The 288,358-nt window shown below is 40.4% G+C and overlaps 5 protein-coding genes across 7 annotated transcripts; all 5 read left to right on the top strand.

The window, feature by feature from the left end:
• Positions 1 to 4,595: 4,595 nt before the first annotated feature.
• On the top strand, positions 4,596 to 6,433 carry jun (Jun proto-oncogene, AP-1 transcription factor subunit). The gene has a single exon (XM_060829804.1). It carries the CDS (start codon positions 4,851 to 4,853, stop codon positions 5,805 to 5,807), a length of 957 nt encoding a protein of 318 aa, XP_060685787.1. The 5' UTR covers positions 4,596 to 4,850; the 3' UTR covers positions 5,808 to 6,433.
• Positions 6,434 to 61,557: 55,124 nt separating this feature from the next.
• caiap (CARD- and ANK-containing Inflammasome Adaptor Protein) lies at positions 61,558 to 63,804 on the top strand. The gene has a single exon (XM_060829581.1). The coding sequence runs from the start codon at positions 61,558 to 61,560 to the stop codon at positions 63,802 to 63,804; it is 2,247 nt and encodes a 748-aa protein (XP_060685564.1).
• A 6,984-nt stretch (positions 63,805 to 70,788) lies between these two features.
• On the top strand, positions 70,789 to 82,749 carry si:dkey-86e18.1 (uncharacterized protein LOC557342 homolog). 2 transcript variants are annotated; one of them, XM_060829803.1, is made up of 5 exons: positions 70,789 to 70,926; positions 72,994 to 73,034; positions 75,980 to 76,054; positions 80,301 to 80,496; positions 82,082 to 82,749. In XM_060829803.1, the coding sequence occupies exons 1-5, from the start codon at positions 70,860 to 70,862 to the stop codon at positions 82,534 to 82,536; spliced, it is 834 nt and encodes a 277-aa protein (XP_060685786.1). In that variant the 5' UTR covers positions 70,789 to 70,859; the 3' UTR covers positions 82,537 to 82,749. The 2 variants fall into 2 exon arrangements, with proteins under 2 accessions (XP_060685786.1, XP_060685785.1); XM_060829802.1 differs by having other exon boundaries at positions 80,298 to 80,496.
• Positions 82,750 to 84,575: 1,826 nt separating this feature from the next.
• mysm1 (Myb-like, SWIRM and MPN domains 1) lies at positions 84,576 to 176,039 on the top strand. 2 transcript variants are annotated; one of them, XM_060830418.1, is made up of 20 exons: positions 84,576 to 84,640; positions 90,439 to 90,517; positions 92,241 to 92,311; positions 93,287 to 93,364; positions 101,846 to 101,875; positions 112,004 to 112,079; positions 118,928 to 119,026; positions 125,412 to 126,220; positions 129,280 to 129,410; positions 132,913 to 133,019; positions 135,671 to 135,748; positions 140,939 to 141,027; positions 142,742 to 142,796; positions 142,901 to 142,951; positions 144,275 to 144,349; positions 144,712 to 144,900; positions 147,398 to 147,530; positions 153,452 to 153,557; positions 165,973 to 166,030; positions 170,348 to 176,039. In XM_060830418.1, the coding sequence occupies exons 1-20, from the start codon at positions 84,579 to 84,581 to the stop codon at positions 170,510 to 170,512; spliced, it is 2,541 nt and encodes an 846-aa protein (XP_060686401.1). In that variant the 5' UTR covers positions 84,576 to 84,578; the 3' UTR covers positions 170,513 to 176,039. The 2 variants fall into 2 exon arrangements, with proteins under 2 accessions (XP_060686401.1, XP_060686403.1); XM_060830420.1 differs by lacking the exon at positions 101,846 to 101,875.
• Positions 176,040 to 189,008: 12,969 nt separating this feature from the next.
• oma1 (OMA1 zinc metallopeptidase) lies at positions 189,009 to 263,894 on the top strand. The gene is made up of 9 exons (XM_060829801.1): positions 189,009 to 189,084; positions 191,474 to 191,988; positions 200,496 to 200,724; positions 210,215 to 210,388; positions 213,603 to 213,710; positions 219,387 to 219,515; positions 226,110 to 226,184; positions 240,800 to 240,949; positions 262,105 to 263,894. The coding sequence occupies exons 2-9, from the start codon at positions 191,483 to 191,485 to the stop codon at positions 262,345 to 262,347; spliced, it is 1,614 nt and encodes a 537-aa protein (XP_060685784.1). The 5' UTR covers positions 189,009 to 189,084; positions 191,474 to 191,482; the 3' UTR covers positions 262,348 to 263,894.
• The last annotated feature ends 24,464 nt before the right edge of the window (positions 263,895 to 288,358 follow it).

Genomic DNA, 288,358 nt, shown 5'->3' with positions numbered 1-288,358 from the left:
TGTTCATGCTCTGAAATGGTTAAAGTCAAATGTGGAGTCCTGAGAGCTATAGGTACCTAGATGTAAGATGAAGTGTTGCTCCTCAACGTTGCTTTGAGCTTTGCTGGGACATTGTAGCAAGCCTAAGTTGGAAATGTTATCATGGGAAAACAGTGTATTGAAGTGGCAAGCAACCAGAAGCTTGGGGTGATTTTTATGGAGACAGCAAAAGAATTCTGTAATGTGGTCACACAGTCTGCAGTTAGTCTTTGAAATGTAGAGGAGACCACATTGTGAGCAAAAGATACAGTAAACTGAATGAATGAAGTACACGCAAATTGCTGAAAATGGATGTGTCTGGTGCCATCCCACTGGAGGTTGCAGAAATGGTGACATAAATCTGTGGAAGTAGGAAATGGAAAAGCAACTTGGGCACAGTAAACTCCCACAAACAACAATGTGGAAAATGACAACAATGTATTTTTGGTGATGCTATTAAAGGGATAATTATTAGCCAGGATACTGCAAGGGCTTCATTGCTTTTTTTTTGAAGCAGTTGCCTGGGATCATTAACTGAATGGCCTATTCCTACTTCTTATGTTCTTACTCATCACAGAACAAGGGGACATTCATTTAAAACTGAGATGCAAAAGAATTTATTCTCAGAAGGTAGAGAATACTGGAATTCACTACCCCAGAGAGTTATGAAAACTCAGTTATTGGAAGTATTTAAAGAGGTGGTAGATAGATGTTTTGGAATATCAAGGCATAGAAGGTTATGAGGAGTTGAGGCCTGGAGCAGGTCAACTAGGACTGTATCAGACGACCAAAAGGCTTAAGGGGCTGAATGGCCTACGCTTTTTCCTGTCTTGTGTTCTTTACAATATACACATATACACACACCTCATCTAAAGGATGCCATCTCCAACAATGCAGCCCGCCCTCTGAAATGTCAGCTTTGAATTTTGTATTGAACAATGTAAAAAGCAAGAGGGGAAAGAATTCCTGAAATGTATACAGGAGAATTCTGTTGATCAGTATGTTTTCATACCAATAAGGAAGGAAGCAGCACTGTTTCTGTGGAATCAAAAGGGACTAATTCAAAATTATTGAGATAAAATACAATTTGTCATAAATTGCATTGCCTTAAGAATCCATGAAAAGAAGCTGCCAGTATGAAAGTCAAAGGCAGTCTATCTTTATAATACACAAGTTTACAACAGAAGGTTCTTTATATGAAATCTTAAAAGGGATAGCACAGATGTTTTGAAGCATTTACTCCTGAAAGCACTGCCAAATCCCAGTAAAAGAAGGCAGCCTTGTCAAGGTGACTACGATACTGGCACTAACACAGTTCGCAGAAAGTGTGCAAAGGAATATCTCCAAAGTTAACAGCCTGCACTTCAACCTGGTATAGAATGAGAAGGTAGGAAAGTCTAAGGGAGAACTATAAATTACATGAGAAATTGACACACATCTTTTCAATTTAAGAATTTATGGTTTTAAACAGCATACTTTGTAAATATTAACAAATCAGCTCTTTTTTTTAAGAACTACTTGATCCTTAATTGCACAATATAATCATTTGTAATACATTATATTCACCCATTTAGCTGAAAGTACATTCACGAAATGAATTATATTTCATACAGAGGACGGTTATTAATTCAATGTTCCAGTCATGGGTGTTCTGTTTAACTTGGGTTAACATAGATTAACTCTGCCTACATTTTCTTTTAAAAGCAATGTGTTTGAAGTACATTTTTCATTTAATGTGTTAAGGATACTCACTTGTACATAACAGACTGAATTTTATGCAGGCAACAAGACAAGATCTGAATTTTGAGTTCCAGCCACTTAAAGTGGCTACATCTGGAGATGCTGATCCCTGAAAGCCCATTGCCAGCAATTGCCAGCTAGTAGCACCACCAGGATCAGTCAGCAATGCTGACACTGCACTTGGAGCAGTAGAACACATCAATGGGCATCACAGTCCAACAAGTGGGGCTTGAGATCAGCAGGAGCAGTTAAACAAGTTCCAGTGAAGGATATGTTTGGGAGATTATGAGGTGGAAAAAAGGACACATAAAATTCATGAGAGCATGCAATGCTACTGTCACAGGAGCAGTCATTGGCAGATGGTCCTTGCATGGACCAAAGTGCACTGTCAAATCAACATACAAACATTCTCCTTCCCCTCTCCTCCTGCACTTCAGAGCCCAATGGGTATCCACCAAGGATCTCAGGGCAATCTCTCCATGGAAGAGGTGGAATGGTTGTATGCAGTGGCCACAAGGAGGCCCATAATTGTCTAAGTTGCTCATTGCCTTCCGAGCAGGTGGTGTTTCCAACAACTTGCCCACCACTTGCAAGACTGCATAGTGCAGGAAGAAAATAGATTTTTCTGTCTACAGTTCAAAGTTTCAATTATAAAAGGTTTCTGACAGACCTGAAAAATAAAATATTTCAGATTGTTTGAATCTCTTTGAGATTACTATTTCTTCTATATTTTAAACAGCAATAGAATAATACTTAAAATGGAGACATCAATAACCTTTCAAAGTCTTAAGTGTTGCCCAATCTATTTTTAAAAATCCTGAAATTTGTTTGCAAGTCAATATGTAAATAGATGCAAGTGTTGAAAATGTTGATGTGATAAATATATTCTAAATCGAAATACATGTAATCCTCCGCAAATCTGGATTAATTACAAAGATCAGGAACGCCATACATTGTAAGAATATCGCAAAGAATGGGTGTCACAATCTACAGTCGAAATGTTATTTTTTAAATAAAAAATGTCGAAACTTTTTTTTGGGGAGAAAACAAATTAAAGATTGGAAAATCTGCAAAGGTATAAAAATGTATTAGGTTTCATGTTTGAACTCTGATCGATACTAAGCTACTTTCCTTTGTACCAGGACCACTCCGATACACTGCAGCACGTCGGGACTTAACTATCCCAGTGCCCTTCCTCCTATTTGCGAACACGTGTGTAAATGTGTAAGCATTCGTGAGGATAGGTTTAGACATGCGCGCAATACCTTGCATAAAATTGTTTACCAAGTACAGTTTAGCAGTATCGACTTGTTATAGCAGCTTTATTTTATAAATGCGAGTTGCTATTAGATATGCTAACCTACAGATAGAAAGCGCGAAAGGTAAACTGTTAAAATTTATATTCCAAACTTAACAAAAGTTTACACTTTTATGCTGTACATGAATGACCCCACAGTAAAATAAAGTCATTAATCTTAAAGTAGGTCACTATGCTTACGATCACTGAATCGCGAACTTTTAGCACACCAGAGGAAAGTCAGCTTTTAATTCAATTTTTTTTTCTTTCTGAAGGACTAAGTACAGAGTAGACAGCCTGTTGTCGCATCCTCCCTGGATAAGAGAGCTCAAGTTTCAGTGGCTGGGTGGGTTATTTAGCGACGTGGTTGCAGATGAAAAATGTGTACACAATGTCAACAAGAAAAAAAATCGCCAAAAGCTCTAAAAATATAACTGGAAGGGGCTTCCTCACACTGATTTTCGCATTAATAGAAACACAGTTGCTTCAGGGTAGATTACTACAATAACCACCTTGCTATATAAACATATGTAAGCTAAACTCAAGGGAAGAACCTTCCTAGATATCAATAACCACCGTGCTTTCCTGAAAAACGTGTAGTTTAAAACAATTGCAGTCACTCCACAGCGGAAAGCATAACGCTTTTGCCAGACAATGGTGAAGGATAGTGGTGGCTGCAGATTAAAAAAAAAGCTAGCCACTATGTTGTTCACTTTGCACTTTGTAAAGGGCACTAAGTGCGCCGGCTGGTGGGGAGCCGGATAGTCCTAAACCACCATCAGCCCCAATTCAGATCCATTTCACAAGAGCAGACGGTCAACCTTAGGTCAACCCAACTTTGACCGGAGACCCGCCTCCGCGCCACCACCGTTGGTGGTAGCGCAACAGGTCGCCGCGCCTCCACTGGCTGCCGTAACTGTCTGTCAGTGTGAACGTCACAATAGTTCCGCCGGCCCCCGCCGCCTTGACGGTTTGCGTTCGAAAGTTGGGTCCGCCTGCAGAACCTTCTGATTGGGAGCAGCGCCACCAGCAGGCAGCTTCCCATTGGTCAGGCTCACGTCCATCTAAAGCCACCATCAGGCTCGGTGAACAAGACCTACAACCTTCCCCCGTCCTTCTAAAACCATCGCGGTAAATAACTGCCAAGAGGCTGGAGGAGGTGAGGTGAGAAAACAAGTTAAAGGACAGAAATAAAACGAGCCCAAGTGCTAGTGGGTGAAATGAAATATTCCGGGAAAGCCAACAGGTCAATCCCACCACACTTCCCGCCACTCCACTGACTTCCACCTAAGCGGGTAACTGGATCTTCAAAATAAAGACGTCATCCCATGATGCTCCGCGCCGCATTACCTCAGCCCGTCATGCCCCGCGATAGTTAGAATCTTCTGGGGCGTTGTCATGGATACCGAGCGGACATGCAAATTCTAAAACGCCCATACGTAATGGCCAGCCAATGGGAAGAAGCCGAAATGACCTCATTGCTATTTCGGGTCTATTACCAGTTGCAGATAAGCTTGGGACTCACGCTGCAAGTGCTCAGAGCTGAGTGTGAAACAAGCTGGAGGAACTTGGTAGTTTGCACACTTTTCTTTTGGTTTGGTAGCTTTCTTACTGAAAACTGTTATAGCAGGAGAATTTAGTGGGAAAAGAAATCAACTTTCTCAAAGTACCTTTTTATTTTTGAATTTGTGAGCTAAACAGGTAGCACTGTAGCTTTATCCGAACTCTTCAAGAACTCTGCCACATCTATTTTAAAACACTTTTGTATCAAAGAGTTTTCTTCCATCGGTATTCTATGTCTACGAAGATGGAACAGCCATTCTACCATGACGATGCACTCAACGCAGCTTTTGCACAGCCTGAAAATAGTGGTTATGGATACAGTGCGAAATTGTTGAAACAAAATATGACTTTGAACCTGTCTGATCCAGCGAGCAACTTGAAGCCCCATCTGAGGAACAAGAATAGTGAAGGTATCTTAACGTCTCCGGACGTGGGACTTCTCAAACTCGCATCACCTGAACTTGAACGTCTTATAATTCAGTCCAGCAATGGGCTGATCACCACCACCCCAACACCGACCCAGTTCCTGTGCCCCAGAAATGTCACGGACGAACAGGAGGGGTTTGCTGAAGGCTTTGTCAAAGCTCTTGAAGAACTTCATAAACAGAATATCCTGCCCAACGTGACATGTTCAACTCCATCCGTAAATACGGCGATCGCGGTGTCTGCCTCTCTGCCCAGTGCAAGTACTGTTTACAATTCAAATTTGCACCAAGAGCCGCCGGTCTACGCTAATCTCAACAATTTTAACCCTAACTCGATCACCGCGCAGCCTAACTACAACGCCACTAATATGAACTATGCAGCCCCCCAGCATCATCCGATGAACCACCAAATGCCTGTGCAGCATCCTAGACTCCAGGCGTTGAAGGAAGAACCTCAGACGGTGCCCGAGATGCCCGGGGAGACCCCGCCGTTGTCTCCTATTGACATGGAATCTCAGGAACGAATCAAGGCTGAGAGGAAGCGAATGAGAAACCGCATCGCCGCCTCAAAGTGCCGGAAAAGGAAACTGGAGAGAATTGCCAGGCTGGAAGATAAAGTGAAAACATTAAAGGCGCAGAACTCTGAACTGGCGTCCACGGCAAACCTGCTGCGGGAACAGGTTGCCCAGCTGAAGCAGAAAGTTATGAATCACGTAAACAGCGGCTGCCAACTCATGCTAACGCAGCAGCTGCAAACATTTTGATTCAAGAGCTTTAGTGGAGAACTATTGGTGAACAAATGCAACGAAGAGGACTGAATTAGATAGATCAAGACAGAAAAGTCCTGATTGCGCCCTGAGCGCGCATGTACGGAGGAAAACGTGGAGGACTGTGCTTGATGTAAAAAAAAGTCTGACTGAAATGCTGTTTTGCGGCAAAAAAAACCTAAATATCGAGTCATTGTTTTACTATGACCAAGTCTTGCATGGACCGAAGCAGTTCAAGATCACCCAGTATTACAGAATTAAAAACTGCGATAGAGTAGATCGCTTCTGATGTAGTATAACGTGGGGGAGGGCGTGGGAGGGAGTAAAGGGAGGTTAAAGCTTTTGAGGTCGTTTTGCCTTGAAAAATGTACAGAGTATGTTTTGTTTCATGAAAGATGATTTCTGTCAACAAAACATAACCGCTTCAAGCGATAGCCTTTGTAAGTTATTTTTATGTTGCTTATTGGGGCAAAACCCAATTTATTCTTGTAAATAAGAGATTTGGAGGACTCTAAGTTTACCATTTGTAATAAAATATATAATTTTTTATGTTCGTTTCTGAGAACTTCTGGAAAAAGTTCAATTATATTTAAGAATGTATGAATAAAGTATTTGAAAAGTCACGTATATTTTGTACTCTATTTTCTTGGCATATAATGTTCACAGTAATAATCTGAATAGTGAAAGTACATCTAGTGTCAAGGATGTGCAGAACTGTCCTTGGTGGTCAAGTTTCTTTTTCTAACAAACTTGATACAGGCGAAATTCACGTGTTCACTGAACTTTCTATGCAGAATATTCAGAATGAAAACATTCTTCTAAAGTTCACAATACAATTCGAAAATAGCATTGGGCGTTTCAGTTTCACCTTTTGTTTTTCAAAGGGTCGAAAGGTACAGTATGACTTGATGTTTAAGACTTATTGCCGATGCCTCTACTGCTCAACAGCAAAAGACTGTTACTTTTAACTTCTAATGTCCTATTAATAATGTCACTTATAAAGTTTTGAAGTCTTTTAAATATGCACATAAGAAACCCAAATAACCCTACATACATAATAATATATGATCTGAATAAAATCTTCCTATATTAAATATTTGGACAAATCAGAAAGTCTTGTAGATGGATTTTAGGAGACAAATAGCGTTTGAAGGACTCATACTTTTGGCTTAACGTTATACTTGCAATTTAAATGAACTAAGTGCTTCAGATTTGCCAACCGAGAGAACTATAATTCTATAGAGATCTGTTTGCTCCGCAACTGATTCTTATGAACTGTTAAAATCCTTCTTAACCGAAAACTAAAAAGAGTGCACTTTGCCAAATCTGACAGACTATTCAAAGAGGAAGGCGTGGTTATTAAAAATTATAAATTTGGGTTATAAATTTTTACCATAACTGCTATACTTTAGTATGAGAATCCTTAGTGAAGACTGGTTAGTCATATGAAGTACTGTGCTGGGAATTATACGCTTGATTGGGAGTGATAGTGGATACGTGTCCTTCAGTAACTATGTTACAAGTTATGTAACTTAAAGTGACAGATTTTAAAACGCAGCGAATTACTGACAAAAGTGGTTTTTATTTTGTAAATGCGTTTAATTTTCAGTTGATTGTGGATACCGATTAACACAACCAGAAGTTTGAATGGTCGTCAGTCTTGCATGATAAGTAAATAGAAAGTAGAAAAGCCAGGAACAAATTGAAGTACAAAATTTCAATTAAAAAAAACTTTTGAAATAACAAGTCATTAGTCATTGCAGTCACCATAAAATTGAATTATGAATGAATGTTTCAACTTTTTAGAAAATAATTAACATTCAGTTTGTAACACTTTACTGTTAGTGTGCAAGATAATAAAATGCAAAGGCTGAAATTAATTGACTAAAATCATTGAACTACGTTAAGGTGTACAACAACAACTTACATTTATATAGCACCATTATTGCAATTAAAGTCGCAAATGTGCGTTATTCCATGTTTATTTAGGAACAAATGACAAATACAATTTGGTAACTACATAAAACAACATGCACCAAAATTTCAAATTCACAAAGTAAATAACAGTAATTATTGGTTCTTAATTGCTGAAGCAGTAAATTTTTTAAAGACTTGTGTATCCTGTCAAACAGGATTTGTCGGTTTTGTTCGGTCTTTTGAAATCAAGTACAATTGCATTTAACTGTTTACTCAAACAATTACTGAACACTAAAGTTCTACGAAGTGACACTCTTAAATGTGCATTATATACAGTTTATAAACAATTTAAATACAATATGAAGTATAACAGCTGCGAGTTCTTAACACTAAATAGTCTCATGGGCTCTCCACTTTTTTGAAATAAATATTAAACAAGTTAATCACTAAGTAAGTACAAAAATCAAACAGTCGCATAAACTCTACAGGTAGAAAGTATTTCCAACCCTCCAGCTGTAAGTTTCAAAATAATTTTATGATTAAAAAAATTAGCCAATTTGGTATCTCTAATGGGCAGGAAAAGTTGGCTATAAAGTGAGACCTCCCAATTGTGAGATTTTTCTAAAAAGTTGCTGTCCACACAGACCTGTTAATGTACAAATAACAAGTTGGGGGGGAGGGGGAACTGACAGAGTTCATGCACCTCATTTGTGTTTCTTTTTAGTGCAATAATAAAAGTACAAAAAAAGGCCGGGATAGCACGTTAGACAACCCGGGAGTTATTTCCTTGTAAGGTCTTTGCGCGCTCGTAATTCACGTCTTTGTAACCCCGCGGGTCGTGCGTATTGGGGGCGTGCTGACGTAGCAACCTCGCCCGGGAACGTGGGCGTTCTACTGCCAAATATGGAAAACGCGTTGATCTCAGCGTCTGAGCTTGCGGAAGAGTGACGTCACAATGGAGGTGGGCGAGAGTGCTGGGTGTGTTGTGGGGGGTGGGGGAAACGGTCCGTCAATGGTGGGCGGGCTTTTCCCAGAAGCCACCGCCCCCGCGGGTCTGTTCTGATTGACAGGTCGGGGGCAATCCGATTCTCAACGCTCCAAGCTCAGAACGCACCTACAGGGAAGGGAGGTCTGGTGTGGCTACACCGCAATGTAGCAAAGCAGCACTCCCTCACAATGTGTTAAAACCTAATCCATCCAATACAGCCCAAGGCGCAACCATGTCATGTTGTTTTCAAATAATTGTGCCAGTTATCACTTTGGAAAAAAAACACTGAAATGGCAAAGTTTTTTATGTATCGTCTTACTCCAAATGTTTTCAGAATTGTCACTGAAAATTCCCCAATTGATACGATGGAGTTTTCGACATTTGTATTCTGCCCATAAATAACAGACTAATACCATGGTTGAAGTCGAGAGTGTGGTGGTGGAAAAGCACAGCAGGCCAGGTAGCATCCGAGGAGTAGGAGAGTCCACATTTCGGGCAAAGCCCTTCATCAGGAATGAGGCTTGCGAGCCTAGGGGGTGGTGAGATAAGTGGAATGGGGAGTGGGGCTGGTGGGGTAGGTAGCTGGAGTGCCATAGGTGGATGGATGTCTGGATAAAGGTGATAGGTTGGAGAGGAGGGAGGAGAGGATAGGTGCGAAGGAAGATGGACAGATGGGACAGGTCATGAGGGGATGATGAGCTGGAAGTTTGGATTTGGGATAAGGTGGGGGGAGGGTAATGAGGAAACTGGTGAAATCCACATTAATGCCATGGGGTCGGAGAGTCCTGAGGCGGAAGATGAGGCGCTCTTCCTCCAGGTATCGTGTGGTTAGGGCGTGGCGATGGAGGAGGCCAAGGACCAGCATGTGCTTGGCAGAGTGGGAGGGGGAGTTAAAGTGTTCGACCATGGGGTGGTGAGGTTGATTGGTGTGGGTGTCCCGGAAATGTTCTCTGAAGCCTCTGCGAATAGGCATCCTGCCATGGTTGAGACCGTCCAAAACATACACATTTCAATACAGCACGTGCTGAAAATTAGCAACAGATAATGCTGAATTTAAATTGGTGAAACAATTAGAAATTCGTTCTTATTATAAAGACTGATTTTTATACCCTCAGTAACTTTTTAAATAGAACATTGAAATGTTCATCAAATTTACCTTTCTACTACCATCAGTGTGAAAATTTATATAATTTTTGAGTCAAGATACTTGTTGACTATAACAAAATGATCACACTTGCATTAAAACAAATCAGGTAGGTTCCAAAGTGTGCACTTGATCTGCTGTTGTATAGCAAATGTGAGATGGAAATCATTGACCCAATTTAATACATTTGTAGAATATTGCCTAACCATTATACCAGAAACTCCTATTGGTGTTTTAGCTTAGTTTAAATATTCAGTGTATTTATGCTAAACGTATCCAGTGCCTACTTATTCAGGACAGCTTGAGCATTTTAGGGCATGTTTCACTATGAAATGGTAAACAAGTTGAGTAATATTCCCTTTAGAAAGGAGATTAATTAACCCCTGTATCAGTTGGCTCTAAATTCTTATGACACTGCATTTTCAGAATAAAGGAAAATTGCATTTTCATAGTCATGTTTGCAACATGTGAATTTTTCTTTTTTTAAATTAAATGGAACCTTTTATTAAAATAACAAATATTTAATGAAAAACTGAACATCTAAGGGAAATAATTTTTAAATATTGCAGCAAATATTCACCTAATTAAACAAAAACAGTGCAGTTTCTCATAATCAAGCTGTGTTATCAACAGCCATGGGGCGACACGATGGCTCAGTGGTCAGCACTGCTGCCTCACAGCACCAGGGACCAGGTTTGATTCCAGCCTCGTGTGACTATCTGTGTGGAGTTTGCACGCTCTTCCCATGTCTGCATGCATTTCCTCCGGGTGCTCCAGTTCTCTCCCATAGTCCAAAGATGTACAGGTTAGGTGGATTGGCCATGCTAAATTGCTCATAGTGTTCAAGGGTGTAGGCTAGGTGCATTAGTTAGAGGAATGGGTCTGCATGGGATACTCTTCAGAGGGCCGGTGTGGACTTGTTGGGCTAAATGACCTGTTTGCACACTATGAGTTCTATTCTTCTATGAGCCCATGGTCAACAACCAAGGATATTCAGAACGATGAAACTTTAAAAATATTTATTCATTTTGTGGAATGTGGACGTCGCTGGCTGGCCAGGATTTATTGCACGTCCCTAGTTGCCCTTGAGAAGGTGGTGGTGAGCTGCTTTCTTGAACCACTGCAGTCTACCTGCTGTGGGATGACCCACAATGCCACTGGGAGGAATTCCAGGATTTTGACCAACCAACAGTGAAGGAATGCCAATATATTTCCAAATCAGTATAGTGAGTGACTTGGAGAGGAACCTGAAGGTGGTGGTCTTCCCAAATGTCTGCTGCTCTTGTACTTCTAGATGGAAGGAATCATGAGTTTTAAAGGTACTGTCTGAGGATCTTTGGTGAATATCTGCAGTGCATCTTGTAGATACTGAGAGGCAGTTGTGGAAGGAGTGAATACTTGTGGAGACAGTGTCAATCAGATGAGCTGCTTTGTCCTGGATGGTGTCAAGTTTCTTGAGTGTTGTTGGGGCTGCACTCATCCAGGCAAGTGGGGAGTATTCCATCACACTCATGACTTGTTCCATGTGGATGGTGGACTTTTGGGAGTCAGAAAGTGAGTTACTCTCCGCAGTATTCCTAGATTCCAAACTGCTCTTGTAGCCAATGCATTTATGTGGTGAGTACAGTTGAGTTTCCTATTTTGGAGTAATCATCTCTCAGAGTAGAAACAAACAATTGTAGAAGCATTACTGCAGGCACATTCAAAAGAATAGGATTTACCAATGCTTTTGGAGACGCACAGAGAAATAAGTTAGAAATAGGCCCAAGCCCACAAAATATTTGTCCACCAATGGTGTAATGGAAAGGACAGGAATGGACAGAAAGTCAAAACAAGGGGTAATAGGCTGGGTGTAAGCCTGAAAGAGATTATATATGCAAAACAGGATGAGGCTTCAGAGAGTTTATAAAATAAAAATGTGGATTTTGATTTTAGGAAGCATAAGTCAACTGAAAGTAGTTAATTATAAACACTGAGAAAGTTAGACTTTTAATAGACTTGCCATTGAAGTCTCTTTTTGCCTATCTCTATTCCAATGCATAATTAAATACTGCCTACCAGTTTATACATGTGAATCAATTTGCTTATAAACAATGTAATGTTGGGTCCCTAAGATTTGAGGCTGCTAAAGATCTCAGGCACAAGCGTATGTACATTAAACACACAAGACATTCAAGGTTTGTGCGAAGATTTGTAGCTTGGGTGCTCGTTGTTGTGGTTCTGTTCGCCGAGCTGGAAGTTTTTGTTGCAAACGTTTCGTCCCCTGGCTAGGCGACATCATCAGTGCTTTGGAGCCTCCTGCGAAATGCTCCTTTGATGTTTCTTCCGGTATTTATAGTGGTCTGTCCTTGCCACTTCCGGTTGTCAGTTTCAGCTGTCCGCTGTAGTGGTTGGTATGAATAGCAACATGAATTCGACTGGGACAACACCACTATCATAGGGCAAGCCAGACAGAGAACAGCCAGGGAATTCCTAGAGGCATGACATTCATCCACAAACTCCATCAACAAACACATCGACCTGGACCCAATATACCAACCACTACAGCGGACAGCTGAAACTGACAACCGGAAGCGGCAAGGACAGACCACTATAAATACCAGAAGAAACATCAAAGAAGCGCTTCGCAGGAGGCTCCAAAGCACTGATGATGTCGCCTAGCCAGGGGACGAAACGTTTGCAACAAAAACTTCCAGCTCGGCGAACAGAACCACAACAACACAAGACATTGTTTGAAATGGAACATACTGCATTTCAGTACTAAATTCAAATCAACTTCACATAATGGATGGCTCACTGGTTAGCAGTGCCCCATCACAGTACCAAAGACTTGGGTTCAATTCCAATCTTGGACAACTGTCTGTGTGGAGTTTGTTCTTTCTCGCCTTGTATGTGTGGGTGTGCTCCAGTTTTCTCTCATAGTCCAAAAATGTGCAGTTTAGGTAGATTTCCCTGTAGAGTGCAGGTTAGGTGGGTTAACTGTAGTAAATGTGAGGTTACAGGGATAGGGAGGTATGCTCTTTTGAAGTTCAGTGCAGTCTCTATGGGCCAAATGGCTTTATCTGCACTGTAAAGGATTCTATGAATGGGATGTAATATTGAAGAATAGGAGTTATTATCTCATACAAATCCATCTCCTGCAAAGATATGTGTGCCTGCCTGCCAGCTGAGTATATGGAAAGACCATTTATGAATATTGACACAGAGAAGGGGGGATAGGGTAAATATAAATTACAATTGCCTTTCTTCTCTTAAGTTCAAGACAGTGAGTTACTCCTTTCTCTGTTTACTCCTTTCTCTAGTGAAGTAGGCCGAAGGGTGTTCCTCAAACCCTGAATTTTTGGATGACAATCTTTGAAATAAATTCACAACAAATTCCTTCACGGATGAAATCAAAGGTAGCATTTATTAACAAAACATTTAAAATTTGGGGAATTGCTTAGCTAATGAATTCACACACGGACGAAATAATGAGAAAAGGAGAGAAGGAAGTTTTAACTAATCATTTTCTTTTAAAAAGTCAATAATATTGGTATTAGTTGAATCCAACATGGCAATATCCAAGTGGGAATCTATGAGTTGACTATGTGATGACACTGTCCCTTTAAGAGATCTATTCTGCCCTGTTTGCCTTTGCAGAGGAGTGTTGTCACAGTGATGCTGAAATTTATCCTTCAGGCAGGCAGTTGGTAACCAGTTTTGAGTTCCTTCTGATTGTTTTTTTAAAGTCGGACAAAATAATTGTGAATGGGCAAGATCAGGCTCACATAGAACCAGAAGATTTTAGTTTTTGCTTTCAGTTAATTGAGTAGGGTTTTGCTGCCTGCTGGAGCTGAAAGCTTGAGTTCTCTGCTGCGAGAGTAAAGTCTTAGACAGAGAGGCTTCCTCTTAAGAATCAAACCGTGCAGATTATTTCTTTTGGTGTTTCTTTCTACTGGACTGAAGAGAGACAGCATGTGAGAATAATAACAATGTTGCTGAATTGCCTTTGCCAGTGGTGTGTTTATGCGATGTTGCCTTTATTGGAATAGTTGATGATTTGCGGTTAAATAATACATTATCTTTTTAAGTATTTAAGAGAATCTAATATGAAGTGAGGGGAGTGACTTTCACAGCATTAGTGTTCATTTTAACATTGAGGATCTTGAAGATTCCCCTTTTCCAGAGCTAGCTGTAAATAGACTGCTTGTCTCCAAATCTTTTCTGTCAGCTTTTACCAGAATGGCTGTGCATTGCAAGGGGTTCAGAGCTCTGGAAAAACAATCATGTGATCAGCCTCAGCCATTTTAAGAATTGAGCAAGGTTGCCATTATTTAAAAGAAACATTTTAAACATGAACATACAGAAGGAAGTACAATTGCCTTTGAGATTTCTCCTCATGCTCTCTAGCCATGACAATAAATATCCTGTGATATTGTGACCAAGAAATATACTTATTCCTCGGAGACCTAATTATGCCATAAACTCTTTAGAACCCAAATGCATAAGTAATTAAGTCTTCATGGAGGATTAATCTACTCTTTAAATTATGTGATCTGTGAATATGTCTTATACTATTATGGTGTACATAAGGAAAAAAATTGCATTTCTACACCCCCTCCAACAATCTCAGGCTATTTCAAGTGGATAAGTCAATTATGTACTTTTGAAATGTGGTCACCTTTGTAATGTATGAAACATCTTTATATAGCTTTTTTAAATTCACTTATGGTTCAGTTGCTTCTTTGTACAATTCCAAATTGCTTGATGGTACACATTTCTCATCATAAAATGAGTTCCAAGACATTTTTCAAACTAAATCTGCCATTTATAGGAGTAACTATGATTTCTCCTACTATCATGAGGAAGTTTGGCCGCACTGGGCTTGTTTAGGCTGCAAAATAGAGATTAAGTATATTTTGTCCATTGCTTTATGGCGATCCCATTTTTTTATATGAATTTGTGTAATGCAAAGTATAAATTCAAAACCACCTGTTTTGAGAGGGAGGTGAAGTAGCCTATCTAAGGTTTTCATCTCCAACTCTTTATTGTCACTTTCATGTTCATGCACACTCAGGATTGCTTTGACCAGATGCAAAGTGAAACTTGAACTGCGTATCAGCAATTCCATTCTGTATGGATTAACTGCAAAGATAAATTAATACATGCCAACTGAGCTTCATAAAAGCATCTGCATTTTGGAGTAATATCCATTTCTTTTCATTCCCAGAACTCTAATTCTTATTGCTCTCCTCACTCTTTCTCTCATCATAGATCACAGTTCCATCCTTCGTTGCTACTCACAACATCTACCCTGTATTATCTTTATTTTGGGGAATAAAACTGATGCATGCCGCGGATAGAAATTCTCAAAATCATTTTGTGGATCAGAAATTCAATCCTTAAGAAAATGCAGAGTTACTTGTCCCCTCCCCTGATGCAGTACCATGAAATAGGACCTGGGAAATAGCATGGAAAAGGAGTGTCAACATGACTAGCACCGGTGTTTTGATGCCCCAGGACGCATTGAAACCATCACTAATTTTCTTTTTATTGTTCTTAATTTTTTTGGATTGGAACAGTGAGTGGAGGTTAAGAGTTAAACTTTGAACAGCTTTTTTTTATTAAAGAAGAGAACAAAGGTAGATCTTTGCTGTTGCAAGGAGACAGTGAGTTCTGCAGATGCTGGAGATCAGAGTTGAGAGTGTGTTACTGGAAAAGCACAGCAGGTCAGGTAACATTGCAAGGAGCAGCAAAATCGACATTTCAAGCCGGAGCCCTTCATCAGGAATGAGCTCATTCCTGATGAAGGGCTTCAGCCCAGAACTTCAATTTTCCCTCTCCTCGGATGCTGCCTGACCTGCTGTGCCTTTCCAGCAACACACTCTCAAATTTTTGTTGCAAACTGACCTGGATGATAACGCAACTGAATCACTATTCTGAGGACACTGGAGATGAATCTGAGCTGTTGCTATGCTAAGGGGTAACAGCTGGTTGGATGTTGAATTGGTCAATCAAGAGAAGTGTCAGTTTTAATTAGCTAACCACAGAGAATGTTGGTTAAAGTAAAAAGACAAATGGTCCTGACTGGGTTCTTTCCAGGACCAGAGTGATTTTGAGAAGCTTCTGGACTGGCCGTTCAGTTTTGCCCTCTCTGTTTTTTCTCTCCAGTTATTGAATTGTTGATTGTTCTAAGAAAAAAAATCTCTGGCTGTAAGATGTTAGCCAATATTCTTAGGAGTCTGCTGAAATTGTTTGCACAAACTGATCATTTTGGAAATTTGAGAGAGACATAGATTGAGATTAGTATTAAAATGTTAATTAGAAAACCACATTGTTTATCCTTTGTTATGGACTAGGCCAGACCACTCAAAACATTCCTAAGATGCAGCCCAGACCATAACTTTGCAATTGGTTTCAGTAAGTGCACTGTGAAAATTATCTGGAATAACTTAGTTCAGTTGACTACCAGGTTTTAAAACAGACAAACATTTATTCACAAAATTACACAATGAAACACAAAGAACAGAATAAAGAACCCCTACAGAACTCTGTCTATCCAAACTAGACTTAATTATGCTGTTATGAGTATACGCAATAGTCCCAATAAGCAAAAATGGAACAAATGCTTGCAGGTTCAAGTTAGAAGGGCAGAAAGAGAGAAAGTTTCCACAGGCTGAACTCCGAAGAAGTTCTGGACTGAATTTCTCAGCCAGAGAGCTGACCACTCCCCTTTCATTATACAGGTCACTTGTAAAACGTGACCACTTTGCCTGAAGTTTCATCTGTTTACATATAAACAAAAGGCCTCTCAAAATCTTTTTTCATCTCTGTACCAAACTAGCCACCTGAGAACTGGGAACTGTTTATGACCACTCTGAAAAAAAAACCAAGGACACAGCATCCTTGAGAAAAGGAACAGCTTTTTAGAAAAAAAAGGACCAGCTTTGTGACACCTTGTTATGCCAAAGTTACGTTATTAAGAATAACTTGTTAATTTTTGTTTAACCTATAAACTTAACATCCATAATCTGTCATTTGTAAAGGCTGGTTTGGAACAATTGTGCAATTTTTAAAGTAATTGAATGTTTTTTATCGAAATTACATTGTTTGATCCTTTCAAACTCAACACAGGTTTGCCCAGGGTCCTTCCTGAGATTCCTAAAGCATTGTCTATAGATTTCTGGTACAAGCTCATATGCACTTAAAATGGCTTTTTTCACCTCCTCATACTCCCCAGATACCTCCTCGGATAATGATGCGAAGACCTCACTCGCGTGACTGACAAGTTTTGTTTGGATCAACAAAACTCACATGGTCACAGCTACTGCATTTGTTTTGCCACTTTTTCAAATGAGATGAAAAGCACTTCCACATCCTTCTAATCAAATTGAGGCAATGCTTGAACATACTTAAATAGTTTCTCATCAGGTTTTTGCCCACTATGGGTTTGCTCATCCCCATTCTCTTCCTTGTCTTCAGCCTTCATCTCCATTCTTTTAAGCTGAATTTCCTTTCTAAGTGCCAGTTTTTGAAGTTCAAACTCTCTCTCTTTTTCCTTCTCTTCTGCTGAAGCCCTTCATTCTTTTTCTTTCCCTCCTGCTTTTAACAGTAACTCAAACTGTTTCATTTCTGCTGCCCTTCCCTTATCTCTTGCCTCTAACTCAAGCTGCGTCAATTGCGATTGAATCTTTGCCATCTCTACAGATTCTGATGGTTTCTCCAGCAAGTTCAAATGCTGAACTACTGCTGTAATTATCTCTCCTTTCTTTGCAGAAGCAGGCAGGTCCAATTCCTGCATCTTGGTCTTACTCACCTTTTGTAAAACTACCAAGTTCACCTCATCCACCTCCAGAAAACTCTTGGTGACTAAAAGAACCATTGTCATCCCAAGCTTTATCTACCCAACCAAAACAATACACGAAATAAAGACATTAGCACCTACCACTCACTGCTTCAATCCCGGATGAAACCCCAATCTGTTATGGACTAGGCCAGCCCACTCAAAACCTTCTTAAGCTAGCAGCCTAGACTGTAACTTTTCTACTTGTTTTGGTAAGTGTATAGTGAAAATTACCCAGAGTAAGTTAGCTTGGTTGACTACCAGGTTTTAAAACAGACAAAAAATTATTCACAAAATTTATAGAATGCAACACAAAGAATAGAATATAGAATACCCACAGAACCCAGTCTACCCAAACTAGACTTAATTATGCTGTTCCAAAAATACACAGCAGTCCCTTTCAACAAACCCTGTTAAACACAGAGTAAAAATGAAACAGCGGCTTACAGGTTGAAGTTAGAAAGGCAGCAGGAGAGCGCGTTCAACAGCCAGTTTCACACACAGTTCCAGCTGTTCAGCTTGCAGGACTGACCACTCCCCTTTCATTATACAGGTCGCTTCTAAAACATGAAAGCTATGGCCTAAAGTCTCATCTGTTTACATATAAACAAAAAGGCATCCTAATACCCTTTTCATCTCTGTACCTACTCAACCAATTCAGAGCCCGGACTGTTTTAAGACCCCTCTGAAAAAATCAAGGACACAGTATCCTTGAGAAAAGGAACAGCTTTTAGAAAAAGGACCAGCTTTGTGACAATTCTGTGTGAAAAACATGATATCAAGGTAAATTCTGGGTTTGAAATTCAAATGGTCAAATTTGGCAAGGAAGTGAGCTTGATGCTCAATTACAAGGACCAACCCATACTAGGAGGTGCTGAATGGCTGGTGCCAGCATTAAAACCAGGTGGCAGTCATGTTGGAGGCTGTTTCTATCTTGGCCAAGAGTTTAAGCTGCTTCTTAGAGGACTATCAGCATCCAAAAAGTTTAAAAGAGATACACAGGGAAGAAGGCACTAAAGTGGAGGTTCATCAAAGGTCAATTTTGAATCAATGGAGAGAAAGCTTCTGATAGTCCCACAGAGAACAACATTGCCTGTCAATTTCCTTTCTCTCAAAGTGTTTCAATTCACATGTAAACACATTGAATGACACTTCCATGTGTTCTCATCAATATGGCAATGTCATATGCTGTGTGATATCATATTAAATGCCTTTTGAAATTCTATATAAATATCTACTGCATTATTTCCATGAACACAGGAGTTTTTTTATATACATTGATCACTCTTTCCAGAGAAAAGTATACTTATGTCAACCCTAATTTTGTCTTTTACAATGTAGAACCGACAACACAGATGCCTTACTGAAATTAATTAGAACACTTTAACGAGATTTACTATTTGATTCTGTTTAATTTCCTACATGCAGTAATTCTGTTAAAATAATCTCCAGTGTACTTTCTTATCAGAATGAAAAGTATAGGGGACGCATGTCTTCCCTCATAATTCATCTCACTAAAACTAACGATCAGTCAGGTAGCACTTTTCTATCAGCCAAGTACTTCTATGATACCCCGACGTTTCTCCACAGGAAAGAAAGAAAGAAGCATTGATTTTTTTCCATTGTATTTTATTATAAAACTGATAGGAATGATTAACATTCTTCTACCTAAGTTATAATAATACTGTTCGTCCTACACTTAGACATCAAACACTTTTACCTTACATAGTTGTCATAATTACATTTACGAGATATGTTTTTTTCAGCTGCTTACATCTGGGGCATTCTGGAATTTTTGTGCTAAACCTCATTGCCTCTTTACCTCTCTCTCTCTCTTCTTGAAGAAAGTCCATTAAACCTATTTCTCTGCCCAAATCTTGGTTCTCAGTTCTACTCTTTTTGTCGCATAGTATCAAGTTTTATTTCATAATTGATCCTATAAAGTATTTGAGACACTTTGCTATGTTAAAGGAGCTATGAAAGTACAAATTATCACTGTTGGTCAACGCCGATTAGTTTTGTAGGCTACATATTGTGGTGGTGGGGGGGTGGGGTGGTGGTGGTCACAGAATGCAAGTTGGGAAGGTAAACCACAAAAATTGTGGAAACTTAAAATTTAAGCCAAAATCTTCTTGTTTGCTGTCTGAAGGCAGGTCCTAACCATAGAGCCATGACTTCCAACATGGGTATGGCAAGAAAGCAATTTCTGAAATCACCACAGCTCTAATAGGCATAAGAAGCTGTGCTGGCAAAAATATGATATACAACAGCTATCCAGGTAACTGATCCAACTACCACCCCCAAGGAGTTGGATTTAGATTAGATTCCTACAGTATGGAAACAGGCCATTTGATCCAAAAAGTCCACACCAACCCTCCAAAGAGTAATCCATTCCCCTAACACTATGGGCAATTTAGCATGACCAATTCACCTAACTGCATATCTTTGGATTGTGGGAGGAAACCAGAGCACCCCCACACAGAGAGAGAATGTGCAAGTTTCACATTCCTCACAATTCCTGAGGCAGGGATTGAACCTAAGTATTATGAGCTGAAAATGTGTTGCTGGAAAAGCACAGCAGGTCAGGCAGCATCCAAAGAGCAGGAGAGATGACATTTCGGGCATGAGCCCTTCTTCAGGAAGAAGGGCTCATGCCCGAAACGTCGACTCTCCTGCTCCTTGGATACTGCCTGACCTGCTGCGCTTTTCCAGCAACACATTTTCAGCTCTGATCTCCAGCATCTGCTGTCCTCACTTTCCCCAGTATTATGAGGCAACTATGCTTACCACTAAGCCACCATGCTGCCCAATTTGTTTTGCAATACAACTTCTACATGCATGTAATAGTCTGGAACTACAGACAATGATGTTAGAGGTTCCATTTTTTTCCATCACATAGTTGCCCAAGAATCTTTCCACTCATATCACCTGCTAATTGAATATGCTGGAAGGATTAAATGTTGGTCCCTGTTTAGCCATGTCGTCAATGCACCTTCCTTAGTCATTAAATCCTGGAATAGAATTTGAAGCAGGGACTTCTGCCTTGAGACAGGGAAACTACCCATTGCACCACAAAACCTCTAAGCTTTACCCAAAATATATTACAATTTCTTTGTGACACATTCATGTTATTGTATAAGTCCTTACTGCGTTACTTGGGTAATTTTAGAAGGATATTCAATTCCCAGAAATTCAAACTGACCTGCTGTGAAGAGCAGTACAATAGACATTTTCTTTATATTGAATTAGAAGAGACCAATTTTTTACATGTTCAATTAACAAACTATACTGCTAAACAGCTTTAATGAAATTATTACTTAACCTATAATTAATAATATACATATACTTAATTGCAAAGTACTGGAGAGTGTTGCAAACAAAGAGACCTTGAAGTGCAAGCTCATAGTTCCTTGAAAGTGTTGTCATAGGTAGATAGGCGGCAATTGATACGCTTGCCTTTATTGGTCAATACATTGAGTTTAGGAGTTGGGGGGTCATTTTGCGGCTGTACAGGACATTGGTTAGACTACTTTTGGAATATTGCATTCTATTCTTGTCTCCATGCTATAGAAAGATGTTGTTAAACCTGAAAGGATTTAGGAAAGGTTTACAAAGATGATGCCAGGGTTGAAAGGTTTGAGCTATGGGGGTGGGGGTTGGGGAGAGACTGAATAGACTGGGATTTTCCCTGGAGTGTCAGAGGCTGAGGGGCAAGGTGAAAAGCCTGGACTGGGTGAATAGCCACTGTCTTGTCCCCAGGGTAGGGCAGTCCAAAACTAGAGGGCTTAGGTTTAAAGTGAGATGGGTAAGATTTAAAAAGGACTGAAAGGGAAACCTTTACATGCAGGGGATGGTGTGTGTATGGAATGAACTGCCAGAGGAAGTGGTGGAGGCTAATACAATTACAACGTTTAAAAGGCTTCTGGATGGGTATATGAATGGGAAGGGTTTAGAGGAATATGGGCAAAGTGCTGGCAAATAGGACTAGATTAGGTTAGGATATCTGGTCAGCATGGATGAATTGGACTGCAGGGTCTGTTGCCATGCTGTACATCTCTATGACTCTATTTATACAAGGGATTCATCCATTCTGATAGAGGAAATGCAGTGTTTAAATATTCAAGGAATAGATAATAGCTTATGTTTAATTTGGAGATCAAGCATTTGAATCAATGATTAAGACCCATTTAGAGAATCCTGATACAAAACAACTTTTAAAATGAAGTAATTTTAAAATAATTCATTTTTAAGAGCAAGTTTTACTTTTTATCTGACATCTCTGTATGAAGAAGAACTTATGGATTTTTTTGTTGCAGGCTTAGTAGAAACTTATTTAATATGATTAAGTAAAAATCAGTGGTACCTTGTTGCACAGGAAACTGCTGAGTGTTAAAGTCTTAGGGGTAATTTTGATTTAAATTTATGGATTTTTTTAAACGATAGCAATTAACTAAGCTTTATGGGTAGCGTGGTGGCTCAGTGGTTAGTACTGCTACAGCACCAGGGTTCCAGATTCAATTCCGGCTTTGGGTGGGTGACTGTCTGTCTGGAGTTTGTATATTTGCTCCATGTCTGCATGGGTTTGCTCCAGTTTCCTCCCACAATCCAACGATGTGCAGGTCAGATGAATTGATCATGCGAAATTGCCCATAGTATTCCGCCTGGGAACCCTCCAACCACAAGGTATGAATTCAGATTTCTCCAGCTTCCTCATTTCCCCTCCCCCCACCTTGTCTCAGTCGGTTCCCTCAACTCAGCACCGCCCTCCTAACCTGCAATCCTCTTCCTGACCTCTCCGCCCCCACCCCACTCCGGCCTATCACCCTCACCTTGACCTCCTTCCACCTATCCCACCTCCATCGCCCCTCCCCCTAGTCCCTCCTCCCTACCTTTTATCTCAGCCGGCTTGGCTCTCTCTCTCTTATTCCTGATGAAGGGCTTATGCTCGAAACGTCGAATTCTCTATTCCTGAGATGCTGCCTAACCTGCTGTGCTTTGACCAGCAACACATTTGCAGCATAGTATTAGATGCATGAGTCAGAGGGAAATGAGTCTGGGTGGGTTACTCTTTGGAGAGTTGGTATGGGCCAAAGGGCCTGTTTCCACACTGTAGGTAATCTAATCACTAGCCTTTAAGTCAAGAGAAGATAAGTTTTATCACAACTTAACTCACGGATATACAGCACCTGAGATAAGCTATAGCTACTAGTGGCTGGATTAAAAAGTATTTTTAAGCTTGTGTCAGTCTTTTTCAGGAAGCATTATCAAAAGCCTTTCTCAGAGGTGCCTTGCCTGCATTGGTTGCTGCTTTGGCTGAACAGAGTGTAAGATGGCAGTTTGCTGAGATAGAAGGAGTTCAATGGAAGAGGGTGCGGTTAGGTGAGGGTGGGAAAGTCGGTTTAGCAGTTAGCAGGTCCTCCTTTCTACTCCTATTGTTTTCAGCCACCTACATTTGGCATTTACTTCAATGCAGGGGAAAAAGCTAATTAGTGTGTACTGTTAAGTTATTCAACTATTAGACGTGTAATAACTTTTTAAGTTTTGGGATGACAGTCAGAAGTGTCACTGACTGTTTAAGGTCAAAATCTGTGTTTCAGGAATGAAATGCTGTCTGGAGTCACTGCAGTGCAGAAGACAATGGAGATGACATGTTTAGGGAGGTGGTCATACCACTAGTTCAAAGCATGGAGCCAGGGATGGAATAGGTGACCCAGCAGTCAGCCTAACAAAATCAGGCTGGTATTGCACGACTCCTCAAATCTTATTACTTGCTAATTATATTCCGTTTTGCTCACTGACGAGGGAAATTGTTCCTCAGTTGAGTGCAGCCAGAGCCAAGTCAGCGGTACTATGGTGTCTTAGTTATAGTGTCAGAGTCATAGAGATGTACAGCATGGAAACAGACCCCTAGGTTCAATTCATGCGCAAATGGGAGGAAGAAGAGCAATAATGGTAGGGGATTCTATAACTCAGAGAGATCAGCCAGGCATTTCTGCTGCCATCAATATGACCACAGGGTGATATTTTGCCTCTGTTGCCAATCTAAATAATGTTATAGAATGGCTGTAGGACATTTTTCTGGGGGAAGGTGATCTGTCAGAGATTGTGATCCACATTGGTACAAATAAAATTGTAAGAAAAGAGATCAGGCCCTGAGAGGCAGATATCAGGCACCCAGGAAGGAGATTGAAAGACAGGACATCTAAAGCAATAGTCCTAGGAATACTCCTAGTCCCCATGTTAGTGAGTATGAAAATGGTAGAAGTTAGTGATTGAACATGTCACTGGAAGCTAGTGTAAGAGAGCTGTGTATCAGATGTTGGGGATATTGGGACTGGTTTTGGATGGATGATGGGACTGGTACAAGCCAGACACAGGACCCAGAAAGACATCATAAGACAATATTGTGTAGGAGCAAATGTAGGCCATTCAGCCGCTCTGCCATGCAATCAAATTATGGCTGATCCGATAATCCTTGACTTCACTTTCTCTTCCCTTTCTCCATAATCTTCGATTCTCTTAATGATTAGAAATCTGTCCATCCCAGCCTTTAATGCATTTAACAAGCTTTGATAGTTCCCTGTATTTGTAATCCTATGTGAGAAAAAAATCCTGCTCATCTATATCTTAAACGGGCCACTCCTTACTTGACATTGTGGCCTCTGGTCCTAGACTCGCCTACAAGACAAAACAATCTCTCCGTCAAGCCCACTATGAATCATGTTTCAATAAGGTCTTCTCTTATTCTTTTAAACTCCAATGAATACCAGCTCAACCTAATCAACTACTCCTCAAAAAGAAATCCCTCCATACCAAGGATCAACCTAGTTACCCATCCCTGGAAGCCTTCAATGCCAGGACATCCTTTCTTTGAAAGGGGACCAGCTGTGGTCTAGCCAGTGCCTTGTATAGTTTAGCAAGACCTTCCTGTTTGTATATTCCATTCCTTTTGAAATAAGGGCCAATATATGCATTCCCTGTTACTGGCTGAACATGGATGCTAGTTTTTGTGATTTATCCACTAGGAGCCCCCAGTCTGCAGCTTTCTGCAGTTTTTCCACATTTAATATACTCACAAGGAAATCTGCGTATGCATTGAGGAGGTATAAACTAGGTTGTAAGTTTGCATGCTGAGCTGGAAGTTTTGGTTTCAGACGTTTCATCTCCATTTTAGGTAACATCATCAGTGAGTTTCCAGTGAAGCTCTTAAGGTGGGTGACATAATTTCTGAAACTTTTTCTCATAGGTTGATAAATGGAGTCCAAATCGATGTATTTACTGATGGAGTTCTGGTCTGAATGCCAGTCCTCCAAGAATTCCAGCACGTGTCTCTGTTTAGCCTGTTCTAGGATGGATGTGTTGTCCCAGTCGAAGTGGTGTCCTTCTTCATCTGTATGTTAGGATACTAGTGATAGTGGGTGATGTCTTTTGGTAGCTGGTTGGTGTTCGTGTATCATGGTGCTAATCTTCTGCCTGTTTGTCCAATGCAGCATGTATTACAGTCCATTTCATGGTATTTTGTCAATGACATTTGTTTTGCTCATTGTTTGTATAGGATCCTTTAGGATCATCGGCCACTGTTTAAGTGTGTTGGTAGGTTTGTGGGCTACCATGATGCCAAGGGTTTGGAGTAGCCTGGTAGTCATTTCAGAGGTGTCTTTGATATATGGTAATGTGGCTAGAGTTTCTGGGTGCATTGTGTCTGCTTGTTTGGGTTTGGTGTTTAGGAATCAATGGACTGTGTTTGTTGGGTACCCATTCTTCTTGAATACGCTGTATCGGTATTTTTATTCTGCTGATCGTAGTTCTTGGATGCTGCAGTGAGTTGTGGCCCATTTAAATAATGTCCTGATGCAGCTCCATTTGTGGGTATTGGGGTGATTGCTTCTGTAGTTAAGAATCTGGTCTGTGTGTTACTTTCCTGTAGACGCTCTACTGTGACACCTAGGAAAGGGAGTCTGTTGTTGCTCTCCTCCTCTTTTGTGAATATTATACCACTAAGGATATTGTTGATGATATTGTAGGTTTCCTCTAATTTATTCCATTTTGTGATGACAAAGGTGTCATCCACATAGCAGACCCAAAGTTTGGGTTGGATAGCGGGGAGGGCTTTTCATTCGAGTCTCTGCATTTCTGCTTCTGCTAAGAAACTTGATATTGGTGAACCCATGGGTGTTCCGTTGACTTGTTTGTAGGTCTTGTCATTGAAGGTATAAACTAGATCAGCAGCAGAGAGTGGGAGCCTGAGGATGAACTCAGAACAGTGATGGGGGGCAGAAATTTAGCGAGTGACTGAAAAACAGAAGCAGCAGTTGAAAAGAGAACAGTACAGTAAGTTGTCACTAATAAAAGATATTTAATTAAATGCATAGAGTATAGCAAATAAAGCAGATGAGATGAGGGCACAGATGGACATAGGGCAGAGTGATATCATTTCTGTCAAGGAAACTTGGATTGAAAAGGTATAAGGATCGCAGCTCAACATCCCTGGATGTAGAGTTTTTAGGCAAGACGGAGAAAGTGATTTAAAAAAAAGATTGGGGTATCACATTATCTGTTAAGGAATCAATTACGGGGGTTCCCAATTTACAAGCATCTGACTTATGAACACTCATATGCGCTAACGCAATTCCTTACAGGAGTGTAACTTTAAAGATCCAAAACACAAACATTTTCTGTATGAGTGAACAGCTACTTTATATTGTCCTGAATTGTGTTCCAACTTGCATACAAATCAACTTACAAGCAGACTAAGCAACGGAACCATTTCGCAACTCAGGGACTGTTTGTACAGCTGTGAGGAAGGATGATATGTTAACTGAAACTCATGTCAGGCCACGTGGGTTGAGCTCAGAAACAAATTAGGAACAGCCACACTGCTGGATGTGCATGATAGATTCCCAAATTGCAGGAAAGTGTTGGAGAAAGAACTACGTAATAAATGTCTTTATACAAAACGCAAAATAGGACAATAATAATTGGGACTTCAATGGTCCAAATATGATCTGTGATATTAACATTATGAAAGACACAGAAGGCACCAAAATTCTTCAACCACGTTCAAGAGAACACTTTTTTTTAATCCAGCATGTAAGAAGGCCAATGAAAGAGTCATAGTTCTAGACTTGGGAAACGTTGTCAGGGGAATCAAGGGTCATAGGGAAAAGGCAGAAAAATGGAGCTGAAGATTATCAGATCAGCCACGATCTCATTAAATGGTAAAGCAAACACAACTGGCTGCATGGTTTACTTATGTTCCTATGTCTTGTGTTTCTATAGTTTTAAATGAAGCTGAGCAGGTGGATGTTATAGCAGGAGTTCTTAATGAATTCTTTGTCTTTATCTTCACAAAGAGACAATTTAATTAGAGAGGATGAGTGTGAAATATTAGTTAAAATAAGGACAAAGAGAGGGCAAAATTAGAGGGGCTGACCTAATTGAAGGTAGACAAATCATGAGAGTCAGATGAATTATATCCCAGGCTGTTAAAGAAAGCTAGGAAAGAAATAACAAATGTTCTGAAGATCACTTCCCAACCCTCACCAAATGGCAAACAAGGTAGGAGGCTTGGAAGTGAACATTGGAACATTATTCAAAAAGATATAAGTGGTAGGCCAATCATTTATAAGCCAGTCAATCTGATCTTAGTAGTGGACAAATGGAATTCAACACAGAAACGTGTGAGGTAATGTGGTTGGGCCCCAGTTGTTCACAATATATCAATGATTTGGATGTGGTGCACCAAAAGTAATACCTGTAAATTTGTGAATGATACAAATTTAAGTGATGACCTATGTTGTGAGGAAGATGCAAAGTGGCTTCAGAAAGACTTGGGCAGCTTGGTGAATGTGTAGGAGCATGGCAGATGGAATATAATTTGGAAAAATAAGAAGTTTGGTAAGATATCCAACAACTTGTTGAGTTATACACTCTTAAATGGTAAGAGGTACAAAAATACAAAAGGACCTAGGTGTCTTCTTCCATATAGGAGCATGAAGCCGTTAGGAAGACTAATGGAATTTCAAACTTTATTGCAAGAGGATTTAAGTACAGGAGAAGTGAAATCATGCTTCAATTGTATAGGAACTTTATTAGACTGAACTTGTGGAGTTTCAGTCTCCTTATCTCAGAAAATATGTTCTCATCATAGGGGGGTTGCAATGAAGCTTCACCAGACTTGTTCTAGGGATGTTGGAACTATCTTATAAAGACAGTTTGGGCAAACTATATTCTTAAATGTTTCAAAGACTGTGAAGGGATCTCATTGAAACTTAGCAAATGCTGAAAGGAATAAACAAAGTAGATGCAGGTAAGATATTACATGAGGGTACAATTTAAAATTAACAGAGAAACCACTTCGGTCTGAGATGAATGGAATTTATTTTACTCAGGGATTGTGAACCTTTGGGGTTCTGTACCACAAAGAGCTCACTATTTGAGTGCATTCAAAATAGAGATTAATAGATTTTTGATTACTGATACCATATAGGGTTATGGGAATGAGTTGGGTAAAGGCATTAGCTATAATCAATTTGAATAGTAGGGTAGGCTTGATGGGCTGAATGGTCTACTCCTGTTCCAATCTTCCTAACAAGGCAAAAAGTTGTGCTAATTATATGAGGAAAATGGAAAGTACCAAACGTCAGCAGGAGCTTGGTGTACATATTAACAGATCCCTGACAGTAGCAGGACAGGTAAATAAGGTGGTTAAGAAGACAAATGAGCCTCTTGCCATTATTCGCTAAGGCATAGAATATAAGAGCAAGCAGGTTACGCTGGATTTGCTTAAAATGCTACTTATGCCACAACAGGAGGGGTGTATGCAGTTTTGATTACCAGATTATAGGACAAATGTGATAACACTAGAGAGGGTGCAGAGGAATTTTACCAGGATGCTGCATCAGCGATTTTCAGGAAGATTTGTTGGTCAGGTAAATGATAAGTATGTAAGTTAGCTTGCTGAGCTCGAAGGTTTGTTTTCAGACATTTTGTCACCATACTAGGTCACATCATCAGTGAGACTCTCTGGTTAAATGTTGGTGGTATGTCCCCCTCTCTATTTATAGGTCTTTGTTTCTTAAGGTGGGTAATCTCATTTCCCGAACTTATTTTCAAAAGAAGGTAAATATGGTCTAATTTGATGTGTGTTTATTGATGGGATTCTGGCTAGAATGCCATGCCTCTAAGAATTCTAAAGTGTGTCTTTGTTTCGCCTGTCCTAGGATGTGTGTGCTGTCCCAGTTAAAGTGATGTCCTCCTTTGTCTGTATGAATAGAAACTAGTGATGGTGGAACATGTTTTTTGGTGGCCAGTTGCTGTTCGTGTATCCTGGTGGCAAGTTTCCTGCCAGTTTGGTAAAGGTAGTGTTTTTTACAGTTCTTGCAAGATATCTTGTGAATGACATTAGTTTTGCTGGTGGTATCTAATGGATCCTTAAGATTCATTAGTCGCTGTTTAAGTGTGTTGGTAGGTTTATGGGCTACCATGATGCCAATGGGTCTGAGTAGTCTGGAAGTCATTTCTGATATGTCTTTGATATAAGGTAATGTGGCTATAGTTTTTGGTTGCATTGTGTCTGCTTGTTTGCGTTTGTTTCTGAGGAATCAGTGGATTGAGTTTATTGGCTACCTGTTTTTCTTGAAAACATTGTATAGATATTTTTCTTCTGCTTTTTTGTAGTTCTTGGATGCTGCAGTGTAGTGCAGCTCATTGAAATAATGCCTTGATGCAGCTCCGTTTGTGGGTGTTGGGATGATTCTTTCTAAAGTTAAGTACTGTATTTAGTCTGTCATGATTTGGAGATGCTGTGTTGAACTGGGGTGTACAAAGTTAAAAATCACACAACACTAAGTTATAGTCTGACAGATTTATTTAGAAGCACTTTTATTTTATTTCACAAACACCTGATGAAGGAGCAGTGCTCAGAAAGCTAGTGCTTCCAAATAAACTTGTCAGACTATAACCTGGTGTTGTGTGATTTTTAATTTTATATTTGGTCTGTGTGTGTTGTTTTTCTGTAGACTGCATCGGCTGGATGCACTAGGTTATGAGGAATGACTGAATAGGCTTGGGTTGTTTTCCTTGGAGCAACAAAGGTTGAGAGGGGATTTCACAGATTTCATACAATTATAAGAGGTATAGATTAGTTGGATAGAAAGGCACTCTATTCATTCATCAAGTGTCCAATAACAAGGGACATAGATTTAAGGTAGATGGTGGAAGGCTAAGAGGAGAGCTGAGGAGAACTTGTTTCACTCGGAACGTGCTAAGAGTCTGGAACTGATGAACTGATATGGTGGTTGAATCAAAACAACTCATAACATTTAAGCAGTATTTAGATATTCATTTGTGTTGCAATATTCTCCAGGGCTATGGAACAATACTTGGAAAATGGGATAAGTGTAGTCAGACCTTTTTTAACTGGATGGGACACAATGGAATGAGTGACCTCTTTTTGCTCTGTAAACATGTATGAATCTATGAGAGCTCAGTTACCAGGGGCACAAATTTAAAGTGATCAGTAGAAAGATTAGAGGGGAGATGGAAATTCTTTTTCACCCAGAGCTTAATGGGTGTCTGCAATTTACTGCCCAGTTTGGTGGTTGAGGCAGAAAACTTCAATTCATTTAAAAGAAGCCGCAAGACCACAGACCAGCTGCTGGTAAGTGTGATTGGAATGGATGGTTCGTTCATTCAACATATACAGACATGATAAATGGAATGGAGTCTTTCTATGTTGTAACCTTTCTGTGGTTCTATGGTCTGTCATTATTATTACCTTTGTGACATGTGAGAGATTTCTCATTTGGAGTCATGGAGTTGTACAGTACAGTAACAGACCCTTCGGCCAAACTCGTCCATGCCGACCAGATATCTCAACCTGATCTAGTCCCATATTTCTTGTCATTCACTATCAACATCAGGTTCTTCAAGCTTAGGTATAAGACCATACGCAAAATCCCTTCTCACAAGCACCTCAGCAAATGTGACCCTAATGTGAATTTTAAAATTTTTAATGAGAATCATGATGAAAGGCCTTTCTGAGTGAACCTTTCTATTTGTCAATTTATTTGTAGATTCTTTTTCACTAGATAAGCTCTTGTTTCACCCCAGTTGTTATGATCCTTTAAGAAAATATCCTTTCATGTATGCATAGACAGCAGAGTTTCATTCTAGCTGTCTGAGCTGGCTTCAAGCCGAGGTCCCAGGGGTATGAGGTGAATATTCTGAACAAACGTGAAACTCAATATACTTGATTAACACTCCATGAAAGTGATAAAAGGATCCACCTACAGACAGATACTCCCACTTTACATTTAACTGTCAGTGACTGTTACTGTGCTACTAATTAACCAGAAGTACACTGGGGGATTTCTACAAAGATCACAGGGGACAAAGTTTTTCAACAATAACCTTTTTCAGTTTCAGTTGCCCACAAGTAATTAAAGTAGTAATCGAGACATGTGCTGTTTGAGGATTTGACCAAAATACAAATCATAGAGTTATAGAGTCATACCCTATGGATACTTTGGTCCAACTGGTCCATGCCAATCATGTTCCCAAACTAAACTAATTCCACCTCCCTGTGTTTGACCCATATCCCTCCAAACATTTCCTATTCATAAACTTATCCAAATGTCTTTTAAACATTGTAACTGTATGTGCATCCATCACTTCTTTGGCAGTTCCTTCCACACACGAATGACACTCTGTGTGAAAATGTTGCCCTCATGTTCTTTTTAAATCTTTCCCCTCTGACCTTAAAAATATGCCCCCTAGTTTTGAACTCTCCAATCCTAAGGAAAGGACCCTTGTCATTCACCTAACCAATAACTCTCATGATTTTATAAACATCAATAAAATCATCCCTCAACTTCCTATGCTCCAATGAAAAACGTCCCAGTTTTTCCTGTCTATTTTACATCTCAAATCCTCCATTCCCCACAATATCCTAGTAAATCTTTTTAGAACCTCTCCAGTTTAATAATATCCTTCCAACAACTGGACAACCAGAATAGCACACACTATTCCAGAAGAGCCTCACCATTGCCCTCTACAACCTTAACATGACGTCCCATCGTCTATACTCAAAAGACTGAGCCATGAAGGCAAGTGTGCTAAGTGTCTTCTTAACCACCATGTTGACCTAAGACACAAATTTCAAAGAATTATGTACCTGAACTTCCAGGTCTCTCTGTTCTACAACACCACGCAGGACCTGACCAGTAATTGTAAAAGGCCTGTCTGTGTTTGTTTCACCAAAATGCAGTGCCTTCCAATAATCTAAATTAAACTCCATTTACCATTCCTCTGCTCATTGACTCAATTGATCAAGATCTTTTTGTAATTTTAGACAGCCTTCTTCACTCTCCACTATACTAAGAATTTGTGTTAACCAAGGCTGCAATGAGGGCAGAAGCTGTATAGTCCTGGCAGAACTCAAACACCGTGTCAATCAGTTGTTGCTGAGCAGTGTTGATGACATCTTCCATCCTTTCTGATGATTGAGAGTAAACTGATTGGGCAGTATCTGGCCAGTTTGAATTTGTCTTGCATTTTGTGTACAGGACATATCTAGGCAATTTTCCAAATTGTCAGGTAGATGCCAGTGTTGTACTGTACTAAAAAAGATTGGCTCAGGGTGCAGCAAGTTTTGGAGCATACTTTTTCCAAAACAGGGGGCAGGGTGCATAGGTTTTGCAATATCAATACCTCTGACCATTTCTTAACATCACTCGGAGTGTTGGATTCCCCTTCTGAGAAGATATTTGTCCTCCTTCTCCAGTGAGTTGTTTCATTGTCCAGCACCATTTACTACTGGATCTGGCACAACTGCAGAGCTCAGATCTGATCTGTTGGTTGTGGGTTGACTTAGCTTTGTCTATCACTTGCTGCTCTTTGACAAGCAAATAATCTTGTTTCATAGCTTCACCAAGTTGACACCTCATTTTTACATATGCCTGGTGCTACTCCTGGCATGACTTACTGCATTCTTCACTGAGCCTGTCTTGATCCCCTGGCTCAAGAGGTAGAAATGGTGGGGCATGAAGCTGCAGATTGTGTAGGAGTACAATTCTGCTGCCATTGACGTCCCACAATGCATCGTGGATGTCCAGTCTTGAGTTGCTAGGTCTGTTTGAGTCTATTTTGTTTAGCATGGTGATAGAGACAAAAAACACGATGGAGGGTATTCTCAATGTAAAGTTGGTGTTTATTTTTCCACAAGAGCTGTGCAGTAGCCATTCCTACTGATACTATCATGGACAGATACATCTAAACATATTCAAGAAGCCATCCCCTATAGAGGAGTCTTATGCATACACAGGATATGTTCAGACAAGGAGGAATGCAACAGACACCTACAGACACTGAAAAAAATCCTCATAACAACTGGATACAATGCTCAACTCATTGATTAATAGTTCCAACATGCTGCAACAAAAAACCACAATGACCTCTCCAGCAGATAGACACTGCACATGACCAACAGAGTACTCTTCATTTTTTAGTACTTTCCCAGAGCAGAGAAAATACACCATGTTCTTTGCAGTCTTCAACATGTCATCAGTGATGATGAATATCTCACCAAGGTCATCCCTAGGTCTCCACTACTCACCTTCAAGCAGACTATTCGTTCACAGGAAACTACCCAGCCTTCAGGAGAACATCGACCTCAACCCTGCCATGGCAGCCTCTGCAAGACATGTCAGATCATTGACATGGATATTACCATCACATGTAAGAATGTCACCACCAGGTACACAATACGTACTCATATGACTCTGCCAACATTGTCGACCTCATACGAGACATGATACATCAACAAGACCATGCAGACACTATGGCAACAGATGACTGGACACCACGCAACAATCACCAGGCCCAGAATTTTCCCTCTCAGTCAGGGAACACTTCAGCAGTCAAGGATATTCAGCCTCCCATCTTCAGCTAAGGCTCATCCTCCAAGGTGGCCCTCAAGAAACACAACAATATAGAATCACTGAGCAGAAACTGATAGCCAAGTTCTGCACTCATGAGGACGGCCTCAACCGTGATCTTGGGTTCTTGTCATGTTACATGTAACCCCACCATACTGTTTTGTGCTTGAAAAATCTTCCTAAATATCCTGTTTTGACACCAATATCTTGATAACTTGTGATTATTTCTCTGCCTTAATTAGTTTGTTCAGTTTTAGATTGCGTGTTACTTTTGTCAGACCCTCATCATGTGACTCTGATATCCACTCATGTTATTCCAGCCAATTGCTTTGTCTCTAGCACCATCTTATTTTCAATTATTTGTAATTATCTTTCTGCTTTAATTCATCAGTTCATAGGTCATTCCTCTACATATTATTTGACTGTCAACACTTTATTCATGCCACTTGTATTAATCAGTTGACACTCTTGATTACCTGCAAAGACTTGCTATTCAGCCTGTAGACACTCTACTCATACTATTTGTTCTTATCTGTTGATATTCTTAAATACTTGGAAATATCTTACCATTATCTCTCTGCCTATATAATCTCTGTTTGTGCGTTTCCTTCCACTTCATCTGATGAAGGAACAGTGCTGTGAAAGCTTGCAGTTTTAAATAAGTTTGTCAAAACCAAAAAGACATTCTCCTACTGCACAAATTTATTATGCAATTTATAAATTTCAGTGCAAGATTGATTCCAGGTATGGAGGTCATATGTCCCAAACACTGAGGAATCATATCAAACAGCATACTGTTTCTGCTGGTTCACAACAAGCAAGTTCATGTTGGGAATATAAAATTAGTAATGCTTAATACAAGACCAATGTCACATTTGAAATAAAATATAATGGGGCAAATGCGTTAATTAATATGTTAAAAGAAAAAAGGTAAGTGCGCAATTTTGAGTAATTGCATTAAAGTTGCAAAGACAATATTAAATTGTTTTACAAGGATCAAATATTTCAATTCACAAATAAAACCTTTATATTTTTCTTGCAACTCATGTTTCTTTATGGTTCACAAGTATTCATAGGAATAGAAGATTAAGAAGATTTTTTTCTGAATTTGTGGGTTGATTGCATTATCTCTCATCTTCCCTATTTCCTACAAACAACAGGTTTTTAAACTCCAAGACTGATGTCTCCAAATCACAACTTTTGACTTATTTTATTTCTCATAACCTTTAGAGGTGCCATGTTTCAAGGTAATGTTCTGGTCATTGAGCCTCGTCCAAAACCCAGGATTGAATCATTCATATAAAGTAACAGGCATTCATGCCATTCATATATGATACCTGTTGAGTGTCTCATAGGTGGGCTGGTCATGTGAGTAGTTGGGAAATAAGGGATATTGTGTATGTATGTATAAAGTGGGGTTGCGTGTTGATAGATCCAGTTGATGAGTTGCTTTGTTTGAAAACCTGACAGGAATTCCCCAGCTGCTAACTGATCAATTGCTTTCAGGAAACTGTTGCTTGCTGTTCCTCAATTCAAGGTTGACATCTGCTCAAATACGTATTGCAAATTCATGACTTAGCAGATATAGCAAAGCCATATGGTATTAGTCAACTACATGGATCAGAAAAATTACAAGGTCCATTTTGTTCTGTGCTAAAAATGTTTATGGTCAGAAGTCACTTCACCTGATGAAGGGGCAGCGCTATGAAAGCTTGTAATTTCAAATAAATCTGTTGGATGAGAACCTGGTGTTGTGCGACTTCTGACCTTGCCTGCCCCAGTCCAACACCGACATCTCTACATCATGGATGTTTATAGCAGAGAAGGAGATGATTATGTCTGTCTTGGTCTTTTGTTAAACCAATTTGAAAGTTATCCTACTGTGTAGCCTTTTGCCTATGTGCTTTTACCTCATCTCCTTATCCAATTTTCCTTTAAAGATGTGTTAGTCCTGTCTCAGGCACTTGCTGTAGAAAAAAAAACAGGCAATGTTTCATCCAACTTCTGCATAAAAACATTTCTTAGTCTATCGGCAACCATTTTAAATTGATCTTGTGTTGCTGAATTCCCAAACAAATTGAAAAATCTTTCCATGCTTATTCTTCCAAAATTCTTCATTATTTAAAAAACTTCTTTTAAAGCTCATTTTACTTTTCTTTGTCCAATGGAAATCATCAAAAGCCCACATTTCTTCTCATAATTTCACATTCACTGGCATCATGCTGATGAATCTATGCTTTCTCTGGCTTTAACAGCCTTTCTATTATGGACTGGCCAACTACATCTGGTACTGTAACTCTGCCTTAATAAATGTTTAGTATGGATTGCTTCTCTTCACTATTATCTTATTTATAAAACCTGCAGATTTGTTAACGATTTCAAAGCTTACCTATATATTAACACTTACAGGGAAATAAGTATCTGAGCCTTTAGAAACCTCTGTTCAACCACAAGCGTCAGCGCCTTCCTATTAAATGCAGCTTCCATGTCACGTGGTGCAAGACATCTGAATTAGAGTGGACATTGCTTATCTATGAAGGAATCATATTTCTTGTCTGCAGTTCTGAAGTGTCCCAATTGTTAACAGGTCTGATGGTCTCAGACTGGAGTTGCTCACATGTCTCAATTTATCTGATGCTGGTGTCAACAGTGAGGATGCGCTTAGGCTGATTAAGTTTTGACTTGCTACATGCCTATGTTTTAATTCGTCATAGAGTTGTACCGCTCAGAAACAGACCCTTCGACCTAAATTGTTCATGCTAACTAGATGTCCGAAATCAATCTAATCCCATTTGCCAGCATTTTGCCCATATCCCACTAACCTCCATGATGTACCTATCCAGGTGCCTTTTAAATACTGTAATTGTACCAACCTATATCACTTACTGTGGCAGCTCATTCCATACACGAACCACCCTCTGCATGAAAACGTTGCTCCTTAGGTCCCTTTTATATCTTTGCCCCTCACCATAAACCTCCAGTTTTAGACTACCTTACCCTGGGAAAAGACCTTGGCTAGCCATGCCTCTTATGATTTTATAAACCTCTATAAAATTACCTCTTAGCTTTTGACGCTTCATGGAAAATAGCCCCAACCTATTCAGCCTCTTCCAGAGCTCCACACCGCCCTGTGGCCCAACATTTCAACTCCCCCTCACACTCAGCCGAGGACATGGAGGTCCTGGGCCTCCTTCACTGCCGCTCCCTCACCAACAGACGCCTGGAGGAAGAACGCCTCATCTTCCACCTTGGAACACTTCAACCCCAAGGCATCAATGTGGACTTCACCAGTTTCCTCATTTCTCCTTCCCCCACCTCACCCCAGCTCCAAACTTCCAGCTCAGCACTGTCCCCATGACCTGTTTTTACCTGCCTATCTTCCTTTCCACCTATCCACTCAACCCTTCTCCCTGACCTATCACCTTCATCCCCTCCCCCACTCACCTATTGTACTCTATGCTACTTACTCCCCACCCCCACCCTCCTCTCATTTATCTCTCCACCCTTCAGGCACTCTGCCTGTATTCCTGATGAAGGGCTTTTGCCTGAAACATTGATTTTACTGCTCCTTGGATGCTGCCTGAACTGCTGTGCTTTTACAGCACCACTCTAATCTAAACTCTGGTTTCCAGCATCTGCAGTCATTGTTTTTATCCCAACTCCTTTACTCAATGCACTGACCAATGAAGTCAAGTGCACCAAATGCCTTCTCCTACATATGATTCCACTTTGAAGGAATTGTGCACCTGCACCCCTTGGTATCTTTGCTCAGCAATGCTCCCCAGGGCCCGACCATTCACTGTACAAGTCCTGCCAAAACGCAGCAACTCACACTTATCTAAATTAAACTCCAACTGCGACTACTCACCCCATCGGCCCATTTGATCAAGGTCCTGTGCTGGCCTAAGATAACCTTCTTCATTGTCCACTACACTGCCAATTTTGGTGTCATTTACAAAGTCCTGTTATATTCAGATCCCAAGTCATTTATATAAATGACAAAGAGCAGTGAACCCAGCACCGATCCTTGGGGCACATCACAATTGATGCACTGTCAGAGCACTCAGCTATGAGCAACGCTGGTCAAATATATAGTTGGATTGTAAACGGAATACAAGGGTGGTATGAGCTCAAAAACAGATAAGTGGTAAGGTTTTTTCAACTGTACTGAAGTCACCAATATGCCATTCAAATGAAGTTCAAGTCTGAGCAGCCGGTTATAGGATAATGTAGTTGTGAAAGGGAGGGCTGTGCCTACATATGTCGTTAAAGTAGTTATCACTATTATAATTCAAGAACTACTCATCAGATCCAACCAGGGAACCTGATATTTTTGTTCGGGAGTCTCCTTGATTTGATAATTTGATATGTTCTCTGCTTTTGATAAGATTGCCAATGATCCCAACTTGTCTGGGCAGCTCTTGGTACAGGACATATCTTTGCTAATTGCAACCTAATGGAGGAGATTTGACACATTCAATTTGCACTTTATACCTTAGATTTACACTGTTTATCTTCATTGCCAGTTTCTTGGTTCAGTGATAATGCATTTGCTTCTGTCAGAACGATGTGGGTTGAAGACACACTCTGGATGCCATTGAGCATGTAATGTAGGCTGATATTTCAATGCAGGTGTATAGGGAGGGAATGCTGTATGGTCTGACATGGCATCTTTTGGGAGAGACACTAAAGAGGCCCTGTTTGCTGCTCAGGTACGTATAATTCATTGCATAAAACGGCCTAAAATATAACTAATTAAAGAGCTGTGAAATTATTCCAATGTCCTGGTCACCATTCATTCTTCAACTAATATCTGAGATAAACATTTTGCTCATTCATTTAATGGTTATTTGAGAGACCAAATCAGCTGCTGCATTTCTGACATTATGGCAGTAAGTATAATTTTAATGTACTTATTTGTGTTTAATGCACCTTTTGCAGTGTTAAGACATCCTGAACTTCTGAAAAATGTGTTATGTATGAATGACATTCTTTCTCCTTGTAACTTGTCTTGGAAGAGTTTGCACAGTAGTTGCTTGCATAAAAATGCTCGGCTACAGGGATCACAACCATTATAAGATAAACACGTAACATTTGCAAGTGCCATTTGATCCAGCTGATGTGATCAGATGTCACAAGATCAATGTCAAATGATTAAATGTCACTTGGTGAAATGTCATGTGAGTAAATCTCCAGGAATATCTCCAATCAAAATTGGCAATCTTACATAAAATTAAAAATTGAAAATGTCCTGTATATTTTATGCTACCTCTGACAGTTTCCTGAAAAGCTGATGAATTGGGAATTCAATCTTTGACACAACTAAACTCTGGCCATTTATGCCTGCGTTATAATTTACACCCAAATGCCACTCAAGCCATGATGTAATCCAGCACACTTCTGGAGCAGTGGAGTGTAGCAGGTCACAGCAGAAAGTTCAACTGTTTTAACACTAATGGTGTACTAGAAAAATTGGTGACTGCCAGGTGCATTTTTGGTGTGCAATTTCCAAAGCTTTAACAATTATTGACTGATAGACCCATTAGAAGTGGTTTGTTAGATGTGGTTTTTTATGTTATTTTAGTTTACAAAGATTAGTTACTGTAATGGGGAGATGTTGAAATGCCAACAGCAAAATACAGATGTCCTCACAGCCTGTTCCCAAACCATTGTGATTCCGTTTGAACGCAACAGGAGCTGATACTGCTCATGCTTACACATAGGTGAAGTTGGAAATCGGACTGAGCTAGGATATGGTCATTCCAGTTGTTCCTCAATTCAAGATGATGTCTACTTGGGGACATTCAATACTGCCATGGGTCTTCATATGGCTGACAGGCTAATTCTCACTCATAGAACATTGGAGCTGGCTGTCTCGAAAGGTAGATATATCTGGAGTGCTGAATTTGCTTCCTTTTTCCTTTTTAGCTGCCACTCTATTATTAAAATGTTGGGACTGAAAGTATGATGTAGTTTAATGTTGTCACTATTTGGACCCTAGTAGAAGCCAATACATGACTTTGTTTTATGTGTCATCTTTGGATCATCATCATTATTGTCTACACAACCTTCATAGGTTGGTAGTCAGATGCGGTTCATATGTTGAACTATGATGAACTTCACTGCTGCAACTTTCTTTGACCTTTGCTACCAGTGAGTCACAGTTTTCCTGTGTCTGGTATATTGTCCATGGATTGCATTTTGTCTAGCATCAATGTGAGATTCAGGTTGGAGCTGAGCATGAGCTACTCATAGTTGAAAACGGAGGTAGAATCGGGAATCATTGGACTTCAGACTGAACTGGGACTGGAACTGAGCTGGTGTTGGGATTGGAGTGGAGTTTGGTTTGGGCGTGAGTTGGTTCCTAAAACCAGAACTGGGCTGAAGCTAGGATTTATTCAGTCTCAAATTGAGCTAGATTAAGCTGGTGCTGAAAATAAACTGAGGATGGGACTGACCCTGGAACTTGAACAGAGGCTACAGTTCTGAATGATCAGACCAGCTGGGTCTGCAGCTTAAGGGTTGAACTCGGAATTAGGCTGGTGTTGGGGCGTTGCATTGGCGTCAGTATGTGACGCGGGAGAGAATGGTGGAGAGGCTTAGCGTATCTTTTTAAACACTATTGAAAACAGCAAATGTCACATCTCTGATCAATTCTGTACTCCCCTAACCTGCGCATTTCAAAAGAAACGTGGGATGGAGCCGAGATGGCGCCTTCACACAAAACATGAGCACTTAACAGCTGCTGCTGGACTGAGTCAGATAGGCCTTGCTGGCCTGTGTATGTTTGTCCAAGTTTCCTGGACTGCAAACTTTATCATTGAAAAAAAAATGGCACAGCGGTTAGCACTGCTGCCTCACAGCACCAGAGACCCAGGTTCAATTCCTGCCTCAGGCAACTGTCTGGTGGAGTTTGCACGTTCTCCCCGGGTCTGTGTGGTTTTGCTCTGGTTTCTTCCCACAGTCCAAAAATGTGCAGGTTAGGTGAATTGGCCATGTTAAGTTGCCCATAGCGTTAGGTGAAGAGGTAAATGTCAGGGAATGGGTGTGGGTGAGTTGCTCTTCAGAGGGTCCGTGTGGACTTGTTGGGCCGAAGGGCCTGTTTCCACACTGTAAGTAATTTAATCTAATTAACTATCATGACTCAAAACAACTGTGTATCAGGATTAAAGTGAACGGACAAATCGTGTTCAGCTTGTGTAATTGTATTCCCCACCATCGAACGTGTCCAACAGATTATATATTCATCTCCCCGGCAAACACACAGTGTACTCCCAGTAGCTTTCATATTGTGGTATAGACCCAGGCACCAGAAACTGGACCGTTTTGGCGTAGTTTTGCATTAGCTGTAGTACTTCCACCGAAAGTACTCGGTGCAATATGATTGAATAAATCAAGTTTGTTTTGGAGAGGAGGGAACTGTTTTCGTCCATAGTGTAATTGCTGGCATGTTTTGTTCGAGTGTATTGTAGCAGTAAATACCTGAATATAAGCAGCAAAAGCATGTAGCTGGTCCCATACTCTTCACTAAAATATATGACGAACATGTTTCTGTGTGAGGACCTAATGAAACTGAGATGAGGAACAGAGGAGCGATTGTATCTGCTCACAAATAATTAACAGTCTGGAGATGGTTACTTCAGGATGTTGTTAAATGTTTTCTCTGAGCACATAAGAACATTTGAACAGCAAGTCCTAGAACGTGAGACAGCTGGGAAACACTTCCGTGCCAATGTGGACCAGTGACGATGGGAGGACACAAAATGCAACGGGGTCAGTTCCACTTTGCACCGAGCGTTTCAAATAAATGGGACATTTTTTGTATGTTGTTTTTTGCGGGCCCGGACGAGTAAGAATGTTCCTCGCTGTCTTAAAAAATATACTGCAGCCCACTGCTGTCCTTTGGGTAGCTAAGCCAAATACTGTAACCGCCAGCGCACTCCGCCTCGTTTACTGGCAAACTGTTGGCTGACTTATTCACTGAGGGAGCGTTCAGATTTTCGGTTCCCCGTTTCCCAATTACCCTTCACACACAGATACACAGACACACACATACACAGCGGTCTCTGTCTAACACACCCACCCAAATACACACCCGTCTCTCTCTCTCACACACACACACACAAAGACACACCCATCTCTCGTACAGACATACACGCCCGTCTCTCACACATACACAAACACGTCTCATACACACACTTGTCTTTCCCTCGCACGTGTATCAGAATTAAAGTGAACCTGCCTACCTCACACATACACCTGTCTCTCTCTCTTTCACACACACACACACAAACACATACCCGTCTCTCACATATGATGTCTACCAGATGGCTTTTAGGAGCAGCTTGTAGTGGAGCCCACTTGGGAACAGGCAATACTGGATTCAGTGTTGTGCAATGTGGCAGACTTGATAAGGAAGCTCAAGGTGAAGGAACCTTGGGATGCAGTAATCTTAATATGATTGAATTTATTCTGCAATTTGAGAGGGAGAAAATAGAATGGTATGACAGCTAAATAAAGGCAACAACAGGCATGAGGGAGGAGCTGGGTAGAATTGACTGGGAAAGAAGCTTAGCAGGAAAGATAATGGAACACCAGTAGCAGGGGTTTCTGGGAACAATTCAGGAAAAACAGCAGTGATTCAACCTGAGGAAAATGTATGATGCTGGGGGGATGAGGCAACCAGGATTGACTAGGGAAGTCAGAGGTAGCATAAAAGCAAAAGAAAAAGCATATAATGTGGTGAAGGGCAGTGGGAAACCAGAGGATTGGGAAGCTTACAAAGATCAATAGAGGACTACAAAAAAGGAAATAAGGAGGGAGAAGATTAAATATGAGGGTAAGCTAGCCAGTAATATAAAGGAAGACTGTAAGAGTTTCTTTAGACATGTATAGGGCAAAAAAGAGACAAAAGTGGGCATTAGGTCACTGGAAAATGGTGCTGGAGTGATAGCAGGGGAGAATTAGAAAATAGCTGAGGAACTGAATGATTACTTTGTGTGGATCTTCAGGGGTGGAAGACATGAATAAGATCCCAAAAATTCAAGAGTCTGAGGGGCAGAACTGAGTATGGTGGCCATCACCAAGGAGAAGTTGCTAGAAAAAGCTGAATGGGCAGACAGTATGTAAATCACCTGGACCAGATGGACTACACCCCAGTGTTTTAAGGGAGCTAGCTGAAGCGATAGTGGAGATCTTTCAGGAATTGCTACAATCAGGGAGGGTCCCAGAGGACTGGAAAATCACTAACATGACACCTTGTTTAAAAAGGGAGTAAGGCAAAAGACAGAAAATTACAGATCGATGAGCCTAACTTCAGTTATGGGTAAGATCCTGGAATCCATTGTGAAGGATGAGATTTCTGAATACTTGGAAGTGTACGGTAAAATAGGACAAAGTCAGCATGGTTTCATCAAGGTGAGGTCATGCCTGACAAACTTGTTAGAGTTCTTTGAGGGATGTGGACTTATTGGGCCGAAGGGCCTGTTTCCCTATGTAGGGAATCTAATCTGAAAAAAAGTAATGAGCAGATTAGACCAAGGAGAGCCAATGGATGTTATCTATCTGGACTTCAAGAAGACCGGAGGCTGCTGAGTAAGATAGTGGCCCATGGTATCAGAGACAAGGTGCTAGCATTGATAGAAGCTTGGTTGAAAGCGGAGAGTCCAGAAAAATGGTCTTTTTCAGGATAGCAGTCAGTGACAAGTGGTGTTCTGCAAGGTCAATGTTGAGACCACAACTTTTCACTTCATACATTAACATTCTAGATGAAGGAACTGAGGGCATTTTGGCTAAGTTTGCAGATGATACAAAAATAGATAGAGGGACAGGTAGGATTGAGGAGGGGGAGAGGCTGCAGAAGGATTTGGACAGGTTAGGAGAGTGGGCAAAGAAGTGGCAGATTGAGTACAATGTGGAAACGTGAGGTCATGCACTTTGGTAAGAAGAATAGAGGCATGGACAATGTCTGAAGTGTGAAGAGACTTGAGAGTTCCAGTCCAGGATCCTCTCAAAATAAACTTGCAGGTTGAGTCAGGAAGGCAAATGTAATGTTGGCATTTATTTTGAGAGGACTTGAATATATAAGCATGGATGTACTTCTAAGGCTCAATAAGGCTCTGAATAGACCACATTTGGAGTATTGTGCATAGTTTTGGGCCCCATATCTAAGGAAGGATGTACTGGGCCTGGAGCATGTTCAGAAGAGGCTCACAAGAATGGTCCCAGGAATGAAAAGCTTAACATATGAGGATATTTGAGAACTTTGGGTTTATACTCGATTAAGTTTAGAAAAATGAGGGGGGATCTAATTGAAATATGCAGAATACTGAATGTCCTGAACAGAGTAGATGTTGGGAAGGTGTTTCCATTGGTAGGAGAGACTGGGACATGAGGGCATAGCCTTAGAGTTAAGGGAAGACCTCTCAGAATGGAGATAATGAGAAACTTCAGTCAGAGAGTAGTGAATCTATGGAATTCATTACCACAAAAGGCTGTGGTATATTTAAGACTGAGATAGATAGTTTCCTGAGTATCAAGGGATTGAGGGTTACAGGGGGAAAGTGGGAGAATTAGTTTTTGGATGTGAGCATAAGAGGTACAGTTAGTAAGTTTGTAGATGACACCAAAATTGGAGGTGTAGTGGACAGCGAAGAGGGTTACCTCAGATTACAACAGGATCTGGACAAGATGGGTCAATGGGCTGAGAAGTGGCAGATGGAGTTTAATTCAGATAAATGCGAGGTGCTGCATTTTGGGAAAGCAAATCTTAGCAGGACTTATACACTTAATGGTAAGGTCCTCAGGATTGTTGCTGAACAAAGAGACCTTGGAGTGCAGGTTCATAGCTCCTTGAAAGTGGAGTCGCAGGTAGATAGGATAGTGAAGAAGGCGTTTGGTATGCTTTCCTTTATTGGTCAGAGTATTGAGTACAGGAGTTGGGAGGTCATGTTGCAACTGTACAGGACATTGGTTAGGCCACTGTTGGAATATTGCGTACAATTCTGGTCTCCTTCCTATCGGAAAGTTGTTGTGAAACTTGAAAGGGTTCAGAAAAGATTTACAAGGATGTTGTCAGGGTTGTAGGATTTGAGCTATAGGGAGAGGCTGAACAGGCTGGGGCTGTTTTCCCTGGAGCATCGGAGGCTGAGGGGTGATCTTATAGAGGTTTATAAAATTATGAGGGGCATGGATAGGGTAAATAGACAGTCTTTTCCCTGGGGTGGGGGACTCCAGAACTAGAGGGCATCGGTTTAGGGTGAGAGAGGAAAGATATAAAAGAGACTTAAGGGGCAACGTTTTCACACAGAGAGTGGTACACGTATGGAATGAGCTGCCAGAGGAAGTGGTGGATGCTGATACAATTGCAACATTTAAGAGGCATTTGGGTGGGTATATGAATAAGAAGGGTTTGGAGAGATATGGGCCAGGTGCTGACAAGTGGGATTAGATTGGGTTGGGATATCTGGTTGGCATGGACGGGTTGGACTGAAGGGTCTGTTTCCATGCTGTACATCTCTTTGACTCTATGACTAAACTGATCATCATGATTGAATGACGGAGCAGACCCGATGGGCTGAATGGCCTAATTTCTGCTCTTATGTCTTATGGTCTTATACACCAATCTCTCACACACATATGCACGTTCACATCTCTTACACACTCACAACCAAACCCTGTCCCTTTCTCTCTCACACACACACAGCCGTTTTCCTCTCTCTCTCTCTCTCTCTCACACACACACACACACACACACACACACATAAGGTTTGGATTTGTAAATCTTATGGGAAACAGGTTGTAGTTTTCAATCAATGAGTCATTGAAGTCACACCTGTTGAGAGGAATGTTGCATATTGTTTTTTATAAATAAGTAGGCTAAGTTAGGACAGTGAGAGACTCAGGGTAGGTACTATGTGGCTTAATGGTAAGTTCCCTGTCTCAGTGCAAGAAGATCTAGGTTCAAGTCACACCTGCCAAAGTATGTCATAACAGATTTATTTAAATAAAAGTTCTAAAGAAGGGTCACTGGACCTGAAACATTAACTCTGATTTTTCTCCACAGATACTGCCAGACCTGCTGAGTTTCTCCAGCAATGTCTGTTCTTGTTTAAAACAAATGTGATGGTCATTGTCAATGGCAGAGAAGAAAGAATTATGAGTTGTTCTGTAGTCCACATACAGTGCAGCAGTTATAGTCCCAAAGCTCGGTGACACCTATGGTTCTTGTCTGGTGCAGTTCAGTTACAGGGTGCAGTTACAGCTTGAGAAAATTGAGAGAAGCTTTCCCTTCTGGATCTTTTCGGGAGACAATGACAGAAATTATGTGAGAGTATTGATAATTGAGTGAATCATTAACTCTGTGCTTATGTTTTAAACTCAATACTGATCATGTCAATATGACAAGAATATTACATTGCCAAAAAATCTTCTTTGATGTGAATGGCTTGTTTATTAAAGTTCTCCCAAGGGACAAAGCTAGATTTTTAAAAGTGTGTCTCCAAGGCTCACAGCATGCTGCTAACAATTGAGTTGAAGAGTTGGGTTTATTACAATAAGGCCATAAAAAGCCAAACCATTGAAGTTTGAGTAATCAGTTTGGGAGTTCAAGGCAGCATTGTCTGTGGATTTAACCTGATTACTATTATGGTTCATAGATTTTACTATGATATTTGAATATAACAGAATATCTTAACTCATTAAAGATATCACTTTATTTTTATTGCTACAAGTGAAGAATACAAAGAAAAAAATCTTCTTAGTTTAATATATCAGATTATTGCAGGTTAAACAAATGATGCCTGGCTTCTCAAGAAGGAGGTGCTTGACAAATTCTCTATTGGGAACCTTAAACAATGCAGTGGAAATAAATTAGTTCCAGTGTTCTAGCTCTACAAGGATGAGGAAGGGAAGGACACAACAAATGAAAAATTAACTACTCCTTTTCTATGGACATTTCTTCTTTAAGAGAATAGATTTTCTGTAGAAAATAGTGAAAATAATAACTAAAAATTAATGTGTGTGTTTTTTAAATTAAGAACATGACCCCCAATCTTCCTCCTCTAATTTGTAACTTTCTATATTTCTCTCCTGAAGCCACCCACACAAACTGGGTTACACTTTCATGGTTAACTTTGAGTCCTTTTTCCCAAGAGGTCAATCTCTAATGGATCAAGAATTATCACAATTAACTCAATTCTGCCCCCATCAGATATCTATATGCATGGGGTATTTGCTTCTTTGCAATACTGTAAAATGGGTCAGTTGCCAATGCTAACTTTGAATTTTCCTGGCTTTAGCACCTCAAAACTGGGAGAGAAATTATTATTAGCTGCTGTTGTTTCAAAAATCTGCAGACCTTTTCCAGATGACAGAATGGTCCAGTGTAGAAACTTTGGGTGTTTCCTCTCACTAATACACGTGCAAAATAGAACTAAAAGCTGTCGTGGCTGAGAAAAGGCCAACATTTAAATCTGGGACAGAATTGCTCAACACAACAGCCGAAGTATTTAACTACTGAAACACTGAAAAAGTACAAATATCATGTCAGACTGAAAATAGTTTATTGATAGCAATCCTGGCTGAAATTCCTGTTGATGATGTTAGTGAACAAGTGTTTATTATGGCTCTCTGACATTCCTCAGTCTCTTGTTTTTAAGAGGTGGCATTACTCCCATTTGAAATAGTTGGCTATGCTCCTGCAATAAACTGGGACTGAGGAATATCACATAAATGCGTTTGGTCATTAATATAATCAGAAGTGACTTTTAAGCTATTTTACCTTTTTCTGACAAAGTTATAATTATCTAGTGATAAAAGAATTGGCGAAAAGTTGTAAACTACTACTAAAACAATACCAGACATTAATACAAAAATGCAATCTTGTAAAAATATTTAGTATTTGAAGTTTGTTTGAACTTTTGATTCAGTTTATTTATTTCTTTAATACTCTCTTAAATATGATGATGTATAGCCAGATCTGGAGGCTGTAAAATGGAGGCAAAGCTCCCTAAGCTGGTAATTGCTGGAACACTGAAAGGTAAACATGGATCGCTGTGCTTTTCATGGCCAAACATTAAATGCAATAATTCTGGTTCAGCAACTGTTTGTTCTTTCTTTATTTAGCCTTGGCTACCTGCAAAGAATAGAGATCCAGGTAAAAACACTGGTTGGAAGAAAGCCACATCGACAGGAGGTATAGAAAGTCTTGCCAGCATAATTTAGATTCACCTCAGTTATAGCTAAACTCATGTTTGTTTACATAGGTCTTAGGCATATCACATTTCACAAACATTTTGGTCCTCAAGTCCATCTATTGACTCTCACTGCTATTACTTCTGACAATTGAGGTGACAATTGTCACAGCCGTTCATTTCAAGTTGGATACCAGTACACATATAGAAGTTTTACACTCATTTTAATACCATATTGCAACCTAGGAGGTTGGTGTCTGAAACCTAAGACATTCATGTGCAATTTGTTCCATATTCCAACGACTGTCACTGTTGAAAATGAACTTGTTTTGGCGATCAGATTAGTAGACTTGTGACTAGATAGTTCAGCATATGTAGCCTCAAAAAACGCTAAAATGAAAAATGATAATATTGTGGAGAGTACTTCCCACACAACAATTACATATTCCCCCCATCTTTTTCTCTCTTTCTCCAAGTAAAACCAAAAATTAATTAATTCTTATTTTTGTGTAATATTTACTGGTTACTACACTGGTTACTATTTAACAGGTATTTATAGCCTGTTAGAGACCTGCATTTTCAGTTTTCCACTTCCTTCTGTAGTGTTTTGGAATAATAAATGTGCCAGACATTCAGCCCACCCTTGCTACAGTATGTTTTACCATTGCAGCAGAGAATCTCTTTCAATCTTACTTCTTTGATGGACAAAAGTCACATCTGAAAATGAGATTATTTTCTACAATTTAGATAACCTTACTGAATATTGGCTGCATTGTCCTCATGGGAAGTAAAAAAAATTGAATTGTTTATACTGATTTGTTCTGTGTTCTTCCTTTAAAACCCTGAAGCTATTTTCAATGCTTTTAAAATGTTTATATTTGGATTGGTCTTTGATAAAGTGAATTATGAATTCCCTCATCCTAAGTATCATAGTTTAATCTATAAATTCATTTTTGAAAGAAAGAAGCCAATTGCTTGATAGATTCAGTTACAGAAATTTGCAATATTTCTTAGTGTTGTATGATAAGTATACCATCTGTCAATGTCTAATTATATCCCAACCTACCATCAATTATACAGTAAAACTGGCCTCTGTCATCACAAATATTCCATTCTTGAAGCAGTACTGACCCCCAGTGGTAACCTAACATTATTACAATTATGAAAGCCATCATATCCCAATATGGCTGACTGCAACAAAATATAAAAGTTAAATGCAAACAGTAACTCTTTAATTTACAGAGATTTAAATTGACCATCAACGGTAGCCTGACATCAGTGTCATTGTCTTGTTTTCAGCTGTAATCTAAAAATTGTTAGATCTGGTGACTCAGTGGCCAGCACTGCTACCTCACAGCATGAGGGACCTGGGTTCAATTCCTGCCTCAGGTGACTGTCTGTGTGGAGTTTGCACATGCTCCCTGTGTCTGTGTAGGTTTCCTCCCACAATTCAAAAGATGTGCAGGCCAGGTGAATTACCCATGGTGTTAGGTGCATTAAGTAGGGGAATGGGTCTGAGTGGGTTACCCTTTGGAGGGTCAGTGTGGGCTGAAGGGCCTGTTCCTATACTGTAGGGAATCTAATTTTATCACTTTGCAGAACAGTACTTTCAATCTGGAAAGAACAGCATCCATTAAGAAAGAGAACCTATTAGTTTGAATACTGTGTGATAATTGATTCCCTTCTATGGAAGGAATACTGATGGTTTTTGATTTTTCCTAATTCTATTGTTCTCTCTAGTTTCTTCTTTCTTGTTTATTTCCAGTCACCTAATACTGTAACTAATCTCATGTCATTGTACCCCTCTTTGATACGTTGCCTCAAAATCAGTTAAACTGAAAGGGTCGAAATCTTAGAACTCTCTCCCTAACCACAATATGAGTTTACCTACACCCCAAATGCAGTGATTCAAATGCAACTCACCACCAGCTTCTCAAAGACAATGAGGGATAGACAAGAAATGCTAATTCAACAAGGGACACCACATACCGTGAATGAATAGAAAGAAGTTAGATATACTGGTCTGACTCTCTTATATTTCGAAGTGGAGAATCAATATAAGCGGTCTGTTCATTTTCAAGTACAACTGTTTTATTGAACTGGTTTTCCTTTGGGTAGCTCTCTGCCTTACAAAGTAAGCTGACAGCTTTTGCCTGATGTCTTGCTTGGTAATCTCCAAATGATCTATCGGGAAACTCATGCCTGCCTACTCAGAAACAGAAATCCCAAATACTACATACTGTCCTTTTGCCTATTTTCCCACCGACCGAACCTGCTCGAGATTATCTCTGCCAATATGCTTCCCATTCCATGTACATATTGCAAAGGGGAGTTCCCTGGCATGTTGACCTTACTTATTTTCAGTAAAAATCCCACTATTGTAAACACGTCTCTTGTAAAAATCCCACACTTCTGTGACCTGTAGATTACTAGATTAATTTGTAACCCACCACCAAATCGATTTTCACCTTTCCTCCCTGGAAGGATTGATTTGAACTGAAGCCTAGTTCTAATGTGTATCAATCACCTAGTCTGACAATCCTTGCATGACCATTATTAATATATTAGCAAAGACTATGAGTGTTGAGAAGTAGCAAAACATCATTCTGATTTCATACAACATCTATGCAAGTATAATTTCCAGAAGAATCACTGCAAAGCAATCAGGAGCAAAAACACTGCTGGATTTTCTGATCCAGACATATTGGACTGAATGGCTTCCTTCTTGTAACTATTCAATGATTACATTCAATGATTTCTCCCCTCCCAAGCCTAACCTGGATAGAAGAACCTACTACCACCTCAACAGAAATGTTATCTCAGTATTTCTGATTATTAAATGGTGACTGCTGCTAAAACATGCAATGTCAGGCATGTCTCTGATGTTTTACAATGACATTAAACTATCAAAATTCCGTAGAATTACAGATGATGAATAGTCACTGAGACAAGATATCACTGCGTCCAGCATAAATTAGTGATTTCAGTAGAGAAAATTGCAGAAGGGAAACTACAGAGTTCAAGATGATAGTAGTTAACATTGATGTGGGTTGAAAGTGTCTCTGCTAATGGAAAATATGCATTGGAAAACATCAAAATCACTAAATTAAGAAGGAAAGTTTGATGTGATCTGTAGTCATTTTCTTCCCACTGCCCACTTGGTTCATTGCATTCCACCGTTGAAAGATTTGCGATGAAACTATTACTATGACATTGCCCACCTGCACCTTAGTCCTTGAAGCCTCAACTTTAGTGTGTCATAGAGTCATAGAGATGCACAGCATGAAAACCGACCCTTCGGTCCAACCTGTCCACACTGACCAGATATCCCAACCCAATCTAGCCCCACCTGCCAGCACCCGGCCCATATCCCTCCAAACCCTTCCTTTTCATATACCCATCCAAATGCCTCTTAAATGTTGCAATTGTACCAGCCACCACATCCTCTGGCAGCTCATTCCATACACGTACCACCCTCTGCAACCTATCCATTTATCCTATCCATGCCCCTCATAATTTTGTAAACCTCTATAAGGTCACCTCTCAGCCTCCAACGCTCCAGGGAAAACAGCCCCAGCCTGTTCAGCCTCTCCCTATAGGTCAAATCCTTCAACCTGGCAACATCCTTGTAAATCTTTTCTGAACCCTTTCAAGTTTCACAACATCTTTCTGATAGGAGGGAGACCAGAATTGTATGAAATATTCCAACAGTGGCCTAACCATTGTCATGTACAGCTGCAACATGACCTCCCAATTCCTGGACTCAATACTCTCACTAATAAAGGAAAACATACCAAATGCCTTCTTCACTATCCTATCTTTCTGTGACTCCACTTTCAAGGAGCTTTGAACCTGCACTCCAAGGTCTCTTTGTTCAGCAACACTCCTTAGGACCTTACCATTAAGTGTATAGGTCCTGCTACGATTTGCTTTCCCAAAATGCAGCACCGCGCATTTATCTGAATTAAACCCCATCTGGCCGAGATCCTGTTGTAATCTGAGGTAACCCTCTTCGCTGTCCACTACACCTCCAATTTTGGTGTCATCTGCAAACTTACTAACTGTACCTCTTATGCTCGCTTCCAAATCATTTATGTAAATGACAGAAAGTAGAGGACCCAGCACCGATCCTTGTGGCACTCCACTGGTCACGGGCCTCCAGTCTGAAAAACAACACTCCACCAGCACCCTCTGTCTTCTACCTTTGAGCCGGTTCTGTATCCAAATGGCTAGTTCTCCCTTTATTCCATGAGATCTAACCTTGCTGATCAGTCTCCCATGGGGAACCTTGTCGAACGCCTTACTGAAGTCCATATAGATCACATCTACTCCTCTGCCCTCATTAATCTTCTTTGTTACTTCTTCAAAAAACTCAATCAAGTTTGTGAGACATGATTTCCCATGCACAAAGCCATAATAACTTTCCCAAATCAGTCCTTGCCTTTCCAAATACATGTACATCCTGTCCCTCAGGATTCCCTCCAACAACTTGCCCACCACTGAGGTCAGGCTCAACGGTCTATAGTTCCCAGGATTGTCTTTACTGCCCTTCTTAAACAGTGGTACCACGTCTGCCATCCTCCAGTCTTCCGGCACCTCACCTGTGTCTATCGATGATAGAAATATCTCAACAAGAGTCCTAGCAATCACTTCTCTAGCTTCCCACAGAGTTCTCGGGTACACCTGATCAGGTCCTGGGGATTTATCCACCTTTAACCGTTTCAAGACATCCAGCACTTCCCTGTAACCTGGACAATTTGCAAGATGTCACCATCTATTTCCCTACAGTCTATATCTTCAATATCCTTTTCCACAGTAAATACTGATACAAAATACTCATTTAGTATCTCCCTCATTTTCTGTGGCTCCACACAAAGGCCGCCTTGCTGATCTTTGAGAGGCCCTATTCTCTCCCTAGTTACCCTTTTGTCGTTAATATATTTGTAAAAACCCTTTAGATTCTCCTTAATTCTATTTGCCAATGCTATCTCATGTCCCGTTTTTGCTCTCCTGATTTCCCTCTTAATTATACTCCTACTTCCTTTATACTCTTCTAAGGATTCACTCAATCTATCCTGTCTATACCTGACATATGCTTTCTTCTTTTTCTTAACCAAACCCTCAATTTCTTTCGTCATCCAGCATTCCCTATACCGACCAGCCTTCCTTTCACCCTGACAGGAATATACTTTCTCTGGATTCTTGTTATCTCATTTCTCAAGGCTTCCCATTTTCCAGCCATCCCTGTACCTGCGAACATCTGCCTCCAATCAGCTTTCAAAAGTTCTTGCCTAATACTATCAAAATTGGCCTTTCTCCAATTTAGAACTTCAACTTTTATATCTGGTCTATCCTTTTCCATCACGATTTTAAAACTAATAGAATTACGGTCGCTGGCCCCAAAGTGCTCCCCCACTGACGCCTCAGTCACCTGCCCTGCCTTATTTCCCAGGAGTAGGTCAAGTTTTGCACCTTCTCTAGTAGGTACATCCATATATTGAATCAGAAAATTTTCTTGTACGCACTTAAGAAATTCCTCTCCATCTAAACCTTTAACACTATGGCAGTCCCAGTCGATGTTTGGAAAGTTAAAATCCCCTACTATAACTATCCTATTATTCCTACAGATAGCTGAGATCTCCTTACAAGTTTGTTTCTCAATTTTCCTCTGACTATTGTGGGGGATCTATAATACAATCCCAATAAGGTGTTCATCCCTTTCTTATTTCTCAGTTCCACCCAAATAACTTCCCTGGATGTATTTCTGGGAATATCCTCCCTCAGCACAGCTGTAATGCTATCCCTTATCAAAAATGCCATTCCCCCTCCTCTCTTGTCTCCCTTTCTATCCTTGCTGTAGCATTTGTATTCTGGAACATTAAGCTGCCAGTCCTGCCCATCCTTGAGCCATGTTTCTGTATTTGCTATGATATCCCAGTCCCATGTTCCTAACCATGCCCTGATTTCATCTGCCTTCCCTGTTAGGCGCCTTGCATTGAAATAAATGCAGTTTAATTTATTAGACCTACCTTGTCCCTGCTTGCCCTGACTGTTTGACTCACTTCTGTTCTCAACTGTACCAGTCTCACATTGATCTCTTTCCTCACTATCTCCCTGGGTCCACGCCCCCCCCCCCCACCTTACTAGTCATAAATAAATCCTCCCAAGCAGTTCTAGTAAATTTTCCTGCCAGTATTTCAGTCCCCTTCCAATATAGGTGCTATCCGTCCTCTTGTACAGGTCACTTCTACCCCAAAAGAGATTCCAATGATTCAAAAATGTAAATCCTTCTCCCATACACCAGCTCCTCAGCCATGCAATCATCTGCTCTATCCTTCTATTCCTGCCCTCACTACCTCAGAGCACTGGGAGTAATCCAGTGAGTATTACCCTTGAGGACCTCCTTTTTAAATTTCTGCCTAACTCTCTGTAATCTCCCTGTGATCAACCCTTGATTTCCATTCAGTTAAATAAATGGGTGTCAGAGGTTATGCTGTCAATGATCTGTGCTCCCAGTAAGGGAGTGGGTATTCAAAGAAAAACCCTTTTTTTATCATGTATAACTCACATGTATTGAAAGTTGTTTCATAGTTATCATGCTTTGGCCATACAGCTAATACCCTTTCTGCTCCACCACCCATCAACCACCCGATCCCACCACCAACATAGCATCAATCTGCCTACCCATTTCATTGAAACAACACCATCTGTAGAACCTGGGGAAACATTCCAGGCCAATAGCTTCTGTGCTCTAACATTTCTGTTCTTCGGGATTGAGTCTAATCTTGTATACTGAATGTTTGTACAGCAACCTATCGAATGTCTTTTGGAAACCCAAGTTCAAGTTGTTCTGCTATAACACGAATTTCATCGATGCAAATTGGCTTCAATGCAATTGACGAATCGGGGACTCTGTTTCTAAAGCCCAAACTTGTAAAAAGCATTTTGGCTGCAGCACGATTAGATCGCCAACATTTTTGAGGTTTATAAAATCATGAGGGGCATGGATAAGGTAAATAGACAAGGCTTTTTTTCCCCTAAGGTGGGGGAGTCCAGAAGTAGAGGGCAGTGGTTTAGGGTGAGAGGGGAAAAACTTAAAAGGGACCTGAGGGTGGTGCATGCATGGAACGAGCTTCCAGTGGAAGTGGTGGAGGCTAGTACAATTCCAACATTTAAAAGGCATCTGAATGGGTATATGAATATGGGCCATGTGCTGGTTTTTCACTGTGCCTTTGTACACGTGACAAAAACTTCAATTCAATTCAATTGTTGTATAGCATGAGGCTGCACAGGAACACAGCTATCACGCTATAGAATAAATTACGGTATACTATTGGTTACCCTATTTTACCGTCTACAGGTATAAGCTCTCAAAATTAGCAACGTCAGACCTTAAGCATTACTAAAATTTAAATAATGTGAGTCTGGTGGTTCAGGCCAAATCTGGTCAGGTGGGGTCAAAGGTCACTCTGAGGGTGGAAATAGATGAGTATGCAATCAGTGAATTGGTAACTAGTTTGGTGCTCTGCTGCACCAATACAGCACCTAGAATGTTCAGACAGTTTTTAAAAAGTTATTTTGTTCAATTAAAATGCATACAGGAAACATTCTAAAGATGTCCGGTTTTCATCCAACATTTGTTTTTGAGACACTTTACCTGTAGGTACATCCTCTGTAATAAATAGTTTAGAGTAAGTGAAAAAGAGCTGTGGAAAAAAAAAATACGAGACTATGCAAGGTTACCAAGAATTATGGCATAAAATGTGATTTACATCAGTGTTCCCTTACAAAGAATGTTAACTACACCAGCTATCCATCCATTTAAATGATTACTGAGTTTGTGTTGTCGCATGACATTGATACTGCAACATCAGACAGTGTTCATCTGATGTTTACCAGGCTTGATTAATGTTCTCCCGGCAGATGTCCTATCCTCTCCTGTAAATTCCAACTCGCCTGAAATTTCACCAAGTCCTATTCATCTATCAGCACATCTGTATACTTTGGCTTCCAGTTCCCCAACACTGACCTGCAATTTCAAATTGTGTTTGTCAATCTGTGGCCATGTTACAATCAATACATATCTGGTGATTTTAAGAATGTATTATGATACAACAGTATAAAATGGATTGGAATAAGAAAAAAAAATCAAAATTGTTTGATATATCTATATTCTAAATTGTATGTGTACAATTTAATTTTTCCAACTGCACACTTCTATTTTTCCAGCATTGCTTTAACCTTGAATTCTTCAATTTCTTGTTTCAATAATCTTTCCTGATTTCAATTTCCTTCCTTTCTGTTAAAAATACTCTGTGCTGGTGGGTTTACTTGTGAGTCTCAACTACTGGTAAGGAATGAGACTAAGGTGTTGCATCATAATCAGGTGTGAACCTCTCCCACAGACACTGCCAGACTTGCTGAGTTTCTCCAGCATTTTTTCTTTATTTTTATTTGTGATTTCCAGCATCTGCAGGACTTTGCTTTGATTTTATGTGAATCTTTATCCCACTCGGCATTCAGATCTCAGCTGTTGTCACTATTCAACAATCAGGAGCAAAACCCAGGGCTGACTTTGCCTGTGAACTCCCCCTTCAAGAACACTGAAGTCTTAAGCCTGGGAGCAAATGTAACCTATTCTGTCAGGGAACCTACAAGAATAGGTGTCATGTTGTTTAAAAACCCAGTAGGCAGAATGTAATATCAGCATTTCATCCAATCCTCTGTGTTCTCAGCTTTAGATAAGGTTAAAATGATCCTCATTAATAACTAAATAGTATCAGGCAGTGCAATGTTCCTCTTGCAACATGTATGAGGTGAGGGAAGCCATTAGCGTCCCTGCTGAGTACACTTGCAAGAAGTGCACCCATCTCCAGCTCCTCCAAGCCCGTGTTAGGGAACTGGAGCTGGATTTGGATGAACTGCGGATCATTCGGGAGGCAGAGAGGGTCATAGATCAGAGCTTTAGGGAAGTAGTTACTCCGAAAGTTCAAGATAGATGGGTGACAGTGAGGGGGAGTGGGAGGAGGAAGCCAGTGCAGGGACCCCCTGCGGTCATTCCCCTCAAGAACAAATATACCGTTTTGGATACTTGTGGGGGGGATGACTTACCAGGGGCAAGCAACGAGGTTCAGGCCTCTGGCACGGAGCCTGGCCCCGTTGCTCAGAAGGGAAGGGTGGAGAAAGGTAGAGCGATAGTTCTTGGGGACTCGATAGTGAGGGGTACAGACAGACGGTTTTGTGGGGGCGACAGTGACTCACGTTTGGTATGTTGCCTCCCAGGTGCAAGGGTACGTGATGTCGCTGATCGTGTTTTCCGGGTCCTTAAGGGGGAGGGGGAGCAGCCCCAGATCGTGGTCCACGTTGGCACCAACGATATAGGTAGGAAGAGGGGTGAGGATGTCAGACAGGCTTTCAGGGAGCTAGGTTGGAAGCTCAGAGTTAGAACAAACAGAGTTGTAGTCTCTGGTTTGTTACCCGTGCCACGTGATAGAGAGTCGAGGAATAGGGAGAGAGAGCAGTTAAATGCGTGGCTACAGGGATGGTGCAGGAGGGAGGGATTCTGGTTTCTGGACAACTGGGGTTCTTTCTGGGGAAGGTGGGACCTCTATAAAAAGGATGGTCTACACCTGAACCTGAGGGGCACCAGTATCCTTGGGGGGAGGTTTGCTAGTGCTCTTTGGGAGGGTTTAAACTAACTCCGCCGGGGCATGGGAACCTGGACTGTAGCTTTAGGGTACAGGACCTTGAGTGTAGAGAGGTTATGAATAATGCAGCGATCTCGAAGGAGGGTGCCTGTAAACAGAAGGGTGGATTGAAGTGTGTATACTTCAATGCCAGAAGTATAAGAAATAAGGTAGGTGAACTTGCAGCGTGGGTTGGTACCTGGGACTTTGATGTTGTGGCCATTACAGAGACGTGGGTAGAACAGGGACAAGAATGGCTGTTGCAGGTTCCAGGGTTTAAATGTTTTAGTAGGATCAGACATGGGGGTAAAAAAGGGGGAGGTGTGGCATTACTTGTCAAAGATAGTATTACAGCAGTGGAATGGACGATGGAAGAGGACTTGCCATCTGAGGTAGTTTGGGCTGAGGTTAGAAATAGGAAAGGTGAGGTCACCCTGTTAGGTGTTTTCTACAGGCCTCCTAATAGTCCTAGAGAAGTAGAGGATAATATTGCGAGGATGATTCAGGAAAAGAGTGAAGGTAGCAGGGTGGTTGTTATGGGGGACTTTAACTTCCCAGATATTGACTGGGAGAGCTATAGCTCGAGTTCATTAGATGGGTCGGTGTTTGTCCAATGTGTGCAGGAGGGTTTCCTGACACAATATGTAGACAGGCCAACAAGAGGTGAGGCTATACTGGATTTGGTTCTAGGTAATGAACCAGGCCAGGTGTTAGACTTGGAGGTAGGTGAGCACTTCGGGGACAGTGACCACAACTCGGTGACTTTTACTTTAGTGATGGAGAGGGATAAGTGTGCGCCGCAGGGCAAGAGTTATAGCTGGGGGCAGGGAAATTATGATGCAGTGAGGCATGACTTAGGATGTGTGGATTGGAAAAACAGGCTTCAAGAGAAGAACACTAATGAGATGTGGGGATTGTTCAAGGAGCAGCTACTACGTGTCCTCGATAAGTATGTACCAGTCAGGCATGGTGTAAAGGGCCTTGTGAGGCAGCCGTGGTTTAGTAAGGAATTGGAGTCCCTTGTGAAAGGGAAGAAGGCGGCATATGTAAAGATGAGGCGTGAAGGTTCAGTTGGGGCGATAGAGAGTTATAAGGTAGCCAGGAAGGATCTAAAGAGAGAGCTAAGAGAAGCGAGAAGGGGACATGAAAAGTCTTTAGCTGGTAGGATTAGGGAAAACCCAAAGGCTTTCTATAGGTATGTCAGGAATAAAAGGATGACTAGGGTAGGTATCGGTCCAGTCAAGGATAGTAGTGGGAAGTTGTGTGTGGAGGCGGAGGAGATTGGAGAGACACTAAATCAATACTTTTCATCAGTATTCACTCAGGAACAGGACACTGTTGCTGATGTGAATATGGAGTCACAAATGATTAGAATGGATGGCCTGGAAATATGCAGGGAAGAGGTTCTGGGAATATTGGAGAGGATGAAAATAGATAAGTCTCCTGGGCCTGATGGCATTTACCCTAGGATCCTATGGGAAGCTAGGGAGGAGATAGCAGAACCATTGGCCTGGATTTTTATGTCGTCATTGTCAACGGGAATAGTACCAGAGGACTGGAGGATAGCGAATGTGGTCCCCTTGTTCAAGAAAGGGAGTAGGGATAGCCCTAGTAACTATAGGCCAGTGAGTCTGACTTCAGTGGTGGGCAAAGTCTTAGAGAGAATGGTAAGGGATAAGATTTATGAACATCTGGATAGGAATAATGTGATCAAGGATAGCCAGCATGGTTTTGTGAAGGGCAGGTCGTGCCTCACAAACCTTATTGAGTTCTTTGAGAAGGTGACTAAGGAAGTGGACGAGGGTAAAGCAGTAGATGTTGTGTATATGGATTTTAGTAAGGCGTTCGATAAGGTTCCCCATGGTAGGCTAATGCTAAAACTACGGAGGTATGGCATTGAGGATACATTAGAGGTTTGGATTAGGAATTGGCTGGCTGGAAGGAGACAGAGGGTAGTAGTTGATGGACTATGTTCATCTTGGAGTGCAGTTACTAGCGGTGTACCACAAGGATCTGTTTTGGGACCATTGCTTTTTGTTATCTTTATAAATGATCTAGAGGAAGGGCTTGAAAGCTGGGTAAGCAAGTTTGCGGATGACACAAAAGTCGGTGGAGTTGTGGATAGTGAGGAAGGATGTGGCAGGTTACAGCGGGATATAGATAAGTTGCAGAGCTGGGCAGAAATGTGGCAAATGGAATTCAATGTAGCTAAGTGTGAAGTCATTCACTTTGGTAGGAGTAACAAGAAGATGGATTACTGGGCTAATGGTAGGCTATTTGGTAGTGTGGATGAGCAGAGGGATCTTGGTGTCCATGTACACAGATCTCTGAAAGTTGCCACCCAGGTAAATAGTGCTGTGAGGAAGGCATATGGTGTACTGGGCTTTATTGGTAGAGGAATTGAGTTCCGGAGTCCTGAGGTCATGTTGCAACTGTATAAGACTCTGGTGCGGCCTCATCTGGAGTATTGTGTGCAGTTTTGGTCGCCATACTATAGGAAGGATGTGGAGGCATTGGAACGAGTGCAGAGGAGGTTTACCAGGATGTTGCCTGGAATGGTAGGAAAATCTTATGAGGAAAGGCTGAGGCACTTGGGGCTGTTCTCATTGGAGAAGAGAAGGTTTAGGGGAGATTTGATAGAGGTGTATAAGATGATTAGGGGTTTAGATAAGGTCGACACTGAGAACCTTTTACCGCTAATGGAGTCAGGTGTTACTAGGGGACACAGCTTTAAATTAAGGGGTGGTAGGTATAGGACAGATGTTAGGGGTAGATTCTTTACACAGCGGGTTGTGAGTTCATGGAATGCCCTGCCAGTAGCAGTGGTGAACTCTCCTTCTTTATGGTCATTTAAGCGGGCATTGGATAGGCATTTGGAAGTTATTGGGCTAGTGTAGGTTAGGTAGGATTCGGTCGGCGCAACATCGAGGGCCGAAGGGCCTGTACTGTGCTGTATCTTTCTATGTTCTATGTTCTATGTTCTATCAACGCAACCGTGTAATCAACTTTATACTGAAGCATTTGAAAATCCTTCCTGATAAAAATATCATGGATTCTGAACCAGCATTTTCTGGCAGTATAATATTTCTTATGTATACAACTCCATATAAAAATGTGAGCTTTCAATCATGGTCAGTTTTCTCAAGCTTATAATTTTGGGTTCTAGTTCTTTACTTGAGATTCCACACAATTCCACACAAACAATGACCTAGCTTTCACCACAACAAAACTCTTCATATCTTAAAACCATTGCATTCAGTATGGCATAGTATTTCAATGTAACTTTTTTGTAGAGTACGTATATACTCAGTTAATTTAGTCTCACCCAGCAAACACCTTTGGGGAGCTTGTTGTGTAGGTATTTTGTCGTAGGCCATTTTTAAAAATCAAGGTACGTACTAGTCACAATTAACCACTTGTTGCTCTAAAGGAAGCAAGCTGCACAACTGCAAATAGTTAGAAGTGGTGCACACCAATAGGTTCAGCTGCATACTTCACAGATTGTAGAAGTTTTCTCCTGGTATTAGTTGTGTGTTTGCTTCTTAACACAAACACCTAACAGACTCCAGGCAACAGTAGCTAAGCTGCAGATTCCGACATTTCCTGACAGACAGTTTATATCAGATTACTGAGTGACAAACACAAAGGTTTGGCTCACTGCAGAGAACTTATTTTGATAGTTTTATGCTCGGGATCTGGTGGAATCTCCCAGCATTTATTGTTAAGGCCAAACGTAACATGTTTGCCAAAGTTTTTAATATCATTATCGTTTGGAATAATGTGACCAACCTTGTAGCTACACTGTGGTGAGGCAGCAAAAGAGCATTCGGGAATTAGGACTCATTTTATTCAAGGTGCAATATTGCTAGCCTCTGAAGACTCTACGCTGAGTTATTTTCAACTTAATGATGATTGACTTTCAGCTATGGAAAGAACTTGGCATATTTAATGAAATATAGATACTTTGATTACTTCAAGATTTGAATATTTATAAGAAGATAAAGTGTTTCTGTTGCCAATCAATCTACATCTTAATCAGCACGTATTTTGATTTGCTATAATGCTCATAAACAGTACAGGTATGTATACAAATCCATATGCAATTGAGGTGTTACAGAGCAAGAAAAAAGAACTAATAGCAGGAATTATCAATACAGATAATCTTCTGGACTGGTTGGTTGAGAATCATATCATTTCACCAGATAAGAGAATTGCTGTGTTGAATTACAAGACACGGGAGAAAAAGAACTCGAGAATTCTGGATATGTTGGTTTGTTGTGGTGAGAGAGCCTGCAGAATGTTTTTCTATCCTTGTCTCAAGTATTTGGAACCAGCTCTGTATAATTACATCAGGAACTATGTCAATAATGTGTCCGGCAGCTTTAGAAATGCCAAGAGACAGTTAGTGGGATACCTTTTGGAAAAGGATAAGGATGAAATCCCTCGGAACACACACAGAAAGGAAAAGGAATTCATGCAGACTATAATAACTAAAAATAAGCCACATCAGATCCTGAAAAGAGATGGACCTCTTCTTACCCAGAATGAACTGACTGAGCTCTACCAAGCTGCAGCATTGGGAAATCTTTCCAGTCTTGATAGTGCTATTGGAGACAGTAATGTAAATGTCACAAATGCTTCCAATGAAACTCTGTTGCACATTGCTGCCACTTATGGGGATGTTGCAATGATTAGCTATTTATTAAGTAAAGGAGCAAAGACAAAGGTGAGGGATAACAAAGGACAATCACCTCTCCACCGGGCTGCAGAGAGGGGACACATAGATGCAACCAAAATGCTTCTCCAAGCAGGAGCACACATTTATGCTGAGGATACCGAATCCAGAACTCCATTACAATTAGCTGCAGAGAACAGCCATTTCTCTGTTGTGAAGCTGCTGTTGAAAGAAGAAGTGAGTAAACATAAAAAGAATAAATCCTTTTTGCACCAGGCTGCTCTCAGGGATAAAAGCAAATTAGCGCAAATCATTCTCAAATATGGAGCTCTAGTTGATATGAAGGATGAGAAGAACAGGACTCCACTGTTTCATGCTATATCTAAAGAACATGTCAATACTGCGAAAGTACTGCTCAAGGCTGGAGCCAATGTTAATGTTGATCTGATTCGCGCAGTATTTAACAGTAACAATCAATTTCTAATTAGGCTGATCTTGGAGCATAGCAGTGAAATTAACTCTACTGTCTTGGTTGACGCACTCTTTAAAGCAGTTCAGAAAAATCTTCATGTAGCTGTGGGCATTATCATTGAACTGGGTATTGATGTCAACACAAGAAATAGTTTACAATACACACCTTTACTGCTGGCAGCGGAACTTGGTCATGCTGAATCTGTCAAAATCTTGATAGACAAAAGTGCACGTTTAGATGAAAGAACACCAAACATGGATAGTGCCTTGCACCTTGCAGTCCAGATTGGTTCTCTGTCTGTTGCAAAGCTGCTGATTGACCATGGAATGGATGCAAACATTGTTAGCTCTGATAACCAAACCCCCTTGCATGTTGCATCACTTCATAACCAACCACCAATGATAGAAATGCTGATAACACGAGGTTCAAAGGTCAATGCTGTCACAAAGGAAAAAGTTACTCCTTTACATATTGCTTCACAAAGAGGTAACAGAGATACAGCAGCATGTCTCATCCAGCACAAAGCAAACGTAAACGCTAAAGACAGATATATGAAAACACCCCTACACATGGCTGCTGTTGTTGGAGATACTTCCATTGCAGATCTACTTCTGTCAAATCAGGCTGATGTCAATGCAGCAAATGTGGAGAAGAAGACACCACTTCATTTGGCTGCTAATGAAGGTCATTTGGACTTTGTAAATTTGATGTTAACCAGAAGGGCCAAATTTGCTGCTAAAGATATGGATGGTAATACACCAATGCATTATGCAGTCAGTAATAGCCATGATATTATTGTCAAAGCCCTTTTATTGGCTGGAAAAAATAAAAACATCGATATTAAGAATGTGTGGCGGAAAACACCATTACATGTAGCAGCAGAGCATAGTGATGAGCATCTGATAGAATTGCTGTTGATCAGTGGAGCTGCCATTAATGCTTTAGATAATGCCAAAGATACACCCCTGCATTGTGCTTGCAAATCAGGCAATTTCAACACTGCCCAAAAACTAATTAACTGGTCTGAAGGTGAAAAACCAAAGTTTCAGTCAACAAATAGTTTAAAGAAAACCCCACTTCAAGTTGCAGAAGGTGGAGATACAGATAACCACCAACAAATAGCAGCATTACTGAAAAAGAAAATGTTGCTAATTAGATAAAAAATACTCATAATCCCGGATTATTTAGTTGGGCAATGCAATATCTAGTCAGTGGATTGCCATTCATGAAACAGTATTGTTTCAGTCTCGACTCTGTGCTGTGCTGATCATGAACCAATTTGCAGAGTTGGGGTGTGTGTGATGGAGGGAATTAGCTGTCATTCATACCTCTATTTGTTATCCATTGATCCCTATTCATAAATGGCAAAAGCGAGGACTGCAGATGCTGAAGATTAGAGTTGAGAGGATGGTGCTGGAAAAGCACTGCAGGTCAGGCAGCATCCGAGGAGCAGGAGAATTCATGTTTTGGGCAAAAGCCCTTCATCAGGAATTGAAGGCCTTTTGCCCAAAATGTTGATTCTCCTGCTCCTTGGATACTGTCTAACCAGCAGTGCTTTTCCAGCATCACACTTTTGAACCTATTCATAAATGTATGGTGTGAACTTTGGATTACAGAAAAATTGAGGCTGGAGGTAATGTTGACTGCCCATTTCAGATTTATATGGTTAACCAATGCTCACTATCAAGATTCACATTCAATGCGCTACCAAAGGACCACTGACATGTTCAAACCCAGCATGGCATTTGTTTTACCAGGTTGGGAAAATGCAGGAGAGAGTCATGGCGAGAAACAAAGCTCATTCTGAAGTATGTAATTAATTGTGGTTCCAAGAACAAAACAGAAGGAAGAGTAGGGTGCTTACAACAAAATATTTGAAATTATCAAAACAAAAAATGAAATTGTCTGTTGTAAAAGCACAAGGAAATTACAATAAACCGAATCACTGCATTGTTTTGATTAAAATTCACTAATGTAGTTTTCCTTTGTTTATATTTTCATGACTGGAATCCATATTTAATATTTTTAATTTCTGTTTTATATTCACATTTTGTGCCTTAGAATTTTACAGTAATGTATAAAACAGTAAAATTGCAATGCAGTACAAGTGATAATGCATCAGACTTGAACAATCATTGTGAAACTGAAATGATTTCATAAATTTCCTCTTAATTCTCAGTGCTTCTCAAACCAGTCAATAAAATTGATAGTCAGAGAATACATGACAAAACTACTTGTTGGTTAAAAAAAAGAACTGCGGATGCTGGAAATCAGAAACAAAAACAGAAATTGTTGGGAAAACCCATCAGGTTTGGCAGAATCTGTGGAGAGAAATCAGAGTTAACATTTCAGGTCCAGAAGAAGGGTGACTGGATCCAACGTATTAACTGTTTTCTCTCCACAGATGCTGCCAGTCCTGCTGAGATTCTTCAGCAATTTCTGTTTTAAAAATCTTCTTGCAAACAATATTGGGCACTCAATCAAGAAATTTTTAAATCAGATTAATTAGATATCGAGAAATTCTTTCCCTTTTAGTTCAATGACTACAACAGTAGACTAATAGACTACAACAGCAATGACCTGGTTGATATATGCCATGGATAGTTAATGCAGTTTTGACATCCATTTCCATTGATTCGATCTGCTCCTTGTTATATTTTTTGCACTTTTGAATGTATTGCAGTTTTCATTTTATGTTTTCTACATGTTACTTATCCATATTTTGTAACTTTTTGTGAATCCTGCAATGTGACCCCTATGTTCACTATCTAGGCAATGTTTACAGTTTTTATGTTTTGCGTAAATGAAAAAAAGTTCTGAATAACTTTAGCATATTCATAAATGTGTGAAATTATAATTGTTAGACTACTGGTAGACATGGGAAATTTCAAATATTTCTGACTGATTTTTTTTGTGCATGGAAATATCATGCTAATACACTTTGTGAATCTCAGTTTCATTTTTTGTTTAAATGGGACATGGAATGTAATTTTGCTTCACATTTAGCCCAAAACTATACAGATTTAAACAATTCTTTAGCAGTGCAAAGATTATAAGGAGAGATTTAAGGGTTGCTTTGGGTCATTCCCAAACACACTGAGGTTCACTGTTTGAACTTAATAAGACTGAACGGATCCTCACAGCATCTTTAAATCACAGAAGCACATCTGTTTTAAGTTACACAAATGAGGTTCTTTTGAAGTATTGGAAAGATCACATTAAAGCACGGAATGAGAAACAAAAGTCTTGTAAGGGATCAAATACTTAAATTCCTGAGTGAAATCAAGATTCCAAAAAAACTGAAGCTGTCATAACTCCTGCAGGATATCAAACAAAACCTCCAGATATCAATTATAGTTTGATTCTACAACCATGACTATTCAAGCAAGTTGAGGCTAGGTTGACATTTTTGTGACCCTACATTAAAGCAAATAGGTCTTTTTGTGTTTTTTTTATAGGCAGTTTATTTTGTGTTTTCTTATGGAGCTTTATCAGTTTTTAGGTTGTATATTATACTAATTATGGGTACATACTATAAGGCAGAATCCTATAGGGGTTTGAGCAACATTGAGTGTGGTGAGATGTGTGGCAGAATTGGCAAAAAATGTAGCAAGGCCATCTTTATGGCAGAAGCAACTCATGCCATCTCTCATGCTTTTCACAAGTGGCATGGTGAGATTCTCACAGGACAGTGTCAATTGGACAATTCATGGTGACTAGTGCTCTTTATTGAAAATGCTTTGTTAACAGCACAACTCACCTCATCAATATTCAGCCTCACATCTCACCAAAATCATCAAACAAGTTAGACATCAGGAAAACCCAACAAGAAAACCAGATGAGCATCTGGTTGATAGGTTCGCTGCTTGCTCCAAATGACCTTAGTAGTAGAATCTTGGCCCAAACATCACATGCTCCATGGCAGCAAACATATGTACCCCACATCCATGGACATTGGCATTCAACATTTACGAGTCTCTAAGAATCCTAATGGTTCTGATCCACTTACAGGATGCTTCTGCACATTAATGCTGCACCTCAGTGGCAATTATTATTGTAATGCTGCAGCAAGGACATATTATGCTTAGAGATATGTACACAGCCCATGACTGTAAATGGCTATAAACCTGGGCTTTTGACTTGCTCTCAGAATGTTCACTCACACTGAGGCTACCTGGATGCTTACTGCCTTCATTGCCTTGCCTTTTTTTCATTTCATCCCCTCAATGAGAGAAAACAGGCTTACATTACTACTGTCTTGCCTTGTAGTTTAGCACAGACACAAAAGCTTGTCATAGTTGTCAGCACGCCTTTGTCAAGTCAAGGGTGATAGCTTTTCTTCAGGTGCTTCCAGGACAGTAAGCCAAGAGCAGCTTCTGAAAATGATCCAAGACCTGCTTGAAGCAATCAGTCATTCAGGATTCTTTTCTCATAAGGGATGAGGACATGAATGTTGGGCACCCATAACTGATCTTGTGTCTTTCAGTCTTATTGTGGGCTGTTGTCTTCCTGGAATTAAAGAGAGGCAAGTTTTGTGTAAGCTTAAATTGGATGGCATATCTATTACTGGGGGTGCAGTGGGGAGATGTCCCAAGTGAGTGCTTAATCAGCACAAAGATTGCGTAACATTAGTGGTGTCAGGGGTTCAGGTGAGTGAGAACAATTGGGGAAGGTGTTGCAGGTAATACAATGGTATAGTCATACAACAGGGATACAGACCTTTTGGTCCTACTCATCCATGCTGAACGGATATTCCAATCTGACCTAGTCCCATTTGCCAGCATTTGGCCCCATCCCTCTAAACCTGTCCTATTCATATTCTCATCCAGATACCTTTTAAATGTTGTAATTGTACCAGCCTTCATCACTTCCTCCGGCAGCTTGTTCCATACACGCACCACCCTCTGTGTTAAGAAGTTACCCCTCAGGCCCTTTTTAAATCTTTCCCCTTCACCTTAAACCTATGCCATATTGTTTTGGACTCCCTTCACCTAGGAAAAAATCCTTGGCTATTCACCCAATCCATACTGCTCATGATTTTATAAACCTCCATCAGGTCACCCCTCTGCCTCCGACACTCCAGGGGAAAATTATCTAGCCTATTCAGCTTCTCCCTGTAGCTCAAACTCACCAGTCTCAGCAACATACTTGCAAAGCTTTTCTGCACCTGAAAATGTGTTGCTGGTTAAAGCACAGCAGGTTAGGCAGCATCCAAGGAACAGGAAATTCGATGTTTCGGGCATAAGCCCTTCATCAGGAATGAGGAGAGTGTGCCAGGCAGGCTAAGGTAGGGAGGAGGGACTTGGGGGAGGGGCGATGGAGATATGATAGGTGGAAGGAGGTCAAGGTGAGGGTGATAGGCCAGAGTGGGGTGGGGGTGGAGAGGTCAGGAAGAAGATTGCAGGTTAGGAGGGCGGTGCTGAGTTGAGGGAACTGACTGAGACAAGGTGGGGGGAGGGGAAATGAGGAAACTGGAGAAATCTGAGTTCATTCCTTGTGGTTGGAGGGTTCCCAGGCGGAAGATGAGGCGCTCCTCCTCCAGCCATCGTGTTGTTATGTTCTGCCGGTGGAGGAGTCCAAGGACCTGCATGTCCTCGGTGGAGTGGGAGGGAGAGTTAACGTGTTGAGCCACGGGGTGGTTGGGTTGGTTGGTCCGGGCGTCCCAGAGGTGTTCTCTGAAGCGTTCTGCAAGTAAGCGGCCCGTCTCCCCAAAGTAGAGGAGGCCGCATCGGGTGCAGCGGATGCAATAGATGATGTGTGTGGAGGTATAGGTGAACTTGTGGCGGATATGGAAGGATCCCTTGGGGCCTTGGAGGGAAGTGAGGAGGAGGTGTGGGCGCAAGTTTTACATTTCCTGCGGTTGCAGGGGAAGGTGCCGGGAGTGGAGGTTGGGTTGGTGGGGGGTGTGGATCTGACGAGGGAGTCACGAAAGGAGTGGTCTTTGCGGAACGCTGATAGGGGAGGGGAGGGAAATGTATCCCTGGTGGTGGGGTCCGTTTGGAGGTGGCGGAAATGACGGCGGATGATACGTCGTATACGGAGGTTGGTGGGGTGGTAGGTGAGAACCAGTGGGGTTCTGTCTTGGTGGCGGTTGGAGGAGCAGGGCTCAAGGGCGGTGGAGATGCGGTGGAGGGCATCGTTGATCACGTCTGGGGGGAATCTGCGGTCCTTGAAGAAGGAGGCCATCTGGGCTGTACGGTGTTGGAACTAGTTCTCCTGGGAGCAGATGCGGCAGAGACGAAGGAATTGGGAATATGGGATGGAGTTTTTACAGGGGGCAGTGTGGGAGGAGGTGTAGTCCAGGTAGCTGTGGGAGTCAGTCGGTTTATAATAGATGTCTGTGTTGAGTCAGTCGCCCGAGATAGAAATGGAAAGGTCTAGGAAGGGGAGGGAGGAGTCTGAGGGTAAAAAATGAGGTCTGCAGAGTCTGAGACAGTCCAGGTGAATTTGAGGTCGGGATGGAAGGTGTTAGTAAAGTTGATGAACTGTTCAACCTCCTCGTGGGAGCACGAGGCAGCGCCGATACAGTCATCGATGTAGCGGAGGAAAAGGTGGGGGGTGGTGCCAGTGTAGTTGCGGAAGATGGACTGTTCCACATATCCTACAAAGAGACAGGCATAGCTGGGGCCCATGCGGGTGCCCATGGCAACTCCTTTAATTTGGAGGAAGTGGGAGGATTGAAAAGAGAAGTTATTCAGGGTGAGGACCAGTTCAGCCTGGCACACTCTCCTCATTCCTGATGTGCCTGGCACACTCTCCTCATTCCTGATGTGGCTGGCACACTCTCCTCATTCCTGATGAAGGACTTAAGCCCGAAACGTCGAATTTCCTGTTCCTTGGATGCTGCCTAACCTGCTGTGCTTTAGCCAGCAACACACTTTCAGCTGTGATCTCCAGCATCTGCAGACCTCATTTTTTACCCAAAGCTTTTCTGCACCCTAATTGGACATGACTTTTGGCAGGAGTTGAGTATAGTGACAGAGATAAAGTGAGTGTGCAGTATCAGAGAGATGGTAGAATGTAAGTTGTTGGAATGAGGTGTATTGGTCTTCCTCCCACTATGTTTTGCATCCACCAAATGTGAGACTGCACCTACTTGGGTGGCAAACTCACATCAGGTTGGCATGGTCTTGGTGTTGTGGCCTCCTGTGCTGGTCTGGGAGTGGGGTTGGTGGGGAAAGTCCATCATCCTCCAGCAGGATCTCCACATCAATGCACACAAAGCAGGGTGCTGACTTCCCTGGTTTCATTTTAGGGCAATGTCTGGATGCGTGCAGGGCAGCACTGGACTACTGGTGCTTGACCAGGTGCACAACCACCTTTTAAAGATGGTGAGGACACCAAAGGATGCCAGTGAATTCTGAAATATCCACTGATTGCTAAGTTATTCTAGGAACAGTGTGTGGTAATTGGGGCAGAAATCAGACGAGAGGCGCCATAGGAGTGTGGGTTATAACTAATGAGGTGAGTTTGGGAGGATGCAGGAAGAGAATTCATCAGGTGTTGAGATGACAAGCCCTCCAAAAAACCTAGAGCAATTTGGACTTAGCAAAAAAAAACATTACATAGTTTAAATAAGCTGTAATGGTAGTTGTCTGGAAAGTACACTGTTTGGGGAAAATAATTATAAGTTTATATTTGGGGGAAATTCACTCACATTTTATGAAATTTAAAAAAACTATGAGAAGGAAACAAAAGCAGGTCAGGTGAATAGGTAAGGGGTAAATGTAGGGATATGGGTGGGTCGCACTTCAGCGGGTTGGTGTGGATTTGTTGGGCCGAAGGACCTGTTTCCACACTGTAAGTAATCTAATCTTATTTTAAAAAAGATTGACACTAGGGAATGATGCTCGTTTGACCAGCTAGTGCAGGCTCGATGGGCCAAATGGACCGAATCCCGCTGCACAGTGACACTTCTATGAATTTTTGTTTCCTCCAGCACTATTTTGTTTTATTTCAGAGTCTAGACTTTTACATTATTTGAAAACTCTAATGCAGTTTCTTCCCCCTCCCCCCGTTGTTGAGAATAAATGCATCGCGTTTAAAGGCGATGGAACACGAGAGCAACAACTGATACATTCCATCACGTGACCATCCGGGGAGCTGTATCAGTCACGTGACCCGACCCGCTGTCACGTGTTCCCCACGAGGCTGCCGGGAAGCTGGAGGGCTGACGGCTGCTGGGATGTGGAGGACCTGTTGAGGCTCTGAGCTGATGGCCCGCAACGAAGAGAAACACTTGGGGAGACTGAACCGGCTGTGGCTGCAGCGGGAGAGGGAGGGTAACAAAAAAGAAGCTGTTTACTTGTCTCACCACTTGTTAATCAATGTGGATGCCTATAATGAGCCTGGGTCACAAGGAGCTGCAGTGAGATCAACAAAACACAAGCCCATCTTTGGATATTAACTGTCCTGTCGTCTTGAGGTTCAGTTCTTTAGTGCTGGAACTCCCCAGCCCATGAGGAAATGTCAGCCTAACAGTGAAGGAGGCTGTCTCTATGGTTGATCCACAACCTATAAAGTTTAATCAATGTTACTTGTCACTGTATAAACCAGATTGATGAGGTGAACTGTCACTTTTTCGTGGGGGGGCAGGGGGAGGGGTGGATGTGGAGAGAATGAATATAATTTAGAGATTCAATATTAGCGCCGCAATTTGGCTTCATTCAGATGCTGTACTCAACGTTTGTCATCTCGATTCTGTCCTTGAGAAAGGTCCCCTTCTTCCAAACTGCTAGCTGTCAACTGGGATTGTGCCTTTTTTCTAATTATTACTGCTGCATGTCATCATCTCTCACTGCTTAACTACAAATGTTGAGCAATAAAAGTGTGAGGAACTAAATTCATGTTTTCAGTCTCCCAGCTTTTTCAACATTTGAATGTAACAGGCCTGATCTGAGTCAGAACTGAAAGATATGCGTATGTGTAAATCAGAAATTGCTGGAAAAGCTCAGCAGACAAGCAGGAGACTGGCAGAACTCAGCAAACCAGGCAGAATCAGGAGGTGGAGAAGTCAATGTTTTGGATGTAGCCCTTCTTCAGGACCAGACACGTTAACTTTGATTTCTCTTTGCAGATCTTGTCTGATTGGCTGAGCTTTTCCAGCATCGTTTGTTTTTATTTCTGTTCTGAATAAGATCGTTTTTAAGATTCCTGTTAAAATATTTGGTTCCTCGGCAAAATGGATGATTTGAATTGTGAACTTGTCAAATTAACCACAAAGGAGCAAGTGTCAAAGGATGACACAGCACCCATTCACCTGTTTACTCTTCAGTGTTACTTTAATTTGGATGTCTAGGAAAGCTTCTGAAAAGTTTATGGATGTTACTTGAATCTTGAAGTTAAATTTTCCGTTTTGCTCAATCTTTATTCACAAATGTAAAGTAAATGGCTTTTCAAAGGAAAACTTTGTTAGTGTGCATTTCAGCTGTGATGAAAACAAAAAATTCTGGAAATCACAGCATGTCAGACAGCATCAGTGAAAACATAGCAAGCTAATAAAGATGAGATGAAGAGTCACCTAGACATGAAATGTTAGCTTTTTTTCTTTCCAAGGATGCTGTCTGACCTGCTGAGATTTCCACCACTTTTTATTTTTCAGTGCAGATTTCAGCATCTGCAGTAGTTTACTTCTACCCAGCTGTAATGAAGCTTCATTGATGAATCACTGTACCAAAATGACAGCTGACAACATGATTCCTATTTAAAACATAATTATGAAGTTGGAACTTTGTTTTGATAGAAATGGTAACTGTGGGCTACTCTGACTTCACATAACGTCATCCAAACTTATTTTCATAAGTCTGATTGGTTATCAGCTCAATGTGCTTTAAATGTGACATTGAAAAGTATGATGCTGTTTTGGTAGTTGTCGTGATACTTACTGGCCTATATTAGCTCTTTGTTCTGCAAAAACAAATTTGTTAATAATCTCATCTTTCATTTCAGGTGCTCCTATGGTGTTGATTCTCCCTATATCTGTAATCTTTCATAATCTCCAGACTGTTTCTTCTAGTTCTGATCTCCTGCACATGTTGATTTCTTTTGTTCCACCATTGATAGCCTTGTTGTCAGCTACTTGGGTTCTGGGTTCTGGAATCAATTCACTTAATCACACGTTATACCTGTCTTGTCCTTTTAAAGTGCTTCTTTAAAACCTATCTAATCTGGCTTTTGGTCACTTGCCGTGCTATCTCTTGGTGGTGCGATGCCAGTTTTTTGTGAAGTACCTATAACTTGCCTTGGGTTACTTTATTACATTATAGGCAGTGTATAAATGCAGGTTGTTATTAGGCAGTAGGACTTGGTCATGTACGACAATTTTTAATCAATATGTTTTTATTCAACAGAGGGTCGTCTGAGAGAGAGAGATCAAAATCGACCCAAACTGGTGAGTAAGCACACTACTACTTTCTGGATCCCAAAACTGCAGTTCATAATGGCGCAACAATGAATTTAGATGGGAAAGTGAACTGAGACTATTGTAGTCCTCCTCCTGCAACAACATTGTGCAAGTGATGACTGTTAATCTTTTGTTCAAATTTTCTCCATAACTGCGATCAACAACTTGGTGAGGCAGAATACTTAATGCTTTTAAATATGATCTTTAATCTTTGCAGTAGGTGAACACCTGATGGTAGTTTATTTACATGCCACACTGTAATAAAAAAAAATAAAAGCCAGCTTCTGAGTTTGAGCCCCTACTGTCTGACAGTAACATAATAATTTTGAGAGTCTAGAATACTTTAGGAAAACTTAGATGTATGTTTGTGATTGCGCCCCTTTGTACTCTGGACCCAAATCTAAGATTATTGTGCATATTTCTAATTTCTGTGCCAAAGATCTAGCCTTTTGATTTTCATCCTCCACTAAAAGATCAAAAGTAAACTTGAATGCAAAGGCTGAGATAAATGTTTCTTTCCTATTGTCCTAACTTCAAAAAAAGTGCAAAACAAGCAAATCTTATTCACATACTTTTTACAGTGTATTCCAAAGTACCTCAAAGCCAATGTTCAAGATGTTGTCACTGCTGCAATGGTTCTTTTTCTGAATTTGTACAACACTTGTTATGATAGGTGAGAAGGGTCATGGCTCCCCACTCTCCTGATCTCATCTTTTGTTTTAGGTGAAATTGATACTATTCCATTCCAATATCATCAGTTTCCAGAAATCCGCAGTCAGGCTGCATTCATGAGAGAGGGCAAGCTAATGTTTTGGGTCTAGGTGACTCTGCATCAGCTTCACCAATTCTGTAGAAATAGAACAGCAGTTACAGATCTGGAACGTGGGTTTCACACACTCAACTCAGGGACAGTAACTAAAACTGAAATTCAACTGTCTTTACCTCCTGACTTTACAACATTCCCATCCTCAATCACTTTTTAAAGGTCACTTCCTTTTGCCTATACTTATTGGTGCATTTTATTTTTAGGTAATAAAATACCCTTCTTTCTTTCAAGAAAACTTTGGATCAGCCCTCCTTCAATTTTAATCTGTTCAATTAAGTTAATTGAAATGTGGTAGCAACATGTTTTAAAAGGAGGAAAACAGATTGTGTATTTGTTGTGACTCACCGAAACAGGGTTTAAAAACAGTGGGGTGCCATGACCCCTCCTCACTGGGTCATAAGAATGTAGGGGATCAGATCACGATTCTCTCCCTGTCTCTGGTTTCCCCTCTCAGTCCAAAGATGTTGAAGTTAAATAGATTGGACATGCTTAATTGCCCATAGTGCCCAGGGATGTGCAGATTATGTGGGTTAGCCATGAGAAATGCGGGGTTACAGAGATAGGGTAGGGGATGAGTCAGGGTAGGATGCCCTTTGGAGGGTTGGTGTGGACTCAGTGGGTGAATGGCCTGATTCTACACACAGAAGATTACAGCGCAGTACAGACCCTTCAGCCCTCAATGTTGCGCCAACCTGTGGAACCAATCTGAAGCTCATCTAACCTACACTATTCCATTCTTGTCCGTATGCCTATCCAGTGAAGTTTCTATTAAAAAAGAAGTGTTCTAACATACTGACCCTTGAAATAATTGAAGTGGAGAAACAATTTGGTCATTCAAAAGCTGTTTAAAATAAAACAACTGTAGAAAGGATAAAAAAAACTTAGGTAAAACTAAGACTGTTGTCCTTGGAAGAAGTAAAAATAATAGCCATGCATTTAAAGGTGGAGATTCTGTTAAAAGCCAGGAAAACAGGAATTGCAAAGCAAGTGGCAATTTATCTTGAGCTAGAAACTGAGGGGGAGCAAATTACTCCAGATGCTGGAAATCACAGCAGATCAGGTAGAATCCGTGTTAGCAAGCTAACATCGAGTCTTGATAGATGACTCTTCATCAGAATTGATGTCAGCTTGAGTTAGGAGTGTGAAACCTGCATCCCAGACCTGTAACTATTGTTCTATTTCTGCAGAATTGGTGAAAGTTGCCAATAAATTTGATTTCTCAGTTAAGGGATGTTTCCTGAAGTTTTTTTTCACATTGGTGCTGAGATAAGGAGAGAGAAATTTTCCACATTATTGCTGTGTTCTGTTTCAGTTGCTTTCTTTCCACTGGTGATCGAAGTGAGCCACAGAAACATGGTTCATTTGTATATTCCCTTCATTGTCTTTTCCAAGGTGGCATCCCGCAAGTAACCATTTATCTCCAATATGTGATATTGTTATGAAAGTGCGAGTAAAACAAGAGATTTTTTAAAAAAAATTCTTGAGACTTCAGAGTTTGTGTCTTGTGATTTAAAATGGTAATTTCAAGGCTGCTGGTTTTTCTTTTTCAAGCATCAAATGGGTGTGTCAGCACCATTTAAGTAAGCAATGTCCTTCAAAAAGCCAGGGTTTTAGTCTGTGAAAGTCCTCCAGTATTAAAATCAAATGATGAAAGTGGAATAATGATTTTCCTTTTTCATGGGGATCATAACACACTTGGCATATCAGACTTGCCTATAAAAGCTTTCTGTTTTATAGAGATCTGTAGAATTCCCCTATACCTGCCATAATAAGAGCCAAAGAGTTAATGTATTTTTTGGTTTTATTAGTGGTATGTATAACGTTTCTGACAGTGTTAAAGTTGCAGTGCTTTTATTAACATTTACAATTTAGTGACAAACTTCATAGGAAAGTGTCATTGATTTCATCTGTAGTTTAAGTTGCTTGAATTCATACATCTTACAGAGAAGTACATTTTCAATGCCAATATAATATGATAGACTGCTTTAATTTTTTTCTCCATTAAATCAAGTAATATAATGCAGGGAGAAATGGTATTGCAAATTGGCTGTTGTTCAATTACTATTTTGCGTTGCAGTAATTTGAACATGTAATATTTAATTTTTAGTCTTCGTTGAATTCACCTGTTGAAGTGAAAAAATGGATTCCAAGCATCAAGAGTGAAATTGAGTATTACCTTCAGGTGAGCAATTCAATTTATGCAGAGGGACATTGGAAATATTTCACTGGTTGGGGAGCCATGGGAAGTGGGGAATTCCTTCTGCTCAGCAGTATCAATTCAAGTTTTCACGCTGACATTTTTCAGGTTTTTGTTTCATTCTTTTGTGGGATATAGCGATTGCCATTAGGGATGTTTCCCATCCCCAATTGAGAAGGTGGTGATGAGCAAAGCACAGTTTTGAATGTTTGTTCCCATTTTGCCTTGAAATACAACTAAACTAGCATTCTTTGTGCTGTTGGACAAACTCCTTGGAAGGAGCAGATTAAGAATACCAAAGCCTATCTTACATTGTACTTTAGGTAACTAATGGTCCATAGTTGACCTGTTTTACTTTGGAGTTGTAATTAGGGAGTTTCTTTGTCATGAATTCTGCAGTAAGAGTACAATATAGAGTCGTAGAGATGTACAGCACAGAAACAGATCCTTCGTCAAACTCGTCCATGTCAACCATATATTCCAACCCAGTCTAGTCCCACCTCCCAGGACCCGCCCCATATCCCTCCAAACCCTTACTATTCCCATCCAGATGCCTTTTAAATATTGCAGTTGTACTAGCGTCCACCACTTCCTCTGGCATTCCACACATGCACCACCTTCTGCGTGGAAAAAAGTTGCCCCTTAGATCCCTTTTATATCTTTCCCCTCTTACCCTAAACCTATGCCCTCTAATTCTGGAGTCCCCCACCCCAAGGAAAAGATTGTCTATTTATCCTATCCACGCTCCTCATGATTTTGTAAACTTCTATAAAGTCACCCCTCAGCCTTTGATGCTCCAGTGAAAACAGCCCCAGCCTATTCAACCTCTCACTATAGCTCAAATCCTCCAACCCTGGCAACATCCCTGTAAATCTTTTTTGAACCCTTTCAAGTTTCGCAGCATCCTTCCAATAGGAAGCAGACCAGAATTGCATGCAATATTCTAAAAGTGGCCTAACCAACCTACAGCCACATGATCTCCCAACTCCTGTATTCAATACTCTGACCAATAAATGAAAGCCTATCAAATGCCTTCTTCACTGCCCTCTCTACCTGCAACTCCACTGTCAAGGAGCTATGAATCTGCACTCCAAGGTCTCATTATTCAGCAGCACTCCCTAGGACCTTACCATTAACTGTATAGGTCTTGCTAAGATTTGCTTTCCCAAAATGCAGCATCTCAGAGTTTATTACAGATAAATGCATCTGCCACTCCTTCGCCACTTCTTCCAAAAAAACTGATTCTTTTGGTTTTTCGCTGCTGGCCACACTCACTCACTCCCCTCACTCCCACTCACCGCTCCCCCTCTCACTACCACTCACCGCTCCCCCCCTCACCCGCTCACCGCACCCCCCTCACTCCCATTCACCCATTGCCCCCTCACTCGCTCACCCAATCACCGCGGCCCTCACTCCCACTCACCGCTCCCCCCCCACTCCCACTCACCGCTCCCACCCCTCACTCCCACTCACCGCTCCCCCCCTCGCTCCCACCCCTCACTCCCACTCACCGCTCCCCCCCTCACTCGCTCACCCACTCACCGCACCCCCCTCACTCCCACTCACCCACCGCCCCCTCACTCGTTCACCCAATCACCGCCCCCCTCACTCCCACTCACCGCTCCCCCCCTCACTCCCACTCACCGCTCTCCCACTCACCGCACTCCCCCCCCACTCGCTCACCCACTCACCCCCCCTCACTCTCACTCACCGTCCCCCCCCTCACTCCCACTCACCGCCCCCCCCCCTCACTCCCACTCACTGCCCCCCCCACTCTCACTCACTGCCCCCCCCACACCCACTCACCGCCCCCCCCCTCACTCCCACTCACCGTTCACCCCCCCCCCAGTATCTTGCTCCCCCACCCCAATCTTCTGCAGCTCCACGCAAAAGGCTGCCTTACTGATCTTTGAGGGGCCCTATTCTCTCCCTTATTATCCTTTTGTCCTTAAGGTATTTGTAAAAACACTTTGGATTCTCCTTAACTTTATTGCCTACGCTATCTCATTTCCCCTTTTTTGACCTCCTGATTTCCCTCTTAAGTATACTCTTACTGGCTTTATACTCTATCCTTTTTATACCTGATACATGCTTCCTTCTTTTTCTTTTGTCATCCAACATTCACTATACCCATCAGCCTTTCCTTTCACCCTTACAGGATATACTGTTTCTGGACTCATGTTATCTCATTTCCGAATGCTTCCCATTTTCCAGTCGACCTGTGATCACCTTCCCCAAATCAGCTTTTGAAAGTTCTTGCCTAATACAGTCAAAATTGGACTTTCTCCAATTTAGAACTTAGCTGTTAGATCTGGTCTATCGTTTTCCATCACTATTTTAAACTAATAGAATTATTCAAAGTTTGTGAGAAGATTTGTAGCTTGGGTGCTCGTTGTTGTGGTTCCGTTCGCCGAGCTGGGAGTTTTTGTTGCAAACGTTTCGTCCCCTTTCTAGGTGACATCCTCAGTGCTTGGGAGCCTCCTGTGAAGCGCTTCTGTGCTGATTCCTCCGGCATTTACAGTGGTTTGAATCTGCCGCTTCCGGTTGTCAGTTGCTGTCTGCTGCAGTGGCCGGTATATAGGGTCTAGGTCGATGTGTCTGTTGATAGAATTTGTGGATGAGTGCCATGCCGCTAGGAATTCCCTGGCTGTTCTGTTTGGCTTGCCCTATAATAGTGGTGTTGTCCCAATCGATTTCATGTTGTTTGTTATCCGAGTGTATGGCTACTAAGGATAGCTGGTCATGTCGTTTCGTGGCTAGTTGGTGTTCATGGATGCGGGTCGTTAGCTGTCTTCCTGTTTGTCCTATGTGGTGTTTTGTGCAGTCCTTGCATGGGATTTTGTACACTACAGCAACTGACAACCGGAAGCGGCATATTCAAACCACTGTAAATGCCGGAGGAATCAGCACAGAAGCGCTTCACAGGAGGCTCCCAAGCACTGAGGATGTCACCTAATAGAATCTATGGTCGTTGGCCTCAAAGTGCTCCCCCACTGACACCTCAGTCACCTGCCCTGCTTTATGTCCCAAGAGTAAGTCAAGTTTTGTACCTTCTGTAGTAGGTACATCCACAAACTGAATCAGAAAATTGTCTTGTATGCACTTAACAAATTCCTCTCCATCTAAACCTTTAACACCATGGTAGTCCCAGTCTATGTTTGGAAAGTTAAAATCCCCTACTATAACCACCCTATTATTCTTACAGATAGTTGAGATCTCCTTAAAAGTCCGTTTCTCAATTTCCCTTTGAATATTAGGGGATCTATAATACAGTCCCAATAAGGTGATCTTCTCAGTTCCACCCAAATAACTTCCCTGGAATATCTTCCCACAGTTCAGCTGTAATGCTATCCCTTATCAAAAACGCCACTCCCCCTCGTCTCTTGCCTCCCTTTCTATCCTTCCTGTAGCATTTGTATCCTGGAACATTAAGCTGACAGTCCTGTTCATCCCTGAGCCATATTTCTGTAATGTTCTGAGCCATACCCTGAGTTCGTCTGCCTTTCCTGTTGGGCCTCTTGCATTGAAATTAATGCAGTTTAATTGTTCTCTGCTTTGTTCCTACCTGCCATGACTGTTTGACTCGCTTCTTTTCTCAACTGTACCGTCTCAGATTGATCTCTTTCCTCACTATCTCCCTGGGTCCACCCATCCACCTTAATAGTTGAAATCCTCCCGAGCAGCTCTAGCAAATCTCCCTGCCAGTATATCAGTCCCCTTCCAATTCAGGTGCAATCTGTCCTTCTTGTACAGGTCACTCTACCCCAGAAGAGATGCCAATGATCCAAAAATGTGAATCCTACTCCCGTACACCAACTCCTCAGCCATGCATTAATCTGTTCTGTTCCCCTATTCCTACCCTCACTAGCTCATAAAACTGGGAGTAATCCAGGTATTAATACTCTTGAGGACCTCCTTTTTAAATTCCTGCCAACTCTCTGTATTTTCCCTTCAGAATCTCAACCTTTCCCCTTCCTATATAATTGGTTCCAATGTGGACGATGACGTTATGCTGGGCCCTCTCCCACTTGAGAACATTCTGCAGCCTCTCTGAGACATCCTCAGTCTTGGCACCAGGGAGGCAACACACCATTCTGATTCTACGCTGCTGGCCACAGAAACATCTGTCAGTGCCTTGGACTAGAGAGTGACTGGCCAAATGTGAGGTAATTCTGTGAATCACTTTGTCATGAAATGATAAAGAAGCAATGTTTTCACTGTTTTACAGCAGTCCCAATTACCCCATTATTCAGAAAGGAAGATAAAGGAATTTCAGCATCAAATTGAAGAACTTCAGAAGGAGTATCAGCGTTATTTGTGGAAACTGCGTCGGTTAGACCCTTCCCATAAGGAACACCCTTGGAAACCTCGTGCTTACACCCGGAAAAGAGAACCCAACGCTGCAGCACAACCCATCAGTCAACCAGGTATTAGAAGTTACATATGGGGTTAATTTGGTGGAGATAGCAGCAACTGAGCCTCAAATGCACTGTGGTATGTTGTACCATTAAAATATTTACATTTTGTGCATTAATTAAAAATACCCATTCGTACCTTCCAACATTTTCAAGCTTTAGCCCACCCTATCTCTGCAATTTACTCCAGGCCTGTACTTTATTACCTTTTAAGTCTTCCACTCTGGCCGATCATGAATTCCTTTTTTCCTGCTCTGAAATATAATTCTCTGATCTTCACATCAGTACTGGAGCTTTCAATAACTTTCTGCATGAAACTAAATCCCTCTATCCTCCTCCTGGCTTCTTTACCCAAGTTATAAAGCTATTAAAGCCTACTGTTAAACTAATTTTTCATTAGTTCCTCTTCATCTCTTCTATGCTGCAACAATGTAGTTTGGTTTTCCTTCATTGTTCTGGGTGTCACTGGCTAGGCCAGCATTTATTTCCCATCCCTAATCACCCAGAGGGCACTTAAGATTCAACCACATTGCTGTGGGTCTGGAATCACATGTCGGCCAGACCAGGTAAAGATGACAATCTTCTTACGTTAAGGACAGTCATCAAACAGATGGGTTTTTCCAACAATTAACAATGGTTTCATGGTCACCATTAGATTCTTAATTCCAGATTTTTAATTAAGTTCAAATTCCATCATCTGTCCCCAACAAGCAAACTTTAGTGGATGCTGGAAGTACTCAGCAGGTCTGACAACATCTTTAGAAGGAAAGTGTCAATGCTTCAATGAAAGCCTTTCCTTCAGAAGTTCTAATTATTTTATTTCTCCACAGATGCGAGATCTGCTGAGTGTTTCCTTCTCTGTCTCTGTTTACTTTTCTTCACTCTCTAAAGCTTTGCTGGATTTGTAAAATATTAAATGTGCTGTTTGTTAATTAGTCTGAAGTGGGAGAATCTTTGAAGAGTTAATTTTGGTAAATAAGCAGAACTGGACATGTGTTTAAGAAAAGTATTCATTTTGCCAATAAGTGGAGGAGAAGCTTGAATTCGATCACTGAAGAGCTAATTGATCTTTGGAAATGTATGTCTGCCACTTGAATCCATATCTAATCCACTGTAACTTACTACAAATTTGAGTGTCGAGATTAATGCTATACTGAGTTATGTCAATACCAGTTATGTGGATGTTGGGCCCTGTTAGTTTTCATTTAATTCATTATTTATTCAGAAGATATTCTGAAATAATATAATATTTTAAAGCTAGAAAATATTTGTCATAGTCTCCACCACTGAGCTTTATCCTGTTAGTTTTCCTCAATTTTTGAAAATGACCATTGCACACATTCAATTTTTATAAATTCCAAGTGAGTTTTTAATGTCAAACTTACATTAAAAACCATGCCATGAGTTATAAGTGATCTTGCTACAAATATGAACTAAGCAACTCCCTGTCATGAAAAATTCAGAACGTAGATTATTAAAACAACACTGCAATGTAATTTTTCTGCCCACACTTTCATTTTTTTTAACTGTTTGCCAATTTTGTCACATGAATGTTTCTCTGTTCTCTTTTAGTTAATTAAAATTTTGTTATTTGCAGCTGGGTTGCACAGTTTGAAACAACTTTGCTTGCCTGTTCCAAACAAAACTGACAATCACGAGGATGACTGTGATGGGAAATCTGTTGAAGAAAGAGAAAGGAACTTCCTAAACCCACAGATACCACATGGTGCCACTGATGATTCTTGCATGGTTAATTCCAATTTTCAGGACCAGCCCCTCATATTTAATCCTGTTAGAATTCCACCAAGATTTTCTATGCCCTCAACTTCACAAAACATATTAGGAGAAGGCTCACACCACATGAGCAAAGTTCTTTTCTCTCAACTACCAAACTTACAAACTTCATCTTCCTGTGAATCCACAGCAGAGTTGCAAAGCGAGGAAGAAAAACATACCTGTAAGACAATAGTAGATTCACAGGAATCTAGTTTGCAGATGAAAAACCCTGGAATTCTGGGACTGTCTTGCTATTCTTCAGATGAAGAGAAATAACAGCTGATTCACATTAATTGCTCTATTTAATTTTGTCTTAAACACTCTAATTGCTGAATGTATATCGATGTTACATTTTCAAAACTTATTTCCAGTTGTTTTTGTGCTTTTTATATAAAGCTATTGTATAATTATTGAAATACTAATTCTTCCAATCCTCATTGTTGGCATGAATTTAAATTATTCAGAAATAAAAGTGATCTTTATTTCAAATGCTTTTGTATATAGTTTATTTATTATCATGACTATATGTATGAAAATCATTGCCTCCTAGTGCTACTGATAAAATACTGTTCTATTAATGTTTTACACTCTCCCGGCAACTGAACCATTGGTACTCGTGCTGATTCAATAATCTCTAAACCTAATACAAGGCTTTTTATTGTTGTATTTGACTTTTTCAGATCAGTTCACAGATTGCCTAAATGGCAGAGTTGAGATAAATTTGATATGACCCATCTGACAATGAAACATGAATACTTGAGCAATCTCCCTTGGTCCAGATTCACTTAAATCAGTAATTTGATTCTGGAGGATTTGTAGTTTTGTTGATTATCAAGTTAGCCTGGCCAGAATTCTAGGTAAAACAAAGGTCTGTCTTCAGGTGCCATGTTTTACTTTAGTCCTTCAATTTCTGTGGTCTTAGTGGTATTCTCAAATCTTGTTCATTCTGCTTGTTAAGCAATTAGTGAATTTCCTCCTTTGCTTTCTCCTTGCTCTGCTGCCTTCAGTTTTCCCAGTCATTGTCAAATGCTCTAGTTTCTATCTCCCAAAGTACATACTCAATCACAATTGCCTCTTGGTTAGAATTTGTAAAAGTACTTTGTGCCTATTTTAGTGAACACTTCACCATTGATGACCAACTGATTCTTATCTTATGTCTCAGAAACCACATTGCTGCTGCCTAAAATTGATCTTCCACTATTTTGCTTAACTTCATGGATATGCAAGTTGAATATAACCAAATGTATGCCACATTTATTTGCATATCTGATTATCTCTGTCCTCCTGTTGAAATTTCTGGTAACTATGATCGATATTGCTCTTCATTGAAAAGGTCTGGAAACAAAACAGAACTTGTTGGACTTCTCATCTTTGAGCCATCCATTTACTATATTCACTGTCCATTCTGACTGCTGTTTGGTTCCCAGATAAGTTTTAAATCAACCTTAACTTGGAAATCGGGAAAGGTTTACGTAACATTTCAAAAACGTGTTTGTACTTCATTCTGTCAAATACCTTGATGTTTAAAAAGGTGTTGAAAATGTGTTGCTGGAAAAGCGCAGCAGATCAGGCAGCATCCAAGGAACAGGAAATTCGACGTTTCGGGCATAAGCCCTTCATCAGGAATGCTTCATCATGTTGCCTTACAGCACCAGGGTCCTAGAGGCTCAGTAGTTAGGCACTGTTGCCTTACAGCACCAGGGTCCTAGGTTCAATTCTAGCCTCGGGTGATAGTTTTTCTCTCTCTCTCTTCCTCGTTCAAAAAAGTGTGAACACTCTTCTTCATTGTTCTTAACACAGATTGCATTTCTTGTTCCTCCTTTTAATTAATGTATATTGCTCTTCTGATTTGTCCAATTTTGCTTTATGTTCTCATTATGGTGATTCTCAGCATGATTTTGATTGTGTAAAAAATGAGGTCTGCAGATGCTGGAGATTACAGCTGTAAATGTGTTGCTGGTCAAAGCACAGCAGGCCAGGCAGCATCTCAGGATTTTGATTGTGGCTCATGAGGTTGTTCTTTCTATGAAGTTCACATTCATTTGCACTTAGTCTTTATAAATAATGATTAAAGAGATTTTCTCACATTAATCAAGAGTCGCATATTTTGTTGCAGGTATAAAATAAACTCAATGATACAAATTTTGGGGGATTTTAGGATAACTTCATGGCTGAAATTCCTCTTCTAACAGAACTCTTATGAAAAGTGAGTCTCCCAGGAGAGTCAGAGAGTGTGCATGGGGTACTTCTGCTGATAGCCTACAGGGGGCAGCAGGTGAGTGGGCGGAAGTGACCGGAAATGACGTTGGTGGCGCAATATGGCGGAGGAAGTGGATGTAGATGTGGATATTGAAGGAGACGGAGCGGAGCTGAACCTGGGGTAAGAGGAGAGCTCGGGCCGGTGTCTGGGGTTTAGGTTGAGGTGCTGTTGCCGGGCCTGAATGTTGTGTGGGCGGGCGGATGGAGAGAGCCTGTGTGTCACCGCTAAACCCAGCACTGGGACAAGGGCCGGCTTGGGTTTGTTTATCTCTGTCTCCCCCAAAGTCAGTGACCCATCTGCAATGTCTACACGCTGAGCAGTTCACTCAATCACATCCACCTGCTTTCTGTATCCCCGAACTGAGAGACAACGACCTGCGTCGCAGCCTGACTAAAATGAAGCAACGTGTATTTAATACGTTCAATAATCAAACCTACTGGGGGAGGCTGCAGTTTCCCCAGTGAGGTACAGGACGTACAGGCTTTGTATAGAAATCGCAGCTGCCAGCTTCTGCCATGGAAATTCCTACGAAACAAAACATTTCAGAGACAAGGGGTAAATGTTGGTCAGGAGAGCTTAACTTTCTTTAAAGAATGGTATGGGATAGGTTATGTACACATACTAGACATAGTGTTATGATTCGTCACAATCTGCACACTTAGATTAGATTAGATTACCTACAGTGTGGAAACAGGCCCTTCGGCCCAACAAGCCCACACCGACCCACCGAAGCGTGACCCACCCTTCACCTAACACTACGGGCAGTTTAGCATGGGCAATTTAGCATGGCCAATTCACCTGACCTGCGCATCTTTGGACTGTGGGAGGAAACCCACGCAGACACAGGGAGAATGTGCAAACTCCACACAGTGGAGGTGGGAATTGAACCCAGGTCTCTGGCGCTTTGAGGCAGCAGTGCTAACCACTGTGCCACCGTGCCGCCCACTAGTGCTATTTTGTGAAACAACTTTGTACTGACCACAATTATGACTCTGAGCTTCTGGTTGTCTGGCATTTTAATAGAGATGTACAACATGGAAACAGACCCTTCGGTCCAACCCGTCCCACCTGCCAGCACCTGGCCCATATCCCTCCAAACCCTTCCTATTCATATACCCATCTAAATGCCTCTTAAATGTTGCAATTGTACTGACTAATGCACCTAACCTACACATCCCTGAACACTGGGTAATTTAGCACAATCTTTGGATTGTGGGAGGATACCCATACAGACACAGGGAGAATGTGCAAACCCTAGACAGTTGCCCGAGGGTGGAATTGAACCTGGGTCCCGGGTGCTGTGAGGCAGCAGTGCTAACCACTGAGCCGGAACAGAGCGCAGAAGAAGAGAGGAATCTTCTGGTGCTTCTCCATAAATCTTTAAAGGTAGGCAGGAGAGTTTTAATAGGTTAGTTAAGAAGGCACATGGGACTCTTGACTTTATCAGTCATGGCACAGTTTATAAAAACAGGAGGGGCACGTTGAAGCTGTAGGGGACTTTGGTTAGGCCACAGCTGGAGTACTGTGGGCAGTTCTGGCCACCACACTATTGGAGAGATCACCAAAGTGTTGCCTATGATGGAACATTCAGCTGTGAAGAAAGGCTGGGTAAGTGCGGGTTGTTTTCTTCAGAGGATGGTGGGGGTCTGGAATGCACAGCCTGGAAGTGAAGTTGAGACAGTAAACCTCAGAACCTTTAAAAAGTATTTGGATGAGTACTGGAAGTATCATAGCATTCAAAGCTATGGGCCTAGTGTGGGAAAGTCGGACTTGTGTAGGTGACAGAATATTTTTGACAGTATAGGAGTGATGAGTGTAAGGGCCTCTTCTTTACAGTATAATTCTATGTCTTTTGTGTGGGAGTCTCCTTGATAAGGATCTCTTTACAAGTTTGTCCAGGAATTCATGAATCCAGCAGCAGAGAGGATAGGCACTAGAAATCACACCTTTATAAAGTATTAGATTAGATTAGATTAGATTACTTACAGTGTGGAAACAGGCCCTTTGGCCCAACAAGCCCACACCGACCCGCCGAAGCGAAACCCACCCATACCCTTACATTTGCCCCTTACCTAACACTACGGGCAATTTAGCATGGCCAATTCACCTGACCTGCACATCTTTGGACTGTGGGAGGAAACTGGAGCACCCGGAGGAAACCCACGCAGACACGGGGAGAACGTGCAAACTCCACACAGTCAGTCGCCTGAGGCGGGAATTGAACCCGGGTCTCTGGCGCTGTGAGGCAGCAGTGCTAGCCACTGTGCCACTGTGCCACCGTGCCGCCCACAATGTGTAGGGTCAGTGTACCAGATGAGAAGGGTGTCTAGGTAGGTTGTTAGATGCATAGTAGTGGATGGGGCAAGATGTGATCAGGCCATCGGAACAGGAAGTGTGGGGTGGTGAATTGGGATGCACAGGGTGTGGTGGTTTGATCAAATAGTAATTGTAAGGGATCAGGGGATGTGTACTTTAAGGGAGGGAGTCAATTTAAAAGTAATCCAAGAGTTTAGACTAGGTTTTTATCATCTAAAGTTTACCCGCTTGACTGTTGAGTTTAAGTGAGTTGTTACCCTTTGAATTCTCTTGACTTATTAATGGATACTTTTGGAGGGTTTCAGATTGGAGGGAGGATTTAATTTCCCAAGAATTTGAATGGAGTCAGCTGCATCTGAGATTTTATGTAGTCCCAACACGCAACTCCAGTCTACATTGCTCCAATGACTTCCTGACCATTGAAATATCTGGGTTCATATCTCTCTTTGTTTTCCCTACTGAAATGAATGAATACACACTTCTCTGCATTAAATTTCTTCTGTGGCTTGTTAATTCATTTTGCCAACATCCTTTTGGATGTTATACATAATCTTCTCAATCCACATTAATTCCAAATTTCATATTATCTGCAATTTTTCCAATTTATTCTAATACAAATATTTAGGTTATAATGAAGAGCAGAAACCCTAATACAATCCTTGAGGATAGACAAATTTTTAATCAGTAGGGAATTAAGGGTTAAAGGCAAGAAAGTGGAGTTGATGATTATCTGATCAGCAATGATCTAATTGATTGGCAGAGCAGACTTGATGGGCTGAATGGCCTACTTCAGCTCCTGTTTTTTATGTTGCTGTCACTTTTATTCCATGGGCTCAAACTTTACTTACAAGTCTGTCTGCAAATTAATTAAATGCCTTCTTGGAAATTAATACCACCACCTTGTCAACAGCATTATTCTTGTCAATTCTTTGTTACATCATTTTAAAATTCCAGTGAATAGATATGATTTGCCTTTAACAAATCCAAACTGACTTTTTTTTTAAATAGACCTGCATTGGTCTAAGTGACAAATAATTTTTTCTCCCGAATTATCATTTCTAAGTGCTAACCACCATGCAGGCTGACTGGCCTGCAGTTCCTGGCATTTTTTTTTTCACTCATTTTTGGGCAAGGGAATAATGTTTGCAATTCTTCAGTCCTCTTGCACCATCTATGAGTCTAAGGAAGGTTGAAAAATGATGGCTAGTGCCTCTACAATTCCCACTCTTGCTTCCTTCATTATCTTACAGCATCTCTTTTGGTTCTGGTGATTCAACTGTACCCCTCAACATATAGCTTTCTGCTTGCCTGGGAACTGAGTTTTGTTTTTCATTTTACCCTTCATGTGAAGTCCACACTCTGGCATTTCCTAACAAAAATCAAGTCAAAAAGTGGACATCTTTAGCCACAATTTTTAGAAAGAAACAGACAGAAAACCCTGACCAAGCCTTAATTCAGAATCAGTTCACTTTTGATTTGTAGATTTTTTTAAAATAGAAAGTTGTTTCCATAAGTTGATCGTTCAAGGACTAAGATTCATGGAATTAAGGTCTGGATGAGAATTATTTTGTGCAACATACAAGCATAGATTCATATAGGCTGAATGGTTTCTGGTTTTGGCATTATGACTGATTCATAACTACCCCCGCCCCCCAAAAGGTTGGAAATGTTTGTTTACTTTGCTTTTTAAAAAAAAGGTAAATTGAATGATCTTTATTCTTGAGTCAACCTTGAGATGATTAACAACATTGCCCATTTCCTAAGTTACATTATCACTAATTCTTTGGGCTTTGTAGCAACCTGAATGTATTAATCAAAATGAAGCTCCTCTCATGTGCCCTACTTTGAGATACTGCATGTATGTGGTTGTGCAAAACAATTTAAAAATACTGTGCATTTAAATTAATTAGCAAGCACTGGGGATGTTAATAAACGGGGGATGTTAAGTTATCACTTCTGCGATCGCTTGGTTCCCGAACTATACAATATTCTGATCTGACTTGTAAAAGGCAAATCATATATCTCAATTTTCAAATACCTCCTCAGCCTTTCACATTTCTAGCTCAGTAATTTTTTCCATTCCTGCAAAATGCATGGATGTCTAGGCTCGTTCAGTGCCTTTTAAGTATTTCCAGCTTTGCCAGTGGTGCTGATGATTTCAGCTTCAAGCACTGGAATTCCAAAAGGTTAATAATGGGAACTATTATGAATTTCACATTCTGTATAACCACTTCCAACCATGCTACTGTTGGAGCAATCTCAAGTAAAAATGAAGCGGCAGCGTTTTGCTGAAAATTTTAATTACCAATTATATTGATATATAGTTGAAATAATATGGCATGATCATTTGAAGGTTTAAGTTACTGCGTTTTAAATTTCTGTAAATTTGCATACCACTTAAGTCTTTGACAAACCTTCATGGATCTCATACAAACTCTAATGTATTACAAAGGATCCTGTATACTAGCAGTCAGTCAAAGTTAAAAATCACACAACACCAGGTTATACTCCAGCAGGTTTATTGGACGCACCGGCTTTCAGAGCGCTGCTACTTCATCCTTCAACACCTGATAAAGGAGCAGCGGTCTGAAAGCTAGCACTTTCAAATAAACCTGTTGGTCCAACATCAGCTCCTCCTCAATGAAAACAATCATAAAATCCTAAAATGCACCAATAGAAATGACATGCCAATAAGCCAACCAACATTAGTCTCTCTCTGGATTCCCTTGCAAAACTGGAAATCCTAGTTTGGAATCTTTGGGTTTAGCTACCTTTGGTTCCTTGTAAAATGGTATCGAATTATTGATTTAAATGACAGCATGTTAAATTGAAGTTGATAAATCAATTTGGATGATATATATTATGTGGTACATGCAAGATGTGATAGTCAACTATATAATATCTGTTCTGGAAACTTAGCACCCTGGTATGAGGAACAAGTGTGGGTGGAGGAACCATACTTGCTCTGAAGAGGCAAGTTGTTCATCTAAATATTTCAATTAAACTAAGTTCTCTTTTCACTTTTAACATAAGCTAGTCAGATTTCCAAAGTCCTTGGAGACCTGGTATTTTATTAAAGAGAAGACTGTTGTCTGGAGATAAATACTTTTTCAGCATTGATTATAGGCAGCAAAAGCAGGGCGCTTCTCCTGTATCCCAAAAAGTAACTAGCATCCCTTCTAGAAATCAGTACCCGTCCCTGTCACGCATAATAATCACTTGATCCTACAAACTACATTGTACCATCCCTCTCATAATCTCTACCCTGGCAGCAGCACATTGATCTATGCCTTGAATGCAGCCTCTTTCTGCAATAGTTTCCACTGTTATGGAGTCAATTCAAGTGAGCTGGCTGGCTTCTACGCAGGGATTTTACTGAAATCAACTGTCCATCCACAATGAGACGTTAACATTTTGAGACATTTGGGAAACCTGGACTTCTGACCAGAACTCCACTGTTCCGGTTTAAAAATCCTGCCCCTGTGAAGATGGTTGGGGGGGGCGGGTGTGGGGGGGGTGGGAATGGTTAATTCTCTGATGTAGAATTGATTTCATTGTTCATGATCCTGAACCGAGCAAAAAAAACAAATTTCTGTTTTCAGTGAGGACTGTGGAACGGTTCCTGGCTTTCTGCAGGACCATTACCTGGATTCTTCCTGGAGGAATAACAATGGTTTTTTGGTAAGTTGTAAAATGCAGCATTGTGATGAGAATTTTTTAATTTGTAGAATTTATTAAATATAAAAATGCAATTTGTTGTGAGACTTCAGTTTTCCAAATCAAAATCAAACTCTGCAACTATATATAGTTCATTAATAGTGTTATAAATTTGGGCCATCTTTTCAGGTTCAATGGCACCAGTGCTGTTGTAGACAGACTAAAGTCTTTGTGGAGTTAACTCTAGTTACCATATTTACATGTTTAAAAGGCATCAGAAGGATGGCTCATATTGTTCACAGATACTCAATATATTCTGCACATGGACTTCAGTCTTTAAGTGGCTTCCTGTGCTAGTATTATTGAACTTCCTGATCTCCTGAGGAAAAATGACAGTTAAAAAAAGCACTCCAACTTAAAAATAATAAATGCGTACACATCTGCAACCTTACAGTCCCTGTTGGAACACTATCCAAACTCTACAAACGGACAGCCCCTCCTCTCACTGGTATATCTCTTGGTTAACTGAAATTGTCACCAACCTTCAGCCTTCCATGGAAAATCTGGACAACTCTCAACAGCTTTTGAACCTGCTGGGAAAATGTGCCCACTTTCTCCACAAGTGCAACATGAGAGACCAATTCAAATCATGACTGTAGCCATCCACCTCAGAACATTGCCCATATATTAAGCTTTTGACCTGGTGGTAACACAGCCACAAACATTGACACAGAATTGACACTGCTTCCATACCAAATTGAATTTTAAAAATGTCAAAAGATATACCAAGGAAATGCTTGATATAGCAAGAGCATCAAATATTATTGTAATTAATTTATGCAGTTCATCCTCCATACAGTAATACAAGGTTAATACTATTCCATCTTTTATGTGTGATAAACAAGGTGCCTTCTACCTGCCCTGCAGCATCTACAGCTTCTTCGGCTCAGTGAAAATTTTGCTGGTTGTCTTTTTTGGCTTTTTTGTTACAAAAACATCCTCCGCTTACTCTGTATAACCACTCGATGACCAAATACATTCTGACTCTATAAGTCTATTGATACTGAGTCAACCAAATAACTTACCCATTGTCTGTAAATAATATGTAACATTACAGGAATTTTGAAATGTGTCTGTTTATTTTGGGTTCCCCCCAAAGGACTAATTGTTTCTCTCTATCTGCCCTATTGAATCCTGTCATTATTTTAAATATCTCAAATTGAGCACATCATGGAAGAATAAACCAAGGGTATGCAAAATATCCTAATAATTTTAAGTGAAGGGGAAGTAGTGAATAGGTCCTGAAATATAAGAATTAATGTAAATGTTAGTGCATTTTATGACCTCAGGGCTTCCTGGGGTGTTTTACAGCTACTAAACCAGTTTTACAGTTTACAGGGGTTCCCAATTTACGAATGTCTGGTTTATGAACCTCATACTTACAAATGCAATCCCATACAGGGGTTTAATTTTAAAGATCTGATCTATAGATGTTTCCTGCGCTTATGAGCGGTGACTTTATGTTGTCCTACATTGTATTCCGACTTGCAAACGGACTTGAGAATGGAATCCGTTTGCAACCTGTGGACTGTGTGTAATTATTTTCCTGGTGTAGGCAATTATGTACACACATTTCTTCAGATCTAGCTCTCAAAAACAACAAATGGACATTTTGAAATAATTTGCTGTTCATTGAAGGATAAATATTTAATTTTTTTTGAGTTTTCATTGTTCTTTCTCTTTGCAGTCTTGGACTTTGGATAGCTCTCTCAGTGAAGAGAATAGAGCTGCTATTGAAAAGATGCTACAGGAGGAAGAGTATCCTTTTATTGGCAATGTTACTGTACAGATTCATGTTGCTGGAGTTAGATGTAAATATGGTGGTACATATTCTCTTCTAATGCAACAAAAGTTCCAATTTCAGACTTTATCTCTCTTTACTTTACCTTTATAACTCTTAATCCTGAGAAATTTCAAATGTATAAATTTATTATTTCTCCATTTTCTTTAATTGGATTCTCCTTTAATTTCATCCTGCAAATCAATTTTGCATTTTCGTGAGTTTCCTCTAATTTCAATATTAGATGTGATCTTTGCATCTTTGATATCTATACCCTTGAATTAATTATTTCTGAGAAATTCCTCATCTCTCTCATGTCCAAAATTTATTCCTTGGGTTTATGTAGGGAATCTAATCTAATCTAATAATCTAGTCTCATTATCAGTCTGCTCTGCTGAAAAACTGTTTCCTCGATAGTTTTCTTTATCCTCCATTTCCTGAAGAGGTTAATTCCTTGCATATGGTTACCTGGACACAAACGTCCAGCATTACTTCATTCAGGTGTTGATTCCTGAAATGGAAGACTGACCAGCAAGTGTTCTTGTCAATTTCACATCAAGGAACATTGTAACCAGGTCCAAATCCATGCATCCACAATTTCCAGTCAGAATTGTTGAATAGCAATCCAGGTGGAGCACCCGAGTTAACTTGTTTTTGCTTAATCTGATTAGTTCATATCCTCCATTCGATTTGGATTGGATTATTCAAATCAGCACGGAACTGTAATCAAACATAGGATCATCCTATTCAGACATTAGCAGACACTTCTTTCTTATTAATGTAAATCTATGAAGAATTTGTGAAACATGAAGCTAACATATTAAAGCTAATTGATAATGAAATGGCTCACAAATACAGCTTGTATGTGATCAAGTTGTAATCTTTTGTACCGTGAAGCAGTCATAACGTAACTCATTTTTAAAAATTATTTTCGTTCCTTAACCATTTGCTAGATACTATCTAACAGGGAAAAAGTATCCTCAAAACAGCTGGCCTGATCACCAAGAGGCTGAGAAAATACCTATGAAAAGGTGAATTGTATAGTAAATGTACTGTATGGGAAATGAAGGTCCACTTTATTCATATTCAAAGCATATATTACTTTTAAGTGAATTTTAATTTAAACCTGTCTCTAAGCTGCCTAATAAAATGCAATGACACCAGAAAATATATTTGAATAAACACACATGACAAATGTAAGGGGAGACGATGGCTAACTTCCTGGTCTGTTAGTCCAGAGACCCAGGTAATTTTCTGGAGATCCGGGTTAAAATCCCACCATGACAGATGGTGGAATATGAATTCAATAAAAATAGTCTGGAATTGAGAGTCTAATGATGACTGTGAACCATTGTTGATTGTTGGAAAAACTCATCTGGTTCACTGATATACTTTAGGGAAGGAAACTGCCATCCTTACCTGGTCTGGTCTACAATGTTACTTCAGATACACAGCAACATTGTTGACTCTTTTCTGCCCTCTGGACATTTATGGATGGGCAATAACTGGTGGCCCAACCAGTGAAGCACCTGCCTGTGAATGAATAAATACCTATATTAAAGGATGATGAAATAAAATATCCCTTGTTGATCAGTGCTTTTATCCAATTGAAAGTTGACCAAAATCTCATCAAGTTAAAATTTCAGATTCCTTTTCAGTCCTATGATAAGTTAGCTATTCTCAAATGATGTCTATAATTTATAGGATCTATAAACTATATTCTATAGCATAGCTATAGTGACTGTGTTTCAGAAGGGAATATTGCTCAAGGTAAGCTTGTGATGTTTTAAGGTTTAAAATGTGCACTTTTGGATACCAGATAGGGACAGGATTGAACTTGGTTATGAACCCTTCTGCAATCAAATAACATGCTCATATCAACTGTTCTGATTTATAATTGAATAATGCTTAATAGGTAAGGTAGTGGAATGTACCCAACACCTCAATAAACAGTATTTTCAGGCAATTCGGAATGGAAAGAAAGACAAGAGGAAACATGAACCCAGAACCTGTTGTATTATTTTCATGTGTGGATTTTTGGAGTATTACTACTTAATACAATTTATATAGTGTCAATTAAATCGTTGCTTTGTAGAGTGTTAAAACATTTAATGGTTTCTTAAGTATTAATAAAAGGAAAATGTAGGACAATTACAACATAGAAGAAAAGTTGTTTTTATGGGTGACTTCAACTTCCCCTACATTGATTGATTGGAACCTCCATAGTACAGATAGTCTGGATGGAGCCGATTTTGTCAGGTGTGTCCAGGAAGGATTCGTGACTCAATATGTAGATAGGCCGATTGGGGGAAAGCCTTATTGGATTTGGTGCTAGGCAACAAACCAGGCCAGGTGTCAGATCTCTCGGTGAGAGAGCATTTTGGTGACAGTGACCACAACTGCCTCACCTTACCAGAGACATGAAGGGGGATAGGAACAGAAAATATGGGAAAGTATTTAATCGGGGGAACGGAAATTATACTGCTATTAGAGAGGAACTGTGGAGTATAAATTGGGAACAGTTGTTCTACGGGAAATGCCCAACAGAAATGTTGAGGCTTTTTAAGGAACACTTGTTGCGACTGTTGGATAATTTTGTCCCACTGAGACAGGCAAGGACTGGTGTGGTGAAGGAGCCTTGGATGACAAGAGAAGAGGTGCTCCTTGTCAAGAGGAAGAACGAAGCTTACTTAAGGTTGAGGAAGCAAGGATTGGCAGAGCTTTTGAGGATTACAGGGTAGCTAGTAAAAAGCTCAAAAATGGACTGAGGAGAGCTACGAGGGGGCACACAAAAGCCTTGACGTGAAGGATTAGGGAAAACCCAAAGGCATTGTACACTTCAGTGAGGGATAAGGGAATGATCAGAGAGAGGGTAGGACCGATCAAGGATAGTGAGGAGGTAGGGGAGGCCCAAGATGAGTTTTTTGCTTCAGGCTTCACTCGAGAGAGACCTTGTTGATAGTGAGAACATCGTGGACCGGGTTAATAGGCTTGAACAGTTGGATATTAAGAAAGTGAATGTGCTGGAAATTCTGAGAAGCATCTAGATAGATAAGTCCCCAGGGCCAGACCAAATATATCCAAGGTTACTACGGGGAGCGAGAAATGAGATTGTTGCGCTTCTGCTGATGATCTTTGCATCCTCACTCTGCACGGGAGTAGTACCAGGTGATTAGAGGGAGGCGAATGTTGTTCCTCTGTTCAAGAAAGGGAATAAGGAAATCCCTGGGAATTACACACCGGTCTTATATCTGTGGAAAACAAGGTACTGGAAAAGATTTTGAGAAATCGGTTTTATGACTATTTGGAAAAACATACCTTGATTAAAGATCGTCAGCATGGCTTTGTGAGGGGCAGGTCATGCCTCACAAACCTTACTGAATTCTTTGAGGATGTGACAAGATAAGTTGACAAAGGTTGAGCAGTGGGTATGGTGCATATGGATTTCAATAAGGCATTTGATAAGGTTCCCCACAGTAGGGTCATTCAGAAAGTTGGGAGATATACAGAGAAATTTAGCTGTCTGGATACAGAGTTGGCTGCCCGAAAGAATACAGCAAATGGCAGTGAATGGAAAGTATTCTGCCCGGAAGTTGGTGACCGGTGGTGTCCAGTAGGGATCTGTTCTTGGGCCTCTGCTCTTTATAGTTTTTAGAAAAGATGTATATGAAGAAGTGGAATGGTGGATTAATAGGTTTGAAGACACAAAGTTGGGTAGTGTTGTAGATAGAGTGGAGAGCTGTGGCAGGCTACAGCAAGACATTAACAGGATGCAGAGAAGTGGCAAATGGAGTTCAACCTGGACAAATGCGAAGGGATTCATTTTGGAAGGTCAAATTTGATTGCTGAATACAGGGTTAAAGACAGGATTCTTAGCAATGTGGAGGAACAGCAGGATCTTGGGGTCCACATACATAGATCCCTCAAAGTTGCTATCCACGTTGGTAGGGTTGTTAAGAAGGCATATGGTGATTTGGTTTTCATTAGCAGGAGGACTGAGTTTAAGAGCTGAGAGGTTTTGCTGTAGCTCTATAAAACCCTGGTTAGACCACACTTGGAATATTGTGTCCAGTTCTCATTGCCTTATTATAGGAAGGATGTAGATGTTATAGAGAGGGTGCAGAGGAGATTTACCAGGATGCTGCCTGGATTGGAGGGTATGTCTAATGAAGAGAGGTTGAGTGAGCTAGGGCTTTTCACACTGGAGAGAAGGAAGAAAGAGAGGTGACTTAATCGAGGTGTATAAGGTAATGAGAGGTATAGAGAGAGTAGGTATCCAGAGACTTTTCCCCAGGCCACAAATGGCTGTCACATGGACTCATAATTTTAAGGTGATTGGAGGAAGGTATAGGGAGATGGCAGATGTTCTTTACGTAGAGTGTGATGAGTGTGTGGAATGCTCTGCCAGCGGTGGTAGTAGAGTCAGACACATTGGGGCATTTAAGCGACTGCTGGACGAGCACATGGATGGCAGTAAATTGAGGGGTGTGTAGGTTCGGTTGATTTTGGATTAAGACAAATGCTTGTCACAACACCGTGGGCGAAAGGGCCTGTACTGTGCTGTGTTCTATGAAGCTAATCCAGCCTATGCCCATGTCAGCTCCCTGCAAGGCAAACTGACTCATTGCTAATCTGCATTTTTCTGTGGCTCAGCAAATAATTTTGCCTCAGAAGATTATCAGTCTTGCTTTGAAAGCCATTGTAGATCTTAACCACTCCCAGTGAAAGAAGAAAGTTTTGCCTCACATTGCAATTGCTCCTCTTACCACTTCTTTTAAATTGGATAATGATCTTACTACCAATAGAAATCAACTCTCTCCAGACCCCGAATGGTTTGAACATCTCATTTTAATCTCTTATCCAAGGAGAACAACTTCACCTTCTCCAATTTATCCATGTGATAGAAGTTCCAAATTACTGGGAACCTTCCTATGATTCTTTTTTGCAATATCTCTAGTGCTATCACATCCTTCCTAACGTTTGGTGCTTATGGTGCAATGGAGAGTAAATAATGTTTATGCAGATTTATTTTAATTTCCTTACTTTTGTATTCTGTGCCTGAAGGTCTCTGTTACCATTTTCTTAACCTGTCCTACCGCCTTCAGTGATTTGAGCATGCATACTCTAAGGTCAATGGGATCCTGCACCTTCTTTAAAATCGTATGTTTTATATATTTCCTTGCTTCATTGTTGCCACTTAAATCAATCATTTATTTATTTCAGTTTTGATTGTGTTACTAGTGTCGTTTTAACTATAGCTGTTTAGTATTCACGGGAAAAATCCAGTGGTCAACTTTCCTTCTAACCTTATCTGTCTACAATCGACTTCTACATTATATTTAATGCCTTCTGAGGGAGGAATCTTAATGTCAACGGTAACCAACAGCACCACTGGTAAACATGGAGCACTTTGCTAAGGTTTTTGGCCAGGTTAATCCAGTTTAAAAAAAAGTTTACTTTGCTATTGCTGCTAACTGTCCTGAACAAGGGTTACACCCGAAACATCGACTTTTCCACCTCCTGATGCTGCCTGTCTTGCTGTGTTCTTCCAGCCTCTTGTCAACTGTCAGAACTCAGCTGCAGAAGGGCAGTATAAAACTGGCCACAGAAATTGCCTTGCCTTTGATGTTTCTATGAAGAGAAATGGATGAGAGCAAAATCTTTGCACTGTAACTGATTGTGAGCAGAAGTCCATGTTAGATTGTTTGGTGCACTTGTTTTCAAGTGCAATATGCCATTTTGCCAATTTACTGTGGGGAAAAAAATTAATAGAACACAAATATTTCTCCTCTCATCCCTGCATCCTTTTTAGGATTTGATTTTTTTTGTCAAGTTATTACATAGAATTCTCTTCAGAATTAAACTATTGCTCTCATTTATGGTACAGACACTAACTGAAGTTGCGCAATTTAATAGCCAATAAATTTAGGATAAGGTATGTTGCAACTTTGAGTTTCAAATAACACAAGCGTATGCATCCATCCCTCTCCTTAATCTGTATTCTGTGCTTTCATCCTGCAACAGTTATGGTTTTATGTTCTTCTCCACATATCTTTGTATTAGTTCCTGGGATTTTGGCATCACTGACTAGACCAGCATTATTACCCATCACTAGTTACCCAAAGAAGATGTTGGTGAGCTACCTTTTTTGAACTACTGCAGTCCTTATGGTGTATGTATACCTACACTGCTGTTAGGAAGAAAATTCCAGGATTTTAACTCACTTATAATGAAGGCACTGCAATATAGTTCCAAGTCATAATGATGTGTGGCTCCCAGATGTTGCAAGTGATGATCTTCCCATTTATTTGCTTCCCTTGTCATTCAAGGTGTTTGAGCCATGGGTTTGGATGGTGCTCTCAAAGGATCCTTGATAAGTTGTTGCAGGACTTTGTAAATGGTACATATTACAGAGTGGTGAAAGGGGTGTCAATCTAGCAGGCTGTTCTATCCTGAAATGTTTTGAACTTCTCGAGTGTTATCAGAGCTACTGAAGTGCAGCAAGGAATTCCATTCCGACTCCTGAATTTGCCTTGTAAATAGTGGACAGGCTTTGAGTTCTCAGGAAATGAATTACTTCCACAAAATTCCTAGACTTTGATCTTGTAGCCACTGTACTTATTGAGTTTGTCCAGTTCATTTTCTAATGAATGGTAACCTCAGGATGTTTATAGTGGGGGTTTCAGTAATTGTAATGCCGCTGAATATTAAGGGACAATGGTTGCATGTTCTTTTATTCGAGATGGCAGTTGCCTGGCACTTGTGTGTTGTGCATGTTACTTGCGACTTATCAGCCTGAGTCTGGATGATTTTCAGGTTTAATTGCATTGGGACATATTCTGCTTTAGTATCTGAAGAGTCATGAATGGTACTAGACTTTGTGTAATAATAAGTGACTATCCCCACCCTGACTTCATGATGGAGGAAAGGTAATTAATAAAGCAGCTGAAAGTGACCTAGGACACTACTCTGAGGAGCTAAGGGTCTCTGAGACAGGAGGCTGTGGTTCAAGTCCCACTTGCTCCAGAGATGTGCAATAACAGCTGTGAACAGATTGATTAGGAAAATATAAATGCACTCTTTATTAAAAACTCTTGTGATACAATATTAGTATCTGTGCTTCTGGACTAAGAGGCCGAGGTTCAAGTCGTACCTGCTCCAGAGGTACATCATAACACATCTAAACAGTTGATTTAAAAGATCCTTACCTGAGGAACTCTGTGTGCTTAGGACACAGTGGTAATGTCCCTGTCCCTGAGCCAAGAGACCTCGGTTAAAGTCTCACCTGTTACAGAGATATGCAATAACTTCTCTGAATAGAATGGCTAGGAACTCCAGCACTATTGCCTTGTGGCTGAGGTGATTGACCTCCTACAACCACAACTATCTTCCTTTGTGTTTCATGTAACTCCAACCAACAAATAATTTTCCCTTGATTCCCAATGACTCCAGTTTTGCTTTGGCTATTTACTACTACGTTTGGTGAAATGTGGTTTGATATCAAGGGCACTGGTTAGGGATATGCCTAGTTACGGAGCACAGACCTTCAGCACTGAATGTTTTCAAGTCCCAAAGCTTTCTAATAACCAGTGCCTTCAGCCTTTTCTTGATTTCAAGTGGAGTGAATTGAATTCGCAGAAGCCTGGCCATATGTAAGGCTGGGGTCTCTTAAAGGAGATCACAGTAGATCATTCACTCAACCTTTCCGACTGAAAATGGTTGTAAATATTTCAGCCTTGTCCTCTTCACTGAAGTGCTGGCTACACACATCAGTGATTCTGGGGATATTTCTGTAGCCTGTTCCACCTGTCAGTTGTTTAATTTACCACCACCATTTGCAATTGTGCCAGAGCCACCGAGCTTAGATCAGATTCATTGGTTGTGGATCACTTAGCTCTGATTATTACATGCTACTGCTTATGTACCTTATTATCTCATAGGTTACCAATGTCAAAAATACATTTGATATTATATTGAAGTTTATTTCTTTGTTCACGTTTTTTATTATGGGATGAGAGTAAAAGCCTAATTTATGTAAGATATTAACATGTTTGAAAATGGACTTTGTGACCCAGTGTTAAGGAAAATGTCTTTTTCAACACTGATATAGAAAAGCTCAAATCCTTCTTGTGTGCCTGTAAATCATTTAGTGTAATACTCGCTGCTGCTTTCTGTGATTGAACATTTTGTTCTCAGCTAAAATTGTTCTGTTGGTAGTGTAAATAGCAAAATGTTCAGAATTGTGCACTGGAATGTTTATTAAGAAATTAATCATTGGATGCAGGCAGCAATCTCATATGGCCAACATGTTCTGTAAAGGTCAATGTTTAATTAAACTGGAAAATTCTGATGTCTGTCACTGTGTGGCAAAAGTTGAGTACTGTACTTACATGACAGCCTTGTTATCAAGGAATTATTAGCAGTTAAATAATTTAAGAGTTGAATAGGAGCTGCTTCATTCTCACCTCTGCCAACCCTATATAGATGTGTACTTAGTTTAAATACCTGTAGTTGGGTGAAATACTTGCAGTTGCCATTTAGGATAAGCATTTGTCTAGACAGCAAAAATGACAAATTGTCAAAATTTATATGCTATATAATGGATTTGTGGATGTGAACACTTTAAGTTCCTGATCTAACTTGCATAACTGGTGAAAGGTTCTGATTGAAGGTCATCTGCAGATCAAAAGCAAATCATTTGAAAATATTTTCTCTCACCTCAGTGTAGATGGTTTAAGTGCTTGTGGGATGGGAACAAGAAGTCTGTTAAATTGTCAGCAGTTACACTTAAGGATTTTTATATAAAACATATCAACATTTTTTTAAAAATTGCTACTGCAAATGAGTATTATATACAGATTTAGCCTCCTCATTTCAAACAAAGGCTGAGATGCATCATAAGCAATTTAGAGAAAGTTCACTTGTCTGACACCTGCGTCTGGGGCCAGGTGATCCTACAAGGAAAGATTGGACAGACTGGGCTTCCATCCATTGAAATTTAGAGGTGACCTTTGTGGAATCTATATGATGGTGAGAGGATTTGGCAGGATGAATACTGTGAGGATATTTTCACTTGTGAGAGTGACTAGAATTAGGAAACACAGTTTAAAAATATGGAGTCTTCGACTTCTGACAGAGCTGAGAAGATTTTATTTTCCCTCTGAGGATCATTGGTCTTTGAGACTCTTTTCCATAGAGCAGTGGAAGCAAAATATTTCAAGGTAAAGGTAGATAGATAGATTCTAGACTAATAAGAGAGTCAAAGGTTATTGGAGGTATGGTGGGATGTGGAGCTGAGACCACGATTAGATCAGCATTCATCTTACTGAATGGCAAAGAAGCTCGAGGAACCAAACGGCCTAACTCCTATGTTTATAAGTTTGTAAATATTGATTAGTAAAGAAATGTTAAGTACTTGTGATGGTAACAATTTACAGCTTTGTTTTGTTGTTGAAAATTCTCTTTATTTTCTTCTGTGTATGCATTGACTTTTACTCCTGTTCTTACCACAGTATTCGTCAGAAGAAAGCTATGAAAAGCCGGTATGTATGATTTGCTGTACTTAAATATTTATATAAAAACTGTTTTGTCCAAGGCAATTCATTTGCAATGTAGTTTTTTAAAAAAAAAATATGCCTGGAGTATTCTGTTAAATATGTTCATTCATATATCTGTATATTTAATAGGAATTTGTTTTCCTTTTGGAAATTCTGGGCAGTACACTTGAGAAAGGAAAAAGGGGTTTGGCTTCTTTTTATTCATTCTCACGATGTGGGCGTCACTGGCTAAACCAGCATTTATTGTTAGTCCCTAATTACCCAGAAGGTAATTAAGGGTCAAAACATTGCTGTGGGTCTGAAGTCACATGTAGGCCAGACCAGGTAAGGATAGCAGTTTCCTTCCCTGAAGTACATGAGTGACCAGATAGGATTTTCTGGCAATTAATAATGCTTTCATGGTCACCATTAGACAATTAATTCCTGATTTTTGAACATGGTCCCCAGAATGTTATCTGGGTCTCTAAATTAGTAGTTTAGTGATAATACTGCTATGCCATCCTCTCCCCAGAAAGACACAGAAGAAATTTCCTAGAATTACACCCTGGAAATTCTGAAGTAATCTTGGATTTTTCTCACTTGAGTAGAGAAAATCAAGTGGGGAGATTTAATGCAAATATTTGAAGAGTTTGGATAAGTAAATGGTTAAGTGATGTTTCCAATGGCAGAAGGATTGATAACCAGAGACTCAAAATGATTGGCACAGGAATCAGAAGCAACATCATGAAAAACACTGCAACAAGTGGACGAGTGATTAGGATTGAATGGTGGCCCTTTACAGGAAATTGGATGAGTATTTCAAGAAAGAAAAGTGAGATAAGGAAACAACAAAGAAGTGACACTAATTTGATTGCTCGTTGAAAGATCCAGTACAAACTTAATGGGTCAAATGACATCCATCTGTGCTTTCATTATTTTGTGCTCCTAAATCACTAATTTTCAAGCCCTTACGTTCATAAAATTTTACCCATGAGTGCAAGTAATTCAACTAAGTGTTCTGTCTCATTTGAAAAATTATTGGAAATACTTCTTCATCTCTCAAAAAACACTGTAGTTGGGCACTGTACTTCAAAGGAGAAACTGTATGGAGATAAGTGGACATGGGACAACAAATATAATTCAGTCCTCAATTAAAAAAAAATATGCTTGCTGATGAATTGACAATTGGGAATTTGACAGAAAATGCAAGCAAGTGTGCTGTATTGGTAATATATTAGTAGTGAATCAAAAGTGAGGAGAAATGAGTAATGGAGCTGAGGAGGAAAGATAGTCATTCTTCACAAGGGAAGAAGTGAAGGTAGAGTAATTTAATTTTCATCGGTCCCTTATATTCCTGCAGCTTTCTTTTTTTCTCCACATTGTCTTTTCTTCCTTCTCCCCTTTCTCCTGCCCTCTCTTTTACCTCAATTCTTTCTTCTTCTCTCTTTTCCTTGGAGCTTAGCATTGAACTGGTCATGTGCATAATTGAATTGTTTTGTGAATCCTGGTCCAATCTCCAACACAATTAATTCTGCTCAGTGGATTCCGTCCAGTTCTAATTTTCAAAGGTCTGCAAGCTTATTGGTTATTCCTAAAATACTTGCAGCTGGATTATGAATTAAATTAGTATATAATTCTAACATCTGTCCTGTAGAATATCACTGGTAACCAATCTCCACACAGGTCCACTTAAGATCACTCACTGTCTGCAGCTTTCAGATTAATACTAATTCCACAATACCGTATTTGGAAAGAAGCTTGTAATCAGAACTTTAATAAAAAATAAACACTATTCTTCATTCCAGGCAGCATCTCAGGAATAGAGAATTCGACGTTTCGAGCATAAGCCCTTCATCAGGAATAAGCTCTTATTCCTGATGAAGGGCTTATGCTCGAAACGTCGAATTCTCTGTTCCTGAGATGCTGCCTGGCCTGCTGTGCTTTGACCAGCAACACATTTGCAGCTGTGATCTCCAGCATCTGCAGACCTCATTTTTTACTATTCTTCATTCACCCACTTAGTTACTTCAAAAAATGCAGTTAAGTCGATAAGGTAAAACCTTAAACCTTTCCTAGAAGCCAAATTGGATTCCTCTGGCATTTTCTGTGTTAACAATCATATGTTAATGATTCCCTTAATGATTCTTAAGGGAATCCTTAATGATTCCCTTGAGCATCTTGCCTATTACTTACGTCAAGCTAATAGACATTTTGTTACCAGTTTTCCTTTCCAAAAACATTAGCTTCTTATGTGACTATGTGTTTTGCAGTTGTTAGTGAGTGGTAACTAATTACAGTCAAGTTAAACTAGTGCAAATAATGAATTAATCTGTTTCTTTTCTGAGCTGAAAGTTTTATTTCAGTATATAGGTTATCTCATTAGCTTTTCAATGGATATAGATGCTTTGTGGATTTAATGGACATTATTTGCATCAGTTTAACTTTACTGCTGTTAGTCTCACACAACAGTTTTGAGACAATCTGGACTGACTCCATTTGCAATGCCGAGGGAGTAAGCACTATTGGGTGAACCTGTAAATTGAGTCCAAGTTTACACTCGGGAACGTTTTAAAAAAACACTAGATGTGTTCTCAGTGTTCTGACCGATTATTTTTCTCTCGTTCAATATCCCTAGAGCAGATTATCTGGTTGTTAGCATATTCCTGTAGAGTTGCGGCATTCAAGTTGGCTGCCATGTTTCCTTAATTACAACCTTAATTCAAAAGTAATTCATTGGCTTTGGAATGCTTTGGCATGTCTTGAGATCATGTAGGTGCGAAGTAAATGAAAATTTGACTTGTCTTCCAAAAAGAAAAGCAGTAGTACTGAATAAATGAAATAACATTTCAGTTCACCAGTCTCTTCAGTTTATTTTTTGGTTTAAAATGATAATGTTTGTTTTCCTGTAAAAGTAAACTTGTCTTTGCACATCACTTATTAGATTTATAAACATAGAAAAACAATCCACCACGTACTGGCACCTCTCTCACTGATCGCTACTGTGCCACTGAATTAACATTCTTTAGAACCAATGAAGTGTTGCAGTAATTCCAAACAAAACAAATAACTATCTCCTGCTGTGCTTTGTTACCAATAGTGATCAATTTGGCAAAATTTCAGCAGAGCCTTTGTGATGCTCTGTTCCCTATATCTCACACTGTTTCGTTAATTTAGGATATCTGATGCAGGATACTTAGTATTGGACATTTAACAACTTCATGCTCTTTGACCTTAATCTGACTCAATCCGTCTATTTTAATAGTCACTGAAACTCTGTATTGGCAGATTTGTGTCAAACATAAATGCTTCTATATCCGACCTGATTTTACTCAATAACAATAGACAGTAGGTGCAGGAGTAGGCCATTCTGCCCTTCGAGCCTGCACCACCCTTCATTATGATCATGGCTGATCATCCTCAATCAGTATCCTGTTCCTGCCTTATCTCCATAACTCTTGATTCCACTATTCTTGAGAGCTCTATCCAACTCTTTCTTAAACGAATCCAGAGACTGGGCCTCCACTGCCTTCTGGGGCAGAGCATTCCGCACACCCACCACTTTCTGGGTGAAGAAATTTCTCCTCATCTCTATGCTAAATGGCCTACCCCTTATTTTTAAGCTGTGTCCTCTGGTTCGGGATTCGCCCATCAGCGGAAACATGTTTCCTGCCTTCAGAGTGTCCAATCCTTTAATAATTTTATACGTCTCAATCAGATCCCCTTTCAGTCTTCTAAACTCAAGGGTATACAAGCCCAGTCCCATCAATCTTTCAACATAAGATAGTCCAGCCATTCCAGGAATTGACGTCGTGAACCCACGCTGCACTCCCTCAATAACCAGAATGTCTTTCCTCAAATTTTTAGACCAGAACTGCACACAATATTCCAGGTGCTGTCTCACCAGGGCCCTGTACAGCTGCAGAAGAACCTCTTTGCTTCTATACTCAATCCCTCTTGTTATGAAGGCCAGCATGCTATTGGCTTTCTTCACTACCTGCTGTATCTTGCCTTCATTGACTAGTGTACAAGAACACCCAGATCTCTTTGTACTGCCCCTTTACCTAACCTGACTCCATTTAGGTAGAAATCTGCCTTCCTGTTCTTACCACCAAAGTGGATAACCATACATTTATCCACATTAAACTGCATCTGCCATGCATCTGTCCACTCACCTAACCTGTCCAGGTCACTCTGTAATCTCCTAACATCCTCCTCACATTTCACCCTGCCACCCAGCTTTGTATCATCAGCAAATTTGCTAATGTTACTATTAATACCATTTTCTATATCATTAATATATATTGTAAAAAGTTGGGGTCCCAGCACTGATCCCTGCAGTACCCCACTGGTCACTGCCTGCCATTCTGAAATGGAGCCGTTTATCACTACTGTTTGTTTCCTGTCAGCCAATCAATTTTCAATCCAAGTCAGTACTTTGCCCCCAATACCATGCGCCCTAATTTTGCTCACTAACCTCCTATGTGGGACTTTATCAAAAGCTTTCTGAAAGTCCAGGTACTCTACATCCATTGGATCTCCCTTGTCCATCTTCAGAGTTACATCCTCAAAAAATTCCAGAAGATTAGTCAAGCATGATTTCCCCTTCATAAATCCATGCTGACTCTGACCTATTCTGTTACTGCTTTCCAGATGTGTCATAATTTCATCCTTTATAATTGACTCCAGCATCTTTCCCACCACTGAGGTCAGACTAACTGGTCTATGATTTCCTGCTTTCTCTCTCGTTCTTAAAAAGTGGTATAACATTAGCCACCCTCCAATCCGCAGGAACTGATCCTGAATCTATCGAACTTTGGAAAATAATCACCAGTGCATCCACAATTTCTAGAGCCACCTCCTTCAGTACCCTGAGATGTAAACCATCAGGCCCGGGGACTTATCAGCCTTCAGATCTAACAGTTTCTCCAACACCAATTCCTGGCAAATATAAATTTCCATCAGTTCAGGTCCTTCAGCCACTGTTACCTCTGGGAGATTGCTTGTGTCTTCCCCAGTGAACACAGATCTGAAGTATCAATTCAACTCTTCTGCCATTTCTTTGTTCCCCATAATATATTCCCCTGTTTCTGCCTTCAAGGGCCCAATTTTAGTCTTAACCATTTTTTTTCTTTTCACATACCTAAAAAAAGCTTTTACTATCCTCCTTTATATTTTTGGCCAGTTTACCTTCGTACCTCATTGTTTCTCTGTGTATTTCCTTCTTAGTAATCCTCTGTTGTTCTTTAAAAGCTTCCCAGTCCTCTGTTTTCCCACTCATCTTTGCTATGTTGTACTTTTTCTCTTTTGACTTTATATGTTTCTTAACTTCCCTCGTCAGCCATGGTCACCCATGCCTCCTCGTAGGATCTTTCTTCTTTTTTGGAATGAACTGATCCTGCATCTTCTGCATTATACACAGAAATAGCCACCATTGTTCCTCCACTGTCATCCCTGCTAAGGTATTGCACCATTGAACTTTGGCCAGCTCCTTCCTCATAGCTCCATAGTTCCCTTTATTCAACTGAAATATTGTCACTTCCAATTGTACCCTCTCCCTCTCAAATTGCAGATTGAAGCTTATTGTATTTTGGTCACTACCTCCTAATCGCTCCTTCACTTCGAGGTCCCTGATCAATTCTGGTTCATTGCACAATACCAGATCCAGAATTGCCTTCTCCCTGGTAGGCTCCAGCACCAGCTGTTCTAAGAATCCATCTCGGAGGCACTCCACAAAGTCTCTTTCTTGAGGTTCAATACCATCTTGATTCTCCCAGTCTACCTGCGTGTTGAAATCCCCCATAACAACTATAGTAACATCTTTGCGACAGGCCAATTTCAGCTCCTTATTCAACTTATACCCTACATCCATACCACTGTTTGGGGACCTGTAGATAACTCCCAAGCGGGTCTTTCTACCCTTAGAATTTCTCAGTTCTATCCATACTGATTCTAGGTCCCCCCGCGCAAGGGACTGAATGTCATCCTTTACCACCCCACCCTCTCTGCCCGTCAGTCTGTCCTTATGATAGCATGTATAGCCTTGAATATTCATTCCTAGGCCCTGTCCACTTGAAGCCACATCTCAGTTATCCCCACAATATCGTAGCTGCCAATTTCCAAAAGAGCCTCAAGCTCATCCATCTTATTTCTAATACTTTATGCATTCATATATAGTATTTTTAATTTGTTACTGCCCTCACCCTTCCTATCAAGCCCTATTTCACTCAACCTTATGGCATGATCCCTTTTTGAGTTTTCTGCTTCATTGATACTGTTGTCTTTCTTGACTTCCCTTGTCCTAACTTTCCCTTCAATTTCCTTCTTAAACTTCCAGTTTGTCCCCTTCCCCTGCTATTTAATTTAAACGCAGCTGTGTTGCAGTAGCAAACCTGCCTGCCAGAATGCTGGTCCCCAACCTATTAAGGTGCAAACCGTCTCTTTTGTATAATTTATGCTTACCACAAAACATACCCCAGTGATCCAAGAATTAAATCCTTGCTTCCTGCACCAGTTTCCCAGCCACACATTCAAATCCATTATCTCCCTGTTCCTGGCCTCTCCAGCCCGAGGAACTGGAAGCAAACCGGAGATAACCACTCTGGCCATCCTGCTTTTCAGCCTTCTTCCTAGTTCTCTGAAGTCCCGCTGTAGTATGTTCCTCCTCTTCTTCCCGACATCATTTGTGCTGACATGTACCACCACCTCTGGCTCTTCACCTTCGCCCTTGAGGATTTCCTGCTCTCTGTCTGCGATGTCCTTAATCCTGGCACCAGGAAGGCAACACACCATTCTTAAATCCCACCTGTTGCCACAGAAACCCCGGTCAGTTCCTCTCACTATGGAGTCCCTATCACCACGGCTCAGTGTGATGTCTGACTCCTCGGTTCTGCATCTCCGCCAACTTTTGATTGACAGACCTGGCCGCCTCGCGGACTGGCAGTGTCATCTGTCTCTACTGTTTCCAAAAGATTCAACTTGTTTCTGACAGGTACTTCCCCTGCGGTCTCTTGCACCTGTCTCCTTTCTGCCTTCCTCATCGTCTTCTCTCTTCTGCTGTCTTCTGGTATGGTCGGTGTAATAACCTCGCTGATGGTCCTGTCCAGAAAGATCTCGTTCTCTCGGATGAGCCTAAGGTCCTCGAGTTCTTTCTTCAGTGCTGCGACTCTGTCAGTAGCTGACATGCACACACTTCCCACAGATATACAAGCCAGATATACCAGAGTCATTGACCTCCCACATCATGCATGTAGCACACTGAACCACCTGGGCAGTCATGTCTTCACCCTCTTCAACTGTGGTGTAATCACTTCACTCAACCCCCTTGTCTAAGTCTCCTGAGTTAAAGACTCTCTCTTCTCTCAACAGGAACTTCCCTGGACTTTTTGTGGGGCAAGTCTGTGGACTTAAAAGTTAGGTTAAAAGAGGAGGGTGGGAGGGAGGCCCTACTTTGTAGAACCTGAGGTCTAGTACACACCCACTCAAATAACAATCACTTACCTTCCCAACCGGCTCTGCGCTCCGACTTCACTTCCGCCCAGCTCCCTTGTCAAGGAATAGATCACATTAGCATCAAGAAAATAAGAAAAATAAACCTTCTGTCATTGTAGTTTTGAGAACTGTTGATTTAGTATTAAATAAATTTGAAATGAAATATGATTCCTGTTTTGCAGCATCTTAAGTTAATTTGCTTTGATTTCAAGCATCAGTTTTGATTGGAACTTGAAGATTGCAGTTTGAATGCCACTGATTTTAAGATTTGCCTTATCTCTCTGTGATTTTATTTAAAGTGGACATATGGGTAGAAAAGAGGCAACATTAAATGTCAGTTAAATCAAATGGGACTCAATTGTTCTCCATAATGAAGACATTTGTAGAATTATGAGTTGGGGCTAGGAGACTAAACCTGAATTGTTTATGTTTTTGATTCAGATTAATGGGAAAATGTATGAAACATGTTCAAGATACAACTAACTTCAATGCAATGCTCCTGCATTATTTGTGGAAAGTCAGGCCCTTTTTCTACCATCTCAGAATCTTAAAAATATGGTTGCATTTTACATCAATGAATTATCAAAGCAGTTAGCATTTCAGCTTATACTAACCAGCTAAAGAAATAATACTTTGCAGTTTTCTCAATAAACCTCAAAGCTTGCTAACCAGCCTACATAACCAACCAGTTTTGAGGAAGGCTGATATCAGACTTAAAATGTTACTTCTATTTCCCTGTCCACAGATGCTGCAAACCTGCTAATTTTCCCCAACCTTTTATGTTTTAAACTGTAAAATACTTTCAAACTTATGATTTACTGCTACAGTGGATGAAACAAATTTTTAAAATTTTCATTAAATTTGCAGGAATTATTCTCACTTCCCCCCCCCCCCCCCGCCCCCCAGTATTTGCGAATTAGAATAATTTGAAAGCATATTTATTTTACTTTCTCATAAACAATGAAATTAATTCTCTATGTGAACAACATTAAAGTATTTTATTTTGCAGCCAGTTTTTTATTTACATATCTCCATCAAAATACAGCTGTAAAAAATTACATTTATGACACGAGAGCAACTAACCGAGAGACAAAAACATTAGGTCTAAAATACCTAGATACTGATTGGGGGTGGGAAAAAGAGTAGCATTGCAGTGCAGCATAAGCATAAAGCAGCAGCAACAGAGGACAATGAAGGAGACAGCAGCCCAGAACAATTAGCAGTATTAAAAGCAGAGAGGGTTAACAATTGAAAACAGGCCTTCAATTTACAAGGCTGGGAAAATGAAATAAATTCAGATTCAGTGGAAACCTAGAGTCAGTAAATTGTGGTGCTGGAAAAGCACAGCCGGTCAGACAACATCTGAGGAGCAGGAGAGTCGACATTTCGAGCATAAGTTCTGACATTCCTGATGAAGAGCCTATGCTCAATGTTGACTCTCCTGCTCCTCAGCTGCTGCGTGACTGGCTGTGCTTTTCCAGTACCGCATTTTTTGACTCTGATCTCCAGCATCTGCAGTCCTCACTTTCTTCTTCAGTGGAAGCCTAGGCAGCTGGAGAAGGCACAGAACTGGACACTAACAAGGAGACACTGTTTTTATACAAAAACACAGAAGAGGAAACCCTGAAATGCAATTTTTTAAAAAAGCGTCAAGGTGCATCCTAAAGTTGAAAATTAAGTCAAACATTAACTTGTCTTTGGAAAATGTGCAAATTTTCCTGATCACATCATGTTATGTAATTTGATCGTGGCAGGCTTGCATAGATGGTTCTACATTTCGTACGAACATAGGAAATTATAGGCTGAATAATGACAGTATAAAAATGTGGCCATGAGAAATCAAGTTACCCAGAAGAGTATATGAATGTGTTCTATTTTAAGGGTATTGTACATACGCCTTTAAAAGTACTTTTATCATCTAAGTTTCGTACTTAATAAAGCTGTACCAGATTATAGTTAGTATAGCTTTATGGTTCTGAATTCGTTGAATGGCTTTCTTATACTTATAATACCCATAAGCTTGTGGCGCATCTGACTCCAGATCAGAAGGTTGTGTGTTCAAATCACGTCAGGCTCACTGAAATCAACTTCTTACATTTCATTCCTGATGAAGGGCTCTGGCCCGAAACGTCGAATTTCCTATTCCTTGGATGCTGCCTGACCTGCTGTGCTTTAACCAGCAACACATTTTCAGCTCTACTACTTTATTATACTTATGACCTAAGTTTGAAATATGCCACAATAAATGCTTGTTTGAACACTTTGGTAATAGTATAACAGTTGTTAACCAAAGAGAGTAATACGCAGCATAAAAGCACGGTATTTTAAGGCTGAATTAAAAGCATATATATATTTAATCAGAATTGGAAAGCGGATGAGAGTTTGAAAGAGAGGTTGGATGGAGATTGGAAACATAATTATTCATTTGGCATTATTTGTCAACATGAAAGAAGGTTCACATATGATCTCTATATTTCTGTTATTTGCAAGGTTCTCAAGAACTATAGTAAATACAGTTTTAAAAACTTGTTTTGCCATGCCTGAAAAAATGGTGCAATTGCTTCATGTAGTACTAAAAATAACTTGTTTTTTTAAACTGCGTAAAACTGAATTTAGTTCACGTCATAGCTTCAATTTCTACCTTAGGACTCCAGGAACAACAAGCAGCTCTTGGCCAGCACGCTGGACAGCCAAGGAGAAAGAACTTTTTGAGCAAGGGCTGGTAAGAGACTGAAGGAACAATTAAGTAAAGCGGTGATTTACATAGAATTAAGAGCTAAACAATTCACCCAGAGTTCTTCCTTATAATTACGACCCAGTAAATCCCTGGGCAACAATTGCATGTGTGAGGAACAAGGATGAGGATTTAATTTGGTTTGGTTGTAATTCTCTTTATGGTGTAATATCCTCACACTCAGTCCAGCATCTCCTTAGATATTGGCATAGGTTGGAGAGTTGCCAGCACCAGTGAAGCCATGCCAGCGAATCTGTGATCTAAAGACACTGGAGAAAATTGGCAAGATAACATTCACTTTTCAGTTAATTGTAGAACGGTATGTTTTGTGGCCCAACTTTTACATAAGTTGTTCTTCATTTCATATATGCTGCATGTAACATCTAATCTCAGCTAGTGTTGCAAATAAATTGTAGGAGTTCAGAAAGGGTATATTATGATTACTTTGTTATCTTGTCATTGATGCAAAAATTAGGTCAATAATTTTTTTTTGAAAGCATATACAAAAGCAGACCAGCATCATCTCCTTGGGATTGAATGCACTGACATTGAATGAAAATCTGTTCTCTCCACCATCCCTTAAATTACTGCAAAGGTCCTCAAGCTATTTTCAGAGTGACTGTAAATTCACAACATAAAACAGTTCTCAAGTTGGAGATCACAAGTATTCCTTGGGTGGGAAAATATTCAGAGAGTTATCTTTAAAAGCTATTAAGGCACTGTTGTTGGGGAAAATTGTAATTTAACCCATTCTTTGCACTCCAACAGAACCAATTCAAGCAATGAAATCCCAGTGTATAAGTTCTGACCTTGAAAAATATGAATGGTTTGGTCTTTCATAATGTCAAGGCAGAACTAACTAGTAGACATGATGCAAGAACACGGATTGGGATTTTATTTATATTTATTCATCTTAATTTTCAATATTTGTTTGGTCTTACCATTGTTTCAATTATTTTAGGTAAACAAAACATTTGTTTGAAAACTTAACAGTAATCCAGAGAGCCCAGTGAAAGGGCTAGATTCTTCTGGTTACCATTCCATAAAATTGGCCAAACTGAACCAACCCATTGATACATCAAACTTATTTAGAACGTAGAGCTTAGAACAATACAGCGCAGAACAGGGTCTTTGGCCCTTGATGTTGTGCCGACCTGTGAACTATTCTCAACTCGTCCCCCTACACTAACCCAAAATCATCCATGTGCTTATTTAAGGATTGTTTAAATCTCCCTAATGTGGCTGAGTTGACTGCATTAGCAGGTAGGCATTCCATGCCCTTACCACTCTCTGCGTAAAGAACCTTCCTCTAACATCTGTCTTAAATCTATCACCCCTCAATTTGTAGTTATGCCCTCTTGTACAAGCTGACATCATCATCCTAGGAAAAGATATTTCACTGTCTATTGTATCTAATCCTCTGATCATCTTGTATGTCTCTATCAAATCCCCCCCTTAGCTGCCGCCTTTCCAATAAGAACAGACCCAAGTGTCTCAGCCTTTCCTCATAAGACCTTCCTTCCAGACCAGGCAACATCCTGGTAAATCTCCTCTGCACCTTTTCCAATGCTTCCACATCCTTCCTGTAATGGGGAGACCAGAACTGTACACAATATTCCAAGTGTGGCCGCACCAGCGTTTTGTATAGTTGCAGCATGATATTGCGATTCCAGAACTCAATCCCTCTACCAATGAAACCTAACATACCATATGCCTTCTTAACAGCACTATCCGCTTGGGTGGCAACTTTCAGGGATCTATGCATATGGACTCCAAGATCCCTCTGCATATCCACACTACCAAGAATCATTTACCCAGTATTCTGCCTTCCTGTTATTCTTCTCAAAGTACATCACCTCACATTTATCTGCATTGAACTCCATTTGCCACCTCTTAGCCCAATTCTGCAGTTTATCCAAGTCCCCCTGTAATCTGTAACATTCTTCCAAACTGTCCACTACTCCACCGACTTTAGTGTCATCTGCAAATTTACTAATCCATCCACCTATGCCTGCGTCTAAGTCATTTATAAAAATGACAAACAGCAGTGGTCCTAAAACAAATCTTTGTGGCACACCATTAGTAACTGGACTCCAGACTGAATATTTTCCATCAACCACCACTCGCTGCCTTCTTCCAGAAAGCCAGTTTCTAATCTAAACTGCTAAATTTGGATTATCCCTCAATTCCATGCCTCTGCATTTTCTCCATCAGCCTACCACATGGAACCTTATCAAAGGCTTTACTGAAGTACATGTATACCACGTCAACTGCCCTACCTCATCTACACGCTTGGCTGCCTTCTCAAAAAACTCAATGAGGTTTGTGAGACACGACCTGCCCTTGACAAAACCATGTTGACTATCTGAAATCAAATTGTTGCTTGCTAGATGATTATAAATCTGATCTCTTGTAATCCTTTCCAAAACCTTTCCTACAACAGAAGTAAGGCTGACTGGTCTATAATTACCTGGGTCATCTCTGATGCCTTTCTTGAACAATGGTACAACATTTGCAATCCTCCAGTCCTCAGATACTAAATCTATAGACAATGACGACTCAAATATCAAAGCCACCGGCTCTGCTACCTCCTCCCTAGCTTCCCAGAGAATCCTCAGATAAATTCCATCCGACCCAGGGGACTTGGGATTTCCCTTCTAGAATTGATAACACCTGTGCATAACTAACCTCAATCCTTCCTAGTCTAATATCTCGTACCTCATTCTTTTCCTCCACAATATTCTCCTTTTCCTGAGTGAACACCGATGAGAAATGTTCATTTAGCATCTCTCTGATCTCGACAGGGCCCACACTCAACCTCTCACTTCTGTCTTTGACTGGCCCTATTCCTACCCTAAATAAAAGCAAATTACTGTGGATGCTGGAATCTGAAACCAACAAAGAGAAAATGCTAGAAAATCTCAGCGAGTCTGGCAGCATCTGGAAGGAGAGAAAAGAGCAGACGTTTCGAGTCTAACTGACCCTTTGTCAAAGCTAAAAAAAAGGAGAAATAGGGAGGTATTTATACTAGGCTGAGAGAATGTAGGTCATGGCTCCAGAAGCAAAGGTAGCAATAAAGAGGTGATAATAGTGCATAGAGAGATTATAGGGAGATTAGGAGCTGTGAATGACCAGGGCTGAAGCCAGTGCTATGTGACAAAATATGTGAGGGATGGAGGGGGATGGGTGAAGCAGAGGCAAAATGGAAAACAGGGAAGAAGGGTAGCAAATGGGAAAGAGGAGAGGAAAAAGGTGATGAGAGAGTGGGGACCGAGAGAAAGAGAGACAATCAAGAAATAAGAGGTACATAACAGTGAAAAAAAAAAATTTTTTTAAAAATGAATTAAAATTACGGAGCAGAATGAAAACAGAGGGGTCAAGATGAGATCATCATCTGAAGTTGTTGAATTCAATGTTGAGACCAGTAGGCTGTAATGTGCCTAGTCAGAAGATGAGTTGCTGTTCCTCCAGTTTGTGTTGAGCTTCACTAGAACATTGCAGCAGGTCAAGGACAGACATGTGGGCACGGGAGCAGGATTGTGTGTTGAAGTGGCAAGTCACGGGAAGGTGCGTACTGACCGAAGGCGCTCAGCAAAGCGATCACCCAGTCGGCATTTTGTCTCTCTGACATTGGGGGCAACGAATGCAGTAGACCAAATTGAAAGAGGTACAAGTGAAACGTTGCATAATCTGAAATGAGTGTTTGGGGTCTTGGATGGTGAGCATGGAAGAGGTAAACGGGCAGGTGTTGCACCTTCTGCGATTGCATGGGAAGGTGCCATGTGTGATCGGAGAGGTGTTAGGGGTGATGGAGGAGTGGACTAGGTTGGCCCGGAGGGAAAGATTTCTGCGGAATTCCTACCCTAATCATCCTTTTATTCCTCTCATACCTATAGAAAACTTTAGGGTTCTCCTTTATTCTATTTGCTAATGACTGCTCATGTCCTCTCTTTACTCTTCTTAACTCTCTCTTTAAATCCTTCCTGGCTGATCTATAACTTTCTATCACCTCATCTGTACCATCTTGCCTCATCAACACATAAGCTTCCTTCTTCTGCTTAACAAGAGATGCAATTTCTGTAGTAAACCATGGTTCCCTTGCTTTATCACTTTCTCCCTGCCTGATAGGGTCATACCTATCAAGGACACGCAGTAGCTATTCCTTAAACCAGCTCCACATTTCAGTAGTCTGCAGCCCCTGCATTTTGCTACCCCACTCTATGCATCTTAATTCTTGTCTAGTCGCATTATAATTGCTCTTGACCTGTAGCATGTACCTATCCCTTTCCATCGCTAAACTAAACGTAACTGAATTACGGTCACTGTCTCCAAAGTGCTCACCTACAACTAAATCAAACACCTGGCCTGGTTCATTACCAAGCACCAGATCCAGTGTGGCCTTCCTTCTTGTCGGCCCTTCAACATACTGTGTCAGGAACCCCTCCTGTCCACATTGGACAAAAACTTATCCATCCGATGTACTAGAGTTGTAGCATTTCCAGTCAATGTTGGGGAAGTTAAAGTCCCCTATAATGACCACCCTGTTCCTTTCACTCCTATTCAGAATAATTTTGCTAATCCTCTCTGCCATCTCCCCGGCACTCTGTGGAGGCCTATAAACAAAACTCCCAAGCAGTGTGACCTCCCCCTCTTTTAACGCCTTGCTTGTTTTTAATGAAAGTTCTAAACCCTGGAACCTGCAACATCCATTCCTCACCCTGCTCTATCCATGTCTTCAAAATGGCCACAACATCAAAGTCCCAGGTACCTATCCAAGCTGCAAGCTCATGATAGTGATGTTAAATTTTGACTTTAAATTGTTCTGCAGCTGTTCTTGAAGTAAGCTATAGGATGTTAATTATAACATTCCTGCCATCTATTAAAATCACTGGCTATTGCAAATTTCCCGAATTAGCATTACCTTTATGGACATTGTTGCTTAAGCAGAAACCTTTTGGTATTAGTGGGCTCTTGGCGACCTGGTGGCAGCACAGAATATTAGTACATTAATGTAACATTGTTTGATTCAAATTATCTGCTTTATGTAGCCTCTGATGGAAGAAAGAAATGTGCATATAATTTTAATTTAGTTTTCAAAATTAAAACCTTTTCACTCAGTAGACCTTCTGAAATAAACTCATTACATGTGAAACTGCCTGAGGCACTGACATTGCTGCTGCTTCTATTTTAACACTATCATGTGCATTTCTCCATTATGTCAGAAAACATTTAATTGTCAGTTTTGTGTTATCATCAAAAATTTCTAACTGTTCTTTTTACAGTTTAATAAGTACAACACAAGGACTGCAAAGTATATTGGATAATCAATGTAGTCAGTATATTTGAGTAATATTCACTTTATCAGTTCTGGATTAGGTTCATGAATCAACTGGAGATCTGAATCTTTCAGTACATTTATTACTTTAATCATTTTTTATTAAAAGGCAAAATGCTGTGACTGTGTGGGTTTCAAAATATTTTTTGTTTAAAATTTTGTTAAGCACTTGTCATAATAAGATTTTACTCCAAATTATAGTTCATCTTCAATCCCAGTTATGATTTTAATAACCAATAAAATGATCCAGAAAGATGTTTTCCTGAAGGGCTGGTAGGTGTACAATGGTAAAATCAGGGCAGCATGATGTCCAGCAATTCTATTAAATCTGACTTCAATGTGTAAATGTAGTTTGATAAAAGTTATTCATTAAGTGTATTGGAGAAGTCATTGCTAATATTAACAGATTTATCGAGTAGTCAAGACAGTTATTTATTTCAGTCTCATGTCTAGCTTGGCACGGTTTTAAATTGCTTTTTAATGATAACTGCAGGAAAACAATGTAGGTGAATCTATCTCATTAATGTAATGTATCCATTTTTGAATTAATAACAGCATGCCAAACTTTTATTTCATTTTTATAACAAATTTCTCTTGTTAATTTTGGAGGCTTTGGTCAAATGATGAAAAACTAATTTCTTTAATGACTCATAAAAGATAAATATAGATACCTCCTTAAAATCATTGCTCTTTGGTTGAGACAGTTAGTCTTGTATTACACAGGAACTCTGCACCTTTGTATGCAAAATGATTTTCTGTATCTAGAAAATATCTGAATTATGCTTAAATGAGAGTGTGAAAGTTGAGGTATATTTTAGCTTTCATATGAATTTTAAGAGTTTTTTTATATGTCAATTCACACTCATATGACTATCAATTCAACTTCCAGGAATCAGGGAAAGGAAGCAGAAAATGCCTGGAACTATGTTAGAAGATACAAATCATCTCAGTTTTGAGTGAGAAGCAGCCTGTGTTCATTCAGGCTACAATCCCTAACTGTCCAAATCTTTTAGATTGCCAATGGCACAACATAGCGGCATCAACGGAAGCATTTTCCAAGTTATTACAATGTGGTTTAACCCCACCCTCTGGAGTATGCTATTCTCTTGTGGTACCTGTGTTTTGTTCTTTTTTGTTTCTTCCATTTCTCATATAGCTGTCTTTGTGTAATGTGACATGACTGACAGCAAATTAGGTTGTCAAGTTTGTGCTCATATTGAATTGTAGGCATCTGTGCATTGAGGATCTCTATTTTGTCTGGCTGGAATAATACCATTACACAGTTGACACAAAGAGATGACATTTATATCACCTGTCTTGCCTGGATTTGACATTCCAGAGCAAAATGCAATATGCTAACCTATTGTGTCACCCTATCCTTCCTTATTTATTCTAATAGAAACTGTAGTCATAGCTTAAGCTCTCTACTGCAATTTATGTTGGATTTTCTTTGAATGGTTTAAGAAGCATGAATTATAAAATCAACTTTGTTTACTTTCAGGCCCAATTTGGTCGAAGATGGACAAAAATTGCAAAGCTAATTGAATCACGAACTGTGCTGCAAGTGAAAAGTTATGCCAGACAGTATTTCAAGACAAAGGTGAACTTGGGCAAAGATAACTTTGCCTTTCTGTGCTATTGTTTTTAGGTCCTATTTTAATTGTATCAAGTTTTTCTGGGGCACTATCGCATGGATACAGTATCTGTCAGGCACCTTTTAATGTACAGGTATTCTCTTTGACAAGGGTCAGTTAGACTCAAAATGTCAGCTCTTTTCTCTCCTTACAGACTTGCTGAGATTATCCAGCATTTTCTCATTTTCTCTTTTGGTTTCAGATTCCAGCATCTGCAGTAATTTGCTTTTATTAGGTATTCTGTATGGGTTGACACTTAATTTGATGACCCCAATTTTTTTATGTTCCACCTAATCACTATTGATCATTAGATTACCAGAGCCAATGTCCTCTTAATCTAAAATGAATGTGTGTTCACTAAGGATTCTAAAAGGTAATAGACAAGATTTGTTCTTTAAACAATAATGTGCATGCATGGCCACAACAAAATTTCAAAGATATGAGCATTGGAAAAGATGTGCTATGTAGAACAAGTAACTTTTAAAGGGAACATTGGTATAAATCCTAATCGATTGCTTTTTGTCCTTGCCTGGATCCAGTACTGGTAGATGTAGCAACCCCAACTGATGTCATAGCTGACAGCAAATGACTGGGCATGAATTGAGCCAGCACCTGTAACTATTAGTCTGTGTGACTTAGTGCCATACTAAGAGGTTCACTTACTAGCTAAGTGAATGCCGTTGATTCAGAATATCAGGAACATATTTATGTAACCAGCTTGAGAGTGTCAAATAATAATTTACATCTTAAGTTGGTGTTTGTGGAATTGTCACGTGGCTTTAACCCATTATTTTAAACTTGTTAACTTCATCTTTGCTGAAAAATATTGATACATCTAAACATTGGCATTTATTAATTCAAAGTGAATCAATTCAAGTCAGGTGATAAATCAGTTTTGTTCTAAATTTCGACTGTTCTATGTTGCTTATTTTAATCCATATTGCATCATTCAAATGTTTTTATACACATTATGTAACCTATGTTTCACAAAAAAACTCAACTGTGATATGCTTTTTTTTAAATCAACATCATGTTATCCTTATTCAAAAATACTGTTTCAACAATTCGTAATACATCTGTGATTTTTCATATGGGGCTCACTTAGTTGCATATCACTTATTATTTCCTAAAAGTTATACAGTTAAAAATGTTAAATGTATAAGCTAAGTACATTGGAGAATTTTTACTCCCCAGCACATCTGAATTGGGGTTGGATGAAACGTAAATTGGGTAACAGCTGGTTCCAAGGCTGCAAAAAATTACAAAGAGATGTGAACACAGTCCAGTCAATCACGAAAACCAGTCTTCCTTCTCGTGACTCCATCTATATTTTCCGCTACCATGGGGAATCAGCCTACATAATCAAAGATCCTTCCCACCCCAAGTTGTACTCTCTTGCATCTTCTTCCATCAAACAAAAATTTGAAAATGAATACCAATAGATTCAAGAACAGCTTCTTCCCTGCTGTTATCAGACTTTTGAAAACTTCTCATGTTAGAGGTGATCTTTCTCTGCACCTTTTCAGTAGCCAAAACACTATGTTCTGCATTCTGTATGAATGAGACTCATGGTTGGTGTGTTGCCTCCCAGGTTCCAGGGTCCGTGATGTCTCGGATTGTGTCTTTGGCATCCTGAAGGGAGAGGGTGACCAGCCCCAAGTCGTGGTCCATGTAGGTACCAATGACATAGATAGAAAGAGGGATAGGGATGTAAGGCAGGATTTCAGGGAGCTAGGGTGGAAACTGAGAGCTAGAACAAACAGAGTTGTTATCTCTGGTTTGCTACCCATGCCACATGATCGCAAGGCAAGGAATGGGGAGAGATATCAGCTGAACACATGGCTGCAGGAATGGTACAGGAGGCAGAGTTTCAGATACATGGATAATTGGGGCTCATTCTGGGGAAGGTGGGACTTCTACTAACAGGAAAGTCTTCACTTGAACAGAGGGCTACTGATATCCTGGGTGGGAAATTTGCTGGTGCTGTTTGGGTGGGTTTACACTAGCTCCACAGGGGGATGGGATCCTGAGGTGTTGTTCCAATGCACAGGAGGATATGAGTAGGGAGGGCATGGACAGGATTTCATGGTCACAGGAGCAGACAGCAAGCTTCTTTGAAGTGTGCCTACTTCAACGCCAGAAGTATCCAAAATAAGGTAGGTGAGCTTGCAGCATGGGTAGGTACCTGGGACTTTGATGTTGTGGCTGTTTCGGAGATACGGATAGAGCAGGGTGAGGAATAGATGTTGCAGGTTCCAGGGTTTAGATCTTCCATTAAGAACAGGGAAGGTGGTGAAAGAGGGGGAGGTGTGGCTTTGTTAGTCAAGGACATTTTAACGGTGGCTGAAAGAACTTTTGACAAGGACTCGTCTATAGAGGTGGTATGGGCTGAGGTTGTTAACAGAAGAGGAGAGGTCATGCTGCTGAGAGTTTTTATAGGCCTCCACAAAGTTCCAGGGATGTGGAAGAGAGGATTAGCAAAATGATTCTGAGTAGGAGTGAAAGGAACAGGGTGGTCCTTATGGGGGACTTTAACTTCCCCACATTGATTGGAAATGCTATAACTCTAGTATGTCACATTTTGTCCAATGTGTGCAGGAGGGTTTCCTGACACAGTATGTCGAAGAGCTGACGAGAGGGGGGAGGCCACACTAGATCTGATGCTTGGTAATGAACCAGGCCAGGTGTTTGATTTATGGTAGGTGAGCACTTCAGAGAGAGTGACCATATTTTGGTTACGTTTAGTTTAGCGATGGAAAGGGATAGGTATGTGCTACAGGGTAAGAGTTATCGATGGGAGAAGGGCAATTATAATGCGATTAGGCAAGACTAAGGATGCATAGAATGTGATAGCAAAATGCAGGGATGGTGACAATTGAAATGTGGAGCTAAAGGAACAGATATTGTGAGTCATTGATAGGTATGTTCCTGTCAGGCAGGGAGGAAGTGATAAGGTAAGTTAACCATGGTGTACTACAGAAATCGCATCTCTTGTTAAGCGGAAGAAGGAAGCTTATTTGACGATGAAATGGGATGGTTCAGATGAGGCGATGGAGAGTTGCAGATTAGCTCGGAAGGATTTAAAGATAGAGTGAAGAAGAGGAAAGAGAGGACATGAGCAGTCTTTAGCAAATAAAGGAGAATCCTAAAGCTTTCTATAGGTATGTAAGGAATAAAAGGATGGCTAGGGTAGGAATAGGGATGATGAAGGGCTTATGCCCGAAACATCGAATTTCCTATTCCTTGGATGCTGCCTAACCTGCTGTGCTTTAACCAACAACACATTTTCAACTAGGGTAGGAATAGGGCCAGTCAATGACAGTGGGAAGTTGTGTGTGGACCCTTTGGAGTCCAGAGAGGTGCTAAACGAATATTTCTCATCTGTTTTCACCCAGGAAAAGGAGAGTATTGCAGAGGAGAAGAATGAGATATGAGATATTAGACAAAAAAGCATTAGTAAGGAAGGGTTGTTAGCAATTCCAGAAGGAGTGAACGTAGGCAAATCTCCTGGGCCAGATGGGATTTATCCAAGGATTCTCTGGGAAGCTAGGGAGGAGGTGTTAGAGCCTTTGGCTTTGATCTGCGAGTTGCTATTGTCTACAGGTTTAGTACCAGAGGACTGGAGGATTACAAATGTTGTGTCTTTGTTCAAGAAGAGATGGCCCAGATAATTGTAGACCAATGAGCCTTATGTCTGTTGTAGGAAAGGATTCTGAGAGAGAGGACTTATAATCACTTAGCAGGTAACAATTTGATTGCAGATAGTCAACATGGTTTCATCAAGGGCAGGTCATGCCTCACACACCTCATTGAGTTTTTTGAGAAGTTGACCAAGCATGTAGATGAGGGTAGGGCAGTTGACGTGTTGCACTTGGACTTGAGTAAAACCTTTGATAAGATTCCACATGGTAGGCTGTTGGAGAAAATGCAGAGGCATGGGATTGAGGGTGATTTAGCAGTTTGGATTAGAAACTGGCTTTCTGGAAGAAGGCAGCGAGTGGTGGTTGATGGAAGATATTCAGCCTGGAATCTTGTTACTCGTGGTGTCCCACAAGGATCTGTTTTGGGACCACTGCTGTTGTCATTTTTCTAAATGACTTGGACACAAGCATAGGTGGATGAGTTAGTAAGTTTGCAGATGACATTAAAGTCGGTAGAGTGGCGGACAGTGTGGAAGAATGTTGCAGGGGGACTTGGATGAACTACAGAATTGGGCTGAAAGGTGACAAATGGAGTTCAATGCAGATAAATGTGAGGTGATTCACTTTGGGAAGAATAACAGAAAGGCAGAATACTGGGTCAATGGAAAAATTCTGGTAGTGTGGATGTGCGGAGGGATCTTGGAGTCCACGGTCATGGGTCCCTCAAAGTTGCCATCCAGGTTGATAGTGCTGTTAAAAAGTCATACGGTGTGTTAGGTTTTATTGGTAGAGGGATTGAGTTAATGTCATGCAACTATACAAAAAGCTAGTGAGGCCGCACTTGGAATATTGTGTACAGTTCTGGTTGCCCCAGTACAGGAAGGATGTGGAAGCATTAGAAAAGGTGCAGAGGAGATTTATCATGATGTTGCCTGGTCTGGAGGGAAGATCTTATGAGGAAAGGCTGAGAGACTTGGGTCTGTTCTCATTGGAAAGAAGGCGGCTAAGAGGGGATTTGATAGAGACATACAAGATGATCAGAGGATTAGATAGGGTAGACAGTGAAAGTTTGTTTTCTTGGATGATGACATCAGTTTGTTCAAGGGACCTTAGCTACAGTTGAGGGGTGATAGATTTAAGACCGATGTCAGAGGCAGTTTCTTTACTCAGAGTGGTAAGGGAATGTATTTAGTTAACTCAGTCACATTAGGGAGATTTAAACAATCCTTGGATAAGCACATGGATGATGATGGGATAGTGTAAGAGGAAGAGCTTAGATCAGTTCACAGGTTGGTGCAACATCGAGTGCCGAAGGGGCCTGTACTGTGCTGCATTGTTTTATGTTTTATTACCCTAATATAATTAGGGTTGTGCACAAAACAATACTTTTCACTGTATCTTCATATTAACCTTGGAAAACCTGGTACGGGAATCAAATACACTTTCAATTAAAATTAAGTTTTCTTGTGGTACCAGTTGGGGCAAAGTGGCGCAGGACTCCTTCCCTGCCAGTGGACATCATTGGCTATCCTGTTCTTCCTTACCCACTCTACTCCACTGCACAACATGCGTATGATTGGGGAATGACCCTGATGACTCCGTTCCTGGAATGATAAGATCAACAACAACCACTGTAACCATACTTTCTCCCCTTCTTTCTCCCACATACTCCAATTAAAGGTGCAGCAGATTATTTTACTGTTCTTACAGCATGTAGCTTATTCCAGAGTGTTCTCAGCCCAGCAGGGAAGCAAGCCCATCAGTGTGACTCCTAGATGGGGAATGTTTTGGCAAAGTCAACAAACATTGAAGGCTAAATGCCTGCTCCTCAACCTACTCATTCTACTATTGTTAATATTGGATGTAAGTTGTATATTGGTGTTATTCATCGAGTTTTTTGGAATTGTGTCCATGTCGGTAGGTTTTTATGGATTCTGCAATATGTTACACTGTCAACATTGGTACGTGCTACAATTTAGACAGTCTCAACACTTGATTTCAAATGTTTCCCAATAGGAAATTGAGGTGTGAAGGAAGGTAATAAATACCCCACTGCTGTCACAATAAGGGTATGATTGCAGGCCCAAAGATCTCTTGACTGAGCACAGCCAGTAGAGTTGAAGGAATTCACTGATGGCTTTCAGGATCGTTATGGAAATAACGAAAATGAAAAATATGTCTTAGAGTTATATTTGAAAGAGTCTTAGAATCACTTTGTAAACTAAACACTATCAGGTACTGTACACCTGAAGCTTGCGTACAGTTTCTTAGGGCAATGGTTTAGTTTACCTTGTATTTAACTAATCCCAGCTCTTTGACTTGTGAAAATTAAAACTCTTGCTTTTTGAAAGAAAATTGCATGTGATTTGCTCTAGAATTACCATATTTTACAGCAAACCTGCCAAGGTGATGGGTTAGATTGGACTTGTCTCAAAGATGGTAATTCTAGAGCAAATCAATTTCTGCAATTTTCTATCAAAGAGCAAGAGGTTTTAATTTTCACAAGTCAAAGAGCTGGAATTAGTTAAAATACAAGGTAAACTAAACCATTGCTGCTGTGCTTTTGTTTCCATTGTTTTAAGAAAACTGTATATGTGAATTGTAGTAGGAAGTGATTATAAATTCAATCTGCTGGAAGCATATATCCGTGTAAGAGTCTAGGGCTTTGAAACATTTATGTGAAGTTTGTATTTTTCTTTTAATTTTGTAGGCAAGAAATGAAAACCCTGTGGAAGAGACAAGTATCTGGTCTGCAAAAACATTTGTGTCTGGAAATGTGAGCCTTTTGAAGATAGCATCAGAGCATTACAGTCCTACATTAGCAAAATGTCAGGTTTATCCCACTGTCAATACTGTTAAGATTGAGCATATGTCTGATGATGAAGATGTGGATGTCATGGATGAAACAGATAGTGAGAATAATGGGCTTCAGGAGCAGAAGGGAAGTGAAACCCAACTTGCTTCAAAGATGGATGAACCTGAGGTGACTACTTGTAACAGTGCATCTGGAGCAGATGACACTCCCACTTCCACTGCGGTTTTGCAAAAATGTTTCCAGATGACAGACCAACAAGAAATGTCCAAGCACGATGTCACAAGTAGTAATAAAACTGATAATTTGAAGTTCATGATTGATAGTCAAGAAAATGAAAGATCAGTAAAAACAGCTAATGTAGACTTTATAGGCTACAGCAAATGTGGACATTCTGTGGAGACCAATGAAGGATTAGTAATGCAAATACCTGATTTTCTAGAGTTTAACCAATTAGAGGAAAAAGAGAAAATCCATAATGATATCTGTGCATACAGTTTGCCTGAATCAGTTTGTGAAATGGAAGGGGATGAAGAGACCTGTGATAGCGAAGGAGAAATTTTAAAAACTCCCACGCAAGAAGTAATATTGGACAAAAACACGATCACAGAAGATGAAAAACAAGCTATCCCTGAGTTTTTTGAAGGACGATCATCAAAAACACCAGAACGCTTTCTGAAAATTCGGAACTATATCTTGGATCAGTGGTAAGGAAGGGCAGTGTTTTAAAACCATTTACGTAAAGTTTCATAACATGTCTGATAGAGTTTTCAGTTTTTAAGGTAATGAATTACTTTGATTCTCTAACCAAATCAAAGCATGTTTGAAATTTGGTTTTGCATTATTTTTGTATGATTCAGCTGAGATGCTGGCGGGTGGAGGTTTAAACAGGATACCCCTGATATTGAATATGGGTAATGTATTATGCAATTATTTTGTGCTCATTTACAATGAAACAGGAAGTATACGAATTAGGTGCTCTTTGCTAAGTATAATGGTTGTGACATGCAATCAGCACTGAATGTGTTGTGAGTGTATGAGGCCAGCATTATGTATAGCACTATTTCCTGTACACTAACCTTTATGAACATCTGCAGACATGTTTCACAAACTCAGCAGGAGCCAGTACAAAGTGGTAAGCAACTACTTGAAAAAGTACATGATTTTTAGTTAAACTCATGGGTGATCTAGATGTATCAGTGGGCCCATATGCTGTTCAGAGAGTCATACAGCACAGAAACAGACCCTATGGTTCATTGAGTCTGTGCTGAACATAATCCCAAACTCAACTAGTCCCACCTGCCTGGTCCTAGTCCATATCCCTCCAAATCTTTTCTATTCATGTACTTATTGAAATGTCTTTTGAATATTGTAATTGTACCCTCATCCACCACTTCCTCAGGAAGTTCATTCTACATGCGAACTACCTTCTGTGTAAAACGTATGGCCCTCACATCTTTTTAAAATCTCTTTCCTCTCACCTTAAAAATGTGCCCCCTACTCTTGAAATTTCCCATCCTCTGGAAAAGATACCTACCGTTAACCTTGTCTATACCCCTCATGATTTTATAAGCTTCTATAAGGTCTGCTCTCAACCTCCTATGCTCCAGTGAAAAAAGTCCCAGCCTATCCAGCCTTTCTTTATAACACAAACCTTCCATACCCAGCAACATCCTGGTAAATCTCTTCTGAGTCCTCTCCAGCTTAATAATATCCTTTCTGTAAGTGGATGACCTGAACTGGACACAGTAATCCAGAAGAGGCCTTATAATGTTGTGTACAATCTCAATGTGACTTCCTAACTCATCATATGTTCAGTTTTGCATATTGAGGAGGGTGCATTAACTAGAATGGTGAGGTTTACAATCGTGTTGAATTAGTGTTAAAAGCTGACTAATATCACCTACTTTGTATACTTCAGGCATATACATAATACGCTCAAATTAATGCCCTCAACAATGTACTGTTTGTAATGAGTTGTGTCTGAAGGGCAGGAGCAATGTGGACAACATTTTTTTTTCCTAAACTAGCACCTCTTGTATCAAAGTTACAAGGGCTGTGCAGCCGAATTTTGTGTCCAATAAATCTACTTAAATAATATGACTTTGTAGCTTGACTAGAAATGCTTTTCAGAGTTCTTAAATAAGTATGTGTACCTTACATAATTTTCGAGTCAAAAATGAGGTCTGCAGATGCTGGAGATCACAGCTGCAAATGTGTTGCTGGTCAAAGCACAGCAGGTCAGGCAGCATCTGAGATGCTGCCTGACCTGCTGTGCTTTGACCAGCAACACATTTGCAGCTTACATAATTTTAACATGGTCACTTTATTTAATTATTGTGGTGGACAGGTACTTAATTATATCTTTCAACTTGATAAAAAGAACGGGAATAAAAACCCTTTTATGTGGCTTCCATTTTAGTTGATCACTCTTTGATTACTCCAGGGTACTGTGAACTGGTGAAATGCTCTCTACAGAACTGGGAAGTTTGTTTTGAATTTTATTTTTCTATTAGTGCGTTTTCCAGGGTCATATTCTAGATTAGTGTTGCGCTGGAAAAGCAGAGCAGGTCAGGCAGCATCAGAGGAGCAGGAAAATCGATGTTTTGGGTAAAAGCCCTTCATCAGGAATGAAGGCAGGGAGCCTCCAAGGTGGAGAGATAAATGGGTGGAGATGGTACTGTTCCAGGGTCATATATCTGGAGACAAATTGAACTAAAACCTTCACCATCTCAGCTCAGGATTGTCTTCCTTCATTTACTTCACCTGTTTTGTCCATCTTCCTGGCCTGTGTTTGTTGTTACTGCAAAGCAATGTAAACTTTGTGACAACACAGCGATGTTGCGGGGGGAGCAAATTTGCGTATCTGTCTCTTACCGACTGTATGATATTCAAATATTTAATATTGTGCTGATGCTGCAATATAGAATGTAGTACAGCACAGGAATAAACCCTTCTGCCCACCTTGTTTGTGCTGACCACGATGACATTCTAAACTAATCCTATCTGCTTGCGTATGGTCCATATCCCTCTATTCCTTCCTGTTCATGTGTATGCCCAAATGCCTCAAAATCTTTGCTAATGTTTCTACTACTATCAGCTCCCTGGTAGTGTGTCTCAGACACCCATTACCCTCTGCAAAAAAGATTTTCTCTTGCTTCATTTATTTTCCATTCGATTACACAGGTAAATTATGCAGGTATTTAGTTGTTTGCTTTCTCCCTATAAGGGTAATCTGATGGATTAAGGAATCAACTGGTAACTGATATATCCACTTTTTAAATAGCTCATTGCTTAGATGATGTGTATCCACAGTGGAAGACTGAGTTATTTTTAAATTTTCGATCCCCACAGAATGGGTTCCTGTCTGTTTAGTATTTTACAGACAGCTGGTCAAAGACTGGGTACCCATCTGGTGCCTATGCATCAGGTGATGAAAACTCTTGTAATGCTATTTTGTGGACATATGTCTATTTGTATAATGCTCCTTTATCTCCCTTGAACCCCCATTTATTTTTGCTACTGATATGAATTGCAATTTTAACCAATTTTTCTGGAATAGTATGAATAGTTCTCTTTTTAATTTGTTTCTATTCCAATTTAGGGTTACGATACTCAAACGGGAAACTCTCAGCAACTAATAATTGATCACATTTGACACCTCTGACCCTTATTTTAAAAATCATCTGTTTCTGCCCATCCCAGGAACTGAAATGTCTGACCATCTCAAATTGTGGTTTGATGGCTTGTTTGTTTTGTCCTGCAGGGAGAAATCTAAACCCAAATATCTTAATAAAACATCGGTGCGTCCGGGACTGAAAAATTGTGGAGATGTGAATTGCATTGGACGGATACACACGTACCTGGAACTAATTGGAGCTATAAATTTTGGCTGTGGTGAGCTGGCAATATATTTTATTTGCAAGACAAAGCTTTTATATCTAAATCTCAATTTGAATATTCACTGTCCAGTTCTGTTACAGTTATTGGCTATTGACTCTGGAGAATATCCTATGCGCAAACTGACCATTATGAGAGCTAGTTTGGACTTTGTTTCGATAACCATTGGCATCACTTCAACAGTTAAAATGACCAAATGCCAGGCAGAGATTTTCTAGTAATCTGAACAGCTGATTTGTTTCTCTTCCTCATTTTATTTTCATTAATTCCATTTCTTTTTTTAAATTCTTCGCTTCCTATTGCTTTCAGACTGTGGAAAATCCTTCTGTCTGACAATCATTGTTGTGTTATTTTATATTTCCTTTGGGTGGCACTATAACTTCTTTTTAGACAACTTCCTGCACTTCAGTTGATCTGTGTGGCAATGTTAAAGTGCAATTCTGCACAATGTGCCATGTGTCAGGAACTGGCTTCCACAGATTATGAAAGGGAGTGAAATAAAGTTAAAAGTCGCAAATGTATATCTCAATGTAAATATAAAATGTCGGAAAATATTACCATTAGTTTTCTTCTTGATATTAGAAGATAAGGATTCTTCTCCTGTACTGGCCTTCAACACAAAATTGAAACTTGGCAGTTTACTTTTTATAGGATCAAACCATCGAGGCTGTGATGAGCTTTAAACCTTAGATGGTTCTGACTGCTTGGTGAGCTGGGATGGAGTTGCAAATATTAAGTCATAACTGGAAGTTCCTAGCTGTGGAGCTGATCAATAATTGAATTATAAAGCCTTGCCTCATCTCAACACTGACTCAAAATCTGCAGTTGTTATCTTGCTTCTAAATAAATTCATGCAAAAATCCAGAATGACCCCCAAGTTTGTATTTTATTCATTCATACAAACCTTTTCTTGTCAAATTTAAATTAGTTATATCACAGAGCTAATTCCTGACATGCTGTTATTTTTTATTATCAGGTGCAACCTTCATGATTCCACCAACTGAAAAGTCACTTTCTTCCACATAGCATTTCACCACTTTTATCTGCAAAAGTCTTTAGAACTGGCACAAAGGTAGAAGACAGAGGGTGGTGGTGGAGGGTTGTTTTTCAGACTGGAGGCCTGTGACCAGTGGAGTGACACAAGAATCGATGCTAGGCCCTCTACTTTTTGTCATTTACATAAATGATTTGGATGTGATCATAAGAGGTATAGTTAGTAAGTTTGCAGATGACACCAAAATTGGAGGTGTAGTGGACAGCAAAGAGGGTTACCTCAGATTACAACAAGATCTGGACCAGATGGGCCAATGGTTGAGAAGTGGCAGATGGAGTTTAATTCAGATAAATGGGAGGCGCTGCATTTTGGGAAAGCAAATCTTAGCAGGACTTATACACTTAATGGTAAGGTCCTAGGGAGTGTTGCTGAACAAAGAGACCTTGGAGTTCAGGTTCATAGCTCCTTGAAAGTGGAGTCGCAGGTAGATAGGATAGTGAAGAAGACGTTTGGTATGCTTTCTTTTATTGGTCAGAGTATTGAGTACAGGAGTTGGGAGGTCATGTTGCGACTATACAGGACATTGGTTAGGCTAGTGTTGGAATATTGTGTGCAGTTCTGGTCTCCTTCCAATCAGAAAGATGTTATGAAACTTGAAAGGGTTCAGAAAAGATTTACAAGGATGTTGCAAGGGTTGGAGGATTTGAGCTACTGGGAGAGGCTGAACAGGCTGGGGCTGTTTTCCCTGGAGTGTCGGAAGCTGAGAGGTGACCTTATAGAGATTTACAAAATTATGAGGGGCATGGATAGGATAAATAGGCAAAGTCTTTTCCCTGGGTGGCGGAGTCCAGAACTAGAGGACATAGGTTTAGGGTGAGAGGGGAAAGATATAAAAGAGACTTCAGGGGCAACGTTTTCATGCAGACGGTGGTACGTGTATGGAATGAGCTGCGAGAGGATGTGGTGGAGGAGGGTACAATTGCAACATTTAAGAGGCATTTGGATGGGTATATGAATAGGAAGGGTTTGGAAGGATATGGGTCGGGTGCTGGCAGATGGGACAAGATTGGGTTGGGATATCTGGTCGGCATGGACGAGTTAGACCTTAGGGTCTGTTTCCATACTGTACATCTCTATGACCTCACGGAACAGTTCCTTCATCTTAGGAATCTATCTGGTGAAGCTTTGCTGCCAAATGTATTCTAGCTTGTGTAAGAACACCAAAACTGTACTGTAGGACTAATCTAAACAAGGTGCTATATAATTCAACTAAACCTCTTTATTTTTATACTTCAATCCTTTTGCAATAAAGGTTAACCTATCACTTACTTTCCCAATTATTGGTAGTATCTGCATGTTAACTTCCTGTATTTTATGAGCAAAGACATACATTTCTCTCTGATTATCAACAGTTCCTAGTCCCTCATTATTCATGTTTTAAGTTTTTAAGAGCTTGATGCCGATATTTTTCGTCATGTTCCACCCATAAGTAAGAATCAATGTGTGGATTGCTTCTGTGACCAGCAAACCTCAGCTGACCTTTGATTCAGAATATCCTGATGAGCTATGTTCATTAAAAATTGTGCTTTCTTAATAATTAGTAAATCAGAACATCAGGGATTACAATTACTATAAAGTGGGCCACTAAAAAGTGGCATCAGAAATAGAATCTTCAGAGTTGATAGGAACTCATCTAGTTGGTTCGCGATCACTTCTGTAAATATTTAACTTTTCTCAGTACATTTTCTCTCAAACATTTGCAGTTGGAAGCATTGTATCCTTGAAGAGAGAAATTAAAGTTGACATTTCAAATCTAATATGACATGTTGGAAGAATATCAAAGATGAGTTGTGTCAGACTTGAAAAAGTAACTTTTTTTCTCTCAACTAATGTTGCCTGACCTGCTGAGTTTCTCCAGTAGTTCCTGTTTTTCTTTTAGATGTCCAGCATCTGAAAAATTTTGCTTTTACTATCCCATTGTAACCTTGTTTGGGTAGGAAGCCACAGTAGATTAATACTACACAATGTAGCTATTATTTCGACATAGAACTTGACAGTGAATTATATGTTTGTCCCTTGGAATAGCATGGCTGAAACTCTCACCACATTTTCAGCTTTTTGTATTAGTTTGCACTCAGGAATTAGAATCCTGGCCAGCATCAATCTCTGTCACCATTCATTGGCAATTAATTTTTTTTGACTATGTGTGGGGGGAAGTGGTGGTTGGCAGAGGGAGATAGAGAGAGCTGGAAGAATAGTTACTTCATTTTGGTATTGGTGTTTGAAAATTATAGTGTAATCTTATTTGATGGTTGATAGCATTTGGCCACTATATCCATAAAAGTGGAACACCAATCGAAAGCAGCAAACTTTAGAAGTATGTTTTGGTACTACTTAGCATTGTCAATGAGATTTTACATTGATCGAAGTCTGAACTTGGTATTATTGCGTTTCACCATATGATGAAGGGTTTTGTAAATCTTACTTTTTCTTTTGCTTTTACAGAACAGGCAATATATCATCGACCACGACCTGTAGACCGAGTGCGTAATAAAGAGGAAGGAAAGGACAGTGAACAGACATATTTGCTTGCTCAAAGATTGCAGTCCATGGTAAGTTGACTATATACAATAACAGCAGAATAATAACGTGGCAGCATTTTACACTGCAGTTGTTTTAATGAAGTAAAGTTCTACTAAATATCTTTTCATAAAACTTTTAACCTTTATCACATAGGAATCATTCAATCTATTGCACCTTCATTATTGTCCAAGTAGTACTTGATAATACAATGGCAAGTTCGATGTATTAACTTAGCGAAAGAAAAGTGAAAATAAATTAATTTGTGGGTAGTTGGGTAGGGCCGGCATGGAGCAACTGACCCTTGACCAAATGGTTATGAGTTTGATTTATCTATAATTTCTTAGATTTTTTTTCCTGACCTTCCTGTGAAGATGAAAATTAAAGAAAATCAGAAATAGTGTCACATTGTGTCACTGCAAGTTCTTTAATTGAAGCAACCTACACTAATTAGATTTCCCTGCAATTTTGCCAGTTTTCTCACATTCTTTCTTTTCAAATTGGTATCAAATGAAATTTTATATCAATATTTTTGTCTCCCTATTTGGATGTGGTCAAACATTTTATATTCTAAAATATTCTCCATTTGTTCTTGTGATAACTCTGATTCTGTACAACAATGTGACTCATTTTACAACCAGTTCTTATTTACCAACTCAAAATTGTATAATTTTGGAAATGTGTCTCAGATTTTGGTCGTAATCTTCTTTACTGCAGTGAAAAGAGACGTTCTGGTTTTAAGCCGTTCTTCTTATAATTTACCATCATTTTTATTTTTCCTTGATTCAATGCAGTTTCTAAATGATATATCTCTTGAATTCCTGCAGTAGCCTAACAAATGTGACTCTCAGATCAAGCATTCCATTCATTTATATTATAGGCTATTATAAAAAAAGCCCAGAATCTAAATTTGTTTGCCATCTTTTCTGCTAACCTTAATCACTACACTTGTGTATTTACATATACGCATCCTAAGCCAGTCTTTGTACACTTTTTAATTCTTTTTAATCTAACCCAATCTAATTTAAAGGTATTCTCCAAACATCTGGAGTGAACTTTTTGCATCAACAACATATGTTAGGTTGTTTGTCATCTTGTAATCTCGTTGATCAGATAAAATCTAATAATAGTTTTTCACGATCTCTGGATTATGCAGCGTCTGTTAAAGGAATTTCATAACCATGATGGTCATATTTTCACATGTGGCTTTAAATTGCTATTGACCCTCCATTGTGTATCAGAAACGTGGCTGATGCCACAGGTCAAATTCTTGGTGATTTCTCCATTATTGGATCTACAATTTCTCTTTTGTTTTCCTTCCCATTTATTTTTGTAGAAAGATGAAATCTTGTTACAATATGTATGAAACGTCAAAATGAAAACATTTCTCAATTTGTGCCAAGACAAATACCTTGTTGAAGTTATCACCAAACTGAAAATAAGCAGCACTTTTATAATCCTCAATCTTGTGCCAATCTTCACTACTTAGTTAACCAAGATAACATTTTAGGCAATTTGTTTGAATTTATGATGAAGTGTAAGCACTACTTATGTTATGATCCCAACTAATGTTATTTCTAGACAAGTCAGATTCCAGATATTATCCTGTTTTGCTTGGTTTTGGTTTTAATGAGTTATCTCTCAGTGAAGTACAATCACAGTGTTGCTGATTTTCTGGAAGTTACTGCCGTGCATGGACCTTGGAGGCCAGTGCAGTCATGAAGAAAATTAGAGGGAATGCTGATTAAAAATCTATGTCTTAAGTCAACAAGCACAGTTTCAGTCCCTGTCCATTTTTAAGGATTTGGAGATGCCCGTGCTGGAGTGGAGTGTACAAAGTTAAAAATCACACAACACCAGGTTATAGTCCAACAGGTTTAATTGGAAGCACACTAGCTTTCGGAGTGACGCTCCTTCATCAGGTCATAGTGGAGGGCTCGATCGTAACACAGAATTTATAGCAAAAATTTGCAGTGTGATGTAACTGAAATTATACATTGAAAAATTGATTCTGTTAAGTCTTTCATCTGTTAGAATACAGTGATAGTTTCACTTCTTTCATGTGTAAATCACAAAACCCTTTTTTTTTTAAAAAGTTGCATTCTCTGGTTAGCTGTTAACAATGGTGTAGGTAGACAACATGTTGTCTAGGTATCACCATTGTTAACAGCTAACCCAAGAATGCAATTTAAAAAAAGGGTTTTGTGATTTACACATGAAAGAAGTGAAACTATCACTGTATTCTAACAGATGAAAGGCTTAACAGACAATCAGTTTTTCAATGTATAATTTCAGTTACATCACACTAAATTTTTGCTATAAATTCTGTGTTACGATTGAGCCCTCCACTATGACCTGATGAAGGAGCGTCGCTCCGAAAGCTAGTGTGCTTCCAATTCAACCTGTTGGACGATAACCTGGTGTTGTGTGATTTTTTTTTTTAACATTTGTAAGGACAAAGTGAAAAACGTAAAGCACAATGATTGCATTTGATTGCACACAATTAATATACAATTAGCCTTAGGCTGAAGGAGAAAGGCTTGTGTCGAGAGTACTTCAGTATTCTTGGGAAAAATAGGTATCCTTAAACTATCAGCAAACCTATTTTTTTGTAAATGATTGTCTGTGCATAGGTAATGCTTTGGATAACTCTCAATCCCCTGCTTTTTGCTATTTGTTGAAGCGTACCAGAAGACGGCGTGTGCGAGACTCTTGGGGTAACTGGCGTGATGCAAAGGATCTGGAGGGGCAGACTTACGAGGTATTTGGAGTCAAAACTCTGACAGCAACGTTAATGTCTTAGAAAACTTACTCCAAAAATTGCAGTGGACTATTGCATCAACTTGCTAGTTACTACAGAATATTATAACTGTACAAAATAAGTAAATTTATTTGTTACTGTTGTATTTTGAAGGAAGTAAAGGGCTAATTTGAAATAAATATCCAAATCACCCAAAGTTTAGAGAAAATATATTTAGGATTGAAAACAGAGGATTATGATAGAAAAATCAGGCAACAAATGAGAAGAATAGATGCTCTCGGCAGCTGTGTTACAAAATGGGATCTGCTATAAGTAACCTCTTAGGACGAGGACATTAGTTGTTCTTGTAAACAGATTGACATTTTTATTGATGTTGACTTAATCTATGTTCACTTAACCTAACAGATGTGGTCAGAACCAGATGTACAAATATTTTGCACAAGTACTACTTCAGTCTCATGAAAGGTGGATTGAACAAACACTCAGTAAGAACAGATATAATAACAAAATATCCTGAAAATATGTGCAGATCTGAAGAGGATGTGACCTTTTATTACAACTGGTTCAAAAGTGTTACATGGACCTGAAATGCTAATTTTTTTTTATTCTCGCGACAGACATTGTCAGTTGATTATTTCTGGCAGTTAATTTTTTTTCCAAGTTTCCAACACCTGCAGTACTTTGCTTTTGGCTTGATTCAAATCTTTAGGCTGTTCACTTTTATTGATAATTTAGATTAGATTACTTAGTGTGGAAAAAGGCCCTTCGGCCGACACCGACCCTCCGAACAGCAACCCACACAGACCATTCCCCTACATTTATCCCTTCATCTAGCACTACGGGCAATTTAGCATGGCCAATTCACCTAACCTGCACATTTTTTGAACTGTGGGAGGAAACCGGAGCACCCGGAGGAAACCCACGCTGACATGGGGAGAATGTGCAAACTCAACACGGACAGTTGCCTCAGGCAGGAAATGACCCCGGGTCTCTGGTGTTGTGAGGCAGCAGTGCTAACCACTGTGCCACCATGCCGCCCATCATATTGAGTATAAGATTAAGTCAGAAAAGCTTAGTTTTACATCGCAATACTAAATAATTAAAATGGTCTGCTTTTTACTGAGAATATAACATAGAGCATGTAAAATTGAGGAGTTGCACACCATACTGACTAGGACTACACAAGCTATCTCTGTGTAACAATGAAACAAGCATACAGTTGATAATTTGGAAAATTGGGCTTGCAAATCCTATTGTCAAAGAGCGGGATAGGTCTAACTCATCTGTAAAGTGATAGAGGAGCTGATGGTAGTTTCTTGCCAATAAGCTACTGGCTGAGACTCAGTTCAGACTTTGCCAGAACTACTTGCCTTGTGAACTTGTCCCAACCATTTTCCAAACATGAATGCTAGCACTGATTGCAGAACAGAAATGAAAGATGCTGCCTTTAACATGTAAGCACTATCCAGCTCAGGAAGGCATCAAGAAGACCCAGCAGACACCTGACCAACAAATCTATACAGTAGTTGGGGTCTCACCTGATAGACAGGAAGATAATTGTGATTATTTTTATTGGTTTATGGAATGTGGAAGTTGCTAGTCAAGCCAGGATTATTCCCCATCCGTGAGAAGCTAATGATAGGTAACCTTCTTGAACTGCTCCAGTCAGTTTGGTGTGTGTACTCTCATGGTACTTTTGTGAAGGGAGGTTTAAGCTTTTGACCGTACTGCAGTGGTGGATGAACAGTGATTATAGTCGTTAATCAGGATGGTTTGTGAATTGGGAGGGGAACTTCTCAGTGATGAGGTTACCCAATGTCTGCTAATTAGACAGAGGTTGTGTATTTGGGAGGTTCTGTCAAAGAAATATTGGTAAGTTTCTGCAGTGCATTTTGTTAGTAGTAAACATGACAGTATCCCTGAAAGTAGAGGGCATGGATGTTTTAAGATGGTGAATAGAGTACGTCAAGGGACCACCTTTATTCAGAATGGTGTTTTTAAGCTGCCTAATTGCCATTAGAGCTGTGCTTATCCAAGCAATGGACAATTTTCCATCATATTCCTGCCTTCTAAATAGTGGAAAGGCTTTGGGAAGTCAGGAAGTAAATAACTTGCAACTGTATACCTAGTCTCTGACATGCTCTTGTAACCAGAATGTTGATACAACTGGTTCAGTTTCTGGGGCGGCACAGTGGCTCAGTGATTAGCACAGCGCCAGGGACCCAGGTTCGATTCCAGCCTTGAGTGACTATCTGTGTGGAGTTTGCACGTTCTCCTCTGGGTGCTCCGGTTTCCACCCACAATCCAAAGATGTGCAGGTTAGGTGAATTGGCTATACTAAATAGCCCATAGTGTTAGGTGCATTAGTTGGGGTAGGGAATGGGTCTGAGTGGGTTACACTTTGGAGGGTTGGTGTGGACATGCTGAACCAAAGGGCTTGTTTCCACACTGTAGGGTATCTAATCTAATGTAATCTATAATTAATGGTGATGCACTCAGGACCTTGATAGTGGTGCATTTCGGTATTGGTATCATTGAAGGTCATGAGGAAGTGGTTATATTCTCTGCCTTTCTGAAGATAGTCAAGCACTTAGTTAATATGAGTGTTACTTGTCACTTCTCAGCCCAAGCTTGAAGGTTGTCCCTATATGGATGCATGCTGGCATGAATGTCTGAATATCTGAATGTACAGAATTGAATACTATATACATTAGTGAACATTACCACTTCTGACTTTATGAAAGGGAAATCATTAATGCGGTGGTTGTGTGTAGGAGACCATCTGCACTGAGAACTCTTCCATCAATGTCTTGATTTTGAAATAGTTGCTCTGCAATAAGAACAAACATTTTTCATTGTGCTCGGTATAACTTAAAATACTGGAGTATTTTGCCATAATTTGCAGTGGTCCCCATTGATTTCACTTTTATTAGAGTTTCTTGATATTATACTCTTGACTTAAATCTCTCACACTTTCAACTCATAAAATACAATCCCAGCAGTGTGGAAGCAGACTATTTGACCCATTGAGTCTACACCAACCTTTCGAAGACCATCCCATGCCCCATCCCCGATTTTGTTTTTTTTTTATAGATATTTTTTATTGGGAATTTAACATTTTGACAAATTTACAAAAATAAGCAGAATTTTCAAGCACAAACATTAATATAAAAATAGATCTTAAATATATAATCATCAAAATTCAACTAATCCACAATCATCCAGAGTGTATAGTTGAGTCGCTTACATCCTTCAAATAAGAGAAAATGTTCTCTAATACACTCATAACAGTATGATAAAAAGGAAGTTATTTCCAAACAATAAGAACAAAAAAAAATTAAACATGTTTGAATGGAGATCTTCCCCCTTGTTCTCAGGGGGCCTTACTACCTTTCCAACGTTCCATCATATCCTCTCCCAAACAGTGTCCCACCCTCAACCCGGGCGCTCCTTAATAGGATTTAGATATAATACCGAGCTAGAGTTAACAGTGAGCGCCGCACCCCCACCCCTCCCCACCCATACCTGAGTATATCTGCTAGCATCAATGCCACGTACAAACACACATAACTATAAAATTACAACTCCAACAGATTACAGTTAAGTATAATAACATGGCAAGGAAGACAACCCCGCTCCCAGAGGCAAAAGTAAAGTAGAATAAAGTATCCATTTCTCCCCACGGAGTGTGGGAGAGGCAAGCCAAAATAAATTGTCTCTTACGATTTATTTAACCGAGTCTAAAAGTTTCTTGGCCTCTTCCGATGATCTAAAATTATACTCGGATCCTTCGTGGGTAAAGCATAACGTCGCTGGGTAGCGTAAGGTGTATTGAATATCTAAGTCCCTTAAACATTTCTTCACCTCATCAAACGCCTTCCTTCTTCGTGCCAAAGCCGGGGAGAAGTCCTGAAATAACATAATCTTGGATCCTTCATGAATCATAGCTTTAGGATCCTTTCCAAGCTTTCTGGAGGCATCCAGGAGTATCTGCCTCTCCCTATAACTCTGCAGCCGGAACAGGACCGGGCGTGGGCGCTGGTCTGGGCCAGATCTGCGTGCTGCGACCCGGTAGGCCCACTCCACCCTTACCCGGTCAGTTTCAGCCCCCAGGTTTAAAAGCTGGGGCAGCCATCGCTCCAGAAATGCTGCTAACTGTCCTTTCCCTTCTTGTTCTTGAAGGCCCAGCAACCGAATATTCTTTCTCCGATTTCTGTTGTCAATATCATCCATGTAGATTTCAAAGGCCTTGATTCTCTGCTCCAGAGCTCGCACCTGTTCTGCAGCTGTTTGTGCTGCAGCCTCGGAGGTCGTGGCCTTTAGTTCCGCCCCCTCCACTCGGCCCTGCAATTCTCCGATAGAGTGATTCTGTTTCTGCAGCTTTTCTTCGAATGCATTCCATCTCTGTCGGGATTCTGTGATGAAATTGACGAGTGTCGATTCCAATCTAGCAATCATCTCTATAAGGCCTGTTTTTACATCAGCTGCAGCCGGAGGAGAGGAGGGTGGGGGAGGGGTCTTTGTTTTCTGAGAGCTGCGGGGTCCCTTTGATTTACTCATTATCTACTCAGTATTAGACTGTTTAAATATAATATTCAGCAGCTAATTAAGATTAAAGAAATTTTTTGGGTGGTTTGGCAAGTGTGGTGGGGGCAGGAAACCCACTTTTCCCAGGTTTTGGGAAGGGCTCTGTAGACTCAGACTTGCTGAGTCGCCGCCATCTTGGATCTCCCCCCCCGATTTTGTTTGATTAATATAAATATGATATGTATTAGTTTTTCAGACATTTGTGGTGATGATTTTATAACATGGGAATGTTCTGTCATGCTAATTTTTATAAAATGAAAATGTCTGTGAATTTTTACTGACATTTATACACTTGTAATACTTGATTTTCAAAAAAATCAATGCACATAGACTTATTGCGTTTAGAAGCAAAAAAACAACAAAATATTTAATGTTTTCATCACCTTTCATCATTTTTAATTTGTCTTTGTGCAGCAGTGAATGAATGCAGGTGGGATAGAACTGTGAGTGGGCTGCAGGATCTCGGTGGGGTCCATAGATGCAAATATTTGAGAATGACTAATCAACTATGCCACATGTTTCCTTGCTAGGCTGACTGCTTAACTGTTAGCTTCAGATAGCAAATATCTCTGGATAATTTTAATATAATTTATGAACTTCTAGCATATCACGGCAGAAGAAATGGCCAGGAGGCAGGAGGAAGAGTTGAACAAACCTCCAAAACCAGTAAGAGGCCCTCGCCAGTCGAAGAGGTACAAACTCTTCATGAACTATACTCACGTGATTTTTTAAATAAATTGCCACACTAAGAAATCGATTTGTGAAAACGTGAGCATAATATTTGCTTCTTATATGTTAAGCTTGATTTTGTATTGTGTTTCTGTGGATATTTTTAATTACTGCATTTAAACATGTTATAATACACTTCGAGAGAAAGTGAGACTTGAAACTGGGTCTTCCGTCCCAGAGGAAGGGAAGCTACCACTGTTTCTCAAGAGTACAGATCACCTGTGTAAAATAGACAGGTGATTTGACACAAATTAACTACTACTGTTGTCATTGTTGTCATTCTCTTCGCTGAGCTGGGAGTTTTTGTTGCAATCTAATGCATTTGTTGCATTCTAATGCCGGAGGAATCAGCACAGAAGCGCTTCACAGGAGGCTGCCAAGCACTGAGGATGTCACTTAGAAAGGGGACGAAACGTTTGCAACAAAAAACTCGAACAGAACCACAACAACGAGCACCTGAACTACAAATCTTCGCACAAACTTTGAACTACTATTGTCAGCTGTCAAGCATGAGAGACAGTCTCTGTTTCTTCCAGGATACATTGGCTACATTAAAATTTTAAAAGCATGTGAAATACCATATACTTGGTGTTTCCTTGCAGTTTGGTAGGAAGATTTCTCAGGCTGTGAGTATCTTTGCAGCTGAGATTCCATTCCTGTGATCAATTATGAAATATTTGAAATTGTTGTTCAACTCTTATAGGTAGTTAAAAATGGGGAGGGTTTTCCATTTAACCAAAGCTGCAAGATGAGCTGTCAGAAGAAGTGGTGGAGGCTGGTACAATTGCAACATTTAAGAGGCATTTGGATGGGTATATGAAAAGGAAAGGTTTGGAGGGATATGGACCAGGTACTGGCAGATGGAATTAGATTGGGTTGGGATATCTGGTCAGTATGGACGGTTTGGACTGAAGGGTCTGTTTCCATGCTGTACATCGCTATGACTCTACAGTACCTGTACCAGGAACAACCATAGTAAGCATGTTTTTTTTGTTTCGGAACCCACTTAATGTTAGAAAAATGTGGTCATTTCTGTTCAAGCATTTGAATTGAAGCAGTAAAAGTTAACAAACGATATCACCAGTTTAAATCCATTTACTTGGGGAAACAAAAAAATAGCAGAGTTAAAATAAGTAGCTCAGCTGATTCAGACTGAGCTTCAGTGAATTCAAATATCTAATTTGTTCTAAATGTCTTCTGGCTCAATTATCTATGGAAGATGCTGCATTTACTAAGGCCTGATAATGGGGCAGAAGATGACCAAAAAGTTGCATGTTGGTTTTGTTCAAGTGAGGCCAGACAAGGAAGCTGTTCATGTTGGTTAAGAGTAATTTTGGCTGTGGCAACTGCTATGTCAGCTTTCTACTATTCCCATGATCACTGCCCCTTCCTCACCACCCTTCTGGTATTTGTCTTTTTCCTAGCTTGGAGGCAGCAAACTTCATTGGGATGGCCATTCAGGGTGTCCAGTTCTGAGAATGGGGATTGACATTGTTTCCCCTCAAAGAAATGGGTAGTCGGCTATTCTTCTGGTTAGCTGCTCAGTCATTAAAACAAAACCCTAGTATTTCTTAAAATCTGAAGCAAGAGAAGACTTACGTAAAAGTTGATTTGCCCCACCTCACTGTTGTTTATGCCTTTGATGATTTAATTATTTGCCTCATTTGCTCTCCGTAGCTCTTTTGACCCTTTCCAGCTTATCCCGTGTCACTGCTTCAGTGAAGAGAAACCAGTAAGAATCTTATCTATCTTCTTCAGATAAAGATGATTTTACTTTGTTGTGTTCTATTTTTAAAATTGTTGTATGCTTGTTGGTAAATAGTGTTTTCATTTCAGGAGCCATTTCAGGTGAAGGTAGCTTCAGAGGCATTGCTAGTGATGGATATGGTAAGAAAAAGGAGCATTCGTTTTTCTCCATATAATAGAGGTGCACATGACTGCTACCATGAAATTGTTAACATTGGAATGGAAGTTATATTGCCTATTGGAATGGAAGTTATATTGCCTAGAATAATAGCTGAATCTATTCTTGCCAGAAGTGATTAATAAATTCAACAGGACTGTGGAAAATTTTAACGTGTTAAAAACGTAAAAGCATACCAATGTGTGTATCCTAAAAAATCAGTGCAATGCACAATAAGATTTTGATTTTTTAAAGTTGCTTAAAATTTGTATCTCTGCTTTTAATGTGTTAAATTTGAGCCTGTTGAGTGTAATAAATAAGTTGTGTAATAACAGAGAAACATCAATCTTTGAAATTTGAAGGCAAATCTTCAGTACATATCATCTTCATCTACAAAATGTAATATTTCATTATGTTTTGAGAACCAAGCTAAAGAATGAAACTTTTATAAGACAGATCTTAATAGTGCAAATGCAAGTACAAGCTTAAGTTGTCCAATATACAGGAAGCAGCATGGTCCTCCTAGCAAGACTTCACACATTTGTGCCAAATATTGATGCTACCTGAGAGTCAAATATATTGTCTAATGGTGATTCTATTCTTAAGGGAATATGGAATAAGGTGTCTTATAAAATACTTCATAGACATTTAGAAAAGAAAATCAATCATGTGATGTGAGCTTGGTTGTATGTTATCCTTAGTTGCCCTTGAAAAAATAGTGATGAGCTGTCTCTTGAGTCACTACAGTTCATTTGTAGTAACATCCCTAAAGCTTTTCGGTAGAGAGTTCTGGGATTTTGACCCAGCAACTCTTGAGAAACAGTGATGTGTTTCTAAGTCGGCATGGTGAGTGGATCTGCAGCCTGTGTACTGGTCTTGGACTACAAGTGGGGCCACCATGCTGAGAATCTTAAGTAAGTTGAGGATCTTGGTAAAGACGTGAGATAGTGGGTAACTATATTCAAGAGGCAATTGATTGGAGAATGATCTTGCGAAGGAAGTATGTCCAGAGGATGCTCAAAGGAAGTCCCCAAAACAAACCAATGCAATGGGTGAAATAGCTGAGGTGGTTTACTAAAGTCTTGTATAATCCAAAGGCAGATCCGGAATGGGCAGTAGGCTAGTGAGAAGAAATTTGCTGGATTTTACTTATTCCCATTCATCCGGCTTTTCGGAGGGGGGGCATAAAATTGAGCCCAATACTTTTGTACTTGTTATAACCAGAATATCATAGATGCAGAGTAATTTGTTGAATGCATGAGTTTGTGTTTTGTTTGAAGTAATATTCTTATATCCTCCATGTTTAGCATGCCCATGTGTCAATGGCAGAAGTGATTGGCTTGTTAGGTGGGCGATATTCATCGGGAAAGAAAATATTAGAGGTAATTGGAATTTTGGATTTGTTTTAACCTCCGTGGTCATCCCTTTTCTTTAATTGCCTGAGAAATAAGTTAGCATGTTCAGGTTTATTTTAACTTTGTAAGTCATTTTAAAACAGCTGTATTATCACAGTTGTAAAAGATTATTAAACTTGGCAAAAAAAATCAAATGGATGTATGATATTTCTTAAAATTCAAATGATAAAATGTGTGGTGAATGAATGGAAACATTTAAATAATGGCTGAAATAGGAATGTTGAATTAATAGAGAATGTTTGCAAAACACTGCCCTAATGATAGGAAAATTATTTTGACACGCTTGTGAAAATCAATATCTTCAGTGAAAGATTATTTCCTGTTTACAGATCTGTGTCGCAGAGCCATGTAACAGCTTAAGCACAGGATTACAATGTGAGATGGACCCAGTGTCACAAACACAGGCATCCGAAGCCCTAGCTGGAAGAGGGTATAGCATTGTTGGATGGTACCATTCCCATCCTGCATTTGATCCTAATCCATCCTTAAGAGACATTGACACCCAGGCTAAATACCAGGTATAAATGCCGCAAAGTTCCAGAATTTATAAAATTCTACTTTCTTCTCAGAGACTTAAAGAAAAATAGTTTAAGTGCATCTTTCATTTCTGTCCAGATCCTGATTATGAAGAGACAATTATGGAATGAATTATCATTTATTCTTAGTGGGGATCAATTATAAGGAAAGAATTTTAACATCCAAGATTATTACTAGTGAATGAGCTAATAAGGTATTCTGAAATATGAGCAGTGTTGGAAAGATTTACTGCTCCATTAGGTAAATAGACTACACTACAATTTTCTTTTAAATGAAGTAAAACTCATGGAGTAAACAGAGCTTTCATAGATCACCTGTGCTATTCCCTGACAGATATTGATGGGTACATTATTGCATTCAAATGGTTTTAGTTCATTGATGTATTAGTGTCTTTGCAACTGTAGGCATTTTGGGATCTTTGGTGAATGGAAAATCAAAGCACACATCTACAGAAAACACTCCAACTTAAAACTTGTTTAGGCATTTTTAAAAATTAATGCAAGGGTACTTGAAATGCTCAATATCAGGTAAGTGCAGTGAATCGCATACAAAAAGGGGAAAATGTTTGCTCAGGAATTATGTTTCAAGTAACAGGAAAAGACTACACAAGGGAGGAGGACCAACTGACTGGCTTCTTTATGCCACGTTCACCTTTGACAACTAGCATTGTAAGAACTGGAGGGGTCATTGATCATTAGGCGGTCAATTGCCCAACCAATGGCCGTGCCAGAATTTGTTTTTTAATATTTTAATTTCAATACTGCAATAGGCTCCTGAAACCAACCACAGCCACTTTCTGCACCTTCTGAGTCTGTACTGTCAGGTACAAGACACACAACTTGCCAAAAATTATTGAAATTATCCTGATTCTACAAAATTAGCCAAGGTTAGGGAAACCTCCTTCTAATAACTGCAGCTGCACTTCAGCTGCACTTGTGCCAGTATCAAAAGTCAAGCTAGTCATTTCTGTTTGGTATTGCATCTGGTTCTCAAATTATTTTCCACCCTGAGACACTAAAGTTGAAGGTATAGCGGACAGCCAAGAACGTTACCTCAGAGTGCAGCAGGATCTTGATCAGATAGGCCATTGAGTTGAGGAGTGGCAGATGGAGTTTAATTTAGATAAATGTAAAATGCTGCATTTTAGAAAGGCAAGTCAGAGCAGGACTTGTACGCTGAATGGTAAGGTCCTGGGAGTGTTGCTGAACAAAGAGACCTTGGAGTGCAGGTTCATAGCTCCTTGAAAGTGGAGTTGCAGGTAGATAGGATAGTGAAGAAGGCGTTTGGTTGCTTTCTTTGATTGGACAGAGTATTGAGTACAGGAGTTTGGGAGGTCATGTTGCAGCTGTACAGGACATTGGTTAGGCCACTTTTGGAATATTGAGTGCAGTTCTGGTCTCCTTCTTATCGGAAAGATGTTGTGAAACTTGAAAGGGTTCAGAAAAGATTTACAAGGATGTTGCCAGGGTTGATGGGTTTGAGTTATAGGGAGAGGCTGAACAGGCTGGGGCTGTTTTCCCTGGAGCATCGGAGGCTGAGGGGTGACCTTCTAGAGGTTTACAAAATTATGAGGGGCATGGATAGGATAAATAGACAAAGTCTTTTCCCAGGACAAGGGAGTCCAAAGCTAGAAGACATAGGTTTAAGGTGAGAGGGGAAGGACCTAAAGGTGGTGCACGTATGGAATGAGCTGCCAGAAGAAGTAGTGGAGGCTGGTACAATTGCAACCTATAAAAGGCAAAAGTGAAGACTGCAGATGCTGGGAACCAGAATTTAGATCAGAGCGTGCATCCGAGGAGCTGGAAAATCGACATTTCGGGCAAAAGCCCTTCATCAGGAATAGAGGCAGGGAGCCTCCTGGATGGAGAGATAAATGGGGTCGGGGGGGGGGGGGAGGGTTGCTGGGGAGAATATAGCAAAGAGTACAAAAGGTGAATGGGGATGGGAATGGAGGTGATAGGTCAGAGAGGAGGATGGGGGAAGGTACAAATCTTCAATCAGATTTTATGGGGGAAGGTACTCTTTGCTACCTTCTCCCCAGTTTCCCCATCCCATTTTAATCTTTCCAGCCTGGAGGCTACCCGAAACATCAATTTTCCTGCTCCTCAGCTGCTGCCTGACCTGCTATGCTTTTCTAGCACCACTTTGATCTAAACATATAAAAGGTTTTGGATGGGTAAATGAGGGATATGGGCCAAATTTTAGCAAACGGGACTAGATTAGTTTAGGATATCTGGTCGGCACAGACGAGTTGGGCCGAAGGATCTGTTTCTGTGCTGTATATTTCTCTGAGATGGTTTGTGATGTGAATGTGCAACAAGATGAATATTCAAGCAATTCAAGCTTGAATTAATGATTTGAGCAGTCATTGTTATTCATCAAGCTCTCTTCCTAATATTCCATATATGAATGTATAGAACAAAAAAAAACTCCAATTTTTTATTCACAAATCTGATTACTAGTTTCAATTGATTTCAGAATTACTTTTCACGTGGAGGAGCTCAGTTCGTTGGGATGATCATCAGTCCATACAATAGAACTAACTCCTTACCTTATTCCCAGGTGACATGTCTTATAGTTAGTGATGAACTCAGCACAGATGGCCATTTCCGTAAGTACTGGTATCTGAAAACTTTCTACCTAATGTTTGTCAGGCAGGCAAGCCAACATTTGGTCTTCCCTTTTATTCTTCGTCCTCTCCCTCCACTGGAATATTTCAATCTGGACCTAATGCAAACACTGAATTCCTATTTTCTCTGAGCACAGGGACCTGGGAATTTGAAGCAGATGTAGGTCATTTTGCCCCTAGAACCATTCCATAAGATCGTATTGAATCTAACAAAGTTCTAAATTTGCACAACTACCTGAGAGAGAAAAAAAAAACTCCTCATCTCTACCCTAAAAAGATTACGCTTGATGTTACACCATACTCTGAGTTCTGGATTTACCCACAGGAGGGAACAATATTTCCACCTCTGCCTTGTTGAACTGTTCAGATTCTTATGTACTTGAATCAAGTCTCCCTCTTCTAGGCTCCACTGAAAACAAGCCAGACTGTCCAATATTCCTCATAGCTGGGTATCAATCTAATAAACCTCCTGTGAGTGCTTCCCTCTCCTGCTGCCCCATGCATTTTCAGTCATCCTTAAATAAAGAGACCAAAATTAGATTCTGTAATTGCGATGTGGTCCCACAAATGCCCTTTACAACTGAAGCATAACATTATTACTTTTTTGTTCAACGCCTTTCATAATGAAGGGGCGTATTCCATTAGCCATCTTAATTAGTTGTTGTATATGTACACTAATCTTTTGTGAGTCAAGCATGAGGATACCTAGATTCCTGTGCATGTCAACATTTTGAAATTGTCCTTCTTCTAGAGAATATTTTTCCTGTCACAGTGAACAGTTTCACTTTTTCCTATGTTATATTCCATCTGTCAGATTTTTGCCCATTCACTCAAGCTATCAATGTCAGTCTACAAACTTCTGTGTCCTCTTCTGTACATGTTTTATACTTTGCACAATATCCTTTTATGCACAACCATGATTTCCCTTCCTCAAAACTATGCTGAGACTTTCTGATTACCTTGGATTTTTCCTAGTGTCCAGTTATAACCTCCTTAACACCTTCCAGTGATAGATATTAAGCTACTTAGTTTCCTTCGTTCTGCTTCCCTCCCTCCTTTTTGAATAGAAAGGATACTACTTTCCAGTGTCCAGCTAATTTTGGAAAATTAATGCTAATGAATCTACTACCCCATAAGCCACCTCTTTTAAAAAAATCTAGGATGAAGTCCTTCAGGACCCAGGGATATGTTAGCATACAGCTCTATCAGTTTGTTCAGCTGCTTCCTCAATGATTGTAATTTTACCAAGTTCCTCACTTCCTTCCCCCTTCTCTTTTACAGCTATTACTGGGATGTTTATTCTATTTGATAAAGACAGAAGCAAAATTTGTTCATTTCATCTGTCATTTCTTTATAATCTACAATCCTATTCTCGCCCCCTGAAGGACCAACACTCACTATGCTTACTCTTTTCCTGTTTAGATAACTAGAACAATATTTATTATCTGTTTTTACATCCCTAGCTAGTTCTCTGTCATACTTTCATTTCTTGCGTTTGATTAACCTTTGTAGTCATCCTGGTCTTTTTACATTTTGACCAATCATCTCAGTTGTCACTTATTTTTACGCATTTATATTTTTTTCCTCAACTTTGATGCTTTTCTGAACTACTTTAGTTAACCACAGGATGTGGGTCCACGCTTTGGATTTTTGCTTTGCTGTAGGAATATTCTTATTCTGAGAATTTTGAGATATCCCCTTAAATGTTTACCACTGCTTCTCTATTGACCTATGTCCTATCTTAGTATGGCAGTTCACTTCAGGTAACTCTGCTTTCATGCCAACATGGTTGCCCTTAAAGTTTAAAATATTAGTCTTAGACCCAGTCTTCTCCCTTTCAAACTGATTATAAAATTCAATCTTATTGTGGTCACTGATGCCTATAGGTGCCTTTATAAGGAGGTCATTAATTAATCCTGTCTTATTGCACAGTACCAAAATCTGGTTGATTCCAGAACATGTTGCTCCAAAAAAACCATCATGACAACTGGTTACTATTCCATGCTAGTGTTATCAATCAGATTTACCTTATTTAAATGTACATTCCAATATTATTCTCCTGCTCCTTGGATGCTGCCTGACCTGCTGCACTTTTCCAGCAACACATTTTTCAATTCCAATATTATTGCCATCTATTTATCACAAACAGTTAGTACTTTTTCTTGTATATCTTGTCATACATTGTGGTTACTATTAGGGGACCTTTAGACATTTCCCCAGCTATTCTTCATCTCCACCAAAACCAATTCTACACCTTGATCACTTGAATTAAGATCTTCTTACAACTATTGCACTAATGCTGTATTTGATTAAAATTGCTGCTCCTCCACCTTAATTTAACTTCCTATTTTTCTTGAATGCTATGTACATCTCAATATTCAGGACATACCCTTGCTATCTTGCAAACACGAGCCCATGATGGCTTTGAGATCTTACCTATTGACTTGAAAGTGTGTTATTGATTTGTGGCCTTTGTTGCTTTGATCAAACTTTTTGAGAAGGTAACCAGGAGGGTTGCTGAAGGTAAGCATTTGATGTGGCCCACATGGACTTTAACAAGGCTTCTAATAAGGTCCCTCATGGCAGATTGGTAGAGAAATTAAGGGCCCATGGAATCCATGACAAAATGGCACATTTAATCCACAATTGGCCCAGAGGACAGAAAGCAGAGGGTTATTGTAGAGGGATGCTTTTGTAATTGGAAGTCTATCTTTACGTCCATGAGATTCCACAGGAAATAACATGAAAATTAGTAGTGTTAAATAGTGAGGAGGATAGTCTTAATCTGCAGGAGGTTATCAACAGACTGCTCAGGTGGGCGGAATTCAACACAGGACAGTGTGAGGTAGTAAGAGGGCTAACAAGGCAAACCAGGCAATGAATTGGGAGGACTCCTGAAAGTACTGAACCTTGGTGTACATATCCATGGATTCCTGAAGCTATCATGGGAGGTGGATAGGTATTTAGGAAAACACATGGGATACCTGCCCATATTAGCTGAGGCATCTAATGCAAGAGATCAGGGATATGCTGGGACTCTGGTATAAAATGCTGGTTAGGTCACAAGTGGAGTACTGCATTCAGTTCTGGTTGCCATGTAAAAAGAAGGATGTGCTTGCAGTAGAGAAGGTGCAGAGGAGCTTTATCAGGATACTGCCTGGCTGGAAGTTATGAGCACTGAGAAAAGACTGATTAAGCTGGGACTGTTTTCCTTGGAGAAGTGAAGGTTGAGAGGGGGCCTGAGAGAGGACTATAGGATTATGAGCAACAGAAATGGAGTGGAAAGGAAGGCACTTTCTCATTAGTAGAGGAATTATTATTCAAGGCCCATAATCTAAGGAAAGATGTGAGGTTTGTGAAGGTTTGTAGCTCAGGTTGAGGTTTAGGGTGTAGCTTTGCTCGCTGAGCTGTAGGTTTGATATCCAGACATTTCATTACCTGGCTAGGTAACATCATCAGTTGCGACCTCCAAGTGAAGCAAAGCTGTTGTCTCCTGCTTTCTATTTCTATGTTTGTCTTGGATGGGGTTCCTGGTGATGTCATTTCCTGTTATTTTCTGAGGGGTTGATAGATGGTATCTAGAACTATGTGTTTGTTTATGGCGTTGAGGTTGAAGTGCCAGGCCTTGAGGAATTCTCTGGCATGTCTTTACCCTACACATGGATGAAAAAAAACCACCAATTCGACTGGGACAACACATCTATCCTGGGACAGGCTAAGCAAAGACATGCCAGAGAATTCCTCGAGGCCTGGCACTCCAACCACAATGCCATAATCAAACACATAGATCTAGATACCATCTATCAACCCCATAGAAAACAAACAGGAAATGACATCACCACAAACCCCAGGAACCCCATCCAGGGCAAACATATAAATAGAAAGCAGGAGACAACAGCTTCACTTCACTTGGAGGTCGCCACTGATGATGTTGCCTAGCCAGGTAATGAAACGTCTGGATATCAAACCTACAGCTCAGCGAGCAAAGCTACACCCGAAGGTAAGATATAGAAGGCTAAGTGAAGAGTTCAGGAGAATTTTTCACCCAAGAGGTGGTGGAAATCTGGAACTCCCTGTCTGAAAAGGTGGTTAAGTCAGAAATTCTCAAAACATTTAAGCAGTATTTAAATCTTCACTCACATCACCAAGCTTCAAGAGTGATTTGTTGTATCTACTCAAGCTTGATCCCTCAGCCCTCTGTACTTACCTTTTAGACACACAAAAACAGGAGTGGACCACTTAGCCCCTTGAACTTGTTGCACAGTTGAATAAAATCATGTCTGATCTGCTAGTGCTTGATATCCCTTAATGCCTGTGATTGAATTAAATCTGTCCCAGATTTAAAATTATTAGTTGGTCTAGCATCAGTTGACATTTGTGGCAGTGTGTTTCAGTTTTCTGCTACTCTTTAATAATTTAAAGAACTGTTTAATAATTTCAATCGTCGAAGATCTGACTGTAATTCTTAGATTATACTTCTAGTCCTATACTCCCCAGCCAGTGGATATAGTTTCTCCCATCTATTCTTGTTAATAACTTGACAATTTATATCAAAGCACCCCCAACCTTCAAATCCCAGGAAGTACAGTCATGTTCATGTAATCTTTCAAATCCAGGTATAATCCTGGTAAATTCTATGTTGCCCTCCCTCTGAGATCAATATATATGTCAGCTGCAAGGCCCAGACCTTATCACAGTACTCTCAGTATGATCTAAGCAGAATTTTGTTATGCCAGAAGATCACTTTTAAACTCTGCTAATCTAGCCCTCAGGATGAACATTCCATCAGGCTTTTTTGTTTATAATAGGTCCCTAATTATGACATTTAATGATCTTTGTGCATAGAATCTATGGCCTGAATTTTCATAGAATGGAAAGCCTCCCTTTTTTGTGTATCACTAATTTTTCTTTGATTTCAAGAACATCAACATTAACTCATTCTCTTTATGAGGAGTTTTATCAAATATCTTTTGGAGTCCAGATAATTACTATTTTTACACCTGTCCTGTCCACTATTGCAACTACTCCCATGTTTGGCAGTTTTGCCTTATTCTTTATAAATCCAGCTTACTTTCTGAATGGCTGAAAATCTTCAGCCCCTTCTTAATATAGACTTTGTAATTTCCTGATAACAGCTCTTAGGTTGACAGGTCTATACTGTAATTCCTTGGTTTACTTTCCTTGAGTTCCTTAAATAACAAAATGAAATGTGTGGATTTCCAACTTATATACACAATTCCTCAAGAGAATTTGGGAAGCTGATAGTTAGGCTGTCTGCAATGTTCTCACTTACTTCTCCTGAGATATTAGTTTGGAAATTATCTGGTCCAGGTGGTTTATCACGTTTTAGCAACATTATTTACTATATTGCTGTTATTTTGTTTACAGTAATGTTTGCAAGTTCCCATCTCCACTTTAATATTAGTTTCCTTCCATCTCGAAATTCACCAAAGTTCCTACAACACCACCTTCAGATCCTATGACCTCTACTACCTAGAAGGGCAAAAGGGCAGCAGGTGAATGCAAACGTCACCTTCAAGTTCTCCTCCAAGCCACACACTATCCTGACTTGGTGCTCTCATCGGGTCAAATTCTGGAAATCGCTTACTCATAGAGCTGTGGGTGTATTTACCGCCCCCCCCAAAGTCAGTTGCAGAGTTCAAGAAGGGAGCTCACCACTACTTCTCAAAGACTATTTGGCATGGGCTATAAATGCTGACTGAGTCAGTGATTCGAATTTTGAAAAATCTGGGCAAGATTTATATTTCAGTTAACATACCTGTCAAAGTAGTTATTCTCTCTTAGTTTAATTTAGGCAAAATTCTTAATAGAAGATTTAGAGTAATGTTTTCCAATATGTTGCATGTAAAGCCATTATTGAACTTGTGTTTTTTTTCACACAGGACTTCCTTATAAGTGTGAGTTGAAGCAAATGAATGAAGAGCCTCTTTGGGTGCAAATGATAGATAAAGCACGCTGGATAATGGAGAAGTACAAGCTGTCCCTCAGGCAAGTAATAAAATGCAGGTTGTTAATTTAGGAAAGCAATTTCATCAACATTGTTCTGCTTCTTGTGACTGTTTGTCTTAATTGGCAATGACCTCACTCTGTGCAGAGGAATGATTTAAAATTGTGGTGTTCCATTCTTTGTCCACTTCCCAACTTCAGCAATGTGCTCAACAGAAGCTTTCTGTTCTGCTCTTAAATTACTGATGCCAATATCCAGATATGTAGAGTCATTATATTTTAATTGCTACCTCCACTGGCTTAGCCTTTGTTAGTTCAGTGTTGCCTTTGAATATTTATTTTCTTATCTTCTCATAGAACAAGTCCACATCAACCCTACGAAGAGTAACCCACCCAAACCCATTCCCCTACCCCATTACCCTACATTTACACCTGACTAATGCACCTAACCTACACATCCCTGAACACTAGGGGCAATTTAGCATGACCAATCCACCTAACCTACACATCTTTGGATTGTGGGAAGAAACCGGAGCACCCAGAGGAAACTCATGCAGACTCTGGGAGAATGTGCAAATTCTGCACGGACAGTCACCTGAGGCTGGAATCGAACCCAGGTCCCTGATGCTAACCACTGTGCCACAGAACAGGTGGATCATTTTTTCTAAACAACTGAAACATTGGGAAGTTATTTGTCTCTTGTAACTGTTCTGCTATTCATTGAGATCAAAGTTAATCCATGACCTAATTCTATATCTAACCCAAATACCTTTGGTTAACAGAAAATTATCATTCTCAGTTCTGCAATTAATCAATAATTCCATGTGTATAAATCCTTCCCCCATATATCTGCACTTCATGTGTGTCTTCCTGATGAAGGGCTTATGCTCGAAACGTCAAATTCTCTATTCCTGAGATGCTGCCTAACCTGCTGTGCTTTGACCAGCAACACATTTGCAGCTAGCTGATAATCACTTAATTTTCCAGGTTTCTGACTGTGGAAAACATTGAAAGTTTCTGGCTTGGAATTAGAAAGTTAGGCCCATTGACTAATAAGTTTGCCAAGCAGAACCTTGTCAAAACATTTATTCAAGTCCATGTCAACAACATCTACCACTCTTCCCTTAATAATCTTTTTGATTACTTCCTCAAAAAAGTCAACCCAAGTTTGAGAGACATGATTTTCCTTGCACAAAACCATGCTGATTATCCTTAATCAGTCTTTGTCTCTCCAGATGAATGTAAATCCTAGCTTTCAGAATCATCTCCAACTTACCCACCACTAATGTCAGGCTCACAGGTCTGTAGTTCCCAGGCTTCTCCTTACAGTCTTTCTTAAATAAAGGTACAACACTTTCCAATCCTCCAACACCTTACTTGTAGTTACAGATGATACAAATATTTCTGCTATGGGCCTCACAATTTCTTCCTTAACTTCTCACATTGTCCTTGGATACACTTAGAGATATAGAGATGTACAACATGGAAACAGGTGCTTCAGTCCAACTCGTCCATGCTGATCAGATATCCTAAACTAATCTAGTCTCATTTGCCAGCACTTGGCCCATATCGCTCTCAACCCCTCCTATTCATGTATCCATCCAGATGCCTTTTAAATGTGGTAATTGTACCAGCTTCCATCATACTCGCACAAACCTCTACATGAAAATGTTGCCCTTTAGGTCCATTTAAAATGTTTCCTCTCTCACCCTAAACCTATGCCTTCTAGTTCTGGATTCCTCCATCTCCAGGAAAAGACTTGTCTTTTCACCCTATCCATGCCCTTCATGATTTTATAAACTTCTGCAAGGTTACTCCTCGGTTTCCAACACTCCAGGGCAAACAGCCTGAGCCTATTCAGCCTCTCTCTATAGCTCACACCCTCTATCCCAGCAGCATCCTTGTAAATTTTTTCTGAACCCTTGCAAGTTTCACAACATCCTTCTGATAGGAGGGAGACTAGAATTGCACATAATATTCCAAAAAAGGCCTAACCAAAGCCCTGTACAGCCACAAACATGACCTCGTAACTCCAATACTCAGTGCCCTGACCAATTAGGGAAAGCATACTAAACGACTTCTTCGGTATCTTATCTACCTGCAACTCCACTTCCAAAGAACCTGCACTCCAAGGTCTTTTTGTTCAGCAACACTCCCCAGGGCCTTACCATTAAGTGTAGAAATCCTGCCCTGATTTGCCTTTTCAAAATGCAGCACCTTACAGATATCTAAATTAAACTTCATCTGCCACTCCTTGGCCCATTGATCGGTTCCCAGAGATTTATCCATCTTTGTGTTTTCTAAGACCTTCCTGTTTTGTAAGATGTTTTTGAAACATCAGTATTTATTCCCTGAGTTCTGTAGACTCTATTTATTTTCTTCAACACAAAATGTTCATTCAATATGTTCTGTCACTTGAGGTTCAAAACATAGACAATCTTGTTCTGCTTTAAGGGATCTTTTTCTCTCTGTAGTTGCTGTTTTGTGCTTATTGAACTTGTAGAATCTCTTCAGATTATCCTGAAACCTTATTTGCCAAGGCTATCTCATATCCCTTCATTGCCTTCCTGATATTCCTCTTAAGAATGCCCACACACACTTTATACTTTTCAAGAGATTCTTTGATCCCATTTGTCTATACCTATTAATCTTGACCATAATTTCATATCTTTATGCATTCATTATTCTCTACTCTTACCAATCTTATCTTCCACTCTACAGGAACATAATGCCTCTAAACTCTGTATCACAATTTTGAAAGCCTCCCATTTGTCAGTCATCCCTTTACCTGTGAACTGTCTATTCCAGTCAACTTTTGAAAGTTCTTGTACCATTTAAAAATTGCCTTATTCCAATTAAGAACTTTGATTTTTATGGTGGGCTTATCCTTTCCCATAATAATTTTAAAACTAACAGAATTATGATCACTCGTCCTAAAGTGTTCACCTACTAACACTTCAGTCACTTGCCCTGCTTTATTTCTCAAGAGAAGTTCAAGTCTTGCTCTTTCTCTAGTAGATATTTACATATTGATAAAGAAAATGTTCTTGAACACATTTAACAAATTCTGCACTATCTAAGCCTATAACACTCTGGCAGTCCCAGTCAATGTATGGAAAATTAAAATCCCCTCCTCCTCCAACCCTATTATTCTTAAATCTATCTGAGATCTCTCTACATATTTGCTCCTCTGAGTATTGGGGGCTTATAGTACAAACCCTTCAAGTTGATCATCAAAGTGGTCTAACTAGATAAGTTTGCTGTTGTAGACAACATATAGCTTATTGTATGTTACTAGGGATGTGGTGTACTTATTACAGGGATTGATAAAAGGACGTTAACTTAGATCTGGCTCCTTCATGAACTTAAATAATCTCCCTGCCAGTCCTCCTGACATCACCACACTCATTGTACTTGTGACACTCAATCAGTATTAACTTTATCACATCCATATATATGCATCCTCCCCGAAGCTTTTCTTCTATGCATTTTGATTGTTGAGAATTCTTTAAAAGGTAGCAGATCAGCTATTCAGCTACATTTGAACTTGTCTCCTCCTACTCATATCAGTATCTAATATGTAGTTTGGATTTGTCATAATAGTTCACTGTGCCGTATTGTAAACTGACTCAGTTTATTTGCAGATAATTCAATGGTCTGAGTTGCCCCTTTGTTTGCCTTTCTTTTCAAAGTTTGTTGGCACTGGAATCTGAACTCTCTTCTGTTTGGATAGGGAATGTCGCTCATGACTTCCTTTGCTAACATTTGGAGAAAGTAATTGTTCAGCATGTTTACAACCTTGTGTTGTCCTCAATTTCAAGCTCACTTGGATCTTTCAGGTTGTCCCTTCTTCTCAGAATGCCCTATTACTCCTATTGTAATTTTTTTTGCTGTTAATTTCTGTTATATGTTTTGTTTCTAGATCTCCCTTTGCTGTTTTAACTTGCACTTTGATGCATTTTAACTTCTTATTTTCGTCTCATTGACCCCTTGCTCTTCACGACATAGAAAGTTGATTTCCTCTTTATTTCCTTTTTCAGTTGCATCACATTTATTCTGAGCATACTTTGGGGAATATGTTTAGGAATGTTCAGTATTAAAATTTAAAGATATTCTCAGCTAAACTGTCATTAATTAGCCTATTCCAGTTATTTCTCTTTCTTTTTCAAAGTCCATGAGTATGTTGCTGTTTCCAAAATCTGTGGCCATTTTACCCATAAGCCATCCAATCAGGCTTCAGCCCCCAAAATTGACTCTGTACGGTTACAGATGATATCCTGTATCCTGTGTGGCTGTGACAAAGTTAAGTTACTTATTCTCACATGTCTGTAGCCTTTGACAGGATTTATGATACCATCCTCTTCTATCTCTTTTCCACTGTTGCGCATTTGTGTCGGACTTCAATTGTCTGACTCAGTGTTTCCCTGTCTAATTGCATCTTGAGCATTGCTTGCAATGGTTTTTCTCTATCTGTTTCCAGATTGTTATTTCTGATTTCCTTCTAAGGATTTATCCTTGATGTTCCTACCATTTCTCATCTATATCTTACCTCATGATGAATTAATCTGAACACAGTGTTATTTTTTATGTTCACCGATGACGCTCAGCAACTAAAGTATTCACAAATTTAGGATCAGTATTGCAACTCGAGATGAGCGTGCAATCTCACCTCTATGTCATCATAAGATAACTATTTCTACTTTCATCGTTGCATTAATCTGCTGCTGAAAGCCAGTGTTACATGTAGACATAACTATTTCAACATAATCCTGGCTAGGGTCTGACATTCTATCCTTGAAAAATCTAGGAGTAGCTTGATAGCTTGGATAAATTGCAACTGCAGGAGAATATTAGTGGATTGGTCAGGTGGACAGAAGAGTGGGAACTGGAATACAACAGAGATGTTTGAGGTGATGCACTTGAAGTCAAGAAAGGCGAGAGGTGATACACAATCAATGGGAGAATACTGTTGGAGAGTAAATGAGAGAACTTGGGTTGAATGTCTGCAGATCCCTAAAGGTAACAGGACAGGTTGACAAAGTGGTTAAAAAGACATGTGAAATTCTTTACTTTGTGAGTCAAAGTATGGAATATAAGAGCAGGGAGGTTATGGCAGAGCTGTATGGATCATCAGTTAAGCCACAACATGAATACTGTATGCAATTCTTGTCACATCGTGACAGAAATGATCTAATTGTACTGGAGAAAGTACAGAGGAGATTTATGAGTATGTTGCTAGGATTGGAAAATGCAACTGTGGGGAAGGTATTTTTATCCATTCATGGATATTGAGTATTGCTAGCTAAATCAACATTTATTTCCCCTCCCTAAGGGCCTTCGAGAAGGCCGTGATGAACAGTCCCTTTGAACTATGCAGTGCACATGTTCTAGGATCACCCACAATGCTGTTAGGGAATTCTAGGATTTTGATCCAGTGGCAGTGGAAATTAGCAGTAATTCCCGCAGTAATTCCAAGTCAGGCTGGTGTGTGACGTGGAGGGCAGCTTGCAGCTCTTCTTCTTCTAGATAATGGATATCATGGGTTTGGAGGGTGCTGTTCAAAGAGCCAAGATGAGTTGCTGCATGTACCTTGTAGATGCTTCACATGGCTACCACTGTGACTCCCTTTACCACAGTCACAATGTTGAAGGTGCTGAATGGTATGCTAATCAAGTAAACTGTTTTGATCTGGATGATGTTGAACATTTCAAGTATGGTTGGAGCTGTACACAGTTGGCTTGGATTGGGTAAATTGAGGTTTTTCTCTTTTGACCAAAAGAGGCTATGAGCAGAATTGATTGAGGCATTCAGTATTGTGAGGGACTTGGTTCGAATGAGTGAGAAGGGCCTATTTGCCATTGCAGAGAGGTCAGTGACTCCGGGCCATAGAATAAAGTGATTGGGAAATAGATTAGACAGGAGATAAGGAAAATGTTTTTTAATTGAGAGCATGTGTTGGTCTGGAACACACATCCTAACAATAGTAGAAGTTCAAACCCTCTATTCATTTAGGAAGTGCTGTAACTTACAGGGCTGTGGATCAAATGCTGGAAAGTTGAATTAAGCTGGGTGACTTGTTTTTCTACCAGTGCAGACATATTAGATGGTGGCCTCTTTTTGTTGTCTAAATCCTATTCACTCATCCTGTTGTTCTCCCTGATTTACATCTCAAGACAAACGATATCTCAATCATAAAATTCTAGTTCTTACTTATAAAATTGTTTCTCCCTATTTCTCCCACAACCCTCTGACGTAAATATGCATTCCTCTAAGTCTGACCTCTTGTGCATACTAAATTTTAGTTCTCCATTGGTGACTGTGCCTTCAACTGATTGGGTCCTAATCTCTGGAATTTACTCCTTAAACCCCTCCTCGTTATGCTCTCCCTTTGCTTCTGAAATACATCCCTTGAAACTTACTACTTTGACCAAGATTTTGACCAACTTCTCAAATATTGCTCTATATGACTGGGGATCAAATTTTCTTTATAATGTCCATTTGAAACAACTTGGCAAGTTTTATTATGTTCTGATTACTATATAATTGCAACCTCTTGTTAGTTGTCTCAATTCTTTTATTTCCTTGCATTTGGGCCTCTTAAAAAAACTGTGTCCTGAATATTTTTGCCCTCCTTGATCCTGATTGTTGAAAATCAGGTGAGAGGTGAGTGCTTTGTTGCAATAGCTTTGATCTCTTTTTTTAATGAGGATCAAATAAACTGTGTATTTGGGAATTATGGAGTTCAGAATTCAGAGGAAAGTGTTAATAACACTCATGGCTTCTTCAAATCATAAATTATTAACTCTTTCTTCTTTGTAACAAAATCTGTGTTCCACAGTTCCCCACTGAGTATCCTATTTTTATAGTGCCAATGTGGCCAGTAGAGTCGTTCATTTTAACCACAGGAGTGCTTTTAAATAAATGATTATACCAAATGTACAAGACATGTAGGCAGGATACATGCAGCGTCTACGATCAATGGAAATAATCAGCCAAACCACCCCCACACATTGTATTTAAAGACTAAGTACTTGCAGACCATAAATTCGCATATCCCTCTGTCGAAGCCTCAACGTGCTCAATATTCTACAATTATTCTGATCACTTATTTATAAGAATGGTATGAGAAGTATTTCTTGCACTTTCTCTGTTGTTCCATTGTCCTCCTTATGGTATAGAGATCAGAACTGTACACAGTACTATACAATTTGACCAGGATTTAGCACCACTTCACTACTTTTGAATTTTACACCTCTTAAAAATAGAGCTATTTGTCATAGTATTTTTAATTTTTCTGCTGACCCGTGATACAGCTTTTAATAATCTGTTCACCTATATCCATAGCTCCGTTTTCTTTTCTAATGCTTTTTCAAGCTTCTTTTTCCTACTGGTGTGTTATTTCATATTTATCTGTGTTAAAAATTATATGCCACTTAACAGTCCATTCTACAAGTTTTCTAATATCTTCTTGAATAGACTTACCATTGTGTTATGCAGTAGCACAATTTAAATGGGACTTTGTTGTATGGCAAAATTTCATTTTTGAACAAGCCTCAAAGCCTGAAGCTTAAAAATTAATCAAAATGCTCAGAACTCCAAATAATAAGTGCAGTATAGCTTTGAAAAAAAAAGTCTGCAAAATTCATAGTGTTTTCTTCATTGTCTCATCATTGTAAAAAATATTAATCTTTAAAATAAAGATACCACCTATTATTACCTAACATCCTTGCAGCTTCCATTCTGGTGCCGTGGTGAGATCTTCACAATGTTTTTAGTGCTACAAGACTATCTGTGGAGTTCTGCCAACTATTATAACACAGTGATAGTAAGCCTGACCAAATCAAACTTGCTAACATTGCATATTACAACTCAGTGAAATTAAAATATTCCATGACCCTCAAAATTGCCTAATTGTTCTTAACCAGACTTTATGAATAACTGGTATCACACCCCAGATTTTATAGCTTAAACAGAAATTAACAAGTTAAGATTATTACTGTAGCTTCAGCAGAGCAAAGCTAAACAACAAGGTAATCTAATTATTGCCTATGATTTAAACCAAATCTTCTTTAGTCATAGCCCACTATCTGTCACACAGGCTTAAGGAATAAATTAATTGTAAGTAATCAAGTTGTAACTGGCCAGTTCACTTAAACAATATTGAATAATGGCAGTGAAGCCTTCACACAGTCCTTGGATATTATGTCGTTCACAGGCACATGGGATTGTATATCTTGAATTCTAAAGTCATCAGTCAGTGCAAACAGCTTCTGCAGACTGCTGGAGATTTTTACTTACATCTTGCAGATTGGGATTCTTTTCTCAGAACTTTCAATTATCCGATAACTAAATATGATCTAGAGAGCAGCCAAAACTCCATCCAGCAGCTGTCATAGCCTTCTAACCAAAAGCCAATCCAAACCACTTCAATCAATGTTTTCTCTTTTTTTTCCCCCAACATTCTGTTAGTTTGCCTGGCTGACACAGGCCTCACTTTGATTACCCTTTTTAACATCCAAGCTTTAACATCCTTGAGCACCATACATCTCATGTATTTCAATGTCTGCAGCATCAAAACAATAGCTTTCCAGGCCAGTTCCCTTAAACAAATATCAGATTGTTTGCTTTTTTGAAAAGAAAGTGTTGCTCAATATCCAAAGTTCAATTTCAACTTCAGCCCACAATTGCAAACCATAAACTTTTTTTTAAACATTGAAAGAGCTCTATATTTCTGACAAGATTATAATCAGCTTCTTTAGAAATGTGGAGCTGTACTTTTCATACTGCAGGATAGTCAAGGAATGGGAAATCAGTCTGTTGCCATATTCTAAGGTCCAGCGTATAGACAGCCACTTTGACAACTCCAGTGGCTATACATAGTTTATCTGATGAGGCTCTAGAGGATGGCAATAGATGTGACATGTTTCACTTTTTTTTAAAGGACTTCAAGGTTCACTTTGACTTTTTGCATTTTTCTTCAGTGACATAACACTTCTTTCAGAGCTCTGTTTCTGCACTGCAATATCTAGGAACTGCCTGAGAGGTAAAATTATTTCATGAAATGATTACATGTCTACTCCAGCCTGTATTTGCCTTTTCTTAGGTAAAATCATCTTCATAATGGCCATGTCTATTTGCTGTGTTCTTTTTATTATGTGAGGACTTAATTAAACATCCAGTAATTGACAAGTCTGAGGCAAGGCATTGAAGTTGACATTTTGCAAATCTAAATGTCTGGTGTACTGCAAATTGTCTTATGTCATTTTATAAGGTTGAAGGCATATATCCTGCAGCGAGCTAACAAGGAAGTTGGAAGGCTTAAGATTATAGCTGCTGGATTTGAAAAGAAATGCTTTTCTACCCAGGTATTGATGCCTATTGAATTGAGTTGCAAAGAGGCAAGCAGTTCGTGATAAAACTCTAGCCCTCCACCTGCTTAATCTATCAAGTAGTGCACTAAAAGAAAATACTGAAATGCTCCAAACTACATGAACACAGCTTCCTGCTGCGATTGTGCTATCTAATGGTATCATAAGGGTGCAATTTACTCTAACTTTGTAAAGCTTTGTAGCTTTCCATGATATTTAGAATCCTTGTACTTGCTGTTTGTTCAGTGAAAAAGGGCATTTTTCATTTGTTATATAGTTCATGACTGCCCTAAGGCATATATGGATAAATATAATCTTTGTTGCTAGGTCTAAAGTAATAAATCTAGTGTTGAGGAATATGTTAATTTGATACTTGAACCAAACAGATCTGTAAGAAAGAACTTGCATTTATATAATGACTCCACAACAAAATTAAGTTTCGTTGTTGAGAAAAATGGGATCTGATTTGTGCATACCACACCGGATGATCAATGTGTTACATGAGTGGGTAATCTGTTTAAATGATGTTGGGTGAGAGATAAATATTAGGCTAGTCATTGGGAGGTCTCCCTATTTGGTATTTTGTGCAGAAGCATCAGCGCGGAAGTCTGGAGTTTGTCTAGATTGGAGGTTGTTGCAAGTTCAATTATTGGCTGTATTTACACTGTCCTGCAGACTCCTTTTCACAGAACAAGTACCATATGAATCGCAATGGATTCCGCTCCATTCCTGCCATTCTGTGCATGCTTTCTGGCAGCTGACATGACGCTTTTATGTTGTGTTGTTCGTCCATCATCTCGTTTTTTGCCAATGCATAGAACATTATGATATTTGGAAATATAGGCTACATGTTTGCTTTTTACTTTATGGGACCCAGGCAGAGCTGTGCAGTGTGACAAAGAAAGATAGTTGGCTCACCTAGTATCCTCAACAAACACATTAGTGGAGTCTTCCAACAATGATTCAAAACTGGGGCAAGTCTGGCGATGTCCAGCAGTATAATCTAAAAGGGATGCCTACTGTAATCATATTGTGCTTCATACTTCATTTATTTGCTCAGCTGCAGAAGCAATGTACAGATGACTATTAGAAGGAAACCTTTTGCATGATGAGATTCTGTCGTCAATGTATCTAAAGTGTGCCAGTTTCTGTTAAAAGAATGGTAAGAATGCTAGAAAGCCTCAAGACTCTGTTAGGATGAATGTTGTAACTCTGTCTACATATAAATCCATCACCCCTTTTAAGTTGTCAGAAGTCCTTGAGGACCTGTCCATGAGGAGCGCCTTTCTTGCTGCTAGCTCATCTCAGTCATGAAGAATAGACAAAATAGAAATTGGGCAGTCTTCTTGTGACAGTATTGTTCTTGCCCATCACCACCTTGTTAGTGTTTTGCTGCGGAACAAAAATTGATCCTATTTGAATTGAAGTATTTTTTTAACAAGAACATAAGTTAATATTTTTGATATTAATGTAGGTGACAATGTTGGATGTTCCTTAAGGAAAAGATTTATTTATAAGATATGAGTCCCACAGGGAAAGTATTTCAAGATTTGTAATTGAATGTTCTCCGTTTTCATCGTGTAAACATTGGTGGTGTTACCTGAGGTTGCTGAGGGCTTTTGGTGTGTAATTTCCTTTGTAAATATCTCCTTTTTACTTTTCCTTCCTTCCTTTAAGATTCTTCTTAAGTCAAAAAAAAATCCTTTTTGACCCAGCGTTTAGTGACCTCCCCTAATATTTCCTTGTGACTTGGTATCAAATTTTGTTTGATAAAGCTTGTTTTACAACATTCCAATCTGCTCAAAGTGTTATGTGGGTACACATTGCTGTGTTATGAGTAAGTTACATTGATCTTCTCATCTGAAGCATCAAGGGTCACTGGACCTGAAACATTAACTCTGCTTTCTGTCCGTAGATACTGCCAGACCTGCTGTGTTTTTCAGCAATTTCTGATTTCCAGCATTCTCAGTTCTTTGTTTTAGTTTTAAATTGATTTTCTCATTCCTGGCTTTTCCAAATTTTCTGTAATTTTTCATTTAATTTCCTAGCCATCTGATGTGATCCAAAGGACAGTTTCTCACTGGCTAATAACCAATCTTTTGGTTTTCCAGGAAAATTAGTGACCAAGCTTCCAACTTCAGGATTGTTCCTTTTTTCAATAACCCTAATTTGAAACAGTTCTTTCGTTTTTCAGTTTTCATTTTGTTGTCTTGGATTGCATGCACCTCCGTTTCTTCATAAATGCCATACCAGCAAAAATGAAGCTAAGTCTGCTCTTCCAACAACCTTTTATGTCTTTTGACAGATGTGATAAATAAGTAATGACAAAATATATCATATAATTCTAGAGCTATTGAATGTATCAAAGTGCAAAGAACAAGCAACGTACTGCATTTGCACACCTCTTCATTGAACTCTTATTCGCATTTGAAAATCTTTTGTTCAAATGGTTTTCTTTCAAATAGAAATCTCTGCTGTTTATGTATCCATGTATGGTAAGTAATGCAGCTCCTAGCATAGTGATTTTATTCAGGAAGTAATTGGAAAGCTTCACTCCTTCAACTCTGCTTAGTTAGCTGGCCTCAGCTGAGGTAATGATGGGGATAGTACTGTTAGCCTCCAAGTTCTTCAGTCATGGAAAGCAAAGTCAACCAGGGTTCCTGTCCTGATTGCAAGCTAATGACTCGTCAACTAAGTATATCACTAATACTCCTAGTCAAGACTCATAGATGGATGATAAAATTTTGGGTGTTGACAAGCCTGGACCTGTACCTATAGAGAGGTAGAAGCAAATTAGTAAAAGAGTTAAAATCCACACATACTTGTGATTCTTTTGTTCATTATTATGCTATGAATTTTTACTTTAAAACATGCTGGAAATGTACAAGAGGAAGTATGTTCCACCTATAATCATTCATTAATGTGTTTAATTTTTGAATTCCAAATAAATAAATTATGTATTCTTGGCACTCTGAATGCCCAGAGCATTAGGGAACTACCTAATATACCCAGTAGAATATTATAATCCGAGAAATGCTCCAATACAGCCTATTCAAATTATTTACCATTTTGTTTTCTCCTGTTAACAGTAGTGTTCCAATGCTCCACATGTTTCACAGAGATTCCAATTTGACATGTTTGCAGAAGGTAAGCTTATATAATGTCATTCACTTGCATGTGCTACATTGTATTCATATAGTGTAAATGGAGATAAGACAATATCTGAAGTCAAAAAGTATTTAAGCAGATTTCTGATTTCTGTGTTCAAACATATGAATATGTATACCTTTTGGAATAGTATTAGCTATTTCTTTGGGTCAGATTTTTTGCACCTTATTTGCCAATGCTATCCATTCTTACATCCAGGAATCTGCAGATAACGTTTTCTATGATAACGTAGTTAGAAAGGCCATAGAGATCCTCATTCTCATTGACTTGCAGGGTGAAGTATGTGTTAACCACAACAAGACTAGAGATTTCTCTAGACATACTAGAAATCTATGGTCTGGATTTATTGATTAAAATGACAGTGAAACTGGTATTGCTTTTTGGGTAACACAGTGTATACCATTAGTTACTGTTAAATGTGAAAGCTACTGTCAGTGATTCTCTTTTCCTCCTGAGATGTTAAAGTCCTCACAGGTTAGAAGTAGAAATCCCTGATTTGATGTTAATGTTAATGTTTTTATCCCATTGATCTCAATGTATAAACGCATGAAAAAGTTACACCGTGTTGAATGAGTACTGGTAAACACTCTGGTCCTGAAAATCTAATCTTATCTTCTCTGTTCTATGATCGATTTTTAAGATAATAAAAATTACAATTTAGATTTAAGATCCATTGTAATGGAACACTTTTTTAAATTTCACTATTTAGTAAAACACTTGACTTGTCACTGACAGCAGGAACCAGACCTATAAAGCCAGGCAGATGTGGACTGAACTAATTCATGAGAATAGGTACTAGGAATAAAACATTACTGCTATGTGGTTACGAAATCAATCTTGACAGGTTTATCAGTGATTCCTTAAACTGAATTAATTTAGATTAGATTACTTACAGTGTGGAAACAGGCCCTTCGGCCCAACAAGTCCACGCCAACCCGCCGAAGCGCAACCCACCCATACCCCTACATATACCCCTTACCTAACACTACGGGCAATTTAGCATGGCCAATTCACCTGACCCGCACATCTTTGGACTGTGGGAGGAAACCGGAGCACCCGGAGGAAACCCACGCAAACACGGGGAGAATGTGCGGGAGAATGTTCAATTTCCTGAGGCGGGAATTGAACCCAGGTCCCTGGCGCTGTGAGGCAGCAGTGCTAACCACTGTGCCACCGTGCCGCCCAATTGAATTGTTCCAGTGGTTGAAGTTTGTGACTTGTTAATCACTGGGATGTAAGCATTGTTGCAAGGCCAACATTCATTGCCAAGCCCTAATTGTTTCTGAGTCACAGAGATGTGCAGCATGGAAACAGACCCTTGAGTCCAACTCGTCCATACCAACCAGATATCCTTAATTAAACTAGTCCCATTTCCCAGCACTTGGCCCCTTTCCCATGAAGCCTTCCTACTCATATACTCATCCAGATGCCTTTTAAATGTTGTAATTGTATCTCTAGCAGCTCAATCCATACATGCACCACCCTCTGTGTATTGGTGAGCCTCCTTTTTGAACCATTGCTGTCAGTGTGTTCTAGGTGCTGTCTTTGGGCTGTTTGGGAGTTTTCAGGGTTTGGCCATCAATGAAAGAATGGCATTATAGTCTCACATCAGAATGGTGCCTGACATACTGGGGAAATTATAAAAGGTGGTGTTGCTATGCACCTACTGTTGTCATTTAAGAAGGTAGAGCTCATGGGTTCAGAAATTTCTGTTGAAGCATTGGCAAATTGATATAGTGCATCATGTAAATAGTGCATTCTGCATTCATTGCATGCCAACAGTGACGGGTGGGTGAATGTTTAACTTGTGGATGTGAATCTGCTTTCTCTTGGATGGCGTTAAGCTTCTTGAATCTGATCGGAACTGTACTCAACTGGGTAGGTGGAGAGTATTGAATCACATTCCTGACTTGTGTCTTATAATTAAGTAAAAACAAGGACTACAGATGCTGGAAACCAGAGTCTAGATTAGAGTGGTGCTGGGAAAGCACAGCAGGTCAGGCAGCATCTGAGGATCCTACTCCTTGGATGCTACCTGACCTGCTGTGCTTTTCCAGTACCACTCTAATCTAGACTCTTGTATCTTGTAATTGGCAGATGGGCTTTTGGGAGTAAAGAAGAGTTACCCACTTACAATGTACTAACCTCCAACCTTCTCTTGCAACACATTGTACAAACTACTTGCAGTATTTATGTGGCTGGTCCAGATAAGTTACTGGTCATTGGTGACCTCCAGGATGTCAATAATGGAGAATTCAGTGATGGTCATGAATGTTAGAAAGAGGTGGTTAGACTTTCTCTTGATGGAAATAGTCATTGATAGATAATTACTTGTCACTTATCAGTCGAAGACTGAATGTTATTCAGGTTTTGATGCAGGCAGGTGCAGACTGGTTCGGTATCTGAGCAGTTGTGAATCCAGTTGATCACTACTGTCGTCAGTGAACAATGCCACTTCATACCTTATTAATCTAATTATAAAGTAATACAAATGGTTGGAAGATAAATTAATGAACCCAAAAGCTGCAAAAATGATATTTGATGAGATTCCTTTAGCATCTTTTAATGTTAGATATTTTATTTGAAATAAAATAGAACATCCTTCCATGCCTTCAGATTAGATTAGATTAGATTAGATTTCTTACAGTGTGGAAACAGGCCCTTCGGCCCAACTAGTCCGCACAGACCCCCCGAAAAGCAACCCACCCAGATCCATTTCCCTCTGACTAATGTACCTAACACTATGGGCAATTTAGCATGGTAGAATAGCAAACACTTTATGCTTACACTAATCATGTTCAATAAAGCTTTTAAAGCTGGTAAGAACTCACTTTATCCAATTTGCTTCACATCTCTTAATATCTTGCCCAATTAAAACATTCAAATCTCAGCTCCAAAATTTTCAATCTACCCACTTAACAGCTTACTGGGGATGAGAGTTTTAGATTTCCACTGCCATTTCTATGAAGCACTATTTTCTGACATTACTCTTCCATGAACTGACTGGAACATACATTTTTTTATGATTATTCCACCACTTATTATTATCACCATTTATTTTAAAATATATTTTAACATCTTAAACACCTCAATTGCATCATTTCTAACATCTTTATGAATTTCTATAACCTCCTCGTATTTTAACCTTATTGCTGCAGTCCCCTTCAAAATCATACACATATGCATATACTTTATTACACCATTTTGGTTTCTTATCTCCCAATCCTTGACAAAGGACTAGAAAATTCCAGCCCATGTTTCTGGAAGTGTGCAGTTGAGTAGGCACTAATGTCGTTGTCATGTGAGTGGGAGTTAGATGTGAGTGTGTAAACCATGTGCTAATTTCTGGGGAAGAGATCATCTCAATCGAGCCTTGAGTTCAGCTGACCCCATGACACCACAAGACGTAGGCAGAGAAATATGTGCTGGAAAAACACAGCAGGCCAGGCAGCATCCAAGGAGCAGGCTGACTAGCTTCACTGTGTACTCCCTATAAAATTGAGCTCATCCAAAACTCAGCTATGGAAATCCTAATCACTGATCACCTGATTATTGGCCGACCTACATTGGCTTTTGATCTGAAAATGCCTTGTTTCCATAATTTTCATTTTAAATTGTTTTCAAATTCCTCCATGATCTTGGTTTGTGTTGCCAAGGCTCTAAACTATGAAATACTGTCTCTACTCCGCTCCATCTCTCCATATTGATTTCCTCCTTGAAGATGCTCCTTTAAAACCTACCCCTTTTCCAGTTTGATCACCTGTCTGAATAGTGACATTGTCAAATGTTATTTTGATAAAGTTCTGATGAAGTGCCTTGGGATCTTGTACTAAAATAAATGCAAGTTGTTGATTGGTCTCTTGAAAATTAAAATGTAGTAAATCTATCCGTTTAAAATTATCCTGAATCTATCATCTTAAAGGTAATAATTCAAGATATTGTATCTTCAATGTTGACATTTTGTGCTTTGGGATTTAAAATTATCCTGTTTTCGTCAGCCCAAAGTACTGTACGTTTAAGTTGCAAATCCTATGCAACAATTTTTATTCCTGTATCATTGTCTTAGGATCAGTTGCCAATTTTGAGTTTTTGTCACCTTTAATTTAGAGCTTTTTACTTTTTATGATTTATTGCAGGAGTGTAACACAAATGGTGTGATTTCTTAGAATGTAATCATGAGGATTCAGTTTGTTGGATTAAGTCACTACTTAACATACAGTGATTGCTTGTGTTATTTGCAGATTGCATCTTAAAAAGTCAGTAACGTGTTGATTCTCTGTCTTTGTTACACTGTAGCTGCTTGAATCAATGAGGAAGACATTGGAAAATCAATGGAATGCTGCAGTTACTGAAGAGTTTCTGACGCAAATTGAAGATTTGTTCCTTGCAGGTTATAACATTGAAGACCGGAACAGTAAATTTGAAACTATTGCTAAAGTTCCAGTAAAACCAGGCAATTAGTTAGTTGTATTTCCAAGATCTGCATGTCTGATATTCCACTTTCAAAAAAAATGAACTTTGCACTGAGAAATCTAATGATATTGTTAGAAGAAACACCAGAAACTGTGCGGTAGAGAAACCAGAGGATTTCTCAGTCCACTTCAGCTGGTTTTAAAGGAAATTCGATGTAAAAATCCTGAATTAGCTGAAAGGAAAGTGTAGAGGTTTCTTTTCTTCCCGAGATATTATCCATCTTTATCAAACAATATAATTATCCTTACTGCCAATTTCTTTGACTTGTTAAATCAAAAGCATGTGGTTTTCGTGCCATCATGGAGCTGAGTAAGTAGGGCCGTTTCCATGCAATCAGTTATGAGGACGATTGAGGAGTAGCTGAACTGGAAGCAGCAGACACTATGATTTCAAACTGATTTGAGTGCCTCTCTGAAATTACTTGACTGTGGAATGTCAGCAGGAAAATCTACATCCTAAGCTGCAGTGTGACCTTCTCAGGGTTAGTCAACTTCCACAATTTGTTGAGCCCATTGCGCTGAAATATTTCTAGACATTCATTGAATCTTCATAGCAGGGAGGGGGTTCCTGTAGGCTCTCATGGTTTCAAGGACATTATCTTTTTATTTATGGATTTATTTTAAGTAAAAAAAAATCATTATTTCTTCTTTAGAAAGGGTACTTTAGAAAAATATTACACTCGTGAGTCTTTTTATTAGATAGTACAAATGAAAAACATTGTAGACCAAAAACGATTATAAAATAGCTTTGAACTAAGAGTTGCCCTGTTTTATTTTAATTACTTTGCATCTTTGAATGGAAGTCAGTAGGTAATTTTTTGAGACAAAACATGTGACATTTGGATTTATGAACCTCCGGTTTCAGTTTATAATATAGCACGTGGGTTCCACTGTTGAAATCTGGTGTGTTACCAGATGAACAGGTTTCATTTATACTTAGTGCACTGATCAAAAGTGACAGCTATTTGGTTAACCCAGAATGACTAGAATTCTTTCCCTTCTCAAGAGCAAATACAAGAAGTCACGATCTGCCTATACTTTTTCATCATATCTTCTCTACTTGAGAAGGAACGATCAACAACATTTGAGATAATGCTTAACGGTAAATTAATGTTCTAGGTTCGTGAAAATGTTCAAATGGTACATTTTCTTGGGAAGGTTACAATAGTTGCGTCTCACTAATTAAATTGCCTGATGGTGGCTGCTCACACCGATCACAGTTCAGCTGTCAAAACAGGTGTGTGCTGCCTTCACACAAACAGCCTCCCTGAAAATAGAACATGATGTAACGATAAAGCAAGTGACTTTAAGACTGCGGTTTTTGGGTTCTGGGATTTAATTCATCTTTATTTTGGAATCTCTTCAGATTCCAGCTACTGATCAACCATTTAATTTGCATTCCAGCACTGAATATTGGCATCAGTATTTAAGAGCCAGGTAGGTATACTTCCTTGGCAGCTGAATGAAGATAGCTTCTTCAAATGCATTATTTGTGCACTCCTGTTCTGACAGGAGACTAGAGTGGTGATCACCACATGACTACTTTTGGACTGGAACAGTTTGGATGATTGCTTAAAAAGAATATGCTATAAAATGCTATAAAAATAGTATTTCAAGAGGTAGTATGTACACTTGATGTACTGGCAATTATTGGAATGTTACTTTTTTTTTCTCCAGCTTTGTGAAATTGAACTCTGAAGCCCAAAGCAATACAGTAAAACTGTAACTTCTTGTTCATAAAGTATTTTGTTTTGGACTAAGACCGTGCCCTCTAACTATTGATTGTAATATGTGTCAGCATATTATTTAAACAATTATATCCATATTGCTTCTAAAAAGAAAGATTTTGTAAGAGGTCAGATTATGCACAAATAAAACTGAAAGGCATTCAGACATTTTCCCATTGAGAAAGTCAGCAGTTGCAATTGAGAAGCCTCTTCAAATTGGGTGTATTGCCCTCTGAAGAGATGCTGATCCCTGAGAGTCGTACATTGCAGGAACTCCAAACATTGTGAGTCTTCGAATCTGTTCTCTGCAGATCACTAGCCTTGTAAGTAGGTCAAAGCTGCATCATTCACAAAACCCCACAAGTACTCACAGTAATGGTTGGGCAACTAACGATTCTGGATCCGTGCTCTGTTTCAGACCTGCCAGCTTTGCTGTGGGTGTGCGTAACTGCTTACCACTTAATGGTTATTTGCAGCCAGCTGATGAATTGCATTGAACACTCTGATTCTAAGAGACATGGTAAAGATAACATAAGTTTAGCATAACATTTTATAGTACGTACATATGTATACACTTGCAGTGGTTCAAGTGAACTATTTATATTCCCTCTTCCTGGCATTATTAATTATTGCTGTCCAAACAGCATGGCAAATATGAAACTGAACTATTTTATGTCAAGTACATTCTGCAAGACAACTTAAATATTTGTGGCATATCTTTGTTATTTGAAGTAGCTTAGTTTTATATACATTGAATACGTTGAAATAGCTAATAACAACTGACACCATCTATTCCATTTGATGAAACAGTTAGTAAACCAAAAGCTTCCATATAATGATAGCTGGTTTTGAGATGTAGACCATGACATGATCTACCATTCAAAACTGTTAAAGTCCAGCTGTACTGTTGTGATTTGTGTTAGAAACCTGATTATGCTGTAGACTCCTAACAATCCCAAATCTAGATTTTTTTTTCCATTATTCAAAAGTACAGAATTCAGATTAACAATGCTTTGGATTCAAACTTGAGGACGATTGAAGTTGATTCAGAGTATTACCATGATATGATTGAACAACTTTAAAAGGCTGCTGATGAATAAAAGGAATTTCATAACCAGTTAGTTTGGCTCAGTCACAGTTGCTTGACTGCAAATCGTGCATTAGGAATAAGCACTAAACTTAGAAAGATAGAAGAGTAATTTGTACAGAATTTAAATTGCGGACAAAAAAGTGACATTGCCAAATCTTTTCATCTTGCAGCAATCAAGACAAATGCAACGGCTCCAAACTTCAAAAGCTTGCAAATGTTTATCACAGGAGGGAAAAGGAGTGCTAAATGATTGGCAAGTTGACTGATGGCTGAGGGATTGCCATGGAGAAAAACACAGAATTATAGGCTCCCCAAGCTTCTAGCAATTCAAGAGCGTCACAAGGCTTGAACATATATCTTTTGTTTACCTAGAACACGAATATATGTCACTTCTAGCATTGTCTAAGTGAGCCACATTGAGCTAGACTGATTATCTTAAATTTATTATTAATGCAACTTTACCACACTCTGGATTGTTCAGCTAGCACTGAACAATTTGTGATATCACATTGCACAGCAGATAGAGTCATAGCAGATGTTTTGTTTGGAATTTTAAGTTTGGTGTGTACATATTATGTGCTTCCAGAGGAACAGGGTTGTTTAATTCAGTCAGTCAATCACTGGAATATGCAGCCTATATACTTGGTATCTCACCAATACTGAATTTCATATACAATGTTTGTGTAATGGGCAAATTGTCTATATGGTCTGATGCCTTTGTTTTCCTTTGAGATGTGGATGTCAGCGGCAAATTCCCCATGCCAAATTATCCTTGAATTAAATGGTTTGCTTGGCCATTTCAAAAGGCAGGTAAGAGTTGACTCCATTACCATTGATCTGGAGTCACATGTATGCTAGACTCGGTAGGATGACAGAGTTTCTTTTATCAAGGACACAGTGAATCAAATTAGGTTTTCACAACAATTGATAGTTACATGATCACTGTTACTGAAATGAACTTTCATTACAGGTTTGTTTGTTGAATTTAAATTTCATCAGCTGCTGTGGGGAGATTTGGACTTTGGGATTATAAGTGTAGTGACATTAACACCATTCCATTTCTTTCCACTTTCCAATTAGTGCAAAATACCAATTGTATCATTACAGCATGTTAGCAGTGTGAAGTATCTTGCTTTACCTGTTCAAAACTTAGTGAAACACAGTCTAGCCACGGTAATTTGAAGTAGACCTAAGACTTCTCAATTCACCAGTGATGACCTTTGCCGATGTGGGAACTGCACAATACAGAGAAACCTACAAGTTGGAGGCAAGGCTAGGCTATTCAGCCCCTTCCGCCTGTTTTCTGTTGAATAGAATGATGGCTGATCTGACTGTAGTCTCAACCCTAATGCCCCAAATACCCTCTGGTTCTTTTGCCAGTTTAAAAAAAAGTCTATTGAACTCTGCTTTAAAAACAACTATCTGATCAGCTGTCCTGCACGTCAGCTCTGACGTGCTCTGATTCCACATTAAAATTAGCAAGGTAACCAGAAGGCTTGGGTACTATTTACACAGCTGCTTATAAAGCATTGTTTATAGCATGGAGCTATATCAATCCCGAAGCATATATTAACCAGTGACGTTAGGCTTCTGGAAGACAGTAGTGGAGGAATTATTAGCAAATTTCCCAGCAAGTATATGGGATGCATTAGCCGGCAACATACTCAAAGTAAATTGCAACATGAGATAAAGTACATTGTAGTGTGCAATAATATTTTTAAGATCAGTTGAGCTTGTAACACTGCTAATTTGCATTCGCTAAAAGTGACATTTGTACGCAGGAACCATCACTGCAAGGAAAGGAATATTTTGAAGCCTTACTTTTGAATTATACAGATGCATGGGGAATCATGGCAATGTCTGGACCAATCTGAATTGAGTTGCCAATCAATCAGCATTCCTTTTCTTCCATAAATTGTGATCATTTGAAGTTCAGCATTCTTGCATTTGTCTTGATGAGTGGAAGATGAAAGGCTTCAACCATATGTCTCTTTTCAGCAATAAAAACATTACAACTTAAGAAAAGTTCAAAGTCAATGAAAGAAAACCAGACAATCAAACTACATTTCAATAAATCTTGAAAATTAAAAAAAGTATGATAATGCCCCAAAGTACTTAGTCACAGCATGGATTCAGATCCAAGAGTCTCAGTCAAAAGAATGGAGCATCCTTGACTGCTGTTTAATCTACACTGAAATTGAGAAAATTTATGAATCAGCAGAAAAGATTTTGGCAGATAAAACCGCGGCTGAAACTGCAATAATTGTTCTTGTGCTTCAAAGTGTACTGAATTGTACAATACACGCTTGCTTAATTACATGTTCCATGAACATTGTCCTGCATACATTCTTATCTTGTCAACCTGTCGGTAGGTTTCTGATTATGAAGTCACAGTGCAGTGTTTTGTGGGTTTTAGCTAAAAGTCAAGATATGATGAACATGTTGATAAAACTGACTGCATGGCAACACTGTAAATAAAAGTTTCTGCGAACATTGGTTGAAATTGTTTGTCTGTGAGATTAGAGAAAGTCAAAAGTATGCATACTATGTGATCACACTTGTATATTTCTTGACAAAGACATGTTTAATCTAACTTGTTACATCTTCATGTTGTAAAGATTTTGAGAATTGCAGTTTTGAAATAAGGTTAATAAATGATCAGTTTTGTACAATAATAATGTAGGTCAACCATTGTGATTCATATATTTTATCAAACCACAATAACTGCCAATTGTCTGTATATTTTGTCTTTTCTGTACTGTGGTGACTGTTAAACAAAATGGGTAAGTTTAAAAAGTTTAATCACTTGTCTGCTGTCATGAACTTTTTTTTAAAAAACACAGAATAATTTCAAGCTCTTACAAAAATGTGATGGGTCACAACATCTTACGGGTATGCCCCTTATACACAATCGGTATATTGCTGAATATGTGAATTGATAACGCACTGACAGCAACAGGGTGCTTCAGATCTTGGTGAATAATGAGACCAATTGTCTCTTCGACCAATGAGATGTAAGGACTCAGCAATAAATACAAGAAAGACTGAGGAGATGAATTACAGTGGGTGAACTTAATGATAAAATCAGTTAAGTATTCCATCATTAAAAAAATACTTGGTGTTGTTAATAAACAGCTAATTTTCTGTAGTAGGACAATTAATGTGCAAATACAGCAATTTTATGGAAATAACCAGGATTTGAAGTGCTTAGTTTGTTTCTACAAATTTAACAGAGTGGCACGAATCATCTAGTGACTTGTAGCTGTTTGTAATTCGTGAGCTTTGCTGGATAATTTGCAACACTCTTGTACTTTTTTTTTTACATTGTTTGCTAATTAATTTTCCAACACATGGTAGGTAGCTCACATAGAAGGTTCATCAGGTTGATTCCAGGGATGAAAAGCTTGGGTTTGTACTCACTGGAGTTCAGAAGAATGAGGGAGGTCTGATTGAGGGATATAAAATGCTAAAGGGTCTTGATGGGGTGGATGTTGAATGGATGTTCCCCCTTGTGGACAGTCTCAAACAAGAGGACATTGAGTTAGAGTGAGAGGTCGTTTCAAACTTGAGATGAGAAACTACACTGAGGGTTGTGAATCTGTGGAACTCACTGCCCGAGAGTGCAGTGGAGGCTGAATCAGACGATTCAAGAAATAAATAAATATGTTTCTGATGAAAAATGGGATAAGTGCTCTGGAGAGCAGATAGGAAAGCAGAGTTGAGACCACTATAAGATCAACCATGATATTGTTAAATAGCTGAGTGGGCTCAAATGTCTGAACTGCCTACTCACACTCCTAATTCCTATGCTCCTATAACACCTTGAGAGTGTTTTAAGGTTGTTCAAAGGGATTGTATCATAAAAGCAGTATTCTGCAGAGGCTAGAAATCTGAAATTAAAATGCAGAGAATACTTGGCATGTCTTGCAGCATTTGTGGAAAGAACAGTTATTATTTTGAATTCTCAAGTTATAATTAATTTAATGTTAACTACTCTCTGTCCACAGATGCTTCAAGAGCTGCTGAGTATTTCCAGTATTTGCTGTTTTAACGTTATATCACACCCTGCTTTTTCTGTAAATTTTCATTTAATAAATAAATCTGAATATAATACAGTAATGTATTACCATAATATTTTCTGTTTTCCCATTTTCTATTCTCTCACCCTCACCACACACCACTGTTACCTCTCATCAGTGCCGCCTTCACACTTATTCACACTCTTGATGCTACCTCTGTGTCCTGTCAAATCTCCTTGGCTCCCATTTCATCCATTAGGGCAGACTTCAAGAGCGGTGTCTTTAAAATGGATATTTAAAACATCTTATTTCCTACAATCTAATATGGTCATTTCTAAAAATGCAATACAAAAATAAATTACCTTTCAAAAAGCCATTCAAAATGTTTAAATTACTTCAATTAATCAATCTGTTGTAAAAGCAACCATATCCATTTCACTAGCTACGACTCAATTACTTGAAATGGCCAATGAAAATTAACTACATAGACCCTGGTTGAGATAAATGGTTTTGAAGCTTTTGTAACTTACCCATGCATCCATGATGAACTAAGCTTTAACAATAAACCCTTGCAGTTCAAAAACAATGTCCATTGAAATTAAAATAAACAGGTGGTTATTTCTTTTTCTAACCTAAACCTGATGGCCAATCAGTTAATGCATTCCAACAGCTGTATCTTTTTTCTCTAAGTGAAAACTACAGTTGTTTACTTCACAGAGGATGGGGATTTAAATCACTTGAAATCATGACACTTAGAATGCAGTGTTTTATTCAGTTTTGAGGACGCTTTAATACTTTTCCTAATATTAATTGCTATATTACATCTCAAGACTTAAAATGATTGTGAATATCATGGTTTGCCTTACATTTGCAGGAAAGTGTCCTCACCCCCACTGAAGAGAAATATATCTGGTTACGATTGATGATGACAAGATTATTATATTTTGGAACCGTACTCTCCAATTAAGAGTAAATGAAGGTTATCATGCAACCTGTTTGGTAGTTTGTTGAAGAGTAGGCTTGGGTGAGTTAATTGTTAGAGATAAAAGTGAATGGATAGATGAGTAGTTAAAAGACAAGAAGCTAGGAAAAGATGGTGAGTAAGCTCTTAATTAATGATATAATTAATACAGCAGTGAGATTACAGTAGGTCAAAATGCATACCAAGTTGGTTAGAGTTAAGAAAAGTAGGAAAAATAAGAGATCACTTGGTGTAGTTTATAGGCACCCTAACAGTACACTCACTGTAGCATTGAGTATACAGAAAGATAGAAATGGTGTGTAATAAAAGTAACACAATAATTATAGGTTACTTTAATCTGCATTTAGATTGAGTGAATTTGTATTGACAAAATCTATAAAGTAGATTCAAAGAGTGAGATCATTTCTTAGATGTTATAGAGCCAACCAGAAGCAGGGTATTCTAGAGTTGGTAATGAATGATGAGTCAGGACTTAACAATAACCCTGTGGTAAAGAAGCCTGTACACCCTATGGAGATCATGATATGCAATATTCAGATTGAAGGAGAGAAGTATGGATCTAAGACTAGTGTTTTAAAAGGTAGATGTAAAGATATGAAAGCAAAACTGGCCATAGTGCAAGTTAGCATTAGGTTAAAAGGCAGAACAGTTAAACTAAAAAGATAAAAACATTGATTATATCCTTCCAAAATTGCAAACAATTGTCAAGGCAAGATAGAGAGTCTACAAATATATAGATAGGTTAAGTGAGTGGGCAAAAAATTGGCACATGGACAATATTGCAGAAAAGTGTGAACTTGTCCATTTTGGCAAGTAGAAATAGTAGATATCAATAGTAGAGAGGAATTAGGTGTTATGGTCCATAAATTGAAACATTAAAGTGTGCAGCATAAGGATTGTGTTTTTAATTTGGGTGTGTCTTTAAAAACTGAATTGCAAAGAGAAAGAATAGTTCAGGATGGACTGGATGGCTAAATAATTTCAAAATAAGTTTGATGGCTAATGTGAATATTATTTTTAGTTGCTATGAGTCTGCAATATGAAGATAATCAGGACCTGAGGAGTTGTTTACAAGTGAAGCTGATTTATTCTCAGCTAACTGAATAGTTTGGAACAGGTATCAAGTCACAACACAGACAGAGAAAGAAGCAGACTGACACAGAAGGGTGTGCAGTTATTATGCTGTGCATCAGCTTCCCATTCTGTGCAGTAAAAAACAGTTTAAACTTAAAGAAAACCAGTTACATTTCTGACAGCAGTTGCTGTGAGCTAGGAATTAATATATCAAGAGACATTTTCCAAGTAAATCAACTGTTGTATACTTACATACTAGTGGAAGCTTCCAGAGAATACCAAGGGCCTGGCTTACTGAGAAAACATTTTCTCAAGAACAGAATCAGAAAGCAAAAAACCACTGAAGTGACTTTTTTTTTCCTATTTCCTCCAATAATTTACTTTCTAATTGTTGATGTATGCATGAGATAGGAATCAAGAGAATTAGAGCTTCAATTAATGATGTTATATGTTAATCATCTATATTTACCTGTAGCTATTGTCTACTAACTTCAATAATAATTATTATTTAGTACAGTAACATGGTTTATGCTTGCTATCAATCTTGGTCTGAAAGTCAGGTAAATTGGGATACTCTGCATATTTTAAGAAAAAAATCATTTTGTATGACTTTGGAAATAGTGAGGCCGCCATGGCTCCAGACTCCAGAGGGTGACAATATGAAGTACAACAATGGTTTTGTAGGCAAATAAAACATTTATTTGCCAAGGAAATGAAATATAAAAGTAGGGAAGTTTCGCTGCAGGTGTACATGACCTTGGTGTGATCACATTGAGAGTATTGTGTAATTTAGATCTCCAAATTTGAAAACATTAGCTTTGTTGAAGCAATTCACAAAGGATTTACTCATCTCACACCTGGGATAAAAATGAATAGTATCAAGAAAGCTTAAACCCAAACCTATTGTATTTTATAAGAATGAGCACTAATCTTATTGAAACATTAAGTATTGAGAGATTTGATGAGGTGAATGCATGAGGGATATTTCCTCTTCCAGAGCAAACTGGAATTAGGGAAACAGGTCAGCAATCATGGGTCTCCCTTTTCATACATAGATGAGGAGGAGCAATGGTTTCTTTAAGGCTCAATAGTATGTGAAATTCTCTTCACCAGAAAGCAAGAGACATTAGGTCATTCAATTCATTCAAGATTGAGTTAACTAGATTTTGTTAACAGACAAGAGAGTCTTAAGAGTCATAGAATTAGGGTTTCATCCAGTTTCAAAGGCAAAATTATGAGATAGCCACAATTTTGAAGAGGGAATGCCACAAAGTTTTCAAAGTTACTGCACCCTTGAACTTTTTTCAGAGCGAGGGTAATTGGCCAGGCTCCAACTATACTGGGTTTGAATGGTTTATTGGCGCCCTTTTTATTTACCCCTAACAAGTTATGCCTTCAACTTGAGGCTTGCTGTTTTTAAAAATAACCTAGTATAATCAAAGGGACGCGACCGGCTCTCTAGCTGTGCAGGTCAGTTCAGTTCGGGGGTTAGTTGAGTCAGGGTCACAGTTGAAACTAGAAGCTCTCCCTTGCTTTTTCTGCCCTTCTGACTTTGTAGCCTGTAAGCTTTTTGTGTCATTTTTACTCTTTGTGCTAAGGGGTCTGTTGCAAGTATTGTGGAACCGCATCATTTAAGTTGGGATAGTCTGTCGGGTTCGGATAGGATAAGTTATTCGGGTATTCTATTTTTGGTTGATTGCGTTTCGTTCCAAAACGTTGCAAATAAATTCTGTTTGTTTAAAACTTTGCAATCTGACCAGTTCATTGACCCCAGGAACATCCACTGTACACTTACCTGAAACAAATAACTAAGTTATGGTCTGGGCAACCTGCTTAAAGAATGTTTGAGGGGTCAGACCTGGTTTATAACAGATTGGGGGCTCATTGCGGGATTTGTTTGTAGTTCCAAAATGAGAATTGGGATTTGAATTGTTTGGACTCAGAGGCAGCAAGTCGTAGGTGATGGTGTCTTTTATTTCAGGTGTTGATTTGGTTGGGTAAACATATCTTAGGATAACAATGGCTATTTCAGTCACCAAGAGTTTTCTGGAGGTGCAAGAAGTGACCTTGGAGGTTTTCAAAAGGTAGGTAAGGCCAAGCTGTGGGTATTAGCAGACAAGCTGGAGTTGAAGCTACCTTCTAATGTGAGGAAAGTTGAGATGGTGACAGCAGTAGCTCAGCATTTAAATTTGCTGGAAACACCATCCGGATCTGTTGAAATGGCAAAAATTCTATTGCAAATGAAACAGCTTGTGTTAGAGGTGAGAGATAAGGAAAGGGGCTTCAGCAGAAGAGAAAGAAGAGAGAGTTTGAACTTAGGAAGCCAGCTTAAAAGGATGGAGATGAAGGCTGAAAGCAAGCTTAATGTGAAAGAGCAGAGAGTTAGAACAGCAAGGTTAGCAGCTGAACTGGCTGATGATTATGAATTGGTCCATGGTTTGGCTTTCAGAACCCACTTCAGTCCATGAGGGATAGGAATTGGGGGAAAGAGAAATCCTCACAATGAAAAGGAAAGGTAGATCTTGGTGAAGATCATGAGAAGAACTTACCACATGATGAAAAGGAAACTCTTGAAGGAGACAAGGAATTTTTAAAAAAACTCTGGTGTTTTCATTGCACTAAAGTAGGCCAGATGAAATCATAGTGTTGGTGGGCTAGGAAAAAGCCAGATGTCAGAAAATAGGACAAGCCTGGGAGTTTTGTTGAAATGGTAACAGAAAGCACAGTGGAAGCTAGAAAGCTGCATCAGTGTGTACATGCTGATCAAAGGTTGGTTAAGGAGGAAGTGCCGGATCTGCTTAGAAAATATACCCACAAAGGTATGAGTTTATTCACCTAGGCCAGGAGTAGCAGGTAAAGAGGTTACAATATTAAGGGACACAGGATCCTCTCAATCTATGATGATGAAGGATGAGGAGATATGTACTCCTGAAGGACTATTGTCAGAAAAGGTACTAGTAACAGGAATTCATGATGAGATAAAAAGTGCTCAATTATGTAAAGTGAGGTGAGATGATTCCAGACAACAGTCGAGAATTTGTGGTAGGAGTACCGGACAAACTCTCAATTCCAGAAATACAATTTGTCCTTGCAAATGATATAGCTGATTCACCAGTAGGAGCGCTGCCTATTGTGGATGAAAGGCCAATGGAGACTCAGGCAACTGAAGCAATGTAGGACTCTTATCCTGGAATCTTTCCTGATTGTGTAGGTCACAACGCCATCAGTTGAAACAGGAGAGATCAGAGGGCACTGATAAGGAAGCTAAAGTGGCATTAGCAGAGACTTTGTTCAGATAGTTGAGACAAAATAGGAGCCAATAGGTGGCCATGCAAATATTTTAGCTCAGCTAAACTAATTGAGTTACAGCAGAAAGATGAAAGTTTAAAACAGCTATATCAAAAAGGTTATACAGAGAAGGAATCTGAATGTATCCCTGATTGTTATTACCTGAAAAATGATGTCTTATTGAGGAAATGAAGGATATCACATATTCAGGCTGATGAGAAATGGGCAGAAATTAATCAAATTGTCTTGCCAGTGGGGTAGAAAGGTGTTGCAAGTGGCACATGAGTTACCACTTGGAGGTCATTTAGGAGTGAGGAAAACACAGGCTAAAATACAAAGACATTTTTACTGGCCAGGACTGCACAAGGATGTGGTTGAATTTTGTCAAACGTGTCATACATGTCAAGTCATTGGAAAACCACAGGTGGTAATAAAACCTGAACATTTAAAACCTATTCCAGCATTTGAGGAACCTTTTACAAGAGTCTTAATTGATCGTGTAGGTCCCCTACCTCAAACAATAAGTGGGAATCAGTATTTGTTAAAAATAATGGATGTGTTGACTAGATTTCCAGAGGCTGTCCCCCTACGCAATATCACAGCTAAAAGGATTGTAGAAGAAGTACCAATTTTTTTTAAACTAGATATGGACTATCAATAGAGATCCAGTCTGATCAAGGGTCAAATTTCACATCAAAACTATTCAAGGAATTTATGCAAAGCGTAGACATAAAACAATTCAAATCTACTGTGTACCATCCAGAATTGCAGGGAGCACTCGAAAGATGGAATAAAACATTAAAGACCATGTTGAATGCTTATAATCAGGACTATCCAGATGATTGGGATAAGGAAATTCGATACCATACATCATGGGCGGCACGGTGGCACAGTGCCAGAGACACAGGTTCAATTCCCACCTCAGGTGACTGATTGTGTGGAGTTTGCACATTCTCCCCGTGTCTGCGTGGATTTCCTCCGGGTGCTCCGGTTTCCTCCCACATTCCAAAAATGGGATTAGGTGGATTGGCCATGCTAAATTGCCCGTAGTGTTAGGTGAAGGGGTAAATGTAGGGGAATGGGTCTGGGTGGGTTGCACTTCAGTGTGGACTTGGGCCGAAGGGCCTGTTTCCACACTGTAAGTAATCTAATCTCTAGTCAAATGGAAAGGCTGAGGCAATGGTACAAATTGCCAAAGGGTTCATAAAGAAATCAAGCAAAACCAGTAGGACTTGTAAAAAGGTAAAAAATGTGTTGCTGGAAAAGCGCAGCAGGTCAGGCAGCATCCAAGGAGCAGGAGAATCGACGTTTCGGGCATAAGCCCTTCTTCAGGAATAAGGAAGGTGTGCCAAGCAGGCTAAGATAAAAGGTAGAGAGGAGGGACTTGGGGGAGGGGTGTTGGGAATGCGATAGGTGGAAGGAGGTTAAGGTGAGGGTGATAGGCCGGAGAGGGGGTGGGGGCGGAGAGGTCAGGAAGAAGATTGCAGGTCAAGAAGGCGGTGCTGAGTCCAAGGGTTGGGACTGAGATAAGGTGGGGTGAGGGGAAATGAGGAAGCTGGAGAAGTCTGCATTTATCACTTGTGGTTGGAAGGTTCCTAGGCGGAAGATGAGGCACTCTTCCTGCAGGTGTCGTGTTGCAATGGTCTGGCGATGGAGGAGGCGAAGGACCTGCATGTCCTTGGCGGAGTGGGAGGGGGAGTGAAAGTGTTCAGCCACGGGGCGGTTGGGTTGGTTGGCGTGGGTGTCCCAGAGGTGTTCTCTGAAACGTTCCACAAGTAGTCTCCCCAATGTAGAGGAGGACACGTTGGGTTAATCAGATGCAGGAAATGATGCATGTGGAGATGCAGGTGAATTTGTGACGGATATGGAAGGATCCCTTGGGGCCTTGGAGGGAAGTGAGGGAGGAGGTGTGGGCGCAAGTTTTGCATTTCTTGCGGTTGCAGGGGAAGGTGCCGTGAGTGGAGATTGGGTTGGTGAGGGGTGTGGACCTGACAAGGGAGTCGCGGAGGGAGTGGTCTTTCCGGAATGATGATAGGGGAGGGGAGGGAAATATATCCTTAGCGGTGGGGTCTGTTTGGAGGTGGCGGAAATGACGAAGGATGGTACAATATATCTGGAGATTGGTGGGGTGGTAGGTGAGGACCAATAGGGTTCTGTCCCGGTGGTGATTGGAGGGGTGGGGTTCAAGGGCAGAGGAGCAGGAAGTGGAGGAGATGCGGTGGAGAGCATCATCTGATGGGAAATTGCAGTCTTTGAAGAAGGAGGCCATCTGGGTTGTTCGGTATTGGAATTGGTCCTCCTGGGAGCAGATGCGGCAGAGACAAAGGAATTGGGAATATGGGATGGCGTTTTTACAGGGGGCAGGGTGGGAGAAAGTGTAATCTAGGTACCTGTGGGAGTCGGTTGGTTTATAGTAAATGTCCGTGTTGAGTCAGTCGCCTGAGATAGAAATGGAGAGGTCTAGGAAGGGGAGGGAGGAGTCTGAGACAGTCCAGGTAAATTTGAGGTCAGGATGGAAGCTGTTAGTAAAGTGGATGAACTGTTCAACCTCCTCGTGGGAGCACGAGGCAGCACCGATACAGTCATCGATGTAGCGGATGTAGCAGGCATTGTCTCAGCCTGCTCCTGCCCCACCAAACTCATCTCTGCATAGCTCGACACGGTCCTGTCCCCCTTAGTCCAAGAACTCCCCACCTACGTTCGGGACACCACCCACACCCTCCACCTCCTCCATGATTTTCACTTCCCCGGCCCTCAATGTCTTATCTTTACCATGGACATCCAGTCCTTATACACTTCCATCCCCCATCACAAAGGCATCAAAGCCCTCCATTTCTTCCTTTCCCACCAATCCAACCAGTACCCTTCCACTGACACCCTCCTTCGACTGACTGAACTGGTCCTCACTCTGAACAACTTCTCTTTCCAATCCTCCCACTTCCTCCAAACCAAAGGAGTAGCCATGGGCACCCGCATGGGCAATGCCTGCTACATCCGCTACATCGATGACTGTATCGGCGCTACCTCGTGCTCCCACGAGGAGGTTGAACAGTTCAACCACTTTGTTAACACCTTCCACCCCGACCTCAAATTTACCTGGACTGTCTCAGACTCCTCCCTCCCATATTTCCAATTCCTTCACCTCCGCCGCCTCTGCTCCCAGGAGGACTAATTCCAATACCGAACAACCCAGATGGCCTCCTTCTTCAAAGACCGCAGTTTCCCCTCAGACATGGTTGACGATGCTCTCCACCGCATCTCCTCCACTTCCCGCTCCTCCGCCCTTGAACCCTGCCCCTCCAATCGCCACCAGGACAGAACCCCACTGGTCCTCACCTACCACCCCACCAACTTCCAGATGCATCCTTCGTCATTTCCGCCACCTCCAAACAGACCCCACCACCAGAGATATATTTCCCTTCCCTCCCCAATCAGCATTCCGGAAAGACCACTCCCTCTGCGACTCTCTTGTCAAGTCCACACCCCCCACCAACCCAACCTCCACTCCCGGCACCTTCCCCTGCAAGCGCAAGAAATGCAAAACATGCGCCCACACCTCCCCCCCTAACTTCCCTCCATGGCCCCAAGGGATCCTTCCATATCCATCACAATTCACCTGCACCTCCACACACATCATTTACTGCATCCGCTGCAGCCGATGTGGCCTCCTCTACATTGGGGAGACAGGCTGCCTACTTGCGGAACGTTTCAGAGAACACCTCTGGGACACCCACACCAATCAATCCAACCGCCCCGTGGCTGAACACTTTCACTCCCCCTCCCACTCCGCCAAGGACATGCAAGTCCTTGGTCTCCTCCATCGCCAGACCATGGCAACACGACACCTGGAGGAAGAGTGCCTCATCTTCCGCCTAGGAACCTTCCAACCACAAGTGATAAATGCAGATTTCTCCAGATTCCTCATTTCCCCTCCCCCATTTTATCTCAGTCTAATCTCTAATCTCCAGCAACTGCAGTCCTTAATTTCACCTCGTAAAAAGGTAATCCTTGAATGGAACAAGACATGTACTGAATGTATGGAAAATAGTCCAGTCCAAAATCTAATGCCATGCTACACCCAAATTCCTCTTCAAATCGCAAAAAAAACCCCAAACAATTGAAGATTGAAGTTGTGGCAAGTGTGAGAATTTCAAAGTTAAAATGATAGAAAGATAAATATTACTTTGATAAAACTGTTGAGCTGAACATCAGAGAGCCAGAGTACAAACATTTAATGCTCTCAACCATAAGGCTAATTCAATTAAATTCAATTCAAAAGGTCAGCTCACCTAACTGTGTAGATCTGTGGGAACTGAGCAGTTGTACCCTTGATCATATGTAGTTAACATGAATGCCCACATTGTTCAACTACAGACATCCATGTATAACTACAGAAGCTGTCCCTGCACAGCTGGTAGCAAAACAGGAAGAAAGGAGCTCAACATCTACATGGAGTATAGAATAATCTTAAATCCCAGAGGTCAATGTTACCCTGAAACAGACATGAATCAGTGACAACAGTTGCTAAGGCAACAGCACACTCCAGAGAAGGAAAACCATGCTACTGATGAGCAGGTATTAGGAACAGCCAACAACACAACTGCATACGATTAAGACATTTTCAAATTTAAAGACTATGTTTGTACAGTCTGAAGAAATTAAAATCACTAGACTTAATATCTCTTTATTGATGAATGAATTTGTTTGTGATAATCTTTGTTGGTAACTTGTGTAATTTTAAATTGCAAATGACAGTGCATGTAACTTTTTAATGAAAGAAAGGATGTTTGCTGAAATGCAATTGTATTTTGTGTACTACCTGGCTTGCTGTCGTCATGGGACCTGTACCTCTGCTGTAAGTATTTTTGTGTGCAGTCTGTGACCATTAAAAACATAAAATGAAACAGGAGACACATTTCAGTATATGTTCAAACTAAATGAGTAGTTGTCACTCCTGATCTATTGTTGAATGAATGGGGCACCATATTTTCTGTTCAAGCATAGCTCCTAATTTCAGTGGTTTTAAAAAATGACCTGAAGATTTCTTCCTATAGTAAGGCATGTTTTAATGTAATCATGCTCGCAGAATTGTATGTTACAGCCAAAATTCCAGATACTGCCACCACCATCCCTAGATATGTCCTATACCACCAGCAGGACAGACCCAGTGGTATACAGGAGGGAGTCCTCAACATCAATTTTGCACTCCATGGTGCAGAAGTCTCATGGCTTCAGGTTAAACATGGACAAAGAAACCTCCTGCTAATTACCACACACCGTCCTCCCTCGGCTACTCAATAAGTACTCCTCCATATTGGAGGAATCAATGAGGATGGCAAGGACACAAAATGTATTCGGGGGTGGGAAATATCAGTGTCCACCATCAAGAGTGGCTCGGCAGCAGCTCTACTGGTCAAACTGATCAGGTCCCAAAGGACATAGCTGCTAGACTAGGTTTGTGACAGGTGGTGAGGGAACCAACAAGAGGGGAAAAACATACTTGACTTCATCTTTACCAATCTGCCAGCTGCAGATGCACTTGAACATGACAGTATCAGTAGCAGTGACCACCGCACAGTCTTTATTGAGATGAAGTCCTGCCTTCACAATGCAATTGTGTGGCACTATTGCCATATTTCAGTATCTGAGGAGTTGTAAATAGTGCTGAACATTGTGCAATAATCAGCAAATATCACCACTTCTGACCTTATGAAAGGCGGAAGGGCATAGGTGAAGCAGCTGAAAATGTTTGGACCGAGGACACTACCCTGAGGAACTCTTGCAGAGATGTCCTGGGGCAGAGATGACTGACCTCCAACAACGAACTTCTTTTGTGCAAAATATGACGCCAACCTGGCAGGACCATAAGACACAGGAGCAGAAATTAGGCCATTCAGCCCATCGAGTGGTTCTCATGGCCAACGAGGGACATGACTGAATATAAAAGAGAAGCGCAACTCCATGTTTTAAACAGATTTCACTTATTTCAGCTTTCCACGAGAGTTTAACACCGCTCCCGATGCTCTAATGATGGGAACTTCTTCCCGTTCTGGTACAGGCATCAGAGAATGACACGACCATTCGGCCCGCCGTATTAATACTAACTCTTTGACATAATTATAGAGTGAGTCATTTTCTCCGCCAAAGTCCCTCTCCCCTTGCCCTCAAACAGAAAGCAGAGTAAAGATATTAAAACAGGATCCATGTTAGAATCAGCCGAGGGTGATTTGCCGGAGCCGGTTGTTCCGGGCCGTCCGGACCCAAAATGATGAGACACCGTTTTTTTTAAACCAGTTCCGTCACTTCCGGCTGTCCGGGTGGATCTGGAGCTGGAGGTGAAGGTTGGATCAGCCCGAGGTTCAGCCCCTGGCATTGACCAAGGTAAAGGGCAAAGGGCAGATTGTTGGGTGAACAGCTTCCTCACTCCCCCCCCAACATACATCCCCACCCACCAAACTTCCCTCAACATACATCCCCACCCACCAAACTCTCCTCAACATACATCCCCACCCCCCAAACTCTCCTCAACATACATCCCCACCCCCCAAACTCTCCTCAACATACATCCCCACCCCCCAAACTCTCCTCAACATACATCCCCACCCCCCAAACTCTCCTCAACATACATCCCCACCCCCCAAACTCTCCTCAACATACATCCCCACCCCCCAAACTCCCCTCAACATACATCCCCACCCCCCCAAACTCCCCTCAACATACATCCCCCCCAAACTCCCCTCAACATATATCCCCACCCCCCCAAACTCCCCTCAACATACATCCCCACCCCCCCACCCCCAAACTCCAGCCATACTAACTTCTGGATTAGTGGTGCTGGAAGAGCACAGTAGTTCAGGTAGCATCCACTGCTCTTTGGATTATGCCTGAACTGCTGTGCTCTTCCAGCACCACTGATCCAGAATCTGGTTTCCAGCATCTGCAGTCATTGTTTTTGCCTAGGGAACATGATCAGTTTAGCACACTCCAAAAGAAATTGTTCCCGTTGCACCAATCACCAAGAGGAAGTCATTTGTTTGAATTTACTGACTCATAAGCCAAATTAGGAAATTCTCACATGACATACAAGAATTCGGTCAACAGATACAACATTCACGAGAAATTCTGTCAAACAGACTACAATGAAGTTCAAGCAAGTGCCACAATCATGCGGTGAATCAATCTATAGTTAAAAGACAAAACCAGTCTCTGGCTCCTTCCTTTACTTTATAAAGGGTTTAACATCTGACATTTTCATCATATTGTTCAATGGTACTATACCATAGTAGGTAGAGTGATGATAAGTGGATAAAGAGGTTTCTTCTGAATTTATCATTTGATTTCTTGGTGACTCTTTTACTCATAAATGTTCAGATCAAAGATCGTTAAGAGAGGTACCAGGGAGGAAGATGTGATAATATTGTTCATACTGTTGAAAAGATGCAAAGAAAACCGGTGCATGAGGTGAAGCTAAAATATTGAAATCCAGAGCACTCAAAGTTATACTTAGGGACAGAGCCAGGGTATCAGACACTACTGAGCGACAATTACTTGACACATTCATTTCTAGAAATGATTGTATCATTTTATTTTTTAAAAATATGTGAAGAACAAATCTGAAGTTGGAGACATTTTTTCGAAACATGCTTGTCCTACTACTTTCTTTTGTATTCTCAGCCATGGTGATTTGAATAGCAATCATGAAAAGGAACAGTGGCTGATATTTGTTTTCCTTTTTTTTCTAATTTAGCAAGATTTTGAACAAGCATTTGTAAAGTCTGAAGTGTATTTTGGATGTCTGATGGGTTACCTCATGGATTTTTGAATGTGTTTCTGATAGGATTTGAACAAGCTTGTAAGGCCATTGGATTTCCGTTGCCTGAAGCCCAATATCAAGAAGCTCAACATCAAGAATCATCTATTTCTATTTAATGACGATTGATGTATTGTTTGTGTATAAGTGTTCTGAAGTTTTAGCACTGATTTTCATTTGCATGTTAATTTCTGGAAGTTAGCAAAGAGAATTCATATTAATACATGAACATTCTAAATTTGACAAAGTTTAATAATTACTGGAATCCATTGATAAGAACATAGGAATGGGGACAAGACCTACAGAACTTGTTCAACATCCAGCCAATTCTGGGATCTTGCTGGTATTTCAGTACTAAAATAAGTTGTAAAAACTTAAGTACCTTACATTGATTGTGTGAAAATGCTGGAGAAACTCAGCAAGTCTGGCAGCACCTGTCATGTTTGAGTCCACTATGACTTCCTCTGAAATATTAATGGTTTCTGTCTCCACAGATGCTGTCAGAACTACTGGGTATCTTCAACATTTTGTATGCTTGTTTCAGATTTCCAGCATCCACATTATTTTGCTTTTAGTTGATTGTGTGATGTTGGCTGTAGGCAGTTTGTAGTCTCCGATTCTTGAAGAAGGTCTTATCCCTGAAACGTCGAATCTCCTGTTCCTTGGATGCTGCCTGACCTGCTGCGCTTTTCCAGCAACACATTTTCAGCTCTGATCTCCAGTATCTGCAGTCCTCACTTTCTCCTAGTTTGTAGTCTCTCCCCAGCATCTAATAACGTACTATTTGGAAGCTGTTTGCAGTTATAGCTGAGAGATTGTTTTTCAGTTGTCTGTTCTTGTTTGTTATATCCCTTTTTTATATTTATACTTAAAGCATGAAATGTTTTTTTTTTGCTTTTCAATTCTTTTCAAGCAGTCTTGATTTCTTAAAAGACTTGCTTCATAATGTTTTATTTCTAGTCAGCAGAAATGAAGACAGGACTTTTGCTTTGGGATGCAAGAAGACATCTATTTAGCTGGCGAAATTGCACTTCTCTGCAAAAAATCTCAGCACTCCCAGAAAGAACTCAGACATGGAAAACTTACAAAATAAAAATCCAAAGATTAACAACGAACAATAGCCATGATTATTCAAGGAGAGATTCTCAAGTTTGGCAAACCTATGTTCAACGCAATAGGGAATTGGTAATGTGCTCCAGACATTATTCAACCTTCAGAACTATTGTATGCAATGCAGGACATCCATCAAAAACAGTACCAGCAATCCAAGTAAGCATGGTTGTCAGCCGAAACTTTCCCCACTACAGCAGATATATGCCTGCTTCTATTTTATCAAAGAAACATTCCATTCTTGAAGAGGCTGCTGACCTATCTAGAGATTTTCACACATCTTCTCCTGTCTTAGCTTTACCAATCCCACTACTCTGGATTCTACTAAAGCCAGTGAAAAAGCTGACAGCGATGCTTCTCGGCAGGTAACCTGCACATTATATAAATATTTGAACAGATTCATTGCATTCCTAACAATAGTGGTGAATAATACACATATTTTCAACATTGCACTCCCATGTTGGTGATTTGGAACTTGCATTCCAGTTTCCAAAGGAATCATGAAGTTAGAGATATTTGCCTCTGCCTTGATAACGTTAAAATAAAAGTGGCCTTTGTATGGTTAAAATGATAATGTAAAATATGAACATTAAGCTGTCATTTTATAATGTTTTTACAATCATGTAGCCTGAGCTTGTTAATGTCATTTTGGATGCCTCTGAAGTTATTTTAATTAATATTCCAATTGCAGATGGAGAACTGGTTATTTGCAAAAGATGAGAGTTTGGTTGCAGAATTTAGCTGCAATAACAAATCTAGGAGTTACATTTTTGTTGCAAAAGACGTTGGTCAGCTCTCTTACAGTTTTGTATGCAGTTTCAGCAAACATAAGAAGGATATGTAGCATAGTGGTAGTGTCTCTACTTCTGAGCTTGAGAACCTGGGCTCAAGTCCCACCTGCTGCAGAGCTGTGTCACTGCATATAGAGTCATAATGATATATTGCACGGACAAAGACCTTTGGTCTAACTTGTCCATGCTGACCAGATATCCTACAGAAGTCTAGTCCCATTTGCCAGCATTTGGCCCATATCACTCTCAACCCTTCCTATTCATATACCCATCCAGATGCCTTTCAAATCATATCAGCCTCCATCACTTCCTCTGGCTGCTCATTCCATACATGCACCACCATCTCTGTGAAAATGTTGCTCCTTGGGTTCCCTTTAAATTCTTTCCCCTCTTAACTTAAGTCTCTGCCTTATAGTTTTGGTCTCCACCATCCTGGGGAAAAGGCCTTGCCTATTTACACTAGCCATGGTCCTCATGATTTTATAAACCTCTATAAGGTCACCCTTCAGCCTCTGATGCTGCAGGTAAAATAGCCCCAGTGTTTCAGCCTCTTCCTGTGGCTCAAATCTTCCATTCCTGGCAACATCCTCATAAATCTTTTCTGAACCCTTTCAAGTTTCACAACATCCTTTTTATAGCAGGGAGACCAGAATTGGATGCAGTATTGCAAAAGTGGCCGAACCAAGGTACCGTACAGCCACAACATAACGATGACCACGAATCCATTACCAATTGTCAGGAAAAAACCCATCTGGTTCACTAATGCCATTTAGGGAAAGAAACTGCCATCCTTCTATGGTCGGACCTCCAGCAATGTGGTTGACTCTTAACTGCCCTCTGGGCAATTAGGAATGGGCAATAAATACTGCCCAGTCAGCGATGCCCACATCCCATGAATGAATTTAAAAAAGCCAAAAGCCACCTTCACTATCCTCTCTGCCTGTGATTCCACTTTCAAGGAACTATGAACCACCACTCCAAGGTCTCTTTGTTTAGCAACACTGCCCACAACCTTACCGTTAAGTGTATAAGGCCTGCCCTAATTTGCCTTTCCAAAGTGCAGCACCTCACATGTATCTAAGTTAAACTCCACCTGCCACTCCTCTGCCAATGGCCATTCTGATCAAAATCCCATTGTACTCTGCGGTAACCTACTTTACTGTCTACTACACCTCCAATTTAGGTGTCACCTACAGACTTACTAACTATATCTCCTATGTTCACATCCAAATCATTTATATAAATGATAAAAAACAGTGGACCCAGCACCGATCCTCATGTCACTTTACTAGTCACAGGCCTCCAGCCTGAAAAGGAACTCTCCACCACCACCCCTTATCTGAACAGGTTGATTAAAATAACTAAATGTTGCATTCTTCCCCATTTAAATGGAGGCTTCTGGATAGGAAAAGATATAAACTTGTGGTAAATGATAAATTTTAAAAGGCACTTCTAGCACAGTCATGCCCACTTCTGAGCCAGGAGGTGTGTATTAACATGTCTGAACTGATTAATTGGAAAATGGCGAGGAAGGACAGGAAAGGTCTTGGGATAATGTAAAGGTAAATATCATTGAATATCAGAAATTTGAGTTCTGAGCTATATTTAAGCAAGTTTGGCTTTTCTTCATCAAGGAGGAGACGCTGAGGGTGATTTAGTTGGCATTTTAAAATGATTGAAAGGTAGTTGACGAAATGGATCAAACGAGTAAAGGATTGAAACAAAATGAGGAATTTGCAATTTAAAAGAAGCTCAATAATATTTTTGCTTTGAATCTGTGTAATAGCGTTCTGCAAGAAGTTATAAAGAAATGCTTTTAAAGTAAAAAGTACAATTTTGAAATAGTTGGCTTTTTTAAAAATATCAATCTCATAGATAAGCGTTTTTTTAGAAGAAATTCGAATAAGACACTGGATATTCAACACAAACTGAAGATGTTACTTAAAAGACTGGATATATTTACCAGCCAGCTTCTTTTCCTGCATTCATGTCACACTGGTTCACGATGTCAATTCACTGCTGGTTTCACTGCAGTTAGACGTCTCAGCCCACAACTTTATCTTCTCCCACTCACCCTTGCCCTTGAGAGTGTGCTTCTTGCAGTAAGCCCTTGTAAAGGTATTTCTGTTCCCCTTTGCACATAATTTCCACTTTGAACTAAATTTCCTACAGTACAGTCAGTAATTCACTCAGTCTTTGCTGCACTCTGCAATCCTACTGTGAAGTATGTTTGCAGATAATACCAAAATTGGAGGTGTAATGGACAGCGAAGACGGTTACCTCAGATTACAACAGGATCTTGATCAGCTGGGCCAATGGGCTGAGAAGTGGCAGATGGAGTTTAATTCAGATAAATGCGAGGTGCTGCATTTTGGGAAAGCAAATCTTAGCAGGGCTTATACATTTAATGGTAAGGTCCGAAGGAGTGTTGTTGAACAAAGAGACCTTGGAGTGCAGGTTCATAGCTCCTTAACAGTGGAGTCATGGGTAGGTAGGATAGTGAAGAAAGTGTTTGGTATGCTTTCCTTTATTGGTCAGAATATTGAGTACAGGAGTTGAGAGGTCATATTGTGGCTGTACAGAACACTGTTGGAATATTGTGTGCAATTCTGGTCTCCTTCCTATTGGAATGATGTTGTGAAACTTGAAAGGGTTCAGGAAAGATTTACAAGCATGTTGCCAGGGTTGGGGGATTTCAGCTATAGGGAGAGGCTGAACAGGCTGGGGCTATTTTCCCTGGAGCGTCGGAGGCTGAGGGGTGACCTTATAGAGGTTTTCAAAATTATGAGGGGCATGGATAGGATAAATAGACAAAGTCTTCCCTGGGGTGGGGGAGTCCAGAACTAGAGGGCATAGGTTTAGTGTGAGAGGAGAAAGACATAAAAGAGACCAAAGGGGCAACTTTTTCACACAGAGGATGGTACGTGTGTGGAATTAACTGCGAGAGGAAGTGGTGGAGGCTGGTACAATTGCAACATTTAAAAGGCATTCGGATGGGTGTATGAATAGGAAGGGTTTGGAGGGATATGGGCCGGGTGCTGGCAGGTGGGACTAGATTGGGTTGCGATATCTGGTCAGCATGGACAGGTTGGACTGAAGGGTCTGTTTCTGTGCTGTACATCTCTATGACTCTATGTTCCTTACTAACCATGAGATGACAGAATTTTCTTTCTAATGAAGATCTGTTCAGAGAATCTATTTAGCTACAGTGATCAAAACCTGATTTGGGTAGAACAGTTTGGTGCTTGATTTCTCAAAGCCTGCATCAGGCAGGTACCTTCTTTGATTAGATTATTTTACCTTCTTTAAGGCGCTGTACTAATCTGACTTGAACTTGAAAATTGAATTTGGAAAGAATATGCCAGTTGCAATCCTGCTTTGAACCAAATTTTCAAAAGTGCAGTCATTAACTCACTGGACCTTTGTCCGACTCTCTGCATTCCCACATTGACCATGCTCCTAAGTGACCTCCTTACTCACTAACGTCTTTATTCAAAAAGGGAAAGTATAAGTCAGTTACCTTCACATCTGACATTTTTAAACCATATTATAAAGGACGCATTACCTCAGAGTTTAGGGGTAGATAATGTAATCATGCAGAATCAACTTGGCTTCAAAAATGGGAAATAATGTCTAACTAATTTCTTAGAATTCTTTGAGGAAGTAAGAAGCAGGGTAGATAAAAAGGAATCAATAGATATAATATGTTTGGATTTCCAAAAGGCATTCATTGAGAATCCATTAAGAAGGCTATAGAACAAGATAAAACCCTGTGGTGTTTGTTACAGCATGGTTAGAGCTCGGTTAACTAATGGAAGAAAAGTGCCAAAATCTTATCACAGCCTAAACAGGATAGTGGTGAGAAATGTGGCAGAATTTTCTGAAATGTCCAGGATCGACTTCCGGTTTCAGAAGTCGCTGCCACTGATGAACCATGGAGGTTCAATCCAGAAACTGACTTAAAATAAAGAGGAATTGTAGCCAATATCCATGGATGTTTGGCATCTGATATGTATCATCTCCTAAAGATCCTCATGACGTCTTTCCAATCCTTAGCAAGCACCGACCTGCATTGCAGGGCAGATCAGCTTGCATTGAAAGGCTGTTGCAAGGACACCTTGCATGCATGAACAGGCAGGCTGTGTTTCAGAGCTGCTTGCTTACTCAGCATCTGTTGAAGCTTACAGAATCCCCTGCCTTGCCATAACTTGTGCAGTCATACAAGCAGGAAGCTTGCCTTGCTCTTCAACGGTCCTCAGTCACAATGGCATATGTCCTGTTTTACCTCCACCACATGCCACAACTTACGCTGCAGACAAATTTCAAGAAACCATGTTCAGTCTTATGGAAATAGTCCTCACCAAAGTCCATGGAGGTATCCATTAGTCAGGGGATCTAGCCCAATAAATCAAGGATAGCCTCCAGTCCAGGGAATGGGCCACAGTCAGTTATCTGATAAGGGGTGTTTCTCACTCAAAGTCCATGCCTCTGCATTCAGGAGTGAATAATGGTAAGACCTGTGGCCCCATAGCTGCCAATCCAGGGAGTAGGATTAATGCAGTCGGGCAGATATACAGGTATCAGTCATGTGTCCAAACACTTCTCATCTGGAGCAGTCTGGCTAGGTCGCTAACATGTTATAGGTAGTCAGTTTGGTCTATCCAGTGAAACCTAGAGGAAGATGAGTTGTGGGATCGGGGACTGTTGCCATGGGAAAGAGAGTTGGGAAAATGTTTATGGGGATTGGGGGCTGCAGAATGGGGGGGAAAGAATAGAATGATAGTTATGAAGGGGAAATTATGTATTTGTGAGATGAGGAACTGCGGTAAAACGTGGATGGGAATGGGAGGGTGTTTCATCCCTGGTTAGGAGCACCTTGGCTTCAAGTGGAGAGGCTGAGGACAGTGTGGGACCACACCCGACATTGTGACCTCATATGCCAGGAGTCTGGTGTAGGGGGGAAGGTATGTACATGCGGGCTCGTATAACCAGGCTGTCTGGGGAGATGCTCAGCCTAATGGCTTTACAAGAAGGGCTGTCTAGAAGTAAAGCTTGATGTTTGGGCCTTACTGACATGTAGAGGCAGAGACTTGAAACCACTGTCAGAAGAGCACTTGCTATCCCCTTCCATAGGCTAGAAATTGAAACTACACAATGGGAAAGAGAATGGCTATGACTACACCTCCTCTGAGGGAGGAGGCTGCAAGATCCACCAGGCCCTTTAGAGGCCAGAACATTACGTACTGACCCATGTTTTGTGGAGGACTCAGGCTGATGGGTCTTTGAATTTCTGATGATCCTAATGCTTTGAATACCATTGCCCTTCCCGGTTTAAATATGGTGCAGGCACCCGGGATTCCGATCTTGCAGCAAATGTCCGATGAGTGGCTTCTTAGTTTGGGAACAATGAATGGCAGAATGAACCTAGAATTGGGTGAAAAGGGGCACCATTGGTGCGGGCAAGTTACTAATGAGGCGAGTTGATGTGAATTAGTGCATTATTTAAGTAGGCCCAGAGTGAACTTTTCTTCCTAATCAGTTGCTCAAGAAATCCTTTTATGAGCACAGCAAAGAAACTTAGCAAAGGACCTAGAGAAAATAGCATTTTAAACAAACTTGTTGCATATTTTTACAGACGGTAAAGTTTGAGTACATCAGAAAAGCTTTTTTACTGGAGTGGGAAATAGTTTTCATAATTCCTCCTTCCCAAGTTTAGAAGAGGTTAAATCATATTTTAAAAAATATAGTTTTCGTTCATCTAGAATGCATTATTTGAGATATCATTTCTCTCCAGGGAACCACTTAGTTGAAATTAACTGCAACCTCATCATATGAAATCTTCAACACCCTTCTGATCCTGGATGAGGAGTGAAAATTTTGTTTGCTCTGTCATGTGTGTTTCTATGTTGACTGTGAAGTTTAGAAACCCTTCAGTCCTCTTCAGATCTGGCATCAAAGGACACTATAAAATCTCCACAATTCCTTCAGAAATTCCTCACGAATATTTTTTCTAAACTACGCAAGTTAAAATTTTGGGGATGTAGTTAATGAGTTGGAGGCTGACTGTTTTAGAATAGCGTTATAAGTCTTGAGCAGAAAATAAAAGATCAGTTGGCTGAGGGCTAAGAGGCCAACAAACCATGCATTTCCTCCATGCGCTGTGTTCCTCTGCAGCAAATGTGGCAGAAATGCTATGTTAGAATGGCTCTGCTAAACTACATCAGACAGTGTTAACTCTGAGTTTGGCTAATTTAATGAGGTTGAAGGCTGCCAAGGAGTAAATGAGTCGAATATCTTTTGGAAACTCACCTTGATGGACAATACTTTATATTGATGCATCGCTTTTCTTTACATAAGCACTTCCCCTTTGCTAGACTGATCTTTAGTTGCATAATTCAAAAATGTTATTACAACTAATTTGGGTTGAAAATATTCTGTGATTTGGGCAAGGATAAATCAATATTTTTGTTTTCATTTTTGTTTTCATTTTTGAAGTATTTTGCTTGCAAGATAGATATTTGGTCATTTGATAATATACGACTTGAGTACTGTTGAAATGAAATACATTTTATTGAAGCTTTGTCTTTTGCACTCATCAGGACAATTCACAAGAAAACAAATAAAGGGGGAAACACAACATTTATACTGAATGAGAAGAGGTGTTGCCATGGAGCAAGCATCCATTTTGTTACTGCTGATGGAGAGTTAATAACCAGATTTTGTTTAAATTTTAAAGCTTATTATCATTACATTGCCATGAGAAATCGACAGTGATTGGCAGTCATTTATTTTATTGAATTGGAACAAGTGCAGTGCAGGTTCATATCATTAGTGTCTAGGTACACATTCTATGTACACGAATGTATGTAACTTCCAGGATATGACATTGCAAGCCCACTGACAATCTTGAATTGGTTGTCAGCATAATTCTTCATGCTTTCAGGCTTATGTAGCAGATGTTATCCAATTGCAGAACCACATCTAATATTGAACAGTGTTGCGAGTTTTGCAGGCGCGGACTGGTTGGTACAGTTCGTGTGTTGCTTGTTGCAAACAGCTGAAGGGACATGCTGTTTGAGATGATCCACCAATCTGTGGGATGTATGGCTAGTGTAGCTGGCATTACACAGGCACTGAAAGTCGTAAACCACATTACTCATTTGTGTGATAGGAAGAACTTTTCTTTTGGCTGGATGGCAGCATGAATTTCACAATATAAGTGAGAAATCATCTAATCAGAGTAGCCATTATCCTACAGAATGACTTTGATGTGCCCATTTCTACATCAGGTTTGCAAGTATGTCTTGTGCTGTATTTCTGAGATTGCTGATAAGGCCAATCTTCTAGTATGTGAAACTGCAGGAATGCTGGTTTGTATGCTGACTAGTGAGGGTAGGTTTACAGTAGATAGAGGAAAGAAACTTTCAGTGAATGATCAGCTGGACATTGAAGAAAGGGAATTCATTTGACTGCTCCATTTCAAATGTGAATTTGCACTTAGGATGTAACTTATTAAGATATACAAGGACATTTTTACATGTAGTCTGGATTCACATATTGTAAACACACCATCTGTGTATGAGAAACATGCAAGGGGTAGGTCGTTATGTGTCAATTTGTGGAAGGCACATTTCTCAGGGGGTCCAACATCCAATACTCATTTACATAAATATTAACCACTGACTCTGCATATGTTTTAATTGATTTCATTGTTTTTTATTTTGCAATGAAATTAGCCTTACTTTTGAGCATTGAACAATTATATCAATTCCACCCAGCCGTATTAGCTTCAACTTGGTATTTAATGGAGCAGTCTGAGATCAACAACCATTCAGTCAATTAATTGTATTCTCATTTTGTGCTGTTGCTGAGGTGTGAGAAACCCTCGTCTTTAATGTTTTAGCCTAAAGATAAAATGACAGAGACTAAAGCCAAAAACAGAGTTAAGTGCATTGGCATAATGGGAGATGACTGCGTACATATGGCAAGCATTTCAGAATTTAAGCAAGCTACAGTGTCAATAGTGCAGAAAATAGCAAGCTTTCATCAGGTTGTAACAGATTTATTTTGTGTGCTTTCAGGAGTATACGGAAATGGTGGCAGGCCCTTCCACCTGACAAGCAGGAGCTACTTAAAGATAATGTGAAAAGGCACAAGTGGAGAATTCTATTCGGCATATGTAGTCTGTCATGTTTGATTGCAATATATTTTTGGACCCACTTGGACAAGAATCCTATCACAGGCCGAACTCGTCTACTGATGTTCAGCAAACGACAGTTTCTGCAACTCACTGAGTTTGAGTACCAGTCGGTAAGTATGTATTGAATACAAAAGGGTCTGAACTGTATCCCTAGCTTTTGAGTCTGTCAATACAAATTTATCCTGAATGACATCTTAAGCTGTTGTCTTAAAAAAAACAATCATTACATTCCACTGACTGCTTATGGTCTGTCCTAAATCTATAATAATTTATTATCCAAATACTATATCCAAATATATGCCATTGAAATATTCTGCATCAATATTCCTGTTGCGTTTCTCATGTTAAAGATTTTTAAAGGCAGCTATTCTTTTAGATCTGTCGTAATTTCTCTATGAACCAGTAGATGGCACTTCAATCGCTTTCCCCATAATCACACTCTGAAATTTAACACAGAAATATCAATGCATCCATCATTGATGACTCTGTGCACAGAGGGGGGGAGGGGGGGGGAGGGGGGGGGAGGAGGGGGAGGGGGGGGGGGAGGGAGGGGGGGGGGGGGAGGGAGGGGGAGGGGGAAGGGGGGGAGAGGGAGGGGGGGGAGGGGGAGGGGAGGGGGAGGGGGGGGAGAGGGGGGAGAGGGAGGGGGGGAAGAGGGGGGGGGGGAGGGGGGGAAGGGGGGGAGAGGGGGGAGGGGGAGAGGGAGGGGGGGGGAGGGGGGGAGGAGAGAGAGAGGGGGGAGGGGAGGGAGGAGAGAGGGGGGAGGGGAGGGGGGAGGGGGGGGAGAGAGGGGAGAGAGGGGAGAGGGGGGGGGAGGGGGGGGAGGGGGGGAGAGGGGGGGAGAGAGGGGGGGGGAGAGGGGGGGGGGAGGGGGGGGGAGAGGGGGAGGTGTTGATTTAGATTCACCCACAATGCTGTCGGGGAGAAAACTGCAAGATTTGGATCTACCAGCACTGAAGGAACGACAGTATACTTTGATGTGAGGATCATATATAACTTGCAGGGGTAATTGCAGATGGTGGTGTTCCCTTCCATCTTCTGTCATTACTTTTCTTGTTAATGGAGGGTGAGGGTTTGTAAAATTCTGTTGAAGAAGCCTTGGTGAATTCTTGACCCATCTCTTATTATTGCTGAAGTAACTCCTCAGAATCACCATGTCACCCTTTATTTACAAGTGGAGTCTAGCTTTCTCAGAGCCAGCACTCAGATTGAGCAGAACCTCTGACACTCCTGTTTATATCTTGTCAGCCAGGGCTTCCTTATTGGACCAGATTAATAGCCCGAAAGAGGAACTCATATTCAGACTACACTTGCATCCACACTTACATTCTCTCACCTCTGTTTCCTGTTGCAACGCAGTAGGGAAAGGTTTTTACACTCAGACTTCCAGATCGCTTATGCGATAATCCTTTCAGTACATATGAATAAATTAGTACACTAGTTAGCTGCACAAATTACATGGTACTCTTCAGCCAATACTCTCAATCACTGAATAACTTGAAAACGTTGTCTATTCCTGAAATGTAGATATTATGCCTCCATATATTTCTGGAGTCTTCACAGTTAGCCATGCTTCATATTTTTGTTTCCTTGTAATGCTCTGCTTCTTGTTTCCTGGTCCAATCTCAAATATATTAAAAACAACAATGGTCCAGAGCTATTGCTCTGGAGCATCACGACTTGTCTCCCTCCAGTCCAGAATCCATTCATTGATTGCTGTCACGTGGTTTGTCCCTTTCTTAGAAGTCACATGACACAAGATTATAATCTGAACAGATTGTTTTGAATTTGCAAGGTTTCACTTCACCTGACGAAGGAGTAGCACTCTGAAAGCTTGTGATTTCAACTAAACCAGTTGGGATTGTAATCTGGCATCATGTGACTTCTTACTTTGTCCACCCCAGTCCAACACGGCATCTCCACATCATGTCCCTTTATTGTACTAGCTCAGATGAAAATTCATAAGCCACTACATTTTCTTTTGAGGAGAGTGTAGTCTTTTCTGCAAGAACATTCTAGATTTGTAGCACATGACAGACTTCACTGATCCACATTAGGAACAGGATTAGGCCAGTCAGCCCCAGTAGTTTGTTCCACTATTTAATGTGGTCATGACTGATCTAGCCCTTCCTGATGAAGGGCTTTTGCCCGAAACGTCGATTTCGCTGCACTTTGGATGCTGCCTGAATGCTGTGCTCTTCCAGCACCACTGGTCCAGAATCTGGTTTCCAGCATCTGCAGTCATTGTTTTTACCTTGATTTTGCTGCACTTTGGGTGCTGCCTGAACTGCTATGCTCTTCCAGCACCACTGATCCAGAGATGACTGATCTATGACCTAACTCCAGACTGTTATGTGCAATTATGTACATACTAATCAAACTTTCTCCTGTCACAATCTAACTTAGTTAGAACAAAGTACAATTAAAAGTTTCTAGACTGACAGGAGCTGCAGCCTCCAGGGCATTCAGGTTTTTGGTAAGTGAAAATGAGATGATTTATGCAGTATATTTACAATTGGATCAATTTCATTTACATTCCTCTAATTTCACTAAATCTAATCCCTAAAAGATTACTTTTCTGTTCAGGCTCTATTTGCAATTATGAAAATGCTTCCTTAATTTTATTTGTGCACTTTAAAAATATCTTTAAATCCCTGTTAACATTTTTGGAAAGACAGTTAACAGAGATCAAGGTTTCCTTTGTTTTCCAACTGCAATAGAGGGAGTTTCCCCTCCTCTCAATAGACATGAAATCTAGTGTATGGCCAATCCACTGCGCACACATTTGTCCCTGCCCCCAACACATTTTACCAGCAGTGGGAGTGACATCAGGCCAGTTGAGACTCTTGAATCAGCATTTAATTCCCAATTAATGGCCTTCCTGTTGCCACTGTTATTTACCTAGCAGTGGTAGAGTCCCATGCCAACTGTCCAGCCCAACATTTTTACTTGCTCAGGTTGATGGTAAGCAGGAGGTTCCCTCTGGACAAATGGAGGGTTCCCTCAAGGCGGTAGCCCCCACAACTAATCCCTGGCAGCTCTTTGAGGTGGGATTGCCTCACCCAGAGGGGAGAAAAACCCACCTTCACCTATAACAATCATTCACACAATGGCTGTATAATGGCGTTCTGCTTGGCGAACTCTGTACCCTCAACTGAGGGGTCCCTGCATACACCATTAAGTCTAGCCCGTTGCCTCAAACTTTCCACTGGCAGCTATTGTTTACTAAAATTAAAAAAAGAAAAAAATAGAGAAAAAAATACACAAAGTTAATATATAATTGTTTCCAGTTTCATTTCAAAATATATTTTATAGTTTTCTTTTAAATTAAGAAATGTACCTCCAGGCACAGGACTTAAAGTTGTGTGTGCTATCCAGGATGAAAGGAATTGACATAAGTGAGAAAGAAGCAGTCAGGTGTGGTGCTAAGCTTGGCTTTTAACAGTTTGTAAGAGACAGAGAAGGCTAAGAGAAATGAGTTTGTTTTAAAGATAAATGAAAGAATGAATCAATGTGTTTGGAGAATCCGGTGTTGGACTGGGGTGTACAAAGTTAAAATTCACACAATACCAGGTTATAGTCCAACAGGTGGCAGGAGGGTCAGATTAGTGATTCTGTAGTCCAACATGTTGCGTATTTTTGCTGTTAGCAAAGACGTTACCAAATTGACAAATTCATGAACTAGTACTGTGCCACTAATTTTTATTTTATAACTGTGTATTTGTAAAGGTTCCCTTGCTAAGACAAATAACATTAAAATATACATTTTAATGGAATTAAAAAAAGATGCAACTTCAGAAACTTTCTGTTAAGTTCTGAATAGCCTCATTGTTCTTGCAGACTCTCTAGCACTGAAACTATGAGTTTCCCAGTGCTCTCTTTTCAGATTTGAAGATTAAGTGACCTTATTTTGCAGTAATAAAACCAGAAAATGCTGGAAATACTCAACTCTGGAGTCATCTACGGACCTAATGTTTTGAGTTGAATGATTCTTCAAATCGTATTTAACTTGAAAAGTTAACTTTCTGTATTTACAGAATGCTGCTCGACCAGCGGAATAATTGCAGCAATTTCTGTTTTTATTTCTAATTTTCAGAGTCTGCAGAATTTTGCTTTTAACCCAGCAATTGTTTTAGGACAATTTTGGATCTTTCAATCTTCTCTGGATTTGGGAGTGGTGATGGAGGACTGGAGAATTACAAAAATTTTGTCTTATTCAAAAATGTTGTTGAAGATGCGCCCTGTAATTACAAGCCTGCAAGTTAAACTTCACTGGTGGGGATACTGCTAGAAACAACAATTAGTATTGACATGCATGTTTGAGAAGATTTGTAGCTCAGGTTGTGGTTCACTGAGCTGGAAGGTTCGTTTTCAGACATTTCATTGCCATACTTGGTAACATCATGAGTGAGCCTCCAGTGAAGCACAAGTTTAGTGTGTTGGTGGGTTTGTGGGCTACCATGATGCCAAGGGGTCTGAGTAGTCTGGCAGTCATTTCTGAGATGTTTTTGATGTAGGGGAGCATGGCTAGGATTTCTAGATGGGTTTTGTCTGCTGGTTTGGGTTTGTTGCTGAGAAATCGGCGGACTGTGTTCAGTGGGTACCTGTTCTTTTTGAATACAATGTATGGGTGATTTTCCTCTACTCTTTGCAGTGCCTCTGTGCTGCTGTGTGCAGTGGTTCATTGAAATAATGTTCTAATGCAGTTTCGTTTGTGGATGTTGGGATGATTACTTCTGTCGTTCAATATTTGGCCCGTATGTGTTGTTTTCCTGTAGGCACTGGTTTGAATGGCAGTTTGTTGTTGTTTTCCTCCTCTTTAGTGAATTTTATGCTAGTAAGGGTATTATTGATGATCTTGAAGGTTCCCTCTAACTTGTTTCGTTTAGTGATGACAAGGGTGTCATCCACGTAGCAGATCCAAAATTTGAGTTGGATGATTGGCAGAGCAGGAGAAAGTGAGGACTGCAGATGCTGGCGATCAGAGCTGAAAATGTGTTGCTGGAAAAGCACAGCAGGTCAGGCAGCATCCAAAAAGCAGGCGAATCGACATTTCGGGCATGAGCCCTTCTTCAGGAATGGCAGAGCAGTTTGTTTGAGATTCTGCATTGCTGCCTCTGCTAAGAACCCTGATGTTGGAGATTCCATGGGTGTTCCGTTGGTTTGTCTGTAGGTTTTGTTGTTGAAAGTGAAGTGCGTGGTAAGGCATTGGTCCACTAGCTTGACGATATTGTCCTTGCTGATGAAGTTAGTGGTTTTTGGTGGCAAGCTGTGTTCTTGAACCACTGAAACCCATTTGCTGTAGGTAAACTTAGAATGCTGGTAGGGAACTCTATCTTTGGTTCTTTTGAATAATGTAGTCAGTGTTTCTTTGGCCAGGTTGATGTTGACTTGAAAGGATTCAGAAAAGATTTACAAGAATGTTGCCAGGGTTGGTGGATTTGAGCTATACGGAGAGGCTGAACAGGTTGGGGCTGTTTTCCCTGGAATGTCGGAGGCTGAGGGGTGACCTTCTAGAGGTTGACAAAGTTATGAGGGGCATGGATAGGATAAATAGACAAAGTCTTTCCCCTGGGGTGGAGGAGTCCAGAACTAGAGGGCATAGGTTTAGGGTGAGAGGGGAAAGATATAAATGAGACCTAAGGGGCAGCATTTTCACACAGATGGTGGTACGAGTATGGAATGAGCTGCCAGAGGAAGTGGTGGAGGCTGATACAATTGCAACATTTAAAAGGCATTTGGATAGGTAAATGAATAGTAAGGGTTTGAAGGGATATGGGCCGGGTGCTGGCAGGTGGGACTAGATTGGGTTGGGATATCTGGTCAGTATGGATGGGTTGGACCAAAGGGCCTGTTTCCATGCTGTACATCTCTATGGCTCTAACGGATGTGAACAGGGCTGTTATGTCAAAGGAGACCATTATTTTGTCCTCTTTTGTCTTGGTGTCTTTGGTGTTCAGGTATTCTTGGGTGGAGTGAATGGAGTGGCGTGAGTCTTGTAAATGTTTTCGTCTTTGGTTTGGTTCCTTGGCCAAGCTGTATGTTGGTGTTCCAGGTAGTGTGAGACTATGGGGGTGGGGGGCTCCTGTTTTGTAACAAACACTACATTGGACAAACAGGCAGAAAACTAGCCATCGGGATACATGAACATCAACTAGCCACAAAAAGACATGATCCACTATCACTAGTATCCTTTCGTACAGATGACTGGGACAACATATCCATCTTCGGACAAGCCAAACATGGACAAGCACGAGAATTCCTTGAAGCACGGCATTCCAAGTGGAACTTTATCAGTAAACATATCGACTTGGACCTCATTTACAACTCTCTGAGAAAAAGAACAAGAAATGACACCACCCCAGGAAATGACACCACCAACCCAAGAAAACCTAAACACAGATAGAAAGTAGATTGTATCACCAGTGCTTCACCAGAGGCTCACTGATGATTTTTTTTCATAGTATGGTGATGAAACGTCTGAAAATGAACCTTCTAGCTCAGCGAGCAAACTTACATTCAGCATAGTGACATGGAAAAACATTAGTTGCGTAGGCAGAGCCAACATGGATTTGTTTAGGGAACGTTCTGTCTGATTAATTTGCTGAAGTTCTTAGAAGAGGTGTTGTTCTGGTGCGCATGGACTTGCAGAAGGTTTTCACTACAGTACCACGCAGTAGTTTTGTGGGAAAAGTTACATCTCATGGAGTAAAAGAGTTAGTAATAACATAGATATAGAATTGGCTGGGGAATATAATCCATAGACTGAAGGTTAACTTGAATTGATTTGGGCTGGAGAAAGGTTTGAAGTGGTGCTTTCCAGGTTCTGTATCATGACCCTTGTTTTTTCTGATGAAAAACAAGTGTAGATCTTGGTGTGCAGGGGACAATTTCAAATTTGCAGATGACCCAAAACCTGAGAGCATTGTAAACTGTGAGGTGGACAGGGGAAAATTCCAAGACAATATTGACAAGTTGGTGAGTGATTTACAGGTGACAGCTAGTGTGCAATGTGAAGCAGTATGAGCTAATACATCTTAATACAAAAAAAATGAAGAGACCTTATGTAAAAGCAACTATTCTAAAGGAAAGGGGCAGAGAGACCGCAATATGTGTGTGTGTGTGTGTGTGTGTGTGTGTGTGTGTGTGCGCGCACATGAAGACATGAAAGATGACAGGACAGGTAGAGTGAGCTGTTAATATCACATTACAGTATTCCAGTTTTCATTTATTGGGTCATAGAGTCAAGAGGTTTGCTGAATTTGTGTGTGAAGTATTGTGTCCAGTTCTGAGCACCACGCTTTAGTGTAATGTGAAGGCATTGGAGAAAGTGGAGAAGGGTTTACAATAATGGTTCTAGGGATGCGAAACTTCAGTTATGAGGATAGACGTAAAAAGTTAGGACCCTTTTCCCTTGGAGAGAATAAGGATAAGAGGAGATTTGATAGAAGTTTTCAAAATTGTGAGGGGTCTGGACAGACTAAATGGGGAGAAACTGTTTGTACTCTTAGATTAAGAACCGGGGGTACAAGTTCAGTGTTTTGCAAAAATAAATAAGTGCAAGCTGAGAGAGAAAAAACATTTTTGCACATCGCATAATTAGTGTATGGAATGCACTACCTTGAAGTGTGGTGGAGGCAGATTCAGTTGAGGCATTCAAGTGGGCATTAAATAATTATTTTAAATTGGAATAATTTTGCAAGATTATCACAAAAAAGCAGGAGAATAATAATAAGTCAAAATGCTTAGAGAACTGGTATAGACACAATGAATCGAATGTAGTGTTCAGTTTATTTTGGAGCTAAGCTAGTTAAGTGTTATGTAAAATATGGTTTGCAAGAACTAAAGATAGTTGTCAGTAGCAGTTTCCATCAGGCCAGTTCTATAATCGAGTACACAGTAATTAGTGCTAAAGTCCACTAAGTAAATGTTCAGTGTTTTTTATGTTGGAGTGGAGGAATGTTCTTAAATTCTGAAACCTATTGTCCATCTGGCTGCAGTTGTCCATTTGTAGCTTTGTCATTTTAAAATAAATTTCAGCAGAAAATGCATCCACATTTTCAAGACTATCAAATAGCAATGATTATTCTTTGCAATTCTGAAAACTGTACTTTTTAAAAGCTACAAATTCAGAGTAATTTTCTTTTTGACACACTGTTTAAAGAATTTCTTCCCTATATATTTGTAAGTAAGACCAAGACACTGAGTAGCAACACACTTATGATTATATATTATACATCAGAAATAATTTGCTGCATAATGGATTGATAAGCCTTAAGTTTACCAAATAATAGCTTGTCAGACTGTCAGGTTGCGAGGAGAACAAATACACTTACCTCAGTATAAAGCATTCATAAAATATAGCACCTTTATTCTGTTATTTACTTGTTGGAGCTGGAAGGAAATTTAGCAAAATGTAAAGGTGATAACAAAGCCATTCAGCAACGTGTGAAATGATATTGGAAGTGACTAAGAAGCTATTAATGTTGGAAAAATGAGAGTGATATGAAACACTTGTGTAATTATTTTTAATAAAGGAGGATTTGGCTGGGTGCAATTAGACTAAGTGCGATTCTTCCTTCACAATTTCATGTTTTTGCAGTGTATTTATGTAGAAAGATGTAAACCTTTTGTCATTAATGCATTGTGAGAATCTGAGGAAATGTAGATGAATTCTAAGACAACACACTCTGCTTGATACTGTTCTCTTATACACCAACGTATAGATTAGCCAGTTTCTGATAAACAGTAGCACAGTGTAACTAATCCATGCAGGGGTTACTAGAGTATGCTTTGAATAAGTACAACTAGATGTGATTGTTACAAGGTGTATTTTAACATTGCACTGTATTTTATTACCTGAAGTGCATGAAGGACAATAACTAAAGAAAGAAAGAACAAACTTTCATTTCTCCAGGGCTCATGACTTTCATTACTTCAGTTGAACCCAAAAGCATTTTACAGAGAATGAATTATTTTTGAAGTGTAACATTCTTGTATTGTAAAGTAATTGCTCCTTGCATGCAGTGCACATTTTGTACCTTGAGCTGCCTCAAAATGCTCAGACTGTGATTAAAGATTGTAGCGATACCAATCTTACAGCTATAGGGACAGTGCTTTTGAAAGGGTGGAAGAAGGCATTTTGGAGATGTTGGAGGAGGCAGTTCCTGTGGGCAAGCGGCATCATAGCTCATGTAGTCACTGAATCATGGTGTTCCTAACCTTAGATTACATGGATTTCCTACTCAGTTTGATGTCCAAGTGGTGTATCAGAAACTTGGAATGGAATAATACAACTTTGATAGTGCCCATTGTACTTAATTTTTGAGCTTAACCATGGTATTTTGGAAGGACAGTGGAGGGCGAAATCATACCGTAGCTATTCTTTGATATTTTCCAGTGTCAGGCTTATCGTGACATTTTGAAAAGTTCAGTCATGGTGTGGCCCAGAAGATCAAACAGGCCTGGGGAGAAAACACACACTTAACATTCAGCTTAATTATTGTCTTAACATTTTTAAATGAATTGTTCAATTAATTTTATCTTGAAGAATTGATGCTGAAATCACATTTGTTTCTCATTATTTCTTTCCTCCCTTAGGTGCTGGAGAGCTACAAGGATAAAATTCTACCTGTGACTGACCCAATGTATAAAACCACTCAGTTTATTTTCAGCCAGTTGGTTGAAAAAAACAAAGATATCCCAGGAGTTTCTGAAACTAAATGGAGTATTAATGTTGTTGAAGATCCAGAGATCAATGCTTTTGTCATGCCAGTAAGAAATAAACCATGAAATGTCTTTAGGCTAAAGATGTAAACATTTAGTATACTACATTAACAGCTTAATTGGGATCTTTGCCATATCAGAGGTGTTATATTCAGTTACGAATTCTGTAGTACAATTGAAAAATAATTTCCTTATTTCCTCTTGTGGCTTACTTGATTAGTATTTCTCTGCAGTTAATATGTCATTACAATGTTTAATCAGTGAAGTGTCTCTAACGCTTCAGCTTTTGTTAAATGTCCAACTTAATCCATGTCATATTCCAATTAATTTAGAATCTCATCAACCTGTACTTGATGCTATTTTATACAATGAAGCAGGACCCAATAATAAGTGCCAATTAGCATTTTATTCTAAAATATAGCTGAAAATGATATTTAATTAAGGCCTCCTGATGATAATAATGTGAACTTATCAGTTATCATTAACCATCTACAAATGATGAAATGTTGTGCATCAGTGCACAGGACAACATCATGAGGAAAGGGCATAGCTTCATTTTCAATTTCCTAGGTGTTGCTGAATTCCCAACCCCAATGTTGTTGGGCCTCTAGGTACAACATCTGAGTGAATATTATAGGAAAGAGAGTTTCTTTGGATTACAATCTGATTTACAACCAAAAGCGAGTACATAAATCTTGTGATTTCAGCATGTTATTTAGATTGGATTTACATATTGAACAAGGATTTTTAAAAGGGTACATCCTAGTATGGTATTTTCATCCGGTAGCAATTAGAAAATACACTTTTAAATCTGAAGTACATTTGTTTACTGTAAACCTAATCTATATATAAAATTAATTGTTCACTAAGAGCAGGCCAATGACCAATTTCCTGTAGACTATATCAGTTAAAACTGAAGGGATTAGTGATTTCTATGCAAAATCTATTCAACAATTGTGCCAGCTCCAAGAGACGCTCAGTACTCAAGTTGATCTGCACTACTTCATTTCAATAGTGTGTGCCAGTGGCAAAACATTTGCCTTTGGTGTTCCTTTTGTGCCAGTGGTTGTGTTTCTTTACCAATGATTCACTGCCATAATCTTATCACATTTACAAGATGGAATAGACCTTGTTTCGACCATGTTATGATTTCAAACTGACTCAACACTGAAGATTTTGAGGATGCACTCCCTTTAAAATGTGATTATTTTTTTAACCAGAAAGAAAGAATGCTTTAAAACTAAATTATTCATCATTTAAAATAAAATAATCAGTACATTGTGCACAATTTGTGTGGATGCATTGTTATCTGGGTGACACAGGTTTATTGCTCTTTGCTTGTTCTTCTGTTGATATGTCTATCTTTACACTTGCTATGTGTTAGTTTTACTGAATTTAAGTGTTGTTTTAAATAATCCGGAAATGACTCCTGTGGTGTTTGCAGGAAGGAAGCCTGTGAAGTCATTCCCAGATCATGCTTATGCTGAAGTCATATCAACACATAATAATATTTAACAAACATTATATTTCCCAGCAATTTGGTGGCTGCTTTCTTCTTCCCATTGCAGCAGCCCTCAGCCCTCAACTTAGGAGCCCACCTCTCCCATCTGCCTGGTCAATGTTGAACATACAATTAAATCAAGTCTGTGTCTCACCATGTGGTACTTTTGCTGCCACTATCTCCTTTTAAGTGTAGGGATTTACAGGGTATGCTTGATCTGTTGTGATGGAGGAAAACCATTTATTGGTCAATAACTACAAGATGTTGTTGTATTGAACAAGTAATTTATTGCATTGTTAACAACTGGTTACAGCTTACATTGATATGATAGACATTGTTATAGAGACTAAGAGGAGGTTCTGAATATTAGGGCCTAAGCTGCTCTGCCCATAAGTCCTTATGATATCATCATAGTGGATGGTGCATAAGGCTCTCCTGAGTATTAATCCTTAAGACCTTTAAACACTTACATAACTATCAGGATGCCATTTCTGTAATGAGATTGAAGTATATCATTTAAAAGCTCAGGAAAATGGTTTCTATTTTTTGCTTCAGTCTGACCAAATATTTTCAGCAAATATTGATATTGCATACTAGAAGGCTGTGCTTTAATCAGTAATATATTTTTGGTTGAGTTAAGTGCCCCAGTTTTTGCATGTGGGCTTCATGACTCCTTCCTAGTTGCCTGCATTGATTCTGGTTGAGGTGGCCAGTGTGCAAATTTTGGCGTACCTACCTTACCTGCAGAAATGTAGCACACAATTCATTATATCCCATAGCTCCTTTGTGCTGCTGTCTGCTTCTATGTTCAATAGGAGACAAATCAGCATTATGCAGACACCATATGGATTAACTAGTCTACTGTTCTGGAAGGTAGGCTCCTAAAGATAAGTTGCATAGAATAATATTGATATAATTTCAATTATGGAAAGTTATCATCAGTGCACGGTGTTCCAGTGGGATACAAGTGAGGCTGGAGACATTATTGGCAAGCTGAACATGAGGGCTGATACCATTGTTTTGTAGACAACTAGGAAAGTCTTCAAAGATCACACTGAGAAGGTAAATACAAGTAATACAGTGACCTCACATGGGTGGTCAAGTTTGGTGAATTCATCTTCACATAGCACCTCCTCAGCAAACCACCACTCCCTCACACTAGTCAAAGTTCACCATCCCTATCACTTACTCACCAGTAAGTCCTTGGGCCCTTCTGGCATGCCCTCAACATCCAGTCATATCATCTCATTCACTCTCTCACACACCATTGCCTCCAATTAGGTTGTACTCGCAAAGTGGCTTTCAAACAGTGTAACCTTGATTAGAGAGTTGCTGTGGAGATTAATTTATCACCACTGGATTTTCAGATGATGTCATAAACATCAGAATTCCACCTGTGGTTCCTAAATTGTGATTTGGAAATATGTTTCACCGTAATTACCTTGTGAAGCAGTTTATTTTCTTCTTTCTTTTCCTATTCTCCCATTCCCTTACCAAATGTCATAAGATTTGTTAGTTTTGTGATGAGCAACAGTAGCCATGAAAAACTTATATCATATGGACAATTTTACTGACGCATTTATTTGATCCTCGGGAGATTATTATGGAGTTGCATAACTTATTTTCAAATTTTGAATGCAGTCAAAATTTGGGATACAACTGTTAGCATTCAGCATTAAATTCCAGCCTGATCATTTACTTTCCCTAAATTTGTGTTGAAGAAGTGTCCTTTTCTAATAAAATTGTTTTCTTCTCACACAGAATGGGCAGGTATTTGTTTTGACTGGGCTGTTCAAAGCTGTGGCAGATACTGATCAACTTGCATGTATTCTAGGTCATGAGATGGCACATTGTCTCCTTGCTCATGGGGTGAGTACAAGTCATTGATTTCAACTATTTGGAAAGGGAAATATTTAAGAATTGAAATAATGATATATTCACAAATTAATTTAGATATGCAAACTATCAATTTCATCATTAGAATGGGACAGCTTAGATTTTGAAATGGAATAAACAAATCTTGGAAATTATAATGGTAAAATATTGCATTTTCATTGTGTTCAATTTAATAACAACTGGAAAAATCTTGGGCACTTGTTGTAGGTAGAGGACTTGGCTCTCACTCTGCAAACATATCTCAGAGCTGTGCTAGCTTTTCTGTCCTTCCCTACTGCTTCCAAAGCAACAGTGGAAACATAACTCACAATGAGTTCCAATAATTTGTTTTTATGTGTGTAGCCATTCTTTCCACAGTCCTTGGTTTTAAAACCATCTTCCTTCTGTTTTAGCCCACAATGAAAAATAAAGAAAAATAAAAAGATGCAGACTGTAGAAATTCAAATTCCATCATCTGCAATGAAAGGATTCACAGGTCTCCGCAGTGTAACCTGGGTCTCTGGATTACTAGTGCAGCAGCAATACCACTGTGCTATCGCCTCCTCTCATATCACCAACACCAAGGCCACCTATTTCCACTTCTCTGACACTGTTTAACTGGACCCTGATTCACCTCATTTCCTGCGCTGTTGAAGCTTTTGTTCCCTTTAGGCATGACTTTCTAATGATCTCCTGACAGAACTCCTATCTTGTATGGTCTGTAAACTTGAGCTCATCCAAATATCTGCTATCCCTATCTTAATTTTTACCAGTTTACCATTTAGCCCAAACAAGCTGAACAATGTTTGTTCATCGTGTGAAAGTACCTTGATTTTAAAATAAAAACCGAAAGAACTCTGGATGCTGGAATTCAGATATAAGGACAGAAATTGTTGGAATAGCTCAGCATGTCTGGTAGCAGTTGTAGAGAGAAATCAGAGTTAATGTGTCCCTTCCTCAAACCTGCTGAGCTTTTCCAAGAAGTTTTGATTTTAAAATGCTTATTGTCAATTTCAAGAACCTCCACAGCCTCATTTCTCCCATTCTGTGAATGCTCCCAAGAACTACTAGTTTGGCTTCTTATATATGACAAATTTTCATCTCTTTTTCCATTTCGGTACCTTAAACCCTCCGGTCTCAACATTAAGCTAAACAATTTCAGAACAGTAACACATTTCTCCACGTTTGTTACCCACCCCCATAATCCCGTTCTGGAAAGTTGCTCGTTTTTCAACTATTTACAATTCCCATTAGCAACCATTCACCATTTATTACCTTCTCAGCCTATCATCAGCAATTCTTTCTGCTTGTGCGTTTTTTCTTTCCTCTCGGAGCGCTATCTCTATCTATTCACTCCTCTCCCTCCAACCCTAAACCCCTTCAACAGCCTAAATGCCTCATGTTTCCTAGCTACTTTCAGTTCTGACATAGGATCACTTGACTTGAAATGTTAACTCTGTTTTTCTCTCCACATGCCAGACCTGTTGAGGTTTTGTTTCAGATCTTTAGCACCTGCAGTTCTTTGATTTATTACATCACAACCATCAGCAGCTGTATCCTCAGCTGTTTGCGCACTATGGTCTGGAATACCCACTGTAAAACACTCTGATTCTCCTTTAAAAAAGCTTTCAACGCGCAATTTCGACCAGGCTTTTGATTACTCGGCTAAATATCTCAATTGTGATTTATCGATACATTTTGTTTGACAGCACTTCTTTAAAGGGCCCTGAGATTTTTGCTATCTTAGACGCTTTATAAATATCTGCCGCAATATTTTGGTGAACACAGCTTTGAGGAACAGCACTCTGGACTCAACATTCAGTTCACCAATTTCAGAACATAACCTTTTACTCTCATTTTGTTTAATTTCCTTTGCACTTTCCTTTTGCTTTTAGACAGCAGTACATATGCTGTAGCCACATTATAACTTTATTTGGTGAATGGGGCAAGAAAAGAAACATTTGCTTTGCCCCTGTGAGACTAACTTTTCTTGTAACTTTACCCACTTCTGATAAAAGGTCATCAAACTGAACTGTTAACTCTGGTCAGTCTCCACAGATAGTGCCTCACCTGCTGAGTACTTCTAGAATTTTACATTTTCATATCATAGTAAATGCAAATTGTTTTTATGATGAAAAGCTTAAAAATGCAATGCATGTAAACTTTTACATCACTTTAGATCTTTAACAAAATCCCAAGTTACTTCTCTGATTTTGATGAATTCCGATTGATCACCACTTTTCAAGACAAAATAGACCCAGGTTATTTATCCTTTCCCCATTGGGTATAACTCCAGAATCTGGTTTCATCCTGTAAATCCTGTTCTGTATTCTTACTTATCCCTTCATATTCTTTTTATAATATTACAACCAAAATTGCCCACGAGACATCAAGACCAGCCACAATACAAATTTAGTATAATTTCTCTATTTTTAAATTTCGTTCATCTAGAAACAAGCCCTCATGTTTGTATTTTGTTTTATTTGACGTGTGTAATAGTGGTTAGTGATTTGTGCATTTTGCTGCGGGACAAGCCAGACCTCACAAAATATTTCAAGAAGATAGGTCATCCCTGACTGCCCTTGAACTGAACTGCTTCTCTAGATTCCAAAATATGTATAAGCAATCACTTCAGAGCAGGACCTCTCTACTTTTTGATTTTGATGAGTTTATTTGACATCTATCCTCCATTTGAAATTTGGTTATTGTAATTCTTTATAATCTGCTGCTTCTCCCAGGTAAATCTGAGCAAAAATAATTGTTTTTGTTGTTTCATTATCATTGTGATTTTATCTCTACTGCTTTTATTTTGCCCGTTGAATATTTAACTATACTATTTTGTATTATTTCATAATTTAGTTTCATAGTTCCTGTTATGACTATTAGATATTTCTCTTCCCTCTAGTTTTTCCATATTCTCACTTACCATATTGTCCCCTAATATCCATGCATTTAGTTGCTGCCTTTTTCATAACACTCAATATCTTCCTTTTTTTTATTATCACATTGATTTCTATTTTTTCTCTTGTTATTAGCAGAACATAACTTTACTGACCCTCTGTTAAATGTTATCCAAAATGTTTTTCATATGCCAAGGGCATATCCTGATTTACAAATACATGTTCTGGACAGTTAATTTTGGTGCAAATGAAATCCCCCATCATTATTATTTTCTGCTTGTTAATTTGTGTTCGTATTTCTTCCTCTATCTCACTTTCACTGTTTGGAGGTCTATAGTCTGCCACTATGAGTGTGATTGATCTTTCATCTGTGTTCACATGAATTTTATATCTGTGTGAATGATGGCTCTGTCACATTTTCTTCAACAGTTACGTTATCTGTAATAAATACAAGTGATTAAGCTCACCTTTGTCCCTATCAACCTTTACTAAATGTGTTACACTTGTAATGCTTAATTCCCAAGCCTATTTTTTTCTGCAGGCCTAATTCAGCAATCCCAACTACATTTGGTTCTTGCAATGTATTATTGTTTCCAATCCCCCTATGTTTATTACAAACAGTGCATCCATTACTATACAGATGGTATAAATCATCTTTAGTACTGCAATCATCTTTTCACCTTTCTATCTGTTAGTCTGTTTCTTCTCTGGTTATTTATGTACTCCTTTAGTATTATCTCCTGTGCTCTTCTTTCCTCTTTTGTTTTATAGTTTAGCTTTTCTCATTTCTTGTAGATCCTTCCTTCAGAAAATGTGAAGTTGCTATTTTTTAGAAGAGAGAACAAAAGAACAGTGTTATTTAAATTGAGAAAAATAACAGAAAGCTGCAACACAAAGAGAACGGGGTGGGGGGGGGTGAGGGCGTGGGAGGTGGGGGTGGAATTGGGGGGTTTACTTGTGCGTAAAACCAAGGAAAGCTAGCATCCGGGTGCAGCAGGTAATTGGGAAGGCTAATGGAATGTTGGCCCTTATTTCAAGGGGTTTGAATATAACAGTAGGGAGATCTTACTGCAACAGTACAAGGTGCTGATGAGACCACATTTAGAATATTGCGAGCAGTTTTGTGCCCCGTATTTAAGGAAAGGTATGCTGGGATTGGAGGAGATGCAGAGGAGGCTTACAGGAATAACCCTGGGGTGAAGGGCTTGTCACACAAAGAAAGTTGAGCACTCTGGATCTATGCTCGATGGAGTTCAGAAGAATTTCTGGAATACTGGGTTTAATTCTGGTCTCCCTTCAATAGCAAAGATACCCGTAAGATACAGGTGCTGAAATTAAGTCATTTAGCCCATGGAATCTGCTCCACCATTCAATCATGGCTGATAAGTTCCTCAACCCCATTTTCCTGCTTTTTCTACGTGACCCTTGATCCCCATGATATTCAAGAACCTATCTACCTCACTCTTAAATATACTCAGCGACCTTGCCTCCACAGCCTTCTGTGGGAATGAATTCCATAGATTTACCACTCTCTGACTGAAGAAGTTTCTCCTTATCTCTGTTCTGAAAGGTCTCCCCTCTACTCTAAGGCTATGCCCTCAGCTCCTAGTCTGTCCTATCAATGGAAACATGTTCCCAACATCTACTCTGTCCAGGCCATTCAGTATTCTGTGTGTTTCAAGTAGAATCCCCAATCCTTCTAAACTCCACTGAATATGAACTTGGAAAGATCCAGAAAAGATTTTCAAGGATGTTGCCAAGGTTGGAGGATTTGAGTTATAGTGAGAAGCTGAATAGGCTGGGGCTATTTTCCTTGGAGTTTGGAGGCTGAGGGGTGACTTTACAGAGGCTTATAAAATCAAGAGAAGCATAGGATAAATAGGCAAGGTCTCTTCCCCAAGGTAGGTGAGTCCAAAACTAGAGAGCATAGGTTGAAGGTGAGAAGGGAAAGATTTAAAAAGGTCCTACATTTTCATGCAGAGAGTGGTGCGTGTATGGAATGAGCTGCCAGAGGAAGTGGTGAAGGCTGGTACAGTTAGATTTTTAAGAGGCATCTGGATGGTTACATGAATAGGAAGCATTTAGAGGGATATGGGCCTAATGCTGGTAAATAGGTCTAGGTCAGTTTAGGATATCTGGATGGCATGGATGAGTTGGACTGAAAGATCTGTTTCTATGCTCCACACAACTGATTCTATGACTCTTGACTGTTTGAAAGCCTTTGCCCTATTTACCCTGGTTGATGCAAGACAGGTCACACTCTGGTTCACATTATGGAGCGGTATCATCCATGGCTAACCTGGTACTGTTCTTGTCTGAGTCAGAAACCTGAGTTCATGTCTGTCTCCAGTACTTGGACATCAAAAAACTCCAGTGCAGTACTGAGTGGTTCATTTGAAAGTGGTTGTCAAGGTGAGGTTTTATAGTTGGATTGAGTTAATTTTTGGCAGGGAAGTCCTCATTAGAACAATATCATAGGCTATTGAATCAACACAAGTATGCTGCAATTAAGATAGTTATCATTTGATTTTAGATGAGTTGAGGGATTCATTTATGTCAGATTGGAGCAGGTTGGTGTTGGTAGACAGTATAATTTTCCAGTGATCGGAAAATCAGGATAATTGTTGTGTGGATAATGAGGTTCCATTACATATACATAGATCTGACAGCGTTGTGATGATATTTGTATGCATTTGACTCATTTTCAATGAAATGAATAACCACTGATTTACCAGGATGCTAGTCATGCGATCATGTTGTTGATTTCTAGGCAGAACATGCAAGTATAATTCAGCTCCTAGACTTTGTGTCCCTTGTTTTCTTGACACTTATTTGGGCTATGTTCCCACGGGATGGTCTTGCTGCTCTGGGACAGTGGATCCAAAACAAACTGATTGAGGTGAGAATGTTCCCTTGTTTTCTGTGAATGTAGATTTTTAGATTAGCTTTATCTGCAAAAGAACAGTCACTCCTCTCTAAGATGAAAATCATAATTTGTTCAAAATGTAGCAGTTCCTTTTGTATTCCTGTCTCTTCAACACATTGATTCATGCTGGACTACAATTCATGATGGCTCTGATTTTGGTAGTTTGCTATCATTTCCTGATTTATCTGATTTAAAAATGAATGAACAATTTTGATAATTGGATTGCTAATGTGTTTTTTTTTATCCTGGTGCATTGATAAAGTTGTCAGACTCCTGCTGTTTTTTTGTGCGGGCATAAGTTAACTCAGCACAAACTGAACTCTTCTAGTTCTGTAAGCTTGATTAGTTTGCCAGGTGCAGTATTTCCTCATTGTCATGTTGGCAACATTGTTTCTTTTATAAAGTATTAAGATAAGAGTTACATGTTTTATTAAAATTAGCTGCCATTATATTCTCTGACTAACCATGCCATTTGTAAAATCTTAAGTATTACATTGAGACTGTCTTTAATGTTTTCCCGAGTAGCGCTTGCAGTCCTGCTTCAAACCGTATTTTTCACTTTGGTAGGCAGCTCGTGTAATTTCAATGTAGTGAGGAAAGTAATGTTTCAACAGTTTAGTAATGCAAACAAAATCAGTTTCCTGCTTTCCTGAAACCATTCTTTGTGCTGATGGCTCAGCCTCTTCCCAGTTTTACAGATTCCTTGCCTCCGCTATTACTGCCAACCCACAAGCTGAACTGGTCTTATTGTTGGGAATTATTTCCAGTTCTGCCCTGTTAGTTGACCTTAACTTCATCTTAATTCTGTGCCTGGTCCTTTGAAAACAATTTGCTTCTCAAGTGTTTGCATTAAAATTTTGAATTATTTTGAGGTACATTTTACTTTGAATGTCCTTTGTCTTTTACATTTAAAACGAAACTTATTTCAGTGTAATAACATTTTGAATGACCCCGATGCTCCTAACAATTAAAATGTTATTCTTTCTCTGTTGCCATTGTTAAATAAGGGACCATGTTGAAAGCAAAGAGAGGGGAATGATGTGAGCATCGAGAGAAATTCTGAAAGGATTACAGAATGGGTGCAGATGGCTTCATGCAATATCACCTGAGACGCAAGTTGGATAAGGATAGAGAGGCACTGGAGGGGCTTAGTGTGAATGTCAATGCTAACACTTGCAGAGTATTGAAACTGTTTATGCTGTAGAGGTAACTATTGTTTTAGGAGGCATAAATCAGTATCAGAAGCAATGCTGGCATTGACATAAAAAAGAATTAACAGTGACAGGCTAACTTGTCATATAGAAAAGCAACCACTCAGGACTATAAACTACATTTCCTAAATCTGCCACTATTAGGTGAAACTTGCAGACCTTTTTAACGTGGCTCATTATTTCCTACCTGAAAGGAAGTAGGGAAACAACTAAAATAGAAATTAAATAGGCAAACAAGGGGAAAAGAAATTTCAGTAAAATTATAACAGAATGCAAAAGGAGACAAAGAAATAGACAGACAAATGTATTTTAAACAAAAGAGGCATGGTGACATCTGACGTATTGTGATCAATATCATGGGAAATGTACTACTTGTATGAGAAAATTCTTGTGATCTGTCACCCTGTGACATTTTATTTAAGTAATGGAAAATACTGTCTTTTCAGTTTAAGAAAATTGATATGCATGATGAGAACTCTGTGTTAACTAAATCACCTCAAATTATGTTATTGGTACATTGATTCTTAGGGCTGGTTCTTTGAAGTATGTGTAAACTGTAAGCAATCCAGTTTTTGTTACTTCTGAGTCTTACATAAAACACTTGGTAATACTTTTGCAATTTAATGCTTTACTCTGCTTTTATTTGAATTTAACACTAGAGTAATAGCAGCAGTTACACGATCAGGATGTGTTTTAATTTAATGCACCCTTATGAAAGATAATGGATTTACTAGTTGTAGAACGACTTTGGAGTCCACAGCCAGCATATTGTGTTTTATTGTGCATACATCTAACACCCTATAAAACAGCAGCATTTCTTGAGATGAAACCTGGCATTCTATACCTTACTTTCTGGGAGGCTCTGTAACCAAATGCAGGTAGCAGTCAAATGAGATGAACAACAAAATGACCAGCAGGTGAACTGATAACACACATTGAAATAAATCTCACAGCCATTATACAGACATGACTGCGGGATGACGTAGATTGGACCTGAATATTGAAGGATACGAGAATTTTTAGGAAGCTAGAGTAATGTGGAGGTTTGGTTCTGTTTAGCTAATGATTGTATTAGCACTACAGAAATGGATGACCTTTGTTCAGGCAATCAAGATATAGAAGCAGTTTTGGAGAAATGAGAAACAAATCATTTGTGGTGTACAGTCCTTTTAACTGAAATAACATAGCAACGTGGAATATAAAGGAAAAAGATAGTGGGAATTTGTCAAATGTACAGGAGTAATTATTAGTAGATTCTAATCTATGTATAGACTGGAAAAGTCAGAAGGGCAAAGGTGATCAAATAAGGAGTTTATAGAATGTTTTTGAAATAGTCTCTTGGAACTGCACATTTTGGAATCAGCCAAACAAATAGCTATGTTAGACTTGGTAGTCGGCCATGAAATGAAATGAATTAGTGGCCCCATAGTGAATGCACCTCTAAGTGACAGTGATCAGAAGATGATTGATATTTAAATTTGGTTTGAGGGAGAGAACAGTGTCCAAAATTAGAATTTTAAACTTAGATGAGGGCATAAAAGGATAACTAACTAAAGTGAACAGGTAAATTAGCTGAAAGTAGAGATGCGATGGTGCACATGTTTCAGATTCAGTACATTCAATGAGAAAGAAAAATTCTAAAGGGGAAGACATCACTCAATGGTTAACTTACAAACTAAAAGGTAATATGAAATTTAAGGAAAATAACATAATTATGCAAAGATGAGTTGTGAGGAGAAGATTGGATAGAATATATTCATCAAAGAATGACTAAAAATACTAAGAAGAATATTAGAGCATGAGTGAAAGTTAACTAGACATAGGAAAACAGATTTATATACATTTTAATAAAGAGGTAATGAAGTGAGCAGTCATTCAAGAAAGTGGGAAATTAATAATGGAAGATAAGGAGATGGCGGATTAATTGAATAGGTATTTTCCATCTTCGTGGAAGATACAAGTAATCCCAGAAATAACTGTAAATCAGGAAATGGAATGGAGCTTAAGAAAATTACGATCACCAGTGAAATTGTTGGAGCTACAAGCTGTTAAGTCCTTGATTCCTGGTCGACTTCATCTTAAGGTCTTAAAAAAAGTGCCAGTGAGATGGTTAATATTTTGGTTTCAATTTTCCAGAATTCCCTAGATTCTGGAAACCATTCCATTTGTTTGGAAAATAGAATTTTTTTTTGTTAAAAGGGCAGGACATTAGCAAAAAGCAAACTTCAGACTAGTTAGCTTAACATCAGTCATAAGGAAGATATTATTAAGGCTGTCATAGAAAAGTTCAAGGTAATCAGGCATAGTCAGTATTGTCTTGTGACCAACTTAATGGATTTCTATGAAAAATAATATGCTTTGGATGAGGGGAACTGGTTGACGTATTGTACTTTGGTAAGGTGTCATATCGAAAGTTATTATGGAAAATAAAATAGAGGTTACATTTTGGCATAGTTAGGAAATTCCTTCCTGTTAGCTAGACAAAATAGGCAGAAATAAATCTTTTTCTGGTTGTCAAGGACTCAGTGTTGGGCTTCAATTGTTTATAATTTACATAAATGACTAGGATCAGAAGTACAGTTGCCAAATTCGCTGAAGACACAAAGATAGTTGGGAAAGCAGCTTGTGAAAATGACATGAGTCTATAAGGGATATATATAGTTTGTGTACAAAGATGTGGCACATGAACCATAATATGGGAAAATGTGAAGTTGTCCACTTGGATAGGAAGAACAAAACAGAAGCAGGTTATCTAAATGATCAGAGTGCAGAGTTCTGAGATGCATGAATCACAAAAGATTACTATGTGTTAGTTAAGAAAGCTAGTAGAATCAAAAATAGAATTTGCTGGAAAGGCTCAGCATGTCTGGCAACATCTTGGGAGAGAAATCAGAGTTAATATTTCAGGTCAAGTGATCCTTCCTCAGTTTAAGGAAGATAAAGTGTGCGGTGCAGGGGTAAGAAGTAAACAATAGGTGGGTATATTGCGCAAAGAGAGAGAAGAGCAGTTGGACAGACAAACGTGTGGATAATGATCTGAGGAGGAGGATGAATAACTATTAATGGGGACTGTTAGTGATTAATAATGGGTTGTGTGTAATAGCAGACTATGTGATGACAAGTCCGAGTGTGTGGTAGTTGGGATAAGGACATAGGAGAGCTGAAGCCCTACAGTTATTGAACTCGATATTAGTCTGGAATGCTGCAGGGTCCCCAAGCAGGAAATGAGGTGGTGTTATTCCAACTTGTGCTGAGCTTCACTGGAACACCGCAGCAAGCCTGAGACAGAGATATTGGCCAGGGAGCAGAGTGGGGTGTTGAAGTAGTGAGCAACTATAAGTTAAGGATCTTTTTTGCAAACAGAACACAAGTGTTCTGCGAAGCAGTCACCCAGTCTGCATTTTGTTTCTCGAATGTAGAGGAGACCGTATTGTGAGCAGTGAAAGCATTAGACTAGATTGTGTGAAATGCAGATAAAGTGCTGCTTCATCTGGGAGGTGTCTTTGGGCACCTGGTTACTGGGAAGGGTGAAGGTAAATGGGAAGATGTTATATTTTCTGCAGTTTCAGGGGATGATGTTGGCGGTGAAGTAAGAGTGAAAGAAGACCATGGTGTCCCAGAGGGAATCGTACCTGTGGGAGGGGTCTGATATCCTCTGGATGTGGAAGAAGTGAGATGGTAGGTAAGGACAAAGAGGACCCTATCAATGTTGTGAGAGGGAAGACAGTGCTGAGGGCTGATGTGTGGGAGATGGATCGGACCAGGCTGAGGTCTCTGTTAACTACTGTGCTGGGGAATCCTCGGTTGAGGAAGAAGGTGGACATTTCAGAGGCTCCCTTGTCAAAGTTGGCATCATCGGAACAAATGCGATGGAGATGGAGGAACTGGGAGAATTGAATAGAGTCTTTACAGAAAGGAGGGTGTGAGGATGTATAGTCTAAGTAACCATGGGTGTTGGTGGGTTTATAGTAGATATTGGGGTCAGTTTATCCCCAGAAATGGAAACAGATGTTGAGGAAATGAAGGGAGGAGTCAGAGATAGACCAGGTGACGGTGAGAATGGGGTGGAAATTGGAAGCTAAATCAATAAACTTTTGCAATTCCAGATGTGGGAGGGAGGTAGTGCCGATGATATCATCAATATACCAGAGAAATAGTTGTGGGTGGGTGCCGGCATAGGACTGGAACAAGGAATATTCCACATACCCTATGAAGGGACAGGCATAATTGGTGCCCATGTGCATACCCATGGTCACCCATTTGACCTGAAGAGGATGAGAGCAGTTAAAAGAGACGTCGTTCAGGGTGACGATGAGCTTGACCAGGCAGAGGAGGGTGGTATGGATGGGGATGGTTCAGGCCTTTGTTCCAGAAAGACGCAGAGAGCCCAGAGACCATCCTGGTGGGGCTATGGACATTTATAGAGATTGCACATCCATGGTAAAGAGGAGACAGCTAGAGCTCTCAAATTGGAAATTCTGAAACTGGCGTAAAGCATCAGAGTAATTGTGGATATAAGTGGGCAGGAATTGGATTGGGAAAAAAAGACTGAGTCTAACAGAGTGTTATCTTTTAATGTGAGAGAAGTTCAATACAAAAGTGAGAAAGATTATGCTTCAACTGTATAGGGCATCGCTGAGACCACACCAAGCATACTGTGTACAATATTGCTTTCCTTAATTAAGGAAGTATATAAATGTATTGGAAACAGTCCATGAAGGTCTTTACTGGTCTAATACCAGGAAAGGGTAGGATGTTTTATGAAGAAAGCAAAGCTTATATCTTCTCGAATTTAGAAGAGTAAGAGTAAACATACATTGTATCAAGACCCCTCATCATCTTGTATGTGGAAAGGATGTTTCTTCTTGTAGGATAACCTAGAACTGGGCATCACTGTTTAAAAGCAAATGGTTACACAACTGAGGCAGATGACGGGAAATTTTCCACAAACGGGTTTGAGTTCTTTGAAACTCTGTTCCTCAAAAGGCCATGAGCATTTTTACAACAATGGCAGATAGTTTGTTTTTTATGTAAGCAAGGTGGTGAAAGGTTATCGAGGATAGATAGAAATATAGATCTGTCAGATCAACCATGATATTGTTGAATGGTGAAGTGGGATTGATAGGCTGCTCCTAATTTGTATGTTTGTACACAAGCATTTCCAACTTTTGACTTTGTTGCTAAAGATTTACGCTTGACTCTGAAAGTATATTTTAAAGCTGTAATAAAATGAGATCAGAAGTGACACAAAATAATTCTGTTGAATGGAATTACCTACTTCGATTTGTATATTAGAATTGAAGAATTGGTCAATGTTATCAATCACCAATAACATTAATACGTGTATTTTCCACAGTACATGTTTGACAGACCATATAGCCGGAAACTAGAGATCGAGGCTGATGAGGTTGGATTACGACTTGCTGCTAAGGTAACTTATCGTCTCCAGAGCTATCTGATTTTGGTTTGCAATCATGTATTGAACAAAGTTTCATGCATTGCCAGTTGCAGACAATATAATTACCAAGTATTTTGCTCACCATTCTTTACAGAAGACCTGGTGAAAACATGCTTTCATTGTGTAATTAAAAATTACTGTCTTCAGTTTTCTTTATGGTCCATTGGAATGAGGCTGATTCACAGACTAAAATACTGATCCTGAAACTTTATCTCTATAATTTTTACCTTTTTTATTAAAGAATTTCTGTTTCAAATTCAGAGATTAATATTTTGTATAGAATGTAGTTTCTTTAAATATGGAGCTGCTGCTGATCAGTAATTTTGTATTTTAAAATAACGCTAATGGGATTGACTAGTGGAGAGATGCATCATGTCAGATGCTTTTTGTTACTTCTTTCAGAGATCCATTGTTCACAAATGACTTTCACCTGGCCACAATTACCAGAATGAGTTCATTCTTGGAGACCACATAGTTGAGTCTGATCGTCATTATCCACTAGACAGATCAAATTTTCAATTTTTATATTTTTTAATTTTTATACTTTCTAAGAAAGAGTTGTAGAGTCATACAGACCCTTTCAGTCCAATTAGTCCACATTCACTGTTCTCAAATTAAATTAGTCCCACCTTCCTGCATTTGATCCATAGCTGTCCAAACCTTTCCTTTTCCTGTGCTTATCCAAACATGTTTTAAGCATAATTGTACCGGTATCCACCACTTCGTCCACACACTTACCATTTCATGTAAAACAAAAGTTGCCCCTTGCAGCCTTTTTAAATCTATGTCCTGCCATCTGAAAAATAAGCCCCCTAGTCTTGAACTCCCCCACCCAAGGGAAAGTATCTTTGCAATTCACCCTATCCCCCTAAGTGTCTTCAGGGTCATCCCTCAACCTCCTACGCTCCAGTGAAAAATGTTCCAGCCTATTTTTATAAGTCAAACCCTCCATCCCACCAATATCCTGGTAAATCTTTTATGAATCCTCGCCAGGTGAATAGTATCCTTCCCATAACAGAGTGAGCAGAGCTGCACACAGTACTCCAAAAGAGGCCTCACTAATGTACTGTTCAACCTCAATATGATGTTTGCAGGTAAAGGGACAACTGAAGAATCGGAAGCCTTCAGAAATGAGATAACGAGAGTCCAGAGACCAGATATTCCTGTTAGGGTGAAAGGAAAGGCTGGTAGGTGTAGGGAATACTGGATGACTGGAGAAATTGAGGATTTGGTTAAAAAAAGGAAGCATATGTCAAATACAGACAGGACAGTATAAGGGTAGTAGGAGTATACTTAAGAGGGAAGTCAGGAGTGCAGAAAGGGGACCTGAGATAGCTTTGGCAAATAGGGTTAATGAGAATCCAAAAGGTTTTTACATTAAGGACAAAAGGGCAACTAGGGAGTGAATAGGACCTCTCAAAGATCAGCCCAGCTTATTCAGCCTCTCCCTATAGCTCAAATCCTCCAACCCTGTCAACATTTTTATAAATCTCTTCTGAACACTTGCAAGTTTCACAACATCCTTCCAATAGGAAAGCGACCAGAATTGCACTTAATATTCAAAAAGTGGCCCAACTAATGTCCTATTCAGCTGCAACATGACCTTCCAACTCCTCTACTTAATATTCTGACCAATAAAGGAAAGCATACCAAAGGCCTTCTTCACTATCCTATCTACCTGCGACTCTACTTTCAAGGAACTATGAACCTGCAGTCCAAGGTCTCTTTGTTCAGCAACACTCCCTAGGACCTTACCATTAAGTGTATAAATCCTGCTCTGATTTGCTTTTCAAGATAGCAGCACCTCGCAATTATCTAAATTAAACTCCATCTGCCACTCCTCAACCCACTGGCCCATTTGGTCAAGATCCCATTGTAATCTGAGCTAACCTTCTTCACTATCCATAGCACTTTTTGGCAAATAGGGTTAATGAGAATCCAAAGGGTTTTTATGTGAAGGACAAAAGGGTAACTCAGGAGCAAATAGGGCCCCTCAAAGATCAGCCCCAGCTTATTCAGCCTCTCCCTATTGCTCAGATTCTCCAACCTGGCAACATCCTTATAAACCTTTTCTGAACCCTTTCAAGTTTCACCACATCCTTCCTATAGAAAAGAGACCTAGTTGTGTGGAGCTGCAGGAGATGGTGGAGATACTAATCAAGTATTTTGCATCATTGCTTACTGTGGAGAAGGACATGGAAGGTATGGAATGTCGGGAAATAGATGGTGACATCTTGAAAAATGTCCATTTTACAGAGGAGGAAGTGCAGGATATTTTGAAATGCACAAAGGTGGATAAGTCCCTAGGACCTGATCAGATGATACTCTAGAACTCTGTGGGAAGCTAGAGAAGTGATTGCTGGGCCTTAGGCTGAGATATTTCTATCATCGATAGTCACAGGTGAGGTGCCAGAAGCCTTGAAGTGGGCAAATGTGATACCATTATTTAAGAAAGGTGGTAAGGATAAGCCAGGGAACTATAGACCAATGAGCCTGACTTTAGTGGTGGGCAAATCGTTGGAGGGAATCCTGAGGGACAGGATTTACATGTATTTGGAAAGGCAGGGACTGACTCGGGGTAGTCAACATGGCTTTGTGCTTAGGAAATCATGTCTCATAAACTTGATTGAGATTTTTTAAAAAGTTACAAAGAGGATTGATGAGGACAGAGTGGTGGATGTGATCTTCATGGACTTCAGTAAGACAAGGTTCCCCATGTGAGACTGGTTAGCAAGGGAGAACTAGCCACTTGGATACAGAACTAGCTTGAAGGTAGAAGACAGAGGGTGGTGGTGTGAGGGTTGTTTTTCAGACTGGAGGCCTCTGACTAGTGGAGTGCCACAAGGATCAGTGCTGGGTCCACTACTTTTCGTCATTTATATAAATGATTTGATGTGAGCACAAGTGGTATAATTAGTAAGTTTGCAGATGTCTCCAAAATTAGAAATGTAATGGATAGTGAAGAAGGTTACCTCAGATTTCAATGGGATCTTGATCAGATGGGCCAGTGGGTTGAGGAGTGGCAGATGGAGTTTAATTTAGAAAAGTGTGAGGTGCTGCAATTTCGAAAGGCAAATCAGAGCAGGACTTATACACTTAATGGTATGTGGTATGGTCCTAGGGAGTGTTGCTGTACAAAGAGACCTTGGAGTGCAGGTTCATAGCTTCTTGAAAGTAGAGTCGCAGGCAGATAGGATACTGAAGAAGGCATTTAGTATGCTTTCCTTTATTGGTCAGAATATGAAATATAGGAGTTAGAAGGTCATTTTGCAGCTGAACGGGACATTAGTTGGGCCACTCTTGGAATATTGTGTGCAATTCTGGATGCTTTCCTATTGGACAGATGTTGTGAAACTTGAAAGGGTTCAGAAGAGATTTACTAGGATGTTGACAGGGTTGGAGGATTTGAGCTATAGGGAGAGGCTGAACAGGCTGGGGCTGGTTTTCCTGGAGCATCAAAGGCTGAGCGGTGACCTTATAGAGGTTTATAAAATCATGAGGGGCATGGATAGGATTTTTCCTGAGGTGGAGGAGTCCAGAACTAGAGGGCATAGGTTTAGGGTGAGGGGGGAATGATATAAAAGGGACCTAAGGGGCAACGTTTTCATGCAGAGGGTGGTACATGTATGGAATGAGCTGCCAGAGGAAGTGGTGGAGGCTGGTACAATTGCAACATTTAAACGGCATCCAGATGGGTATTTGAATAGGAAGAGTTCAGAGGAATATGGGCCACGTGCTGGCAAATGGGACTAGATTAGGTTGGGATATCTGGCTGGCATGGACGAGTTGGTCCGAAGAGTCTGCTTCTGTGCTGTACATCTCTATGACTCTATGAACTTGACACAGGGGACTCCTCAAGTACCCCAACTGTCAGCATTAAACTCTGCATCAAAAAAAAATCTCTCCAGAGCTGTCTGCGTGTAGGCCTCTCCAGAAGCTCTCTATATAAAAACAATCTCTCCTTCTTTGCATTTTTTCACTTGTGAATTTCTTCTATTGAAGTATGAAGTTTCAAACATTGAAAAACTCCTTCTCCAGATCAGAACTTGACAAATAGTTGGAGGCCTCTCCCACTCAAACTCCGTTTGAGAAAATAATGTTCTTTCTTCAAAATGTAAAACAGTCTCTCCTTCTTCACATATATTTTTGAGAGTAGTGGACAGTGAAGAAGGTTACCTCAGAGTACAGTGGGATCTTGATCGGATGGGCCAATGGTCCGAGGAGTGGCAGATGGAGTTTAATTTAGGAAAATGTGAGGTGCTGCATTTTGTAAAGGCAAATCAGGGCTGGCCTTATGCACTTAATGGTAAGGTCCTGGGGAGTGTTGCTGAACAAAGAGACCTTGGAGTGCAAGTTCATAGTTCCTGGAAAGTATAGTGAAGAAGACATTTAGAATGCTTGTCATTAATAGTCAGTGTATTGAATGTTAGATTTAGCAAGTCATGGTGCAGCTGTATAGGACATTGGTTAGGTCATTTTTGGAATACTGTGCGCAATTCTGGTCTCCATGCTATGGGAAGGATGTTGTATAACTTGAAATAGTTCAGACAAGATTTACAAGGATGTTCTTCGAGAAGAAAGTGAGGACTGCAGATGCTGGTGATCAGAGCTAAAAATGTATTGCTGGAAAAGCGCAGCAGGTCAGCCAGCATCCAAGGAACAGGAGAATCGACGTTTCGGGCATAAGCCCTTCTTCAGGAATGAGGAAAGTGTGTCCAGCAGGCTAAGATAAAAGGTAGGGAGGAGGGACTTGGGGGAGGGGCGATGGAGATGCAATAGGTGGAAGGAGGTCAAGGTGAGGGTGAAAGGCCGGAGTGGGGTGGGGGCGGAGAGGTCAGGAAGAAGATTGCAGGTTAGGAAGGCGGTGCTGAGTTCGAGGGATTTGACTGAGACAAGATGGGGGGAGGGGAAATGAGGAAACTGGAGAAATCTGAGTTCATCCCTTGTGTTTGGAGGGTTCCTAGGCGGAAGATGAGGCACTCTTCCTCTAACCATCGTGTTGTTATGGTTTGGCGATGGAGGAGTCCAAGGACCTGCATGTCCTTGGTGGAGTGGGAGGGGGAGTTAAAGTGTTGAGCCATGGGGTGGTTGGGTTGGTTGGTCCGGGTGTTCCAGAGGTGTTCTCTGAAACATTCCGCAAGTAGGCGGCCTGTCTCCCCAGTGGATGATGTGTGTGGAAATGCAGGTGAATTTGTGGCGGATATGGAAGGATCCCCTGGGGCCTTGGCGAGAAGTAAGGAAGGAGGTGTGGGCGCAAGTTTTGCATTTCTTGTGGTTGCAGGGGAAGGTGCCGGGAGTGGAGGTTGGATTGGTGGGGGGTGTGGACCTGATGAGGGAGTCACGGAGGGAGTGGTCTTCTTGGAACGCTGCTAGGGGAGGGGAGGGAAATATATCCCTGGTGATGGGGTCCATTTGGAGGTGGCGGAAATGACGGCAGATGATACGCTGCATATGGAGTTTGGTGGGGTGGTAGGTGAGAACCAGTGGGGTTCTGTCCTGGTGGCGTTTGGAGGGGTGGGGCTCAAGGGCGGAGGAGCGGGAAGTGGAGAAGATGCGGTGGCGGGCATCGTCGATCATGTCTGGGGGGGAGAATTGCGGTCTTTGAAGAAGGAGGCCATCTGGGTTGTACAGTATTGGAACTGGTCCTCCTGGGAGCAGATGTGGCAGAGACGAAGGAATTGGGAATATGGGATGGCGTTTTTACAGGGGGCAGAGTGGGAGAAGGTGTAGTTTAAGTAGCTGTGGGAGTCAGTCGGTTTATAGTAAATGTCCGTGTTGATTCGGTCGTCCGAGATAGAAATGGAAAGGTCTAGGAAGGGGAGGGAGGAGTCTGAGACGGTCCAGGTGAATTTGAGGTCGGGGTGGAAGGTGTTGGTAAAGTGGGTGAACTGTTCAACCTCCTCGTGGGAGCACGAGGCTGCGCCGATACAGTCATCGATGTAGCGGAGGAAAAGGTGGGGGGTGGTGCCAGTGTAGTTGCGGAAGATGGACTGTTCCACATATCCTACGAAGAGGCAGGCATAGCTGGGGCCCATGCGGGTGCCCATGGCTACTCCTTTGGTTTGGAGGAAGTGGGAGGATTGGAAAGAGAAGTTGTTCAGGATGAGGACCAGTTCAGTCAGTCGAAGGAGGGTGTCAGTGGAAGGGTACTGGTTGGTACGGCAGGAAAGGAAGAAGCGGAGGGCTTTGAGTCCTTCGTGATGGGAGTTGGAGGTGTACAGGGACTGGATGTCCATGGTGAAGATAAGGCGTTGGGGACCGGGGAAGCGAACATTCCGTAGGCAGGTGCTGAGGAAAGAGATGTGGCTGTGGTAGCGAGTCTGTTTGAGAACGTGGCTGAAGAGCTTCTGTGTAGAGGAGAAGACCTGGGGTGTGCAGTGAGAGAGGGACTCACTGAAATCCTTGCAGAGGGAGGAAGAGAACTTCTTCAAGGAAGGCATCCTTGCAAGAGGATTCGCAGTAGGTTAAAATCTTCGAGGAGAAAGTGAGGACTGCAGATGCTGGAGATCAGAGCTGAAAATGTGTTGCTGGAAAAGTGCAGCAGATCAGGCAGCATCCAAGGAACAGGAGAATCGACGTTTCGGGCATAAGCCCTTCTTCAGGAATGAGGAAAGTGTGTCCAGCAGGCTAAGATAAAAGGTAGGGAGGAGGGACTTGGGGGAGGGGCGTTGGAGATGCGATAGATGGAAGGAGGTCAAGGCTGGAGTGAGGGTGGGGGGGCGGAGAGGTCAGGAAGAAGATTGCAGGTTAGGAAGGCGGTGCTGAGTTCGAGGGATTTGACTGAGACAAGATGGGGGGAGGGGAAATGAGGAAACTGGAGAAATCTGAGTTCATCCCTTGTGTTTGGAGGGTTCCTAGGCGGAAGATGAGGTGTGATGGAGGAGTCCAAGGACCTGCATGTCCTTGGTGGTGTGGGAGGGGGAGTTAAAGTGTTGAGCCACGGGTGGTTGGGTTGGTTGGTCCGGGTGTCCTCTGGGGTGGCACGATGGCTCAGTGGTTAGCACTTCTGCCTCACAGCGCCAAGGACCCCCGTTCAATTCCTATCTCGGATGACTGTGTAGAGATTGTGCATTCTCCCTGTCTCTGTGGGTTTCCTCCCACAATCCAAGGATGTTGAGGTCTGGTGAATTGGCCATGCTAAATTGCCCATATTGTTTGGTGCATTAGTAAATATAGGGGTAGGCTAATGGGTCTGGTGGGTTACTCTTCGGAGGGTCGGTGTGGACCTGGTGGGCTGAAGGGCCTGTTTCCATACTGTAGTGAATCTAATCTAATATACCTCCCAGATCATCTCAACGCCTTCTGTGCTCACTTTAAGCAGACTTTTGGCGGAGAGGTAACACCTATTCCAACAAGTCCTGATGAACTGATCCCAATAGTCACTGCATCAGAGGTCAGATCAGTTTTCCTTCATGTGATCCAAGGAAACCGATGGGACCAGGCAGAATACTAGGTCGTGCACTCAGAGCATGAGCAGAGCAACTGGCAGAGGTCTTCTTGGACATCTTCAACATCTCTCTTCAGAAGACCGCTGTCCCTGCCTGTTTCAAGAGAGCCAACATCATCCCTGTGCCTAAGAAGGCTCATGCAGCATGTCTCAATGACTTTCACCTAGTGGCCCAAACTTCAGTGGTCATGTAAAGGATTCTGGGTAATCCAAGATGGAAGATGGTAAAAATTTCTGGCTGTAACAGCTGTTCCTTTTTTGAAGTATTTTCAGTGTTGGAGGTGATTTCTTCGAATTCCAGGAGCAGCAATTACTGTTTTATATGTTGCATTGTTTTGGAACTTTGGAAAAAAAAAGGTCAAAACATCAGCACCTTTAAAAGGGAGAGGAACAGGCAAGGGAAGCACATGGTGAGTTCAGTGCAGTGGGGGGGAGGGGAGAGAGAGGTTGAGAGGGGGGAGACCCACACTGACATAGCAGTGAAACCTGCACAGTTATTGCCTTTGCTGTTTGAATTCATGTATCACTGGACATCGGAATGCGAATGGGAAAATTAACAAATGGTGAAATTCACAACTGACCTTGGAGGAACCTGTTTGGAAGAGGTCACAGATAAGTGGATATTTTAAGCGTAGCCTCACAGTAAGTCTGTAGGAGTGAGTAGAGTGGGTTCTTTCTTGCTTACATGTTTATTGGGATATGTCTCTTGATTAAGTATGAATTTAACCTGGAGCAGGGTTTGTAGAGGCACAAGACAATGCTAGTTTCGGTCTGTAGATTGAAAGAAGCAAAAATGGCCTTCAGGAGAGTGATATGCTCCTCATGTCAGATGTGGGAGTTGAGGGAGAGTGTATGGGTTACTGAGGGTTATATCTGCAATAAATGCCATTGGTTGCGAATCCAATCGGATCGAATAGAGAGGTACTTAGAGGCAATGACGTATTTACAAGAACAAGGCGAGGTGATGGATGGCAGCGAATGGGAAGGGGGAAAGTCTCAGATACAATCACATAGATGGGTTAACTCCAGGAAAGGTAAGAGAGGTAGACAGTTAGTGTAGGAGTCTTCTGTGGTTATCACCATTTCAAAAATGTATGCTGTTTTGGAAATTGTAGGGGGTGATGGATTCTCAGGGGAACAAAGCACGAACAGCCAAGGTTCTGGTATTGAGACTGGCTCAAATGCAATGAGGGGACATCAGCTTCCAAGAGATACATTGTGTTAGGGCACTCTCTCGTCCGAGGTCCAGGCAGATGTTTCTGTGGCCAGCAGCGAAAATCAGAATGGTGTGTTGCTTCCCTGGTGCCACGATCAAGGATGTCTCAGAGAGGGTGCAGAATGTTCTCACGGGGGAGAGGGGCCAGCATGAGGCATTGTACACATTGGAACCAATGAAATGGCAAGGGAAAATGTTGAGATTCTGAAGGGAGATCACAGAGAGTTAGGCTGGAATTTAGAAAGGAGGCCCTTGAGAATAGTAATATCTGGATTACTCCCGGTGCTATGAGCTAGTGAGGGCAGGAATAGAAGGATAGCGCAAATGAATGCACAGCTGAGAAGCTGTTGTATGGGAGAAGGATTCGCATTTTTGGATGATTGGAAACTCTTTTGGGGTAGGAGTGACCTGTACAAGAAGGACAGATTGCACCTAAATTGGAAGGGGACTAACATACTGGCACGGAGATTTGCTCGAGCTGCTCGGGAGGATTTAAACTAGTAAGGTGTGAGTGGGTGGGTGGTGACCCAGGGAGATAGTGAGGAAAGAGATCAATCTGAGACTGATACAGTTGAGAACAGAAGTGAGTCAAACAGTCAGGGCAGGTAGAGTCAAAGCAGAGAACAAGGTAGGACTGATAAATTAAACTGCATTTATTTCAATGCAAGAGGCCTAACAGGGAAGGAAGTTGAACTCAGGGCATGGTTAGGAACATGGGACTGGGATATCATAGCAATTATAGAAACATGGTTCAGGGATGGACAGGACTGGCAGCTAATGTTCCAGGATACAAATGCTACAAGAAGGACAGAAAGGGACAGAAAGAGGAGGGGGAGTGGTGTTTTTGATAAGGGTTAGCATTACAGCTGTACTGAGGGAGGATATTCCCGAAATACATCCAGGGAAGTTATTTGGGGTGAACTGAGAAATAAGAAAGGGATGATCACCTTATTGGGATTGTATTATAAAACACTCAAATAGTCAGAGGGAAATTGAAAAGCAAATTTGTAAGGAGAGCTCAGTTATCTGTAAGAATAATAGGGTAGTTATGGTAAGGAATTTTAACTTTCCAAACATAGACTGGGACTGCCATAGTGTTCATGGTTTAGATGGAGAGGAATTTGTTAAGTGTGTACAAGAAAATTTTCTGATTCAGTATGTGGACCTATTACAGAAGATGCAAAAATTGACCTACTCTTGGGAAATTAGGCAGGGCAGGTGACTGAGGTGTCAGTGGGGGAGCACTTTGAGGCCAGCGACCATAATTCTATTTGTTTTAAAATAGTGATGGAAAAGGACAGACCAAATCTAAAAGTTGAAGTTCTAGATTGGAGAAAGGCCAATTTTGATGGGATTAGGCAAGGACTTCAAAAGCTGATTGGGTACAGATGTTCGCAGGTAAAGGGACGGCTGGGAAATGGGAAGCCTTCAGAAATGAGTTAATGAGAGTCCAGAGACAGTATATTCCTGTTAGGGTGAAAAGAAAGGCTGGTAGGTATAGGGAATGCTGAATGACTAAAGAAATTGAGGGTTTGGTTCAGAAAAAGGAGGCAGCATGTGTCAGGTATAGACAGGATAGATCGAGTGAATCCTGAGAAGAGTATAAAGGCAGTAGGAGTATACTTAAGAGGGAAATCAGGAGGGCAAAAAGAAGACATGAGATAGCTTTGACAAATATGATTAAGGAGAATCCAAAGGGTAACTGGTGAGAGAATAGGGCCCCTCAAGGATCAGCAGGTTGGCCTTTGTGTGGAGCTGCAGGAGATGAGAGAGATAGTAAACGGGGTATTTTGCATCAGTGTTTACTGTGGAAAAGTACATGGAAGACATAGAATGTAGAGAAATAGATGGTCCTTGTTAGGATGTCTTGAAAAGCATAAAAGTGGACCTGATCAGGTGTACCCTCGACCCCTGTGGGAAGCTAGGGAAGTGATCGCTGGGCCTCTTACTGAAATATTTGTATCATCGATAGTCACAGGTGAGGTGCCAGAAGACTGGATGTTGGCTAATGTGGTGCCATTGTTTAAAAATGTTGGTAAGGACAAGCCAGGGAACGATGGACCAGTGAGCCTGACGTCAATAGTGGGCAAGTTATTGGAGGGAATCCCGAGAGACAGGATGTACCTGTATTTGGAAAGGCAAGGACTGATTAAGGATAATCAACATACCGGCTTTGTGTGTGGGAAATCATGTCTTACAAACGTGATTGAGTTTTTTGAAGAAGGACTGATTAGGGCAGAGCGGTAGATGTGATCTATATGGACTTCTGTAAGGCTTTCGACAAGGTTCCCCGTGGGAGACTGTTTAGCAAATTTAGATCTCATGGAATACAGGGAGAACTAGCCAATTGGATATAGAACTGGCTCAAAGGTAGAAGAACAGAGGGTGGTGGTGGAGGATTGTTTTTCAGACTGGAGACCTGTGACCAGTGGGTGCTGGGATCGCTACTTTTTATCATTTATATAAATATTTGGATGTGAGTATAAGAGGTATAGTTAGTAAGTTTGCAGATGACACCAAAATTGGAGGTGTAGTGGACAGCGAAGAGGGTTACCTCAGATTTCAACAAGATTTGGACCAGATGGGCCAATGGGCTGAGAAGTGGCAGATGGAGTTTAATTTAGATAAATGTGAGATGCTGCATTTGGGAAAGCAAAGCTTAGCAGGAATTATACACTTAATGGTAAGGTCCAAACAAAGAGACCTTGGAGTGCAGGTTCATAGCTTCTTGAAAGTAGAGACGCAGGTAGATAGGATAGTGAAGAAGATGTTTGGTATACTTTCCTTTATTGGTCAGAGTATTGAGTACAGGAGTTTGGAAGGTCATGTTGTGGCTGTACAGGACATTGGTTAGGCCACTTTTGGAATATTGCGTGCAATTCTGGTCTCCTTCCTATCAGAAAGATCTTGTGAAAGTTGAAATCAGAAAAGATTTACAAGGATGTTGCCAGGGTTGGAAGATTTGAACTATAGGGAGAGGTTGAATAGGCTAGGGCTGGTTTCCCTGGAGAGGTGACCTTATAGAGGTTTATAAAATCATGAGGGGCATGGATAGGATAAATAGACAAAGTCTTTTCCCTGAGGTCGGGGAGTCCAGAACTAGAGGGCATAGGTTTAGGGTGAGAGGGGAAATGTATAAAAGAGACCTACAGGGCAACGTTTTCACGCAGAGGGTAATACGTGTATGGAATGAGTAGCCAGAGGAAGTGGTGGAGGCTGGTACAACTGCAACATTTAAAAGGCATCTGGCTGGGAGTATGAACAGGAAGTGTTTGGAGGGATATGGGCCAGGTGCTGGCAGGTGGGACTAGATTGGGTTGGGATATCTGATTGGCATGGCCAAGTGGGACCGAAGAGTTCCTTTCCGTGCTGTACATCTCTATGACTCTAGTTCCAATCATCAATCGGTGCTAAATTAATTGATTGTAGTCAATTTGTAGCATGTTAGAAATTGTGGTTTGAGTAAGGGGTTAAAAGCAGCAATAGTTTCTACATCCAATTGTTACCCAGTGAATGTGGCTGAGAATTTGATCTCAGCCCTCTTGTGGGCAGTGGTAGTGTCTTTATCCTTGAACTGGGTGGTTAGGATTCAAGTCTCACCTGTTCCAGAGGTGTGTAATAATATCTTTGACAGGTTGATATTGAAAAACAGGTTGAAGGCTTTTGGAGGCCCTCTTCTGGCACAGTGGTAGTGTCCATCCTTCTGGATTGGGAGGCCAAGGGATCAAGTCCTACCTGCTCCAGAGGTGTTTGATGACATCAGGTTGACTAGAAAAATACGTTAAAACAAAAACGGTGAACTAAGAGTTGGTGAATCTTGCAGCTGCTCCTGAATCACAGGCTTTCTTATAGGTTATATTATCAGAAACATAATACTTTTCATTTAAAATCATTTTTGTGGAACACTTATAGTCTAAAAAATGTTTAAAAAGTGAAGGAGGAGAGATTTTTTTTGCCCATTAGGTCTCTTTTATGTCTTTCCCCTCTCACCCTAAACCTATGCCCTCTAGTTCTGGACTCCCCCACTCTAGGGAAAAGACTTTGCCTATTTACCCTATCCATGCCCTTCATAATTTTGTAAACCTCTATAAGGTCACCCCTCAGCCTCTGATGCTCAAGGGAAAACAGCCCCAGCCTGTTCAGCCTCTCCCTATAGCTCAAATCCTCCAACCCTGGCAACATTCTTGTAAACCTTTCCTGAACCCTTTTAAGTTTCACAACATCTTTCCAATAGGAAGGAGACAAGGTGGCTTCAACTATTTTTTTTTATCTTTGCTAGCTGTAAGATTGAATGACGTTAATCTTGTAATTGCAAGTCATTTTCTTTTTGTAGAATTACAGAATCTTTCTAAGGCTTTAACGTAAACTATATATCTAAACTATGTTCAGAACTAACATTATAAAGGTCTGCACTGTTGTTAACAAATGTTATTTCCATTTTTTTATCAGTTCATGATCTCACCAAGGTGTGTAACTGTAAATCATGGGCAAGAAACCACATTTGACCTTTGGGTCTTTAATATTCTTTGCCACTTTTTATTTCTTCTAGCATTTTGCTAAATTTTATTCGAGTGTCTGAGATATTGCAGCTGCTGTTACTTTCAGTTATAATATGATCCAACAGCAGTGAATCCTTTCAGGTTTAATTAGAGAAGGCTTAATAGTGTAAAATGTTACAACTGAGATAGCCAGACAATGAGGGCTGGAAAAGTGAGTCTGGTCTCAATACACTGTTAAGCATTTTTTTTATATACAGTGCCACACAATGAATGTCGAGCAGCTTCAGCCAATTGCTTGTCTTTTATATGTATTTATGAGCGCAGGTGAGCACCTAATTAGTATCACCATGTGAATGCAATTAATACTTAATTCACAGCAGGAGATGCAATGGACTGTTGTGGCTCGGTGGTGGTGTCTCTGTCCCTAGACCAGGAGGCCTAGCCTTAAGTTCCACCTGCAGCAGAGGAGTGTAATACCATCTGTGAACTGGTTGATTAACAAATGTCTAGCAGGAGGCGCAAAGGCTCCTTTGATTCAGTAATAGTGACCTTTGGGCCATCAGGTCGGGGATCAAGTTCCATCTGCATTATAGCTGTGTGTGACACTTTGAAACAAGTTGGTTATAATCTATAGCATGAGGTGCACTGGAATGGGTATGGAGGCACACAAAGAGAAGTGAAGGAGAATATGAGCAGCCAATGACATTCACTACTCCCTTCAATCTTGTTTGGGAATGGAAGGTTGACAGCAATCTTACGCATTGACGTCTGCCTTAAGGCCTCATCTTGCTGAAGCTGATAAGGCACCCCCTACTGCCAGCCACTAAAGGTTGGGTGTCTTCATCATGGAAGAGACTGCAGAAGGAGAGTTCTTAATTGGGGTACCAAGGTAGACTATGTTGGATGATTTGTTAATTTCACCATTGACTATTTCCATATTCACCAGTGACTTCTACCCACCAGATCCTGACTGACTCCTCCAAGATCCACATTCTGAGGTTTCATCCATTGTTGCTGCAGTCACATTGGAGCACATGGCCTACTGATCGGCTAGCGACTCGAGGAGATGGGATCTTTGAATGTAAAAGCACACAAGTTCCTTTAACCAGACAGCTAACTGTTGATTTTAATCTGTCTGATTGGTATACTATTGTGTTGAGACTTTTAAAAATTACCTGAGTAGGGTTGCCCTCGACGTTTTGGCGAGTGAATGGAACTACACCTCCAGCCATTAGTTTCAGTCCAACATACAAATCGATGTGACAACTGTGAAATCCAGTACAAATCAATCAAGTTATAGTGTTCTTATGTAAATGTGCTTTTTATAAAACATAATTGCAAAAGGCTGACAAATCAAATTTATTGTGATTAATCAAATATGTATTAATTTTAATCTTTATTTCACAAATATTTTTCATTATTGTAGGCATGTATTGATGTGAGGGCAAGCAGTGTATATTGGCAACAATTGGAATTGATGAAGATCGTTTCTGGAACATTTCAAATTCCTGAATGGTTTTCCACACACCCCTCAAATGATCATCGAGTTGAACACCTGGAAAAGCTAATACCCGAGGTAAATAAGAGCCTGCATTCTTCTAGAGAACTGTAGAACTAGGAGGGTAATCGATTAAATGTTAAATCTTTCTGTCTTATTGACATACCTGTGACCTAGAAAGTGTTTGTCAGGTATCCATACTCTGATTTTTTTTAAACTGTTAATATTGTTGAAGTTCAGGTAACATTACTAATACTTGGCAGGTTTTGATTTGATCCTAAACTTAGAAAGCCTTCAGTTTCAGAGAGAATTTCTATCTCTACTCTGCTGCTTGACTTTACCCTGTTGAAGTTAAGATTGTAAGGCTAATTTTCAGGTTTTCCACCTGGTCCTCTGAGTTGATAAATTTAAAAATAATGGCCTAGTAATAAAATTAATTTAGTATTAGAAGACCACTCAGGTTACGAAGCTGAAAGTTCCACCTTAAGTTATAATAATTACCAGTCAACTTCCTGTAAACCCAGCGTCGGAATCTGTGAAAGAGCACAATGCAATGGTATTTTGCCAGTTGCTATTGTGTAAATGGATAGGGTTGGTACATTCATGTGCAACTGACTTTTGTTCACACGGAACTGGGGGCCAAGTGTGTAGGATTTCTACAATATCTTCTCTTCCTCTTTCCTGTCTTGATGTATATATTTAATAAGGATTATTGATGTTCACTGATGAGGTATGGTACAAGATGATTAGGGGTTTAGATAGGGTTGACCATGAGAACCTTTTTCCACGTATGGAGTCAGCTATTACGAGGGGGCATAGCTTTAAATTAAGGGGTGGTAACATAGGACAGATGTTAGGGGTAGATTCTTTACTCAGCGAGTCGTGAGTTCATGGAATGCCCTGCCAGTAGCAGTGGTGGACTCTCCCTCTTTATGGGCATTTAAACGGGCATTGGATAGACATATGGAGGATAGTGGGCTAATGTAGGTTAGGTGGGCTTGGATCGGCGCAACATCAAGGGCCAAAAGGCCTGTACTGCGCTGTATTTTTCTATGTTCTATGTTCTATTACATCAAAAAGCAGGTTGTAATTATATTGCAGTTATTACAGATTAAATGTACCAAAGTGTTTTGCAGAGGCATTACAAACGAAGTGTGATTCAGAGATAGATTCATGCAACATGGAAGAGGCCTTTCCACCCATCCAATCTGTGTTGACCTATCTATATTAATCCCACTTTCCAGCACTAGCCCCACAGCCAGGAATATTATGACATTTCAAATGTCTCTTTTTAAGTTGTGAGGTTTCCCCCCCTCTTCTACCCTCTAGTCTGTGCATGCTAGATTCCCACCATCCTCTGGGTAAAAAACATTTTTTATTTAAAAATCTCCTCTAACCCACCTGCCTTTCACCTTAAAATTATGCCCCCTTGTTATTGGCCCTTCAACTAAAAGGAATATCTGCTTCTTCATTCTGTCCAAGACTCTCATTATCCTAAAACCTTAATAAAGTCCCCATCAGCCTTCTCTGCTCTTTTAACAAAACAGTGAGCCTATCCAGCCTCTCTACATAACCCGGACAATGTCCTGATGATCATCTCTGTACCCTTTCCAGTGCAATCTTTCCAACAGTGGTGAACCAGAACTGTCACAGTACTCCAACAGTGGCCTAACCAAAGATTTTTACAGCTCCAACATAACTTCCCTGCTCTTACAATCTTTGCCATGACTGATAAAGACATGTTGCCTGTATGTCTTCTCAACCACCCTATTAATTTTACTGCTGCCATCAATGGTCTGTGAATTTGCACCCTAAGATTCCTCTGCTCCTTTGAGCTTCCCAGTGTCCTGCCATTCATTGCTTACTCCCTTGTCTTGTTACTTCATCTTCAATGCATCACCTCTCAATTTTCAGAGTTAAATTCTATCTGCCATTGAGCTGCCCATCTGACCAACCTATTGATATCTAAGACCTTTTTCAAGCACTCAAGGAGAAAGTGAGGACTGCGGATGCTGGAGATCAGAGCTGAAAATGTGTTGTTGGAAAAGCGCAGCAGGTCAGGCAGCATCCAAGGAACAGGAGATTCGACGTTTCGGGCATAAGCCCTTCTTCAGGAATAAGATTCCTGAAGAAGGGCTTATGCCCGAAACGTTGAATCTCCTGTTCCTTGGATGCTGCCTGACCTACTGCGCTTTTCCAGCAACACATTTTCAGCTTTTTCAAGCACTGTCAACCATTCAACCAATCTCATCTGCAAGCTTATAATCCTCATCACATTCTCATCTAGATTGTTTATATTTATCACTCAGAGTAGGGGCCAACACTGATCCCTATGGTATGCTCCAGAACACTGGCCACCAGTGACAGAAACAGCTTTCTAACACTGCTCTCTTTTGCCTACCATGAAGCCAATTTTAGATCCATCTTTCCAAGGTACCTTGAATCCCAGATACTTTTACCTTCTTTATCAGGGTCCCGGGGGGATATTGTTAAATGCTTTGCTGAAATCTATAAAAATTATATTAGCTGTGATACCCTCACCTACACATTGAACACCTCTTCTCAAATTTCAATCAGATTTGTTAGGCATGACCTCCCTCTGACAAAACCATGCTAACTATCTCTGATTGAACCCTGCCTCTCCATGTAGCGATAAATTCTCTGTTTCAGAATTTTCTCCAAGTAGTATCTTTACCACTTTCTTGAAAATGGAACCAGATCAGCTATTCTCCAATTCAATAAAATCTTGGTTGATCTGTTTGTGTTTTTAATTCCATGTTCCCATCTACTCCCAATAACCTTTGATTCCTTTCCCTAATGAAAATCTAGCCCCCTCTGCTTGAGAAGGTTTCAATGATTCCACCTTCACCATCTTCTGAGGCATGGATGTTCCAAATTAGTGCAACCCTCTGAGATGAAAGAAAATCTCCTACTTTCTGTTCTAAATGTGGGATTTCTAATTTTAAACAAGTGCCTCCAATTCTGGGTGTGTGAACAAAAGGAAACATCCTTTTCAATTCCACCTTGTCAAGATTGTTCAGGATCTCGTATTCTTCAATTAAATCATTCCTCACTTGTCTAAACTTGAGTGAAAACAAGTCCAGCTATCCAACCATTCCAGATAAGATAACATGCTCATTCCAAGTTATTCCAAGTATCAGTCCAATAAATCTCTTCTACTTCGAGCATCTTCCACTGCATTTACATCTTTCCTAACTAAAGAGACCAAATTACACACAGTATTTGGGATGTGGTCACACTAATGCTATGAATAACTGCAAAATATTCTTATTTTTATGTTCAATTCCTGTTGTTATAGGGGAAAATATTCAATTGGGTTTCTTAATCATTTGTTTGTATGTGCATGCTTGTTTTTGTATAACCCCTGAACTAGAACTGCTAAATCCCTTTACATCTTGAAATTCTGCAGTCATTCTTCATTTTGGTAATACAAGTTCATATTTTTGCACATTTTACTTGATTTACCAGATCTTTGCCTTCTGTCTCAAGAGTCTGAGGCAACCTGATCCAACTGAAGACATAGCCATTAATAGTAGAGTAATTCAAATCCGGAATAAGCAAGCGGTCCAAATTAGATGAGTACAGATATCTTGTTATGTTATAACACTGAAGGGGATTACAGAAATAAGGAGGGTTCAGGCCATGGATGGATTTGAAAATTGGTGAGAAGTTTAAAATCAAGGTAACTTTTAACTGTGTGGCAATGTAAGCTAGTGAGAATAGGGATATTGTGTAACTTGTTACTGTAAAGATAACATGATTACAAATGCTAGATGTTGCTGGCTAGGATTGCATTAGAATGGTTCAACCTGCAGCAATGTTTCCTGAAAGTTGCACAACTTCTTAAAGAATTTGCTCTCTTTAATTGGCACAAGGACACATTGACTTCCAGTTCTGGAAGTCACTACCATGCACAAATCTTGGAGTTTTGCCCAGCAGCAGAATAAAGAGACGGAAAGTAGTTCTGGTGATAAGAAAGGCGTGTGTAAGGCATGTCTGGCTTTTGGCATCAGATCTGCTAATGCGAGGATAGGGACAAGCAATGCTCTGAAAGTGAAAATATGCATTTGTAATGATTATGTGGTCCACAATGCCATTGTGCACCCCTCTTAGGGTCAGATCTGACAACAAGTTTGTGAACAGCATAGTTCAGCTTCAGGAGGTTGCCGTAGGAGAGTGTGGAGTTTATGATGCAGACCAAAGAGAGTGGCTTCCGTCTATCCAATATTTAATTGGCGGAAATCTTTGCTCATCCAACAGAGAGTCCCCAGTTCCTCTTTCTCAGTGAATAAGAACAGAAATAAAAACATCTATTTAAGGTTAGTCAGATGTTGTGATTGTCTTAAAAGCAGATCACTTTATACTAACGTACTTCTTTTGATGAGAAAGCTAGGCTTGGCTAAGATAATTAGGTAGGTTTCATGGGAATTGTGTGTTCTTTTACCTGCTAAAGGAATAGTGTGATTATTTTTATTCATGAGCTAATATAAATTAGTTGCACTGCAGTAGTCATTCATTCACTTACGCTCTGTGAGTTGCAGCAGCTCAATGATTCTCATCTTGCTAATAATATAGTCAAACAGCCTACTAAAAGATCACTGAGGTTTGGCTGATGGAAAATGTAAAAAGCATAACATGCAATTCTGAGGTTACAGGGTGTGTTTAATGTGATTGAACCTTCTCCTGACCCCCTCACCAAGTTCATTGTGTCTGACTTGGCAACAGGTGATACAAGGCCAGTTCTGAACACGCAATGTGCATTTTGATTCTGAGAGTGACTATTGTTAACCTGAACCAAAATTTAGTAGAAAATGTCATGAGGGTAATGGAGATACAGACATCTGCAGTGATTGTTATAAGCCTTCAGGTGCAATAAGGTAAAAACAAGGACTGCAGATGCTGGAAACCAGATTCTAGATTAGAGTGGTGCTAGAAAAGCACAGCAGTTCAGGCAGCATCCGAGGAGCAGGAAAATCGACGTTTCGGGCAGAGGCCTCTATTCCTGATGAAGGGCTTTTGCCCGAAATGTCGATTTTCCTGCTCCTCGGATGCTGCCTGAACTGTTGTGCTTTTCCAGCACCAATCTAATCCAGCAATAAGGTAAATTTAAGTGACCTACTGTCTCACTTTTGAGGTCATTGTTTAAAATAGATTAAAGTGGAACATAGCTAAAAGTACCACACAAAAGTGGCACATTACACATCCTGTGTAAATTAAAAGTATGTTCTTACTCCACTTTGAAATATCAATTAGTGAGCATCTTTAGCACATTTATACAAAATACCAGGACACACAACTTTTGTTTCTTAAAATTATTGTTTCCAATGTCAGAGATAATGGGCTGAATTTAATGCAACCCATTGGAGGCAAACACAATTATAGAGATGCCAAGAAAAAATGCATAAGGGCACACAGTGATAATAGAAATAAAAGGGCAACAGAAACATAGAGGTGTGTCACAGTGCAAAAAACTGCAAGGGGCCTATTTGGGAAAAGTCACTTTTTATTTCTGTCCTGGAGGTTGAGTTCAACCAATTAATTCTAAATTTTCCTGCTTTTATTTTTATTACACTGGCAAACACGATATCTGAACAACTGTAGACATTGAGAATTGCTTACTCTCATTTCAAGACTTTGGATACCAAGTCCAGCAACAACAGGAAAAGTATTTTATCTTTCCTTTTGTTTCATGAGTAGTTGATAAATATAATATTTACTTTGATTGGGAATGCAATTTTGGAAAGCCATCACTGCTGTATTCCTTCAAACTGTTTCTTTTGTTGGACCCCGAGGTGAATTTCAGTATGGAATGAGGATGAAAACTTCGATATGAAGTCATGATTTGGAGATGCCAGTGTTGGACTGGGGTGTACAAAGTTAAAAATCCCGCATCACCAGGTTTAATTGAAAGCACACTAGTTTTCGGAGCGTCGCTCCTTCATCAGGTGGTAGTGGAGGGCTCAATCCTAACACACAGAATTTATAGCAAAAATTTACAGTGTGATGTAACTGAAATTATACATTTTTTTTAAGAAGTTGCATACTCGGGTTAGCTGTTAACAATGGTGATAGCCAGACAATATGTTGAAGGTGTTAGCCCCCTGTGTTATCTGTCTAAGCCATGATGTTTAGATTGATTCTAATCTAAAAAGTGAGATAACGGAGTTTTACATGAATTCATGCAGTTTTTGAGCTCAGAGTTCTACATGAATCTGTGTGTGTGTGTGTGTGTGTGTGTGTGTGTGTGTGTGTGTGTGTGTGTGTTTGTAGTGAGTGTAGAGTGTCTTAAGTCCGTGTGGGGGTGCCTGTGCAAGTCTGTGTGTGTGTGTGTGTCCGTGTGTATAGGAGTCTCTGTGCCTGTGTGTGTGTATATAGTGCAATGGTGGTCACCTGTAATGTGACATGAACCCAAGCTCCCGGTTGAGACCCTCCCTATGGGTACTGAACTTAGCTATCAGCCTCTTCTCGGCCACTTTTTGCTGCTACCTGTCCCGAAGTCCACCTTGGAGGATGGTCACCCGAAGGTCCGAGGTCGAATGTTCTGGGGCACTGAAGTGTTCCCCAACTGGGAGGGAATACTCCTGTCTGTTGGGTGGTGCCCATTCATCCGTTGTTGTAGCCTTTACTCAGTTTCCCCAATGTACCATGCCTCTGGAGATTGAAGTCCTGAGTAGGGGTATCAACGTCTGCCCCACCGCCAAAATTGACCCGTTGGTTCTGGCAGCAGACACGGAGGAGTTTATCAGACAAATGAGACTTCGGGAATTCTTTCAAGGTGCCAGTAGTGATCCCAATGAGCTCAGTGATGAACTGTTACAGTCATCACAGGGATCTGTAGAGGAGCGATCAAAGAACGTGTCAACTTAGACCCCACGCCCTGGGCTTGACATGTGTGCTCAAACCGTCAGGAAATATATAAATGCCAGATTCATCAGCCTTACCCACAAGGTAGAGCAAAACATCACCCGTTCACATCACAATGCCATCCAGGCTCTCAAAACCAATCACAACATTGTCATCAAACCAGCAGATAAAGGAGGAGCCATTATCATTCAGAATAGAACAGATTACTGCAAGGAAGTGCACTGACAACTGAACAACCAGGAACACTACAGGCAACTACCAACTGATCCGACAAAAGAATACACCCATGAATTAAACACACTGATCAGAACTTTGGATCCAGTCCTTCAGAGTTCCCTAGGTGCCCTCATCCCACGTACTTCTCGTGTAGGTGACTTCTACTGCCTTCCAAAGGTACACAAAGCCAACACACCGGGACATCCCATCGTGTCGGGCAATGGGACCCTATTTGAGAATCTCCCCAACAATGTGGAAGGCATCTTGTAACCTATTGTACAGGGGATCTCCAGCTTCTGTCGCGACACTACAGATTTCTTACAGAAACTCAGCATCCACGGACCATTTGAACCAGGAACATTCCTCGTCACAATGGATGTTTCCGCACTCAATACCAGCATCCCCCACAGTGGTGGTATCGCAACAACAGCCTCAGTACTCAACACCAACAGCTGCCAATCTCCAAACACCATCCTACAACTCATCCGCTTTATCCTCGATCACAACGTCTTCACCTTTGACAACCAGTTCTTCATCCAGACACATGGAACAACTATGGGGACCAAATTTGCACCCCAATATGCCAATATTTTTATGCACAGGTTAGAACAAGACTTCTTCTCTATGCAGGATCTCCAACCATCATTATGCACCAGGTACATTGACGACATTTTCTTCCTCTGGTCCCATGGCGAGAAGTCACTGATAAAACTACACAGTGACATCAACAGGTTTCATCCCACCATCAAACTCACCATGGACTACTCTCGACTGTCTGTCTCATTCTTGGACACATGCATCTCCATCAAGGATGGACACCTCAGCACCACTCTCTACCACAAACCAACAGACAACCTCACAATGCTACACTTCTTCAGCTTCCACCCAAAACATATTAAAACAGCCATCCCCTATAGACAAGCCCTAGGCGTGCACCAGATCTGCTCAGATGAGGGGGAATGTGATGGACACTTGGAAGTACTCAGGGATGCCCTCACAAGAACAGGGTATGATGCCCAACTCATCGACCGCCAGTTCCGACGTGCCACAGCAAGGAACCGTAATGACCTCCTCAGGAGACAGACACGTGCTGCAACCGACAGGGTACCCGTCGTTGTTCAGTATTTCCCAGGAGCTGAAAAACTACGCCATATTCTTCGTAACCTACAACATATTATCAATGAGGATGAGCACCTCACCAAGACCTTCCCCAAACCTCCACTACTTACCTTTAAATAAGCCAAACCTCAAACAGATCGTTGTTCATAGCAAGCAGCCTGGCTGTCAAGACAACTCCATACAACCCTGTCACAGTAGACGCTGCAAGACATGTCAGAGTGTGGACATAGATACCACCATTACGCGTGGGGGCACCTCCCACCGTGTACATGGCAGGTACTCATGTGACTCAACCAACATTGTCTATCTTATACGCTGCAGGCAAGGATGTCTGGAGGCACGGTACATTGGGGAAACCAAGCAAAGGCTACAACGGATGAATGGGCACAGCACGACAATCAACAGACTGGAGTGTTCCCTCCCAGTTGGGGAACACTTCAGTGGTTCAGGACATTCGACCTCAGACCTTCGGGTGACCATCCTCCAAGGCAGACTTCGGGACAGGCGGCAACGAAAAGTGGCCAAGCAGAGGCAGATAGCTAAGTTCGGTACCCATAGGGAGGGCCTCAACCGGGACCTTGCGTTCATGTCACATTACAGGTGATCACCATTGCACTACACACACGCACAGATATTCCTACACACACACACTCTCACATACACACAAGCACTCCTATACACACATACACACAGACACACATATACACAGACGCGCGCACAAGCACCCACACACACACTCCCACACTCTCACATGCACCCCCCCCACAGACTTAAGACTCTCTGCACTCACTACACACACACACACTTTCTCACACTCACAACCCCCAACCCACACAGACACACACACACAAAGACCCACATGCACACACATATTTTGTGGGGTGAATTTGGACTTGCAGGGTTACATTGTACTTTGCTCAAAAACTGCATACATTCATGTAGAACTCTGAGTTCAAAACTGCATGAATTCATGTAAAACTCCCATTATCTCACTTTTTAGATTAGAATCAATCTAAACATCTTGGCATAGACAGAGAACACAGGGGGCCAACACCTTCAACATATTGTCTGGATATCACCCATTGTTAACAGCTAATCTGAGAATGCAACTTTTTAAAAAAGGTTTTGTGATTTACACATGAAAGAAGTGAAATTATCACTGTATTCTAACAGATGAAAGACTTAACAGACAATCAATTTTTCAATGTATAATTTCAGTTACATCACACTGTAAATTTTTGCTATAAATTCTGTGTGTTAGGATTGTGCCCTCCACTACCACCTGATGAAGGACTGACGCTCCAAAAGCTAGTGTACTTCCAATTAAACCTGTTGGACTATAACCTGGTGTTGTGTGATTTTTAACTCGATATGAAGTGACTGTAATGTTTCTGATGCCCAACACAAACACCTGTTGTTTAGGCAAACCTGTTTCAGCTGCAAGCCAAAACTCAATTTTATGTGCAAACTGGGCTGGAATAACAAACTGCAGGGTTAATTAATCAATTTTAACCATTAAGACACATTCTCTGCAGAGAATGAGTTCACATCATCTCCCAATTCATGACAAACATCACAATAGCAGCTGAAGCCTACTTATTGAATTGATTAAGAAACAATAACAATTAAACAGTAAATTTTAATTATAAAGGTTAATTCAACATAAGGTTCTCTTTGAATAAACAAAAATCCAGAAATCCAACTTCAAACAACTGAGATTATGCATTATTGATTACAAAGTTATAAAGTTAAAAATCACAACACCAGGTTATAGTCCAACAGGTTTATTTGGAAGCATTAGCTTTTGAAGAGCTGCTCCTTTGTCAGGTGGTTGTGGAGTACAAGATCCTAAGATTCACCACCTGATAAAGAAGCAGCTCTTCAAAAGCTAGTGCTTCCAAATAAACCTGTTGGACTATAACCTGTTGTTGTGTGATTTTTAACTTTGTCCACCCCAGTCCAACACTGGCACGTCCAAAGTTATTAGAGTTTGAGAAGATCATTCAGCTATGTTTATATTAATTAACCAGAGTACATAATGTTCATCCATTGTTCATTTAACTGACTCCAGGATTTGTACCTCCTGTACAACCAAAGTACCACGTTTGTTGGAAATTTGAAATAAAAATAGAAAATGCTCAAAATCCTCAAGAGTTCATGAATCATGTCGGATAGTACCAACCCAAAAATTAACTGTTTTTCTCTCTCTACAGAAGCTACCTGACAATATTCCTGCCCTTTTTTCCTTGTATCTTCTACATTATTTTAAAGTTTGATCCACATGTTGATTATGTTTGTATGAAAGATTTCCTGATATCAGTTCTGAACAGGCTCTTTACTAGTTTAAACTGTATTCACATCTTCTGTGCTATTCCTAATAAGTATTCGCTCAGGTTCAGTTTAACTACAATTTGAACAAATTTAATCTATTAGTCAACACTTTCTTGGTTGAAAAACTCAAGGTTTTTTGCACAACAAACTAAGTAAGAAATAAATCGTGCACGACGTGTCATTAGCTTTTGTCAATTAGTGATATAGTAAGAAAGGAACTGTACTTAGTGCTTCAGCCCTTGGATTTATCTTCCCAATTTCTTTGACATGAAGCTGATATAAAGGAAGATCATGAAGTATCCTTCAGAATTAGTCAAAACTATCAAATAAATTGGGAGTTCAAAGGTATAGCATGCTTTACAAGTTTTCTCATTCATTTCAAATGTTTTTGCAACAAAATGACTCTATGACTATATGACTCTATAAAACAATTCTCTGACTCCTGCTCCAACCTTGGAGAATAGCCACTGCTGATATTGTCTTGTCTGAGTGAGTTGCTGAATAATCCATATAATCAGAGATCTTACAGCTATCTCCCATTGACAGAGGCCAGGGTACAAGCCAGGGTTCCATTCCTCACTCTGATACATTTTTGGAAATTCAGAGGGCATTTGACTTACTCCAAATCAAGTTAAATATAGATATTTTGAAAATTCTTGACACAAAAATGATGAGGTTTGGAGAGATGTAATGGTGGCTCTTGATCTACAGAATTAATATGTTAAAAGATGCAACTGAAGTGGCACCATGCACTGTTGTGGATCTTAACATCCAGTTGCAGCATCCTGCATCATTACCAATGTGTGAAAAATAGCCTTTGACAACAGCAACATTTCAGTTTTGACACTTTCCATTCTTTATTGAACTGAACAAGAAAAAGACTTGGAAGTTCGAAACGTGCTGACAGTATGATTTAACCACACGACTGTAATCATGTTCCAGGCACCGTAAATCACTGTCAGCATAATTAGAACATAATTATTTCAACTGATTTCCATAATAATATGGTAGATAGTTGATTCATTGACACCCATAGAAAAGATTTTTTTGGAATGTATCTAATTTGCATTTATTTAGTTGGGCTTCATCGTCAACACAGTTAATTGGTTTGTCTGATTTCACTGAAAATTCTATTTGTTTGGACTTGATGGGAAGACATAGATGGTAAGCAGAGGGAAAATCAAGTTATATTGTACAGTCATTCAGCACAGCAACAGACTCTTTGGACCAACTCATGCATGCTGACCAGACATCCCAATCTAACTCAGTCCCACTTTACCAGCATTTGGCCCATATCCCTCTAAATCCTTCTTGTTCATATACCCATCCAGATGCATTTTAAATATTGTAATTGTACCAGCCTCCACCAGTTTCTCTGGCAGCTCGTTCCATATATGCATTACCCTCTGTGTGAAAAAGTTACCCCTCAGATCCTTTTTAAATCTTTACCTTCTCACCTTAAGGCTATGCCTTCTTGATTTGATCTCAAGAAAAAAGACCTTGGCTATTCACCCTATCCATGCCCTCATGATTCTATAAGGTCACTCCTCAGACTCTGACACTCCAGGAAAAAAAGCCGTAGCCTATTCAATCTCTCCCTATAAATCAAATCCTCCAGTTCAAGCAATGATCCTTATAAATGCTTTCTGTACCTTCTCAAGTTTAATAAAATCTTTCCTATAGAAGGGCAACCAGAATTGTATGCAGTATTCTAAAAGTGGCCTCACCAATGTTCTGTACAGCCACAGCATGACATCCCCACTTCTATGCTCAGTGTTCTGATCAATGAAGGCAATCATGCCAAACAGACCCTTCAACACCCTGTCTACCTGCAACTCCACTTTCAAGGAACTATGCACCTGCACCTCTAGGTCTCTTTGTTCGGCAACACTCCCCAGGGCCCTCCCATTATCTGTATAAGTCCTGCCCTGGTTTGCCTTACCAAAATGCAACACCTCAAATGTATGTAATTCAAATGCCAACTGCCACTCCTCAGCCTATTGGCCCACTTGATCAAAGTCCTGCTGTACTGTTCTTCACTGTCCACTACACCACATATTTTGCTGTCATCTGCAAATGTACCAACATACATTCTATATTCACATTAAGATCATTTATATAAATGATGAAAAGTAGTGGACACAAGACCTATCCTTGTGGCACATTGCTGGTCACAGGCTCCAAACTGAAAAGCAAATCTATATCACCAGCCTGAGTCGAACCTCTTCTTCCCAAACACACAACCCACAAACTTTTGCTTTTATTAATATCTGAAGAGTTTCAATAGTGAACAAGGAAAGTATTTTGTTTTAACATAGGAAATAGTCATCAGAAGTGGCAGTATTAAAACTGTCACTAAGTGTAAGGAGAAGCATTTATGAAGTATTTATTCCTGAAGCATGTTATTATAGTTTTAAATATTTTGCATTAATATGCTGTTGATAACAAAAATGATAGTTTAAGGAAGATGCTGATAATGCAGAGTGCACAGAAAGAGTATTTTGTTGGCGTAGTTTTGGGTTGCTTAACAGAGAATTATCATTCTGGGCTGAACTCTTGTGTTGTGAACTTACTTGGTCCTGAATTGGCACATGCAGAATCATGACTGCAGTGGACCCTCGATGCCCAGAAGTCTGTTTGTTTACGTGCCAGTAACTCATCCTGCAATGTCATGTGTGTGACTGATGAAGTTTTCGATTAGATTCCCTACAGAGTAAATTCTAAACAGTGTGGAAACAGGCCATTTGGTCCAACAAGTCCACACCCTCCCTCCAAAGAATAGCCCACCCAGACCCATTTCCCTCTGACTAATACACCTAACACAATAGGCAACTTAGCATGGCCAATTCACCGAACCTGCACATCTTTGGACTTTGTGAGGAAACCCATGCAGACATGGGGAGAATGTGCAAACTCCATACAGACAGTTGCCTGAGACTGGAATTGAATCCGGATCCCTGGCACTATGAGGCAGCGGTGCTAACGCTGAGCCACTGTGCTGCCCCTGTTCCTGTTCATTGCCTGGATAAGAGTCATGAGCTTTTCAACAAAGCAACAGTGAGTACACTTTCAAGGTACATCATTTGCTATTAAGTGCTTTGGGATTCTTGAAGTTCTGAAATGCACTGAAATAAGAGTTATCTTATCATTGCTAAGACCTTACATGAAGACCTGGATGAAGCAGTTGATGATGACTAAGTCTGCCCTACATTGGGATTTTCTAACCTGAAGGAATCTGTAAACTGACAACTGAAGAGGCTTTGAGAGTTGGATAGCTATTGGAAAATATTGCTTAGATTTTACAGAAGACATGCTGTCATATTCAGGCCCAGAAGGGAAAAAGCTACTGCTGTAACTCAAGGGTGCAAAAGGTAAAAGACAGAAGCAGATGGAATGCCATGTGGCTTTGCAAGGAGTGCAGATTGATGCAGGGTGTCACTAGTGCATGCAAGTTTTTCCATAAACTTTGTAGCTGCCTTCTGTCAACTCCAAGTTATATCGCAGCCAGAAGAAATTCCACAACCTTTTTTGTGTAATCATAGGTAGATTAACATGAAGGTCAGTGCCTGTGATCCCAACAGCATCATGACACATTTGTTCTTGTCTCAGTCTGCCGTACCATCTGTGTTTGAGCCACTACAGAAACCCGAGTATGGCTTCTGGGCAATGACTACTGACTGTATTCCTCACAATTCCAATGTGTGACCCAAGCACATGGAGCATCACACATGCTGATAAAAGTAGTCCTGCCACTAATAATGCGCTTGCACTGAACAGAAGTCTGAGGGGCTGAAACAGTGCTTTCACTGCCTGAACTGCTCTCGAGGAACCCTGTAGTATTTGGGCAGATCTTGTATCAAGTTTTTTCTTGATTAGCTTTACCCTGAGTAATATCAGCATCAAGAGACACTGCTCTTAACACCTGTAGTGATTAGCTGTAGAGGAAGAAAGGAGACAGCCAGTACCTGTACTCTGTTTATTTTTGGCCAGGCTTGCTGTGATCAACACTCCCAATTGTGAATGAAACCCCTGCTAGTCCCATTGACTACCTTCATTCTCTTACAGGAACGCACTGTGTCTGATTGAACTCAGTGCTAAAATAGAATCTATCACAAAACAAACATTCCAGACCAAATTTATAAACTGGACGTTGCCAGAATGCACACAAAAGTCAACTCATCATCATTGCGCATTCCTTTTAATACTTGATTTCTATGTATCTTCTTTGCCTGTCTAATGCTCCTGTACAGTGCTTTTTGCCTTCTCCCTTTCCTTTTGTCCTTCAAAACAGAGATGACCGTGTTCATGATGTGGATTGGTTGATATGGTTCTGACGTGTATGTAGGTGATATTAGGGCCAATATATGTTCAGCTACAAGTAGCACAGAGTATCTGCTGTTTGGGTTTTAGTTGAGTTACTGGTTTGGGATCTGTGTTTTCATTTCTCTCTGCACTTGCTTTCAAAAGAGTCCTCACCATTTATTTGGTTGTGTGGTCCTTGGTGAACTACACTCTGAATTCAAAATCAATGTCAATACTCCTAAGTGCCCTTATAGAGCTTCTTTTGACTGCCATAACAGTGCATTCCAGACCCAAGCTCCTTGTAGAGAATTTGGTTTGATAAATAAATGTTGGCCATTCCGGCTTCATAGAACAGACCAAATCAGCTGTGACAGTCTGAATATCCTGTGTATGCAGACAGGAACACAATGGCAATTTTCAGGATGGTATTATTTACTGCATTGACCTTTTAAAATTATTATACTATGATTAGATAAATAAATAATTAAATAAATAGTGTGGTACATTAAAACTCCATTTGATTTCAGGATGTTGGATCCTCCTCCTATTCCTGGGTTTCTTTCAACAAAAAACCTCAAATTTTTTACAGATGGAATGGTGTAGGAGGGAAGTAATCGTTTGGGAAGGGTGATATCAGTGTGGTGGAATGGTATGAGAGGGACGAAATGCCATAGGAAGGAAGTGGCATGAGAAAAATGGGAAGGCATGGGATGGGGACAACATGAAAGGGAGAGAATGGCATGATCGGGGTAAATGAGATAAAGAAATTGATTGTATATTCATTTCATGAGGTTGAGGGGTGACCTTAGAGAGGTTTTTAAAAACAACAGGTAAGGTGAATAATAAAGATCTTTTCCCCAGGAGTTCAAACCTAGAGCTCATATTTTTTAAGATGAGAAAAGAAAGATTTAAAAGGGACCTGAGGGGCAACTTCTTCAGACAGAGGGTGATTCGTATGTGGAATGAACTGGCAGGAAGTGACAGATGCAGGTACAATTATGACATTCAAAAGACATTTGGACGGGCACATGAATAGGAACAGTTTAGAGGAATATGGGCCAAACACAAGCAAATGGGACTAGTTTAGTTTGGGACATCTGATTGGCATGGACTAGAGTCATAGAGATGTAAAGCACGGAAACAGACCCTTCAGTCCAAGCCAATCTAGTCCCACCTGCCAGCACCTGGCCTATATCCCTCCAAACCCTTCCTATTCATATACCCATCCAAATGCCTCTTAAATGTTGCAATTATACGAGCCTCCACCACTTCCTCTGGCAGCTCATTCCATACACGTACCACCCTCTGTGTGAAAATGTTGCCTCTTAGGTCTAAATTACATCTTTCCCTTCTTACCCAAACCTATGCTCTCTAGTTCTGGACTCTCCCCCATCACCCCCCCCCCCCCCCCCCCCCCCCACCCCCCAGGGAAAAGACTTTGTCTTTTTAATCCTATCCATGCCCCTCATGATTTTATAAACCTCTATAAGGTCACCCCTGAGCCTCTGACACTCCAGGGAAAACAGCCCCAGCTTGTTCAGCCTCTCCCTATAGCTCAAATCCTCCAACCCTGGCAACATCCTTGCAAATCTTTTCTGAACCCTTTCAAGTTTCACTACATCTTTCCAATAGGAAGGAGACCAGAATTGCACACGGTATTTCAAAAGTGGCCTAACCAATGTCCTGTACAGCTGCAACATGACCTCCCAACTCCTGACTCAATACTCTAACCAAACGCCGCCTTTACTATCCTATCTACCTGCAACTCCACTTTCAAGGAGCTATGAACGTGCACTCCAAGGTCTCTTTGTTTAGCAACTCTCCCTTGGACCTTACCATATGACTCTATATGTATGACTTTCCTGTACAGTGAGGAGAAAGTGAGGACTGGAGATGTTGGAGATCAGAGCTGAAAAATGTGTTCCTGGAAAAGCGCAGAAGGTCAGGCAGCATCCAAAGATCTCCTGCTCTTTGGATGCTGCCTGACCTGCTGCGCTTTTCCAGCAACACATTTTTCAGCTTTCCTGTGCAGTGAACCTACATTTGTACAACTTTTCTCTTGCCCTGGTTGCAAATCATGTATGCCACACAAGTGTTTATTATACGTTACATAGGAAGTAGGAGTTAGACTGAGCCACTTTGCTCTTCGAGCCTGCTCCGCCATTCAATATGATCATGGCTGATTATCCAACTGAGTGGTACCCTGTCCCCACTTTCTCCCTTAACCTTTTATCCCTTTCGCCCTAAGAACTTTGTATCAGCTTTTTCCTGAAAACGTTGTGTTTTAGCCTCAATTGCTTTGTGTGGTAGAGAATTCCACATGCTCACCATCCTCTGCGTGAAAAACTTTCTCCTCATCTCAGTCCTACCTTGTATCCTTAATCTGTGACCTCTGGTTCTGGATTCCACACCCACCCCCTCTGCCAGAACATCCTTCCTGCATTTACCCTGACTCGACCTCTCCTCCCTCATTGTTCTAGACTCCACAGAATATAATCTTGACCAATCCAGTCTCCTGCGTAAAATGTGTTGCTGGTTAAAGCACAGCAGGTCAGGCAACATCCAAGGAACAGGAAATTCGACGTTTCGGGCCAGAGCCCTTTATCAGGAATGGAAGACCACTCCCTTCGTGACTCCCTCGTCGGGTCGACAGCCCCCACCAACCCAACTTCCACTCCCGGCACCTTCCCCTACAACCACAGGAAATGCAAAAATCAGAAGCTCTACAATCCAGTCTCCTTCCATACATCAGTCTCCTGCCACCCCAGGAATCAGTCTGTTAAACCTAATTATAATCTCTCCATAACCAGAACATCCTTAGTCTGATAAAGAGACCAAACCTGTAAACAATATTCCAAGTATCGTCTCACTGTAGCCCAGTGTAATTGGAGTGGGACATCACTGCTCCTGTACTCAAATCCTCCCTATGAGGACCAACAGATAATTTGCCGCCTTCCCTGCCTGCTGCACGTGTATTCTTGCTTTCAGTGCTTGCTTTATAAGCACACCTAGGTTTCATTGCCCTTTCCCATCCTATCACTTTTCAGAAAATCTGCCATTTTGTTTTTGCTACCAAAGTGGATAACTTCACATTTTATCCACATTATACTTCATTTGCCAAGTATTTGCCCACTCAGTTTGTCAGAATTCCACTGACGCATTTCATGCATACGACTCACAGCTCACCCTCCCATATAGCCAGGTCAGGAGTGAGGTGATGTGGTCACCTTTTATGAAGTGTTATGTTGTACTGTATATGGGAACCAAGTGATGTCTGCCAACCACCTGACAAAAGTTCATCATTGCTCATGTTGTCAGACAATGAATAAGCGTACATCCTCCTCTATAAGGACCATAAGCCATGGAAGTGGAAGTAAGGCCATTCGGCCCTCTGAGTCCACGCCACCATTTAATCATGGCTGATGGGCATTTCAACTCAACTTATCCGCATGCTCCCCATATCTTTTAATTCCTTGTGAGATCAAGCATTTATCAATCTCTTCCTTGAAGATATTTAACATCCCGGTCTCCACTGTGCTCCGTGACGATGAATTCCACAGGCCCACCACTCTCTGGCTGAAGAAATGTCTCCTCATTTCCATTCTAAATTGATCCTCTCTAATTACAAGGCTATGCCCACGGGTCCTAGTTTCCTCACCTAACGGAAACAAATTCTCGGCGTCCACCCTTTCTAAGCCATGCATTATGTTGTAAGTTTCTATTAGATCTCCTATCAACCTTCTAAACTCTAATGAATACAATCCCAGGTTCCTCAGCCGTTCATCATATGTTAGGCCTACCTTTCCAGGGATCATCCGTGTGAATCTCCGCTGGACACGCTCCAGTGCCAATATGTCCTTCCTGAGGTGTGGGGCCCAAAATTCTAAATGGGGCCTAGCTAGAGTTTTGTATAGTCTCAGAAGTACATCGCTGCTTTTATATTCCAACCCTCTTGAGATAAATGACAACGTTCACTTTTTTAATCACTGACTCAACCTGCAATTAACCTTTTGAGAATCCTGGACTAGCATTCCCAGATCCCTTTGTACTTTGGCTTTATGAATTTTCTCAACATTTAGAAAATAGTTCATGCCTGTATTCATTTTTCCAAAGTGCAAGACCTCCCATTTGCTCACATCGAACTTCATCAGTCATTTCCTGGACCATTCTCCTAAACTGTGAATAAATCTTTCTGCAGCCTCCCCACTTCCTCAGTAATACCTGCCTGATCACCTAACTTTGTATCATTAGATTAGATTCCCTACAGTGTGGAAACAGGCCCTTTGGCTCAACAAGTCCATACCGACCCTCCGAAGAGCAACCCATGCAGACCCATTTCCCTCTGATTAATGCACCTAACACTATGGGCAATTCAGCATGGCCAATTCACCTGACCTGCAGGTTTTTGGACTGTGGGAGGAAACTGGAGCACCCAGAGGAAACCCATGCAGACACGGGGAAAACATGTAAACTCCACACAGACCGTTGCCCAAGGCAGGAATCGAACCTGGGACCCTGGTGTTGTGAGGCAGCAATGCTAACCACTATGCCACCGTGCCCTGTGCCACCTAAACTTCATCAGCAAACTTCACCAGAATGCCCCCAGTCCCTTCGTCCAGATCATTGATATATAAAGTGAACAGCTGCGCCCCAACACTGAACCCTGCGGGACATCACTTGTCATCGGCTGCTATTCCAAAAAAGAGCCTTTTATCCCAACCCTCTGCCTTCTGTCAGACAGAATCCTCAATCCATGCCAGTTGCTCACCTCGAACACCAAGGGCCCTCACCTTACTCAGCAGCCTGCCGTAAGACACCTTATCAAAGGCCTTTTGGAAATCCAAATAGATAACATCCGCTGGGTTTCCTTGGTCTAACCTACCTGTTACCTCTTCAAAGAATTCTAATAGGTTTGTCAGGCACGACCTCCCTTACTAAATCCATGCTGACTTGTTCTAATCCGACCCTGCACTTCTAAGAATTCAGAAATCTCATCCTTAACATTGGATTCTCGAATTTTACTACAACCGAGGTTAGGCTAATCAGCCTATAATTTTCCACGTGTTGTCTTGATCCTTTCTTGAACGAGGGTTTACAACAGCGATTTGTCATCATCTGGGATTTTCCTGACTCAAGTGACCTTTGCAAGATCACAATCAATGCCTCCGCTATTTCCTCAGCCACCTCCCTCAAAACTCCCTCAGATAAACGTTTGGGCTTTGGGTTTGAGATAGTTCCAAATGACACAGTAGATGATGCTGATTTAGAATTAATGGGAAAGACCCACATTGATTAACCAGTCTGGCTCGGCTAAGGTAGCATCTTCATTGGTATTAGCATTTTTGCCCGTCTGAAACCTAATGAAGATCGTGATCTTAGCTGGACAAAACCAGGATGTTTAAAAATGTTGGTAAAAGCTACACATTATCAACTGCTTAAACACCAGCTGGATCTTTGTAAGGCTCAGTTCTGTTGTGTTCAAGCCCTCTGAACTTCATTAAGTTTGGAGTGTTTCTAAGGACATTTTAAGCATGATGATATGTTCTACATATGATACAGTAGATTGACCAAAACAAAAAATCAACTGTTGCCATTGTTGTGACTCAAGTGTAAAATCATTACTTTGATTGTAATAAGATGTACCTGCATTTACAGAATGGTAGCATAATATCAGTTAATAAGTCGACTGCATTGACAAGATCATGGAAATAAAGCATCGAGATAGAGTGATATCTATAAACTGTTCTTGCTGAGGCCTGAAGGCAACAGGAAATTTGTTCAGTTTTCAAATCTAAGCACATTATATGGCCTTTTATTTATACTAATTACATTAATATGTTTAAGAATATACCTTGTGCTGTAGCACATCATGTTCAGTCTATTTAAACAGATTGATTAAGAAGTGCTTAGATGGGAGAACAGCTCCATATGGTATAGAAATGATACCAGTGATGTTTTGCAATGTAGTGAGGTAGTTCAATAAACATTGTTAGTGAGTGGCTAAAAATGACTGTTAACTGTTCGAACGTTGGCATTTCTTTAAAAGGAATTGATTTCCTGCTTTTTGTGATAAAGTGCTTCTTGTTTTCTTATGGCTTCCATGCAATTCAGGGAACAAATGAAGGTAGCAACTTTGTGAAAGAAATTGGTCTGATGGTATCCGGTTTGGTGCTTATTAAACTTTTCAACATTTCTTTATGAGAAATATATGTACAGAGAGAAAGTTGGAACTTTTCACTCAGCTTTTTCTTTAGTCAAAACAGAAATCCTTACTTATCATACTTTCAGTAACCAGAGATACAAACTGTTATGCATGTTGAATTCTATGGCCAACTTTAGGCATAATATAAATTTCATACAGCTTTTTGATTTTCTTGCAGGCTATAAAATTACGAGAGGAGTGTAGCTGTCCTTCCTTACCATCTGTAGATCCACGGTTGGTCTTCAAGCTCAGCATACAGGAGATACTGAAACTTTCAAGGAAGAAGGAAGAAGCAATTTGTTCAGATTCTGAAGCTAAGCATCTTTCTCAGCGTTTTGAACCTAGTCCAGTCATGATTGAGAGAATACCTATAGTTGTTCCAGTACAAGCACTCCAAAGTACACAAAGCACTCATGAGTAAATGTATTTCATTTTTATTCACTTCCATGACTTGAAAATCAGCATTGTGAGATGTTTTGATTTTTTTTAAACAGAAGTAGAAAGGCTGTCTGCCTATTGTGTTCCTAAAGCAAATATTTAATCACCTCCTGAATTTTGAAGATTCCTGTAGTTATCCTTCTAATTATTTCATAATTGAGTTTAGTTATTTTTTTATCTTGAGTGCAGACAAGCAGGGGAGGAAATCTGTATTGCTCACAAAAACATGATTGTATAGGGCATTGTTGGTGACAGAATATCAACTTCGGCCTTGTGCTTTGCTCCTCAGAATTTAGTGGAGCAGAAATGTACATTGGTTGCAAAGTTGTTCTATCCACTGATGCCTTATTTTAAATATGCAGACTGGGTCTAAGTAATAACTATGTAATATATAATGTAAATGTTGTGCTGATAATATTATTTGATTAATACTGTAGAGGCCTGCACTAATGCTGTGGACTCTATTTCAAATCCCAGTGCAGTAGCTGGGGATGTTAAACTAAATTCATCAGTAAATCTGGAATAAAATACTGGTTCCATAAGTAGTAAAGTTTATATAAGCCTAGAGGACCAGACAGTTGCTCTCTCATTAGAGAGATGGGACTTGTGAGTTGAACCTGAGGTCATTGTACCTCAGGTGAGGAGAGTGGTTGAGAAAGAAGCATCTTCATGGTGACTTCAGCTGGTATAGGAAGCAAACCCGTATTGTTGGCATCACTCTGCCTCACAAACCAGCTGTCCAGCCAACTGAGTTAAGAGTTTCATTAATAATGATTAAAAACTGTCAGAATATCTTTAAAAATCCACTTGGCTCACAATTTCATTTTAGAGGAGGAAATCTGCCTTCAGTACCTGATCTGGCCTTTTTCCGACTTCAGACTTTGTGGTTGATTCTTAAAAGTGATTTGAAGTGGCCTCTCTGGCCACCTGCTTATGGCAAATTAGAGCTGGACAAAAGGTGCTGGTGTTACCAATGATATTTTTATCCCATGAAAAATAAGATGAAAATTCAAAATGTAGGAGGAAGTTCAAACTGAAGAAGAAAGGTAAATAAAACTCCATTTTTAAATAATTAAATGACAATTAAGATTATCTAATGATTTGATGGTCTAATGGTAATATCACATTCACAGTTATTCTCAACGTAGCAGATCCTAGTATATATGAGACAAAGTCAAACTTTTGATCTGCAAAACTTTTAATTTCTTTGCATCTATTTTTAAACTTGGTGGTGAATTTTTTTTTATTCTGCTTTCATGCCAGTGCAAAACTGAAAATGTTTCTGTTAATGGAGCAAATGCCTCTGCTTTTCTGTAAGTTTCAGAGAACACGTGCAAATCTCTCACCTCTATCATTGGTTTTAATTTGGGATTGAGAATAGGAGCAACCGTTCCTACACTCATTGCACTTTCATTAGCCTACACCAATTTTATATAAAATGACTTTATATAAAATGCTTATTAACTGGAATTAAATTGTGGAATTTCTGTATATCTAAAGGAAAGGAAATATATATATTTTTGAGAACTATCAGTCGGTGCCTTTTTATTTACTCCATGCAGATACCATTGTACAAATGGTAGGAAAAACAAATACAGTTGATTAACGACAAGATATTGGGAACTATGGGTGGGAAAACTAGAGCTGTTTAAAGACTGTAAAGAAAAATGTCAAGAGCCGAGTGGGCCTGGCAGAATCCAAACTGACAGGTGAGCAGGTTATTTTGAAGAAATTACCATTCCATCAATTTGCTAATGACAGAAAATAGATAGGATAGTAATTAGCCAGCTTGGATTTGTCTTTTTGTGAACAGGATATACCTGGATAGTTTCCACATTGCCACAGAACATTTGGCAAGGGACATGGCAAGTTCTGGAGTTTTCAGTACTGTTGCCAGAATGTTGTTAGGGCCCATAATCTTTGCAGTATTGAATGCAGACAGCCATTTCATGTTAGTGAATCATGTTGGCATTTGTGATCTGTTGAGGAGGAGCCTGAGTTGATCATCCATTCATCACTCTGAAGATGGACGCAAATACTTTAGACTTGTCTTTTGCATTGTTGTGCTGGACTTGCGTATCATTTGGGATGTGAGTATTTGTGGATCCAATTCTCTGGGTGGTTGTTTACTTGTCCACTACCAATCATAGATACCTAAGATAGGACTGCAGAGCTTACGTCAGATTTGTTAGCTGTGAGATTGCTTCGCCCTGTGTTTTAGCTTTACCAGGTTGATACCTCATTTTTAAGAATATCTGACACTGCTCCTGACATCCCTGCTTGCATACCTAATTAAACTAGAATTGATGCTCCAGCTTGATGATAATGATAGAGAAGTGCATATGCCATGTAACCTATGAGGTTACAGACTGGTTGAGTTCAATTTTGCTGCAGCAGATGGTCCATAGCTTCTCATAGATTCCCAGTTTTGTGTTGCTAAATCTGTTTGAAATTTATGTCTTAAATTATTCAAAAATTCTGCTTCCACTACCTTTTCAGGTCAAGAATTCCAAAGACTTCCCACCTTCAGAGCAAAAGTAATTCATCTCATCTATGTTTTAAATGAGTGATCCCTGAGTTTTAAACAATGACCTTGATTTTAAATTCTCCCATAAGAGGAAATACCCAGCCATTTCTACCTGCTGATGAGGGTAGTGCGTATGATGTGGTCTACAGGGACTTTAGCAAGGGTTTTGATTAGATTCCTCATGGCAGACTTTTCAAGAAAGTAAGAGCCCTTGGGTTCCAGGGCAAAGTGGCATATTGGATCCAAAATTGGTGAGAGACAGGAAGCAGAGGATGTTTCTGTGCCTGGAAGTCAGTTGCCATTGGGGTTCTGCGGGGCTTGATGCTGGGGCCTTGCTGTTAATGGCATATAATCATGAGATGGTCTTAAATGTGGGGTGTATTATCAAGAAGGTTACTGATGACATGAAAATTGGTTGGGTGGTAAATTGTGCAGAGGATAGCTGTAAACTGTAGGAGGATATTAACTGATTTATATAAGCTGTTACTCTTTCAAGCTTCAATGGAGACCAGCCTAGCATGTCCAACCTTTCCTCATTAGACAGCGGTATTATTTTGGTTAACTGTCTCTGAACTGCTTCCATTGCATTTAAATCTTTCTTCACATAAGATGAGCAAAACTTCACACAGTACTCCTAATGTAATTTGATCAAGGCTCTGTATAACTGAAACAGAACATCCTTACTTTGTATCAATTCTATTAGATTTTCTAAATACTTGCTGTAGCTCCACATTAACTTTTGCAATTTATGTACTATGACTCTCCAATCCTACTGCATCTCAAAACTCTGCATTTTCTCACCATTTGGATAGTATGCTATTTTATTCTTCCTGACAAAATGGACAGTTTCACATTTTTCCAATTTGTACTCCATTTTGTCACATCTTATCTGTTTCATTTTGTAACATTGTCCTCATGACAACTTACTTATCTCTCTGACTTTGTGTCCTTAGTAAATTTGGCAATCATGCCTTATGGCCCTTCATCTTAAGTATACATTATTAACAGTTAATGGTCCCAGCACTGATCTCTGTGACACATCACTCGTTACTTTGCTCAACCTGAAAAAGACCAATGTATGGCCACTCCCTACTTCCTTATAGCTAGCCAGTCAAAGTGTGCTGCTGGGCCATTGTAGTAGGTAATTAAAAATCAACTACATTGCTGTCAGCCTAGAATCACATGTTCACCAAGTAAACATAGTAGGATGTCTTCCATAAAGAGCATTAGTGATCCAGATAGCTTCATCGATCCAGCAGGTTTGATCAATCAGCTGTTTCTGATTTCAACCTTTGCTACTTCCATCATTCCTGGAAAGACAATTTTCTATCTAAAGGAAATATTCAAATATTAGATTTCTTTTTTAAAGGGATTTTCACCAACCAGTCCCTTAGGATGAGTATCAGGCAGTTGGTGCAGTGGCACCAGGGAAAATGAGCTTTGCACAGGGGAAGGAGAGTAGTGCAGAGCAGGGCTCTTTGCTATGGACATTACAGATCTAGGGTGTACAAGGACATGGTTGTAATGCCACTGGACTTCAAATGATCTGTGGGTTCAAATCCCATCACAACTGCTCATGCTTTTTAAACTAATAAATCTAGAATATAAAATCTAATATCGATAATAATGACTATGACAACTATCATTGATTGTTGCAAAACTCCATCTGGGACATCAGGATCATATTACTATTGGAGATAAAGGTGACTGTGGCCCTTAGCTTCACTGTGCAATCCTTCCAGACAGGAAGAAGCAACGTAATTAACAATGTGCAGATTAACATTTACTGCTGTATTTTCGAGAGATTATGAAGATTCTCTTCAGTTTTGGGTGGGTGGGGGTGGTGTTTTATTGTCCTGTAAACAGAAGGAGGACTCGCATGTGCCAGCCACTGCATGTGACTAGCGTTGTAAATATCTCATTGCAACAGTGACATAAACTGCAAAGGTTACCACTTAATCTGCAGTTTGTGTGACCAGTCAGCAAATTATATAGTTGAAATGTTGGCATTCTGCCAATTGTTTGTCTTGTTACTTCAATCCTTCAGTAACCATGTCAAACTATATAGGATTGCTACTTTGTGACAAAACCTATAAATCTTATGCGTGTCCAATAACTCTCCTCCACAATCCAGTTACACATGACTCGGCTCTTAAAATGAGAATAGTTTTGCCATGAGGAACATTCTTCTGCCAAGAACAGGGGTGCTAGATGTTGCCTCAACTATTTTTTGAGGAGCATGCTAATATCACTGGGGAGTGTCCCAATTTGTGAAGGTGGGCTTTTGCATCTCCCACAATCTTATCATCATGAAGGCAAAGCCTTTTACACCAGGGAGTACATCAGCAAAAAGAGATGGGAGGAGGTGATTAGTGCATCCACATTCAGATAAACTGTCAATGAGGATTTCATGCAAATGGTTCATGAATTTCACTTCTTACCATTCTTCTGTTATAGATGATCATATCATATACCCTTGGCTGCAATCCTGAGTTAAAAGCCACCACAAAACAACCATTCCATTGCAATTTCTGGGAACAAAGCATCAAGTGCAGCACGGTGGCTCAATGGTTAGCACTGCCACCTTACAGTACCAGGGACCCAGGTTCAATTCCAGCCTCGGGTGACTGTGTAAAGTTTGTACATCCTCCCAATGTCTGCAGGGATTTCCTCCAGGTGCTGCAGTTTCCTCCACAATCCAAAGATGGTCATGCTAAATTGCCTATGGTGTGCAGGGATGTGTAAGCCATGAGAAATGTAGGGTTACAAAGGATAGAGTAGGGGGCTTTGTCAGGGTGCAAAGCTCTTCAGATGGTCAATGTAGACTTAATGGGCCAAATGGTCTACTTCCACACTATAGATTTTATGATTGAGCTAATGATCAACTTGTGCATTTCCTGTTTGCCTGTGTTTTTTCTATTCACTCATGGAGTGTGGTTGTCATTGGCTGGCCAGTATTTATTATTTATTTCTAGCTGACATTGAGAAGATGGTGGTGAGCTATCTTCCTGAATTGCTGCAGTCCACATGCTGTAGGCTGACCCACAATACCCTTATGGAGAGAATTCCAAGAATTTGATTCAGTGACAGTGAAGTATTGCCAAAGTATGTCCAAGTTAGGATGGTGAGTGACTTAATGGGGGACTTAGATAGTGTTCCCATGTATCTGTGGCCTTTATTCAATTAGATGGATGTACTTATGAGTTTTGAAGGTACTGTCTAAGAATCTTTGAATTTCTGCAGTGCAGAGGGAGAAAGTAAATGTTCATAAGTGTAGTGCTAATTTAGCGGATTGCTTTCTCCTGGATAGTGTCAAGCTTCTTGAGTGTTATTGGAGCAGCATTCATCTAAGCGAATGGGGAGTATTATCTGTCATGCTCCTAACTTGTGTCTAATAAATGATGGACAGGCTTCGGGGATTCAGGAGGTGTGTTACTTGCTGCAGCACTCCTAGCCTCTGACCTTCTGTTGTAGCCACTGTGTCTGTGTGGCAATCCTAGTTGAGTTTCTAGTCAATAGTAACCCAAGGATGTTGATGGTGGGGGATTCAGTGATGGTAACACCATTGAACATCTGGGGGTGGTAAGTAGATTGTCTCTTATTGGAGATGGGTATTGCCTGACATTTGAATGAAGTAGATATTACTTGCCACTTGTCAGCCCAAACCTGGACATTGTCCAGATCTTGTTGCATTTGAACATAGACTTCTTCAATATCGGAGCAGTCATGAATGGTGCTAGAACATTGTGCAATCATCGGCAAATATTCCTTCTTTTGATCGTAAGATGGAGGGAAGTTCTTGTTGCTGTCTTTGCCTGACCCAATGCTTCTGAGCAGTGAGATATCAGTGGCTGCAGGATGGCTAGTGGAAAGCTGCTGACCTCTAAATCTTGTGACCTGGAGAAACCAGCTTTGTGCCTGCACTGTACTATCTGGTGACAGGAAGTATACTGTCTGATGGAGAGCTGCAGATATAATGGGATGAATTCTGTCATTCCAAAAAGATCATGCTTGTGGTCCATGAAACCATTGCAATTCCCCTGGGGTGACACTGCAGCAATCTGAGTAATCTGCTGGAGGACAGATTTATCGATGTCAGATTTTTCTCCCCTGAAGTGACTGTGGCCCACTCCTACTCAATGACTGTCAGTTATCTACGCCAGTAGCCGCAAGTATAAGATCAAGTGACAATGTTTCTTTCTCCTCTGTCTTGTATCCATAGGCCTGCATCAGTACTTCCTGGTCAGGCAAAACGTTTGGAATGATGTACCTTTAAATAAGCCAAGTACCAGATGTTATCAGTTGTCCACAGGCTGTCTGCACCGGAGTACTTGAATACTCGACTGTAGACAGATTACTCTGCATTATATATATGTGTTTAACATAAACAAATACACAATTGGTCATTAAATAAGCAGAATTCATTTGCTCATTTTGTTAATTTAGCATAAAATATTATGCAGCTACAATGTTTTTTTTAATATGTAACAAATACAGAACAAAGAAGAAACCAGTCTTAAAGGCTTAAAGGTAGGGGGAGCTGTATCAAACAATCTAATCAATTCTGAAATTCCCATAGTATAGAAAACAAAAATAAATACAATATTTCTCAGTAAATCAAGTATCATCTGTGCAGGCTGATTCAAGCCCATCCTATCTAAAGATTATATCACATTTGAACAGCCATCAGGAGTCAAATCTAAGCTGAGCTAAGTAAAAATACACTTAAATTCAAACACTAAAAAAAAATCGTTTTGCTATAACATGAGTATTGGTAATACGAATTCGCTTCAACACATCTGATGAATTGGGGACACTGTTTCTAAAATCTGAACTTTTAAAGCGTGTATGTAGCATTTCACAACAATGCAGAGCCACAAAACAAAATAAGCCCTCAAACAAGTTTCAGCCAAAAAAGAACACTAAGTACAATGTTAAAAGCACAGAAGGCATACGTAAATGAAAATATAAAATAAAAAGACAGAAGAACAACAGAAACATGGATAACAAAGCCACCACAATACTCTAAAGGGATATGATCTATTCTCTTAAATTCAAACCTTTTATATGTCAGATGCAGCTGTGCTAAAGCGATTAAGTATGCTGTGGTAATGTTCACAGAAGTTGGTAATAAGGGGTTAACAGAGCCAATATCTTAGGCCTTTCAAAAGAGGACCAGCAAGATCCCCCAGAGAAATGAAAAATGCTAAAAAATCAACTTGTGAGATTCAACTTTAGTATTCATTGCTTATAAACAAAATTCACAAGAATCAAAAGGATCAATTTGTTGGTATATGCTGTAACAAGGGCAATAAATGCAAGTTTTAAGGGCTTGAACTACCAGTGTAATGCAACTGGTGGTTGCCTCAATACCTTTTGAAGTATTCCAATAAGAATTTGTTTAAAAAAATCACAACATTGATTTAATACCAGCAGCTGGCACAGAATACAAAGGCATCATAGTCAGACAACTGTGCCTATAGTTTAATGTGCAGCTAACAGTGTTGACAGTGTAGCCAAGACAAAAGAAAAGCAAGCCATCTGCATGGCAAGTGTGATCTATTACACTCACCACAAAGCAATCCAAGATTTATGCAAAACACATGGTGCAGTAGGACACTGTGTCTGTCAGCGCAAGAAATTTAGCTCTAAAAATACTACAAAAGGGACTACAAAAGGGCACCAAATAGAAGACAGGTACAATAGTATGGCAACAGCATCAAGTTATGTATTAGACACCTGGGTAAACATACGGTAATACACAGCTTGACAGACCCAAGTCAAGACCCAGAGTAGAATAACTCCCAGGTAGAGGATGAACAGACTTTCCACATTGTGAATGCAATACATTATGTGGACGAGCTCAATCAATTTAGAAGACTTTATCACAATAAACATTTGTAAAGAAAACTGGCAAGTACATTCAGAACCAATATTGACAAGGAGCTTGTCCAAGTATCCTACCAATGGGAATTCTGAAAGACATATTCCATGAACATTAGAACAAAGGACAACTGACAACTGCTAACAAGGGGTCACGAATCCCTTGCAGAGTTACACTGACAATATAATACAGTTTGTGGTAATTCGGTGTGGAAACCATAGATATTTTACCTGTTAGACATGAGCAGACCAGTGCTTTCACTCAGTAATGGTTGGCTGTGATGGTCTTACTTTCAACAGCAAAAATTGCCAGGTGAATGTAGGTTAGATTTTTTTTTGACTCTATACATTCATCTGGCAGATTCATCCCAACCCAACCAAAGTGAAAGAATTTAAAAATTGCCTTACACAACAAAATAGATCAACAGATATGCCTTAGATTCTTCAACATCTTCATATCATACTATGGACTTTTTAAACAAAGAATCATATTTTTCTTTGCAAAGTTATTCCTTTATGTATTGCAGGAGAACTAGTGTTCAGCATGTGTTCAAGTCTCTCAAACTAAAGTTGTCAGCAGAAAATTGCCTTTTGCAGAAGTCCAACCCAAGGAAGAAGACAATACAGGTTGTCAAAGCTTCACAGCAATGACCATAGATATGCATTGAGCAAGATAGTAAACAAATTGAGTTTGAATCCGAAAGTTTATCACAAATTCATTCAAATTATTCCAATATAGAGCGTGAAATACTTGCTCCAGTATTCAGTACCATAGAATACCATATTTACCTGTTCAGTAAGCAGTTCACTGTCAAAATTGATCACAAGCCATTAAAAATGATTTGCCATAATCCTTTGGGAAGTGCACCATCTAGATTATCGTGACTTTGGTGAAAGTCCCTGTATTTCAACATCTGCTAGATTCCTAGCACAGTAATAAAAGCAAATAACTGCAGATGCTGGAATCTGAAACCAAAAGAGAAAATGCTGGAAAATCTCAGCAGGTCTGGCAGCATCTGTAAGGAGAGAAAAGAGCTGACGTTTCAAGTCTAACTGACCTTTGTCAAAGATTCCAGCATCTGCAGTAATTTGCTTTTACCAAGTGCTTAACCCACTGCGACCTCTCTTCCAGGAATGACTACCCTGAAGAAGTCCTGCTCTTCTCTCTGACAGGATTTTTGTCTCTCTCCCCCCGTCCACCTTCACTGCTTTCCTTTTCTGTCCCAGTGCTCGGGTATTTACTAAGACTCACTTCCACAGCCATATTTCCTTCCTCAGTGACTGTCTTTGCCTCCAAGTTACTCCATGTGGATTTCAACTCAAATTCCACCCTGCATGCAGCCTCCAGGATTACAGGTACTTGCACGATATACAACATTTTTCCAACTGCTGTTCTCGCCGCATCCTAAAAGCCACACTCAGGGCCATGCACTGCCACATGAAAGCACTCGACACCTCTCTCCAGCAGCACCGACTTACTTTCTCTCAAAGCTGTCCTGGTCCACAGTTTCATTTCATCCTTCGTACTTTTCGACGCCTTAACTCCAAACTTTTCCTGTTTCTCGCAGATGTTAAGGAACACAAGCTTCAACTTCTCATCCACACCCCTGCCCACCCTTCACCTTTGAACTGTCCATATCCCTCGAACCCCATGTCTTCCAGCCCCAGCTCTTGCCGTGTGTTCACCATACCCTCTGACCTTCCCCTCTCTGAAGCTGAGCGTGCTGTTCTCAGCAAAGGACTCAGCTTTGTACCTTTACACCCCACCTCAATGAATTCCTGGCACAGTAATGTTAGTTTTCCCAAGATAGTGGCACTGGTAAGGTAAGTAGTGTTTGGCTTTCTGAGCCCATCTACTCCAGATCAGCTACATCCTTCTTTCGCTTGCTTTTTTGTCTTCTTTCTCTTTCGTTTTTGTCTTCTTTCTTTTTCTTTTACTTCATCTTCTTCTTGGCATCACGGAGGAGACGGGAGTGAGTACTCCCAGCGATGTTGGCCAGATGGTATCTGCAGCTTTGTTTGCATGGTGGGCCCGGATTGGGACTCCTAGAGATGTTGGTGAGGCAGCAGCAGCAGAGCTGAGGACTCCTAGGGATCCAGCAAGACCAGGCTCCATATGCACTTATTTTAGTGAAATGTTTTCTTTTTCTGTCTGGAATAATTCAGATCATATTTGATGGAGTCTTCACTAAAATTACTTATTTTGTGGTTCACAGCTGAGTATAGGAGGCATTAAAATTAAATGTTTCAACCTCTCTCAGGAACAAATGCTTTTTGCTATTTTAACAACTCCTGTACTGACCCTGATCACATGATCTCCTTTGACTTCTTCAAACCTTCCACTCTTTCAATAATGAGGCTGCCATATTAGGGAGACACATCTGACTACAGGTTACAACAGTTGTGGTACCCAGGTGTGGAAGGGTGTACTGTAGTTAGAATTAAGTGTCATATATAGAGTCATCATGAAAAGTAATTTCTTGGATATACATTACAGGAGCTTTTGAGGGCTTTGAACTCTTAGAAAGATGATGTAAATCTTTATCTTATATTGTAAACATTTGTTAGCAGAGATGCTAACTCTTTACTGACTAAAGAAGATTTTACTTTTAGACAGAGTCATAGACTGTACAGCATGGAAACAGACCCGAGGGTCCAACGTGTCCATGCTAGCCAGATATCCTAACCTAATCTAGTCCCATTTGCCAGCACTTAGCCCATATCCCTCTTAACCCTTCCTATTCATATACCCATCCGGATGCCTTTTAAATGTTGGAATTGTACCAGCCTCCACCACTTCTTCTGGCAGCTCATTCCATACATGTCCTGCCCTCTGTGTGAAAAAGTAACCCCTCAGGTCCCATCTAAAATTTTCCCCTCTCACCCTAAACGTATGCCCTCTAGTTCTGGACTCTTGTTCTACTCTGAGGTAACCTTCTTTGTTGTCCACTACACCTCCAATTTTAGTGTCATCTGCAAACTTACTAACTATACCTCCTACATTCGCATTCCAAATTATTTATATAAATGATGAAAAGCAGTGAACCCAGCGCCGATCCTTGTGGCACTCCACTGGTCACAGGCCTCCAGTCTGAAAAGCAACCCTCCACCACCACCCTTTGTTTTCCAACTTTGAGCCAGTTCTGCATACAAATGGATAGTTTTCCCTGTATTCCATGAGATCTAACCATGCTAACCAGTCTACCATGAGGAACCTTGTTGAATGCCTTACTGTAGATCATGTCCACTGTTCTGCCCGAATCAATGCTTTTCGTTACTTCAAAAAACTCAATCAAGTTTGTGGGACATGATTTCCCACACATAAAGCCATGCTGACTATCGCTAATCAGTCTTTGCCTTTCCAAATGCATTAAAATCCTGTTCCTCAGGATTCCCTCCAACAACTTGCCCACATCTGATATCAGGCTCACCAGTCAATAGTTCCCTGGCTTTTCCTTACCACCTTTCTTAAACAGTGGCACCACGTTAACCAACTTCCAGTCTTCCGGCACCTCAACTGTGACTATCGATGACACAAATATCTCAGCAAGAGGCCAGCAATAACTTCCCTAGCTTTCCACAGAGTTCTAGGGCACACCTGATCAGGTCTTGGGGATTTAACCACTTTTATGTGTTTCAAAATATCTAGCACCTCCTCCACCTTTGTATATCCACCTCGTTCTATATCTTCCATGTCCTTCTCCACAGTAAACACTGATGCAAAATAACCATTTAGTATCTGCCCCATCTCCTGCAGCTCCACTCATAGGTTGTCTTGCTGATCTTTAGTTATCCTTTTGTCCTTAATGTATTTATAAAATCCTTTTGGATTTTCCTTAACCCTATTTACCAAAGCTATCTCATGTCTCCTTTTTCCTTCCTGATTTCCATCATAAGTATACTCTTACTGCCTTTATACTCTTCTAAGGACTCACTTGATCTCTGTTGTCTAATGTGCTTCCTTCTTTTTCTGAACCAAAAACTAGCCATCCAGCATTTCCTACACCTACCAGCCTTTCTTTTCACCGTAACAGGAATAAACTGTCTCTGGACTCTCGTTATCTAATTTTTGAAGGCTTCCCATTTTCCATGCATCCCTTTACCTGCGAACATCTGCCCCCAGTCAGCTTTGGAAAGTTCTTGCCAAACACCAATAAAACAGACTTTGTCTATTTATCCTATCCATTCCCCTCATGAATTTATAAACCTCTATAAGGTCACCCCTCAGCCTCCGGCCCTCCAGGGATAACAGGCCTAGCCTATTCAATCTCTCCCTATAGCTCAAATCTGCCAGCCCTGGCAACATCTTTGTAGATCTTTTCTGAACCCTTTCAAGTTTCACAACATCTTTCCAATAGGAAGGAGACCAGAATTGCACGCAGTATTCCAACAGTGGCCTAACCAATGTTCTGTACAGCCGCAACATGACCTCCCAACTCCTGTACTCAATACTCTGACTAATAAAGGAAAGCATACCAAATGTCTTTTTCACTATCCTATCTACCTGTGACTCCACTTTCAAGGAGCTATGAACCTGCACTCCAATGTCTCTTTGTTCAGCAACACTCCCTAGGACCTTACCATTAAGTGTATATGTCCTGCTAAGATTTGCTTTCCCCAAATGCAGCACCTCGCATTTATCTACATTTAACTCTATCTGCCACTTCTCAGCTCATTGGCCCATCTGATCAAGATCCCATTGTAATCTGAGGTAACATTCTTCACTGTCCATTACACCTCCAATTTTGGTGTCATCTGCAAACTTACTAACTATACTTCTTATGCTCACATCCAAAACATTTATATGAATGATGAAAAGTAGAGGGCCCAGCGCCAATCCTTGTGGCACTCCACTGGGCACAGGCCTCCAGTCTGAAAAACAACCCTCCACCACCGCCCTCTGTCTTCTACCTTTGAGCCAGTTCAGTATCCAAACAGCGAGTTCTCCCTGTATACCTTGCTCACCAGTCTCTCATGGGAACCTTGTCAAATGCCTTACTGAAGTCCATATAGATCTCATCTACCGCTCTGCCCTCATCAATCCTCTTTGTTACTTCTGCAAAATCAATCAAGTTTGTGAGACATGCTTTCCCATGCCTAAAGCCATGTTGACTATCCCTAATCTGTCCTTGCCTCTCCAGATATATGTACATCCTGTCCCTCAGGATTCCCTCCAACAACTTGCCCACCACCGAGGTCAGGATCACTGGTCTATAGTTCCCTGGCTTGATCTTACCACCCTTCTTAAACAGTGGCTCCATGTTAGCCAACCTGCAGTCTTCCGGCACCTCACCTGTGACTATCGATGTTACAAATATCTCAGTAAGAGGACCAACAATCACTTCCCTAGCTTCCCACAGATTTCTAGGATACACCTGATCAGGTGTTGGGGATTTGTCCACTTTTATGTATTTCAAGACATCCAGCACTTACTCCTCTGTAATTTGAATACTTTTCAAGATGTCACCATCTATTTCCCTACTTTCTATATCTTCCATGTCCTTTTCCACAGTAAATACTGATGCAAAACACTCATTTAGTATCTGCCTCATCTCCACACAAAGGCCACCTTGCTGACCTTTGAGGGGTCTTATTCTCTCCCTAGTTACCCTTTTGTCCTTAATGTATTTGTAAAAGCCCTTTGGATTGTATAACTCTATTGTGGCAACAAAGTATTTTTCACTGTATTTTCCCAAATGCATGAAGTCGTAGGATCATAGAGATGTACAGCACAGAAACAAACCCTTCAGTCCAACAGTCAATGCCGACAAGTTATCCCAACCTAATCTAGTCCCATTTGCCAGCACTTAGCCCATATTGCTTTAAACTCTTCCTGTTCATATACCCATCCAGATGCCTTTTAAATGTTGCAATTGTACCAGCCTGTATCACTTCCTCTGGCAGCTCATTCCATACACGCACCATCCTCTGTGTGAAAAAGTTGCTCTTTAGGTCCATTTTAAATCTTTCCCCTAAACCTGGAGGAAACCCACACAGACAAGGGGAGAATGTGTAAACTTCACATGGACAGTTGCCCGAGCTCAATTCGAACCTGGGTCTTTGGGGCTGTGAGGCAGCAGTGCTAACCACTGAGCCACCATGCTAGGAGAGTACATTGCCCTTGGGCTGAAGGGCCTGTTTCCACACTGTAAGTCATCTAATCTAATCTAAAATCTGTTCAAAAGAGTGTGTCAAGGGGTATAATCTTTTTCAGCAACTTCTAGTGTTCAAGTAAAAGAAATCCCTGAAGCTCATTTTACAATCCTCAAGTAACAATTTATTTATCTAACTCTAGCAGTGAACAAATTAATTAAACTATTAACAGACCGAACAATTCCCCTCTAGCTGCTAACTATTCCCAAATAAAGCAAAATTCTGATGGTGTGCTGTTCCAATAAAAGAAGTCCCACTTATATAACAAAACAATAAAATATAGTCTCTCGAAAGTACAGCCAGGTTACATGTCTTCTGGAACTTTCTCTGTCTTCTCTGCTGATCCTTCTGTCAGGAATGTCTTCTCTGTAGATTCTTCTGTCAGGAATTAAGATGGTGTGCCACGGTACCATGGTAAATAGATGGTGCTCTCTCTAAGAGCTGAGAGCTGTTTTCTCTAGTGCCTGAGGTTCTCCATGTGTGAGACATGCTAGAGCAACCAAGGTGACCATTGATCTATTCACTGTGAATGAAGACAACTTTATCCCAGTCATATATATTTTTCTCCCTGTTTCCATTGCCGGGCAGGTAAAGTGTGTTGTTGGCAGATGCACCTGAGTGTCATTTTCTGTCTGCTCAGTATACTTAAATAAATCATCTATGACAAAGAGTTGCAGTATGTGGGCAGAGGTTTGAAGACTACGTATTGCAAATGGGACACAAATCATGTGATGTCCTCACTGCAGTACCATGGATCAAGCTGTTTGGCATAGGGATTGGTTTACAATGCTAAATCACTCAATCTGAAGTTTGGATGACAAAGCAAGATTTTAATGTCATTATGTTAAACCTCAGATTTGGATATGAGGTGACCATCATCAGCAGAGATCACGGTCAGAGGGCAAGTAAGAATGATTTTGCCAAGCCACCAACTACCCAAATTCTTTAAATGTAGGTTGCACTTCTCAACAAACAACAGAAGATAGTACATGACTGGGATCCAGGTGCAGAACATTCTCAGCAACACTTAGGTAAAAGCTGAGAATCATGCACTCCACAATGGAAACATGATTTTCAGAGGTTTCCAAGGTGTTTGGTCAGTCCAGATTTGATTAAGTCTCAACACCTAACGGAATAATGTTGATTAGGAACAAAAGACAGTTAAGTGTTCGGCACACGAACTGTGCACATGAAAGAGAGTACCTTGACAATGAGAGTGGAATTATGGAACACCAAGACAAAAATCAACTCACTGATGACACATCTATAGACCAAGGGTAGCCAATGGCAAAATCAACATTATCATCATATTGGTGACATCAGGAAAAACTGTCAAACCACCATCATTTTTATGGACACTTCGACTAATGTACTGTGAAATGTTACAATCTCCATTATTGTCTAAATGATTTTGCTGTCACCCATTGTTTGTGGTTTTAATTCAGAGTGTGGGAGATACATTTGAAATATTGTACTTTAACCTAAGGAAGGATGTCCTTTAAGAGAGCAATATGCAAATGAATCAAGGCTGAGAGTGACCTTTCGAGATTTACAAAATGATGAGAGGCATGAATAAAATGGATAGTGGGAGTCTTTTTCGCAGGATAAAAATATAAATTTTTAGGGACATAGGTTTAAGGTAAAAGGGAGAAATATAAAAGAAACGTGCGAGACAAGTTTTTATCACAGAGGGTGCTCAGTGTTGGAATATTCTGCTAGAAGTGTTGGTAGAAGCAGGTACAATAGCAATGTTTAAGAGGCACCTTGGCAGATTCATGGATAGGCAGGGAATAGAGAGATACAGGCTGCACAGAGGCAAAAGGGTTTTAATTCAGACAGGTGCAGGCTTGGTGGGCCAAAGGGTCTATTCCTATACAACTGCTCCTTGTTCTAAGTAGCAGTCACATGACCACATGCCAAAGACCCTGAGGGACTTGGTCCCTGGTGCTGTGAAGCAGCAGTGCAAATCACCGAGTCACCTTGCTGCCCCCTATTAGTACAAGGGCTGAATTCCAGATATGGAGTGAATCTCTTCAAACATCAACACAGCATTAAATTGAGTGCAACACCACAAACCAAGACAATCGGAACAAACCAAGACATTGGGCATCAGTATGTGGAGCTGGTGGTGATAGTGTGCTCACCAGATTTGAGTGACTAAGCTAGAATTCTTTCAGTCTGAGGGACTTGATGAACAGACCATATCTGTCCTCTCAGCCATAATCCTATTGAATAGCGCAGTAGATTGAAAGAGCCAAATGGTCTACTTTTGTTCCTATTTCTAACGATCTTATAGTCCTAGTCCAAATAGATTCATAGGACCATAGACCCTACAGTGCAGAAAGAGGCCAGTTGGCACATCGAGTCCACACAGCTGCCAAACCCCCCCCTACCCCCCCCCCACTACAAATCCATCCCACCCAGACCCAGTCCCCCACCTTATCCCTGTAACCCCACATTTACCATGGCTAACCTTACTAGCCTGCACATCCCTGGACACTATGGACAATTTCAGCATGGCCTATCCACGTAACCAGCATTTCCTGTGGGAAGAAACCAGGGCACCCGGAGGAAACCCCCACAGTTGCAGGGAGTATGTACAAACTCCATGCAAAATCAAACCCTCGTCCTTGGTCCCTGGTGCTGTGAAGCAGCAGTGCAAATCACCTAGTCACCTTGCTGCCCCCTATTAGGACATGAGCTGAATTCCAGATATGGAGTGAGTCTCTTCAAACATCAACACAGCATTAATTTGAGTGCAACACCACAAACCAAGACATTGGGCATCAGTATGTGGAGCTGGTGGTGATAGTGTGCTCACCAGATTTGAGTGACTAAGCTAGAATTCTTTCAGTCTGCTACTCTGTACTTGTTAAAGCAAGAGATGCATTGAAATTAAGAGTCAAACCCAACAATGATACAAAACTTGAAAGTATTGGAAACTGAGGATTGTGTAGAATTTCAAAGTCATAAACAGGTTCCTGGAATGGATAGAAAAGGTGAAATTAAATGCAGAGGAGGAGGAACTATTCATTTTGGCTGGAAGGACAAACAGAGACAATATAAAATAAGAGTGTAATTCGTAGGAGGGTACAGGAGCAGAGAAACGTGGGTGTATATGTGTCATTGGAGATGGTAAGACCAGTTAAGTGAACGGTTAATAAAGTGTACAGCATCTTGGACTTTACTAATAGGACATAGAAAGCAAATTAAGCAAGGAAGCTAGATTAAATTTGCATAAAACATAGAGGCTCAACTAAAGTATTACATGTAGTTCTGGATAACTCTCTTTAGGAAGGATACAAAGGCACTAGAGAGGTTGCAGAAAAGATGTGAGGTGCTTCAGTGATGTCAATCGACTAGAGACGTAGAAACTGGGTTCCTTGGAAATTTGAGTGACAATGAGTATGTTTGACACCGATGTAGCGCATCAAAAGCATTACATCGACTATCTCTGTCACCTTGTCAAGAAGCTCAATCAAGTTAAACACAATTTCTTGTTCACAAATCTGTGCTGGGTTTCCTTTGTTAATTCACATTTGTCTAATTGTCTGTTACCTTTGTCCCACATTATAATTTGCAAAAACTTTTCCATCATTAGATGACTTTTTCAGTAGATGTGAGAAAAGTTAGAAATGTTTTAGGTTTTATGCAAATAAGGAGGGAGTGGAAAAAGACCACTCTCCTCCCTCTGTACTGGCTTAAAGCCTGTTATATTTCTAACTGCTTGCTGTTGTCATGAACGTTCAATGCCCTCAAACATTTAATGTGTGTCTCCATTCATTTTTTTGCCAGAGGTGAGTACTCCCAGCATTTGCCCTTTAAAATACGTAACAATCATAGTTGTTTCAAAAGTTTGGCAAAACAAGCCATCCTATGGGTAGTTGTCTGGTGGTTGATGTATTATTGTTTTTAAAAGTAGTGTTGCTTTAAGAATATCAACATGCAGATGAGCCAAGTACCTCAATATGTCATTACGTGACCAGCAGGCAGAGCCATTCTTGAGTTGTAGCACACTAGATAACGGATGTTTCTAGGGATGATTACTTTGTACTGGCTATTAATTTCTCTACAAATAAATCCACAAATGATCTTCAGATAAATGGAATCCAAGTACCGTACTTGTATTCCAAAAAAAAACTTTATGATAAAGTATTTCATCTTTTACTTATCAGGATATTTCACATGAATGTAAATTCATGGGGAAAACTGAAGGTTTCTTACAAAATATCCTGATGAGTGTAAAATGAAAAGCTTCCAACAAATTTGTCCTTTTTCAGCATTGCTCAAATATATACTACGGTACAACAATTTGTGTAGAATCCCTACATTGTGGAGAGAGGCTATTTGGCCCATCAAGTCTGCACTGCCTTTCCAAAAACCATCCCATCCTTTATCCCCATAACACTGTATTTTCCATAGCTAACCCTCCATAACTAATCCTCCTAGCCTGCTGTTTCCTGGAACTACAGGACAATTTACCATGGTCAATCCACCTAACCTGCACATCTTTGAAGGAAACAGGACCACATACAGAAACGCACACAGATACAGGGAGAATGTGCAAAATCCACACAAGGCTGGAATCAAGCCCAGGACCCTCAGACCGTGAGGCAGCAATGCCAGCCCTCCCCTTCCTAGACCTTTCCATTTCTATCTCGGGCGACCGACTCAACACAGACATCTATTATAAACCGACTGACTCCCACAGCTACCTGGACTACACCTCCTCCCACCCTGCCCCCTGTAAAAACGCCATCCCATATTCCCAATTCCTTCGTCTCCGCCGCATCTGCTCCCAGGAGGACCAATTCCAACACCGCACAACCCAGATGGCCTCCTTCTTCAAGGACCGCAGATTCCCCCAGACGTGATCGACGATGCCCTCCACCGCATCTCCTCCACTTCCCGCTCCTCCGCCCTTGAGCCCCGCTCCTCCAACCGCCACCAAGACAGAACCCCACTGGTTCTCACCTACCACCCCACCAACCTGCGCATACAACGTATTATCCGCCGCCATTTCCGCCACCTCCAAACGGACCCCACCACCAAGGATATATTTCCCTCCCCTCCCCTATCAGCGTTCCGCAAGGACCACTCCCTTCGTGACTCCCTTGTCAGATCCACACCCCCCACCAACCCAACCTCCACCCCCGGCACCTTCCCCTGCAACCGCAGGAAATGTAAAACTTGCGCCCACACCTCCACACTCACTTCCCTCCAAGGCCCCAAGGGATCCTTCCATATCCGCCACAAGTTCACCTGTACCTCCACACACATCATCTATTGCATCCGCTGCACCCGATGTGGCCTCCTCTATATTGGTGAGACAGGCCGCTTACTTGCGGAACGCTTCAGAGAACACCTCTGGGCCGCCCGAACCAACCAACCCAATCACCCCGTGGCTCAACACTTTAACTCCCCCTCCCACTCCACCGAGGACATGCAGGTCCTTGGACTCCTCCACCGGCAGAACACAACTACACGACGGCTGGAGGAGGAGCGCCTCATCTTCCGCCTGGGAACCCTCCAACCACAAGGTATGAATTCAGATTTCTCCAGCTTCCTCATTTCCCCTCCCCCCACCTTGTCTCAGTCGGTTCCCTCAACTCAGCACCGCCCTCCTAACCTGCAATCCTCTTCCTGACCTCTCCGCCCCCACCCCACTCCGGCCTATCACCCTCACCTTGACCTCCTTCCACCTATCACATCTCCATCGCCCCTCCCCCTAGTCCCTCCTCCCTACCTTTTATCTCAGCCGGCTTGGCTCTCTCTCTCTTATTCCTGATGAAGGGCTTATGCTCGAAACGTCGAATTCTCTATTCCTGAGATGCTGCCTAACCTGCTGTGCTTTGACCAGCAACACATTTGCAGCTGTGATCTCCAGCATCTGCAGACCTCATTTTTTACTCGATAGTTCAAAAAGGGCCATGTTCCATAACTAACCTGCACCATTCACCGGGCCTGGAGGATGTTCCAAGATCCAGCTCATCAGAACGTTCTTCCTTGCACAATATGTTAGAATATTAAACAGTTTCTTCCCATGCTCATCTAAAGAAGGCAGATTCAGCAGGCCCAAGAGGAGGGATGACGGATCTACTTTGACTTTGGTTCCCAAGATCCCCTCCAAAACATTTGCTATAGTGCCTCAATACCTGCGAAGCTTGTGACATGACCACATGGGTGAGAGTACCAATGTCTATTTTGCATTTGGGGCACATTGGGAATGTTCCATTTTTAAATATGGCAAGCTACTCTGGGACCAAATAGGCCCTGTGGAGAACCTTCAGTTGCATAGCCTGCATTCCATTACAGATCTAAATCTTTCTCACTTTCTCCCAAATGTCCTCCCATACCTCTGACAAGATGTCCACTCTCAATTCTTGAGTCAGATCCCACAGACCGTTCAATGTTCTTCGAGACACCTCATCCCAGTAAATGGTAGAGGGTACTAATCGAGAGAATACCTATGAACTAAAGTACTCTCCTCTCCACATCAGGCTTACAGGGATTAACCAATGGTATGGTCTTTTTTCTGTATAAAGTCCTTAATCTGAAAATAACAAAAGAAGTCCCTACTGGACAATTCATATTTATGGCTCAGCTGATCGAAAGACATCTTGACCTCTCCTTCAAATAAGTCTCCTAAACAGGAGACTCCTCCAGGCTCTCATAACCTAAAGCCAGAATCCATCAATCCCTCCTGAAATTCTGGTATTCCTACTATGGGAGTAAGAAGGGAAGTTTTATATATTTGTCACCTTTGTCACCTCATTCTCCACGTTTTAACTGTGTTAATGAAAATCCGGTTTCTCCAATGCTCCATGACAGTCATCATCTTGTCCATAAACAGCAAATCAATAAGGGGACGTTTTGCCTGGGAGGCCTCGGGTCCTGACAAGTCCAATCATTCACATAGGATAATAGGGAATTGATTTGATATCTCTTGAAATCTAGGAAATCTAAGCCCCCATCCCCTATGGAAGCGGCAGTCTAGCAAGCTTAGTAAGAGATCGCACGAGGCACCAGATGAAAGAACCAAGCTAACTGTTAATTCTCAGCAACACTCGCCTAGGTAGCATCAGAAGGAGCATTTGCATGGGATATAATAATCGAGGAAGAACATTCATTTTAACCAGAGCTTTTCTACCCAACCAGAGCTTTTCTATTGGTAGAACCACCCAATGTTGAAGGTCCTCTCTTATCTTCTCAAGCAAATGCACAAAATTAGCTTTAGATAGTTGATCAAAGGCAGGAATAATAAAAATGCCTAAATATATAAAACCTTTCTGTGACCACCTGAAAGGGAATCGGATTCCCTTCAAGATCAGATACTCCCAGAAGAACCCCCCATGGGCATGTCCTCCAAATTCATAAAGTTGATTTTATACCCCGAGAAACAGCCAAATAAATTAATATATTGCATTAAACGGGGCACAGATATTGTCGGGTTAGATAGAAAAAGAAGAATGTCATCTTCATAAAAGGGTGATTTTAGGCCCTCCTGATCCCACCTCCAGGGCAACTATATTGGGGTCCCTCTGGATACTCAGTCACTAATGTAAACAGCAGCTGCAAAAGGGGCACCTTTATTAGCTATGTCTACCAATACTAAAATTGTCAGCCCTTATATCATTAGTAAGGACTGCTGCCGTAGGATCACTATATAACACTGCCACCCATCTGGCAAAGACCCCTGCTCAAGACCAAACTGTTCCAGGACATAAAAAAGGTACAGCCATACCACCTGGTCAAACACTTTCTCCACATCTACCAAGCCCGGAATCAACCCCTGCTAGCACACCTGGACCATGTTCAGCATTCTTCTAATGTTGTTAGAAGACCCGAGACCCCCAATAAAACCTGTCTCGTCCTCCTTTACAATAGGGGGCAATATCTTCTCTAACCTCAGCGCTAGCGTTTTCGACAGAATTTTCAAATCCATATTTAGCAGTGAGATGGACCTGAATGAAGCATAGTCTTCTGGGGTTTTCCCTCTCTTGAAGGGAGATGTTAGTTTCTCTCAGAGAGGATGGGAGGCAGTCCTGACTGTACAAATCATTGTACATGTCCAACATTGGCCAGGCCAACATCCTTATCAAGTCCTTATAAAACTCACTCGGAAATCCATCTGGGCCGGGTGCTTTACCACTTTGGAGCTGCCTTGCCACCTCCTGTATCCCTTGCATTTTCAGAGGGGCATTCAAAAGGGATACCTGCTCCAAAGTTACACCTGAAAGGTTCAAGATCTTAAAAAAAGGACTCCATCTTCATCAACCTGTCCTCATAGACCTCTGATTGATACAACTCAGAGGAAAATTTCCTAAACGCCGTATTAATAAGACCATAAGACAATAAGACATAGGAGTGGAAGTAAGGCCATTCGGCCCATCGAGTCCACTCCGCCATTCAATCATGGCTGATGGGCATTTCAAATCCACTTACCCGCATTCTCCCTGTAGCCCTTAATTCCTCGTGACATCAAGAATCTATCAATCTCTGCCTTGAAGACATTTAGCGTCCCGGCCTCCACTGCATTCTGCGGCAATGAATTCCACAGGCCCACCACTCTCTGGCTGAAGAAATGTCTCCGCATTTCTGTTCTGAATTGACCCCCTCTAATTCTAAGGCTGTGTCCACGGGTCCTAGTCTCCTCGCCTAACGGAAAAAATTTCCTAGCGTCCACCTTTTCCAAGCCATGTATTATCTTGTAAGTTTCTATTAAGTCTCGCCTCAATCTTCTAAACTCCAATGAATACAATCCCAGGATCCTCAGCCATTCCTCGTATGTTAGACCAACCATTCCAGGGATCATCCGTGTGAATCTCCGTTGGACACGCTCCAGTGCCAGTATGTCCTTCCTGAGGTGTGGGGACCAAAACTGGACACAGTACTCCAAATGGGGCCTAACCAGAGCTTTATAAAGTCTCAGTAGCACAACGGTGCTTTTATATTCCAACCCTCTTGAGATAAATGACAACATTGCATTCGCTTTCTTAATCACGGACTCAACCTGCATGTTTACCTTTAGAGAATCCTCGACTAGCACTCCCAGATCCCTTTGTACTTTGGCTTTATGAATTTTCTCACCATTTAGAAAGTAGTCTATGCTTTTATTCTTTTTTCCGAAGTGCAAGACTTTGCATTTGCTCAAGTTGAATTCTATCAGCCATTTCCTGGACCACTCTCCCAAACTGTCTATATCCTTCTGTAGCCTCCCCACTTCCTCAGTACTACCTGCCTGTCCACCTAACTTTGTATCATCGGCAAACTTCGCGAGAATGTCCCCAGTCCCTTCATCCATATCATTAATATTTAATGTGAACAGCTGTGGCCCCAACACTGAACGCTGCAGGACACCCCTTGTCACTGGCTGCCATTCCGAAAAAGAATCTTTTATCCCAACTCTCTGCCTTCTGTCAGACAGCCAATCCTCAATCCATCCCAGTAGCTTACCTCGAACACCATGGGCCCTCACCTTGTTCAGCAGCCTCCCGTGTGGCACCTTATCAAAGGCCTTTTGGAAGTCTAGATAGACCACATCCACTGGGTTTCCCTGGTCTAACCTACTTGTCACCTCTTCAAAGACTTCCAACAGGTTTGTCAGACACGATCTCCCCTTACTAAATCCATGTTGACTTGTTCTAATCAGACTTTGCTCTTCCAAGAATTTAGAAACCTCATCCTTAATGATGGATTCAAGAATTTTACCAACAACCGAGGTTAGGCTAATTGGCCTATAATTTTCCATCTTTTGCCTTGATCCTTTCTTGAACAAGGGGGTTACAACAGCCATCTTCCAATCATCCGGGACTTTCCCTGAGTCCAGTGACTTTTGAAAGATCTCAACCAACACCTCTGCTATTTCCTCAGCCACCTCCCTTAGAACTCTAGGATGTAGCCCATCGGGGCCAGGAGATTTGTCAATTTTAAGACCTTTTAGCTTTTCTAGCACTATCGCTTTTGGAATGGCAACCATACTCAACTCAGACCCCTGACTCCCTTTAATTGTTTGGATATTACTCATGCCTTCCACTGTGAAGACAGACACAAAGTACTTATTAAGTTCTCCAGCTAATTCCTTATCTCTCATCACTAGCCTTCCAGCATCAGTTTGAAGTGGCCCTTTGTCTACTTTTGCCTGTCATTTGTTTCTTATGTATTGAAAGAAACTTTTACTATCATTTCTAATATTACTAGCTAGCCTACCTTCATATTTGATCCTCTCCTTCCTTATTTCTCTCTTTGTTATCCTCTTTTTGTTTTTGTAGCCTTCCCAATCTTCTGATTTTCCAATGCTCTTGGCTACTTTATAGGATCTCCCTTTTTCTTTGATACATTTCCTGACTTCCTTTGCCAGCCATGGCTGTCTAATCCCTCCCCGGATAATCTTTCTTTTCTTGGGGATGAACCTCTGTGCTGTGTCCTCGATTATACCCACAAACTCCTGCCATTTTTGTTCTACTGTCTTCCCCACTAGGCTCTGCTTCCAGTTGATTTTCATCAAATCCTCTCTCATGCCCTCATAATTACCTTTGTTTAACAGTAACACCATTACATCCAATTTTGCCTTCTTTCTTTCAAACTGCAGACTGAACTCTACCATATTATGATCGCTGCTTCCTAAGAGTTCCCTTACTTTAAGATCTTTTATAAAGTCTAGTTCATTACAAAGCACTAGGTCCAGAATAGCCTGCTCCCTTGTGGACTCCATGACAAGCTGTTCCAAAAAGCCATCTTGTAAGCATTCTATGAATTCCATTTCTTTGGATCCACTTTTTGTCTAACGGATATGAGAGATTGGGGGTCGCTTTTCTTCCTGGCCAGATATACCAGGTATCTACCTGACTTATCACCGCACTCCAATAGTCTTTGTTTTGCGAAGGCGTTCTCTATCTTCATTGTCTGGCTGAGTGCAGCCCAGAAAGCTATAACCTGTCATAGCCTGGTTATAGACAGCCTTGCATAGTCTTTGGCAGTCGCCCTGAGCACCAAAGGGCTACTGGCTGTACCCAAATTAATATCTCAGAAAATTTTAAACTTCCACGAAAAGTACTCAATAAATATGCTGCACTTCAGGAGAAAAGGATCTATGTGCCAATGCTGTAAATCTGTCCCATCACCTCTGGCCTTAACCTCCAAATGCACTGCCACATGGTGAGAATGTTCCCAATTTTACAGGACAGTACCGAATCCAAAAAGGCCAATGGAGCAAAAAACATATCAACCCTTCTGTGGCACTTGTATGGGTTAGAGAAAAAGTCCCTCCCCTCAGAGTGAAGGCATCTCCACACATCCACCAGCCCCAACTTTGCACACAGGTCCACCAGTTGTCTGGATTGCATGGAGGTGCCGAGGAGACCCCTGGGCATCCTGTCCACCTTGGGATCTGATGGTTTATGTTTTCCCCTATAACATGTGGTGCACTCCA

The sequence above is a fragment of the Hemiscyllium ocellatum genome, chromosome 9 (assembly GCF_020745735.1).
Source record: "Hemiscyllium ocellatum isolate sHemOce1 chromosome 9, sHemOce1.pat.X.cur, whole genome shotgun sequence".
Lineage (NCBI taxonomy): Eukaryota > Metazoa > Chordata > Chondrichthyes > Orectolobiformes > Hemiscylliidae > Hemiscyllium > Hemiscyllium ocellatum.
The sequence above is the reverse complement of the archived record's forward strand: the minus strand, read 5'-3'. Positions and strand labels throughout refer to the sequence as shown.

Bases quoted from the DNA above. Each gene is read 5' to 3' on its own strand.
- si:dkey-86e18.1 (XM_060829802.1), top strand. From the start codon at position 70,860: ATGGCCCGCAACGAAGAGAAACACTTGGGGAGACTGAACCGGCTGTGG. The intron at 76,055-80,297 runs GTGAGCAATTCA...ACTGTTTTACAG, and splicing joins AAATTGAGTATTACCTTCAG to CAGTCCCAATTACCCCATTA. The intron at 80,497-82,081 runs GTATTAGAAGTT...TGTTATTTGCAG, and splicing joins ACAACCCATCAGTCAACCAG to CTGGGTTGCACAGTTTGAAA.
- caiap (XM_060829581.1), top strand. From the start codon at position 61,558: ATGCTCATAAACAGTACAGGTATGTATACAAATCCATATGCAATTGAG.
- jun (XM_060829804.1), top strand. From the start codon at position 4,851: ATGTCTACGAAGATGGAACAGCCATTCTACCATGACGATGCACTCAAC.
- oma1 (XM_060829801.1), top strand. From the start codon at position 191,483: ATGAAGACAGGACTTTTGCTTTGGGATGCAAGAAGACATCTATTTAGC. The intron at 219,516-226,109 runs GTGAGAATGTTC...TATTTTCCACAG, and splicing joins TCCAAAACAAACTGATTGAG to TACATGTTTGACAGACCATA. The intron at 226,185-240,799 runs GTAACTTATCGT...TCATTATTGTAG, and splicing joins GATTACGACTTGCTGCTAAG to GCATGTATTGATGTGAGGGC.
- mysm1 (XM_060830418.1), top strand. From the start codon at position 84,579: ATGGCGGAGGAAGTGGATGTAGATGTGGATATTGAAGGAGACGGAGCG. The intron at 92,312-93,286 runs GTATCCTTTTAT...ACCATTTGCTAG, and splicing joins AAGATGCTACAGGAGGAAGA to ATACTATCTAACAGGGAAAA. The intron at 126,221-129,279 runs GTAAGGAAGGGC...TTTGTCCTGCAG, and splicing joins AACTATATCTTGGATCAGTG to GGAGAAATCTAAACCCAAAT.